Below are 227,300 nucleotides of genomic sequence, written 5' to 3' on the forward strand. Positions count from 1 at the left end.
GTACTGCAGTTGAGCTTGGCTTCTTGCATGGAAAACTGTGACAAATCACTGCTTCAGACATAGTTAGACAATTAGTAGAAAAAAGAGGGAGGGGGAGATGGGGAAAGGAATAGGTGTGCTGAGCCCTGCAGCTTTCTCGTACTGCACATATAATGTCTCTTTTCCTTGGCAACGGGGGAATTTACATAAATACACATCCTTCTGAAATCCCCTTGTATTTGCTAAGGTATCACCTCTGTCAAAGGGTTGTTCTTTAAATTAATAATTTGCTACTTTTTATTTATTCTGTGCATGCCAAGGGTTTGAGTCAGAACTGTGCAGTCAGGTTCCCCTCAACTGGTTCTGATTAGGGGCTGAGTGATGGAGCAGAGTCTGGAATGGCTCCGACTAGATTTCATGATGTCTCGACTCTAATGTAGTTAAAAATCCCAGACCTGGTGGTTTAGTTTATTGCAGTGGACTTTCACCTTTACTTTAGCTAAAGCATACTGTGCTTTCTACAGCTCTACTATAGATCTCCTTTGTCAGACATAAAATTAATTACTGTGGTTCTCTTCAGAGCTGATCACACAATTTATCAGGAATACTATTAGGAACTATAATAGAGCCACAAACTTTTATTCATAGTCATTATGTGTATCGTTCATTAACGGAGATCGTCTATTCCCTCGTCTTTAGGGTACACTTCTGCTCGGATAGTCTGCTTCACAACATCTGTTACTGCTGTTGCTGCTATTCCTAGTGGTAAACCGCTCAGTTCTGAGGAAAGTCGGTATGCATTGAATAAACTGATTGCACCTAATTTTCTGCCTTGGGTTCAGATGTTTACTGTTGTGACTCTTTTTTTATGCAGCTGATCAGCAAACTGTGTCTATTCCATGGCTGGAGAGTGAAGCTTTTAAAACAGAAAATCAGCAAGAAAGCCCTCTGTGTCCCGCTTAAAAGGTTATGTCCTCTTGTGTTTTGTATTCCTAGCTTTCAGCCCTTCAGTGGAATTACTTGCATAATTAAATAATGCATGTGTTCAAGTGTCTTGCTGAATTAGACCTGTGATCTTAGAGGTTATTGTCTGTATTTAAAAACAAATGTTCACTTCTGTGGAAATTCATATGCTGGCAAACTCTTTAGTTTGAAGGGATGATCTAGTTGCTAATGCACATGATGGCTTGAGGGAATTCTTATGTGCCTACACAAGGTCATATGTACCAGATACAAATCAGTAGTTTTATGCATGTATGTAAATTCTAGACATGCAGTAGCCTCAGTTGCTGGAAATCCAGAAGCTTAGGATTCTCTCCAAAGGGTTTAAGCTGGTGAATTGAGTTCAAGTTTCTGCTTCACCTGACTTCAACTCCCTTGGAAGAAATTGCTGAGGTTTTTCGTTTAGGTGTTGATACGCACAGCTTTTAGGCAAAATGCACACACTTGCAAAGATGAACAGGCCCCTAGTTCCCATTCCAGCTAGTGGATTTAAACATCTAAAAATTTAGACTTTGACTAAGGTGGCTATGGGCAGAACAAATTCCAGTCTGCCTGCACAGGTCTATATAGACACTTTCAAAGGCTAACCAAAAGATAAGGTCCTCATAGTATTAAAGACATTTAGAAATGAAGTAATGCAGGTAGGCAGCACATGTGAGTGGTACGTAGGTGTCCAGATAGTGCTCATGCTGCTTTTTTGAATGGTTGTATAGATAATGTTTGATAGGAAATCTGCAGATGGATTTGGGAGATGATGCATTTTGGTGACAGCTGATACATTACTTAAGTGAACTTGCAGTATTTGAACATTGGTAATTCACCTTGGCCTGGGTTTCCAGAGAAGTATATAGTATTGCTCCTTTTTGTTTTATTTCTTGGCATACAGTGACTTGAGTGTTTTGTGTGTGTTTTAATGGAGAAAACTGCCCAAGATGTTTCGATGACATCTGGGGCAGAGTCATGCTTCTGGTTTTAAGCAGTGGTTTTGTTGGTTGTAATGTCTCCCCATAGTCTCTGTATGCTGTCTAGATGTAGGACTCTTGGTTTAGGATCTGGCCCAAAGCCTTTTGAAGCTGATGGAAAGACTGCTGCTGATTTAAGTAGGCTTTGAATGAGGCCCATCTTCTAGTTGAGAACTGATACAAGGAGGTGCTTTCTCTTGTGTTTCTCTCTGCACAAATTACAAGGTCATTTGTCGTCTTTATATTTCTTTGGAGGAAGTCCTTAACATATGGAAGTTTATCTGGCCAGTTCTCTGACTCCCTTTTCCATGCTAAAGTGCTTTAGGAAAGTACTGTTCTCTCCTGAACATGACTGAAAAGGTGGTGTGTGTAGGACCCAGTGTTTGATGCCTGATTTGTGGTTCTGTGGTTGTTTGTTTCTGGTTTGGGTTGTAAGTGGTTCCCCCCCAACCCCCCAAGAAAGTTTGCAGTGGCAAGCCTTGTATATTTTATACAGCCCTGAATGGAGGGATGTTATACACTAGCTTTATTAATCATCTAATGCTCAGAGATTCTCTCCCTTGTAGAGTGCATGGCATTAAACTAAGTTGAATTGCTATGAAAAGAAATCTCTGGTTTGTCTGTAGGATGTTGAGATATAAAGCATGACATCTTATAGAACTATAGTCAGAAGTTTTTTGCTTGTGACTTGGGGTCAGAATTTCACCTTGAATGTTGACAAGCTGCTCCAATCTGTTTGCTTTGTTTTACAGTATTAAATTCTCATAGGCCAAATGATGGCTCTGTTTAAGCTGTATCTATATAACACCACTTAAGCCAGGACACTACTAGAGATATGCTCACCAGTAAGGGTTAGGTTTAGGACTTTATATATATATGGAGGTGAGATGCATTTTTCTTCATGCTTTATTAAAATATGTTGATGCCTGCATTTCCATTTCAATGGATGGCACTTAGATCTGTTAAGGTACAAAAACTAGGAGAGGTAGAACAGATGCATTCTGGCACATAAGTTCGTGGAGGCATAAAATGCAGAGATGCTAAGTGTTAACAATTTAAATTTGGACTATGGGAACCAATCTGTATTGAATACCAGTCTAAAGTTTTGTAGGATGGAGGATTACTGCTATTCTTGATGGCCTGTCTGTGGTCACTGTGGTAAGAATTAGAGTGAAGTTCATTGTTAGTCACATACCTGTTTCCACTTCCCAGATGCATCAGGATTCAAAAACATTGAAGCTGCCTACTTAGGTCTGATGTTAACAGCAAATATTAACTGAACAGATTTAAATGCTGTCAGTCAGTGCAGAATGACATACAATTTTCTCTTATAATAGGTAAAACTAGTCTCTGTTAGTAACTAATGATATAGAATAGTAGAAAATATAAGAAATAAGAAATTGCATTTTACCATCTATTTTTTCTTTGCCTTTCCCTTTAGCTATGTTGGGGGTGGGTGGGGGGTTTGCTTTATCTGCTTCAGGGCTGAATGTAAAGATTATATCCCAGTAGGAAGCTCTTTGCTGTTTACAGCCAAGGAAATATGTCCACAGCTATATTACTGGAACAAAATAGAGTTGTTAATTGGGGATGCTCAATTACTGTGAATTTAAAAAAAATAGCTCAATGAAATTGCCTTTTCAAATGCTGTATTCCTGTTTTTCCAGAAAATTTGCTTCATCAGCAGATAACCTGACTCCTGATTCTGAAACTAGTTAGGAGGATAGAAGTCTAAAACTTGGGTGAAATTGATAGATTTCCAAGGTCTTTGGCCTCTTGGACTGGGTACAGTTCTGATTTCAGGGAATCTGTATTGCTTGCTACCAGCTAATGGTCTGTGTTTATGTATACACTATCACAGTAATATCAGAATTAGTTGCAAAATTTGACTTCTGTAGTCTTAAGTGGTGTGGCTTTGCTACCCTAACAGCCTGGAAAATGAGTCCTGCAGAGCTTCAAAGCATTGACACAATTAACAACCACTAAATATTTTGTAGCACTGAAATGGTTGCCCGAGGCAGCAAATATTTGGTGGGTTTGGGTTGTTTTGCCTTTGTAGCCTAGCCACATGTTCTTCTGCGCACAGTTTCTTGAGCAAGATTTATATGCTATTGTGCCAAATGGATATAGTATAAAATGAACTTTCCTACCCTACAGGATCTCTGGTACGATCTCTCTAGCCAACTGAAAGCTCTGTGTGGAACTCTATTTGCTAGAAATGACTTGCTGGCCATGATTATTTCCATTTCTCACCTCATCTCCCTCCCCCATTTTACTACTTTTGTGGTTTGAATCAACATGTGTATCAAGGGCATCAAGCTTGCTCACCATAATAAAACCTAAATTAGGCAGTGTTCTAGTCCAAGATTTTTTTTCCCAAAAGCTGGGATGAAAGTCATCATTGGCTGGCTTCTGGGAGCTATGACCAGTATCTGGCTTCCAAGCAGCTATGTATAGCAGAGGCATGATCCTCAATTGCTGGTTATATTAAAAACATCTTATCAAAACTTGAGGACACAGGCAGAGATACAAGCAGCAGTTTGCAGGGAGGAGCTGGGATGAGCTTTTTGAGCTCTTTTCCACATCCTTCCCTATTGTAAACAACTTGTATGAAGTCTGTAGTTTAGACAGAAGCTGTTGCATAATAAATATAGATCTACAGTTTCTAAGGGGAGGTCATATCGGTGGAATTTCTAAATATTGAGTTATGTCCCATTGGGTCTTGCCCTAGGTTCTACAAGACTTTTTTTGGGGGGGGGGGAGGGGGGGAGGAAAAAAGCAATACCCATGAATAGTTTCCTCTAGTACCAGCTTATCTAAAAGGTCAGCTCTTGAGGTCTCATTGTGCCTTGAAGGCCTGTAAAAAGCATGAACTATAAAGCTGATCGCCATTATTACAGGCCACGTTGCTTGGCTATTCCATAGTTTTCTAGCTAAAGGCAGGTTTTCGAAAATCCTACCCGAGTTAGGAGTTACACTGAGAATACTTATTTAAAGGAAGCCACAGGAACTCTGTATGTGTGAGGTCCTAGTAAGTATGTGGTTATGACCACAAAGGTTATTTTTAAAGGATTAATTTTCTTAGTAAAACCTAATTATTTGCTTGGAATAAAGACCATGAGCAATTGGTAGTAGTGCAAAGTCCCCCCAGAACAACTTCTAGGTAAGAAGTTACTGATGCTTATCAGAAAATAACTGACTTCATTGCTCATTGATGTTTACTTGTGGAAAAATTATTTTTGTTGGCTTGCTAGCTTCTCTATACTGATGGAGGAGCAGACCTAGGATATCGTTTAGGAGTTCTTTTGCCAGATTGCTACTGGGTAATTCAGAAAAAATATGAGCAGGAGGATGCAGGGGCTGCTCTTTAGGGAAATGAAACAATATGTATGTCCGTATTTAGGAACAGGATAATGCCTGAGAGGTATTTGAAGAGTATAACCAAAGCAGTGTATAGAAACTATTTATGATAGCACGCAGGGGGTAGCTGTTACCAGTGAAACAGAGGAGAGTGAAAGTACACTGGGAAAAGCTTCCTGTAAGTATAGGATTTCTCTGTGGAAGATTTTCATAGGGATAACTTCAGAAATCTCATTCTTTACAGTACAAAAATCTAGACTCAGCATTACTAGAAAATGCCTTTAGGGACCACTGAAGGGAAGGCAGAGTGATGGTTTGAGGATATATGAGTAAGTCCTGCAGAAGTTTCTCATATGTCTGTGTTTAGGGACACAGTCAGAGGTCCTGCTGAAGATGATTAAAAGTAGCCTGACTCACTATGCTGAAAGCAGCTATATTCACTTTTAGTTAGTGTCTCAGATGTATGTGTGGTCAAATGGAAGAAAGTGAGGTACAGATGGGGACCATAAATTAAGACTACAGTGAAATCTGCAGAAGGATTTCAGACTATATCCTTACAAAGGAATTTATCTCACTTCTGTTTTACTAAAAGCAAACTAAAACAGAGATATGAAATGATATACTGTAAAACTTGAGTCAGGTCAGTGTCATATTAGGATAATAGCCTGTTGTCTAGCACAATAGATGCTAGATAATAGTCTAGCACCATCCTCAATGAACCTACTTTTTTCATAGCATCTGCAGTTCTAACCTCTGAATTTATGAATAGAAATTATGCTTTAGGACTGCTTAGTTCTCCGTATCCTTCACGACCTGAGTTCTCAACCGTTCCAGTTCAAATCAAGCATGTGGGATTGTCTAGGGTGGAGTGAGCTTGCTTCCTCTTATGACCTTAATTCTGGGACCCTGACCCTGTCCTAAGGTTCAAATGGAAAAATCCTCCCTACAGATTAAAAATAAATAAGCCTATTCACTAGCACTTCCAATAAGTGTCCTGTACTTTGTCCTTCCTGATGTATGAATTTCTCCGTATCTGACTAAACATGCAGTTTTGCACTTGAGAAACCTTTGCTTTCAACAGTGGGGTGTGTGTGCGCATATATATCCTTTGGATGAGGGGAAGAGTCGCAGTGATGTTTCATATGGAATTTGTTTACTTAAAACACTTCTGGCAAGCTCTCTACAATACTGGGAAATTTTGTTGTCTCCCTTTACTGGGAGCACTGAGTATTCTGTGGAGATAGAGGTGTTCAGGTAGTACAGTGATGAGAAAATCCAAGTGATGGAGAGAGAACTTAATAAGAGTAGCTGTAAGCGTACTCTGTCAGATGATGCTGATGTCAACATCACTACTTAATGTGTAGTTACCACAGCAGGGAGATTAAGCTTCTCTCCCTTTGGAGATGAAAAAATTAGAATCACTATTCTATTTCACCAGATGTGCTTTAATTTCAATGGTTTAAGCCTCTCAAGGAGATGCTGTCTTTAGAGATCTGCTGACTGCGTTAAAGCTCCTGGAACCTGGTGCCAAGGAACTATGAGGAATAGGAAAAAAAGTGTGTGTGTGGGGGGGGGGGGGGGGGGGATCCTGTTTTAAGTGGATGGGTTTTAACCATGACATTATTGAATAGTTCCTTTTGAGTGAAGGAGCACAGAAGCAAGAGAAGCTATCAGCAGTATGTGGGCCAGTACATATAATCAGCTGTTAAGTAGCATCATATTGAAACAGCCTCTTAGTATTTGCGGTATAAGAATCCTAAAATCCTGCCCAAAAGCAGGGTTTGGAGGAAAATACCCCCACTACAGTGGGTTAGGGTGGCAAACAATAAAAAGAACTAAGAGCAAACCATTCTTTATTTGCTTTTCTATTTTTAATTGTTGTTAGCAGATGTGAGTGAACAGATGCTTTCAAACATTTTTACACCCGGAGTTGTTGCAGTGTTAGTGCTTGTGCCAGGTCAGCCCTTTGGCCCTTTCTGTGCAGGGAATTTAAGTAAATTAAAAACTGCATGATATATCTGCTTGATCTGTTTTAAACCTTTCATTTTCATCTGGTCTGATATATATATTTTTCCATCCTTTATTTGTGTTTTGCTCATGTTTTGCTTTAGTCCAACAGGTGTTCTAGCTGTAAACTCGGCAGTATTTACCAAACACCATACCAATGTCCATCATACCTTTTGGTTTCGTCCTGTGATGAGACTTCCTTTTTCAGCCTTGGCCTTTCTGTACAGCTCGTGACACTCAGTGCTGAGGCTTGCTTCATCTGTTTTTCTACATTTCTGAGTAACAGCTGTGATGAAAACTGATGCTCACAGAGTTGGCTAGTGTTCTTCTGGTGGAAAATGTTACTTCTGAGAGGCAGGGGGTGGAGAGAAGGGAGGAGCGTATCATCCTTTTACTAGAAACTTCTCCCCAGTGATTCATCCTCTTTATTCCTAACTCCTAATGCCTAGCAAGGATCATCTTTGCCTTAATTTAAGCAACCCTGCCTTCAGTGGCTAGGTAGAGTGGTGTTACTTCATTCTTCTTTGCAACTACTATTTATGTACTTAAGGCATGCTATTGTGCTTTTCCTCTTTGATCTTTTAATTTTCTAGTTTATAACTGAATTCTGTCCAGGTTTTCTGAAGTTTTCTGAATGTCTCAAGTTTTGATAACACAGGGGCAGGGACCCTAATTTTTTTAAATATTTACCCCAGTTGGGAATGAAAACAACTTAAATTTGAAAGAAGGCAAATAGAAGTACTTATTTTCCATAATCTCTAGAGGCTTTTGGAAAGGCTTACTATAATATTTGGTAAATGTGGTAGTACAATCATAATTTCTTCTAGTGATTCGGTCTGAACCGTAGTCTGAAAGATGGACTGAGACTCATTGCAGTTCCTAATTTTCACATGTTGAATGTGTCTCAACACAAAGATACTCTTTGTTTCAGCTACTGATGCTCATACTATCTTAAAGTTTTATCATCTCAAATGTCAATTGTTAAAGCTGGCATAGATCACTTTCATAGTGAAACTACAGGTTGATGTTGAATGGTCCTCTCTTCTGAAAGGGTGTGCTGGACTGCAACAAAAGGGGATTTTCAATTGCCCTAGCTGGTTTAGGATACAGAGCTGAAGTTCCCAATTTTCAAACTCTAGTTCTAGTGCTGATTAACAGGAATCATATTCTGAGATTACAGGTAAACATAGCTCCTGAAGTGAGAAAGGATCTTGCTTGGTGGGAGCACACATTGCTTGACTACAGCTATTTTTTGAAAATGTGAGTAGGCTGGAGACCCAGCTCTTGTAAGTCAGGAGCTCGCTGCACACTGAATGTTGCAGAAGAGCTGGAGGAAGCCGCCACCCCTTGACTACCTGTTAACAGGTTCATTTCTCACATTTTTGGGTGTCTCGGCCCTTTCTTGTTCCTCAGTGTTTCAGCACCGCTGTGAGGAACAGCGGCTCAGCGCTGCTGGAGCTGGCGGGGCTGTGGCCCCACCGTTGGCAAAGGTGGGTCGACACTGTAGCTTTGCTCACTGGTGAAGACCTAGTGGGCAAGGGCCCTCTATCAACATGTGACTCTATATCCGATGTGGTTTTTGCTTAACCACTTCCAGAGTTGTAACTCAATTCCCTATGCTTTTGGCAAGACTTATGAATGTTGCAGTAACAATCTCAACATGAAGCTCTCGCATGGCAAGCGAAACCTGCTTCTAATTTCTTCTCCTGTTGAAGTGCTGACTTCGTCAGCAGTTTTGCACTTGAAGTGCACGTGTAAGAATCCTGGGTTGATGATTTATTTTGCAGTCCTGTGTAATTCATGGTAAAAGCAGCTTGGTGGGAGGAATTGCATCCTTCTAGCTGTAAAATTCCTGTTTAAAAAAGTTAACCTGTAGAGGCTGTTTATAAAGCATAGCAGAGTAATTCATGTATGGATTGACATGCAGAGCTTGTTTTATGTTGGATTGTTTAACAGTGGCTAATACCAGCTGTTTCAAGGAACAATGAGAGCCTATGTGGACAGCTGTGGAGTAATTTGAGGTTATTCCTATGTTCAGTACTCAGTGGCTAATTTTTGATTTGGTCAATGAGAAGATTAAGCTCATTACAAAAAAAAACCTGACACTTTGGAAAAACCCTTGCTGTAGCTACAAATATTCTTGCTATCCATGAGTGACCAGCCTTTTCTTTCTGTGAGATACAGAGAGGACTCTCCCAGGGAAGGAGGACTGGGATACCAGTGTTTTGGGTGGGGTGGAGGGCCTTCAGTTTAATTTAAGAAAAATCTTTGCAGCTTTTTATGATAAGTCTACTTGTTAGTGGCCTTCAATAAAATGTCATTGTCTAGATTGAAATGTGGATGTGCTGGAGGATGAAGGAGGTATGCTTTTACATTAAGCAGAGTGGCAATAGGATGATTTGTCATAATGCTGTTGCTTATAGTAATTACATATTACCTTTTTCATGTGCTTACAAATTTAAGTCCTTGGTCCTATGAATAAGACTGTACATTGATTATATCTTAATGTTCATCAGGCCCAGCTATGCAAGCCAGTTAGCGATCAGTACTTTTCTTTGTGTCAAAAGTTCCAGTCCTCCTTCATGGCTCGCTGTTTCGATCCATCCACGTTCTGCTGCACTGCAGTCCCAGTTTTCATGCAATGGCTTCTTATGTGGCCTCCTTTGTGTTACAACATTCTGGCTAATTTATCTACCTTGAGGTATTCTCCACGTTCATGTTTTGTATTGAGATTGTGAGATTCCACTTATTTTTTCATTTGATATATTTTTTTGACCTCTTGAACAGAAAATGGAAAAATGCACTGTGAACTTGAATCAAGTCTAAATTTTTCCCTTGTGTTTCCAAGGGAATTCTGTTTCAGAATTGATGTTTTGGTCCTTTTTTACTAATGTTAATCCCCAACGCATGTCACTTTCTTCATTAAAAATACAAGAAAGCATTGCAACAGGGTTGTCTTTCCTTCAGTGAGGAGAGAAACTAGAAGATAAATGCTATACTTCTATTGATTATTCCTTGTTGTTATAGCCTCTGAGGATCTCAACTCTTAATTTTTACAGTTAGGCTAAAGAAGCACAGCTGCAAGACCAGAACTGCATAGGAATAGCCTATGGCTATGTGGTGGTGTCTTTTTTTGCTGAGGGGTGTTCACATCCAATCAGAAGACCTGAGCATTGCTTTGATTAGCCAACTAAACATAGGCAACTGTATGTGAAAAGAGAACTTTGCCTTTTCCTCTGCTTGTCTTTGAAAATGGTTTTTTTGTTCTTAGTGCATTCTGTGCAGAGACTTTTTTGTATTATGTGCCCTCTAAAAGGGAGGTGCCCAGTTCCTCCAAAAGGAGGATTATCTAGAATTGATCTCATTCAAGCACAGCAAGAAGATAGGCAGCAAGCAACTCACTGCCATGACTGAAGTGTTTTGATAATGTATAGAAGCACAGCTAAAGTATCTGTAGAGTTTAAATGGTAAACAAAGGCATTGGTGGGATTTTAAGCAATAGCAGATAGTGGTATTCAAGATGACTGTTCTTACAAAGAAAATACTTTTTGAATATGGGTGTGTGTGACTTGGCCAAAGTCACATGGGGTTTTTCCTTAAGCTTTGGAATCTGAATTGCTGCATCACCAATCCCTTCCCTACTTCTGTTGATAGTGATGTACTGATTGTGGAGGATACAGCCTACCTTTGCTAGTCTGCTTTGACCCATGTCTTGCCAGCAACCCTATTTCTCACTTTTCCTAGTGTGACACATTTTCCGTTGTTTTGTGTCTACAGTTCTTGGCTCTACAGGTATGGTGCAAACCAAATAATGGTTCCAGTACTAATACAGTCTAGCTGTATAAGGGAAGCTGCAACTGCAAAGCTGGAAGCAAAATATTTTGCTCCCGTAGGCTGACAAATGGGAAGGGAAACAATTTACTTTTGATTCCCTGTGGTTTTAAATATCTCTTCTTATATGAAGATAAGTTCAGGTAGCCGAGCAGCGCACTGGCATGGGAATTTGGTGCCAGCTAAGAAGAGCTATGTCTGCTTGGCTGCATGCCAAGGAAGCTATCTGTCTTGTATTTGGCAGGAGCAGAAAATAGAGAAATCCATTTTGCTGTTCAGTAACTTCTGTGCATCAGTGTGCTTGGGTAGAGAGAACACTGACAAAACATATCTTTTGGTGCTAGTGAACTGAAATCAGTGGTATTATGCACAGGATGAGCTTGAGACAAATTATAATATTTAGAGTTAGAACTTTTCAAACACTGAGCAAATATTAATGAGATAGCCCAATTGCCTCTTATGGCAGGTAAGTATTATTTATTGTCTTCATTTCACTCATGGGAAAATTTGAAATTTCAAGGGCTTCAACCTCAGTAATCTGGATATAAACTGGAACTAATTCTGTTTTTGTGGCATTACTCCTCACTGCTGATGTAGGTGAAATTTGAAAGCAGCTTTTCCCTGCAGCCACAGAAATGGGACAGCTTATACAAGCAGACAAACCTCCAAAAGACAGTGGTGCAGTACCTGTTGATATTGGCAAATGTGCTTAAGTTTCATTTAGTAATAAGGAGTCTTATTTGTTATTGCTGTGCTTATTCCACTGATGCAACCACTGTTGCCTATGTGGTTACTGCTTGCTGGCTTCAGAAGTTAGCTCCTTTACAAAAGCATCTGTCAGCAAATAAAGTTATACTTTAACTAGGGAATTTTTTTAATACATCTGAAGCCTACTGGAATTTGCATTAGACTTTTTTAGTTGCATCAGCTGGGACTCTATTGTGAGAGCTTGACACTTACTATTTGGTAATGCTGAATAGAATACTAATCAAGAGGTTTTAATAGAGATGTCAGCTATTCAGAGGATAGAATTTGACAAATGCTGGCAAGTATTTTACAATGATTATGTTATATGAAGCTTTTCATGTAGACAAATCCCAAGGTGCTTTACATTAATCTTTTTGGGGGAGGGAGAAGGGGTTGTGATTTGTTCTAGCTTTTAATCAACTGAAACCTTTCAAAGTTCTGTCTGTCATGATAAAAGTCCACTTACCATGAGTGCCAGAAAAAAGGGAAAGCTCATCTTCTGTGTGCAGTGTATTATGGAGTAATCACTTATTCCTTAATGCAGCTAGTTAATTTATGTTGGGTTCCTTTGCCTCTGGCATTGATTAATATATTCTGCTTGCGTTCAGAACTAACAGCAGATAGGGGCTATGTGAATTTCAGAAGGTGTTAAAAGAAATGACATCTAAGGTACAACTCTTGCTTAAATACAGAATATATCAAGCACTGAAATCAATTTAACAAACACCTGAATGGAAACAACTGGAAAATCAAACAAAAAACACTTCTCTCTGCTGATCCCCTCCCAGGAATTCAAATGTTATTTCTACTGAGAAGCTTACTTGGAGCCTCATAAGATTTTGCTGTTCAAGAACAAAATAAATTAGCAGATTTTCCCTACGCAGCTGTGACTTGACCCCTAAAAGCTCTAGTTAACCCAGAGGGAATAGTGGCTTCAGCTGAATGAGGTGTTGCCGAGTGCCTTTCTCTGAACTCGGATCCAGAGCTCTAAAGATATTTAGGAACTTAACTCACTGATTTCAATGGGAAAAAGATGCTTTAAACTCTTCAAGATCTGACTGGTGTTGCTTTGGAGCATCATGCTGATGGAGACATGGGTGAAGAAAGCAGCATGGTTAGGTGAAGTCTCATCTGTGGCAGGAAAGGGGGAATAATCATGTGATGTTTACTACCTGCTGTGCTCTAATCTGTTGCTTTTGTCACTATGGTGGTTATTGGAAATACTTACTGTTGTCTTTAATGTGCTTAATGTTTGTCATAGAAATCTAGAAGTACAAGTGGGTATAGCAGACTAGTTAAACTACCATGTGAAATTAGTGTTTCTCCTTCAAACCTTAAATCATGTAAAACAAATGTTTGTTTTACCATCAGCAGGAAATGATTGCTTCTCTGCCTCTCCTGTGGTGGAAGAAAGGGTTAACACCATGATACCTAGGGTTTTTTAGCATCACTTAAAATGGCTGTGTGTGTAGGTAAAGCTTCATTCTGTGAAATGTCACTTATCTAACATGCTCTACAGTGCTGAATCCTGCCAGCTTCATTGAAGGGTTTTTTGTTGCTTTTATTAAATAATTATTCTCCATGTTGCTCTTTCATCCTTTCCAGTAGTGATATGCAATGCTTTTCTGGCTCAACATCCTCTGCATCTTGCCAGCTGAATACGTGTTAATGGTGGGTATATTTCAGCCTCAATGTTAAGATACGATTTTTAAGTTGCCAAGGAAGTCTTAAAGATATGTTTTTTTCAAAACTTGTCTAACTTTGTATTTAAATTAGTGTCCCAGCTTTATTACTGAAAGATTTAATTATACCAAAAAGAATAATGTTAGGATCGCATTTGGTATTTGAACAATCCTCCTCTTCCGGTGTATGGAGATTGAGTTGTGTTAAATAAGTGCAAAATTGACTTAACTGATGTGATGCTGTAAGAATAGCTGAGATGCTGTGAATCGATTTCAGTAAAAACAATGTAATATGAGCAGCTGGAGATCTAGTACAATAAATTATTAGAAAACTGTTACTTCCTTAATTCTTTTTGTTTGGCCCATCAGACAACTTTAGGTTAGAGCCTGAGGGTATAGATTCAAGAGCCCCTGTCCATGATATGATGAAGCTCATGAGTCTGTTCTGCTGGTCTCTAAAGCTGGCCTCAGTCACTAATAACTGCCACCCTTAAAAATAAGCACAGTTAAAATAGTAGTAAAGAGACTATAGAGCAGTAGCCCCTGTTGGCAGGGAAAAAGCTAAGCAAATCTTCTGCCATTAGCATTTGATCCTAAAAATACTTAAATATCAGCCCTCCTGGAAAGAACACAGTGCAGCTTTCTGAAATGGTCTTATGCTAGAAAGATGCTATTTAAATTGTTAATGGTGTGTAGTAATTTGATCTTTTTATGCTTTACTGATTAAATTGGCTTTTCAGTAAGAAAAATGAATTCAAGTCCCATATCTCCCAGAGATGGAGTTTTTATAACAGCATGTTGAAAACCTCCAACCAAATACTAGTGTTCTAATGCTGTGGGCTTTTTGTTTTGTTCCCCCTCTTCCCCCCCCACCACTCTAATGACTCCCTAGAGCCATATAATTCCACCAGGTTCTCACGTACCTTTTTTCTTCCTCCGATGTATATAGAAGTCATTTTTTCTGACCATCTCAGCCTCTCATTTCAGGGCTGTCCTGTTCTAATGTGAGCTCAGTCATCCTTCCCTTCATGGTAAATTTGCCACTCTGTTCAGATGTGGAGAGCTGAAGTTATTCATGTGACTCCTGTTTCCAAAAGTTTGTTACATTCAAAACAATATTTGACACTTTGTGAAAAACATTTTCAAATATAAGTGTGCATTCTAAAAGAAAAGCTTACAGAGGTGATGGTGAAATTAAGACTCTGATGTTAAATGAGGCTCAGATTTAACGTACTCCTTTCATTTTGACTGCTGGACTGAAATCTCAGCTAAAGCTTTCTTGAGTATAGAAGCCATTTCTTCATTCTTTTTCTCTGCTCTTTCTTGCTCAAGAGTTCAGCAGATCAAATCAAAGTTTACTGAAGACCACTTCTGAGGAAGTTGATCAGTATTTTGTTTGTTCAACTTCTCAGATTTTTGGCAATTTGTTCACTAATTTCTTGTAGCAATACAGGGAATACACTTGTGCTGAAGTAGCATAACAGAATAAAAGTTATCTCTGACCACATTCTCGTTTCACATGGTCAAAAGACCTTTTCCTCCTTTTCCTATGGCCATATTTGGCCTGGAAGAGCACAACTGCTTTTTGTTTTTGCTGACTTGAGGATTTTCTTGAATATCATATTTGACCCTGTTTATTCAAAGAGGAAGTTCTCAGTAACGTCCCTGTACTCATTTTGGGCGGACAATAGCTTCTGTGTGATGGGAATTCCAGCTGAGGAGGCCTGGCTGCATTTCTGACCTTCATCCGCTTATGTAACTCTGAATCGCTGTCTGCACAGTGTTGAAGCAACAGGGCTTTCCTTATTCCATTGTTTGAATTTGGGAATGGAGGACTTAAAGGCTTTTCTTCCCTCTGCAGGAAAAGCTTCCAACCAATTTCACTTTCTCAGTGACTTGGTGTATAATAGAAGAAGCAAAAGTCTGAACCAATTTTTAAAAGAACAGATAGGAAAACTAAGGGAAGTGTAGAATGAAGTCATGTGATTCAGGAGCTCAGGGGCGCTTGACTGTAGAAGAAACTGGGAATATAGTTGTGGTCAAAATGTTGAAACTATAAGGAATATTCATCATGAATGAAGGAGAGAGAAAAGGGAACCTGTAAAATTCCAGACTGTACCTGGAAGCAGAGCATCTTAAGAATGACTTTGACCTAAGGGCAAAGTCTGCAGGGAGTGAGGCAAAGTTGTTCTAGAGATCCCATAGCATAATGGGAGAAGGATAAATGTGGAAGAAGGGAAGCTGCAACCAAGCTTGAAAGAAAAAGCAGGAGATAAAAGCAAAATATGAGAACAAAGTATGGTAACCAAACAATGAAAATGTGGAATAGACTTAAGTACTTGATCTGAAATTGTATTGCTTTCGCTATGGATAGGGTGCATGGCATTGAAAATGGTAATATGGCAGGATGATTAAGTTCTGTTTCCAATTTATATTTTTATTAATGGCTGAGATAAGCAACCTGAATTTCGCTTCAATTTCATGTGAAATTGTGGGCTCAGTAGCAGAGTTAAATCTATTGTGCTTCAGATAGTACCATGTGACTGAATAGTAGCAGTCTGCCTGTTCAAGAAGATGGGAAGAGTGTGACACAACTGTAGGTGTTCGACCTTTAGTGCATGCAAGTCTTCAGGACAGATCTAGAGGAGCATAAACATAGATGTGAAAGTGAATTAAAAATATGATAACGTGCAACTTGGATCTATCAAAGATAGTTTAGCAGACTATTCTGATTATGATCTCCTATAACTGATCATCTAAACAAAACAATGTATTAAATACAAATTATCAACCCTTTCCGTGAATCTCAATCTTTTGGTTTGGTCCTTCCTGGAAAACTACTCATTAGACTGGAGAACTTTGGGGCTAATAGTTCCTTACGCGTTCTAAGTTTTCCTATCTAGATGTAAAATGGCCAAAGGTCTCATTGAAAGAGAGCAGCCAAGCTGAGTGGAGGCTACTATTGGAGTTTGGTCAAGGGTGGATCTTGTTAAGCACTCTTTTTGTGCTAAATGTTAACATAATTATAGATTACAAGGTTATAGATGCAACAAGGTTTGTGAGAGATTCTTACAGCTGATCTAAGACACCACACACACAACTGGATATCCGTAAGTATTCAGTTAGTAAGGGCAGAATGAAGTCATAGCTGAATCTCTAGCTAGTGTTAGTTAAACATTATTAGATTTTAATACGTTGGATTTTGTTTTTTCTACTAGTGTTATATTTTAAGACTAAAATTCTTGCCAACGAGACAACACTTCTCATATTACATTTTCATTAGTAGCTTTTGTTGTGAAGTGAGACAAGAACGATGCAATTATGGTCTAACAAAAGATGGTTCCTTATGAGACTTGCCAGGATCTGTAATCTCATTTGTGCTAGCTCAAATACTGGTGTTCATCTCTTCGGCTTTGTTACACCTCAAAGATACAGGAAAACTGCTGAATGAGAAGAGATACACAGTGGACAATACTCTTCTCTGTACTGGATTAACTTTTGCTTTGGTTATATATTTCTGGATTTATAATAGCAGTTTTTCTTTGCTTCAGAGTCTGGCTTGTGAATGAAAAATTTGTTTAACGTTGGAAAGCAGACCCATACTGTCATTAAGGCATCATAGATGCTACTTACTGGGAGGAGATCCCGAGTGCTGTGTAATTGCAGAGGAGAAGTTGCAAAGCGCTCTCTCTAGAGAGGACACTTATTTAAAAATCTTGTTCCTGTTCAAGGTTCTTAGTCCTGACTGGTAACATACCTGTGACTAGCCAAAACAGATGCTGCTATAGCTCCATCATTAGTGTACCTTAATTGCAACAGAGCATTCCACTGCTCCTTAAGACATCAGAAACGTCTGACCACTTTATGAAGATGGTGCTTTCCATTCTCTTCATTCACGGGCTGTGACACAAGCATATACAAAGCAAAAAGCAAAGCACTTAAAATGTTTACTAATTTTTAGTTGTCTTTGATTTGGATGCCTATTTTAAGATGCATTTGCAAATGCAGCCACCTCTACTGAGGATGCTTTAGCTAAATTGCCTGAAACCACTTCAGGCAGTGGGAGCTGAAGGGATCCGATTCAGATCTCCTGTCTTCTGTAATCCACTCTACTAGACTTCATGGCGCTATCACATAAAAGCTGCCTGAAGTTCTTTATGTATGTGCGGGGTCGGGGGGGGTTGTTCCTCAAATACCAATCTGTCCCCAGTTCTGCACTCCCCTGGGGCCTCTGACTGATGGAAGCTTTATATTTAGTGAGAAGTCTAGTGCTTATTTTTGATGTAACAGCTGATTTCTTTTTATTCTTTCACTGGTTTTCTCAACTCCTTTTGAACTACTCCACTTATTGAGAAGGATTAATTCTTCTAATTGATAAAGCTTGCCTTCCCTTTTTGTTGTGTGCAGTTATAAATAGTGTCAAGAGAAAGAGTGGTCTTCTGTACTTAGGCTATAGGACCTGGTATAATAACTTAACCCATTTGTGCCTTTGTTCCTCATCTATAATGTCTGGATAACTGTTCCCTCTTCCACCTCTTTCCTTGCCTACCTTTCTGCTTAGACAGGGAGCTTCTGCAAAGAGGTAGCCACTTCCACTGTGTTCAAAGCTCTTGAGATGGAACTGTCATTTAACCAGTCCAGGCTACTGCTTCTGCAGAAAACATGTAAAACTGTCTCTGTGCTTCCTCCCATTCTTCTGGTCTTCTCCCCTTTGTATCACTTCTAAGGAAAGTGTCTCTTTTCACCTGTTGTGCCCAGCAGCTTTCAGGTGCTTTCAGCATGCTGTAAGCTGTTCCTCCAGAATGACCTCAGCTTTGCTGGATTTATCAATTCCTGTCATGCCTTCTTTCTTTGGTTGTTGTCATGGAAAGTAGCCTTTCCCAATTTGATCTGTTTCTTCATATTTGGGGGGGGGGGGAACTTAAACTTTTACAAACGTATTGTGAGCTTTTTGGTGGGGGGCTGTTATTTCTTTTTTTTTTTGCGTCAATTTATAACTTGATATTTTTGGATGCTTGCTCCAGCAGAGCTAGGCTGAGGTTCTGAACCAGGTCAGTTTGCTTTTTTCAGTCAGTACTTTTACCAAAATACTCGTGAGTGCCTTAGCAAAGTTTAATTCACAACATCGCTATCATGAGTGCAGGCAAATGTTCTTTGTATCTTTTCAGCCAAGAGACTTGGAACAAAGCAGCTCAGCTGAGAAATAAAAGATTTTTTTCTTTCTTTTGAAAATAAGTTCATTTTCAACTGAGATGGGAGTCAAATTTTCTTCAAAATGTTTTCCTTGGCAAAAGGTGTTAAATCAAATAAGCTTTATGTGCATTTGCAATACAGAAACTGCAGAGCCGTCATACTCAAAAGGTTATCCAATATTGTAAGTATTTTGCACAGTATTCATGATTGGGGATTACACTGGAAATGCCATATGTTTAAAGTAAAGAGTCTCTGGGAATGCATTAAATATCTTAAAAGAGCTGTGGAGGTCCATTTTTCCATTACAGCCTAGACGTGACAGGAACGGATTATACAAGGCCTCTAATTACCTTTCCTAAGCTTCAGCAAGACCTGTAGCACTGCCCTGTGGCAAAGAGCTTTCTCTTTTTCAGACTCAATGGGTTATTGTGCTGTTTTTTCTCCCTCCAGCTGCTTGTCATGCTGGAGAAGTGCTGGCTGGAAGGCAGCGAGTTTGCATTTGATAACTGGCGCTTACTGCTTCACACAGGCAAGGGCTGAAATTCCCTCTCCCTTGGGAAAAGTGATGTTTGTGGAAAAAACACAGGCCACGCTCCTGTCTATCACTGAAAGATGAGCTAATCTTTTTCCCTTGACACTGTGTGAAGCTGCAAGCTGTGGCCCAACACCCCTGTCCTCTTGCCACCCAAAGCCAGGGAGGAGATCGACAGCAGAGCTCTCTTTGGCAAGTGGCCTTCCGTTGCTTGCACTGACGTGCTCTGGCTCTTACAGTGCTGCCCTGGGCTACTTTGTGAAGCTATTTCACTCTGTGATCTTGTGGCATTGAGCTAATAGGATTCATGCTCCAGGACAGTCCAGGCCTGAGGGAATGTTCTTCACTAAATATCTGGCTGCTGGAAATGAAGTTGGTGCTTGGCTGCTTGATGTTCTCCTGCTCACTGCCCTCTAGTTTCTGTGCCTCTGAAGTGGACTAAATTACATGAAGCTTTTTAAAAAAAAAAAAAAAAACTCTTGCTGTTTGATTGGTTATGTTTTAGCTCTTTTTTTGAGCAGGCCCCTGACTTCTGCTCTAAAATCTGTTATTTAGCTAGTGTTGTACAATGCATATCAATTTAATGCAATGTAAGATAACAGGGTTGGGGTTTTTTTAAAGCTTTACTTTGCATGGCATTTAATATATTGCGTTGATTTAATTTAAGAGCACTAACAAAATTAGGTGTCATCTTAAGTCAATGATGTAGTAGCTTGACTGGGGGAAGGAGCATGTTCCCTTGAGTTCTTGTGATCCTATTTTACACATAGGAAATAAGACAATACAATCTTTTTTTAGTATGTATCTGACAAGTCTGTGGTATTATATAGATAGAGAATGAGTAGCTGTCTGTGAAACCTGCTAATAAAGGAAATTATTGTCCTTAGAGCTGCTGCTGCTCCTTCCTGTGCCTTATCAGCATAATATCAAATGCTGCTGTTAGATCTCCAAAATTAATCATAAGAACTTTCTAGAGACAGTATGCTTTGTTTTAATGCTGTGCTCACACATTCGCTGTGTAATATTTGAGCATGAAACTAGAACTCCAACATTTGGAGGATATCAGAGGAAGTACACACACTACTGCTGCATCTGTCTCAATTCCTTTTTTCCCTAAAAAAGGAAAGAAGAAACAAGCTCATGTTTATAAGGTGCTGTTATGGATGGCAGATGTGGGATTTCCTAATGGCAGTTTGACTAGTTACTAGCAGTAGTCAGATACTTTTTTCCGCCAGAAGCTTTAACTTGATATGAAATAACTGAATAGCCCTGAAAACATTTCTTTAAGATGACCCACACTTTAAAACAAAACTTAAAACTTAAAAATGGTAATTGAAAGCTTTCAACTTTCTAACAGAAGCCTCAAATTTTCTGAGGAAAGCAGACTCCTCCCCCCCAAATCTGAACATTTTGTACTTTATTGCAGTTCATAACCTGTTCCTGCTATACTGTCAAAGCATGAGTACTCAAATTCTTATTTCTGTGCCTTCAAAAGGATGATTATTTCTTATTTTGTGTCTACAACCTAAGAAATCTTTCTTCTCAGTAAAATCTTTCAAACCAACTCACAACTCTTGGTTAACTTCAAATTAATGACCCTTACAACTTCTCCCTCAGGAAAGCTCATGAGGAAAGCAGTTCCCAGCTCCACATGCTGTCACCCTGGTAAATTTACTTGTCCTGAATAAATTTTCGTGAGTGGAGGTTTTCTAAAATAAGTCAGTAAAAATGCAGGTGTGTATATGTGGAGTTACGAAGTGGTATGGGTTTACATACTTGTACCCATGTTGGGTTGATTGCAGAATGCAGACGTAGTTTAGAGCGCAGCTGTACAAAGAATTGCATTGGTACAAGTGAGGGTACTAAGCTGTGTCAGGACACTGGAAACCATGAGGTGGGAAATGAGGAATCTCAAAATGAATTTGCTGTTGGAAGAATTAGGTGCAGAGCTGCTGTCAGAGATTTCCTTGTGCTGATGAAAATAAGATGGCCCATGATAAAAACTTTTTTGTTCAAACAAAACTAAATATAATCTCTACATGGTTTCTGGGACTCTGCTGGAGCAGAGACATCGTGGAATGTTTCCTACTGGGAGAATTTTAAAAATGTATTTCAGTTCCCAGTGGGGGAAGAAAGGCCTGGGGGAAAATGCAGTCCACGTGGATCTCTTACTGAGATTTATTTTTGCAAAATGGGAGAAGTTGTTTGTGCAATGCTTCATCTGTATTTCACAGCAAATTTGGGGCTAGAGTGCTTTTTCAGGCCAGACCTTAAGAAGCGCTTACAGGCATATTTTCTTGTGTCTGGGGCAAAACTTTAGAAAGAACTCATCTCCTGTTAGTAATAATGTGCTTATGTGTGACACTCCTCATCAGCTTACACTTTGCATAGGACACACTGACACCCGCAGGCCCAGTGATTTATCCATTGTCACTCAGCAAGTTGCTGGAAAGCTGGGAATTATGGTGTAAAGGGAATCTCCACTCCTAGAAGGATGGCAATGCAAAATATAATGAGAGGAATTGGGGCAGCTAACTTCTTGGATGTTTTTTACTCTAGCTTTAAGTGAAGGTGCGGGCGATTCCTGCTTTTTTTATCCAAAATGTCTCATTTGTGATAAGATTTCAATTCCAGAGCTGCAGAAGATGTGCCCGTTTCCATGATATTGTCATCCAGTGTTTTGACTCTGCTGGACTCCTTTCCAATTATACATGATCCATTTGTTAGTAAGTTTTGGGTCTGTGCCACAGAATGGATTTAAGGATACCTTTTAGTGCAATTTGACTGACTTTTTTTTCCAACTGGAGTCACTGAGGCTAAGAAGAATAAAGCCCTTTTATGCAGCACTTGGATTAGGTCAACTTGAAGATCTAATTACAAAGCAAAGGAAAGAGCTTTCGCTGTTTCCAGAGTACAAATGTCCTCTTTCCAATTGCCACATATTCAAGCTGACATCAATTCCTGTAAAAGTGCTGCGAGGTCTAGTAAAAGGGGAGGTTTCCACTGTTTAAATTCTGTGCTGCTTTAGGGAAGCAGGAGGGCAAGGGTTTGTGGATGTGAGTCCGGGACATCCATGAGGGTCCTGTGAGTTAGGAACAAGCCAGCAAGCTGCCCTGAAAGGAAGGGGTTAGCAGCTGAAATGGCCTTGCCCAGCTCACTGAGGAGGAAGCTGAAAGAATGAAAGGAAAGCAGAAGGGAAGTGTAAAGGTATAGAGAAAAACTTGTGCTGGAAGAAAAAACAAGGCAGTCGAATGGGGACATGGGATGGATTAAACAAATGGGTTATCTGAGCAGTTGTTTGCCTATTTATTCTTGACCCACATGAAAGATTTAGATACCTAGTTGAATCAAATTATATTTCATGATTTTTCACTTCTTTCTGGAATGAAACTGTCCCTTAACAAACTCATAAAGTCATTTGACCCTGAATAAAATACTTTGTGTGCTCAAGGGATGGGGGACAAATGAAGGAAAGCATAGATTCATGAGGTTGATGTTCCTGCCTTTTCTAGTCAATAGACTATAGGTTAGGGTGTTCTGTCAGTTGTAAGAGACTCTGGATGAGTTCTCTTCTGAACAGGTTCAAACCCTTATCTCCTGCACCCAAGAGCATAGTGTTCTCTAAGTATCAGGTTGTTATTTAAGGTGAAAGAACGCTCTTCCTGCTGGAACATGGAAGACTTTCAAGTGGAAGCTCTGAGCATGTGGGTATAGAAGCCTTTCAGGTTAGTTAGGATGTCCTCCTTTAAAAACAGGAGGCTAGGCACCCAAAACCTAAATGGAGCAGGGTGCTGAACCCAGGTTCCTTGCTTTGTGTATGCTTGTTGGGCGCGAATACAAAAGCGGAGACTGGCATTGTTAGGTCCATGGAGGTATTTGTTTTTGCCCCCAGATGGTACTATTTGGTGAAGCTGACCTAGTTGTAGGATGAGGAGACTGTTTTCAATAGATCAGCTGTTCATTAGGAATCTAGCATGCCTTTTTGGTTTTTCCTGCAGAAAGAAAAGAATATATAAAATCAGGAGGTGTCCAGATGGGAGACAGTTGAAGAAAGTATTCCTGTGAGAAATTGGAACTCGATGTGAAGGGATCTGACTGCAGCTTTAGCAGACTCTCTCCCTAGTGCAGACCTTAACTCCTGTGTTGGCCTGGGACATGAGACACCTGCTCATACAGTGAGAATATGATGGGGCATATTTACTTATGTGATGAGGACCTGCAGTGCCAGACTAGTTTCTGCATGGATTTTGACATCTCCCTAGCTATGCTTGCTCTCCTGTTTCAGAGTCACAGAGTGCTGGCTGGCAGGTCACCAACCGGTCATGGCACTGCACTTCAGATCTGTATGATCGAGCAGCTGACTCTTGTTGACAGACAGGCGAATCCCACATGCACTATACGTGTCTCTAAATACTAATAAGGGTGCATGCAAAGATGTGCATTTGGAATAGCTGTCATTCTTCAAGCTAAGAGGTAAAAATTACAGGTGTAAAATTGAAGAAAGAATTGAGATAGCAAACAAATTATCTTTCAGACCATCACGGTTTGATCATAGCTATGTCCTGTACTGCTGTTTGGAAACATGAGTTGTTTGAAAACATGAGTTGTTTGAAACTAATGAAACATCTGTTTGAAGGTTCAACTTCAACAGAGTATCACCACAGATGCTATTTTTCTGCTTTCCTCCCCAGGAGGGAGAGACTGGTATTGGTGATGGGGGTGTGAACCTATGTATCTGTTCCCAGATCTTTTCTTTGTGTTATTCAGAGAAGTTTCTCTTTATCTGGAGAAGGTAGTTTGGGAAAAGGCACTGGAGAATATAAAGCCTTAAGAGGGGACAGGAAACTCAAAGTTTAGTTGCTAATATCAAAGTCTTACAGAATTTATCAAGGATGAAAATAATGGGATCTGAACATTTGCAAAAGCTAAACATAATAAGATGTTTCTCTGTGGCTTGTTTTTTTTGAACAAACTCTCAACAGTTTCTAGTAAACAGCTGTTATAGAAAAGGACAAACCTGATAGTGAGATTGTCTAATAGAGCCCATAGGTCTCCCTTATTTTCCAATTTCACTGAAATAATATCTGATAAAAAAGGAAGGAATTTTACCACTGTAGAAGCAGAGTTAAACTTTGCAAAATTGGACTCTGGAATACCAGGAAAGCTAAAGCATTTTATCTTTGAAGAGATTGGTGGGGTGATTTACCTGTAAATAGCCCTTCTTAAGACAGAACAGACTGGATTACAAGACAAATATTTTTAGCTTCCTCTATGGGGCAAATTGAGTCTGTGTCAACACTAGGAGAAGGAGGGACTGCTTGGGGCAGCGTGTTATCTGTGCCCCTTCACAGCTGTAAGTGGAATGTAAATAGCCTGAGCTCCTAAAAGAAAATGTTATCTTGCATTGAGTTTAAATCCTACATTTCATCTTTCCAAGCCCTCAAAATAGACCTTAAGTCAACCCTCTGGCATACGTTTTTATTGCTCCGACCTAAAGGGAAATCCCTATTTGGCTGTTAGTCCCCTCTGTCTCACAGGCCTCTGAACTGCTTGCTCATTCTTCCCCTACCCTCTTCCTCCTTTCCAGCCGCTCCTTTCCTTCACAGGCAGCCCCAGGAAGAGCAGGAAACTATGGAAGTGATTGCTACAGAGAGTGCACTGTGCAAAACTCCTCTGACAATCCTGCATTACAAAATGCAGGACTCCTTATCTACCAAGGCAAGAGCTGCTGCCTGTGCTTCTGCAGAGCCTTGGGAGAAGGCTGGCTTCTAATGGGGAGGGTGGGGTGTCTCTTTTTGAGTAGCGCTTTTTGCCTTTGTATATTTTTTTGCATTTCCTTCTGTTGCTGATATTTAAGATCATCCCTTTTATCTCCCCTATCATGTACCAGAAAAATAATTGTGCATGCAGTCCCTACTTACTCATCTTTTAGGGAACATGCTTCCCATAGATTCTCTCACAATTTGTGATTGGGTTTTGCTGCCTATGAAACCCTTGGCCGGAGAGGAACCTCCTGAAGTTCAACAAAGGCAAGTGCTGGGTCCTGCACCTAGGCAGGAATAACCCCAGGCACCAGTACAGGCTGGGGGTTGACCTGCTGGAAAGTAGCTCTGCAGAGAAGGACCTGGGAGTCCTGGTGGACAAGTTAAGCATGAGCCAGCAGTGTGCCCTTGTGGCCAAGAAGGCCAATGGTCTCCTGGGGTGCATTAGGCAGAGTGTTGCCAGCAGGTCGAGGGAGGTGATCCTGCCCCTCTCCTCAGCCCTGGGGAGGCCTCACCTGGAGGACTGTGTCCAGTTCCGGGCTCCCCAGGACAAGAGAGACATGGCACTCCTGGAGAGAGTCCAGCGGAGGGCTACCAAGATGATGAGGGGACGGGAGCACCTCTCCTCTGAAGAAAGACTGCAAGAGCTGGGCCTGTTCAGCCTGGAGAAGAGAAGATTGAGAGGTGATCTCATCAATGTGTACAAGTATCTGAAGGGGGGGTGTCAAGAGGATGAGGCCAGCCTCTTCTCCGTGGTGCCCAGCAACAGGACAAGAGGCAACGGGCAGAAACTGAACCACAGGAAGTTCCATCTGAACCTGAGAAAAAACTTCTTGACTGTGAGGGTGACTGAGCACTGGAACAGGTTGCCCAGAGAGGTAGTGGAGTCTCCTTCCCTGGAGATATTCAAAACCCGCCTGGATGTGATCCTGGGCAATGTGCTCTAGAGGACCCTGCTTGAGCAGGGAGGTTGGACTAGATGGTCTCCAGAGGTCCCTTCCAACCTTGGCCATTCTGTGATTCTATGAAACACTTTCTCTTTTTCCCCTTCCTCCCCTCTTTTTCCTCTGAGAGCCCATTGAAAAGACTATATATACTTTCTAGCTGCGTGAATAGCACTGTATATTGCACTATTTAGTTTTTATTTAAGCCAGAATCTATTAAATCACTCACTGGACCCTTTGTGTTTTCTTTGAAAACCGATTTGTGCATTGAAAACGGGGAGAAAGAAAGGAGGCAGAGTAGGGGATCTGAAGGGATTTCATGAGAGCTCAGTCTCTCTGGTAGCTGTAGGTCTGAATTGGGATGTTAACTGATTGTTGTCACAGTTTTGCAGCACTCCCAAGTGTAATGACCAGACTTGGGACTGTGTCTGAGGCTATAACCAAAATGAGCTGTGATGGGTAGGGGAGCAGGCTGGTGGGGGGCAGCAGGTAGGAGAAGACATGTTAATGTCTTTCTGACTGATGCTGATATTAGCTTTGAAACTCTTCTTTCATCTACCTAGCTGCTGCTGCATCTCTTCACTTTGAATTCTCTGGTATGATTAGTTTTATATGGGTTTTTTAGAAGTCCTTAGACATGGTCAGATAAAAATTCAAAGGAAATTAAATGACGTGTAATTTGATTGTTCTTACAATAATGAACATAAACTGTTTCTGTCTTGCGAGTGGGAAGGGTGAGTCCTAATGGGCGTACCTGGCTGAAAAGCCACAAAGCAGCATGCTTGTACACCTAGGAGTGGTACGTTTGCTGTCTCTCCTTTTTGTCAAGGGTTTGTGACTCTGAATTTTAAAAATGCAACACAAGCAGAGCTTTGCTACAGCATACTGTAGACCGTTTAGCATAACAAAATGGTTAAAAAGGAAAGAGTAGTAATTAAGACTCCTAATGTTCTTTCCTAATCCCTACTGATTAAATTCTAGATGTCAAAATAGCAGATGTTACCTTCTTTAACTTATTTATTTATATTAACTGAATTCAAATTCCTGTATTCTGACACTTGCTATTCCTTAGCTGAATTAAGGATCTGGAAGTCTTGTCTGCTCACATAATTCAGCTTTTGTACCATAAGAGGCATGCAGTCGAGGGGACAGAACTGAAAATGTGTCATAATATGGAACTGAGCTGCTTATACAGACATGCAGTTTAGTCTCTTTCATCTACTATATAAAACATCAGCTGAATAATGTTTTTACACATAAGCTATTATCATAGTGTCTGCCTATTCAGAGCTTCACTTGAGTATTAATGTCCCCAAGACAGAGTTAGCCTTGAAAAACTGTTTTCTTATTGTTTCAGACTGAACTTTCTGACGTGTCATTGTTTAAACATTTAGAAGCAACCTGTAAACTGTCTTTCAGTTTTGGCTAGGCTAACAGAGGGAAACCCCTTTCTTCACTAGAGCAGTCAAATATTTTGGGCTCTTCCTGTACCAGTTCTTAACTGCTGGCCAGGAAGCAAACTTCATCAGAACTTGTTTCCAGCCTGGAAATACAATGCATAATACAATACAATCACATTTGAAACAAATTCCAAACGAGCCTGGAATTTAATCAGTTGTGAAGAGCGTAACCAAAACAGTGTGCTCTAAGCCAGCTAGGAGACACCCAAGTGTCAGCTTCTGATTGTATCTAAATCAGGCGTGGTCCTGCCTTCCTCCAGAATGGTTTGACTGTGAACCTAGTAAAAGTGCAGAGCCAAGTTTACACCTCTAATCCCAAAGCTACGCCGGCCATGCCTCTGTGGCCTCCACAAAGGCCTCTATGCAGACCATACCCTGCGTGAGGGCACTTTTCTCCCAAGTGGCTGGCTTGATCTTACGGTATTTGATGGACCCATATGTAAAGCCTGCTGTAGGTGGGTTGGCAGAGACACAGATGTCTCTGAATAGATATTGGAGAATAGGATCAGGATGGCTGAGGGCTAGCATGTCTTATTCTTTCAGAAGTCCTCAAAAGAGCCAGTTCTTCACCGTTCAGGCTACTGTCACTAGTAGTAAATTCTCCTGAACCGACTTTGCTAGCCCTGCTCCGGGTTTTGTCTACATGCGCGCTTGTGCTCTGTTAAACCATTAAGCAGCTCTTGCTAAACTCCCATGTGGCTGTGGCTGACCTGCAGTAATTTACTGATGCTGGGCATGACCATGGATGGTTACAGTACAGCTCTGTTGGGTACTGAAGTGTTTTTTTCTGTGTATACTTTGGCTTAATTCACAGTAGATCTCTTAAGGAAGATTTTAATCTCCACTGAATAGGAGGCATTCTTTCAAGGCCTTTTTCTGTGTTAAAATAACTTTGTATTAAGTTTAGCCTCTGCAGTTAACACTAAATAATTTGATTTGAGAGGACTAGCATTCTTCTCCAGCCACTGATTGCGAGCTGAGGGGAAATGCACGTGTGCTGGATTTAGCCACATCTGCTGTATAGTCTTAAATGATACATAGGATTACACCACCCTTAAAGGGAAAAGTTGCAGGGCTAAATGCAAGGGCTATTTCCTCTTTTTCTCTGCCAGGTGGAATTTTGAAACAGGAAAAATAGAGCTGTCTGAAGAAATGCAGAGCCTGACTTCATAGTTTTAGGTATATGTGTGCCTGCTTGTGCCACCTGTGCATGAATTGCCTGTGTCTAGAAGCTGTGGAGCCGTGTTAATGGGGTGTCAAGGCCTGGGGCTTTGGGAGTGTGTAAAAGCACCCAAGTGACTGTTAGCCTTAAGCAAGCTCAGATCTAGCCAGGCTGGAGTGTGGGCAGAGGAGTGGCCGCCTGCTGAGAGCCCTTCAGTGAGCCTTCATCAGGAGCAAGCAAAGAGAGGATGATGGCTGATCCTGGAGGGGTGCTAAGAGTGGCAGTGCCACTTTGACTTGCTTCGATCTGCCGTGCCTTGCCAAGGGAGGCGACCTGGATTGCTGCCGAAGTCGCAGCAAAAGAGGTCAAGGGAAATCCTTTCACTGTGCTTTGACTGCAACTTACTGAGATTAGAAGAGGAAAGATAAAGAAGTGAATCCCAAGTATGGCCATCTGTTAGTGCAGGCGTGTCACAATCTTGGCTTAGGCGTTTAGCTCAAGCTTTAACGGCCCATGTTTTTGGCTCTGGCAGCTATGGCTTGCTCTCTGGGGGAATGATTTAGCTGGTGTTTTTTCCAAACAGCTGGATTTCAGGAACCGACTCTGCTGAAAGGTGAAAACATGAACATGGGTAATACCCAATGCTGGGCCCTGCTGTAAAGAAAGTGGGCATCACCGCTCTTTTGGCTCTGTGCCTGAGGGGCTCTGGTTCCCCTACTGGCAGCTGAGTCACAGATGCCCCTGATAAATGCTCCCGTGATTAATACTCAGCTGACAATATCATTTTAACCTTTATCCTGCTTGGTGAGGCTTTTAAATGATGGGTTCCCATTTTCAGCTCAAGTGAGAGGCAAGGGGAATTGTTTTGGTTTGATTCCTCACATTTGCTTTTAACCTCAAAAACACTTGGCATGGAAAAAGAATTCTCCAAAGGCTCTGAAAATAGCAAATCTGCATAAGGAAAATATTTTGCAAATGAGATAGTACGAGCGCACAAAGTGTCCCAGCAGCAGTGCTCACAGAGGGAGAACATCAGCAGTCACCTCTCGGGAATGAATGCATTAATCTTGGGAGCAGTAAACAAAGAGGAGACATTGAAGCAGACACCTCAGCAGTGATTCATTACACCATTTGTCTCAATTAATGTACTGAGACAATGGACTGATTATCTTGGTAACATCAGATTGTTATACCCAACAGTACGTGCAGAGGAGGAATTAGCCTCTCCTCATGAAAGAGTGTATAATGCCCTCCTTAGACAGTAGCTGACTCATCGGTCATGAAAGAGGGAAAGCGGTCAATTGATTGGAGCAAAGGAGCAAGAGCTCAGGACTCCCTAGTCCAACTGCTGACTTTAGCATGACTCACTGAAGCCCTGGGCAAAACGTTTAACCTCTGTGTGCTTCTATTTCCTCAAAGTGAGAGAAATTACGTTATTTGTCTCACAGGCAGGGCTGTATGAGTCTTTCATTATTGAACGCTGAGTGTCTCCTAGTCGTTGCTGTGTGTTCTTCTCAGAAGGTTCCTATGAGGATCTAAAATTTCTGCAGGTGTCAGACCAGGCCAAAACAGTTTTGCAGTTACACTTTCAGACTATACAAACTCTTATAAAGCCACGCATCAGACCTGGATGTGTTTCCCTGTGTATTTTATTTCTTGACAAAGCTGGTGTCTTTTCCATTCCTTTTCTCTCTCTACCTCCTAGTCTCCTCCCCCCTCCTCCTCTGTCTTATGCGCCTTACACTGGAGACATGCTTCTCCTTTACCTGGGAGTAAGATTTTGCCATAGCCTAAAGACTAAAGCGATCGGTTCTCCACAGGCTGTATGGAGTGATGTCCCAAGGGCCTGTTTACCAGCATAGTACAGGCCTTATTTGCCTTGCTAGTGCTCCAAGAAAGCCAGACATGGGCCACCTCCCCAGAGAGGCAGGGCATAGTCATTTGTGCCCCACATCTGGTTAAAACAGTTGCTGCGTATCTGACCTGCTGGGAGTATATGTAGGGATACTGCCTCTGTCCGCAGGGACGTAACCTAGTTTACCTACAAGGAAAGATATTTAAACAGGATTTGTTACGTGTGTAGTGTAGAGTTGGTAAATGCACGTGCAATTCACACTTCTATTATGTATTCATAAAATTCTGGACAAATGTTTGAAAGCAAATAGTAATCTGCCATCTTATTTCTTGCAAAAGTTGTAAAGTTGGCATATAGTGAGTGAGGACAGAGAATGGCCCCTCTTCTGCTACACGGTGGACTGAATCTGTGGAGATGCCTCTGTGGAGGTTATTTTATGAAGGAGCTGAGACAAAGCCGTGTATCACCATTGCCGCTACCTGTGCATTGGCTGGCGAAGGGGAAAGACAGGCACCCACTGGAAGCCTGGGAATCTGCTGTTTTTTCAAAATCAAGCATCTGTAAATGTCTCTTCTTAGACCCTCTTAGAAGTTAAGTATGTGTCTCTTGGGAGACTTCCAGTGAGCTGGAGGCATATTTGAGCTTTTCAATAAATAACCTTATGGGTAACTTGAAATTCATTTCACTTGTTTCTGTGCTCACAGATTAGCCAGCAAGCTGATTTCAATTTTCTCAAACTCATCAAAATAATTATGAGAATCAACTTTTTTTAATTTGCCTACTTTGTGGTTTGAAGTAAGCACCAGCTGGAGGTGACTGATATTTGAAAGCCAGTATTTGTTTCCTCAAGAAAGAGCAGACAACTTTTTGACCAGGTGGGTTGCAAGGTGTTCTGGATTGGGCCTTGTGAGTGTGACTGTTTTTTCAGCATTGGCCTATTTCTGTTTTCTGTGAGCTTTATTGCCAAAAGTATGCCATTACTAAATGCCTTGGGGAATTTCACCAGTAAAATTAAGTTTTCCGCTAGTATGCGTGCACTCACCTCTTATCTTATGATAAATAAGTTTTATTTTCAATCTGAAAAGTAGGCAAAAAGAGTCAGGGAGATGACAAGTTATGTTTACAAATCTAGATGAAAATTCATAGAAAAGTTTTGGATTGATCATCTGGTTTCTAAGCTTTCCCCTGTCTCATTCTGTGCAGGAAACACAATTGACTCAGTTGTAGACTGTGATACTATTATTGATTTGGAGCTAAATCTTGTTCCAAAAACATTCTCCTGTCATTCCCCTGCCGAAAAGCTGCATAAATGAGGGCTGCAAGGAAACCAATTGGTGTTGGGAAAGACTGGCTCCACAGGGAATGGAAATGAAATATGCTGCCCTGATGCTATGCACGGCTCCGTGCTGTGTGCTTCCTCTGTGGCTTATTTTAGTTAATTTTTTGGATACCACAATCTTTCTTTTTTTCTCCTGGGCAGGGGTAAATTTCATTCCTTACTACACAAAACCAAGGCCGCAGGAGGAACGAAATGGAGATGTTAGCAGGTAATCCCCAGGAATGGTCCACAAAATGCTCCGATTTCCTGGATAGTTGCCTGAAATGAAGGAGCTCTTTATTCCTTGTTGTTTTTAAAAGAAACAAGGTAGTTCTAGTCTGTCTGCGTTTGCTGGCCTGGGTTAAAGGGGGTGTCTCTCTGTGTGGTCAATGCCTGAACAGTGTGCCTTGCCCGTACGCGTAGGAAACGATCATCCTAGCTTAGGCAAAACCTCAAATTTCCCTTCTGATACCAACGTGACCGACAAGTGTGAGGTGGGTAGCGTAAGCACGGAAGATAATGAGTTCCTGTCAGATGGTAAAGTCTTTAACAGAGGAACGTTTCAGGAGGGAGCAGGACCGCTGCAGATAGTTGATAGCTTTTGCAGGGGCTAGCGCTGTTAAAGCAAACACCTCATAGAGCGCGTTCCTTGGAAAAACAACTTGACGCTTGAAATTGTGCTTTGTGTCGGAATTAATTAGGGGTGGAGCCATGCTGAGCGCTTCCAGAAACTCCTGACTGATTTTCCTTAGGAAAGGGGATTCCTTAACATCCCAGTTGTGCCAAGGGCAGGACAGCCTAAGTGTGCTTGCTGCAAATACCACTGTGGCAAAGCACCAGCATGGCAAAGCTAAAGGGGAGGTCTCCGATTCCTGAGCCTCAGTCCATTGCCCTGGAAAACAGATGATGATATATCCCTGGTGTCTCTGACTGAATTTGTTTGCTCCTTTTAGACAATTTGAAGAAAAATAAACCACAACATGTTTTACGCTCTAAAACTACATTATTGCCTTACCAGAACAGAAGTTTATTTGCATTTATTTTACCACTGAAACTCTAGCACTGTAGAAATGTCTTTGGGGAGCTCTTTTATGTGGTTTTCCTCTTTTCTTGCTTAAAAAAAAAAATCCATTCGTTTAAAAATATTTAATTCTTATACAGGTTAATATGTTTGCTCATCAGGACTCTCCTTGACTCCTTTAATTTGGGTATTTTATATTAACATGCTCTTTACAGAGAGTATTAAGAAACAAATCTAGTGCTGACTATATTTTCCTACTGTTTCATACTTGTATGAAGGCGTTTCAATGGGCACTGTACAACTCGATGTAAGTACAAGATTTTTGACAGAAAATTTGTGGGGTATTAATGAACGTGTTTTATAATCTTTCTGTTGACTTGCAACATCATAGTTTACTGTCTTAGAAAGTGGAAAAAATGCCCTTTTCTTTATGCGTTGCAAGAAGCTCTGCTTTCGGCTTGTTTTTCCCGTGTAGGTTTTCCGGTGCTCTGTGAAACATGTGCGGGGCACCGGGAACCTCAGAATGGGAGGGACGTTCCCTTGCTTGCCAGGTGTTTCTGTAATATCCGTTTGCTGGAGTTCTTGTACCTTTTGAGAAACGTTTGGTACTAGCTACCGCTAGAGGAGGGATTGTGATCTAAAAGGACAAAATAGTCTGCCGGTATCTCATTCACTATATGTACATTTCTCCTCCTCTAATAATCTTAAAATGTTGCAGGGTTCTGGGTCAGCCATAGTATTGAGGAGGAGTTGTCACACTCCTCTTTAAAGCAAGCACTTCAACAACAAAAAAACCCTTGCAAGCTGGGTTTTATTAGGACATGCAGTAATAAATTGAAACAAAGTAACTCTCTAAGTGGAGGAAGTTTAGATTTGTTGTCTGGTGCTGATTAACAAAAGACTCGCAGAGAAATGTGATGACAAGAGGATCCTACCTTCCAGTTGAGCGTGTTTTGGCAGCGAGCCGGGCTGCCTGCACGCAGCCAGTCCCTCCTGGGTTTCTTGGCAAGCACGCCTTGCCCCGAGGTCTGCTCGGGGCTTGGGTCCCTGTTGGAGGGGAGCTGGCTGCTGGGCGCAGGGTGCTGCGGCGCGCCCTGCCCTGCCAATCCTTCCTCTGCCACCCAGAAGCTTTTCTGAGCCAGGCAGGTACCGTCTCTCCCTGCTCCAGTGAGAAAGGTCACTGCCCTTCGAGAAAGGTCAGCAAAGCCTTTAGAAAGGCAGCGAGTTTCCCCCATGCAGTTTTGCAGGGAGGGCTCTGGGAGCGTGGGGCGCACTTGGCCCAGCAGAGCTGCGCTTTTGGTCGTTGCTGCAGAGGTGAAGAAGAAACAGCAGCACTAAGGATGAACGAGACTTGGGAAGAGAGAATACACTACGAGCTGCTGGGGTATTTTGCAACTTGGTGAGCTAAAGCAGTGAATTTTCTAGATAGGTTGTGTGTTACAGGCACGTACGAGTAGGGCTTAGCATTTCTTGTGATGGGTATCAAAGCTGCATAAACCTTCTCCGACAAAGTCTTTGCCTACAAGTGTTTACTGACACAAGCAGAGAGCTTAGCTTTACTGCGTTTGCCTGTTCTTGCTGTTTATCTGGTGAAGCCCAGGGGGTGAGTATGGATCTGTTTGTATTTTTAGCAGTTTGCTTTGCAACAGATGACTGTACGTTCAAGCGACCATTTCTTCTACTGTAGCATAAGCAAATGCAGTTTGAACTTTTGTGTATAAATCGGAATATGTTTGGGTATTAGACTTTCCTGGGGAGTGAAAAATGTTGTGGTTCCAAGTCACTTTGGTTCATGGAAAATAAGAAAATGAAACAAATCTGATCACTGCCTGTGTCAGACCTTGTGACTGTTTCAGACGTTTGGATGAACTTTGCTGAGTACAAGATGAGGCTCCTATTAGACGTTTTCTTCCCTGCCAGTCAAGAAAAGTAATCAGTATAAAGTGGTGATTAACAGCGCTAGATTCCCAGGGCACGATGCTGTACAACTGGATTTTTGGTTGTTGCGTGAATTTGTGCTTGTTGCTTGATGTCATCTTCATTTTGGGGTAGTAAGCTGCCTCTCACAAAGGTGGCAATCCATTTTATATAACTACTACTTGAAAAATAAGATTTGGTTCATATAAAGATTCTAAAATAAAAACACTGAAATCATAATAGAAGCCGAGCTTCTCTTAGTCTTCCAATATAAAATTGGCAACAACTGCTTTTTGACCTCTTGAAACTAACTTTTCAAAGAGGTGAGGTTTGCCTGACAGTCTGACCTGAAGTGTCAGTGTGGTGGCTCCCCTTTTCACAGATGCACGCTAAAGACATTCAAAGTAAGAGGAGCTGTAACTAGTGCATCTTCTCTGGATGCTCAAAATAGGAGATGGGGAAAATGCCCACATGGGTAGGTTAGCTGGCAATGAGAGGTGAACTAAATAGCTATAATTCTGAAAATAAACAGGGTTGATTTGATTTAAACAATTGGCAGTGATAACTACTCATGTAGTGATGCTATATGGTTATTGGAACCTTTCATGGGTAAGTCACAGATAGTTTGTGTATTTTGTCTTTCTAAATGCATGAGAGATTCATTTTGATGCAGCTGATGCTAAAGTTTAGGGCATCTCAAAATCTGGGCTCAAAAATACCTACATGGGAACTGAGACTTGGACACAGCCACCCTGACTGAGTGCTGGGCCCCGTGTGTCATTTGTAACTGTGGTCTTTGGCTTGGTTTCCTAACAAAATAAGGCTTATGCAACCACTGGGTGCATGTGCCAGTTTACCGTTCTGCCCTCTCCAGCAACTTTTGTACCAGTTGGGAAGCTTCAGCAAAATCTAATTGTGATTTTATAGTTCTGCCTGCAGCCCCGAAGCCCCCTTGGCACACCAGCTCCTGAAAAACAGTGAGCGGCTTGTTTTTCTGATTGCATGCAGCTCCTGGCCAGGCAGCTGGCCGAGGCAGATAGCTTTAGATTAAGCATAGCTCCTGATGTTTATTACCCTGCTAGAGGAGTAGGCAAATGGGTATTGGAGAGAGCTAGGGGTGTTGAAGTATTAGGGAATATGAAGAGATTGGGAGCGTTATGTTGTGCATAACTGGGTACCTGAGCGAAGCAAGCAGAGTGCTGTTGGAGACAAAGAATTGAGTTCACAAAAGTGCTTTAGTGTAGCTTAGTTTTAAAATCAATTGAGCACAAGGCTTAACTGCCCAAGGAACCAAGCATCGTTAGCGCTGATGGAACTAGAAATGGAATTGTAACAATGGCCTAAAATCCACCCCTTGGGAGCGAGTTGGGAGAAATCTGTTGTCTGATCCTCTTCCAGTCTGAAAAAACAGGAGAGAGAAGCCCAGCATCAGTGTTCAGGCTTGGAGTTGGACTGCAAACACTCAGCACTCTAACAAGCTGTGCACTCAGCTTGAAGCAGAGAGCCATTTTAATAGAAAAAGGCTGAGCAGATGATTGCAAATTTTTGAAAATGTTGGTGCCAGTAGGTTTCCAAAGCTGTTCTTGGAAACAGAGCAGTTTTGATTAAACTGTTATCTGGAAGAGCGCTCTCTGCCTAACTAGAATCTCGTAAAAGTCAGAGGAAGGGAAGCATCGTGGGCTAGCCAGCCGCTAATCATGGGAGAAGTAGGATTCAAGTCATCCTTCCTCTTTTTGTAGAGGAGCATTTTTGTAGTTCAGAACATTCCGTTTAGGAGGGTAACCAGGTCATCAAAACCTTACTTACGTAAAAGTGATGCAGTTCTGATGGGACGGACTTGGCCAACCTCTTACTGTCTTGCTGATTAAGATGCTTACCTGCTATGTGACACTTTGAGCAGGGACTTGAACCTACTTTAGCACAATTCATAAGAGTGCACTGGGCGCTCATCTCGGCTATTCCCTTGGTTCTTTATTCCATTTTCTGAATAAAATAAAAAAGGTTTGGTTTCATCTTGATGTGGCATGAGAAAAAAATCCCCTTGAAACTTTTTGAGAGAAAATGAAGAAAAAAAAATCATTTTCCAGCCAGCTGCTGTTATGAAATCATCTGGTATTGCTACAAGATCCAGAGCATGGTATGGAGCACATGTGAGGAGAACATGAGGCACTTGTGAGCATGGTCACTAATGCCCTATTGCCTGAACCAACATCTTGCTGACACAACCTCTGTGGCATTCAGTGCATAGACTGCGGTGGTAGTCCTTGTCATCTTCATCTATGATTTAGTTACTGGAACACAAGATCTCATATTTCATTTTTTCTCTTATAGAGGTACTTCATATTATCAGTTTGAAAGTGGATGGCAGACATCAGTTACTCTCATTCCAATGTCCCATTGCACTCCCAGAAAGGTTTAAGTGTCAGTGAAATTCGTGTCGAAACAGTAATAAGAAGCCTGTGCTTAGGCGGATGCAAAATTGACCTGCAGCGCTGCTGCTGCAATGTGTAAAACATCTTGTGTTGGCCTGACTTGAGAATCGAGTAGGACTGTGTCTGAGAAACTTGCAGTGACGCATTTTGCCGCTGCAAATTGCGTTTGTATGTCTCATGGAAGAATGGGCCAAGGCCGTGCTTGTCGTTGCTAGAAATGACCAGAACATTTCAGAAAATAGTACTGGACTGATTTGTTATAAATATTTGTAAGTTTTGAGCTATTTCACAGCATCTTTTTTTTTTTTTGAATGTTGCAACAATATTCTTAGATTTATCACCATTCTTATGAAATAGCAAAAACCTCACGTATCCAGCATCTTACAGAAAAAAAGTTGGGACAAATTGAGGTCTCTCGCTCAGAATTTTACTCCTGGATTATAAATTCAAAAAAGCAAGCAAACAAGCCAAAACAGGCTGTAAAAAGAAGAACATTCAGGAGCAGACTTCTTCTGAAAGTTGGAACAACATCATGGTTTGGGGAGAAAAATGGTTTCTTTTGAACTTATTAAAACATGGATCCAATTAAAACGGAGACCGGGTGTGCTCCCCACACAAGAATGTTGCACATATCTAATTGACTAACAATGGAAGTGAGGGTGAATAACTGAGGCAAGCCTTTTTTTTTTTCTTTTCTTTTTTGTAGGGGAACACTTTAATAACGAAGGACATTCCATTTAGGAGAAGAGCGTGGTGTATAAGCATGCCAGAGCATCCCTGTACTTTGCTTCTGGTATAAAACCAAAATGTGGAGAAGGATCAGCAGTCACAGGGGACAAGACAGGGAAGGGAGAAGCGACGTTAAATCCGCATGTTGTCAGAATAAAGGGATTAAAAAAAAAAAAAGCTTTTTTCAGAAAAGTTCTGCGATTGTTTCTCTTATCAAAACAAGCTCATTATTTACAGTCAGTATAAATGCAAGTGGACTGTGGGTTCTTGAACTCTTATCAACAGTGGATAGGAAAAAGATGAGTTCTGCTTTTGAGCTCCGGTGGAGCCGTTGCATTGGCGTGAACGGACACCGGACAGACATCAGACACTTGGAAAGCTACACTGCAAATCACAGCAGGGGCAGCCTTTGCCTAATCTTCACAAAGTGACATGCTGTCCATTTTCCCACCTAGAAGCTGCCTCTCGTTTTCCATAAAGCTTGTTTTGCAACTTACTCTGTGTTTTTCCAGAGTTAATTTTTTCTCCAGGACCCACTGATTTTTCTTTGTCAACCTTTCAGATCAACTGTAATACAAGTTTACAAGAAACTCGGTTTTCACTAATCCTCCAGAAGTGTTGTTGAGCCCTGTTATACACTTAAAGTGCAGAAGAATCTGCAAATTGAGAAATTACTTGGTATACTGCATCTAACTGCCAAAGACAGCTGCTTATGCCTCAGTATATACTTCCATGGTATATCTTGCTTACATCTTTGAGCAGCTTTCTAATTTTGTCGCAGCTCTGTCTTGCAGCTAGATACGTTCCTCTGATTCAGCACCTGCTACTGTTTTTAGTTCAGTGGTGCTGGCCCTGTCATAAGTCAGTATTGCTACTTGAAACATAATGCTTTTTCCTCAATAAGCTAATTATTGGTGGCTGATACTAGGGAAGTGCCCAATCTAGTGGTTCCTCATCTTTCCTCTAGCTATGAAAGCGAACATAAGCCTGTGCAACTTTGAATAGGATTTGCGATTGATGAATGTAGAACTAGTTGCAGGTAACGTTAGTAGTTCAAAGAAAAGAAGAATCACCTCTTTATAATTGTCCTAAATTCAAACCAAATTTTGGCTTTTCTGAAGTGTTTTCTTTGCTTATTCTTGGCATATTTGCCTTATGCTGGGGCAAAGAAAAACCCTCAAACCAAAAACTTTCTTCTAAATTGAGAGTATATTTACTTCTTGGTAAACAAGCCACCATTCTTTAACTTTCTGCATTTGATATTTGTGTCATGTAAAAGGGGGTTGCACAACAAACAAATGTTTTTAATTTACAAATGAACCAATGTTTTATTCAGGAAAAAACCTCATAAAACCCAGCTAGCATGTGGATACCCCAACATTTATTATTGTCTTTGTTTCTGAGAAGGCCTCACAGACTAAGTAAAATTTTAAGAAATCCATTATCCTTTTCCAGTTAGGAGGAACAGCATAACAGATGAAACTTAATGATAGGAAGACTTATTCTGTTGCAGGCTGAGGGCTGACCTGCTGGAATGCAGCTCTGCGGTGAAGGACCTGGGGGTCCTGGCGGATGACAAGTTGACCAGGAGCCAGCAATGTACTCTTGAGGCAAAGAAGGCCAATTGTATCCTGGGCCGCATTAGGCAGAGTGTTGCCAGCAGGTGGAGGGAGGTGATCCTGCCCCTCTACTCAGCCCTGGTGAGGCCTCACCTGGAGTACTGTGTCTAGGTCTGGGATCTGCAGTACAAGAGAAATATGGAGCTACTGGAGTGAGTCCTGAGAAGGGCTACTAAGGTGATGAAGGGCCTGGAGCATCTCTCACGTGAGGAGAGGCTGAGAGAGCTGGGATTATTCAGCCTAGAGAAGAGTAGACTGAGGGAGGATCTTATGTGTAGAAGTATCTGAAGGGAGGGTGTAAAGAAGATGGGGCCAGACTCTTTTTAGTGGTGCCCAGTGACCGGGGATGAGCAGCAATGGGCATAAACTGAAACACGGGAAGTTCTGCCTGAACATGAGGAAAAACTTCTTGCCTGTGAGCTTGACCGAGCACTGGAAAAGGTTGCCCAGAGAGGTCGTGGAGTCTCCATCCTTGCAGATACTCAAAAGTCATCTGAACAGGGTTCTGGGCAACGTGCTGTATGTGACCCTGCTTGAGCAGGGGGGTTGGACTAGATGATCTCTAAAGGTCTCTTTCAACCAGAACCATTCTGTGATTCTGTTCCTTTTCTGTTAGCTGCTGTGACCTGGATGGTATAAAGAAGGATTTTTTTCTTTTTTTTAATGTTTACATTCTCTCATGAAATAAGAGTTGAAAATGTGTCTACTAGATAGATTTTTTTTTAGAATCCTGATACTGTTAAAAGTATGACAGCTTACTCTATGCTCATCACTTGATAACGCTAAGGAAGCTGGCAGTTCTTTCACAGCTAAGTTTGAGTAGTTTTCACAACTTAGATGCTCCCTTCTCTAGCTTGTGTTCATCTGATTCAGTAGGTGCCTTGGAGTGTGCTTCAACCTACTGGAAAATAAAAACCAGGAGAAAGTGTTCCTGTTCTGCCCAGTAGCTTTGTAATGAATGCCCTTTCTGCCTGGTTCAAAGACTTGAATAAAGTTCTCCCTAGCAGCTGATCTGGGGTGAGCTCCTCTCCTGTTCAGAGTCCCCCATTTTATGGAATATTGTACAACTGTGAGAACAGCTTCCTGTCCTTGCTCCAACGCATGTTTAGCCAGTGACACAAAGCAGAGCAAGTTCCTAAGGCAAAGCTGAGAGACTGCCAGCTGGTAATTGTAACTGCTCTGGGAGCTTTGACTCAAGGGTTCCCATCCTTGCTCCACATCAGGCAAAGCCGGACCTTGGCCTTAAGTCTTTCCCTCTAAGTGGCTTTGGCTGTTGACTTTGGTCTAAAGAGGTTGGCACTACCTGGGCTCTTCTAGGTTTTGTGTGAGAGAAGGGATCCACCTGTTCTGGTGCCTCCCTAGGAGCCCGTCCAGAGCATCATGGAGGCAAGCATTTCTCTGCAGCCCAGAATGATGCACTTAATTTTCCACAGGCTCTGTCTCTCGGAGCCATTTTAATAGTTAATTTAGTGATCCGCTCTTTTACATATGGCCTTCTTTTCTGCAAAACTATGAAGGGCCTCCTTTGCAAACACTTCATTAATTATCACAGTAACATTTCTCACTGATTCTAAATGAACTGGGCCTAGGATCAAGAACCTGTCCTTATTTAACTTGTTTTTTGAAGACTTTTGCTCAAAATGTCAATGTTCTCACCTCAAGTGCAGCTAGAGGCATAAATAGATTAGGGGTAAGTGGGCTGTTGACATAAATGGAATTGAAAAAGTATAAATGAGTAGAATTTAAAGTGATGTTTTTCAGCTGGCTCAGAAGTTTGCCTGAGTTTCTTGCTGTGAAATCTAAGTATAAGCCCCATTGGCTCTTATAATTTCAAAGCTATTTCTGTGATTCTTAAAAGCATTTCACTCTGCAATGCACCCCTATAAGGCAGGATTGCTATTGCCATTTTGCAGGTGAGGAGGAGTGGCACAAGGGACTGAGCGTCGTCTGAAATCATACAAAATGTCTGCTGGGAGAAAATCTTCAGCTAGTACTTTAATCTCTAACCTGTTCTGCATTTCAAGAGTAAGGTCTTCATTGATCTTTGGGGGAAGAGCAATAAATGAAGGCTTAGTGAAGCTGAAACGCCTACCCTGTTGATGTCTCTCAGCTCGTTTTATTCTGTTCCTACAGTTTTCTCCATTAAATTTTTGAAAGATTTTTTTTGCATTATAATATTGTTGTTAGCATTTGGGATGGTATCATGAACTGATGACAAATATAAAGCATGCTCAACATGAAAGACGTTACTGAGGATTATAGTGAAACTTTCATCTACTTCCACCTTTGTAAAAGAAAGATGGGATAAATTTCCCCTTGGTTTTCAAATGTGCTCCAGTACAATGAAGTTTTCGCATTTGACCTTGAGGGAAGACCTGGATCATCTACCTCCTGGCAATATCCCTGAATCGGGGCTAGCGTATTCACCCAGGCGCGGTTAGTCATAAAGTCTGTGAGATTTATGGAGGCCCAAGAGATTGTGCTCTTCAGAAAACCATGTGCCGCAAACCTCTTAGCTGGATGCACAGTCACATGAAAACAATTGTTTAAATGCCAAATGAAAGTTCATAACAAGGCCCAAAGCTCCCCATTTATGGTCTGACTGTAGCCCCAGCTGCATTTGTGAGTGATTTCCCTGACTTTACTGCCCAGAAAACAAAGCTCCAGCTGCACTTTTGGGAGAAAGGTGTCCCAAACTGTGGCAGGAGCACTGTGTGTAGGTGGTGGCGGCAGCAAAGGAAGCCACCCCGGCCCAAAGAGCCCCGGGGACATGCGGAGGAAGTGACTGTACATTGGGTCTGATGGGATAATTTCACAGAGGAGGAGGAGGAGTTGGCTGCAGCCCTGCAAATACGATTTGGCCTAGGGCCATGCAGAAGCTAGGAATGACCTTAAATAGTAGTCTAGCTTGTACTAGCATGTGCTGCCTGTACTACAGCTGGAGACATCTCCGTTTGCTGACTCACTGGCTGCTCGGGTGAGAGCTGGCAATGCCACAGCTTGCTCAGAGTGGAAGATGAATGCTGTATTACTCATCACAGTTTGGGGTGGGATGTCTGAAGGTGTTCGTAGTCTCTGGCAGGAACCTTCGTGTCTTAATGGCCTCCTGCATCAGAGCAGGGAGTCCGTGTTTCTGTGGAATTAAGGCCACCAGCTATAACCTTTAGGAAAAATTTTAGACTGAAATCTAGAAGGTCAGGCTCTGAATATCCTGCTTGTGTTTGATATACAGCAATGGATGTTGTTTTGCCATTTTAACCCTAAAGCTTTATGGGAATTTCCATCAATAAATGTTCTTTTTTTTTTTTTTCCTATAGGAGGTAGTGACTCACTGTAAAAATAAATAAATAAATAAATAAATAAATAAATAAATAAATAAACTCCCATTTTGAATTTGAACTTATAAAAGTGCAAAGAAGGAACATCAGTGGTTCACACGTCTATCTTGTGAATTAGGCAGACTGGGAACTGTAGATTTGTAACACCTAATACTGGTGTGGGCCTTGAATTAGCAAAATATTTAAGCATCTTTTTAAACTCTTCACTCATCATTAGGAAATATAATTTTGTGCTCAGCTGTAAGTATATGCCTAAGTATATTGAAATCTGCTGCCAATAGTATGTGCTTATATGTTTTACTGAGTAAGGTGAAAGACTGAATCAGGATTGTACATCAAATCTTCAATCAAGTTTAAATATTGTATGATTAAGTGCAAGTTCCAGGTCTTTCACAGCTGGATGGGTTCATTTAGGATTAACTGATTCCCATTTGCAATTTTAATCAAAAAAAAAACTTTAAAACTCCCCCTCCCCCTTGCTCTCCTAACGCTTTACCAAAATCTTTTTCAGGACAAAGCGATGCTGAGGCCTCAGCTCCACCAGAGCAGCCAACGCTGGCCATAGCCTTGGCAGCTGGGGATTGGGAGCTCTGCTGCAGCCTCTGCGAGCCCAGGAGACCTGAGAGAAACGTGGGCTCTTCCTCAGGAAAGCAGGAGCTGCCACACGCCTCGAAGCTTGGTAAGCACAATTTACCAACGCTTACGAATTCTAGATGGGAATCTGTCCCTGGCATTACCTTAGGCTAGTCTTTTTTAAAGAGGAATCACCTAAGTGAGTCAGACACCTGCCTAGGTAATTGCTATAGCAATTGGAAAACAAATCGCAACATTGTATCAAGGGAATCTAAGGGAAATGAGGATGTGGGCTGGAGTTTTGGAGAGTATTTAAGGTTATGCCCGCATGGTCTTTTGCAGGCTAGCATGAGCTTGTTTACCGCATGCACTGAAGCGACTAAAAGCCACGTGACTCTGTAGGACTCTGTACCTGTCCTAGTACATGCTATGTCTATGCAGAGCTCGTTAACTTGGGCAAAAGTCTGTACTAGCAACAGTTATGTCATGCTGGGGTCAAAACTGGCTCTCCGTATTTGAGCACAGGTAGAACAGACTCCTGTCTGTAGAATAGCATGTAGACATATCCAAACTGAATTAGAGCAGAACCTTATGGCCTGTCAATGGATCTTCTGCTCCCAAGTTGCTCAGGTGTCTGTGCTGTTGAGTGGACATTCAGCCCTCGGGCTGGTCAGATAAAATCTTCCTAAATGTGTGTGTGTGTGTATATATATATATATATACATATATATATATATGTATGTATATCTTTCATGGGAAAAGCTATGTTTGCAGCTGAATGAGCTGCATGAAATCATCATTTGGATTAAAGAGAAAAGCAATAAACTTTAGTAAATGGATATTAAATGTAGTCTAAGGGAAAGAAAAGGGCACAGGCACCCATATATCTCACTCAGAGGTATCTGCTTCAAAGCCAGAAAAGCAGCTGTTGGAGTCGTTATTGGAAAGCAATGATGTCTTTATATGACAATGTGCAGCGAGCATCCTGTTGTGATAGCCATCAGCAGCCACTTCTAGCTTCAGCTCTTCTCTGGAGCTCAGGCTCCATGCACAAACCAGCTGAACTCTGTCTCTGCATCGAGGGGGGAATATGAGGTGCTTGGACTGGCTTCCTTGCTCTAATCTGGAAGAATCAGCGAGTTCACAGTTCAGGAATGCTCCTAAGAAACCACAACAAGGGGCTATGAGCAACTGCAGACATGGAAAGTCTGTGCACCACAGACCCAACTTCCTTGAAGAGGGGGGAAAAAAGGTGGTTAGGGGGAGGATGACCCAAGGCAAGAAAGCTCTGGGGTTTCTAACTCATCTCCCTCAACGGCTCTTAAAGCAGCACACCGTGTCACTTCAAATGGAGGACACGGGATCTCCTGGTGGCACTTGTATAATAGGCTCGGGGCTGTTCATGCTCCTCTAGCTCTCCCCCAGTTTTTGCCAGCTCTGCTCAGGGTGACACGTGTGTGTGCAGAGCTGTAAGAGCCCTTGGTGCTGCACCTGGTGGGAAGGACATTGAATAAGGAAGTGGCTCCCAGATGCTAGTGAACTCCAAAGATACATGGGAAAGGACTGTATGCCCCAGAAGCACAATTTTGCAAAGAAGAGGCTTTCAGTGTGAGATTGAAAATCTGCTCCGCTGGAACGGTTGGATATAAATATAGTCTATTCTGTAATGGTGTCTCTTCATCCTTCTTGCAAAGCAGATGTATTATCTTGCGTGTGAGAAGATTCAGGCTCTGAAAGACAATTAGTAAAAGAATGCTCCTGGTTTTGCAGATGCTCTACGCATTTATGATTTTTCACTTACTCTTAGTTCTTCCAGAACGACCAGTGACTTTGGCTGCCCAAAGTTTATAACTCGGATGAACCAGAATCTCAAAAGATGAATATTCTGGCCTCTCCCAGGTAAAACACACCTGCTGTAATGGCTGGTGAATACGTGCAGATACATGTAGACAGAAGGAATACTGCTGGTGTGTTTAGAAAAAAAAATCAAATGTGCCTGTACGTAATGGGAATGCTATAATTTCTCCAATATGTTAACAGATAAAGTACAGGCTCATGAGCAGAAGGAGCACCCTAAGAGGATTTTAAAACAAGATACCTTTTAATACTACAGCCTCACTTGGTCTTTGATTTTTTTTTTTTTCAGTCAGATGTTCCTAATGAAAAATTACAGCATAGCATCAAACAACTCAAAGTTAATGAATGTGAACAGTTATTCTGACAAGACAAACACATGTTTTGAAAGGATGAGGATTATTAACAGTTGCAAAAATTGATGTGGAAGTATTCTCTTTACTCTTTTCAGCATAGTGGTGTTAGTATACCTATAGGGGACAGAAAGACTTAGTGGGACCAAATACCATTTTTGGCTTTGGGCTATAAAAAGGCAAAATCCCATTTCACAGGCTGTTGTGTTTATATCATAGCTATTGACGAGGGCTGTCCAAGCTCTGGCAGTATTCTTTTTGTGCCCTCTCCTGCCCTAGCATGCAGAGCAACCCTGTGTGCTTCGCAGCTGCAACTCTGTATCTGCAAAACTGCTTTGAGACCGATAACCCTGCTGACTTCCTGTCTATAAAAGCAAACATGCAGGAGTTTGTTGCTCTCGCTAAAGAAGTCATGTTGTCTAGCTTTACAGTTTCGCATGGTTGTATATCTAGGCACTGATGTCCTAAAAGCCTGATTCTTCCGAAGAAATGCATACTGCGCATACTTGATTGTCTGACTCATAATACTGGTGCCAGCACTTCAGCTTTTCAGTTTTATTTGTTCACCATAGGAAAGCTAAAGTACAAATACACTGGATGAAAGCCTAGCTTCACTGAAGTCAAGGACAAAAATTCTCATTGACTTCTGTAGGCAGAGATTTTCACTTCTTTGCTTTTTGTTGTACTTTACTGTTGCTGGCTTAGGGTTTAAGCAACATTTCAAAGGGCTCTGTTACCCAGAGCGATGATGAATTCTAGGGGCGCATCCAAACACAGCCCGTGTGTACAAGAAGCAGCTGTTTCTATCCTGAAGAGCTTGTAGCTTGTGAAGAAAGCCAGCTTCTAAGGAGAACGCAGTAAAGGTTTATCCACAGCAATACGTGCTCCGACCTTCAGCCTGTTTGCAGCCTCCTTTATGCTAGTCAATGGGGTGAGGGGGAGAGCGGTAAACGTGGCTCACCTGAGTGTTGAGTGGTTTTTACTAGCACACAAAAAATATTTCGTAACAAGGGGTCCTACAGAGCTGAGGCTTGTCCCTGCCGGTCCCCCGAGGAGAGGCTGTATCAGAGTATTGAAAGAACCATCAAAATCTGGGATGCTAAAACAGCTTCTCGGTGGTGTGAGCTGCCTGGCATACAGTGGATCAGCGCTAGGATTTCTGTGATTTATGCTGGGGGTGGCCAGTTCTGCCAGTGCTCTACAAAAGGGAGAGGGATTACTTCAGATAGTGCTGGTGTTAGGGAGCAGGACTTGGCTGTAGCCTTATTACTAACGCGTTGTAAGGGCTCGCTGTCTTTTTGTCTGCTTCTTCAAGTACAAATTACTTGGTAAAGAGCCTTTAAATGAATGCATGCATTTTAATAACATAATACTTGAAGAAAAGCAGGAATATCTTAAAGTGCTTAGCATCTGAGCTGAGAAGTCCATTGGTTTAAAAAAATAATAATACTGACAGCTCCCCAGTGTCCAATTAATCATTTGCTTCTAACAACAAAGACTCACAGGCAGACACAAAAGTGGAACAGGAAAGTAGGAGAAAAGAAATGCTCCTTTGTCTTGAGGTTGAACTTGTTGCCCTTGCCGGGACACAAACAGTTCATCTGGGCAGAGAAACCCACTGGCCCACTTGGCATCCTGCAGCTCCTGGCATGTGCTAAACAGGTCGGTAGGTGGTCTGGCACGGACCTCTCTTGGACGTGCTTTCTCACAAGGTTCCTTGCTTTGCAGAGGGGGGAAAAAAAAGTTCCACAGCGAGAGATCTTTTCTGTAGCGTTCATGAACTGTTTGATAGTATTGAGGAGAGAACTTTATTAAATATATGACTAAATTCTTTAAAAGCTGGTAAGTTTTGTAAGGCTGTATGAGGAATTTTACTGGCACAAGTATCAATAATTACAGACTCTTTGTGCAAGATGCCCAAATTCTGATAAAGTCCTGCTTTCATCACCTTTTTAATATCTAGACTGTAGTTTTTCTGTCTCCTATCTTTAGTGAGGGTAGTAAGGTGCCTTCTTTCATGAGGAGTGTTGCGAGTCTGAGATCCTGGGCAAGTCAAACAAATGGGTAGTGCAGGAAAGGGATTTATAAAATATTGAAGGGGAACAGCTTTTTGTCCCGAGACCGTCTTCCAAAATGAGAAATTGAATGCACAACACAACGCAATTAGTATTGCTGTGCGTTAGATATCTTTTTCTTATAGAAGAGGTTGCAGAGATTCAGTTTGTTTCCCAGTGTCAAACAGAGTCGTGCCCATAAAATCTGAATACCCAGACACTGCTGCAACTATCCTCCAATACCATTGGAGACTTCAGGAGTTCCACTAGCAGACAAGAATTCAAGTCAGCAGATTATTTTTCTGGCTATTCCCATGTCCTTTCCAGCCTTTATGGTTCAGGAGGCCAATCCAGATGAATAAGATGTTTGTATCTGCTTCCCTTTACTATCTCCTTCTTCATGGTGAATTCTGTAATGGCAGTGACATTTCTGCATGACTGGCTTTTGTACAAGGAGGTAACACGCTTGCTTAAGAATCTGTTCATAGGAAAAAGAAAAAAAAACCCCAAACAGTTTTCCAAACAATTTTCAAGAGCTCCTAAGCCTTCTGGAGCATCGCACAAAGCAACTTAATCCTGCTCTCTGAAAATGTCATGTTGCCTTGATCTCTTTTAACAGGACTTTAAGTTGTTGCTACAACGTTTGTAACAGTCATGCTCTGTGTCATTGCTGCGTACCACAAATCACATGCAGAGAACTGTGGAGGAGTAACAATAACATATCAAGGATGGAATGACTTAAGTCCTGTGTGTGAGATAGTGCCATAATTCCAGATTATTCATTGCATTTTCTCTTTCTGTGCTTCTCCTCTATGCTTTGAGACTGAATTAGGTCATGGATCTGTAGGGGTGGGGGGAATTTGCTGTGTAGAGTAAAAATGAAAGTCTAGTGTAGCTAGAGCTTGATGCTCTCATAAGGATTTACTGAAAGTAGTCTTGCAGTGTGACCTAGGCTCTAGCTGCAGACCCAGCACGGAATAAAGGGAAATCTGTTATTGCGTTGCTGCTGGGGCAGAGCAGAGAATAAGCTATCTCAAGACTTGTCTGCAAGGGATAACTGCTGCCATGTGAGTTCATTCTTTTGCTTCTTTGCAGTAAATCCCTTCCATGGCTGTTCTTCTGAGTTACCTTCGTGCAGTTTAGCTCATCTGCTTCCAAACTGGATCAAGGTAAGCCTTATAATGCCTACACAGACAGGAGCAGACAACCATATACTTGCACAGCGTGAGCGCCAAGCTGGCCAGATGTGCACCAACTGCAGTTGAAAAATTAAGCATCTGAGTTAAAATGACATTAAAATCTGCTTGGCTATATCAGCTTGGATTTAGTACTGGGCTGTCCTGGCTGTAAATTTGTTGGCCTATTGCAGGTGGAGTAGAAGTGAATTGCTTGCCTTTCCCTTGTACAGAGACCTTTAGTATAGAGCAAGTGTTTCCTATGGGAAAATAAGAGTAAATTAAAGAGTTCACGTTAGCCTTCTGTAGACTCTTTCCTCCTGAAGGCCAGAGGCCCTATCTCTTCCTGTGCCGGTAGCTAGTAGCTTGCTTCCAAACTCTCGGTGGAAACCCTGCTTCTCCCTACCCTGTACTACCCATTCACAAAGAGGAATAATTGAGAAGCCCCTCCTGTCCCTGGCACATGTGTGTTCATGTGATGATAAACATGATCTTTCTTGCAGTTAGACGTAGGGCATGTAGGCCTAGCTGGGCAACTCTGGTCAGTAGGTTTATTTGAAGTAGTAGGTACTACTGTTTTGGAGAATAAAAGTATTTTTGTGCTAGTGTACTAAAGTGCTAAGCTATTCACCATTTCGCTCACAGGAGTTCTGGGGAATGCCTTGTTTCGTGCAAAACTTAAAATCCCTTTATTAGGCAAAGACTAAAAATAGTGCTGCTTGCTTTAACTCTGAAACAGACTGGCTATGCTGCAAATAAGCAAAAGACAAAGCATTCCAAACCTCCTCCTCTTTTTTTATTTACTCTATTTTTAGTGTGGTTTCCTAGGGAAATGAGGTTTATATAACTTAAATGTCTGTCAATCTATCAATCTGTCCAGTTTGCCTGGCATTTCTGCTCCCTCCTGAGTGCCGTGAATGCCTTTAAGTTGAATGTATTGTCTCATTCTAATCAAATGTTTTAGAAGGGTGAAAATGTTAGTAAATCTGTACACGTTCATGGACCCAGTGATGCAGAGCAGAGGAGCCAAACTTATGTTCCTGCTAATGGAAAGGCAGGAAGAATTCAGCTATTACATACGCATCTTGATAGCAGTCAGCTGGAGAGTCGGCATGTATGTACCAAATTGTCGGTCAGGCTATGTAGGTCTGGAACAGGAACAGAACATGATGTCTTATGCTTGGTAGAAATATTGGAGTAGGGAAGGGGAGAGAGTAAATTCAAGGGCAAAGGACACAAATTAAATCTGTTCCACTGCTTCAGGAACAGCTTGTTTTGTAAACAGTGCAATAGTGACCTGGGTATATGTATTTGGGATGGTGAGGTACAAGACAGGGTAAAGATGTAGATCTTGATTCTCATTTGAAATAAAGCCTATTTATACTATACTGGTGGCATAAGAAGGCCTTAATAAAGACAAATTTCACTCTACTCTCCCTCCAGGGCTAGTAACTCGAGCAGGTATTAGCGTAGGTGAGAATTTTCTCTTCAGTTTATACACTTTTACTCTCCTTCCTCTGCAAGGGAACAGATCCATTGGTATAACTTCTATTTTTTTTTCTTAATATGCAAGAACAGCGTGAGAAGCGTCATGTTCGTCTTTATAGTACAGTAGGGAATTCATAGTTACAAGTTGATGGTGAGAGTTACTTTCATCTACTGGTGATGACCTTCACTATGAGATTATATGAAAACATCTATTAGCATGTTTCTTGGCATACGTTTAACTTTTGTCACCTCATTACCTCAAATGCTTTACAATTAGATGTTGTGCTTGTGTCCCTACACCTGCTAAAACTGCACGATAGATAGCCTTGTACTATAGGCCCTGACACAGCAAAGCACTTAAGAATATGCTGAACTTTAAACCTGCATTCGATACCCTCTGAGTTTCAGAGGAGTTCAAACGAACGTGCTTTGTTGAGTAAGGGTGGATTCAGGCACATATGTAAAGTTCAACATGAAGCCATATGGCAAGGACTGGGGTGTTGCAGAGGCCTGGCTACCTGTAGCTTGTCTGCTTTCCAAATCTCTGTGCGTCGTGCTTTTGAGGAGAGCCACGTTCCTGGCTCTGGAGTAGAAGCCACCAACTCTTTTCATCATATAAATTGGGACTGTGATGTACGGGGGGGATGTATTTTCCCTCTGTATTTGCAATACACATTTCATAAGACTTTTGAGGGTACTGTTCTTATGTTTTTATCTGGGTGTGGTAGCAGTTTGTCTTTTCAGGCTGTAAATCTGAGCAGTTCTCTAACAAGCACCTGGTGAAGATGAGGATACGTTTCAAAATGAAATGTTCGTCTGAAGGGTCAGAAAGCCTCACAGAAGTTTCCCTCTGTATTTCCACGCATGTGCTATACACTGCCTAACAACCCTCTGTGATACTCATCTGCTGTAAAACACTATTATTTTTCCTGTTCTTCGATCTGAACAATATCTTTGAAGTCCTCACTCATTCCCACTCTAAATGTGGCTTTCCTGGTGTTTTCCACACAGAAAATGATTTCAATTAGAGAAGCGAGTCCTCTGGAATTCGTTTTTTGCAGATGTGGTCTCCTAGGTTGAGGGCTCCGCTGAATGCTTAGGCCTGTCCTCTACAGCGCTTTGATTTTGAGAAAGCAGTTTTCACATGTGGATCCCCTTCCTTCATCAGCAGTGACTGGTGGCAGGGGTTGCTGTAGGAGTGCATGTCCTTAGGGGGTTGTCGTTGGCAGTGACAGCAGCAGAACATGCTGGAGTTAGATAGGAAAGTGGACTCTGTACATGCACAACTACAGTTCATCAGTTGTAGCTCAGTGAGTTGATTTTGCTGGCCTAGCTTCTCCAGTGAAAGGTACATGAGATGTGATAGTGCTTTCATCAGGGCAAGGAGATGAAGGCCTTTTGTCCCTTCTGGAAGAGTAAGTGGTAACAGAAATGCATGCTTATTTTATTACTGTTGTTGGGATAAAATGGGAGGAGAGCTAGTTCCTGTAATGGTGTTTGCCAAGTAAAGTGATTGCCTTGTCCATCGTGCCCGTTGTGGACCTCGAGGATTTGCAGTGAGCCTGAATCTCCTGGAAGAGGTCTGGACTTCTTAATTCTCTGCAGAGAATTAAGAATATTACTGTTTTTCAGACATACCTGCTTGATGCAATACCTAGGCACCTCTGTGAAAGATCTAGGTCGATTCTAGAGAGGAATAAAGGAAAGTGGTTCCTCCTTTCCCTTAGAAAGTAACTACTCATCAGCACTTTGAAGAGAACTGCGTGGAGAAACTCTCCATCTGGAGGAGAAATGTGTGTAGGTCCAGGTTTTCTGTTGTTATAACAAAACTGCATACTCTGCTAGCAGTTTTTACCACTAAATGATGGAGCCAGCTGTTCTGAACGTGAGCTGGGTGGGGGGAAGGCTGCCCAAGGATGGCACATAATGTTCTTACAAAATTTTCTCAGGGGCTTGCAACTGAAGATTATTGTGTCATCCCAGAGAAAGGGCAGCCTGGAGATCGTATCTGGTGAGGAAAACCCCAGACAGGGCTTGTAAAGTAGTGAGCCAAATCAAAATGATGATCTAAAGAGAGAAGGTCAGCTTGTTACTCAGCGTGACTTCACTGAAATCAGTAATTGTATCAGAGTAGAGATCTGGCCCAGAATACAGGTATGTCTGCAACATACTTGGACTAAAGGGTGTCCTATCCCTATATAGGATAAATCCAAGCAGAGTCTTTTCTTGTAGCCCTTACTTTTGTAAACAGTCTATTAACACATGAGTTGTTAATCTGATTATTCACAGAAATAAAGATTAAGATCTGCCTCACAATTTCATATCTCTCCATGAAAATTACAATAAGGCTGAGACAGGAAAAGAGTAAATTTCCTGATGTACTTGGAGGCTGGCATATCTTTGGCTTAGACTTCACATGTTTCTCTGCGGGTACCCACACAGTCTGAGAAAACTGTGCGCCCCCTTCCCGTGTTGTGTGTGCTCTATCAAGCCACGACATGAAAGAAGTGGTGCTGCTGTTCTCTGAGGCTGGTAACGTGTGTTAAGTCAGCAGCGCTAGATAAGCAGCACCTGGCATGCAGAGCGCATGTTGTTTCAAGAAAAGCAGGACAGAAGGGCACCTTAAAGCAGAGAAAAGGTCAAAACGCTCTGGCTCCAGGCAGCCAGTAGAAAGAGGGTTTTAGGTTTAGGGTACGGAAACACAGCCAGCACTTGCTGTAACCCCAGGCTATGTGACGTTTCACAGCAGCTATGTAAAACAAGAACTCTTTTACACTTTAGTCCCCTCACTGTGATGGGGTGTTGTACTAAGCTGAGCGTTACCTGACTTTGATGTTCTCCATGCAGACCCCAGATTTGTTCGTGTTTACACATTCTCACGGTGAGGGAACAGCTCTGCTTAATATCCCCTGGGTTTCCTTGCAGCAGTTTCAAACACTGCAGTGCAAATAACAAACTCAGCAGGTCCGACAACAACTTGGATCCCACCAGGCAGTGCAGTGTCTGGCAGGGCAGCGGAGGAGAGTGCAGACTGCTGACGCAGGTCTCAGACCTATAGCCTCTCCTGCGTGCAGATACTTGGAAAGCTCCTGTTCCCTCCAAATAGGGTAGGAAAGTGATGGAGGTGCTGCGATAGGCCGTTGAGTTTGCTCCCTCCTCTTTCTTTTCCTTTTAAACCCATCCCAGCATGCATTATAAAAACTTCGCAGCAGCTGGGCTTTGAGGAGCTTTTCAAAAATACCAATTGCAGGGATATTGTACTGGGTGTGCAAGTTCAGTCAGTAGTATCTTACCTTTAATGTCATATGTGAATATCTCACTAAATCCCACTGGACCTGATCTGTGGAAAATTTGGTTTTATGTACTTAATGCTTCCTTTCTGATGCTGAACTTAATCCTAATCTGAGCCTTTATATATAATAAATAATTGACATGAGGCCAAAATACTGGACATCTTTGGTCAAATTCTGCCCTCAGTCATGTTGGCTTTGCCCAGTATTCATCTTACTGCAGGCCCTGCTTTAAACCATTGTGTTATGTGCAGAGTGCTTAGAAAGGAAGGTAGTTCCTGCTCTGAAAAGTTGGAAGACGTAAAGGATGTATGGGCATCACTGTTTTTCTGTTGAGGAAACATTAAACGATTTGACTGTGTCTTGAGGGCAATCAGGGTAATTGTCTCAAGACTGTCCTTCCACATCCTTCTGAACTTTGGTCATATTCGCATGTCTTATTGTCTAACAATTTCCCTTTTGAATTAACAAGGAAAAACAGCAAGCAAGCTAAAAGCCAACGCAAAAGGTATACAGTCTTCAGGATGCTGAAGATTTCATATGCCTGCCTTTGAAGGATCTTTCATCTAACTCTTAGGCAGTTGTATTGTCAGTACATGGGCTAACAAAGAATTGTTATTGCCTTAATGACAAAGATAAGACAGGAAGGAAGGCCAGGAGTGCATATAGGTATAGGAGTGAGTGGCTCATACTGAGGTGAAACTTTTCTCTCTGCAAACAAGCAGCGGGTGATACTTGGATCAGTGAATTCCAGCACTGCCCTCCTCTTGAGATCCTTTCCAGAACTGGGGCTCTTTCTTGCTTTTTTTTTTTTTCCCTGAATATTATGAAATAGAAAATTAAAATGTGTCATATCCTGATCTAGACTCCAACTAGCTGAAACTTTATTTGTATGCAGGATCAATGAAGTTAAATGCAGCAAGCCAAAACCTTCATTAAAAAACAATTTAAGTGTCCAGTGTGTAGGAATGCAAAGCAGCAGCAATTAGAACTAATGAATGCACTGCAGAGTTGTTGAAATGACATGAGTCTATTTACATCTAATAGCTCTATTCAAAAAGACAATCTAGTCTTACTAGTAATTAGAAATACAGGACAAAACTGAGAAGGGGAAAGCCACATTATCTCTGAATAGATACTGTAAGGGAACGGGGACTGGCCTGCTGCTTCTGCAGCAGCATCAGTGTTTGGCTATAAGGAAAGGTTTTGTTTCAAGGGAGATGAAACTGCAGTGGATTGAGGACCTTCCTCTCCCCATTCCAGAGCTCCCTTCAGTCTGTAAACGAATGGTGGAAAATAGCAAAAATCTGGACTGAAAAGCCACAGCCAAAGCTTGGGGTGTTCTGTACTTGAACTATCTATTTGGAGAGAGCACTAGTTTACTCATTTCACACAAACATAACGGGCAAAGAACTGTCAGTCGGCTGAAGCTCACCCCAGTTTGTGATTGGAGGAGAATGATGTAGGCATGTGGCCAGGAAAGAGCAGAGCAGCTATCCTACTCTGTTCCCGTGTATGAGGTCGAGCAATCTGGGTCAGTCTTAGATAAGACCCTGAATGTTTAGACAGGTTAAGGTCTCTTGCGGAGCAGTGTGAAGTTGTATAAGGCTACGTGTGTGTAGCTTTTTAAGTTTGGGATCGGCTTTTCAACTAAAAGATGGGAAAGGGCAATGTCACATTGGAAGCCCTGACAACCAAGGTAGATGAAACTGGTAGTCTGAATATCTAATATACTAAGGAAACAAATAGTGTTATCAGATCTGGAAAGTAAACTATATGCAAAACTAGATCTGCAGCTAAGAGTTGGATGAACTCTATTAAAGCGAAGTTGAAGCAAAGTTTTTATTTCATGAAGGTCTCTGTATTTGGCAGTATAATAGATTGGTTCCCTGGCACACTTAAGTGTGGATGTAACAAAGTAGGATTTCATTCAGTCAGTCATTGTAAATATTTGTGAACATAGCCATCCTTGGTAGGGAATGCATCGTTGCCCAGCGTTAACAAGGCAATGAAAAAGGCAAACATGACTGAGGCTCCTTAGGTCAGATTAGGAGCAGTGAAACTTATATAAGGATTGGTTCCTCGCTGGCCCTTACATATCCTTCTGAAACTCTAGACAGGTAGATAAATAGCTGCGCAGAAGATGCCTATTTCAAGCTAGGAATTATTCCTGTATTGATATTAATATGTTGAACTATAGGAGGAAATTCTTTGGTTTGTTGAAGGCAGGAATTTGGACTCGGTGATATGTTTGTTCCCTGTTGACTCCAACAACCCCTCAGCTTTGTTCTGCCTTGTGCTTGGGGTCCCAGTGAGTCAATATGACACCAGTGAACCAGGTTTCATAATGGAGCAGCCCAGAGGGCTGTAGTCAGCTATACTTGTAAGTATCTGCAAGTTTGGGATCTGAGTCTTGTTGTGGGGTCATTAGGAAAAATGATTTTTTGACTTGAGAAAAGTTTGGGAAGGGGTTTCTTTCTAGTTCTGCCTTTCCCAGAAGCAGCATATTTCATTGCAGGCTGGCAAAGTGATGAAGGATTTGGTCTGGCTTCTTGTGACTCTACCAAAGATGCTGTATTTGACCTTATTGGAGTTATCTAGCCTTTGTTTTATTTTCTATCTATAACTATACAAAATGCAGTGTGGGTTTCGGATAGAAGATGCTGTAAAAGCAAAGAATTGTATTAAAGTACAATTCATTGTTTTTCAGGTCCAAGTTTCTATCTTAGCCCTATCTTATACCAGAAAGGATTTTGTTTAGGTTTGCTTCACCGGTATGAACATGACTTACATTGTAGAAATATTTATTTTTTTTCCTGTATGAGACTGTCTGTACAAGTATTTCCATCCAGTGCTTCTGAGACTCTACTACTCTAATACCCTAAATATTTTACTATAGCGAGAAAGTGCCACAACATTCTGATGTAGATAAAGCTCAAACCAAACATCATCTTTCACTCGCGGTACTAGCCTGACACCTTAGGGAGCTCTTTTGTAGGCACAGGTCCATTAGTCAGACTCGTCTGGCTAACACCTCCACGCAACCAGATGTGCTTAGCGTTTGGGCTTTCTGTCTTCTGGCTTTTAAACCTGATCCCTGGAGCAAGAGTTGGGAAAGAGTGACCCGCTGCCCCCTCTTCTCCAGTCATCTTCTAGCTTCCAGCCTGCCTCGCCGGAACCTTCCTTAGCAGTGTGTGATTCCTGGAAGTCTCTGCTCATTGGGTGTATTTTAAGATGCTGGAGCTGGACGGATCCTGGCCTGTGGAATTCAGTGGTAAACATTCTCACGAATGGCTTACTGACTGTCACAATAATTTGCTAATCTGTTTATAGCTGGGATTCTTACAAAATGAGATCAGTCCCCCACATTGCCTTTTCATCCAAATACCTCTGAGAAACACAGTTGGTGCCTTTGATGATGTCACTTTTGCTTGCTGCTATTGAACTCGATGGCACTGAGTAATACGCCTGCAGGATTTTTCCTACTTTGGAGCTCATAAGGTACGAGAACCATTAAAAGGGATCTTACATCCCCCTTTCCTATCACAAGGGAACCCTAAATTAATGGTGATTCAAGAATGTCTGCTGAAGACTTGTTTGTAGTAAATGTTGGCCAGACAGTGTAGATGGGAGCCAAAGTGATGTTTATAGGTACATAGGAATTTCAGTGAGTTGGAGAGGTTATTATAGTTGAGAGCATTTGCCACCTCAAAATTATTGTGATCTCTCTGTTATCTTGTGGTAAGACTTTGTGAAGACTTTGCAGCTTAAAGAATATATAAATATTGAACAGTGAACGGTTTTGTTGCCATTTATGTCGTAACTTTGGGGGTCTTCAAGCTACTTTGAAAGGAGCCTGCATCGGACCCATTCAGAGTCCACCTTTCCTTTCCATCTTCACGTATTGATGACCTATGCAGCAAAACAAAATGCTAATTGTAATATAAGTGTGTGTAACTTAAAACAAAAAAAAATCACACTGGTGGCATAAATAGCAAGGACTTTTAAAATATGTGACGGATTTCAGTATTGGAGAGCCACCACGTTATGTGGCTACAGTCTCCAGTAGACTTAATGCTAATTTCACCTCCAGCCAAACCGCCTACTGCCACCTGCTTATTACAGGCATTATCTGTGCCACCATGCTGAAGCAATGTAGCGGTCACACCTACATTTTGCTGTGCATAAGCACCCAAAAATGCATTAGCATGCCTGAGTAGTTGCCTTTCCAGCAGAGATCGTATAACTAAGAGGCCAAAGACCTCTGTTTTTTTCTGGGGCTAACCTAGAAACAGCTGTGAAGACGCTGATGTTAGAGATCTTGAAAGAAGTGGGTAGTTACTGAAACAAAGAATTTCCCAGCCTTTGCTGTAGGAAAAATTTGCTAAGTTTCCTTGTAGAACTGGGCTGCTCTCTTATTTAGAGTCTTTTCTTATCTGATATAAAGGGGGGATTAGTTTTGCAAATCTGTGCCTAGCTTAAAAAAAAAAAACTATATATATCTATATATATATCTCTTAGTAGGCCCAGTTCAGTTGTCCTGTACTTGAAAGGGTTCGGTAACTTGGGGGAGATCACTGCAGCCAGTCAGGAATGATCATGGGAAATGGAAAATCCCTGCTCATCTTGCTGAAGAAATTCAGACAAGACTGTGCAATCAGTGCAAAACTCTTCTCCTTGCTCCTTGAAGGGACCCACACAACATTGTAACATCCAGCTTAAGTGCAGCCCAAACTCCTGGCAAATGGGGAAATCACAGGCCAAAAGTCACTCCAGAAAATATTTCATTTTCTAGGAGTTTCTGGTATTTTGTAATCATCTTTATCTTTTATTTTTGCTTTCTATTTGAAAGAGCCAGACACTTACATGGAGCCTTCGAGTACATCTGTGCTGCAGGCCAAAGGTATAATAGCTGTTTAATGTTGACTTAACTGCATGCCTTTAAACTTCCTAGTTCTGCTAGTAGGACTCAAGTGGTAGGACTGCAGCAGGCCTCAAAGTAAGCTTCAAACCTCTCCTGGGTTTGTGGAACATACCTGCAGTGACTTCCGTGGTGTGATACAGCCTGTTATCAAAAAGTCTGTGTGGAAACATTATTTTCTACATCTTCACAGTCATCGCTCCCTTTACCATCTAGTCTAGGACTAGCTGGTGTGAATTCATATAAGCTGCAGTCACAGTTTTGATTTGCAGTTTGCCTAGATATCAAAAGCTAAATGACTTGCCACTGGCAACAGCACTGCAAAGTGATTGATTAAAATACCATATGGTCACTTTAAATACTTCAGTCATGTTATTAATTCCTGTCTGTATGTCTGCATTACCGTAGCATCTATTAGTATTGGTTAATAACATGCCAAAAAGAGTTAGAAGTCATCAACAGCTGCAGTTCTGATCTCTGAGCAAACTAGACTTTGGTAAAGCCAAGGGGTGCTCTGCACCCTTTCACAGGTGCAAGGGAAGGAGCAATGAGATTGCTATGTATTAAAAACCACAATGAGGGCTGTCCAAAAAGCTGGGCTACCAGACAGGCCAAGTCAGATTTCATGAGATTAACTGGAGCTCCTTAACTGGAAATGCTAAGGCTGGGGTATGAGTACCAGGCTGTGTATGCTGGAGGGAAGGTAAATCTATCATAGAAACTGTGCCCCCCTGGGAGGAGATGGATGGACAGAGCACTTGCTGGCTGCAGCATGCTGCAGGCTTTCAGAGTGAGGAAGCTGTCTACTGGTTTTGTTTCTTTGTCAAGAAACTGAGTATTTGGGAAGGGAAGAACAGGGGCAGAAGAGGTTATATTAAAAGAAGAAAATTCAGGCCGATATGATTGATTTCCGTGGTAACCAACCAGCATTGTATAGCCCTGTATAGTGACTAAGGCAAGAGGAAATGACTTATATCATTGCTACTGCTGTCGTTATTATCATCCTGATAGAATCATGATTTGTTGCCAGGAACTTCCTAAAATATATAGAGAGAGTGTGTGTGTATGTATTACACATATATGCACACATATATATATGTATGAGTGTATATATATTCTGTGATGAGGTTGTTACCTCATCAGATTTTTGGGTGCCCCAGTAGCACACACACCAGCTTAATCAGAGCAGTTGCATCTATCCATAGGATGAGAACACCTGTGAGCTAATGAGTTGTTCCTTTTATCCTGCAAATATTTTCTTAAATTAATTTAAAGCTAAAAATATTTTTGAAGATGAGAAAACAGCATTCAGTTTCTAGGATTCTTAGGACTGAGATGCTGAAAAGCTGCCTTTGATTCTTAGGTAAGCTGTATGTTTTCTGTCTCACGCTTCAGTTTACCTTCTGCAAAAGGAGATAGTGTGTCCTTACTTGACAATTATTACTAAGGGTAAATCTCATGGCTTGATGATTCACTCGGGTATTAAAGTAGCAAGTCATACAGAAGCGATGTTATTCTATAGACTGGAATTTACACTGTCCTTACTATGAACACTCAGTTCAGGGAGAAGATAACTAGAGATGAGAGGGATTCCACGTGAGTGCATGCGCAGACCTACTCTCTTCAGAGGGCATATGAATGATGTAGAGTATAGCTCATCTACGTACTTACTAAGGGAACATCAGAAATAAGTCTTCACAAAAGGTTTATCTGTAGACAAAGGTAAGATTTAGGCAGCTCCAAGTGCAAGATGAGGACAAGAACACTGAAATGAGGCTTCTCAAGGGAAGGGTGGGAACTATGTGATGCGGTTGGATGCGCTGCATGACTGTACTGGGATTGATAAAGGAGGAAAGAGGTGTGAAAGCTTCAATTCAAAAGTTCCATGGGCCTTAAAACCTACCTAGTAGAGCCAGGATATTGGTTCTGAAAGTATGCAGCTAGAAAGGGAAAAAGCAAAACCTCTTTACAGAGCAAACCACAGAGTTTGTCTGCCCTGGAAATATGCGTGAGATAAGCTATTGCATGTTTTTTCTAGAGGAGACAAACTGGAGTGGCTGCAGCTGTTTGCAGGAGCTGTATGTGGTGCAGGGATAGTTTATAAAGCAGGGGGAAACATCTTTATAAGCTGTTTCTGAGCCATAATCTGGATCTTGAATTCAGACTGAATGAGGGAGTATATGGTTGACAGTGCCTGGTTAGTGGAGCAGAGGGTACAAGGACCTGCTTCTCTATCAGTCATTTCCACTGCAGGAAGGAAAGGATTTGAACTACACAAGCAGTGTAAAATCACCTAGGTGAGATGTTTCTCAGTGAGGAAGAGACTTTGGTAATGTTCTGATATGAGTTGCACGTGCTGGGCAGGTTTATTCTGGGCATATGATTGCAGGGGATGCTGAGTGTGCCACATGCCCTAAGGAGGAGAGAAGCATTATTCCTGTTATCTCCAAGGCCTCCTTCTGTCCTTAACACAGCCATTTTGAGTGCAGGCCTTTGCTCCCAGCAAAGATGGTTATTGTAGATGACTTTCTGGCAAATGCCTGTCATGATCTCATCAGAGGGACAACTAAGTTAATGTGCAGGTGTGACTATAACCTTCCAGTCTTGAACAATCTTGAGGTGTAAGAGCCAAGTGCCTTTCTAATGTGGTGGCGTATGTGGTCTCAGTCTTGAATGACATAGATGGGGTATCATTTTGTATCCTTTGGCCCCCTTGTCCAGAGACTAAAAATTGTGGACTTTGCCCAGTCATTCTGATTGGCCTTCTACAGATCTGTAATCAGGAACCTTCAGTGATGACCTTTTTGGAATATCAAGTATGTTATTTGTAGTCATTTTTAATTTTAAGTCCTCAAAACCTCCTGTGCTACTTGCTTTTAACTAGCGAAGGAAACAGTTCAATTAGACCCAGTAAGCCCTGGAGTTCTCCGAGGACAGCTGGATCTCACGCTGTGCTCAGCCCTGTTTCCAGCTGAATTGTCCTGGAGGCATTTGGAGAAAGCTTTGCAGCCGTGTCCAGCTTGTTGATATTTTCTCCAAATAGAACTATTAACCTGTGAAAGAATGTGAGACTTGCACCACCCTGAGTCATGAGGCTCCCTAAACCACACTTTCAATGATCACATCATTCCTATTCTCAGGGAAAAAATAATATTCCATTGACGTATTATGTCTTGCCTTGTATTTTCGGATACTATGGTTGGAGGCTGCACCTATGCAACCACATTTAGAAACTTTCTTCCTCTAGGTGGAATACAGTCTATTGACACAGTTGGTTTTTTACAGTGTGGTGAAACATTAACCGCTTTCTCTCCTCCAGTCTAGAACATCAAACTTTTTACCTGTCGCTTAAGAGGCCAAGTTCAAAGCTCATTTACACCAACCAAAATCTGAAGCAATGTCATGGGTTTCAGAGAAACTGTTTTGGATTTACACGCCTTTAAGTAAGATCAGAGTGTGTTCCTGGGTGTTCTCCTTTCCCTCAATCCCTTCCTGCTTGGTTAAAACACCTTGACTATTTTGTCGACTCCCACGTTTTGCTTAAATCCACAGCAGCCTGGAGGCAACCTCATGGCTCTGTGGTAAGTGTATCTGCTTCCTGTGAAATAGATTTCCCTTTCATCAGATTCTTCTTTAATGAGGTAGGAGGTTCAATTTCATGGTAAACCAAAAAAAACCCCAGAAAACTGAAAGAGGTATGTGATACGTGAGCAGCTCCATCAGACTCTGTAGAAAAATGAGAATTGCCAGACCAGGTCTAGAGAGCAGTCCAGCCACTCCAGTAACTTGTGTCTAAATTGGTTAATTGTGGAACGAACACCCCACTTACAACATTCCTCTGAGAAAAGCTCTGAGTGTTGGGTAGTTCAGCATCCAAATTTGAAAATACACAGTGTTAACATTTACATGGTTTTAAAACATTGCTTTCAATAACAAAGCCTCTTATTTGGAGAGAAATTTGTAATAAATGCAGCTCATACATTGTCGCCTTGGATAAGTGCATTGCACAGGAGCAAAACACAAGTACGATGGCTAGAAGCAAAAAGAGAAAGGGAAGTGCAGGTATTTGTTTTGCAAAATAAGCAGGTATATAAATATACACATGTGTATAGGCCTGGAGCCACCACCACCCTGCCGTGGCCCTTCTGGCCAGCCCATGGGCAGGGGCAGGCTCCTTAATCATCCGTGTATTTTATGAACAATATGCAGGAGAAGATTTTAATTCCCTGGGCTGCTGTCAAAAGAGGAAACCTGAAAGGTATCTGTCTTGTCTTTTGGTCTGCTTGATATAGCTGCTATACTATAACCCTTGCAGTCTTCTGAAAATGGCACAGGTTAAGTGAGGAAGCAATTTGTGACGTTTTGCCCTAGTTACTGGGCTGTTTGGTTTTGTCTGTCAGTAGGTGCAAAAAATATGATTTTTTTCCCCCTTCATCTTTACCACGGTGTTAGAACAGGCACAGGTGCCTGCGGGTCACTTCCAAAGTTATCTTGTAATAACTGCCTCAAGTGTCCGTGCCCTGGGATACAAGTTCTTTAACTGAAGCGTTGTTTGTTCTTTGCTCTGCCTGTTTTGCTGGATCTGCAAATATACAAATAAAAGGGACCATCTGACTCCCTGGATCTGGGTCTCTACCATCTGGGGCAGCCACTGAAGGGAGTAAAATCTATTGTGTGATCCTTCGTTAATTGTTACTTGTCCTTAAACATAGGCAATTTATAATAGAGGGCCCCACAGAATAAAACAAAGGGCGTTTCTCCTTAGCTATCTTGCTATCGTTGTCTGACTCCCTGCTGCTCTGATATACGTCAGTGCACTCAGGAGCTTCTTACCTTGAAGTTATTAAGCGCTCTAAACTAGTGACGCTCCTGTTAAATAGGACACGGGGTCTCTTTTGCAGCAGCTTGCCCTCTTGACTAGTTAGAAACGCCTATCAAGCCGCTTGAAGGTGAGCATTGACATGAGTCATGTTGCATGCATGTTTAGCGCGAGGTCTCAGGAGTAGGAGCTGGTCAGCGCAGTAAGGGTTCAAATCCGCCCTGAGGTCCTGCCCTGAGGGCATGAGACCTGGGAGCGTGGCTGGGGAGTTGGTACAAACAACAAAGACCCTTTCTAGCTCCACAAAGCCAGTCTGTGCCACCTCACCTAAATAATCAGGGCAGGTGGCAGGTTAGTAGGGGCGCAGTGTCATTTCATGGTACCCTCTCAGCCGAGCTGAGCATCCTCGACATGCAGAGGGGAGTTTATTTGCATTGAGGCTGCTCACAAAGCATTAAGATGTCCCAGCTTAACTTCTCCAGCTACCTCATGGGATACTTTGAGTGCAAAGGAAGTTATTTGGCAGCTTGTTTCAGCAGACAATATTGCTGTTATTGCCAAATGCTTTCCTCCTGACTTGCTAATTCCTTGTCTTGGGGTGGGCGGCAGGGGGGGTCACCCCCAGCTAATTAGAAACAGGTATCGTCTGCAAGCAACCCTGCCAGACAGAAGCCCTTTTGCGTCTTACGGAGTCCACGCAATCCACAGTGTCTGAACAAGGCTCATGGGGAAAGAGATGAATTTTTCACACCTGTTTCTCCAAATTTAATAATAATAAAAAATTCCATGCAAGCTCAGGGAAGGCAACATTCCAGTAACATTTTGCCTTTACTGACTAAAGTTTCCCGTAAGATGGGCCTCTGGCTATAGCATGGAAAATCTTTCCTCACTCACTTCCACCCCCCCAGCACTGGGGCGGACGTATGGAGTCTGGTTGCTTTTTTCTCATTCTTGCCAGGGCTGCAGCAGTAGCTCTGAGCTTGTTACTCCCGGGTGCCATGAAGTCAGAGCCGTGAGTCCCCTGTCGCAGCAGGCGGTGGGGGTTGGTAGCTTGTTCCAAGGGACGTTCCTAAACCCTGTGTCACTTCATTACACAGCAAATTGGGAACAGAGACTACTAATGTAGACAGAGGGGAAAAAAAAAGAAAAAAGAAAAGAAAAGAAAAAGAGGAGTCATGATATTATCAAAGAAATATGTGTAAAGTCCATAAGTGCTGTTGCAATTTGGCCAAAGACCAAGTTGGAATTCAAGATGCTTGATGTATTGGGTTCTGAGTTTCCTACCACACTTAATTGTTAATTTTATTTTTGTTTAATGATTGGTAATGAGAGAAAACATGTCTGTGTGGCTGTTACCGTGTTGAGGTGATGGAAAACTACAGCAGGAGGACGCAGGCTGAATTCAGCTATAATTGACTGGAATTCATGACAAGGTGTATCTTGTTGGCTTTACCGAATGGAATCACTTCCTAAGTGCATTGAGCAGTCTTGGACGTGATCGTTTTGGGATGCTAAAGCACTGGCTGTTACATGAGTACTTCTAATCCTCATTGCATAATAGTGTCCATAAAAAGCTTTTAAAGAGGAAATAAAATATTTGGAATTCGATACATACATTGGGTCTGCATCCTCTCTCTGTTCTCTGGGCATCGTTATGGGAGACACTGACTTTGCCAAATTATATGTGATTTAATCAAGTAACAGTGGAAATAACTGTAACATTTCATAATGCAAATGCTTGCCTGAAAAATTACTTTAGACGCGAGAAAGTTACCTGCACTCCAACAAAATATGGGCTGTTTTGGAGAGAATAGAGATCTACAGTAGGAATTCTTCTCTCCTCTTGATTAGACCTTTGTCTTAGTTGTTTGCTTATGTGCATTCCTCAGTACGGGGAATGACTGCCATTAGTCTGGAATAACTGACAAACTGAATTTAGCCCTGCAAGAAGTGACAAGACTTTTCTGCTCTGTCCTGGCTGTTTTGAAAACACAATATTATTAACACTTTAAATTGATGCTGTAAGTCCAGGAAAGGAAACTTGTTAGTTCTTTTGTGAATTGAATTTGTGCATTCAATTACTTTCAGTTCTGTAAATGAAGTTTTGGAGGAATGTTTGCACAACACTGTCGTATAACTTGCACTCTGGAAGTGTGGGGATAAAATAAATGTATTCAGAATAAAAGCAGCATACATGATTCCTATTGTGGCACGTCACACAAACAGATTGCAAAGCAACCTTATTTCAACATAGAGTGGTTTGGCTTGTTCTGTTGTAGAAGGTTTGCCTTACTTACTAGCTCTCAAAGGGTGACGATTCTAAATCTGAGCTAAGACCAACCATTCTGAGCAAAGGAAAAGGTTTAAACTAAATTTATTCTTCTGCTGTTAATGTTAACAGAGCCTAAACTTATGAAGAAATGAAGGGGTTGAACTTTGCAGAACGCCGGAAAGGCCCCTGTTGGTATAAGGGTTAGCCAGTTCTGCGCTACCCTCTCCCTGATTCTAGCGTATGTTCTGCTTATTGCTGTGTTAAGTGATGCGCTCCAGTCTCAGTCTAGGGTGGATGCTGCTGCCCTTATAAAGGAACGTGAAGAACTGGGAAATAAGAACGGGCTGGTGCTTGGGGTTCAATTTCCAACTGCTGCAGTGTTGTGTGTTAAACTGGTGTCTGTTAGATGCTTCTGACAAACTCTCTCACTCTTTTTCATTCTTTGATTCAAAATTATTGTTAAGCTTGGATCTCTAAAGATATAAAAGCAAAGAAAGAACTGAGCTAACCCAGTCAGAGACGTCTGGGATTACAGCTGTCTTTAATGAAACTTGAGTTAGCTATAGAGAATGTAAGTAAGTTAAATCCCATCTGCTTTGAGGCTTCCCTTTGGTCCCAGAAGACGCCAAATGCAGGATATGAGGAGAGGTGTATGGGCTCTTACCGGAAATGCTGGGAAAAAGGCAAGGAAAAATGCCTCCCTGTGCTCTTTTTGTCTCCTTTTATGAAGTGACCTCACTGCGAACAACTTAATGTAGCGACGCACTGCAGTGTGTCGCACACCAAGGTGATGCAAGAAGAGAGAGCAGAAAGAGCTTGTCTTCCCCCGTGCCACCTGCCCGTGGGACAACAGCACTGCCCAGCTGCCGCCGGCTCTCCCTCCTCCATCGCTCTCCTGTGGCCGTAGGTGTCCTGGGGCAAACGGGCAGAGCCACGGACCAGCACGATCGTGCTCCCGTCTCCGCGTGGCTGGGTGCGTGCTGGAGATGAACAGCTTTCTGAGCGTTCTCGTGAGTGACGTGGGCTTAATGGCACAGCGTGAGGTTGCTCGCCAGCCTTAGACAGCCTGGTTATGACGTCCCAGCTGGTTGGGGGCAGTGCTGAGAAAAAAACAACAGAGGGGAAGGAGTCGCTAAATAGCACTTTTTGCTAAAAATCAGCAAGAGAGGAAGGAGCTGGGAGCTCAAGTGCAAATTTTCTCCTCTCTGCTTTTCCTTAACCTCATTTCTTGTTGCGTTATCAATATCTGATGCAGCAGTGCAGCAAGCATAGCTGTAAAAATTTTTTTATTTTAGGCTAGGAGGCTAGTGTTACATTTCAAAGATATGCATGTATCATACCTATGAGCCTCCTTCCTCTCCACTCCGGGGGTATTAACCTTGAACCCGAGGTTCAACATCCGAATTTGCTTCTTTCTTGAAACTGAATATGTTAGTACCAATTCTCATACGAAACATTTGACTGCTCTGTACAAAGGCTGTGCAGGTCAAACAGCCTCCCTGTCTGGCTTATCTCTCAACTGTTTCCGTGAACCTTTCACCTCTTCGACCGATTGTAGAGGCTAAGAACAGCAAAGAAAACAATCCGTTCCCCGTCATCTGGATTCTTGACTTTCTATAATGACTTAATCTGCCACTCATCCTCAAATTGGACAAAGGATTAGCAACTAAAAGTTTTAGCAACTAAAAATGTTGCTAGTTGATGAGACCGATTTATTATTTTAAAACACATTTTAGGATATGCTTTGAATACTAGAGATGTAAGTGTTTAGGACCAGCATAAAAAAAGAGAATTTTTAGTCTCTTCCAGACTAGAAATTTTTCCACTTCTTGTTGAATCTTCATTCTCCTTTCTCCTTTTGTATTTAGTAACAGCAAATGAAGGGATGTCCATGGCACAGGTGTGTGTTTCTGCAGAGGTGGTGTCCCACGCTCGCATAAGGTCAGTGGTCCATCTATGATAACCAGTTGGTATCTATCGTAGTGCCTGCAGGTATTTTCTGTGTGTAGCATCTCTGTACTTAGAGAAGTGCTTCTTTCAGACACTGCAGAACCTTTCAGGACCATCACTTATTCCAGGAGAGCATCAAAGGTTATGAAATATTTAACGCTTTTTTGCTGGCGGGGGGTATAGACTAGCATAATGAGGGCATTTCTGACTAGTGCCATCAAATTCCTACCCAGAATAAAGATAGATTCTTGTTAAATAAACCATACTTGACATACTGAGGTACAGATCAGTGGAACATTACTATCACACTCTGTGGATAGCTACATTTTTCAAGTACCACATGCATTAGATCTTCTCTCTCTCTAACGGAGTGCTCATGATCCCTGGCACCAGTCCTAAGACTATAGACCATCCTGTAGACTATCTGCCTCCCAAGGCAAACCCTTTTGAGATGATAGTTGGGTGAAAGTATATCACAATTTCTAACAAAAGGATACCTAAGTGTGGGCACATATGCATGTGCTGTATAGCTTTCCTCCTTTCAGTCTTTATTAGAATTAGGAATCCTTCTCATCAATGTTTTAGGACATTTACTGATAATGACTATCATATTTGAACGTCTTTCAGACAAAATGGATGCTCGCTATGGACTTCACTTTGCTATTATTCTTACTTACAGCTTCACTGGGGAAGGTGTTCCTGTTCAGCAAGACACTTAAGCGTATATGTAACACGATTAGCCGTAATATTGGTATCAATAGGTTTAAACACATGATTATAGGAGAGTATACTTAAGTAGGGATGGATAGAAGCATGTGCTTAAGTATTTTCATGAGCTCAAAGCACTAGAAGATACAAATTGGCATGGTACAGTAGAAAACCGTTACTGGCAATTGAGAAAGCTTACCTGTGTCATCTGTGGCTTAACTACTCGTAAGTAATGCTAGCATGCTGATAAAAGCTTTATTCCATCCCACGTAGTAAGCATCGTTTTCACTCTCGGTCCTCAACAACTTGGCATATTCTTCCTTGTCTCTCTTTTGCTATTTTGACATATTATAAAAGCCGTATTTTGTCCTATAAACTTCTAATAAAGCCTGTTGCAAATATGGTAAGTGCCGAAGATATGTAGATCAGAGTTTACTCTGTGTCGTAGAGTCTGGCACCAGCAATTTGGATGGAAAATATTTATGCACTGGCACAGCTGTTATTCTTGGTTCGCTCATTATTTTTTGCAGTGAAGCTTTGATTTTCTTGAGTGGATTTTGCATAGTGCTGTCCGTATTCTTTCTAAACATTTCAGATACCGCTAAGATCAAATTTTTGTCTAGTTTGTACTAGCAGTGTGTTGCTATGTGTTTATTTTGTTTATACAACAAGAAAAGAAGGGAAAGAACATGATCAGGGTGATTGTTCAGAGCATGGCAGACGTTGCATTAGCAACCATGTCACCTGGCTCCACTCTTGTGTATCCCTTAGCAAGCGCATAGCTTCTTTTCACTGCTATAGGAAGAGAATTTCAAATAACTTTATTAAGCATCAACAGTTTCTCAGTTATCTCCTCTTTCAGATTCACTGCTGTGGGAAGAGAATTTGATATAACCTCATTAAACATAAACATTTTCTCAATTACCTCCTCTTTCAGATTTGATTTGCAATCTATTCAGGCTATATAAATGCTGCCATGATATATTCAGCTCTTAAAAGTATAGTTAAGGAAAGACTAAATGAACATCAGTCACAACCAGCTTCCTGTATACAAGCAGTGCACAAGCCCAACAGGTCTGCTTTCAAGCAGCTGCTTTGTATTTCTTCATGTAGGCGATAAATGTAACCCTTGGGAAATGTCTTGACAATAATGATAATAAATCTAAATATTAGGGGAAATTTACTTTTCCTCTCTGGAGATCATCTTTGGAAAATCCCAAATTTTTAAGTATGTTTTGTAATTTTAGTGACTAGCATGATCTTTGATCTTTAATATTTCATTGGACCTTATGAGACCTCAGCTTTACTATCTTTACATGTGCAGTTTCTTCCGCTGAAGTTCTCGGTCCTGCAGTTCTGAGAAGTGATTGCAAACTCACACTTTCAGATACTCCATTCCTCTACACTGGTCAGACTTTCCTGGGTTTAGGTGTGAGCTTCTGCATTCTCTGATATCAAAATCCTGGATGCTTTTATGCTTTTCAAGATGGGTTGCAATTACCAAAATCAATCCAGCCTCAAATCGAATTCTTCTTCAGCATGGTTGAACATGGTTACCACCAGTGTTGTATATGAACAAGGAAAGGAGGTTCTGTGCATATCTGTATAAATTGGTGTTCTCACATAAATATAATCACTGGGCAAGTCGCCGTGCTGGAAAGTTTGCCATGCTTGAAAGCTCTTGTTAGGTTTGGGAATCATCAAATCAGGGAAGGAAAAATATTTCTGAAGAGACAACAAGACTAGCAAGCTACATATACCAAATACATAAACAAGTCAAACATTTTCTGGAAAATAAGCTGAACTATCTTCTTGTAGAGCAGTGGTGAGCGATTTTAAATAACAGATGCGTTCATAAAATTCAAAAATTCTATTTGCAAATGATTTCCAAGCAGGTAACAGTGAATTCACTGGGACAGTGATTTGTTGCAAATCAGTAGGAAATCAGTTGAGAAGCAGCAGATAAGATGGTAGCCCAAAAGCAAGCATGTCGGAATACCCCTCTGTGAATTAGAACTGACCTGCGTTTGGCTACAGCCATGAAGGAATCAAGGCAATGCAGATGTAAAGACAAAAGCATTGTGAATTTGATTCTGTAGCAGTGAAATCTTGTGAATATTGGCTAAAAAAGATATACAATGTAATATTCAGTAAGCAAGGATCAACATGTTTCTGGAAAACTGCATCTTTTGTAAGCATCAGTGGTAAGAATGGAGCACAGAATGGATCTTTTAAGATCATATCTCCATTAAGGATCAGCCCTGTGATATTATAGTCTTTCTTTGAACCGTTATTTTTCTATTTTTCCCTTAACATTAAACATGATAAACTATCTATCTCCTTCAGTTTTGTTGTGGCTAAACTGGTACCATTTCTCAAGCTGTCTATCCTGAATCTGGCTGGGCTGTCTCCATGCTGCAGTCCCTACACTATCAGATGCTTCTTTTGAGCACTGTCCTATTCTAACATGAGTTTTCTATGAGAAATGTCCTTTTTATGCAGATACAGGTACTGAGTATTCCCCTGGATCCTAAAATTGTTCAAACCAAGAGTCTGATTCCCTGTACAAAAGCACAGTCAACTGGCCATTTGTATTTCATGAGTTATATTCCAGTGGTTCGCTGTGTTGCCATCTGCATGGTATTGACATCTGCTGCACTATGTGCCTGGCTAAAGTCCTCTCTGGCTACAGTAATGATGTGTTAATTCCCACTGTGTTCGCAGTTCTTCACCTTCAGGGCAGTTTTGACGCTGTCGAACATTCTGCTGCGAAGCAGATTATTCGGAGGCCTTGGTGAAACAAATACAGGTATTAAATTGGAACTAAGTCAAATTACCTGTGTTGCAACAATTTTATCCTAATGTAACAATGAGTACATTTTGTGCAGTTTACTAGTATTTTCCAGAGTAATGAATTGAGGTGTCTCTCATCCTTTCATGAGTATGAATATATTCTTAGATTTTTCTATCCATTATGGCCTTCCCTACATACTTGAATTTCATCTCTAGTACAATCTTGTAAGTGCATAACAAACAGCAATAAACAGCCTCTGAAGTTCAGTATTCCTTTACTTTCTCCCTTCTCCTTGCATTGAAAAAATCAATTGCTTTCCACATTTATCTAATGGCAGAGGATACCACAGGGCACAGAAATCAGTTTTAGTCCTGCTCGTTAGCAATCACAACCTAAAGATATCTTTCTGATTAAAATAGATTTTCCTGTTCTTTCATGTTATCGTTTGCTTCTGAGTCAGGGTATCATTCAGTGTTTGCAGCAGAATATGATTAAGGATGGGTGAGCCAGGAAAGGTAAAACAAGAACAGGTCTGAACTCTTACCTGAAACTTATCTCGTATGGCATGTTGTTTGAAGTTGGAAGATGAGTGGGTAGAGAAAGACTGGAGAAAAACATTGGTTTAAACTTTGATTCAACAACTAGCACTAGAAAAGCTGGTATTATCAAGTGCTAAAAACCCCAAATCCCGCAAACTGCTTTCCGCGGTTTACACACAAGCTTTAACTATCTTGCTTAGTCTTGTGGATATGTAACGATGAAATAGTGCATATTTTTCAAATGTATTTTAATTGACTCCAGAAGTAAGAGACAGCAAATGGCTCCTTGTATGGGGAACTGCCTTTTCTGATTCCCTGCCAGGTTTTATTGGACAAACTGTGTAACATCTTACAGTTTTTGTCCCTCACTACAAGTTCTAAATGACTTTTGTAGGACTGCGCAATAGGGAGAGCTAACGTCTGCTGGCACCAGGGTCCTCCTGAGCGTCTTATGAGAAGAATGTTGCACAAAAATTGAAGACTTACTGGGTGCTGTATACACTGACCCCATTGCCTTTGGGATTGGTGGAGAAATCCAGAACAAGACTGATTTTGGAGAAATTAGCAATCAAAGGGGACCTGATGCTTTTGTCAGGGATTACCAACAATTCCGACAGTATGCCTAATACCCTCTCCAACTTCTTCTATTAGGGCATGACTGCTTTGAAATAGCTTGTCAAAAAATCAGAATAGAAATTAGAAATAGGTATTTATTAATGGCTGAGAGAGATGCATCCCTGTTTTTACTGAAACTTTCTTAGTGCTTTTTGACCACTTTTGTAGTTGATTGAAGGAACAGGATCTGTTTTTTTGCAAAAATCATTTGCAAAAACTTCTAAAAGCTTTTTTTTTCTTTTTTCTTTTTTTTTTTCTATTTGGAAGTGACCAAAATTTGTGCCGTCTGATGAGGAAGGTGACCTAGCGTGAGCTCAGCCATTATATTAGACACCAGAGGGTACACAGAGGAGATCAATGTTATGTCTGAAAGCCACAGAAAAGAAAGTTTAAGTGGATTTATAGTTTTATGATCTACAAAAATAATGATTCTAAAATAGTGATTTAGAACTTCAGGGTCAGGAATTCTCCTGTCCTTTCATAGATGTGTAGGATAGGCCAAATCCTTTTGGTACTGCTGTGCCTTGCAAAGCAGCAAAGAGGAAAACTCCTGATGTGCCAGAGTGTGAGGCAAGTCCATGGAAGCCTAGGAAAAGCCAGCTGAGAGGAGACACATTCAGAAAGGAAGAAAGGTCGGAAAGACCTAGCAACCAAGTCTAATCCTTGTGAGCATCCTCATCCTGCTCCAGAGGAGAGTCCCATTGCTTTCTTATGGACCTGTCCCGTAGCCTATTGAAATCAGTTTGTGAAATCAGTGTTTTCGTTGTCTTTAGAACCATTTTCATGCTTCCTAAATCATCAAACAGAAGAGCAGCTTTGTCCTTCACCCAAGAAGCTAGCCCTGAATGTTTGAGGAAGAGTCCCCCCAACACATTCAAATACAAAAAAATGCCACAAGTGGGATGGGGTGTAGAGGACAGCGAGGCAGACTTTTAGTGTCAGGTAAGAGGAAAATCAGTGTTAATGAGAATCCTTCAAGTGCGATCCGAACTCTTTCCCCCAAGCCTGCGGTTCAAGGGTAGTCGGGGATAACAATTGCCTACGAAATGGTTCCCAGTGAGTAGTCTGTGTGTCACTGATAGCTCTGGGATGGGGAGCGGAGAGAATGCAATGACTGAAAAAACATAAGCCTCACAAAAGGGGATGGATTATCTTTTCTCACACACACACGCACACGTGCGCACACACACCCCAGCCACGTAATCTCCTTTTATCAGATCTGTGAAGAAAGGGAAGCCCTCCTGTGTTCTTCCCTCTGGGCTTTTCTCTCTTCTTTATGAAATATATAAAGTCAGGCTAGGACTCTGCTCACTAGGTTTCTTCTTGCTTTCTCCTCTCTTCTCCCTAGAGCTGTTGAGCGAGCAGAAACAGCGCACTGAGATCATGAACTTGAAGTCTGTGAGTTTGCCAGACCCTCAGCTTGTGTAAATCAGTTTTCTATTGACTTCAGTGGAGTGTGGTCGATTTACACTAGCTAGCCATCTGACCCGATATGTCCTGTAGGTGTTTCTGGAATTGAAATCCTACTTGCGAGTCTGCTGATTACGTTTGATTTTGTTACTCTTTCACAATGTTAAAATAATGGGGATGAGGGGATTAAAGCTCTTGATAATGTACTTCACTGATGCTGTAAGGAAAATATTCTGCTTTCTGAGTCATTTGCCCTGAGCTGACTTTCTTTTTTAATGGTTCAGGGGTTTCCTTCTTTAGCCATAAATTGCATGCAAATTCTTTTTTTGTATGCGTGTCTGTCTGTGACTGCGTGTGTGAGTGTGTGTGTGTGTCTTTCAGAAGCCAAGCCAAAGAGAGAGACTGTTCCTTTAAAGCAAAACTGAAAAAAAAATGCCTTCAGGCATCCTATTACAGTGGAATGAGCCAAGGATCAGGATTTGCAGCTCAGCTATATAAACCCAGCAGAATCTGGCTGATCTGACCAGTTTGCCTTACTGTCAAACATTTCTGTCTTTCACACATACACGCACACACGCACACTCTCAGGCAACACAACTTTTCTGAGTTTTGACAGGACAGCAACAAAGTCAGAAGCCCGATAGCTGACTTCAACATCATATTTATTTCATGGAGGCTGCTCACAGCGGGATCTAATCTCTGTCAGAGCCTGTAAGGTAAGTCTGCTTCCTTCCTGAATCAAAAAATCAGGAGCTCTTCCACCCCCCCGAGTTTGCAGTAGCAGTATTCTGTCGTGACCTTCACAGCTATGACTTTATTCGGTCGGAATCGGCAGGGCTCCTACTAGGGAATGGTTTTAGGTTGGAGCATGCCCGTCTTTAGTTTGTCTTTATTATCTGGTGTAAGAACAACGTCCTAAACGTTGTAATGGTTTTAATTTGAACTAATGAATGAACGAAGGATCATCTGGACATCTACAGAAATCTAGATAAAAATCTAACTGACAGGATGGATGGAAAATCCGTAGTGTGTGGGATTCCCTCTTGGCTGCTCAAGTATTGCAAATATTTCCCCCGTCTTCCCCGGACGTACCGGATGAAATCCACTTAAAACTTGCAGGTAACCTTCCTGTGCTATTGTATGCAACTTGAAAAGTCAGGACCTTTTTAATTTGCTGCCTGCACACTTATTTGCACTGAAGGCTTTGTCACCTTCCTCCTCACCGCCCCAGGCTGCAGTTTCTTTCAGAAGTACGGTAACATCCGACTCTGCAGTGGGGAGCAAAAGACAAAGGAAGATTCAACTGGTATCTGGTTACCAAGGGCTTAAAGGGATGGGTTGGGAGCAGGGGGAGGGTGAAATTCTGCCATCATCATGGGAAAAACGAGGCACTTGCTTTACAGTGTGTCTCCCTTCTTCTTAACTGCTTGATTCCTTGTGCGCTGAGCTTTTCAGCACAACTGTCTCTGCGCTTACCAGTGAGGCCCCGACTGGCTTGAAATGGAGAGGTTGACTGGGGGAAGGCACCTGGCTTTGTTTAGGAATTAAACTTCTCTCCTCAGAACTTTGCATTGCATCACCTTTGCAGAGTTTTCCCTGCCTTATTTGCTCTCTAGCTACTGGGAGATACAGGTTTCTGGCAGTTGTTCTAAACTTCTCAAAAGTCTATATCACACCATGCAGGAGGCTGTTATGTTCAGATTGACATGACCATGACGTGTCCTCTTGCACAATGGAGACATCATCAAAGTAAGAAGCACAATAAAAGTATTTATCAACTTTTCCCTTATAAAAAAAACCATACAGAAAAAAATGAGTGGCATACGAATTGTATGGACAGAGCAGAAGCCCTATCGTTGAGCTGTTGTTTTTGTTTGTTTTTTCCAGTTCATTTTTTTAAAAATTCATATTAAATAATAGGAACTCCTTTTATATGCTTCCTGTTTAATGTTTATGTGTTATTTTGTTTTGTTATGCTGGGGTCCTGCATTTGTCTTTTAAAGCTGTGAAACCTTAAGGGTGCTGTAGTGTGTGAATGAGCTGGGCAGTGGGGACTAGCCACGCTGCTTCGAATTCCAGGAAGATTTGCAGAAAGGGGTTATGAGCTTTTTTTTTATTTTCTTCTTGCTGATAATGGGAGCTGAGGAGCAAATGCTTGATGAAATGAATGTGCTTATCCAAAAGAAGGGAATCAGCCTGTCTGCAGCTGACAGCCCCGACAATGGATTTTGAAAGTACTTGAAGCATTAATGAGGGAGCTGATAGCAAGTCCCTTTGCAGCTGTTATACCTCTGTGCCATTCGCTCAGGAAGGGACCCACAGCTGAACTGAGCAAGGAGGTTAGCAGCTGGAAAAGGGCAGAGTGAAGAGGGATGCTGTACCGGGGACTCCTTTCACCCACTGTTACAGACACTCACATTCCCTACCCTCAGCAAATTACCATTCATTTGCCAGGCTTTTTGTTCTTTGATTTCATCCTCTGGCTCCTTTCATGCCAGAGAAAATTCTTTCCAAGTTCCAATCCTTAATCCTATAACTCTAGAGTTACTTTATCAGTGTTTCCAAAGCTGTCAAAGAGCCAATGGATGTGCTGAAAAACGTACAGTCTCCGGAAGACCAGATTAGGTAGCAGGTTCTGTACTTCTCAGGACTGATTCTTCATTTTTCATCCTTTCTTTTCCAAAAGCAAAGCAAAACTGAAGAGTGTGCATTTGAAATAATGATGTTGCTTTGGAGCCAGACGTTTAGCTCTTTCATCCTTTCAGGTGACACCGTGTGAAATAATAGACCTGCTGGTACAGTTCTCTGCTGCTTTTCTGGTACGACATAGCAGTACGTCTGCTCATGTAACTTGCAGGGTGTGTTCAGAGGTATGAGTGGTGCTAAATGGCAATGCAGCCTACCAGATTGTATAAGGTAGTCGTCTGGTGTAAATGGATGACCTTTACTGGGAGATTTGTAAGGGAGAAATAGCGATCATTCAGTGGGCTGTTTTCATTGGTGAGCCCTGATATCTATCTAGGTTGCATGTTACATTTAGAAATACAAGGGCATGCAGAGGGTGGTCTCTGCCACATTGTCAGCTGCGTGTTTATCTGTCTTACTTATAAGGCATAGAGCAACACATGAGAAATTCAGAATGGTTAAAAATTATAGTTTGAAATCTGCGACTGGATATGTTCGACCTTGGACTCATGCCATCACAGTGCTGCTGAGCTGAAGGGCCGTTGAAATTTTTAAGACCCAGTGTCTCATAAAGCTCTAGCCTTAGAAATGCATGATTTATATTGCTAGAAAGTTAGACACCTTAGCTTTCCAATAATAAAACAGCTTTTGTTTTGAACTGCGACAGGTTGCGATATTGGGCTTTAAAACTGTGCTCCGATTTACCAACTTGCACTTTCTCAGACTTAACTTCTGGTGTGATTTTAGCATGCCTTTCTCAAGGACTGATGGTTTTCATCAAAACCAGTAGTTATAAACTACGGAAGTCTGAAAATACTGTAAGACGTAATACCTACAAGGATATTTTTAAGTAGTTTTAAGGAAGCGGCTGACATAATGTTGCAGAAAAAGCATCGTTACCAAAGTGACAAGATAGAAAGCTAGGTAAGGGAGATAATAATCAGAGTGATACAATTCAATGGGCCAATATTTTATCATCATGCGGGCTCAGAAATACGAAAAGCCAGTGCAAGTAACCTGTAGGATTAGTAACTTTTAGTTCTGGACAGAAAAAGCAAATACCTGAGCTCAAGAACTGAAAAATGAGAGACTTGTACAGGTCAATTTTGAGTTTATAAGATGTAGTTTAATTGGTTAAACTGCTTTAATATCTATTGAAGACCTTGTCTTATGTAGGCTTTGGGCAGGACTTTATTACAAGTTGATGATGTTATTACTACTGCTACAGCATTTTAGGGCCCCATTGTATTAGGAAAAGGGAATAGACATAATAAGTGATGCTCTTCCCCACAAAGAGCTTGCAATTGCTGTTATTGGCAGTTCACAAAAGTTATTTGTGTGGTGAAGACAAAAGAAGATGGGAGAAGGCAGTTCTTTGAGGAACGGAAGTACGGGAAAGAAGGAAAATGAGCAACCCTGAGAGACGTCGTTGAGCTGTCTCGGTTTCCACTGAGCTCTGGGGTTTGCACAAGTGAAACTTCCCCTAGTTCAGCGCTTACTGTCCACTCGTGCCTTCGACCTTCTTTCCCATTGAGCTGAAGTTAAAAGCCTTCCACATGTGGGAAAAGTTAAAAACCGGGCATTCTTCCAGCTAGTGAAATCTCTCAATGTGTGATGTCACTACACTGTGCAGAGCGGGCAGGCTGGGGAAGGGAGGTCCGGAAGGGATCTTGCCCCACAAGAGGGGTCTCTTGGTCCAGCAGAAAATGTTTGGGCATTGAAAAAAGGAACATAATACAGATTCCTCTGTTGAATGGACAAAGTTGGAATTTACCTGGGGTCCTTTTTGATATTCACTAGTAGGGGAAAACTCATTACAGTGTGTATATAATGGAATGATGTATGTGCTATTATAACTAGTTAGGGACTTAATAGAGTACTTTACTGTGTTTCTCTATAAGTCCTCCCTCTCTCTCCTAACATACTGTATATCATGTTGCTGACAAAACGTAAAAAAAGTTGTAGCTTTGGTTATCTATCTGGCTGTGGTTCTAGCGACGTAAAAGAATACTAGTAAATATACAAGGGTTGAGGTTATAGCCCATCAGAAATGCAAGATTTTGCTGTTCAGGCCATGGAATCAAAGAAAATATTCATCCATTTTGTTTTTATTTGGCTTATATGTAAGTCAATCTCCAAAGATAAATTCATCCTGAGTTGATTTGGTTGCAAGAAATTCACGTCCTTAATTGTCTTGCCACTGTAGTTTCAATTAAGCTAATGTAGGATGTTGCCAAGTTTTCAGAACTATCAACTAGCGAGTCCCTGTGTACGAATAGCCTGCGGCATTTTGTATTCTTTGGGGAACGGAGAACAACGTTGCCAAGTTTGCATTCAGTCATCCATCACATATTAGCCTACTGGAGGTCCATTCTTCCCTAGCAATAGGGGAGCTCTGCTTCCTACTTAGAAAGATTACTCACACAGAGAGCTCTTTCCCTGTAACCAGAACTGCACAGGAAAGAGAAAGGAAGCTTTCTTCAATTCATAAAAGTGCTCGGTTTCCAAACCCTTGACAAAAATGATATTGTTTCATGCTTAGAAAACATATTCTTTTTAGTAATTGAGTAGAAAGTACAGGGTGGTAGGACAGAAATCTTTTTAATACAGATTTTAAAAACAAATGCTTGAATCATGGGCATGACAAAGGTCTATTGTAGTAGTCTGTCTCTTCCCCATGCCTGGCTGTAGCTGTAGCATTGACTATACGTGTATAGATATCAGCCAAGATATTCAAAGGAGTCTGAAATTGGGTGCCTGGGGAAATTCCACTTTAATGGTTCTGTTTCAACAAAGTACTTGAGCATTTGTTTGTGCTCTATCCCGGAATGCACCAGAGCATCATAAGCTCATAAACCTAAAATTCCAAATGCTAATTTTGATATGGAGTTAGGATAGTAATGATAATATTAATCCCCAAAAAGCTTGCCTCTTAAACTTACGGTTTTTTACACCATTCTGGCAGCATAAAGCTAAAAGTGGGTTTAAATGTCTTCATTTGAGTATAAATGAAAATCAACCTAAAATTGTTTCCCTGTGTGCCCACCAGAACCGGCTAAATAGTTATTTCCACCGTAAAGGAGCTGCTGCTGCAAAGGGATTAAAGAAAATTTTTTTCCAAATAGAGGAGTTCTGTCTTCATTCCCAAGATATTAAAAGAACTGGAAACAGGCAGATTTTGTCAAGGAGCTTTGGGCTTGCCTCAAGGACAGGATGCAGAATTAGCAGGTGAGAGAGCCAACTGTGAGGTGAGCACTGTTAGGACAGTGGTCTTGAGCCTCTTTGTGATGAAAAGTCTTTATTTGGATGGGATAGATGCTTCGGTTTCAGTACATGGCGTTGTACACTGCGGTGCAAGATCTTAGTGGTTATCTTCCTTCCCAGGCTAGCATGATCTCATTTTGTCAAAAGTCAGTTTGCCAGACTTTCTTTCAAAAGGAGCTCAGTGTCCAGTTTGCACTGGTTCCTTTTTTTTTTCCTGGTTCTTTTGGAAAATGGGCCCCTTTTGGGTACACTGAATCCTCCTAAATAGCTTCTCTGTGCTGTGTAACAAAAGTCTATGCCAAGAAAGATATAAAGGTAGCCTGTGATGTGTAGGCAACCCCATCCTCTTGGTGAGACAGCATAATGCATATTTTTCCTTTGCCTGTGGCATGTACTTCCCTTCTGCATTGCTTGGATTACAGTAATTCACGTTTGACTCAGAATGAATGCTGCACACTGTAGACTACAAGTCAAATGAGAACAGGATGCATATTAAGGGAAAGGTCTCAGATCATTCTTCTTATTGAAGTATTTTGGCAATGTAAATGGCTTCCAGAAAAAAAATGCTGGCATTTCCTATGCCAAGCACTCCTTATGAATGTCCTATCTATTTTTCCAGATTTGTGGCCAAGTGAAGTGTTTATAGGAGGATATACCATCTACAAGCCAGGGAATTTATATTTCCACTGCCAAGCATTAATTAAGATGTAGACTTATACACTTTACAGGTTAGCAAGTCCATCACAGTGACCTAGTACCAGAAGTGCTGCAGTTCCAGGTTTGATGGAGAGAATGCAAGACCTAGAGAGTGCCGTTCCCAAATGCGTTAGACTTTCTTTATGCTTGTCACTCTTAGACCTTCATTTCACATACTGTTGATGTGCCTTAGTAGCAGTACGCTGGGATTTGACAGGGTCCCTGGCAGAAGCGAGGAAATACGATTTTCTACCAGCCAACTATCAGTGCTTTTCCATGCTTTCTTCATGGGAACTGGTGCCTAGGCTCTTGCAGCTCAGGAAGCTCAGTTCAACTGCCCCGTCTGCATTTGCAAAAGCCCTGTGCTTCTGGGATGGTAATGCCATGACAGCGCTGAGGAAAGTCGGTCTGGACAGAGTCCATTTGCTTGGATTTGGTTGGGATCCCTCCAGCTTTGGCTGTGAATGCGTTTCCACGTTACTGAATACGTTTGTAGTGGTCCCACTGGCACTGTTTTAACAGGTAAAGGCGCATCTGTAAGAAGAGGGAACTGACTTGAAAGTGGTATAGTACTTTCCAGGTTATGGTCTCATTCTCTTTTATATTAAGACTGATTTACGTTACTCTGAATATATGGAGGAGCCCTTAAACTGTGTTTGTGCGTAGATAGCTATAGATACCTATAACTTGCACTTGAAGTAAAAAATATGAAATCCCTTGATATGCCCTGCCAGACTGATAAAAAGGGAGCCTTAGTGTAAATCAAATTGAAGTGTATGGTATCTAACTTAAATTGTTTCAGGCAGAGAGAGCTTGTTCTGCTAACATGAGCGATTGTTACTATTTCACTTTGATCTGGGGAGTTTAAAACAAACATTGTTTAATTATGTGATGCAGAAGTTTCTCTTTGCAGAGAATGCCTTGGGCTGATCTGATCTGTGCTCACACAAGTCAGGAGTACTGCTCACAGAGGTACTTGGGGGTAAGACCAGTTTGAGGGAGAGCAAACTGGAGTTCACTGAGCGTTTTTCTGGCTTAGAATTGTATTTCACTGTCTGCATTGTTCCTTGTCTGCTTCATTTCAGTATGCATTTTTAAGGGGATGGTTCCTCCTGTGCAGACTTAAGAGACTGTCAGCCAAGTTCTCGTGTGACACAATTGCATTGATTTCAGTGGAGATATGCCGCTGGATAATTGAGCTCCACGTCCCTTCTTTTGTTCCACAGCTCAGATTCCTGTCAGCTGAGACTTTTACACAGACCGGTCTCGAGTCACTGTGCAAGGAGGTCAGAGCGTTGCCGGTGGAGGTCTCTCAAATCTCTCATTAGTGTAATAGCACTCAATTTGTTGACATTTGAAGCAACAGAGCAGATTTTTGTCTGAACTGAGTCACCATTTCAACTAATCACTTGCTCAGAGCTGTGTATATGGCTGTATTTTCCATTACATTACATAATAAGCACTTCTGCTTTACCTCACAGCACTGAGAAACATCCTCAGACTGGACTGTTTAGAAACAGTCTCCTCTCTTTTTCCAAGTGACTCACACTCACTTTGCTTCATATTTTGTGCATCTGATTTGTATTTTATTTTGTCTTGCCTCCTTGTGGTTGATCTCGCGCTCTCTTCAAATATATGTTTCATTCTGCTGAGAGTTTGCTGCCCCGTCCTCGGCTGCCAAAGATGCAAATGGTTGATATCATGGCATCTGACAGAACTAGGCCAGGCAGATACCTAGCCTGGAGGATATTACTGGAAGTCCGATTTCAAGGAACTCCTTCTATGCTCTTGCGAGTTAGAAAAATGTGCACATTCCTGCACATTTAAAATGCTAGTACCAAGGACAGAGGAGCTCTGACCGGGAGGAGAAGCTGGCAGTACACTAGTAATTTGTTGAAAAGCAGAGGTTTGTTTGGGGTAGGTTACCCATGTGCTCCCTCAGCTTCTTTGAAGGAGATCAAAGTCTGCTGATGACAGGAGATAAGCAGTAATATTTCTGATCCCCAAGAACAGTGCAGGCTTATAATTGCCTTCTGAGACAATTCAGAGATGTCATTTGCAGTGCGTGAAAAGGTATGTGATTAAATCAAAGTCAAATTGCAAACTGCATGCAAGTAATCACAATGAATTCTGAAAGTCTCTTGCTGCTTGGAGACCAGTATCATCTTAGCAGCTCATGCTTCTTAATAACTTCTTAAATACTTTGTGTTATTCCACATGTAAATTATTTGTGTCCTCATTACTGCACAGTCATTAAAACCTAAGAATTCCCCTTCTTTTGCCTCTGTACATGATGTTCTTTCAGCTAAACTGACTTAAAATATGGACAAGTGTGATGATGGGCTTATGGAGTGGATTGCTGACTAGCATCTTCCACCTGCCTTCAGGAGCAATTTAAAAACATCTTCTGTAGAGATGTTCCACAATGCAATGTTGTCTCAGTGTGCTATTCCCTTGTATACTATGCATGTATTTGTTTAATATGTCGATGACTCCTGGTGCTTAAAAATGAAAAAATGATTTCCTTCCTACCTGTCATTATTAGTAGAAAAATTGACATCTGATATCTCTGTTGTTGTGAATTGTGGTGACAAATGAGACTGTACAGGCTCCTAGCCTCAGCTTTGACTGTTGGCTTACTCTCAAACTCTTGCTCCGCCTGGTGACCGGGTACCATTCTGGGACCCCACTCGCTTTCCTTTTGTACTCTGTAGTGAACATTGGTTTTTACTTCAGCTCTGTGGGTTTCGCTATGGAGGCCAGGAGGCCTAAAAGTGAGGCATTATTAAGCTCAGTTCTGCAAAATTCAGGTCACTTATTTCTGTCTATAGGGAGAGGGTCAGTTTTGTTTGGTCCAACTTGCTGGGCCAAATGCGATCTCGCTAATGCTGGTATCAATCCAGGGCTCCTTCAATACGTAAACGAGGACAAAATTGAACGGATTCATTCTAGAGTCAATTTTGGTGTTGATATAGAGGAATTGAGAGCAAACCAGCATCACAGCCTGTGAGTGAAGGAATGAGAAGAAAATTCAGAAGTCTTGAGTTGCTGCTGTTCCTGTCACGTCACAAAACCGTCTAGAACTCTGTGAAATGGGTGCTGGAAAACCTGCGGGTGGTTTTGGAAGAGACGCTATGGAGAAGAGCCTGGAAATGAAACAGAACTTTGTATGCGGAATGAACATAACTTGCTGTGATTCGTGCAAAAAAGCATACAAACTTCATAGTTTGAGACTGTATCAGCAAAGCCCTCAAAATAACTCAAAGCGAAGTCTCTGGTGTCTACCCAGAAAATAATGAGCTCCTGACAAAGTGCAACTTGGCAAAGAAACTTTCCAAAGACAAGTTTAGAAAACTGTAGATCTTTTCCAGCTCTGCATACGTCTTTGCTATGAGGGAAAAGCCAAGAGAGCAAGCAAATGCTTTTGCTATTAGGAAAGACTTTATTAAAAGTTACAGTACATACTTAGGAGGCAACAGTGACTTGTGCCGCATGATTATGCGCAGAAGGTGCTTTGACTGTGAAAGACTTTTTATATTGGAAAAGGCAGTAATTTAGGCTTCAGTTTCTGTGACAGCTCTGCTATGGATCTGATTTGGTTCCGCATTTAACAATCCAGAACACCACGTGCATCTTCAGAGACTATCGGATAAAACTGCCTTCTGTGCTAGAAATGCAAACAGGAGGTTTCAGTGGGAAACAAAGCAAAAGGAAAGTGTGAGCACATCCCTTCTGCTTTCCATGGAGCCATTCTGAGCTGACCCATTTCTATAGTTCTGCTTCTGTTTTTAGACTAGAGACAATTTTTCTGAATTCGCTGCCTTTGTTGCTATTCGCATCCTAATGTATCCTGCTGTTCTTAATCCATAGTTTTTGTGCAGGCTATATCTGCCAGCAGCTCTTTTCTTCCAGCTCTGAAAGCTACAGTAAGAATAGAGATTGCTTTACAGATGGAAGGAAAAAAAAAAAGGTATTTACTAGATGCATAGTCTTGTCTTCTTTATTTTTTTTTTCCTCTCAAGTCTTTAGCAAATTGCTCTACTTGGCTGATTGCTGTGCACCCTGCCAGGAGTCTGAAAGCAGCTCAAAAGCACCCCGCTGACCTGCTTGTTTTGTTTCTCTTTTGTGAGTTCTCATTTCCAGAAATTGATGCTCAAGTGTCCGAGCTCTTAACAAAAAAACAAGCCCCAAGCACAGGCCGAATTTCCTGTTAACTTGTGCCTCTTCTCAGTCAATGAGAAGTAGATGGGAGATGAGTAGTGTTAGTTCTCCCATAGTTGCCTCTCCTAATTCTGAGTTTCTGTCTCTCAGTCTATATATAACACGTTTGGATAATCTACCCCATAAAATAACTGGCTTGTGTCTTGTGGCTTGTATAAAAATCCTTCTGTGGTTTCAGTTGAATGTAGTATTCTTCTTTACTTCCTGCCTGCAAACATGAATCACTTCAGTTGTGTAACTGCATAAGATGTTGCTACACAATACTGGACACGTTTCGTCATGGAGGAAGATTAGGTGTACGTGTGTATATGAATGATTCCTGTGCTGAGTTCAAGAAATGTCTGGAGGCTGTTGCAGAAATTCTGCAGAATGTAAGATAATTAGTGGGACCTGTGCATTTTGTTTTGGTTACAGTTTTCTCTCAAATTCTGCTGTGTTGCTGTGTGGGTTTTGTTAACCTCACCATTTATTTCCATGGATTCATCATCTCATTTTGGTAATTGGCTTGGCATATCCAGTGTTTTGGCTTCAGATTAAGTCTTCAATTTGCTGTTGTTACCCTAGAATTTTAGGCAGTCATGTAGTTATCTGCATATTCTCTGCACGTCTCTGGTCAGACTTTCTTCTCCAGTGCAAAAGATACTTCTCTATCTGTGACTCTCTCCCTTACATATTTTAGGGGAGCACACTGCAGTGCTTTGCTTTTTACTTGTGTATTTTCTGACTTTTTTGGACATTCTTCAGGAAAATCTCTAATTATGGAAATGAGGGTTTGAGAGCACCTTTCCTGTGAGGTCCTTCGAGTACTTAATCCATTGAGACACATATCTCCTCCGTGAGGTTTTACAAATGGAAAACCTGGAACATCCCAAATGATATATAAAATAATTTCAGTGCAGGAAGCCTGAGTTTCGGTCCTCTGTTCCAACCGCTAGACCATGCTCCTCTTAATCCAAAGGTTGTGAGCACTTTCTGGAGTCTCTGCTGAGAGCAGATGCTTCTGTGGGGACTCCAAGCATCCCACCCTGATGAGCCATCTCTGTTTAGCTTCGTTTCTCTCGTTACGGTTCAGAAGACTCCTGAAGGCAGACCCTTGGGTGGAAAGCTTTCATCTCCGCTACTGGTGAGAGATAGCTTGTCTGGGCCTGGGGAATCCATTCAGTGTGAGCCCCATGCGTTTCTCACTTTACAGTGATACTGTAAAGCAGCAGCCTGTGCCTCACCATTTCGCAACAGCAGGTAGCAGACTCCCTGGTACGTCTGTCTGACGCTCTTCCTTCCCCAGATCCATCACTGAGAGTAGAGAGAAGAGGCCGTAATCAGAGCATCCCAGACCACGGCTCTGCTGTAGAGCGGAGGTGAGCGGCACGCTCCCTTCCCTGCTGTCCTCTTCTGTCATGTGTCCCAGCAGGTCAAATGCGGAAGACGCTTGCTGCTTTGCGTGTGCTGCCTGTGTAGCAGAACCCAGATCACACTAACGTACAAGCCACTATTGTAAATGTCAGCTAAGCTATATAAAAAAAAGCCAGTTTACTCCAAATGAACATTTGTTTGGCATTTTCAGCTCCAAGTTCAAACAGAGCTTCCCCTATCTACCTCATTCAGGGAATAGCCCCTACTTGGTGTGTCTGTTGCGGGGTGGGGGGGGAAGTATGCATTTTATAGAAGCAGCACTTTAATTTCCTGAGCTTTGCGGCTAAGCCAGAAAGGAAACAATAAAAACCATGTGAGACGTTACTTCAGTCAGCCCAGTACAGTTCGCATTATCCCACAGAATTCAGTCAGCAGCATCCTTTTTACGTGATCTAAGAATGTTTTCCTAATTTTACCTCAAAAAAAAAATCCATCAAACCCCCCTATATTTAAAGAAAAACTAATGCAGAGACATATTTTTAGTTGCAGTGAATCACTGGAGCACCATGGGTCATGTTCACCAGCTGGTCTAACATGCTTTGTAGGAAAAGAGAAAGTGCCGTGAAGTGATACACCAGAAGAATACAACTAAATTAGAAAATTGAGAAATCTGAGTAACTTTCCCCTCTACTCCACCCCTCTCATTCCTTTCCCTTCTCTTTACTCAGTCCTTCAAGCTGCTTGCTTTGTATTTTGAATGAAGATGTTTTCCTGCCAAACATGCCTGGGGGATGAGGGTGGGAGTGTTATTTATCGGCAATTATGATAGTTTATGGTAGAATAAGCAGAACTTGCCTTGCAAATATAAGAATCGGTCCCTCAAAGATGGTAAGAAACCAGAAGGTAACCAGACATTAAGGCAGCTATCAATAGAAATCTGTTTGGCTCTTTTACTGCTATTTTTGAAGTATTTGGGAACTGAAAATTCAATTTGGAGTCTAATGGTATTTTGAAGTGCATGGATGTATCTTATTTCTCTTTGGGTGCATATCTGTATTTTTAGGTGTTTAAATGAATATAAGATTCATTCTGTCTCCTCCTGTCCTAAGATGAAGGAGAGTGTGAGCAGTGTAGTTTTGCTTTGCCAGGGCTTTTCATAGAGTAATTGAAGTCCAGACTACTCTCTTTTATTAGAAGAAAGAAGTTGAAAAAATGATTGAGGTCATCATTCTTTAAAAAACACAGTTTTGTGAAAGCAAACCATACCACAGAAATTACTGGTTTCAAGGAAGGTTTCTCAGGGGTAGGACGGAAGGAGAAGCCCTGAAATGCTGCTGACTATGTTTTAATTTTCTTCTTGCTGAGTTTTTAGAACCAAATGAAAAATGGCAACTTTCAATGGCAAAATAAGCATTGTGAAAACCTTTTCAAGCGGTCGTACCTGTTACTTTCATCATCTCTCGGACACAGCTGTTTTCTAGAGCTGTTTTTACCGAGCTGGCCTTTACTTGTCTGCTTTGTTGCTCAGATATCCGATAGAGAGGACAGGGAAACAGTGAATGAAATAATCCAGCATGTGGGGAAGCAAGTTATGGTCTTTTTTCTAATAAAGTGGACCAATGATTCCCCCAAATAACTGAGGGGGAGGGATACAAACCTGTTAAGTACGGGTACTTAACAGCAGGTATCTTGCAGTTTGCTGGTGTCTTTGAGTGCTTGCAGGTAAATCACTGCCAAACAACTCCAGCTCAGCTGTTCTGAGACTTCACCGGCCAAGCAGATCTAGACGTGAGTTCTGCAAGGGAAATCAAGGGCTTGCAGGAAGAGCTGCTGCTGATTGAGGTGTACTTGCTCTTCCCCGGCTGTCAGAACCAAGCTGGTGTTCCTGACACAGAGTAAGGGGGACTACAAAAGTTGTCTGAGCCATAGACCAGTACATTCTCATCCAAGGCATCTTTCTTCAAGTCAAATTACAACTCAGGCAAATTTTAGTTTACTTTCCCCAGGAGTGGAGATAAAAAAACCCCAGTGTTTTCATAAGGAGTTCACCGCTGCAGAAGGTAGACTGTGTCACTCCAGCAGTGAGTGGTGTAGGCTGGCTTCGGGAAGGCTTGTACAAGCCTTGAGGTGCAAGGCTTGAGATGCAATATGCCATATAAATGTGTACCGCTATTATCTGCAGCAGGGTTGGGTACTGTAGAAAACCTGAAATTAGATTCAGATTGTTGTTCTGTCATCTGAGAGCAGAGTCCTTTTCTTGCGCCCCTTTCCTGACTTGCACCTCTCTTCTTTTCCTGCTATATGAAATGAAAAGGGAAAAAAACCCACAATTATTCACTTTTCAATTCTGCCTCAGACTGTTTTTTAAAAACCCTCCCTTTGTGAGCTTAATCAGATGCTTGATAACAGAAAAAGCGTTGCTAACTAACCCGAGGTACAAAGAAACCCCTTCAGAGGGACACATGACCTCATCGACCGGATTATTCTATCACATGAATTCAGACTCCATCGCACACCCAAAATAAATGTTAGGCTGTGTCTGCAGCGAGGTGCTTTATTTGCCTCCCTTTGGCAGGGCATATGCTTTGCCAATGTCTTCCTCAGTCCCTGGGATTAAACACGCATGGAAATTCAACACAGGAGGCAGATTTTCCTGGTCACAAATAGCCTGCCATGCCCTCGAAAGCTTTTGGCCAGACTGTGCCTTTGGGCCATTGCCCTCCAGGAACCTGTGAGCTCAGGCACGGCTTTGCAGACGCAGAGCAAGTCTGATTTTTGCTCAAGCTCCCATTGTGCGACTTGGTTTCTTCAGGTGCTCAGAGCCTCGGCAGCCAGGAGCTATGCTCTGGGGACACTTACGGGGTCTGACGCAGCAGTCCCAAGACTAACTCTTTGCCAGAAGACAGCACACGTCCCTCCCAAGTATATAAGAAGTGACACCATCATATTGTGTTGATGCTCTCAGGGTTCCCAGCCCTAATGTCCACCAGCATGGATATCCTTAGTTTTTACAGGCACTTTGCAGGAAGCCTGTGGCTGTTTTCTAACCAGATGCTTTACAGTCCCAGCCTGGGTGCAAAGCTATAGCTTGCACTTGCCCCTATGAATGACGAGGAGGACACGGAGGACAGTGCAGTCTTCCACCCTGGCACGATTGTGCTGGATGAAGTACAGCAGCAGAGATCTAATGGTCTCTGAGCAAAGGCAGGAAGGCTTCTGCAGATGTTGAAGGGAAATTAAGTGAAAAGGCAACATCCTGCCAAGTCACAAGCCAGGGGCATATTTAGTATAAGCCACATTATACATAGCCAGGAGCCCAGGAGTATGCTGGAAGCAGCACAGCTGCAGCCCATACCAAGATGTATCATTTATTTATTTCTAATTATGCACAAGTGACAATACATTACATGAGAGATTAAACACCGAGTTATGAGCATGTAGTGAATAATTCTGCATTATGGACCTAAGTCACTCAGCAATTATCTTTATTCATTTCAAACTCAGACAGTTGCCTTAGTTCCAGTGGCACCATAAATGAGTTATTAGGAGCTTTCTGATTCCTGTGTTTAGTATGGGTCTCTTCCTGCGTCTGGTTGGCTATATATGACTATTACGTAATGCCACGTTGGATGCTTCTTATATAAACATTGGATGCAAAACAACTCTGTTTAAATAGCCGTAAGGCTCTGATAGTTCAAGAGAAGCTTGGATTCTGCAGACGTCTCTCCCTTAGGGCCTGATCCACTGCATGTGACTCTCTGATGGTTCTGCATAACACTTGTCATACCTGTTGGTGGGGTAACAGATGTTGCAAATCCTTATTCTTGAGGTTTCCAGTGGATGTTTGTGAACATTTTGCTTGAGTGAGGGCCCAAGCCATCATGAATTCGTCTGGTCATAATCCAAGCAGTGCCTTTGCATTTTTATAAGGGACAGCAGGCTTTTCAGCATGTCAGCATGAATGTGTGACTTCAAAGTCATCTGCAGGGGACAGCGCTGAGCGGTAATGACCCATTGCATATCCCGCAGGAGCTGTGCTTGGGCAATGAGCAGAGAGGCGAACATGCAGATCCTGCGGCAGCATCTGTGACGCTGTGCTGCTGGCTGTGTACATGAGAGTTTAGGCCATCGCTGCACCCTCTCCACCACATCCTACTGCTTGGAGAAGGAGCATTCCCAGGTTGTCCCCAATACTTGGTTTGAGACTGTGCCTAAGAGCTGTCTCTCCTTTTGCACCAGTTTGAGCAAGTGAGGATTAATTTTTTTTGTCGCGAGCAAAGTCCTGGAAGGAGCAAACCAGTTAGAGCAGAGGCTGTGGTGATATCCTGCCGTGAAGTGGTATGAGCTCTTCTCCTGTTTGTGACCGGTCACTGTAAGTGTGGGTTAGCCATTTACTGCCTGGCCTACCCCACTCTCCAGAAACCACCTCCCAGCACCCAGGAGATGGGTGCTGGTGGGTGCTCTCTTCTGGAAGGCTGGTTCTGCAGTAAGCCCTGTGGGGTTAATGGTCCTCAGGAAGGATGCTTTTAGCAGTGGAGGAACTTACTACTGTCAGTCTCGTTTTTGAGATGTGAAAGGCGTAGAATACACTCCAAGTGGAAGTCTCCTTATAGTAACACAGTGTGTTGCTATGAGGCTAATCTTCTTTCAATAATGTTAAAAATGGGTTTATTTAATTTCCTCCATTGGTGGCTGGCCTCTGGAATGGCTCCAAAGGAAGTATTGAGTTTATTCACTAAATAATTACATAGACATATCCTTAACAAGAGTATCTTATACCCAGCAGCCCTAAACAGCATGGTAGTTGTTTCAGAGCAGTTCTATTATAACCAAAGTGTACAATTTCCATAGGCATCGCACTTGCCCTTTTCACCACCAGTCTTGTCTACTGCCTATTTGTAGCCCATTTAGAAGGTGACTATGATTAACCTCCTTAGTAAAAACTGTAGCCCCTTGGCTGTTCTTGTTTACATTAGAGGAAGCCAGGGCTTCAGTGTGTGAGCCGGTATGTGTATGCATTAAGAGATAACCTCTGGCACAAAGATCTTAAAATTTAAGCACCAAATTTGTGGGAGGAGGGAGAGTCTTTTACACAGTGAATGAACTGAGGACTCTCTCTAGAAGTATGATTAGAAATTTCAAAGGGATTAGGCAATGTTAGTTATTTGCACCTTGTGTAGGATGCAGGTCTCTCATAGACTTCTTAGGAATCAACCAATCACTTAATCGACTTGGCTAAGCTTATTCCAGAAATTAGGAATAATCGCAGGTCTCCCAAGTGCCAGTGCAGTGCCATTTCCACACTCCTGGCATTCATCTGAATTGCTGCCCCTTAGTTGAGGCAGCAGTATGTTCAGACTGGATTTCTTTAGGTTTCTCATCAGCAGCCGTGGAATTCCTTAGAAACATAAATCAAAAAAGTCTTTAGGACTCTGAAACTGAAAGCTACCTCTTGGTCATTGAGTTCAGTATCCTGTTATTGCAAGTACCTCCTCACGTAATCTCTTTTTCACTTCTCTTTAGTTATTGCAAGGTTTCAGCAATCATTTTCTACCAACTGTATCTCTGCCAGTTGACTTCATTTTTCATTTCTTATGGTTATTGCTCATTTTATCTAATACTGTATTGATCAAAGATGTTATTGATACTGGAAGGAGACCACTTCTGATCTCTGAACTTTTACTCTGCTTTGAAAAACAGCCAAACCCATTGTTTGGTTTGGAAACGTATGTTCTCTCTCTGAGATATTGAACAAGGATAGGGCCCAGAGAGAGTTTCTATGGCTAAGGATACGAAACTCTTCAAACAAAGTAGTTTATAATGGAATAATCATGCTAATTTAACTCAAAATAGTCACTGTACAACAGAAGGTTTAGTCTCTCATGGGGATCCTTTTATGCTTATCATTCAGAATTTACCATAGCTCTTTCCCATTTTTTATGGATGTTGGCTTCAGTGGGTTATTTTTCTCCCCCTTTGTGGTACTGTCATGCTGATGCCTTTGAAATATGAGCCTTTGCTAAATTCTAAATTGTACACAAAGCAATTAATTAAAATTCCTTCCAAAACAGCCTTGGCAAAGTCCTGTCTATATGCTGCTTTTGAGCCAGGGTAGAATGGGAGGAGACTAAAATGATTCCAAGTGGTTTCATTTAAGGATGATGTACAGTAGGATCTGTGAAACAGAAACAGTACAGCTTCCCCAAAGTAGAAATGTCATTAAGAGCTGAAGCCAAAGATGAAAAATTAACTGGAGTGAAGGGTTCAGGATTAGCTGAGTGATGTTTAATGCAGGACCTCAGGGGTTGAATGGGGCAAAAAAGGTCTGTGCATCTGTTTTTACTGCTGCTCTTTGATAGTCGCAGGTATAAGTCTGAATGCAATTCAGATGATCACAGGACCGACTGCAGAATTCATTTGTAGTACCCTAAAAATCGTTTTGTTTATATTAGTAAGTACTGCAGCATGGATGAGGCCCTCAAATTGCCATTTTGAAAGTGGCGTGTTCTTGAACTGCGCCATCAAAATGTATGATGCATGCATTCTGCACGTTCAGTCTAACCTATGAGCACTCAGAAATCAATCATGAATTAACTGTTCAGATCAGCTCCCGTCTCTGCATGCAAAATGGCCATATTTATATATATATTCTCAGTCCTGTGAAGGGGACTCCTTGTAAATATGCAGTGCCAGAACTAGATGAAACACAGATGGCTTCAGGATGTATCCAGAGCTGTTAATTGTGGAAACTTACCCACATCAGCACAAATTGCCAGTTTGCCCTTAGTAAAGATTTTAAGTTATTTATAAGAATAATTATGAATTAAGAAAAGGAAAGTATGATATCAGGGTCTGGTGCTGGGAGGTGCTGAGAAAGGCAGAAGCATGGGTGTGTGGTTGAACGTCTGAGGGGACTCCAGAAACCCGGATCCTGCTTCCAGCTTTGAAAGTCTTGCCCTGGGTAAAACACTTAGGCCTAGACGCAGAGGCTTCTAGGAGCTTAGGTCTCTTGAGCTTGGCCTTTGCCTCACTTTTTTGTACTTAAAATAGAGTAATAAGGCTTCGCTTGTCTGCTATGATTATAAAAGGCTTTCTACCACTCCTGCAGTGCACAGGAATGCCATGGGGCCATCTTTTTGGAGTTATGAACAGCTCTGAATCCCTTCTGTAATGCAAAGTGGATTTTGGTGCCTGTACCTTGTAGCTTTAGATTTATGTTTCTCTAGTTAAATGACGTTTCAAAGCTTCCTTCCCAGCTGTTTCCCTTCTGCCTCTTTCTCCATACAGTTGTTCCAGAGGTGCTTTCTCCCTCTTTTTCACTGTTGTTGGACATCAACACACAGCAATGTCATTTCAGCAAATGCTTTTGTTTCCTTTTAGCTTTCAGGAATAAGTTCAGTGTGCAGGTCTGGAGGTAGGTGGAAAAGGGATTCAAATCTGGGCCACTGCATTTGGCATTCATAAAAGAGGGGAGTCACTGGGTCTGGATCCATAGTTTGTTTGGGAGTTTTCCAGATTTGGGATTTATTTTCAGTTTTCAAAAAAATGGGTAAATACCTCCCTACAGAAATGTGGAGACCTTGTAGAAATCTCTAGAATACATGCAGGACAGTTTTCTCCATGAGCTGACCGTTGGGATAGAAGTGAAGCTGTTTAGATAAAAATTAGAAATAAGTCCTCGCTATGTGATTCAGAAACTGGATGGATTACAGTTTATCGTATTGCATTTTATCTGATTCAGGGAATTGGTTTCTTTCTTTCTTCCCTGATAGTTATGATCCTGTTTTCCCCTCTTCATGCAATTGATTTAAGACTCTGAAGAAAAATTCTGACTTAGGAGTTTTTTTTTCCCTTGAAAGTTCATGTTCCAAAGTCCTATTCATATCTGTGGAGTCTGATGGGTGCGGAACCAATTGCAAAATCTCTTTGTACGTATCTTTTTACTCTTGAAAACGTAAGCCTTAGAGAACCCCATGGATTTTCTGAATTACTTTAGAATTGGCCTCCTTAAAAGTCATTCCCGTTAGAATGACTGCAGTGTAAATAAAAAAGAAAAAAGATGCAATGGTTTGGCTTTGATCTTTTCTTCAAGCCGCTGGAAAGATTCAGCGCTGATAGTTTAGGACTATTACGAATTTTAGCTCTCCACTATGATTTAAAGCAGTTTGACCTATACTGAGTTTCCCTGCTGATTCCTTTGACCTGTTGGATTTGGAAATGGAAATAAAATTGCTTTCTGTAGGTATGAATGTATGGAAACAGAAATGAAAGATGATGAGGTCACAACTGTTCGTGTTTTGGCCTGCTGTGTCAAAAGCATCAGTCCCCCCCGTTCTCTTTCTTTGAAAACATTTCAGTTTACCTCAGCCTTAGTTCATCTGTGCTTGAGAAGAAGTCTCAAGCCTCAAGAGTTGCATGCTCTTGGCAAAGCTATATTATGAGCACTTTTTCTTTAAAAGGTTGCATCTTTTGAAGCCTTTCCTTGTAAAAACCCACTCTGGCAGCCAGCTTCCATTTATTAATCCCATGGGATGGCATTGCTTTTATTCCTTGTAGAAAATGCACAGCATAGTTTCTTCTGTTAACAAATCACCAGAAGCTGTTTTGAGGTTAGCAATTAACAAACCTAAAAATGCTCCATTTTGTGTTTTTGGTAGAGGGCTCTGACTCTGCTCTGAGTCTTCCTCTCTGTCAGAATCTAGCCCATTACTTCTACTCTCTACATTTTAACAAGATCTGTTTGAATCCAATATATGCTAATAGCATTTGATCCCCTCCTTCTGGGATGTAGAAAATATCTGTTTGGGTAGGAATTTTTTCTTTTTTTCCTCTTTTTTTTTTTTTTCCTCCTGCTTTCTTTCAGCCTGATTTCCAAGTCCTGACATGTAGAAGGTGTCTGAGCAGATCTAATCAGCCTTCTGCCTTCTCTAAGGAAGGACAGCAAGAGATATTTTTAACACCTCCATTTCTTCATTCTTGCAATCTGTTTTGATTAAAATCACACAAGGTTCTTATCTGCATATTTATCACTCCCCATGCCCATAAGTCATCTCATAGCTCTACCACTCCTGAATTTACAAGAGAGATTGGAGTTGTAGACCAGAATTGTCAGCTAGGCAAACATCAATTTTATTTCTCACTCCTTATGGTTTCCAACAAATATATCTTTGAAGAAGCAAAATATTCATCGATTTTCTTTGCTTAGCATTCCCTGGGAGTCAGGACTTCTGAGCTGTTTTCAAGGTTGATTGAAAATTTACTATTAAGAGGAAACAAATTTCTAATTAAATGGAAAGATCCTGACTGATGTCATTTGGGAAAACCGAGTGAAAGAAAAAATAGGGGGTGAATAAAAAATAACCCTAACATTTTCTCAGCTTTTGATGAACAGAATGTGAAGTGCTTTCAAACCCTCAGATGAAAGGGCTTGCAGTGGAAATGAAAATTATTCTTTTTCTTTGTGCTGTTGAAAACCCATCTTGCTTCCACCACGTATTATTAAGAGTGTCACTCACTAATGATCGTGTTTCTATGGAGTGTTTCTCAAGGAATGGTCTCTTTGTTCTCTTTGGATAACATCTAACTTTTACAGCTAGTGTTTAGATAAGACAAGGACGTATTTTCTCCTGAAACTCTTTCTAGGTCAGCCGATACTGTGCAGATGCCATGATTAACCTCTTAAATTTTTTAAACAGGCCAAAGAAACTCCAAAGTCAACATTAACATGTCCAGAGCAGCCAAGATATAGGAACGCAGTGAAGACAGCAAGTTTAGGCCGCAGCCGGGATGAAAAAATGTGCATTATCTTTATACTCTTGTGACTGCAGCTGATGGGCATTTGCACAGCCTCCACCAGGGCAGAATGCCGGGTCTGCACAGTGTTGCTGCCTCATAGCTGACATGGGAGCCTTGCTTCTCTCTGTTGCTTTAAAAAGGAGGGCCCAGGTCATATCCTCTGCTCTATGGAAAAATGCTCCTGACTACAATTTATTTAATTCCTCAAGCATTTGTCTAAAGTTATAACCGTATGGTGCTGAGACAGTTGCATAGGCTGGGGAAGCATCTAGAGGAGCCTGTGTCTTGTACCTTCACTAAAAATCAATTCTCCTTTTAGAGATTCAAAGGTTTCTATGCTGCTTCTGCTCCAGTGGCCGAGCCATTGCCAAACACCCTCTTCCCATGTCCTTTAGGTACAGAGAGCATTTTTCTCAGAGAGAGGCTGACATCTTTAACTTAGACCTCTAGAGCAAGATTTTCAGACATACTACTTTCTGAATTTATGTGCTTCAAAGGAGAGCTTGCAGAATTAAAAAATATATACTCTTATGATGATAGCTGATGTGTCCAGCGTTAGCAATAAGGGTTTCCTTGCGCAGCCTGTACCTGCTCGAGCGGTACTCGGCTGGGTAAGGACACCTAAGGATTCTTGGAAGCAAAGGTGTGCACAGTGTGTCTCAGATGACTCTGAGAGATACTCACAGGAGTCTATTTTTTTATCCAGTGCCAGTACACAACTCAGTGAGTGACATGACTGCAAAATTCAGTCTGGCAGGAAGCTGAACACTTCTGACCCAGGAAAATTAAGATGGATATGAGAGAGCACAGCACCTTTTGTTATTATTTGTATTGTGGTTTTGCCTAAGGGAACAGACATAATCTCTCCAATGTGAGATGCTGTGGAAAGAAAGACCTAAAAGAGAATCCTTTCCCAGCAATCCAAGAGAGTGATGACAATAGGAAGATGCTAATGATTAGATGGGAGAACAGGAGCAGCCAGATTTTATTGTTCTGTGTTATAAGCAGCAGGTTTTGCAGACCAGCCACATAATCACTGATCACTGACAAGATTTTTGAAGTAGTCTCATTGCAAGGAGTGTAATAGGAAGATGTAAGAGGGGCATAGTTTGCAGGGAGGGATAATATTTCTTATTAGACAAATTGCTTGTTGAAAATGGACACATTCTTGGGCACACAAACCCTTTAGCATGTCTAAGAGACATGCCATAAGCATCACCCAACTCCTTTTGTGTACATCACAGTGAGGCCAAGCTCACAACGAGAAAGGTCGTCTTCTTTAGCAAAGTCTTACTGCAAGGCTTTTAGGCGCCTGTAATTAAAAACAATCCAGCAGCTGATGTCTAGAAAGAAAATACAGAGAGGATGTCTCCAATAGGCAATATGTCTGCTGCTTTTGAGTACAATCTATGGGAAGCATTCTGAGGGGAAGAAGATAGGGAAAAGTGAAGGAACAACAAAGTCTGACAATTGCTGTGGCTTCCATCTTTCTCTAGAAAGGACTGCTCCTGGGTGGTCCTTTGCAGCCTGTGCTGTTGTGGAGATATGTTTGAGGGATAGGGTTGGAGAGAAGGCTGTCATCTTTGTAGTTTCAGCCAAAAATATGGCTAATGTATAAATAACTGTAAGAAGGTGTCCTGTTCTGTAGATCTCAGATCTAGCACTGGAGCTCAGCTTATCAAGCTGGGTCCTTGGCAGATCTGATGAGAAACACCTGATCTGAATTAGCTCAGACATTGCACTCTGTGTCAAAACACAGAGGTCACAGATCAGACTCTGAGGAATGCTTCTTCCAGACCATTCTTCATTAACTTCAGAAGAATATTAGCCAAGATACATTAAGTCGTCCAGTATCATCTGTAGGTTGAGCGTTTTGGCTGACTTTAATGTGATGAATATCCAGTAAAACTAATGGCGTTCATGTGGCTTTCATCAGTGGTGAAGGTAACAGTGACAGTGGCTCTTGTCAGAAGCAGGTTTTTCATTTTCCAGACAGAGTCCAGAATTGCAGTTTGTACTATCATAAAATGATATGTAAACTCGTAGCAGTCAGCGGAAAAACTACCAGCAACTTTCTTGGTTTGGACTAGGCCCATATTCTTGTAGGCCAGGATTTACAAAAGCCATAAGGAAAGTAATGCTCAACTTTCACTGAAATTCAGTGAGAACTGGATGCACAGCTGCCTCCAGTTTGTTCCATTTGCCACTGGTGATGCGTCTGTCAAGGAGCCTATCCCTTAAATAACTAGTTGAGGATTAGGCACTGATTGTGCTATATAACCTTGTCTCAGGGCAAGAGGTATATGGAAATCTCACTGCATGGAAAGCAATTTGCAAAGCCCAAATGGGAGTACTTGAAAGTTAAATCCCACTTCAAAAACTGTCTTGAGTGCATTTCATGAACTGTAACTCTATTTAGGGATTGGGCTGAGCCACAGAGGAGACCTGGACCATGTCCTTTTCTGTTATAGTTTATTAGCTTCCTTGTGATCTCTTCTGGTGCAGACAAGGATTGCAGATGTATTTGACAAACAGGATAAGTGTTAGAAATGACTAAGAGCTGACTGCTTTTCCATGACAAGCAAAAAGCATCTACTGCTGCTTGTTTACTTCTGATTTATTCCCCTATAAAGAGGGAGTGAAGTTCACTCTTTGTGAGCTCTACTTTGTCTACACAGAAAATTAACTTCAGTAAAATGCCTGTATTACTGTCACTCTTTTACAAAAGCAGCTGGGATAGCATGGGAAAAAAACGATCCCTACACTTTATGAGAAACAGAAGGATGCAGGAAGCTAGTTTCCCATCTGACAAATAGGTTATCATCAAAACTGTGTGTTTAGAGAATAAATTGCTATTTCCTTCATTACTGGAAACAAAAAAAGAGCTTGCAACCAGTGAAAGCCGAGTCACTGACCTAACAGTTCAACCAGCTTTTCTGGGAGTAGAAAGAAAAACAAACGTTAAGATGACATTTATTAAGTGCGCTTGTTTAGTCTGTCCATTAGCTGCCTTTGGTTCTCATTCTGCATGCTGAAGGGCTGATTCTGCGTGGAAGTCAATAGATGTCTTTCAGTCCTATTCTTTGCTCCCCTGACTCATATCATTTGAAATGAAGGGGTATGGATTGAAGAGGAAGAGGACATAGTGAAGCTAATTAACAAGAGTGTCTTTCAGGAAGAGCTATTACAGCCCAGCCAGGTGCTTGTGACCATAAGAGGGGAATTGTGTTATAGCTGATGAAAGATCAGATACTTGGAGGTGTTGCCTAATGAAAGGGCTAATTGGTTACTAAAAAGACTTTTTCACACTTGTATCAATGTGAAGTTTTCTTCTTTTCTTGAAGGACTTAGGTGATCAAAGGTTTTCTTTTCCTTTTCTCCATCTCCTCTTTTTTTTATTTTTATTTTTTAAAGTTCTGGTAATATTTCCCTTCCTGCCCACCTGCCTGTTCTCTTATTCTTTGAAGTTTTCTGTAGCACACTATGTTTCAACAGATTTCCTATGTTTGAACTGATATTTCTTACAGTGTGTTACCCTTGGTGAAGCCTCATCTAGGGTAATCTGCTGTGTCTCGTTACTTTTACGCTAAAATATTGCTAGACTTGGTGTGGGACTGACTCCAGAACCCTGAGCATGCAGCATTTTTTGGAAAGCTGCATTTATCTTCATGCTGCAGGCAAATTGTCTTTACAGTGAACTTGTTATTGGCTATAAGCTCTGGAGTTCAGGTTCCCAAGCAAATTAAATTAAAGCATTTGTTGAGCTTAGCGGTGCTGATATGCCGTTTGATAGTGTCTCACATTTCTCGAGCGATCTGACTCTTGTTAGCCTGCAAGCAATGGAGTAGTGGGTGAAGGGAATGCAGGCTTCTAACAATATATGTATCATTAAAAAAACACAGATTTCATTTTTGTGTATTTTTTGTTGTAGGCCCCCACACTGGGGCCTGCATACCTCTCTCTGAAAGTAGTGTTTTTGCATGAGGTGAGGCTCAGCAGGCCGCTTTGCCCTAGTCTTCTCTTTGAGATAGTTAAACCTTCCTTACTCCATTATCCTTGCTCTAAAGTGGAAATAAAAGTAGTTTCTTTCAAGATTGGTGTCTTGTGAGTTTTTGTTCACAAGCATGCTAAGATCCTGGCAGATAAGGTAATGCACTGTAGTTATTTAAGTGCAAGTTCAGCAAGTTTGGGTCAAGTGCGACTGTACATTGACTAGCACGTCAGCTAAGATCTGTAAGGACTTGGGCACCTGCAGTATTGCAAACCTTTTGTAGGGTGGTGCAGCTGCTGTTCATCTCTTACGTGGTCCCTTGGTTTTTCAGGGAACAACTGTACCAGGAAAGGAAAGGAAATCCAATTTGGTTTGAACTCTCTCCAATTTCGGCACCAGACTATAAGGACCAAAGAGAAATAAGACTCCATCAGCTTTCAGAAGGAGCTGAACGCCACAATGGGGCTACCCACCCAGGTGCTGGCCTGTGTGATCTTAGCTTTGCTGTACCAGCATGCCAGTGGTGGACTCATCAAGCGAATTATCCGGCAGAAGCGGGAGACTGGGCTAAATGTGACCTTGCCAGAAGATAATCAGCCCGTCGTTTTTAACCATGTCTACAACATTAAATTACCTGTTGGCTCCCTTTGCTCTGTGGATCTGGATTCAGCTAGCGGCGATGCAGACCTGAAGGCAGAAATTGAGCCAGTCAAGCATTACGAGGAGCACACGGTGAACGAGGAGAACCAGATTGTCTTCACGCACCGGATCAACATTCCCCGCCGGGCTTGTGGCTGTGCCGCTGCTCCAGACATTAAGGATCTACTGAGCAGACTAGAGGAGCTGGAGGGGCTGGTATCCTCCCTACGAGAGCAGTGTGCCAGCGGCGCTGGATGCTGTCCCAGTGCCCAAACAGCAGAAGGTAAGGCAGCCGGCGAGCTGCTCTCCGGGAAACTGTCATGCTGGCTGTGGCTTTTGTTTAGAATAGATACTATAATCTGTTTCAAGAATGAGCAAAAGTCAACCTGTTAATTTTGAAACGTAATCAAAACTGGGAATGTGTCTGGCCAGCTTGCAAGATATGTTCATTCACAGTTCTGCGGTTTTATGTATCTGTGGGTCAGAGCTCTGCCTGAGCACCAGCGGGCCACGCTGTTGCTGCAGCACTGAGCATGTATGGTGCTTGGGCAAGGTGACAGTCAGCATCAGAGCTTAGATTAAAACTCATGCAGTCCAAGCTCTTGGCTCTGCATTTGTCCACTTGAGTAGGCTGCCAGCACAACTATTTTTGTTTCCAAGTTTTCTCTAATAGAGAGCAATAAAAATACAGCAAGACATAGACTATAGCTGAATACTACTGAGAACAAATGCTTTGAGAGAGAAAATTATTGAATCCTTCCTGCTGTTTTTTAAACTGAGGTGAGAGACTGGTCATAGAAGAGAGAAAGCAGAGATCTTCTCAGTAGTAATCTATCCCCCTCAGCACAGAACCAGTCTCAGTGCCAGTGGCATAACACACTGCCTGGCTTTTTATGTTTTGAAGTGAATTGGTGAATAATGCTTCATGGTTCATGCTCTCATGAAGCTGTCAGCAAAGCTGCTGCGTCAGTGGAAAAGGGTTTTGAGAAAGGCAGACAAATCCAACACGCTAATTTGCCAAGCAGTTGGCAGAGGCTCTTCCCTGTCAGTGGTGTGAGGTAAAGTGTTCCTGGTAAATTAAGTCTCATAAGAAAAAGGAGGAGGTATTTCAGTTCAAAAGTTTTGGCAAATCTCTAAAGAGATGTGTCCTGCAGGGATCTGGGAAAATCCAACCCCTTTAGGTAACTCCAGCAAGGGACCCAAAGACTCAATATCTATTGATTGCTTTAGAAATGTTATCCTGTTTGTTACAATTTCTTACTGTAATAGGTTTTTTCAAGCTCTTGTTGGGTTTGTTTGGGCTTGGCAGTAGGAGCAGGGAGATGAAGTGCAAGAAGCTGTTTTCTGAGCAGTGGTGGTACAGCACACAGCAACAGATTTGTGAATCCTTGTAAACCTTTTGGATACACCTCCAAAGCCCCAGGACCGAAACGAGCATTGTATCCAGGTGTCACTGGCACGTTTCTGCCGCCATGATCATTTTTATTTTTCAGAGGGAAGATGTAACAATAGGCACCAGGACCTGTGGCCACCTACCCTTGCTGTACAGCAAAGGCATTAATCCATGTAACTCTGCCCTACGTGGCATGGTGGGGATGAAGCATGTGTCACACTGGCCTGATACAACCCAGAGCCAATGAGGGTAACAGGTTTCTCATTCATTGGTACAGGTCGCTTGGACACAACACCCTATTGTGGTGGACATGGAAACTACAGCACTGAAATCTGTGGCTGCATTTGTGAGCCTGGCTGGAAAGGCCCCAACTGCTCTGAGCCGAACTGCCCACGCAACTGCTTGAACAGGGGCCGCTGCGTCCATGGCAAGTGCATCTGTGTTGAAGGCTTCACTGGTGAGGACTGTGGCCAGGCCACCTGTCCGTCGGACTGTAACGACCAAGGCAAGTGCATCGATGGGGTTTGTGTGTGCTTTGAGGGGTACACGGGCACAGACTGCGGCGAGGAGCTCTGCCCCCAGGGGTGCAGCGTGCATGGGAAGTGTGTGAGCGGGCAATGCGTGTGCAACGAGGGCTTCACTGGCGAGGACTGCAGTGAGCCTCTCTGCCCCAGCAACTGCAACAACCGTGGGCGCTGTGTGGACAACGAGTGTGTCTGTGATGAGGGCTACACTGGCGAAGACTGCAGTGAGCTCATCTGCCCCAACGACTGCTTCGACCGCGGGCGCTGCGTCAACGGGACCTGCTTCTGCGAAGAGGGCTACACCGGGGAAGACTGCGGGGAGCTGACTTGTCCCAACAATTGCAACGACAACGGTCGCTGCGAGAATGGGCTGTGTGTCTGTCACGAGGGCTTCATGGGGGATGACTGCAGTGAAAAGAGATGCCCAAAAGACTGCAACAACCGTGGGCGCTGCATCAACGGGCGCTGCGTGTGCCACGAGGGCTACCTGGGCGAAGACTGCGGAGAGCTGCGGTGCCCCAACGACTGCCACAACCGCGGGCGCTGCATCAACGGGCAGTGCATGTGCGATGAGGGATTCATTGGGGAAGACTGCGGTGAGCGGGCCTGCCCCAATGACTGCCACAACCGTGGGCGCTGCATCAATGGACAGTGTGCGTGCGACGAGGGATTTGTCGGGGATGACTGTGGTGAGCTGCGGTGCCCCAACGATTGCAACAACCACGGGCGCTGTGTCAATGGGCAGTGCGTATGCGACGAGGGGTACACAGGGGAAGACTGTGGGAAGCTGCGGTGCCCTGAAGACTGCCACAACCGAGGCCAATGTGTAGAGGGACAGTGCGTGTGCGACAACGGCTTTACTGGGGACGACTGTGGTGAGTTGGCCTGCCCCAACAACTGCAACCATCGTGGGCGTTGCGTCAACGGGCAGTGTGTGTGCCAAGAAGGGTTCACAGGAGAGGACTGTGGCCAACTGCGCTGCCCCAATGACTGCCATGACCGGGGCCGCTGTGTCGATGGACGGTGCGTGTGTGAGGAAGGCTTTGTCGGGGATGACTGCCGCGAACGCTCCTGCCCCAACAACTGCAACAACATGGGACGCTGTGTCGAGGGACAGTGTATCTGTGAGGATGGTTACATAGGGCACGACTGTTCCGATGGTAGGTTGTAATGTCCATTTCAACCCGCTTCCCTTGGGTAATCTCTGTGTTCATCCAGCAGTGTGGGAGGCTCTATGAACCTTTTTACGTAGCTGTACCTTGGTTCTGCTTTATCACGGTCCAAACAACTGAATCAGTGGAGTTACAGTACCCAGAGCAAGGTCTTGGCCTCCCTTGCTTGTCAGGGCTATACAGGGTCATCTTTGCTGGTATCTTTTGGTGGCCAGCAAGCCAGAAAGCTGATGGCAGTAGTGCAATCAATTTGTTCTCTCTAAGCTTGCGCCCACCACGTCACTGCAGCAGCAGTTAGCACTGGCTGGGGATTTGTCGCCATTACCTTTCAGTTTCTCATAATACCTCTTTATGCTAATAAGATGCATTAAAAAAAAAAGTTATGACTATGGAGATGAGGGAGATGAATGCAGAATCTTCTTACTAGGTTCTCAGAAGTATTAGTCAAAAGAATACAGAAATACAGAGAGAATTTATACTGAAAAATAAGGGTCTGCAGGAATGAGTGAACTTCAGGGAATAAATAGCCTAGGTATCAAATGTTTCTTACAGCCAGCTTCTGCTTCCCGTTGCAATGCCAAACTGGTACAAAAGGGATTTGCCTTTGAGGTCCCATCACTATTGCAGGAGCAGAAAACGAAGCACATGTCACTAACAATATACACCGAGAGCCTCAAAGGGCTCAGTGATTTTGCTTTGGAGATAGATCTCTCTGAGATGGAACCCTTGTGGAGTCAGAGGGTGTAGTGGAGGCAAGGCAAACTCATAAAATAACCTCGTCCTGTCTGACTCATCAGTACAAGGCAGCTGTCACAATAGGATAGCCAGATGTTCCAAGCGTTACAGTACAAGCTTTCAGGGTTACGGGGGCCTTGGTTATCTCTCAACTGGTCAGATGGATTTTTCTAAGTTAAGCAAAACTTGATTATATTTTTTAAATGTTTTCCTACTCATACTGTTGGTTTTGACAAAGCTTGGAGTAAAATTATGGAATCAACTGGAGTGGAAACCTAGCTGTAAAGCCACATCCTTAGTTTCCCAGTACCACTGACTCTATGGAATTTGATAGAAAATTTTGGCAGCTAAGTAATGACAGACATTACCCTATAAAGGAGATAATTTTCTTTAGGAGATCCCTGAGGAGGAATTTTGGAATTGAAGCCTTTGTAGAGTAATCAGCAAGCACTTTGGGGGTGGGAACATTATAAAAGATAATAGATACCCTTGAAAAGAAATTCCCATACTTTATCTCCTCCTGGAAGACTCCCAGGTCACGTTTTGTGCTCTGCGTGTGCAAATGTGGAGTAATTCACTGGAAGTACTTAGAAAAATAATCAGATTTTATTTCACTTTGGAAAATCCATGCAATTCTGTATATGCAAAGCCCGGGACTTTCAGCTATAAAATCATGTGTTATTGGCAGTTGACTTAAACGACTGAATCCCCAAGGAGCGTGCTAGAGTAGTCGTCTGCATCAGTCTTGTGCGTTAGCCACCAGAGGAGGAGCTAGAACACATGTGAGTGTGAGAGTAGAAATCGGCCTGTGGCGTTTGGAAATGTGTCTGTAGTCTTCCTCACTTGAACATTTCTTTCTTCAGTTGACTAATTTGTGTTACATGGCTTCTCCGTTCCCTCCTTGTTAGCTGATTCTTATAAACTCCTCCTGGGAAAATGTGAAAGTGGGTAAGTCATTCCTTTTTGAGCCTTGAAAAGTTCTTAGAACTTTGTTTTGTTTTCCCCTTCCCAGTGACTCCTCCAACTGAGCTGACTGTGACAAACGTTACAGATAAGACCGTAAATCTGGAGTGGAAGCATGAGAATCTAGTCAATGAGTATCTTGTCACCTATGTCCCTACCAGCAGTGGTGGCCTAGATCTGCAGTTCACCGTGCCAGGAAATCAGACATCTGCCACTATTCATGAATTGGAGCCGGGTGTGGAATACTTTATCCGTGTCTTTGCAATCCTTAAAAACAAGAAGAGTATTCCAGTCAGTGCCAGGGTAGCAACATGTGAGTTTAATATTGCCTATATTCACCCATTTTCTGTGTTTGTAGTGTTTATTTATTTATATCCTTTCTTTGGGGTTTTCTTTCTGTTGTATTTTTTTATTTTCAAGTCATTTTCTCTTCTGAACAGTCATTTTTGCTTTCATTTTCTATTCTATTCCAATACCAAAGACCACGTTCAAAGTATGGTTCACTAGCTCTTCTGCTCAGTGCAGTGCCTCCCAGTGAATATCATAGAGTCCTTCTAAATTAAGACCCTCAGTTTTTTTCGTAATAAGGTACATTTTTAAGCTTTGATAATGCTTCCTAAAATAATACAAAAATTTAGCAGCATGTGAAAAAGTGTTCGAAGTGTTTTAACTAAAATGGAGATTATATTTGTGTTTTGCATTTTCACTGTGTCTTACAACATCTTACTTTCCCTGCGCTATCTGCTTGTTCATCTTTTTTATATTGTGCACATCACAGTTGTATCTAAACATCTCAGCCTCAAAAGATGCCCTGTCACTCCGGTCATTTTTAGACACCTGGGGCAGGATTCATCTCATCTAATTTGACATGTCCTCACAATGCTTCTTTACAGATAGAGGGAAAAAATAGACATTTCCAGGGCACAATTCATTTTGCTCTAAGGTGGCATCTAAAATAGGTCAGAGGAATGTCACTTCAAAGGCAGAATAACTAGCTGTGAAGAGAGTCTGAACATCTCAGATACAGGTCCCTACACTCTAGATAGATATTTATAGCTGTTGAAAGATGTTCCAATGCCAGTGCCCTCATTTGTGAGAAATCATTGCTTATGTAGTTGTCCCCTTTTCTCTCTGTCACAGACCTGCCTGCTCCAGAAGGTCTGAAATTCAAATCTGTCAGAGAAACATCCGTCCAGGTGGAGTGGGATCCTCTGAACTTTTCATTTGATGGATGGGAGCTGATCTTCCGTAATATGGTAAGGAAGCAGTATTTCTTGTATAGAGGCCATATGCAAGTGAAGGATCCTGTGTTTCTTATATTTATGTTAACTGATTGTTTCTGTTTTACAGAAAAAGGAGGATAATGGAGATATAACCAGCAGCTTGAAAAGACCAGAAACATCATATATGCAGCCGGGTTTGGCACCAGGGCAACAGTATAATGTATCCCTTCATATAGTGAAAAACAATACCAGAGGACCAGGACTATCAAGAGTGATAACCACAAGTAAGCACAACCTGATACTTGATGTAGCGCAACCAAAGCTATTTGGTGTAGTTTGTGGACTTTTTAAACAAAGGAAAAACCAAGCTATATACTCCATATCCCGAGGAAAAAAAAAAGGAAGCACTGGAGCTACTAATAAAAAGGCATAAGGAGAAATCAATTCATTTCCAAATTACCTGACTGAAGAGAAAAGGATATTTGTTTTTATCTAGAAGGTAGCTAGCAGTATGCACTTTGTTCTTGTTCAAAAGCTACATCAACAGGAATGAGAATTCCTGTCATCCTGGCAGGGATTTCATGAAGAAATTATTTAGGACAGAGAGTTTTTCTTGTGCAGATGGAGAACCTCTTAAGATTTTCACTCATCTTTGGTTTGGCAGTTTCTGGTGTTAATGAATTTTGATGAATTAGCTTCCGATCAATTAGCTCCATTTGGCACTCTTTCTTATATAGCTGTAGGAAGTAAAGGAAGAAAGTAAATGAAGATAAACTTCAGCTGGTAGGAGCCACTCACTTTTACCGTGATTCAGTAATTGGAAGTCCCAACTGTGTATGATCTTTCTGGTGAGATTCCTTTAAAAAAATCCCATTTTTCTCTCTTTGCACCAGAGCTTGATGCCCCCAGCCAGATTGAGGCAAAAGACGTCACGGATACCACAGCTCTGATCACGTGGTCCAAACCCCTGGCTGAAATCGAAGGCATAGAGCTCACCTATGGCCCCAAGGATGTTCCAGGGGACAGGACGACCATTGACCTCTCTGAGGATGAAAACCAATATTCTCTTGGCAACTTGAAGCCGCACACAGAGTATGAAGTGATGCTCATCTCTCGGCGAGGGGACATGGAAAGTGATCCCATGAAAGAAGTCTTTGTCACAGGTAAAAAGCTTGGATACCAGTCCAAAATTCTGTGGGGGTAATGCAATTGCCACTAGTGTTCTTGTACTGTTTGCAGCATCTGGCTTAAGTGACGGTTATGGCATTGACACAGAACCACCTCTGTTATAGAGATATATGGAAGTGCAGATTGTTTTCCTGTGTGCCTTTGTGACTTGAAGAGTGAGACTCCCATTTTGTTGGATCTTACTGGCTTACCAAAATATTTAGACCCTCAAGTGTCTAAATATTTTTTGAAAATGGAAATTATGCTATTAGGTCACTTAGAAGCTTTTGGTCATCTTATGCTAAATCTCTACTCCGGGAAACAGAGTTCCTCTAGGTTATTGCCTCTCTGTTTGCTGAGCTAAATGTCTTCCATGGTTCCTACTCCTGCAATTTCTAAAACCTGAGCAGCAACATTATTTGTGTTTGTTTGCTTAAATTCAAAACAGATTAGCAGAGAACTTTGTTCTTTCTCCTTCCTCTGTTCAGGCAATATTTGCTGTCTTTTTTTCTAAATTTAGTTTATCCCTTAGTGATCCTGGGAATGTTTTATGAAAGAGGTGCGTCCTTTAGTGTGTTGTCAAAGTCTGGGTGCATTAATGGAACTGAATAAATGGGCATGGAGAATTACCTCCCTTTTCACCCCAAAATGTAGTTATACCTTCAGAGCAGGATTTAAGTCTGTTATAGGAGTGAACAGTGAAATCCCATTGAATTTCTACATAATATTCACCTCTCATTTTGAAACCTAGAGTTCCCTTCAGGTGTTGAACAGAAATTCTGGAGTCGATCAATTCTTTTTTCTTAGAGGTCTTTTTCCATTGGAAAATTGAGGTATTATAAGGAAAAATAAGATTTTCATCCCAATATATTTTTCCACAAGCCTTCAATATTTTGTAAGAAAAAAAATTACTGAAGTTTAAAATGCTGGTTTTGTTTTGGAAGGTAAAAGCTGAACTTCTTCCACTGGATTTTTCCCAAAACGGTTCTAGTGAACTCTCCACTTCGCGCTGAAAGAAATTTGTTTGGTGTAGTCAGACTTGAATATAGTGGTATCATCTGTGAGGAAACTTAATATCAGTTTTTTGGATCATTCTCATCTTCTAAAAGCTACTATCATAAAAGAATGATTCTTTTTTTTCTCTTTTACAGACTTGGATGCTCCAAAGAACCTGAAGCGGGTGTCACAGACAGACAGTAGCATTACTTTGGAATGGAAGAACAGCCATGCAAATATTGATAACTACAGAATTAAGTTTGCTCCCATCTCTGGTGGAGACCATGCTGAGATCACAGTGCCAAAGGGCAACCAGGCGACAACCAAAGCTACACTCACAGGTAGGAGGATTGAGAGATTGTTATTAATGTTATGCTGCTATCATCATCCTCGTGCACAAAGATGTGGTGAAAAAAATGCCCTTTTGGTCATCTAAGATGTCTCAAGCAGAGGTTACACATTTTGAATACAAGCAGTTAAATTAAAATACATGTGATGTTTATTTGCACACCTGCAGATGGATGACTAGACAGCAAAAGGTGTCTAACCATTTCACTTTCATGTACAGCTCTGAATCCCACTGGTCACTTCCCTGAGTTTTTAGGTACCTATATCTCTTTGTGGGGATGGCTTCATATCTCTAAGTTCCAGACACTTCTGCATGGGCTAATAATGGTATTTCCTGATGCTAGCCTGCAGCTTTTCTGCGTGCAAGTTACCTTACCTGCCTGCAAGGCTGTATAATTGGAATTTCTCCATTTAATATGGATGTCTGTACCTTTTTCCTGAGTTGAAGTATCTACACTGCAAGCTCTTGGAAGTGGAAGCCATCTCTGATCGTGTATTTGCACAGGGTCTAGCATGCAATCTTAGTCAGCCATAATCCTTATCGTCTGGTATGCGCATGGAAAAGGATGCATTCACTTCAGATCAGCTGGAGGGTAAATGAAACCTTGACTCTCCACTTACACAGGAAAGAATATATCTAATCTCATATACTTTCAGGCTTCCTTATTTAAATAAATGCCATTCAGCCTCTCCCAGAGACAGAGACTCATACCTCTTCTCCTTATCTCTTAGGTTTGAGGCCTGGAACTGAATATGGCATTGGAGTGACAGCAGTGAGACAGGATAGGGAAAGTGCTCCTGCTACCATTAATGCAGGGACTGGTGAGTAGCATGTTTCTCCTTTGTGCTCTGGAGGAAGCGGCAAATCAGCTGGAGCCACTCTGGTATTTCTCTCCTTTTTAAGTGATGCTGTAAGAAGTATTTTAGAAGGTTCTTCATTTCACCTTGATACAAATAGAACATTTTCCCTGATGAGAAAGAGAAAACACTTCCCATACATCTTAGCCTCTGAATCTGAGCTCCTTTTCCTATACCAGGATCTCTTAATACTCTGGGAGATTCACCTCCAGGTGAGCTCCTTAGTGGTTATTACACTTCCAATGATTACCTTGGCTGTCCTCCAGTTGTGAGGATTTGAGGCAAGAATGATGGTCAGGGCATAAAGGTTAATCTGACAAGGAGCTCAGCCTCAGTGGTTGCAGTAGTCCTGACTGCCCTTCAAATCCAGGATTTCTCTCCCAACATCACTCTTTTCCCAGGTGAATGCTCTGAAGGATTAAATTCTGCCTCTCCTACATGCAGTACTTGCTAAAGTGAATGTAAGAGGGGGAAATTCGGATCCACTGTGCTTTGCCTGTAAAGGGAACTTCATTGTCCTCTACTTAGGTCAAGCAACAGGGCTTCAGAGGCACAGAAAAGGCAGATGAAACTCTGAACTGTCACCAGACACCTGGTATAAACACAATTCTGTCTGCATGTGCCTGAAAAACTATCCTAGGGCAGTTCAGAGACCCTGCTTAACATGTCCACTTTGCCTTTTTTACCTGTAGATCTTGATAACCCTAAGGACTTGGAAGTCAGTGACCCCACTGAAACAACCTTGTCCCTTCGCTGGAGAAGACCAGTGGCTAAGTTTGATCGCTACCGCCTCATTTATGTTAGCCCCTCTGGAAGGAAGAACGAAGTGGAGGTCCCTGTGGACAGCACCTCTTTTATCCTACGAGGACTGGAGGCGGGGACAGAATACACCATCAGTCTGGTCGCTGAGAAGGGCAGACACAAAAGCAAACCCACAACTGTCAAGGGTTCGACTGGTGAGTAACAGCTTTTGACAGGAGCCACGCACCAGGTCGTTGGGCAATGCCTGGCCCAAGCACAGCTTCACCTGATTCTGTAAGTCAAGTTTAGGGAACAGCTCGAAGACGTCAGCTGCCTGCAGAGGCCTGCATTATCTGTCTAGCATGATAGGCTTATTGAAGGAAAGCTGTGCATTTCCCTTACTACTGTGTTTAGCTCCACGTTGTCAGGGATTTATTGCTGTCATTTGAGAAGACTTGTAGACAATACAGCTGTTTGTCCTTCAGGAAATACACACCTCATCCTTTGTTTTAAAAGGGCCTTATAACTTACTTTGTTTTCTACAGCCAACAAAAAGAGGAAGAACAACCAGAATATGTTTAACATTGTTTATTCCTGCCTTATGACTTCTTTTCACAGCATGCCTTCATCCATCAGCTTCAGCAGAGTCAACAGGGCTCTGCTTTCCCCCTTTTTCAGTTTTCTTCTCCAAGAGCAGAGGAAAGCTAACGTCACAAATCTCGTCACAGTCACTGTTTCTGTTGGATACCCTGACTGTTACGTTTGTCTACAAAGAAAGGGTTCATTTCAGCCATCTTTGTTCACGCAAACTATTCTTTACTTAACTAGAATCAGTGGGTTTCTTGTTGACTAAGGTTTTATTCTTTGTGAATATTTTTCACCCAAAATTTTTTGCATATAGTTAATGTCTTCAAGTAGAACATAAATGAGTCCTGAATCTTTAGGTGCCTTCAGGCTAAAATACTGTGAGGCAAAGCTTCAATTGCTATCGCTCAGCAGAGCCAGTGAAATCAGAAACAGCGGGGTTAGAATTTTTGTCTTTATTGCATTGTATAATATATACTTATTACAACCTTTTCCCTCCAAGACCACCTATAAGGTAAAGACATGCCACAAGTTGTGGATTTTACAAATTAATACTTGTATACAACTGAACTGCTCAAAAAGAGTTTCATATTCCATAATAGTGTTCATGCCAGCATTGCTCTGAATGCTTTGTAGTCGAGTCAGGTAATTTCGTTCAGATGAGAGTTACATGGTATGGTGTTAACAATGGAAAGCCATCAGCACTGAAATACTTGTTTGATGCAGAAGTCAGGCCAGTGTCCAATGTGGGGAAAATTTAGAAAGTCTTGAGGCATACACATACAAAAGGAAGCTGAAGATTTAAGTGATGGGAGTGAGCAGGCTTTAATTTTTCCAAGGTTATTCTTTCCTCCTATTTGAGGACTGAGTGGTCTCACAAGAAGTAGACATAGAGGATGAAACGGCATAAATAACATGCTGTGGAATTTCACAGTCTGATCTTTCCAGCACCAGCTTCCTAAGTCCCACAAGGTAGCTTCTTTTATCTTGTGAATCTCTTTTTAAAATATATTCATCTGGCCAGTGTATTTGTTTTAAGTCTTTGCTCAGAGCGACTGGTAAACAAAGAATTCTCTGCAGCAGTTCTTTGGAGTCAGCAGCAGAGGTTGACATAACCTGTCTCTGTGACCTTCCTCCTGCGTAGGAATGGGCATATCCAAACACATGAGCATCAGGAGGCAGAAGTGGCCTGTAAGCCTGTAGGGTATAAGACAAGAGGTCACTTCAGTTTGCCTTTTTCTCTGTCCTTCTCATCTATGTTCCTAGTACTTGGGAGGTCCTCAAGTCCTCAGGCGAAGCCAAACAAGCTTGTTGTTTTACCTTCTCTTGCTGAGCTGGAGGAGACCTCAGGTCCATTTCACTGCTGAGGAGAGTGTTTGGAGCAGCAAGGGAGAGACAGGAACTGATTGAAGTGGAGGGTGTCAGGAGCATGGCTAGGACTGGACTAGCTCTTGGTGGGTGCAGGTAGGAGACAGTCCTGCCGTTTTAGTCCTGCCTTGCTGAACAAAGGAGTCAGGTACTCCAGAAGGAGAGTATTTCCTTTCAGAGTTTCTTTTGCTTCTCCAGATTCCCAGGATTTGGTCTTATGTTCTTCCCAATATCTTGATGGTTCAGTCAGGCTTCTCTACCTGTAGATATTCAGGAGAGTCAGGGCTTTTCCTTTGCACGCATTGTTTTTCTTTGTCTGCACAGTGAATTTTCTGTCACTGAGAACAGGGCTTCTTCTGGCTCCAGAGCTGAAGATGTTCTGTTGGTGCCTTCTCTTCCTCCTCGTGTTCTCCCTGTTATGTTCTCTTTATGTGCGTCAACTCTCCACACAGATGGTCAAAACTTTCAGAGCTCGTGAACCTCTAGCAAAGAACATGTCATAATATCTTCCATACTGCACGATGGCAGCCTTCTGTTGTTTCTGTCTTTTCATATGGAAGAGGTGTAGCTCAATAGACAGTTTTATTCTAATGTCCATGAATCTGCATTCAAGAGATGGTAACAATTTTAAAGTTCTTAGTTTGCTAAATGTTATTTTGTGTTGTTGAAAAGGAAAGATTGACTATTTCACACTGCCATTTGCTTGTTTGTTTCTTTGTAGCTCCACATAGTCTAACCCTAATGCAGGCAATGACTCCTGGCCTAGAGGAGCTTTCTGGCTCTGGGAGCTTTGTTGCTCTGGAGGCCCCAGGGCTGTGGGAGGATGCACTGAGGGACCTTGTGGTCTCCAGGGTAACAGACCACGGCTTTAGTGTCTCATGGTATGCGAACGCAGGAGCCTACAATAGTTTTGTGGTGGAGTACAAGGAAGTGTCACTGGCAGCTGTGCCCCCTGCAGAAATCTTCCTGCCCAGAGAATCCTTAGGTGCTGTGATTGAAGGCCTCCAAGCTAACACTTCCTATAAAATCAAGGTGTATGGACTGACTGGAGAACAGCGCTCCCCTCCTCTGGAAGCTGTGGCTACAACAGGTACCTCCTTTCCGTTATTAACTAAGGCATTGTGAACCAGGTACCACTTACCTGTTAGAGGTCCCACCCAGCATCAGGTTGCATTTTTGGTTTAGCTAACTTCAAGAAGCAAGGTCATTTTATTAGCTGGTAGGACCTTTCTGACAGCATGTCTGGAGAATGCTACATGAGATTGACAACTAATCTGTAGGGTGAGCACGTAACCCAGCTCTGAGGAGGCTGAGCAGTCAGAGTGCCGCTTTGTTCCTTCTTGCTCTGGTCCTGGAGCACTGCCTGTGTAGCACAATGTGGCTCCTGGAGGAGGAGGAATGGTAATACATCAAGCATTAGAGGCCTGTGGAGACAAATGAGTGGACCTTAGGAAAACCAAGTGCCAGCCTAACATTCCTCTGCTGCAGGACCCAGATTGTGCAGCAACTGCTGATGAATCGTGGATATGATACTGCCTTGCCTCTGGAAATGAGTTGCACATAAAGAACTGACCAGAAGCATGGCTTGAAGAAACAAGCTTTCCACTCTGTTGAATGTTGTTAAGATTTATACTGTTTACCAAAGACCCTTGTCTGTGTTGTGTGTCAGTCCCTCTTCCTCTCCTGGCTTCTGCTAGTTTTGGATTGTACCACCCTTTCTTATACAAACTCCAAGGAAAGTTAGGAAGAGTGATTAGGTGAGCCAGTTTGATGGGAAACTACAGAGCTTAGCCCTGGGAATATGAATTTGCCAGTAAAGATTGCCCATTTCTTCAGCTGATTCTTCTGCTAAGTGTAGCTGAAATATCAAATTTTAATTCGAGGATTTTTAGCAATAGCCTCTGTAGTATTCCTAGCTGGTATATTATATTCCAATGTCTTCCTTTGCTCAGAGGTGCAAAGACACTGTAAGTCCGGTTTAATCAGCTGATCAAGAGAGGGGAAAGCTATCTAGATGAAGGGCTCAGAAAAGAGTGCAAATATCACAGCAGGCAGTGGCTCTATAATCTTCTTTCCCAGAACTGCAGTCATATCCTACAGTTTGTTTGAGCTGATGAGAGGCTCCACAGTGAAACTGGCTGATGGCCTCTCTTGGAAAATAATACAAAATCCAAGAGACGGAAGCAAGAAATAATACAGAATACTCTTTGCTCCATCCCAAGTAACCCGGGAAATGTCCTGGCATGACATCAGCATTCTTCTTAGTAAAAATGCCAGTGAAGCATTAAAATGGAATTTCTCTAAAGGCCAGCAACAGCAATAGAGACATAATTAGGCCATATTCAGCCTGAAGATTTTACTAAGACAATGATATTAAAAATTATTCCAGTTTGAGAAAGAGCATGTGTTTGTTGTCCGTCCAGTTCCCTTCTACATAGTTTTCAACTCTTTGGCATCTGCTATTCATTTATCTCGCTACCATGAATCATTCTGTCTGGCTCTCATCCACCTACCTAGGGTTCCTAGAGCTCTAACTTTCTCTTCTTCCTATCTATTCCCCTAGTTGCTTACTGAAGTGTTTGGCTTTCACTGGTCGTCTTCTCTAACAGTTCATCAATTGCTCTCCCAGATTTTCACTTATCCATTCTCTGGCTAGTGTTCTACCTGGTAAACATTGAAACCAGATACTGTCTGTGGTATCAGGGTATTTTCCGTGTATCCCTATCATTTTCATTTTTCTATCTGCTTTATGTTTGTACACAAAACCACATATTCCTCTATTACGTGTGGACTTAATGTGGGGTATATGTGTGTTTATCTGTGTGCGTGTGTGTAGATGGCTAGATCACTGTTTCTCATCCACAAATTCATTTGTGGAGTTAGTTGTTAAACTCCAAAGTAGTATTCACAATTAGGTCTAAAACATATCAGAGATAATGTAGCTACATGGAATTAAATGTGCTTCATAGCACAATTTGTACATGGCAACCCCCCATGAAGTCATCAAAGTTGGTACAGTATGTTTAACCTGCTTGTAATGGCAAAATGCTGAATTAAAATGCCAGTTAGGGGGTTGGTTTCTCATTTTTGGATGATGACATTGAACTATTGCTCTGTTTCCCATTCAGATTAGAGAAACCGAGTCTTTATGTGTTCATACTGTAACTACCAAATACCCGGGGTAAGTGTCACTAGGGATGGTCAAGTAAAATGAGGGAAAACATGAAATGTTAGTCAAAATTGTCTTTTCGGGATTTTTTCAGGGAATCTCGGTAAAGCAGAACCTTCAAGCCAGTCTGATTTTTCTTTTTCCCTTGTTCTTTTTGACATTTCTTCCTGGGTTTCCAACTTAGGGTGCATGGCAGTTCCCTGGTGGGGGTATCTGGAGCATGGAGCTGTATCTGTGTGATGTACTGCAACTCTTCCCTCTCCACTGGTCTGAACACTGTGTGTGTGCATGTCTCCTGCAGAAATACTCTGCGGTAAAGCCCAGCTACTAGTATGCATGTTAAGTAGGCAGCCTTAAGGCTGACCAGCTACCAGCTCACTTGTTTGATGATGTAGTTTTTGTCTGTTCCCACAGTAGGAAAGAGCTGTTTGGCTTTTGGTTGTGTATTTGTAGCTGATAGAGTTGCAGAAGGCTAATGATTAGGTGCTGCATGTCTTCTTGCTTTGTTCCCTGGGGACAATACATTAACTCAGTGACCCTGGAGTGGTCAGATAATATTTCTAACAGTTTACTTACTCAAAAAGAGGGAATTAACACTAGCAGTTACCATTGCACATATGCTAGTGTGATGACAACTTTGCTGTCTTCAGGTTGTACCATGTGTAGGGTCTGGTTCGAATCACACGCTGGAGTAATTTAGGAGGACCTTCACCTAAATCAAGAGTATCACTGATATATATATAAATATATATATATATATATATATCACTGTTTGCCTCATAGGCTTCTTTCCTTCTTGGAGGTGAGCAGAAAAGAATGTTTTTATGTGTGTATTTGTCCTGAGAGTATATTTTCAAGATAATGTTTCTGCTTTTATTTGAAAACATTGTAAATTGATCTTTCTCCTCTGGAAGTATTTTTTTGATATGTGTGTCAGTTTGGAGACAGATGCTGAATCCTGAGTACATATCTGTGCTGTTCTGACTGATGATAGTAGATGACTCGCTGTCTCTTAATTGAATGCCAGTGGGGCATGAAAGCAAGGCAATCATTGGGGTGTGAAATGGTGTGGTGATTCCACTAATGAGGAGATAATTCTGCATGGCTAATTGAAGTCTCAGAAAAATTACCTGCCTCTTGCCTTGCAGCAGTGATCAAATAGACATTCTCTGTCATCTCCACAGCTCTCAGATTTTCAGAATCTGACTGTGCTACAGGGCATGTTCATAGCCTTGTTCAGCATGTTAAAGGCTGATCTTTTTCCCTTCCATCCTTTTGGATCTCTTTAAAGAAAGACCACTCAAATTCTTTCTGTCTTATTGGCTTTTAGTTATGGATCTCTTCCCTTTTCTTGACAATCTGCATGTATCCAGACGGACAACTGCTCCAAGCCTGTTTTTCTTTGGATAGGAAGAGATTTAGCATGCTTCTGCTGCGACTGACTTCTCAGTCTGGATTCGGCTATGTTTGCGATATTTGGCATGCGTTCCACTTCTGGTTTGTATCAGTTGCAATAACTGACGTACTGTGGTAAAGATAAAAGGCATGTTTAAGAGATTTAGGGTTCAAATCCTAGCCGATGTAAATAAACAGAGTTCCTCGGAGTTAGCTAAAGTGTACTGATTTACATCGACTGAGGATGTGCCCATATCTCTATTGAAAGCCAGTGTCAATGGATTGCCATGTTGCTCTGGATCTGCTAGTTAATTTGGTTCCGTGTGAGAACCATGTTGTGCTTGGTGATGTTACTCTTGCTTATGACTTGGATTCAGTCTCCAAAAAAGAAGTACCCATGTGTTTTCTCTGTTCTTAGAGTTCTTTAATGCAAAACACAGAAACTGTTTTGTAGCAGATGTTAGATATCGCTTGATATCTTTTGGGATTTATGAATAGGAAATTTTAACGTGTAATTTACCTCTGTTTAGCAAATCTAGTCACAACACCTGGAGAATCAAACAGTGAAACATCATTTAATCCTACCCGTCCTCCACCTACTGATCTAAGTTATTTAACAAACCCCAGCACTGATTCTCGTGCTCTGCTTTCGGTGCCCACTGACCTTCCCATCTCAGAAGCCACTGATGCTCTTCATGACCTTAATGTCACACACAGGACTTTCACTAGTTTCACCCTGTCTTGGGCAGCACAAGATGAGGTATTTGATCAGTTCTTTATCACTCTGAAAGACCTGTCCAGTTTAAGCAGAACACAGGAAATCTTTTTGCCGGGAAACCAACGAGAAACAGAATTTACCAATCTCACAGCTGGCACACAATACCAGATTAACCTCCATGGAAGCATGCAAGGTCAGCTCTCTTGGTCCCTGGAAGCTCTAGCCGCTACAGGTATTTTCTCTGGATTCATTAGCCGTATGTTCTTTTTCTGCTTTGAAATGCAGGGCTTCATTTTCATACTACTGTTCCGTTGCAGAAATGCTAGGCTTTGTGAGTCATGCCTTACTTTTGGTTGATTTTTTTTTTTTTTAATTGCATGGAATGCATCACTTACTGCTGTGAAATGAGAGCCTTGAGTTATATAGCATGGACAATGCTCCATGCAGCTTTTAAGGTGTCACAGCATCAATTCTCTCTTTTCAAACTGCATGCGGAGAGACAGTGATGCATCTGCTATTTCTGCTATGAAAATAGCAAGATGTTACAGGGATCCATCTGGATTGCAAGGAGGCTGCAGTTTGCAGCGCTGGCATGGAAGTGGTGATGTCAGAGAAAAAAAAGATTGTAACACATTGGGAGTATGCATTTCTGAAAACTTCTACCTTTTATCCCTAATACATGACTTTCATGAGGAAACAGGCCTATAGCCACAGAGCTCAGTTCAGTAATGATCAAAGTACTAATGTGTAAATTCATGACTGGAGAACCTAACTAGAGACTAGTGACCATGCCAGTCCATTACCCAAAACCAAATTCACTAAGTGAGATAAAGTATTTATGCAGAAACATACAGATTATTGCACACCGAGTACATGGTTAGAGCGATCTTATCTCTCAATGGTTTGTTCTCTCTTTTTTTTTTTTTTAGTTAAGAAACATCATCTCTTGGTATCGTTTGCTGTGATATTGTCATTGTTTTGTCATGTATGGTGGATGCTTTACGGATGAGGCTTTCTGAGCTCTCCAGAAGTCCAAGTTGGTGCATGATTTTGTATGAGAATGTCTCTAGAGAGCATGATGGGGTTGTCTGTGCTTCCATTTCGGATATGCATGAGAAATAAATGGGAGGAAAAGGGACTCTGCATCTTGGAGGAGAATGAAATTGAGCACTCTTCAGAGAAATCTAACTTGCTTTTAAGATGTGACGATTCCTGCATTACTCACTTATAATTGTGTTTTTACTTGAAAGATTTTGCCATACTGTTACTTTTGGTTTAGTTGCATTTTTCATTTAAAGGAAATATGTTTGTTTTATTTATTTCTGTTACCATTGAAGGATCATTCATTTCTGATACAGCCAGTTCTTTTTCTGTCCTGCTTCTTCTTTTCCAGCTAAATGGTGCTATTTTGACAGGAGTTGTATTTTGCCTCGAGAAGTATCTCATTCCTGCTCCTGATAAAGCAACGCAGCTCTGGATTCATGCATTTTTTTGTTGAACATCATTGTGTTATTCTGTACAATTTCAAAACAATTCAACACATTCAGAACGGATTTATCCTTTCTAACAGGCTGGGAAGAGCTGATCAAGACTTCCATGCACCTGAGTGGTAGCAATTTTGCAGATGCAGTGACAGAGCATGAGTGGATCACACCAGTGATAACTGACTGTGATCCACGAGCGCCCACCCCTGAAAATACAGCCCCACCTATCTATATTAGGCCATGCAGCAGTCACACAATTAGCACTCTGTTTTCACAAGTAAAAAATGTATATGAGTAATGTCATTTAGCCTAATTCTCTTCTATTCCAGGGCCCCTTTATCTGCTTTCTCTTCAAATATATGTAAAACTTTAAGTTGAAGTTTAAAACGGTCAATTCAGATCCATTTCCTTCCATGGATCATCTCTATTACAAATACAGGTCCTGCAGGCTGGGATTATTCAGCTAGCCTCTTTTCTTATTGCTGCGCTTATGCGTCAACAGCACAAGTGCATAAGAAAAGTGATAGAAAGTCATCCCAGCCCACGGGTCAATGATAGATTATATGACAAGATTTCCCATGTGGAAGAAAACAGGTAGTACTGTGTCATTTTCCCATGTGACTGCTAATTTTAAGGAGTCAGTTGTATTCCCTCAGCACCAGAGGGCTTTCTAGTCTTACTGAGAAAATGACCTAAGCTTTCAAATTTAACAGCGAAGGGAGTTATCTCGGATGGTCCCCAGCTTCCCCGACTACACCTATGATGGCTTATTAGAATGCTAATTTCTATGAATGTGGCTGCAGATTAACATCAGTAATTCTAAAAATCTAAGTTTCTCTGCTTCCGAGAAGATTTTGGGACAATAATGTAGCATAATGGAGACAAACCTGTTTAAAAGAATAAGAACTATCTTTCATGTGGATATAGTTAAAAGCATAAACATCTGAGCCCTAAGTACTACAAGCTCACAGTATCTTCCTGTCCTTACAACAGATATTTCTACAGTATTCACAATCAGTTCATGATGACAAACACTGAGCTGTTAATTGCTGCAGTAAAGTGGTTATAGTAATACAGGTCTCATAGGGAGTTGTAATTAATGTTGGCAAAACGCAGCTTTAAGACAGTCTGTAAACTGTCTTCTGTAAGCACTGTTTTAGCATTAATATGATGATGATTATTATTATGGTTCTTTTCTTACTGTTCTGTGTTGTCAAGTCTCTGAAGAGACTTTACGAGTTTTCTGGGGCAACCGAGAATGTAAATGTGCAGGGCTGTGCAACTCCGTGTCACTGACTACAAATGAAATCCATTAATGTGAAAAGTCGTTAAGTAATGCCTCATCTCTGTTAGTCTGTAATCTGAGTAACTGATTGACTCTCTGTCCTTATTCAGAGGAGGAACCTGAGCTCGGGAAGTTATCAGTGTCAGAGATTAGCTGGGATGGTGTCCAAGTCACCTGGACGGCAACCGACGGGGCCTATGAGAACTTTATCATTCAGGTGCAGGAGTCTGACCAACCAGAAGAAACCCGGACTATCACAGTCCCAGGTGGACTGCACGTTATGAATGTTACAGGCCTCAAGGCCAACACACCTTATAACATCACGCTGCAAGGTGTGATTCAAGGCTACAGGACCAAACCACTTTCTATTGAAACCACAACAGGTATCTTTTCAAGTCATTCACCCGGCCTCATGTCACCCTTACTTTGCAGATGGGGATTTGAGCCAGACTTATTTCAGCTGCTAGTGAAAGCTTGCTGACTTGGACTGCTTTGCATAGGGCGCGCTGAACTCATTAAAGCTTGGCTGAACATCTTTGGCATGGAAATGTCTCATGATCAGACTTTCCAATAAGAGTCTCAGTGCCCCTGTGGAGCCATTTGCTTTTAGGAATGCTCTTTTTTCCCCCCTCAGAGTGGCTTAGTTTGCTCCCTTTTATTCACTTCTCTGCTGGCTGACCCTAGCTGCAAAACCTAGGTGGCTGTTGTACATGGTCAGGAAAGCCCAGGCTGCCTTGTTAAAATTATGAATACCTCTTCTTTGCAGCCCAGATAATCAAAGCCAAGAGTATTTGGGGTTTTATCCTTCAGAAGCTATTTCTGAAACACTGCACCAGCTTCTGAGTAAGTACAAGCTCAGGAGTGTAACGTATGTGGCTGACTCAAGGTCAAGGACAGCCACCGTCCAGAATCTCTTCCATGGAAAAGAAGTGGATGCCTACCAAGAGTAGTATCATGCATAGAGTCATATAAAGTTGTTAAACAGTCTGATTGCCATGGAAAAGATATACTGCAAGAAGGACCAAATCAACAGAAATACACGGTTTGGGTCAGTATAAAACTGACCCAAAACAAGAAAGTTAGGTCTCACATCATCAGAAGGTTGCATGACACTAATCAAAAGACATAAAAATAATTTTTTGACTAATCTTGTGAAAGACTGCAGTTTAGATAGGTGAGACCAAACACACTTATGTCTATCCTATATGGCTCACTGCCCCTTCCAGGTATTATGATCACTGTTAATGAACAGGATATGAATTAATTGGCAATAGAGGGGCACCAGTGGCTCATCCTTGAGATGATTTATTGTAGACATTATCTGCTACCTCTAGGCTTCCTCACAGCCCTTTGTAACCTGCTGCAATTGTGGAGTGGCCAGAGCATGCTTATATGTACTTTCCCTGGGTACACATTGCCCTGCATGGAAGGGCATACAAGTAAATGTAAGAACTAAAACAGAATTCAAAAAGTGTACACGGTATAGCTTATTTTGTGCAATAACACTTTAAGCAGCTTGGCTTAGGTAGAAATGCATGTAGCACAAGCTGCTTGCCTTTGGCTGTATCCTTCTGCAGGCTGGAAGTCCAGCGCTTTGAGAGTCCTGAGTATGAGGTGGTAGCAGACTGTCTATTGAAAACAGACAAATGCAGCTAGACAAAGTAGGCTGTAGGAGCACAAAGAAGAAAACCTACATCATGGGTGTCCTGCCTAAATACACAATATGCTCTCTTTTTATTAACTTAATGAAAACTGCAGAAGATGTCCTGCCGAGGTTTTCCCTTCCCTTTCTGGGCCACACTCAGCACCCGGCTTTTCAAAATTTTCCCTTCTGGGGGCTTCCAATTGTCAGAATTTTCTGAGTCTTCCTGTAGAGTGTCAGGGATGTCTACGGAGAGGAAGAAACCCTAAGGCAGCTATCACTGTTCTGTGTTTTGGCTCCAGCTCCCAAATTACATGCCAGCTTTCATAGTCTTAAGCTGAAAGGGAAACTAGAAGAGCTAAAACAAAACACAACCTTTCCCTCTGGATAAAGCAATGGCTCTAGTTTTAGCTTCTACTAAAAGTGAAAATTGACTTTTCAAGCCCTTGGATTTAGAAATGTTCTTCCTTTGCGTCTGCTTTCATGCTTATACCTCAAAAGATGCATGGCTACTCCTGGAAGCAAAGGGGAATAGCCATAACTTTAGAGCTTCTTTCCTCCCTTCCCTCCTCCCCCAACAAAAGCATGTTTTGAGGTGCTTTTATTTGATTTCTTCCCCTTAGTGCCTGCCTGCCTGTAGCGAGCTTTTACTAACCCATTCTCTCCAGGGGCAGCTTGGAGTGCTGTCAGCATGAGCAGAGCAAAGCTCAACATTTCTGAGCAGAAGGAAGTATGGGGCTGTCCCATTCTGACCAATGTTATTTCCCTCCTTAGGAGTGCACCCAGAAGTTGGTGAGCTAACCGTTTCCGACATTACTCCCGAAAGCTTCAACCTTTCTTGGACAACCACCAGTGGGGACTTCGACATCTTTACTATTGAAATTATTGATTCTAACAGGTTGCTGGAGCCCATGGAATTCAACATGTCAGGCAATTCAAGAACTGCTCATATCTCAGGGCTTTCCCCCAGCACTGATTTTATTGTCTACCTCTATGGGATCACTCGTGGTTTCCGCACTCAGGCAATAAGTGCTGCGGCTACAACAGGTATATAAACCTACCTCAGTGCTAACGCTCCTTTCTTCTAACTCTTCCTTACAGGTTGTGCCCCTTTCCCTGCCCTGTGCTACCCCATCAATCTACCCATTGCCAAATCCTCTACCACATTCCTTGACAACTCCCAAGGAAGACCCGCCGGAGACATTTGGAACTGTGAATGTTAATCCCCAGCAAAGTCAGTCACAGTGTGATGTGATTTCATTCACATAATAATACATTTTCTCTTCACTTAAAGCATCAGGGTAGAGGCAACCTGTGACACAGATGAGAAACAGAACAACTTTTCCAAGAACCAACCAGGAGATCATACATTATGTTAGCCTTGCAACATGTGTTTCCATCTGTTATTCTGCACAAAGGAAGCACTGTTTCTCTCAGATAAGCAGATTTCTAGATACAGTTTTTATCCTGCTTCTCTAAAAAGGTTTCAGGCACATTTTAGTCTGTGACAGCAGATGCCTACAAGGCCAATGCATTGCTTTAATTTGACATCGGAGTTCAATTTACGTTGGATGAGAGGATGAAAGAGGGCATTTGACTTCATGTGGGTAAATGAAATAAGCAGGCATTTAGCTGTTGGCACATTGCACATCCTGAGGTTTTATGACTGACAGTTTTTCCAGGCCAGGCCCTTGGAGAGAGGGAAGTCAAATGTCAGATGTGCGCTAGCTAATTACAGTGTGAAAGTGGAAAGAGAGGACTAGATTACAGAAGCGGAAGGCACATTTTCAAAGCAGGAAGACAATAGCTCATGTTGTGATAATTTAATATCTCTGCCAAATTTTGCCTATTGATGTGATCTTAGGAAAAGCTGTCATAGCGATTTATCATAGTAATAGATTAACGTGGCAATAGATTGTGCAGTTAATACAGATTGTATTTTCTTAAGGGCTGCAAGGAATATATCTATTTTTAGTCTTAAAGTGAGCTTAAAAAGGGAAGAACTATGACCCACAAAGTGCTCTTGAACTTCCTAACGTCAGTGATATTAAGCGTAATATCAAATATCAGTGATCTGATCAATAATACAAGGTTGCAGTTTCTAGTGTCAGCAGGTTGTGAGTATCCTCACTGAATCACAGGTAACGTGGGCAGGGTGACTGTAGGGGTCCTGGAATGAAAACCCTTGAGAAATACAAGGCTAGATATTCTTTGTGACCTGTGCCTCATATGAAATTCAAATTTTTATTTTATTGCTTTGGGTTTTAATAATTGCTACACATTTCCATTTGTTTTTCTTCCCGTAGTAGAGGAGCCTCTTCTTAGCAAACTCATTGTATCAAATGCTACCTCAGACAGCATGTCGCTCACATGGGAAGCACAGGACAATGCCTTTGATCATTTTATTCTAGAAGTCAGAAACTCTGACTTCCCTTTGGACTCCCTGGTGCACACAGTGCCAGGGGCTTCCCGGAGCTATGTAATCACCAACCTCAGAGCTGCCACTAATTACACTGTCCAACTTCATGGTGTAGTTGATGGGCAAGGTGGTCAGACCTTGACAGCACTGGCAACCACAGGTATTTCACTGTTTCACCTTCAAGGTTTGCTTTTGTTTTCTCTTCTTTCCTTTGCTGTCCACCGAACTGCTCTAAAACGTGGCTCCAACTCATCATCGTTCCTTTGGTAAATTATAGGCAGATTGCTATGAGGGCAGGCTGAAATAAGCTGAATCTGAGAGCACTTGGAAAAAGAGAGATCTGAGACGATGGAAAAGGCTGAAAAAGTGTCCCCAGCGTTAAGGGAGCCAGTGGTAAACCATGATTGGTTTCCTTTATATATACACTTATCTGCAAGTTCTGTGTATATATAATTGGCTTGCTCCAGTTGGTTATTGTTTTTCACAGAATATCTTTGCATTTGGTCTGGAATAGTCTTCCTGTTCATCCCATTCTTATTTGCTTTGTTGTTGCTGGAGGGGCCTTCATGTCTTTGTCAGATCAGACTGGCACCTGCATGCCATTTTGGTTCTTGTTTGTAAAGGTAAAATGTCTTCCAAGACATTTACCTCTCTTTTGGAAGTCTGAGGCAGCATGCTAGATGTCCAACCAAAACTGCATGGAATGGTCCAGCCACCTGGTGCTGGTTCCAACATCCTTCTCTGCCTGACATTTTTATTCATTTCCAGCAGAGAGCTGGGCGCAAAAAGGAAGTCCACCCTTTCTTGATGTTCAGCCCATCACTCTGTCACTTGCATTGAGACCTTTGAGTCCTAACGGAGAATGGTCTGTCTGGTTTAGCTGGATGCCGGAGCTTCTTCCTTGGTGATGGTGGTTCTGGGATGGTGGAAGCTCACTGAGACTTGCCTGAAGAGATCATTTCGACTTCTGTTGCATGTACAGTTCTCTGGAATTTGAGTGTCATGATGTGAGCCTGCCTGACTGGATGCAAGTGGCATGTGAAGGAATGTGGCCATTTCAGGATCAGACTGGAAAAGAGCGGTTTGTTCTCTTTCAGTTGCATGCAGAACTGATGACTCCATGCTCAGTTTCAATGGCTTCTTCACCCATGCTTGTTTGCGTTGTGAATATTTTCTGACCTCCTCCTCTGTCTTCAGAACTACCATGCCTACATGATGACATCTTCACTTTCAGCCGTGGTGGCGCTGCTGGTCACTAGTTGATGGCATGAAAACAGATCCAGCATGTGTCCTTAACTGGGGCCACTTGGATGCACTTGTTCCTAGATTTTTCCGGAGAAGGAGATGAGCTATTTTTTAAAAAGTCTTGTGATGAGGGATGGGGAGTAAAAGTTGGAACATCTTACAGCAGTTCATGTTTTAGTTATGAAAAGGTTTTCATTCTTTCGTTGTTCTCTTGGTCAGTGGGATATATCTTGCTTACTTTCCTCCAAGCATGAATCACTTATGTATTTACTCTCCTGTATCTTGCTGGCTGCATTTCCCTAGGTGTTCTGGTTTATATCCAATTGGCAAGATAAAAAATAGAGAATAGAGAAAAATAGAGAATCTGGGGGCAGACACAGGGTTCCCTGACCACCAGACTGCAGGGTCATATTCATGCTCACTTTCTGCTCTAGTGAGTCAATAATGATTTTATGGTAAATGGGACAGCTTTAAAACAGGAAGGGTGAAGATCTCTCCCCCTGCTATAGTCTGAAAGCCAGGATTCCCTCCTGACAGGGGAGAGATGTGGTTTTGAATATCGTCCAGCAAAATAAGAAAATCTGCTTCCTGAAGGAATATCCTGACCACTGAACTGTCAGAAAGGAGGAGAGCAGCTGCAGTCTCCATTTGGAGAGAAAGGAAAACCCCTTTTGTGTTGAGTTTTTCATCTTGTCCGCTAGACATTGTCTATTGGTGCCTAACCAGAGGATGAGGAACACCTTATTTGTGGAGCCCAGGGAGGTTTTGGCCTCTGATTAGTGCTTAGCTAGTCACTGCTAGGACTGAAACCCCTGATAAACTTCAGTGTCCAAAAATACGAGTATTTACAACTCTGGGCAATAGAAATATCAAGCAGAACTAAACTGAGATTTCAAGGATGTACATTTTGGATTTATCTAATTCCTGCCTGAATCCTACTTTATCTTTCTTTGGACTTGCTGGGGATTTGGGTTTCCCCATCAGATTTTCAGTGCTGAGTAACTGCAGTTTCCCTGGTTTTATCCTTGGGCTGGTGGTTCTTCTGTAAATCAGGTCTACATTTTATTAGGAAAATTGAGTTTATTTGGGAAAATTGAATGACAAAAATAAATTAAAAGTCAGCACTAATTTCACTGGCTTCTTTCTAAAACCTTACAGGTAGCTATTGCAATATTCCTTTCTTCTTCATTCGCTGTGAAACAGGGCTAAAAAGTGTGTACAGCCATAGCCTTACACAGCTCTAACTCTCCACTGCTAGTTCACCCTACCGCCACTGAGTAATACTGTGTCTTCACCTGTGTTCCTCTCTCCTTCAGAGGCTGAGCCACAGCTGGGCACGCTCACACTCACAAACGTTACCCCCGACAGCTTCAACCTCTCATGGACCACAAGAGATGGGCCTTTTGCCAAGTTTGTTATACATGTTAGAGATTCTTATGCAGCACACGAACCGCAGGAGCTTACGGTGTCAGGAGGTGCTCGCAGCGCTCACATCTCAGGCCTGCTAGATTACACTGGCTATGACATTAACATTAAGGGCACCACCGATGCAGGTGTTCACACAGAGCCCCTCACTGCTTTTGTCATGACAGGTATCTGCTTAAAGGTTTGGAGTCTCTTTATCGGTTTACAAAAATATATATTGCAGCATGGATGAAAGGAAAGACTCTCTACAGCAGTGAATATCTTTTCCAGCAACGCTGGTCTCATTTACTAGCTTCCTGTGAGGGTGGGTCAGACAGTCATGTTGACCCTTAAACAAATTGTCCGGAATGAGCACTATGTTAAAGTGAATTAAGAGCCCCCCTGAGCCTTTGTCCCAGAAAGAATAACCTTTTTTAAATTCTGAAGTTTGAGAGGGAAGTAGGTTTGCCTCATGTTTGCAGTTTATGTTACGTGCAGTAGTTCCATCTGAAAGATCCAGGGAGCGCTGGATTTTAAACCACCTCTTGTCCTGTAATGTTCCCTCAATGAATCCTTTACTCACACCTGAATGTTTTGGCCAGATTTTGACTGGGATCACTTAGGAGGCATTCGGTGTTTAAGTCATCAAATAAATGCCATGGAGTTTGCATTCTAGGTATTATGTAGCCAGTATGCGCTGCTATGGTTTGGCACATAGTCATCTGGAAGCCGTAAATAGGATCAAAGCAGAAATTGAAGCCTTTTTTTTTTTTTGGTCAAGACTCCATCAACGCACAGCAGGAGCAGCAGCCACTGTAGCAGTGTTCCTCACGTCATCTGGGCTTGTGGTTTCAGGCAACCTCCGGAATCATTTCCCTTAAAGAAAATGGTTGCATTTTGCGCAGACATGACCTGCCTCCCTGATGACTTGTAATTAGAAGTGAACCAATGTTTGCTTTCACAACTCCAATTCTTTTGCCCCACCAGCGAACAGATGCTTCCTTTTGAAAAATGCACCATGGAAATTGGTATTTTGAAAGGAAGCTTCCCACAGCTAGGTAAACATGTGGCACCCTACACAGCAGTAAGATGTTCCGGCAGTTCGCATAAACCTGCTGGTTTAGAGTGTTGGTGTCACTCAACACCTATCCCACAAAAATAGTTTCAGCATTTGGGACTCATTATTTGTTTACCTGCCCTCCCAGAGACCAAACTGAAACCACAGATATTTGGGAATGCTTGATTAGAAGCAAGTAAACAAGTTGCATTAATGGCTCCAAATTAATAAAATTCTGACAGCATCCAAATGTGTAAACATCAAAACATAAAGACTTATAAAACTTCAAGAGGGAATTTTTATGCCAGATTCTCACAAAACATTAACTTAACAACTGTGAAATGTAAAAACCAAACTCAAAACCTTTTCCCAGATAAAGTTGGTATAACCAAATGTTATTTTCTTAAGTGAGAGGAATTTGAGTAACTGCAAGAGTTACTGCAATTTGATGAATTAGCTCCTGGGACTAGAAGACCAAGCTTGTCAAAAAATTTAGAGAAATACTGGCAGTGGCTGGGACCCAGGGCTTAACAGAGCCAGTTGATCTCCCTCTTTGACCTGTAAGATTTTGAAAGAACATAAAACGCTTAGAAACTATCCTGTGAAAATTTGGCCTCATTTTTCAGGGCCATGATGAGAAAGCTGTGAGAGGTTGGTCCTCAGCCTCTAAACTTTGACACATATCAGGTTGGTGTGAAAAAAAAAGGCCGTGGAATTTCTTTAAGTTGTCAACATGTCACATCAGCAGCTGCCTATGAAGCTCTTTGGGCAGATGATTGCTCTGTTCTGCAATCATTAGCCTGTGTCCTTAGCCAATGCAAGCTCTTGCTTCTCTTCTATCCCCCGCAAAAATCAGTCTTGCAAGTATTTAGCACTTGCACTGGCTATGACCCTGCCTGATTAGTATCCTGCTTCTGGCTGTCCTTCTGGCATCAATGACCCTCCACCACTGGAAGGAAAAGCTGGAGATACTCATGTGAAGTAGAGAGATAAAGAATGCAAAATACAGGGATTGTGAATGCCAGAGCTGAGACTTGTCCCTTAAGCACTGATGGTGGAAACGAGTGGAAAGAAATGACAGTTTTGTGCATAACATTTCTAAAACTATTTCAGTTGCAACTGGCTTATAGTGCATGTGTAACAGAAGAAACGTGCTTACACAGTGAGCTTGGAAGGAATTTCAAAGGAGCCTATGAGATGAAGTGCTGAGACACCCTTGATGAAAAGGAAGAATTGAGCAGCTAACTTCTGGAGGCTCCATTGAAAATCCTAGTCTTCTGATCCTGGCTATGCGTTTCCATTAAATCCGTATTTTGGGGGAAAAGTTGTGATTGATGTTTGGTGGAATCCTTGATGCTTTCTAATTTGCAATGTTTTTGCTTCTTTTTTGTATGTTTTTCAACCTTCCCTTCTTTTAGAGGCCATGCCCCCACTGGAAAACCTAACTGTCTCTGATATTAACCCTTACGGGTTCACAGTGTCGTGGATGGCATCGGAGAATGCCTTTGACAACTTTCTAGTAGTCGTGGTGGATTCTGGCAAGCTGCTGGACCCACAGGAGTTCCTCCTTACAGGAGCCCAGCGGCAACTGAAGCTTAAAGGCCTTATTACTGGCATTGGCTATGAGGTTATGCTTTATGGTTTTGCCAAGGGGCACCAAACAAAGCCCCTAAGCACTGTGGCCATTACAGGTATTTTAATGTGAACAAATTGTTCTCTTCCACCCTTTCTCTCTTGCTTTTCTTCTCACCTCTTGGAAGATGTTTCGTGCAATCCATTTGCAAAACAAACCTTGGCTTTTGCATCCTTTTCTGCATTGTGGCTACACATAACTCGTCGTGATTGATAGGTTCACCAATGAAATTCCATTCCTTTTTGCTTGACATTTCCCTTTTGGCTCTGAGAGGGATCCTGTAGAGAAGCATGATATGTGGGTTGAGGGGTGAAAGTTTCTGCTATGGTCATGCAGGTACTTCTAACTGGAGTCTTTAACAAAAATTGCTGCAAGCAGGAGCTTATCTTGTTAAAAGCTGCTGGGCACCTCAGTAAGTAGTCTCCAACTTGCCAACCATCAGGACCATTCAAGAGGAGAGTCATACTGGCTTTCCTGCCCATGGCCTCCACTCTTTCACTCTCTGTGTGAGTTCCAGCCACAGACTATCAGATGCGATCATTGCCACCCGTAAAGTTGGCATCTCTCTCTGCAAAACCTTAGCTCATGTTCTCAAACTCATCGTAGCTGTTGTTTTCCAGCTGCATTTGAGCTTTCTTGGAAAATGGTTGCAGCCTGATTCCATACCCCATGCCCATCCAGGCTCATCTGCATGTTGCTGACTATGCACCAGTAAAGCTGAGGGTTACGTGATTGGAGGTTAGTGAGAAAATAAATGGGAATGTCTTCCTATGGAAGAAATAAGTGCACTGCAGATACTGAAAAAAAACAAACACTCCAGTAACATATCTGTAGGTAATGATGCTTGACCATACCGAGTTAAAGACATTTCAGAGTTACTTAACACCTTAGAACTCCTGGGATCCTCTTGAGTGGGTTCTTTCACTAACAATAGTAGGTCTTTCACTTTGTATTTAAGTATGCAGTTTAAGGGATATGGATTTTCATGACTCCTCGTTGCTGCTTCAGCATTTATTTAATATAGAAGTGAAGGATTTATCTGATTAGAAACATTACAGAGGTCAGAACTGCATGGAATAAAGGTTTTGCATGAAGGAAAAGACTCTTTCAAGTGGCTTCTGTGTTGTACTCCTAACAGAGGGAGATCTGACAATATTACAGGCATGGCTGCAGATCTGTAACAAGAGCTTGTTTTTTGTTATACACGTATATATAATGTCTTTGTAAGACATTAAGATTTCACATATGATGGGTCACTCAGTGAAAAGCAAGGGACAAACGCACATCAAACTTACTCTTAGCATGTTCAATTTTGCATGGCAGAGGCAAATGGTGTATGTCTATGTACTAGGTTTGCTATGAAATAGTGAAAAGTTTGAGTGGGCCCACACATACTCACCTGTCTCTTCTTCAGAATGTGTAATGCTAATATACTTTTTGTTTTTTTTTTTAATAGCAGGCAGATTGTTTCCCTTTCTTTGAACTGTGGTTGGATTCTTGCAGTGTGCTATATCCAGACTTCAGGCAGGTCACTAATGAGCTGGTTTAAAAGTCGTCTTTTTTTTTTTTTTCCCTCCCCTACTGCTGTCTTCTCCTTTTTTAGAAGCAGAACCCGAGGTCGACAACCTTCTGGTTTCAGATGCTACCCCAGAGGGCTTCCGTCTGTCCTGGACAGCAGATGATGGGGTTTTCGACAGTTTTGTTCTAAAAATCAGGGATACCAAAAGGAGATCTGATCCATTGGAACTAATAGTACCAGGCCATGAGCGCACCCAGGATATATCGGGGCTGAAAGAGGGTACTGAGTATGAAATTGAGCTGCATGGAGTTAGCAGTGGACGACGTTCCCAACCCATAAATGCAGTAGCAACCACAGGTATTGTCTTTGCAGTAAGAAAAGCAGAACGCGTTCATCCCTGTTTCTTTTAACATCTCTCTTTTCCTAGATGGTTTGAGCTGTTACTGACAGGTTCAGACTTTCTTCTCCATGTCCCTCGTCCGAGTTTCTGTTTTATGCAGTGTACTGATTTATAATCAATCATCTCTGATTCCTTAGCTTGATCATTTTCCATTTAATATGATTTATTTATTTACTCCCATGATCTGCAAGTAGGCAGCAGAGTCTAGAAGCTGAAGCATTGGATTTGGGAACCAAGGAATATCTTGTGTCTGTATCAGGCTTTATCAGTGATTTCCTGGGACTAATTGCATATTCCCACTTCACATCAATTTTCCTCCCTGGAAAAGAGGGCTGATGAAATGAATTTACCCGAGGTATTGAGAAGTTTGTTTATGATCAGCAAAGAACTGAGCACCATTAACTCAGATTGATTTTACCAGGAATAACAGCTGCTTAATAATTAAAGGAAACTTAATTTCTTGCAAAATTAAAGCCTCAATGTATCCTGAAGTATCCTGAAGTGAGTTATCCAGGTAGAATCATCTAGAAGAGAAGCAGCAGGTATGACTCTCAGTTAGTGCTGTTTTGCTTAAAGAAACCAAATCCTTGGTCCTCTGTAACAGTATACCAATTCCACAAAGCTGGAGCTCTTGCCTTTCGTTGTCTCACAGTGGCAAAGAAGCTTTCTAAATGTAAATGCAATTGTCCGGTGTCTGAGCTTAACCTAAACCTCTATATGTTTCTGAAAAATCTCCACCAGAATAAAGCCTCATTTTCTCAGTGTCAGTGAGAAGGAGGAATTTGGGAGGACCCAAAATCTCTCTTTTAAAAAATTTGAGCCTGCTGATATTGAGGCGGAATAGTTTCAAATCAACCTAAGTTAGGGAGGAGGGGGAGGAGAAGAGGAAGAGTTAGTTCAGTGTGTGAGGGCCTCATGATGCACCTCAAGGTTTGTGGTGAATCCAGTTGTTAGCACGGGAAAGCACATTTCTGACCAGCTTCACCTGGTTGCCATCACCTCCCTTGAGTAAACAGTGGAGGAATATAGACTCACTCACCAAGACTTTTACATGAACCAGAACATGCATCCGTCACAAGCCGCCCTTCTCCATGCTCATGAGGGCTGACTCGTAATGGAGAGGGATGTTTAAAGTCAGCTGCACTTGTTAGCAGGGTGTCCCCATTTTCACTGACTCCCAGATTATTTATGGTAAACCACTAACAGCTATCATTTTCCTCATGACTGCATTTTTATTCAGCTCTTTCAGAGAGATTTAGGAGCATGTCAGATACTGAAGCCAGTAGCCCCAAATATGTTTGTCAGCTGTAAATAGTCTATGGATAATTGATAGGCGAGCTAGATCCACAAAAAATAGCTAAAATCCACAAATCTAGCTTAAAATAACTCAGACCGCAGGTTACACCGCATAGCTGGGGCCACCAAGGCATCTAACGAGATTCTTGATTTAGGAGTTATTAGACAAACACATGTGTGTGTACATATATATATATAGTATTTCCAATTTGGTTGCAAAGAAACCTTTACTAGCTCTCTAGCTCTAAAGTAGGTAGCTCCCTGCTCTCTGCAGTTTGTCCTTTTGCCCTCAGCAATTCTGCTGTGAGAGAAAACATCAGCCGTACAATCACAGTGGTGAGAAGGAGCCCTGTACAGACCTGCGGTGTCTCAGCAAGGGACACAAGGGACTTTGCCCACTGCTGCTCTCAGAGGGACATTTGATGTCTCTTGGAAATTTGTTTCTGTAATGTTTGCCGAGGTGCAGTTCAGCCCTGAGCCGAGGCCCGCAGCACAGCTATGTGCCACTTGATATCCTAGGTAGGAAGTGGGCAACTCATGCTGCTACTGTTTTCTTCTAATTGTGTTTTGCTGCACCGAGGTAGCATTTTTCATCTGAGAGGATCCCAGAACACTTCACATGCTATTCATACACGATAAATGTAGCCCAATGCTTCCTGTTGCTCCAGGGAAAAGAGCCACTGAATATATTCTTGTACTCTGTTAGTGATGAAAGAACAATTTCTTAGCCAAAACAAAGAATAGCAGCTCCTCAGGTACCATGGATGTTTTAACAACCTCGCAGCCTAGGAAGGTCCTCAGTCTCTCATACAGCTTATTGGGGATGATGCTGGAGGATAACGCAAATTGTCTTTGTCTGCCCAACAGCTGCCTGTAATTTTTTTTTTTTTTTATGAGTGACAAAACAGAAACGCACTGCCTATTTTTTATGCCTGCTGAATCTTGGCTTTCAGGTAGCTGAAGGAGATTGTTTCATCTGCTCCTTTTTCATTTCCCTGTACTCAAGGGAACGGCTCTGTTACATCTCAAGAACTTTTGCAGGACTGGTATTTGCTATGGTGGTCCTTTATGCTGTTTACCCTATTTGTTTTCAGAAATGCAGCCATGGTTGGGATAGTTGGGGATGTGGGACTTGCTTTTTCCTGGCCCTGAGCACAACTCATTTTGCCCGCCAGTCTCTCCGTCTCACGTAGCCGAGGCTCCTGTTACCGCTGTCTGTTGTGCTGCAGTTCACCTGGTGCAGGAAACAAGCGCAAAGCATTGTGCCCACAGATGTGTGTATCGCAGAGTCCAAATGGGATGGACTGGAAACTTTATTTTCTGTGCAAGGCTGAGATGGCTGTATCTGTGAAAACCCTGAGCGAGTTATCACCCGCACTTTTTGTTAAGGGCACCTGTATTGTAAAGCAAATTCGATGCGCTTTTCATTCCTCTTTCTAACCCGGGTATTTTTTATTCTATCCCGTTTCCCTCAGACTGTAGCTAAATCAGTAGCAACTTTGGGTGCCATGTAGCTTTACTAACTCTACCTTGCTTTCTTCCTTATCTTCTATTTTTTTTTTCTTTCTTTCTTTAGCTTTTCCTTATAAGCAAATCCCATAGACCCAGCGTATCTAGTGAGCTCCAGAGAAATAATTTATATTTCTCTTGAGAGCTCAGTTATTTTTCTTGCCCTGCCTTCCAGATGATTTAGTGCATTGCTGCTAGAGCTTTGGGGATGCATGGAACAAACAGCGCTCTTAGACGTCTTTCCCACAGACACGTTCTTTCCAAGCTATTTCAAGTACAGTCATTTCTTTTCTCCTCTTGCCCTGGTTTCCCTGCCCACCGCCTGTCTCCACCACTCTCAAGGTGGCTAGTGTTTGGTATCTATCACCTTTGTGCTAACGGCCTTCTCTGTGTGGGCTATTTATTTTTTTTTTAACACATGTCAGGATTGTTTTGGTTACAGTCAAAAAGGCAAATTGGAAGTGAGATGCTGAATGTAAACTTCCAAGTGGCAGGTCTCTTTATCATGTCTTCCCAGAAGCCCTTTCCATGCTCATTTTGCAGTAGCTTAATTAAACCTTAGACTGAAATGTTATTCAGATTCTGGTAAGTGTTGGTTTGCATCTTCAGATTAGGCTGTTTTGACAAACAGGCACTCTCTTTACTATCTCTTTACTATCCAGGTGTGCAAGGCAGTTGTTGAAGGGGAGCAACATCTGGTTCCAAGCAGTGCAGCAGTGCAGCTCTCTACCTCTGTTGGAAGGGTTACGGTGTTTGGGGCTGTATGCATGCCTATGTGTTTAAAAAAAATCCAGTGTGCTACATCACTTTATAAGACATCATAAATCCCACCAGTAGTATCTAAAGAACTGTGTTCTCTGCCCATTCTAGCAGCGTTGTGTTGCTCTGAAATCAGCAAGAAATCCACCTAAACTGAATTTCGACAGCAAGGCAAAATTATGGGATCTTACCAGTGAATCTGTCCCATTTTACTGCTCTCTATGTATGGGCAGACATGGTGCTCAGGTTTATATAGGATGGGGCACCAAAGAGCTGCAGTGCAACCCCAAGTGCCTTCCTTGTAAAGGATGTACTTGGATGTACTCTGGATGGGTGTACTTGAAATTACCTATGAAAAGTCATGGTCTCGGGTAGAGGTTTCAAGAAGAAAACCTTCTTGCTTCTAGTTTGAAGCCAACAGAAGTTGCAGACAGTCAGTGCTTGAGAGGATGGAGCCCTCAGTGCGCTCAGACAAGTGAGTCAAAGTCTTTCTTAGGCATCCTCTAGTAGGAACTTTATGCTCAGGAAGAAGGTTCTTGCCATTGCCAGTGGCAGCTGTCTGCTGTGCGTTACTCAACGAGAAAACTGAAAATCATTCAAGTGAAGCTGGGTAGAGAAATTGATAATTACAGTGAATCCTAGGTAATAGAACAATACTCCTATAAATAATCCTCCATACTTTTTTGTAACTACTGAAATTTCTGTTATTTCCCTGGTCATGATATATAGATATACGTCTGGGGTACTGTAAACTTTGCACTACTATAATTTCAATGAAAAAGCAAAATTTAGACCAAATAGATTATTGCTCTCAGTGTATAATAAAGCCATTAACTCTTTGAAACTCCCTGCATTGCTGTCATGTCGGACAGAATATTGATAGCATCCGCTCTTGGGACAAAAGATTAAGACAAATCACTCTTCCAGCAAGAAGGATTGATAAACAAACGATTTACCTTTTTCTTTCTATGTGGTATGTTTGTCCTCTCTTTTCCACTGGCAGTTGTCGGATCTCCCAAGGGAATTTCTTTCTCGGACATCACAGAAAACTCAGCTACAGTCAGCTGGACCCCACCACGCACCCGCGTGGAGAATTTCCGGATTTCCTACGTCCCTATCACGGGAGGTGAGTAAGTGCAGGGAGGGAGAGGGAGGAAGATGAGTAGAAAGGGCCAGTGGGAAGGGTTAGTTGCTCTGATGTCCATCACTCAATTCGTAGCAATCTTACACAGGTCATTTCTTGTGTCTTCCAACCGTTGACCAGGAATGCAGGTGGACATTCATGGTCCCAGTGGCCAACCTCTGTTTGAACGTAATATCCCGCATCCCATGGACAACACTTGCAAGGGAGCTCAGAGCTTGATGCTTGTATGGCTGCATGCCTCGTTGCAGCCACATTCACAAAAAACTCAGTTCCCACTGAGCCTCCTAAATAAGGACACATTTCTGAACTGCCTCCTTCTTTTATAGACATTTTATGAGCTAAGCATATTTGAAAAGATGGCCCTTGAAAATAACAGTCATAATCCATGGTTATAGTAGTTTTCCAAGGCAATGATTTTTCTTCATTCCCCAATGTTGTTTCATTCCATCCATTACATCTCTGTTTTTAGTGTTCAGCTTAAAAAAAACTTCCTTGTACTTAAGCAGGATTTTAGCATAATTTGGGGACATCCCTGAATGGAAACAGCTAAAATCACATAAAGAGCAAATATTAAAGACATCAGGAGTGCAGAAGAAGTGCTTTTTAAGTAAGGCAGGTCAAGATAGAGGCCTCTAGACAACGTTGTATGTAAGCACACGTGCAACTTTAAACATAGTAGTAGTTGCACAGAAGAAAAGGAGCAATCCAAAATCACGAAGCTAAAATTTGCCTAAATGTTTTGCTGAAATAAACTCAGAATTTGAAATAAATATGTGTCTTAAGTCCTCATCCACACTTGCAGGACCTCTTGGAATACTATATCTATATTTGAGATGAGATGGGTAAGGGAGAAACTCCTCATACTTAGCTTATCTTTCTCCAGCCCCTATAAGAAACAGAACAGATTTAAACTAGCAAGCATTGTCTTTTTATGTTTATGCACTTGCATATAGAGAGACCTGTGTCTTCACCTATCTATCTCATTTGTGAACTTCTGGTATTTTTGTGAACAGAAATGTTGGGTTTTTTCCTGCTTTTGGCATTGACACCACTAAGAAAAAGTGCAAATCCATATCTTAGATTTAGGTTTCATGGCAACAGCATTGCTTGCTGAGGTTGTCCCTTGACAATAGTGATTGTAACTTATTGGGGAAAATTCAGCCCCATCTGCGCAAGTTCATCCTTGGTGGTCACAATATCTTTCAGCTGAAACACATCCTTTAGGCATTTACTGGAACATTATGTTATTCATCCCTTGGTATTTGACTTCATCTTAGGTACTCCCAGTGTTGTTACAGTTGATGGAAGCAAGACAAGGACTAAGCTGGTGAAATTAGTCCCAGGCGTAGACTACACTGTTAGTATCATCTCTGTGAAAGGCTTTGAAGAAAGCGAACCCATCTCTGGAACTCTGAAAACAGGTAATGCAAACAGAAGAAATAGTTATTTTCAAGTGCGTTGTTCATGCCATAGAAAGGACTCAGGAAATGGAGCTGAAAACCCAGTGAGATACCACTTTGGCTATCACCACCAACTGTAGGATTTTTCTTGCCCACTCTCCCTTTGTGTGTTTGTATTTCCGGTGAGTTTAGAGCTCATAAGTTTAATCAAGTTCCCGTTCTGGTAAGTGCTGAACCAACTTGCAGTGAGACAAAGACACTTCATGTATTCACAGTCCTAATGCATCAGAAATTACAGAGGTTTGCTTAATACCATTTTACAGATGAGGGAGTAAAGGGCCAGCTCAGTTTAGTTCATCCCACTTCCTGGTGTGGGCTCAAACCCCGGGTCTCCCAAGTTCCAGACCAGTATCCTTAAGAACAAAAACATCCTCTCTCTCATATTTTCTTCAATATAGCTTTAAATAGCCCAATGGGAAATGGAGTTCCACTCTGCTCCTGTTAATCTTACCCTACAGATTCATTCAACCGTTGTTTCCTGAGGGATAGCAAGTTTTCAGAGATGCAAGGAACAAGAAGATGAGAATTGGATAATAAGGTGAAATTTATAGCCCGTTCCAGTTGTACTGGAGGCAGACATGTATCCCAAATCAGGGAAAGCATAAAATGAAGTACAAGATAGAAATCCATGAGGAAGAAAGGCAGGGCATGTGGGGGTTTTGAATGGTTGACTGACTGTTTGACTGGATTATTTTTAAACGCGCCGGGCAAGCTGATGGTCAGAGTGGCTACTGGTTGCCGTCACATTAGTTCTTTTTCCCAAGCTCTGTCTCCTGAGTTTGCTCCAAAAAGCAGTCCTGACTTGAGGGTGTTGAGAGAAATATGTCAGCTCTGGCAGAGCCCTCGAGAGTGATGGTATCAAGAGTATATCTGAGAATAGAGCTAGTTGTGTCTGTTCCCAGTGTTTAATCTTTTCACGCATTGACCTCCCTTTTCAGTTGAGGCACTTGATGTCTCTTTATAGGCACTGACGTCTTTTCTGGAGAACTTCCCTATTCCAAAGGGAGATCATAAAAGTTGCATCAAGCAATAGTGTTTGCACATTTTGTATCATATCGTTAAAGCAGAGCACTGCATGGAGCTCAGAGTATTTATTTAACTCTCTCAACCTGGTATTCCCTTTCTTTCAGCTCTGGACAGCCCGTCAGGCCTAGTAGTGATGAATATCACAGACTCTGAGGCACTGGCAACCTGGCAGCCAGCAATTGCCGCCGTGGATAATTATGTTGTCTCCTATGTTTCTGAGGATGGTAAGAAGAGTTAGTGATGGGTCAGTGAGCTGTCAGCATTATGGCTTTTAAGAGGGATGCTCAGGAGTGGATGCAGCAATGTGATTTCAGGAGGATGGGATGGCAGGGGAGCAGCAGTTATTTGAAGAAGAGGTCTCGCTGGAAGCATTTTGAAACACCATTGTTTTAGTTACGAGTTGCTAATTCAGACCTGAACGGAGAAAACTAATATTTGGGAAAAGAAAGCACAGTGTTATAATTCATATGAACGCTAGGGAGTGCTAATACTTTTAGACAGAAGACTCTGGTGTTAGTCCACATTCAGCATAGGTGTAAGCAGAGAAATGATGTCTGTGCTTTCAGTATTTCCTGCTTGCTCCCACCTGGTACAAAAAACGATCACTGAGCAGAGCATGGAGTTGAGCACATCATGACATGTCTGTCTGCTGAACAGGAGCCGGGATCTGTCTTCTTCTTGTGTGTTTGCTTCTTAGAGCCGGAAGTTACTCAGATGGTGTCGGGAAACACTGTGGAGTATGACCTGAATGGCCTTCGACCTGCAACTGAGTATACGCTGAAGGTCCACGCACTGAAGGACACGCAGAGGAGTGAAACACTCTCCACCAAGTTCACTACAGGTGCTGTGTCATGCCTCCCTGTGGGGAGAGGGGGAGAGCTGCCATCTCTTGTAGTCCCACCAGGTTTACATTTTTCCAGTACCATCAAGCCATCCAGCACATTGTACATTTTTGGCCCAGAATCTGAATTTCGATAGTCTTTGCCCCATTTTTCCCCTGATGGAAGGCCACCTGGCTGGCCCAGGAGGTACTTTTCTGTCCCCAGTTCTACAGCAGTTCTCACACGAAGTAGGAGCAGGAGTGCTCATTTGGGGGCTAGTAGTGGGGTGCCAATACTGAACCTATTCTGCTGGTTCCATCCTGACGGCTTCCTCTGAATACCAGTGAAATGATGCACCGTTCTCATTTTACTGAGCATAGACAACTCGTTTACTGAGCACACTTGCTTTGTCCAAGGGCAAGTTGGACAAAGTTAAAGAGTTAAGAACAGAGCCACACAAATTCCGTGTTACGATTCTGGTGGAGAAGGAAGGCTGTAGCCCAATCAAGTATTTTATATGAAAAGTGTTCCTATTCAAAAGAGGCTTCTTTGGAACCAAAATGTTTTTTCTGAGAATACGGTCTGTCTTCTTGTGTGAAATATTAAAAGGCACAGCTTTGTTTCAAAAGACATTTCAATGCAACAGCCTAAAATAGGCAGATACTTTAACTTTGATAAATATCTGCAGTTTAAAACTTCTAGTGGCAAAATTATTTTTTAATCACAAAATGAGTTTAATGAATATATTAATGATTTTTTTTTTTAACTTCAATTTTCTGTAGAGGAAAAGTTTGCTTTCCTGGCCTGTTTTAGTATCCTGCCTCTGTACTTAACTCCATGTTGATGCTATTGTAACTGGTATATTGTCTCCTTCAGGGCTGGATGCTCCAAGAGATTTAAGTGCCACTGAGGTTCAGTCAGAAACAGCCATGATAAGTTGGAGGCCTCCACGTGCTCCTGTCACTGATTATCTGCTGATCTACGAGTCCATTGATGGCAAAGTCAAGGTATTGCGCTCGTATCCAAACCAGAGGGGCTGTGCCTCAAGACTGCGCGCTAGGGATGTTCTGTAGTCTAGCCATGGGACATAAACACATGCCTAAAGTTAAACATGGTAAAATAGGAAGTATATGTTTAGGTGCTGCCTTGAGCACAAATTAATTTAAAGAACTTAAGTGCTTAAGTACTTTCCTGAATCGTATTCTGAAACAGAAGCTTAGTTGCAGCCGGAGCTTTGACAATCATCTCTCCGCAATGCAGATGCGCAAGCAACCATTTTCCCTCATTCTAAACCTGTAGCATGGAATGAATTCCCATGCCCCAGAGAGAAGGATTCACCTTTTTTAACTCAAGAGAATCCATTCCCATGAAAGTTAGGTGTTTAAGGTAGGGTGAATTGGCTTTGGAGATATCTCTTGCTCTCCATTAATTTTATTGTGTTCCTACATGACTGGCTTACACTGGATGCTTAAATATTAATGAGGTGAACACCAGCAAAAGTGACAGATGAATTTGGGTGCCCAGTTTGGGGCATCTGGGGGGATTCTGATTTTCAGGAAGGCAGGTTCTCTGTGCTTACTGAAAATCAGTATTTTAAAGTTATTTCAGCACGGGGGTTTGTAAAGCCAGTCTTTTGAAGAGTGGGAGCTGATATTTCCCAACACATCCTAAAGGGTGATCCTGCTCAATTTTTTATGAGTTTCACGGAGACATATATAAAACATGTATGTGCAAGGCATGTAAACATTTATGCTAACTTGCCTTTAAGCTACATAGCTTTTATATTATGACATTAAACATTCATTTCCAGACAGCTTTTGTCATACCTCTAATGACAGGCAGCATGATAAAAATTTTCAGGAAATAAAAGTGTTTTATTAATAATTTAAATGGTAAAATACCATAAATAATTTACACAAAAAATAATCTGCAACTGTAAAATATGTAGCAGTTCCAGTCTTTATGATTTTCCCACTGAGATTTCTCTGAATTATTTATTCTCCCTTTAGGAAGTCATCCTAGGCCCTGAGACAACTTCTTACAGTCTGACGGAGCTGAGCCCATCTACCCAATACACAGTGAAACTTCAGGCGCTGAACAGATCCCTGAAGAGCAAAGCGATCCAGACTATTTTCACCACAAGTAAGGACCTTAAAGTGTGTAAGCAGCTGAAATAACATTTAAGTTGCTGCCCTCAGGATAGAGCTGAGCTCTGCAATAAGCAGATACAGATCTCGTAGAAGTTTTTTGATACCATTGTCAGCAAGCACTTTGTTCACTGACAGTGTCAGTGCAAAAGTCTCTGTGCCCCCTGAGCTGTCCGCTTCCCCCAGGCTGGAAGGATGAAATTTGCCTCTTCCTGTCCATCCACGTTCACAGCTGTAGTTGTCCTCCTGATGAAACATTCTGCCTTTCCCGTGTAAAATGTTGAAAGGAACGTTACTTTTTAAAATCCAAACTGACGTTCTGATTTATTTATCTACTGATGCATAGCAAGCTGTTAAAAGAAATCAGCGTTTTAGCTTAAAATGAAGCAAACGACATGTACAAAAAAATCAGTTCAGCGGTTCTCAGAGTGCAGTTCCTGGACAGTTTTTTTTCTTCTCTTTGAGATCAGTTTTCACACTGCCACACTGGCATGTTCATTCCAGCTCTAGCAGGAAGGCTCTCCAGCAAGCTGAATGCAGTAATAAATTGGGTTCTCTGAAGGTCACTTCACAGTTGACATAACTGGCAGTCACTGGTTTCACTGACACATTTTTTGATGGCAAAGAAAATAAAATGTTGCTTAGTATTAACTGTGAAATCTTGCCTGTCATTTGGCTCCCTTTTCACCATTTCCAGCCTTTCAGACCCAGCAGGACCTTCAAATGTTTGCATTCTTCTTTCCGCCACTTGCACTAGCCTCAGCTCAAGGACCCACAAAAATGCTAATAAAAGTCACAGAGCCCTAGGTCTGCTCACAGTCAGTTCTAGGGTAAAACAGGGTGAGCTCCACGAACAGGAGATGATCTACAACCAACAATAAGAGAAAAGTTGAATCTGGATGTATTTAAGTGACATTCGCTAAACTGGCCATAAGCAGGAAGCGAACAAGGTACTTTCCCCCATGCAAACAGTGTCAGCCTCTCATTCAGACAAATGCTTAAGCCTGGGCTTAATTTTAAACATATGCATGCATTCTGTTAGTTTCAAAGAGAGGGAAACACTGAAATAGTTCCCTGCTGGGAGATGCTTTCCTCTAAATCCCAAAGCTAATGCAGATTTCTCTGTAGCTGAGGCACAGGCAGGGATCTACAGCACATCGGAGAGGGACCAACAGTCACTTTATAGGCAGCAACAGTTGTAAACTCTGCTATGGACCGACCTAGAACATCACTTAATTACACCATTAGCTTAAAAAGTTAATGTCCTTAGTGAATTTAAAAAAAATACTTTTTTGTGGTTAAAAATCATACTGACTGTGATAATGCTATTAATTTGTTGTCAGAAAGCAATACATAGCAACATTTCCCTGTAGTTTCAACTGTCATTATTTGCTTTTTTTTTTTTTTAAAAAGCCTAGTTTTATAACATATTTGGTATTTTACTTGCCAGCAAATAATTCCTGATTTATTTATTTTCGGTTGTAGTCCTGTCTTTCTACATCCCCCTCCCTTCTCTATCACGTAATCAGAGACTTGTAGATTTGGTTTTACCTAAAAGTTGCTGTATACACAACTCATGTCATTTAAATGGCATCAGTCATTTAATGTCATTAAAGCTGGAGGATGCACTCGTATCAGAGCAGGGGTAATTACACATTCACAGCACTACAGTTTTGTAAACAGATGTGCAGAAGCTTACTTAAAGGACAAATTTGTCTCATGACTTTTTCTATGACTTACATCATCTGCTGTTTACTGTAAATCTCTTGTGTGAAGGATGGCAATTACAGCCTGAATTCCTGAGCTCCGTACCTGGCTGTGCCATTGACCCACTACAGGTTTTCACATGATTTCAGCATGTTCTTTGTAGTTGCTGATTTCTCAAAGACTGTTCCCTGTTTTCTTTTGTTTGCAGCTGGTCTTCTCTATCCTTATCCTAAAGACTGCTCCCAGGCTCTCCTGAATGGAGAAACTGCCTCTGGGCTCTACACAATCTACCTGAATGGGGACAAGGCGCAGCCTCTGCAAGTCTTCTGTGACATGGGCGAGGATGGGGGCGGATGGATTGTGAGTAATGAGTAGAAGGCCTGAAACATTACTCGCTGTCATCTGGTTGTGCCATGAGAAGGACACAGATCCCAGCCTTGGTCTCCTACAGCATCTTTCATAGTACTCCATCAGAGTGGGGCTGACTTGTTTATGCATTTGGGGAATTTTGTCTTGTGTAAGACACCTCCATGCCTAGAAGCTAGGTTGCCAGCTCTCTCTGTAGTCAGAGGAGGAGGAGGAGGCATCTCCAGGGGACGGGTCACGTCAGTGGTCTCAGCACTCAGGAAAGCACTCATTGCTGCCAGATAGCATGGATCTCTCTCCATTGGCTATAGGGGGAGCTGAAATGACCATCTTAGATTAGATACACACCTTCTAAACTAGCTAGTTAGGCGAGATGAAGGTGCACTGACTCAGTTTAGATATCAAGGAGAGTGAAGGAGATTAAAGCAGAGGTACTACCCCTTGCAGACAGTTGTAGGGGGAGCCAGGCCAGAGAAGGTGTTCATTCAGCAGCCACATGGAGTGCTGGCCAGCTAGGCCTCCCAGGCATGTCTCACCGAGAGAATGGAGGAACAACAGTAAAAATGCCAGTGCTCTCCTCTGACATGTCCTCGAACCTGAACATGCTAGAGTGACACAGGCAGAGAAAAGGAGAAGAAACTGGAGAAACATGGGGCAGGAGACACAGGGATGTAGAAGGACTTGGCTGAGAGATACAGGGCTGTTAAAAAGGCAGAGAACAAGAATTAAAAGGCCACAAAACCCAAAGAAGCCTGGCAATCCTGCAAACTAGAGACTTAAAAAAACAAGGAACATTCAACAGACTTGGTACAATTCAGTAATTGCAGTGAGACTGCTGCTTTAGGTGAAAGGAGTGGGGGAGCTCTTCATTTGTAAAAGTCACAGCTGCTAGTGCCCCTTATGTCAAAGGCAGTATGTTGATAACGCTTCTTGCATGCTGTGATTGTAGGTGTTCCTGAGGCGCCAAAATGGAAAGGAAGATTTCTACAAGAACTGGAGGACTTACGTGGCTGGTTTTGGAGATCCTAAGGATGAATTCTGGATAGGCAAGTGGCAAGAATTCATCTTAAAAAAAACCAAACAACCATAAAAACCCACCAAGCCCCAGAGACTAGAAGCCATTTAGCAGCCTTCGTTTAGTTGGCAAAAGTATTTTGTAAAGCACCTTATGGCAGGAAGATTGGGCTAAGGAGACTAGGAAAAGCTTGCCGTGAGGAATGTATTGATTGTTGGATCCAACCCAGTCCCTCGAGTTGCAGTTTATAAAAGGCATCCCTTCTTGGGTCAGTGAATGTACCACATCAGTGTTCCCTGGCGCTCTGTAAGAAATCTGAGGATTACCTGAGAAGCAATTGCAAACCTTCTTCCTCCTGTACTCGTAGGACACCCCAAGAAACATAAGCAAATGGCCCAAAGAAGCAAAGTGGGGTAAATAGAAGTAAAAAATTTTCAAAGCTTGTTCAACATTTGGTTGGTGATCATGCATCACACCTCTGATTATCTTTCCCAAAGGGTTGCATGCTGCTGTGAATAGAAAGGTTGAGAAGGTCTATATGAATCTCTTAAAGTCCCTGCCAGCCCATTTTTAACTACTTGTTTTTCTGCTAACATTACCCTATAGCTCAAAAAACTCACTTTCCTCACCAGTGCTTATGGCCAGATCCCCTCTATGAGATAACACGATGGTAGAAGAATAAACATGGGGAGATAAATGGATCATTCATATATTTCTACAGGTCTGGAGAACCTCCACAAAATCACTGCTCAGGGCCAGTATGAGTTGCGTGTGGATCTGCGAGACAGAGGTGAGACAGCTTATGCTGTCTATGACAGGTTCAGTGTTGGAGATGCTAAGAGCCGGTACCGGCTAAGAGTAGATGGATACAGTGGCACAGCAGGTGAGCTGAAATTTTTTTTTCTTCTAATTTGCAATTTCCTCCCAGTTAGTTCAGAGTAATAATGTGTGAATGCAGCAGATCATCCTCACAGCAGGTGCATCTTGAGTGTCAGGCATTTGAAAATATGAACATATCAATATCTTCTATGCTTCTATTCTAAATCCTCCGTTCTTTTAGGTGCCACTTTTTATGGTATGGTTATTACAGAATATAAACTAGTGTATTAAACAGACACATATCTCATTCGGCCAGTGCTTGACTATCATTTATAGAGCTAATAATAACTTGGCACACTCTCATCTCTTGTGAGTGGGATATGCAGCGGGTTCCTGCTATAACATGATTTGTAGTTTTGCTGAGCAAATCTTCTGCCTTTTGTAATCATACTGGGGCAAACCCTGCAGCCGTTATCAAGTCCTCTTTGAGGCTTCAGAGAAGTAGCACATGAATCCAGCTCCACAGAATGTCTTAAAGGTAAATGCTTTCATGCTGTGAGGTACATAAAACAGACCACAGAAAGACCCATTTGTGGACTCTACCCTCTGACCATCACATGAACTTTCTGCACAGCTAATTGAGGTGCAGATAAAGGATTTTCAGCAGTACTAGAACGAATGTCTATGACAGGATTCAACCTGGGGGTTGCTAGTGCTAGTAGGATTCAATCTGACTACTTCTTCTTTATGAGCGTTTAGGGTTAAGTAAAAGGAGATCCTAAGACATGAATATGAACTCAGCTCCATGCATATGTTGAAGGCTTCCCCCATTGCACCCAACTATAAATGGGCACCCAGACGTTGGGCCTGGGAAGTCACTGATAGGCAGACATCTACACTCTGTGTTGCTGGCTAATGAAGACAGGTAGCTCAACTGCATGGACCAGCTAAGCGTGGAGGCTCCTGTGGCCTCGACTCACTCTTTGTGAAGGTAGCTTTGAACCTCTTCCGTACAGAGGGCCAAAATCTAGTTTCCAATAAGAAGTGCAGAAATAGAGCTGCATGAATGACCATTTAATAACTTGGGGATTACAGATCATTTGGAAAAATGTTTTGAATGGCTTCCAGTAACAAAAATTGTGTACTTCCTTCTGGAGTAAAACGAGTTCTTTTTGAAAAACTCAGACATGCAGTCAGGCCTTACAGTTGGTGCATGGCACAGTCCAAATTCTTTGTGCAGAATGGTCCCCTCCATGTAACCTAAACCATGCAAACCACAACCCTGCTCTTTCTGTTTTTCCTCCATCCAGGTGACTCCATGACCTACCATAATGGAAGGTCCTTCTCCACCTTCGACAAGGACAATGATTCTGCCATCACCAACTGTGCTTTGTCGTACAAGGGTGCATTCTGGTACAAGAATTGTCACCGAGTCAATCTGATGGGTAGATATGGTGACAACAGCCACAGTCAGGTAAGCTTGGTGTTTGAAGGTTTCCATAATGCATTAGAAAAGTGGGAATTGCAATAGTGAATCTATCATTGATTCAGGTGGCTTAGGTAGCTAGATGTCAGAGCACCAATAAAACCCACTCTGTCAGCTAAAGGACTGTAGGGAAAGACATGAGCAGTTTCTCACTAAACAATAATTTCATGTTAGCTAGGGAAATAGTGATGATTTTTTTCATATGTTTTTCCATGGGAATATCCCAAGTGTGCAGGGAAGAACTATCAACCATTCAACTGCAGGTTCCCACATGTGAAACAAAATATTCTTCCTGCCACGAAGGCCAGGCAAAGAGTAGCAGCTCTGAGGGACAGCATGTGATCTGGTCCGTATGGCCTGTGTGTGCTAGAGCCCTGGCCTGCGCTTCCCAGAGTCCTTTTACTTTGCTGTGCTTCTGTTCCCCGAGATAGAAAACTGAGCCTGCAATCTGAAATGAGAGCAGTAAAGGCTGAAAACAGTGATATGCAAGTGAATATGCAACCTCTCATGCTTCATCTTTGGTTTTGCAGGGTGTTAACTGGTTCCACTGGAAGGGCCACGAATACTCCATCCAGTTTGCGGAGATGAAGCTGAGACCCTCCAGCTTCCGAAATCTGGAAGGAAGACGAAAGCGAGCATAAAGCCCCGGGGTGATGAAAAGGCTACAGGCAGGGTGATGGGGGGGAGGGAGAGAGCAGGGGTGAGGGGGGATCCTCTGGCATCACGGGGTGGTAGTGGGGGGGGGGGGGGTGAGGAGCTGGTAACCTTACCAAAGCATCGGCAACCCTTGACTTGGCCCAGCAGAGGCTTCTGCAGCAGTCTCAACAATGAGCCTTTCGCAGCCACCACATTTTCAGCAGAGCAGCTCCAGCTGCCCACAGTTAATGTCCTTTACACCAAAGACAGTGATCTCAAGGGTTGTATGTTGTTTTATTAATTTTTATTTTTTCAGAAAGCCTCTGGGATGAAGTTCTTGCAGAGTCTGACTGTCTCTTGGGTGGCCCAGGGTAGGGGAGGGAGAACAGCTTGTACATTGGTAGTTTGTTTTAGAACCAGCCATATTTTACACACAAAAATGTGTATGATTAATTATCATTATTATTATTATTAGTTATCATTGAAATCTTTTGGTCGTTGGAAAGCCTTTTATATATATATATCAAGTACCACAGAGAAGGATGGGGTGGGAAGGGGAGAACAGTATGTTTTTAAACTTAAGCATAAAATTAATATTATTAATATAATGACAAAGTAATAATAATAATAATAATAATGATAATAATAATAATAAGCTAAGTTTTTGTCCTTTTTAAGAGAACCATGCTTTCCGAAACACAGCAGGACAGTGTCTGATTGTAAATTTTTTTTTTAAATAAAAGCACAATTACTTTTAAATAAATTTCTACCTTTTTTCAAACATGTTGAGTTTGTGCATGTCCAGGGTGTATTTACTTACATGGGGAAGTTAAAGAAAGGCTGAGAATGATCGGGCTGCTAAGCACATACAGAAAACAGCTCCTTTTATCAGTGGTCGGTTGTGAGGATTCAGGTGGGTTCGTTACGGTGAAAGGCCCATAGGATTTGATTTCTTTTAGAACATATTTCTTTTTTTTTCCTGCCCAAAAGCTTCTTACCTGTATTTCTAAGTGTTACTGACCAACACTTGCTCCATATTGGTAGGAATAACTAACACAGGAAAACAAGGAAAATGCAGAGTTGGGGTTGGGTAACAACGGTGACTCCGAACACTTGTGTAAATAAAGGGCTCTCTTTTTTATATGAATGAAACTTATGTGTAGTTCCTCTGTATCATATTCTTGAAGCGAAGACAATAAAAGATCTTTTGTTTTAATCCAGTCTCTCTACCCTACTTCAAGGTTACACTTTTCAAACAGAGCAAATGTTTCTGTCCCTTCCTTTGCCATCATTGGAATGTGGCTGGGCAAGAAGAGGTTTTCGGTAGGAGCGGATGCGACCGGCTCCCTGAATAGGACATAACGTGGAGTGGTAGCTCTTAGGTAAGGTTAGATATTGTTGATTTGACACAGGGTGTGAAAAGTGTGCACAGGAGTGGAATAGCACTAAAAAACTTCAAAATCAGGATGGAGGAGAGGGAATCCCTTCACTTCCCCTTTGGTCACTTACTCCTAATTTGTATGTTTTTCTTTATTGCAATCCTTTGATTTTTACTTTCCTGAGCTTTTTAGCCACTTGGGCATGGTTGTGTCCCAGGGCTGTCTTGTTCACAGTCTTTGACCTAAGCTCTGGCACAGTCTTAGAGGGGACCCCATCACCAAAGTCCGCGCTGGGACCAGCCTGCCTGTGAAGGAGCACCGGGACAGCCAGGAGTGCTGTGCCGAGACGTGTCTGCTGTGCAGACACGAGCATGAAAGCCTGCATGCTGTGCGATAAAACACAAAAAGTCAGTCTCAGCAAATACACTTCAGAAATGTCTAATGTTACCTGAAGCATGATTTGACTGTAGGTGCCTGTAATGTGTCCCCCAGGAGTCATCTCATGCAGCGCACAGCTACTCACCGCGAAGCCAGCTTCAGGTCCACAGGCTGCGAGACTGCACAGGGACAGTGCAGAGGATTTCCAGGTTGAGAAAGGGAAAGGCCTGGCTGGGGGAGTGGGAGAAGTTCCTCACAGAGTTAGGAATGCACTGGAGGTCTTCTGTTCATTTGGTCCTTATTCCAGCATCTTTCGGCAGCCCCAAGCTCATCAAGCGCAATTCAAGTACACTTCCATGCCCTGGTGACCGGCAGATGGCACACACAGTCTGTCTTGGTCTGTGCCTGGGCTCTGTTTGGCAACACTTGGAGATGCTGCAGGTATCCAGCATCGATCTAGGCACTGCCGTCATTCACCACCCTCTTCTCATGTGGTGGCATCTGGCACTCAGAGCTTCTTAGCTGTCCTCGATGTCTCTGCAGCCGTGTCCTTTGTTAGGAGAACTTACGGCATAAAGTAAAGCCCTATGGCCTCAGAGTAGCAATTTTGCTCTTTGTGATAAAAAGCTTTTTCTCTCTGTACAAAAAGGCTTATTCTTGGCTTGCAGAAGTGGAAGCAATGTCACAGCAAAACTGCTCAACAAAGAGGAACTCCTGTTTACTTTCTCTGTGAATATTATTTCACATACTTTGAATTTCTTTCTTTTTTTCCCCAAATTGAAATTATGCTAGTGAATATTGCTTGTTTTGCACAGGGAACATGAATCTCTTTTACCCTTCTAGAGCATTGGCAGGGGTCTGAACTGCAGCACTACATTAAACTCATTCTCTCTAATTAACGAGCCTTCTCTGGTGTTTGTCAGAGCAAATGATGGGCACTACAAAAGGCAACAAATGCACAAATGAAGAATCATGCCCTCCTCTCAAGATATTTTTCAAGGTATTAGGAAATGGCACTAAATAATTCTGTATAACTAGGGACATGAAAGCTCTTGCAGTCTGTTTGCAGACATTCAGAGAAAGAAGTGACATTTATCAAACAATTTCCTCATTTCTAGTAATATCACAAAGCTGCCTGTATCTGCCTGTGATGTCATTCATGTAGCTTGGCAGATCCAAACATGGAGACGGGCTGGAGAGTTGCACCTAGCCCCAGAAATGACGCTAACAAGCTGCACAGAAGAAAGATGGTGTTTCCTGTAATTACCCACTGGCAGATGTCCTGCTTGGTATTTTTCATGATTACTACTGAGAGAGAAACTGGCAAATCATTGAAGTAATGAATGGCAAAGTACCCTTCAGACCAGACACAAGCTTGATTTGGTACCAAGCAGCTACGCCATGGGCTATTCTAAGGGGTATTTTCTGCCTGTATTTTTCTCTCCCCTCCTTCCCCTGATTGTAACTTGTGCGAATAGCTTAAAAACACACTCAGTTCTGAAATTCATTTCAAACCTGCCGAGGTTGTGCTAAATTGCTGTCTGGCTGGTTTGCAAACTCAGAAAGCATAAACCACCTTAGCATGGGCGTTGATACTTTTAAATCATGAGATTAAGCAGTTTAGGAGCCTCAAGGGGGCAGGAGGGGAAGGATTTCAAAAACTTAGACAGCAAAACCCAGGCTCTCAAAGGCATTAAAGGAAATATTTGGGGAAGCGAATGGGATCTGTGTGGTAGGACTGCATCCATACGTGAAATGAGCATTTTTGAGACATGTAGATGGCAAATCTATTGCAGCACAGCTGCACCTATCCTCCCTGATTCAGCCAATGTGCATGCCCGGGTCTACCAGACACCCATGCCCTTATTTATTCTCCAGCCCTAGTAAGATCTCAGATACAGATTTTTTACTCACATGGGTGCACAGTGGGGCCCTTAAGACAGTAGGTCAAGCTTCGAGCAAAAGATGACTGGATAGGTCAGCACTGGGACTCTGGTTCAAATTCATGGCAGCTGTTAATATATTAAACCCTCTGGGTTTTAGTGGGACTTGGGCTATTAAATGCTGCTTTTTGTGAACCCAAGCATGACTGTGCAGCTGAAATAACCTAGTGGCTAGAGCACTCCTATGGGATGTGAAATATGCTTTTAATTCCTCCATCTGCCTGACTCCAGATGAGCACCCTCTTAGGCTATCCTACCTCTGGGTGCAGCTCTCTTCCATCTCTTCCTGATGCTGTTCCATTTTGTTCATTAATCCAGGGGTTTAATCCCACCTATTGCTGGGCTAAGTGTAACCACCAAACCAGGATGTCTTCCCTGAGCCCACATTAGTGAACAAGTGGTCCAAACTACTGCAGTGGTCTGTAACAGAAGGCAGCTTCTATTTTATGTATTTCCTTGGAGGTTGCATCATTCCGAATTACAGCTTTGAAGTGCTCTCTTTAAAAGGGCTTTGGGCATGCAGAGAAGCCTTTTGGGGACAGATGTGCAAGGCACCCACAGGTTGAAGAGTGTGCATAACAAGTAGTCAAGCACTATGTGATTCAGTGCCTACGTCTGCACCTTCCTACCTGTCCAGCCTCAATTTTAAGTGCTTGAATCCAAAACTGCAGCCCTGACAAACCTGCTTGCAGCTGCCACGTTATCTCTGAGGGCTGCTAGACTTTGGAGGAGCAGTACTTTTCTTTTTGTCCTTAACTTTGTGAACCTTCTTTATCAGACATCAGTTAGTAGCAATGAAAACTGAATACAAATGTTTATGTGTTACCAATAAACAGTAGTGTGATCCTGCACCTGGCAAGTGGCTGGAGGAAGGCCAGGGTACACTGCTGGGACAATATAGCTGTCATAACCTTTCATGACTAGTGGATCTTTATGGACCTTTCGATCTTCTGGAGATGGTCGTTTATATCCCACGTTTGAAGTCTCACTGAGGAAGAGCTGTAGGCCCCAAAATGGCACTGTCTGTGGGCAAACTCTGGAAGAATGTTTGTTCTCTGAAAGAAAAGGTTGAAGTCCCTCCCATCAGAGAATCGCTCTTAGCTACGAAACCTCAGCTGATGGCAATGCCTCCCTACAGGCTCTCCTTGGCAGGTCCTTACTGCTCAGGGCCATTGCCATTCCCGGATGTTCTGTAAAAATTTCTTAGGACTAGGATGGCTCTGGAGATCGTCTTGTACGCTCCTGCGCCCTCGCTCCTCCCTGAGCTGAGAAGGCAGAGCGGAACCGCCGCAGCAGATGCACATGGCCGTGCTTCGTTTGGCTGCTGGGGCACTTGGATGTCAAAGTTATCAGATGCTAAGTTCGGGTCCTACTTCAAAAGTCTGCCTCCAAGGGGCTTGGGCAAGGTGACGCGGGCCTCCAGAACGAAGGCAGGAGGGCCCAGATGGAGAGGCAACTGGTTACTCCTGGTTCCTTGCACTTGGTCAGCAGCCGCAGACAGACAGGAAGCCAAGAGCAGATTTGAGACACAGTCATATAATGTTACATATATTAGATATTCCATGAACTATCACATCACCATTGAATTGAGTCAAGAAACATCATAAAAGGTATTTTATGGGAAGTGGGGGAAAAAATGTATAAAAGAAAAAAAAGAAGAAATAAACCCTTAAGCAGCTCTAGAACTTCAGGTGGGGATATCCCCTGTTCAGGATTTCCTTAGCATTTTCTTTGAAAAAGTCTGCTAAGAAACCTTCTTGATTCTTGTCTTTGTTCTTATGCATTCTTCTTGGGTATTTCCCCGTTGGCCTCACCAGGTAAAGAAATCTCAGCGTTGGGTGCTATAGTAGCTTTGTGTGGGTACAACATATGTTTGTCCTGATAAACAAAGTGAGGTTGTCACCAAGTGGCTGTGAGCAAATATCAGCAAGAGCTGCACATATGATTGTCATTCTTGGAAGGCTGACAGCCTCACTATAAAACAAAAACACAATCAGACCTTCAATCTAGAGAATAACATGACCTTTCTGTGGTGAAGAAGAAGAAGCTGGTTTAGGTGAGAGGTAAGGACAATTCTCAGAAAAAAAAAAAAAAAAAAGATGTAATGTTAGAGCAGCTTTGATATTCTGGGTTATCCTCAGTGCTTAAGGCCTGCTTCTAGCTCCAGCCTGAACAACCGGGGAGCAGCAGCCCTGATGGTTGTAGGGTGCAGAGGTTTTTACCTTGCCTCACAGCCCCAGGGGCAATGTCTGTGGTGTTGAGAAGGATTCTCCAAGTGGGCTTGTGTCAATTCATGTTCCTTTTGCAATAGGAACCCGCCCGCCTTTATTTTGCAAGAGAAATGATGTTCTGAGTGGAGGATGGAGCATGGAAATATAATCGCCTGCAGGCGTTACAGTATATCTAGTGAAAGGATGGTTTTCCTGAGGTAATGGGAGTTGGAGAAGAAAGATGGAAAGGGGAAGTTATTGCACTATAGTTAAGCAAAGAAGCTGATATTCTCCCCAAGTATACAATCTCTGTTTTTCTTTATCTTTCATCCCTTCCACTCCTACATTTAGACACATGTATACTCAAAAACCCACCTCAGTTTTAGTCACTTTTAAAGTGTGGGGAACTCATGGTCTCGCTGAGATGCTATCTGAAGAGTTACTCACTTGTGCCCTTTTAGGTGCCACTCCAGATAAGTTTTTTTTTTTTTAGGGTAAAAGTCCCTTTTCTGGACCTCTGAAATTGCAATATTCTGGGTTGAGGTTTTTGCAAAGCAGCCTTGCTATTTAGGCTGCTCAAGTTGCTGTCCTTATGGCTGAAGTTTTGGTCCCCTAACTCAGCTTCTCGGAGGGCTGGGGAGGGTGATCGAGGGGATCGGTTTGAAACAGCAGCTATGGCGACATCTTGGAGCACCGCAGGGAAAAATCCGTCCCGGCGTCCCTGCCGTCGGCCACATGCTGGCGAGCCCACATCAAAGCCCCGTGCCGCAACATCACATCTCGGCCTGAAGTCGGGGAGGATACAGGAGGAGCGATGAAGTCAACCGGCCTGCTGAGTTTACTTTCCAATATTACTCGTTCACCTCTTTGTCAGGTACTTTCCTCAGAGGAAATCATTCAGCTTCCTGTGTTTTTACTGTAAATTATATGCTGCAAAGAGGAAAGAGAGAAAGAGAGCAAAACCGACAGATTAGGGAAAAGACAAGCACACAGGGATGGTTTCAGTATAGATGATTCCCTCCACCGGCACCTCTGCAGCTCCCTCTGTCTAAGGCATCACTCTTCTTTCCAGTTGTTCAGAAGGGGTTAAAAACAACAGCTAACCTGCAACTCTGTCCATTACTTAAACCGAAACTACTTTCAGGACTGAAAGTGCTTGTTTCCTCCCCACCCTTCCCCTGCCGCTTTACTTTTACTTTGCTTACTGGCTTGTCCCCTCTGCTTCTGCACCTGGCAATGAGAGAGCAGAAATGAGATTCAGAAATGAGATTTTTTTTTTTTAATAAAAAGACTGTTTCTTGCCCAAATGGAAGAGAAACGCCTCGCTGTGTCACTAGAGAGCAGAACTATTCAAGTTTAGTCTTTCAGGTAATTTCCAGTTTTTCATCAAACCAATTGTAAAAATTACAGTCAAAAACTTTGGGAAGATGGTTTTATTGAGACAATGTTGTAGACTTCCATGCAAATGAGATGCTGCCTTAGAAAACAAAACAAAAAAAACCCAAACAAAACAAAAACAAAAACAATTCCTTGACCACAAAAGCTATTTTCCCTAGAAAACTTCCAAAGGGAAATTTTCAAGTAGCCCCAGCAGAGATGTTTCTAGCCCATAGATCCAAGAAGTGCAACTGACTGAAATACACTGGCGGGGGGGGTGCCTCTGGGGATCATATTTTAAATATATGTGTATGCCAAAGCATTTGACTTTTCCCTAGAAAATAATTGGTAAATATGAGCTCAGACTCTTGAGAGTTCAATTTTAATACATGCTTTAAGCACAAGCTGTGCACCTCATACTCTGTCTCGCAGAAGGCAGACTTCCTTGAAATAAGGCACCCGCCTGCGGTGTTGGCACATCAGCATCAGATTAGTTGCAGAGAGGGTTTTTTTTGTTTTTTTTTCAAATAGGAAGTTGATCAGAAGAAATGACACAGGATGCAGGTCTGTGCATGCCAGTAGTCACATCTGAACCCTGTGTGTGAATAAGTTCCAGCAATGGAGATAGTTATATATGTATGTGTGTGTTTATATATAAAATACACACACACACACACACACACACAAATGTATGCGTATACGTATATGCAAATATGTATATAACTTTTATATTTATTTGTGTATATATATGTAAAATGGGGATATACTGGGGGGAATACCCTGATTTCACAGTTATGATTGCATCTGGCCAGCTTGAACTTTTTGCTTTCCAAAGGTTTTCCAAGAGGTCACAGCACCAGCTGGTGCTGTGAACTCACCTCACTGGAACAGGCTAAAGACTATAAAGGCTCTCAGCTGCCAAAATGTCAGTGCTCTCCCCACCCCCTGTATCTCTCCCCACCCTCCAAAAAGAGCCCAGGTGGCTGTGGAGTTGAACAGCATCTCTTCAATGTGATGCTGCATCCAGCAGGTAGCAGGGGAGCCTGTCTTTAACCAACAGAGGGACCAAGGTTGCAGTATGCATGGATTGCAACACTCACATGTACGCGTGTAGCTCTCTGTGTGTGTGTGAGCACTGCAGTGCTGGGAGGTGTTCAGCCGAGCATCACTGGCATAAAGACCACAAAGTGCTACTGCCTTAGCATAAACGTCAGGATTTTATCTTGCAGTTCAGAAAGGGAACAGAAACCACCAAACTCTAGTACCTGCTGCCTCGATACAGGAGCTCAGCATCAGCCCTCTCAAGCTGCTGGTAGCTGCTGCTGGCGGCTGAGTCCCAGCCCCTCACAACTGCAAGAAGAAATCACCAGTGCTCCAAAACAGTCACATTTTAGTGGATCCTCCTTTGTGCTCGTCTGTTAGCATGTGATAAGAGCACATGGTTATCATCATTACTGTTGTAGCTTTTATTATTGCTCTATTGCTTTTATGAGTATGACTTCTCTGATTTCTTTAAGCAATCAGTTCATTCACATGAATGTATATGCTTTAAAGTACTTTGCAGGAACAGAAAAGAAGAGGAAAAACCAACAGGTGTCTGTACCAGGACGGATTCGGAAGCAGACGAGAGCTTGCTTTATCCGCCTAAGGCCCAAGCAGGTGAGGAACATGACTCAAGCTAAGGGACCACTGATCATGTACTTACCGTGTTTGTTTAATACTCCTCTCTGGGAAGTTTTGCTTCCCCCAGGGAAGGATTTAACAGCCTTTGCCTTTAGAGCTTGTCTCCTTGCTACCACTTGGCAATTCTCAGCCTTTCCATGTCAATAAAGCACCAATTTGGGAGGCTTTGCAACACAGTTCGTTCTGAAGACAACTGGTTCCTTTTCTGTGTTAGAGGACTGCTGAATAAACACCACTTGCTAAAGTTACATGTGTGGGTACCCAGACAACTTTACAGTATTGGAAAAATTGAGACGCTTGGAGTATCTGAGAAAAGAGACCTTTTTTTCATTTAAATCGGAGGATTTAAAAAAAAAGAAAAAAACAGGGTTGCCCACAGCTTTATCACAAAGGCAGCAAAGCCAAATGCTGCTACAATGACTGACCCATCTAATATTAACATGTAGCGAGAAATCAAAACATGGGTATGCTCAGCTCTCTGTTGTTCTAAACTGACCAGTTAGTGCCCAAATTCAAAGTGAATAAATTGGCTTTACCTCTCTGTACACTTGATTGCTTGATTAAACTCGGGAGCTAGAGCAGAAACAACAGGTGGCTGACAAGCAACTTTGATTCTTACTGAAGATCAAACTGAACACATGGTGGGACTTCGGGCTTTCTTTAGCCACGAGAACTGAGCTTCGCACATGTTGCTGGCCAAAGAAACCGCCGCTGCCTTGACGGTGGCCGCATGCTCATCAATGAAGTCAGAGCCTGTTGTGAGGACTTTGCGCCCATCCCAGTGATGAGATTTCCAAAGTGCTGGAGGCACTGCACATTTTGGGGGGAGCTTGTGTGCACTTAACATTTCTCAAAATAAGAGCCCTTCTAAGTGACCATCTAGAGATTAAAAAAAAACCTACACTGAGCATTTCATTTTATGTCAGTTTTAGTCCTGAGGTTAGTAGGTATGTGCATACAGATGAAGAATCAAATTAAGTGTATATAAAGTGCACATATGAAAACACTCTTTATAATTACTGCTTGGAAATCCGTTTTATCTCAGACAAGTGGGTGTATAATGATTGTTTTTAAATCTTAACTTTTATTGGTGATCTGCATGTATGAGTATGTGTGGGTATAGACATATATAATGTAGCGACATATGTATTTCACAAAAAGATACCATCTCCTGCAAACAACATAGCGAGAAACATGCCATCAGCACAAACGATAGTCAGCGCATTCTGCGTTCACAGGAGTGTCTGAAAGCAAGACTATTCTGTGCAGTTTTATGTTTCAGTGCAAACACTCCACAGAAGGCTTCTGTTGTTATTGGTGCTATTATTTTCAGTGCACTGTTTCCTAGAAGCTCCACTTCAGATGATGGCCTTTTAAGACGTGCATTGGATGAGCACATAACACCCTGGCTGGACATTAACACTATTCTCAGCACAGTACTTGCTGCAGTGGCACCATATCTGGAGTACATCAGTCTTGAGCACATGACGGCATCTGGCATTTAGATGTTTCTACACTGAAAAATCAACTGAACGCTCAGGTTGCTGTGGCACTACAACGTTTCTTTGAAAAAAACCATCTCATTTCTGGGGAGATACCTGCTGCCGGGGGGGGAGGGGGGGGTCAGACCTGCGGAACGGGCCATGAGGATGAGCGCTGGCTGGAGAGTGTTCACAGTGGCAGGAAATGAAGGGCTCTGCTGTGGCCACCCCAGCTCGTCCCAGGAGAAAGTAGCACAGAAGCTGGTACATTGGCTTATGTAATGGACAAGATGAGAAAATAATAAAGGCAGGCAGGCTGTCAAAGAGGATTTTAGCAATGCGTACGCACATAAATCCTCTGACCTAGTTTCTAAAAAGACCTATATAAGGAAGAATATTCTCTACTGAGCAAGCAGCTAATAAGCAGTGCCAGCATTTAAGATTTTGGAGCGCATTAGTTCTGAGATTCAGCTATCTCTTCCTGGAAAAAAAATAAAAGCACCGAAAGCAAACACTCTTCAAAGTATATTCCACCCCCCCCACCCCCCCATCTCTAGCACAAGCGCTGCATCTCTGCCGCACTGCGAGTTGGCACGATGGCCCTGAAGCCATTGTTCTCTTTGGCTCCCTGCAGGTGAGCTACCAGTGACCTGCACCGGGAAGGAACACTGCTGGCCAAAATTTACCACAACTCCTCAGCGTATTCTTCTGGAGTCACTTCAGACATCCCTTAAACTGCATATTTGTGCAAACATCCATGACTCCAGAGTCTTGTCATTGTCCTCTTAAAATTCCCTGATGGACTCTTTCCCTTCTTTTTTTTTTTTTTTTTTAATAGTTTACAGCATGCTGGATGTGAAACTGTCGACAGCTTACAATCTGTGTAGGCCCAAGACAGACAAGAAGGCCTCTCATGCCAGCCAGTGTGACCACAGTGTGTAGTTCCCTGCGCCCTCAAGGCCTCCCTTCCTGGGCAGCCAGCCGGAGGGTTCGGAGGCTTCCTTCCTTCAGAGACAAGCAGCAACATGCTTCCCTTCCACTCCCAGTGGGGTTGTAGGTGCTCAGCATCTCTGAAAATTAGTCCAAAGTTTATCAAGATGGACTTTGAAAAGCAGGAAACCTAGAGCTACTGTCCATATCTCATCATTCTGGCCAGGTTGCACATCTGACAGATCTTATTTCATTGCTTACATTGGTTCTGTCTGGCTGTACAGCAATAAATGGCACTGGTGCTATCTCTAATCTATTGAGTTGAAGGATACGTAATCCTTGTAAGAGTCACAGGATTATTTTTCATGTCTTTCTCCTTTCAAGAGATGTTTCGTATGTTCTAAGGAGTAAAAGACATCACTTTGTTTTAATGCTTTTTTACACATTAATCAAAAAAGAGATATAACAGAAATTACATAGAAGAGCCTTCCTCAGTAAGACCTCCAGCCTATTTTTGTAGACTGAAGTACACAAATCTTAGCTCCAAACAGTCTGCTCCTCAAAGCGAAGGTGTTTTCAAGGCCATCGGGAGAAAGTGAAAACCAATTGTGCAGTGCTGTGGTTGGAGGAAGAGAGATGGTTTGGCATGTAAATCATCTAATGTAATTGATTCTTCAACTTTCTTACTTTTTCCTTAGAGGATCACTTATGGGAGAAGACTATCCACATATTTTTGTTTGTATAACTGCAAAAAACCATAGCCAGATATTGGTGCTCTCAAGGGGCAGTCTAGTAGCTTGTACTTTATGTGGCGTGGAGATGAGTACAAAGTAAGGGCTACTTCCTGGCATTCCTTCCTTTAAATGTTTTCCTAACCTTCTTATATTAAATTTTTCTTCTCATATAGTAATTTCATGGAACACACTTCTTATAGGAACACCTGAAATACATCAAGTAGCCCCATATCAAAGCTCCTAGCTCCCTGGCGATTTCTGCTTTATCTGGGTGAAAACCCAAACACAGAGAGAGTAAATATCCGGTTCAAGGGAACAGAGCAGAGTTTTACAAGCATCACCTTCCTCTCTTGACTGCCTTCATCATCGCTTCGGCCGTGCGAGCATCTCCCGTCGATCTCTGCTCAGGGATCAGGACGAATGCAGCGCTTGGGTGGAGGCCTCCAGGCACTTCCGTACGATGCCACTGTAATAGTTTCCACTGCATGTTCTGTCCTCTGTGAAAACAAACCAAACCAAACCAAAACAAAAAAGGAAAAGAGAAGAAAAGAAATCTAAAGCTTTTTTAAAAAATGAAATAGCGAGCCCCAGGGGAATATATGACACAATCTCCCTCCTCTTTTTCTTTCAGCGCTCTCTTGTACAACTGACACTGCCTTATGGGAGGACCTCTGAGAGGAATTTGCCACAGGTGCTAGTAAAAACTAACCGCATTTTTCTCGCAGCTTCATATCCATCTGCCTCATTGGTATGTTGAAATCCCTCAGTGCCGTGTGCTCTGTACAGCTACAAATAACCTCAAAGCAGGTTTACTGAGCCTGAAGCGAGACCAGGAGACTAGTCGACCGTGGCAGTGCTACAATTTTTTGCCCCTCTCTAACCTTTCACAACACCTACCTGTTTATTAGGTCTTTATAGCACTTAGACATACTTGTGGCTTTCTGTAAAACTGCAAAACAACAAATGTCCCCTGATTCTCAGGAAACCATACAAAACCACACTAGAAATTTGTCAGCTATTCTGAAGCGCATTCTCACTGTGCCTGCCTCGATCGGGATGAGGAGACGAAGACAGATCAAAAGAAAAACTGACCTGACACTGTGCCTGAAACTGCAATGAAAACAAACGTTAAAAAAACTACTTCAGCTTTTTAAATAAGAAAATATCCTTGCATTTAGGTTTTTCTTTGTAAGTTGGGCTGCCTTGGGATTTCCTGCTCTTGGATAAATTTGAAGATGACAAGCTCAAACCGAAGAGAGAGCAGCTTAGCTTTGGCGTGCTCCATGTGCTGGGCAGTAGCTGGGAAGAGCTGCACGTTTCCCAAACCGACCGACTCCTTGTGCAGAGGGCACACAAGGGTGCGCGGCACCATCCCCCCTTGGCGCAGGCTGGGAGCCCTTCCTGGTGCTGGTGCCTCTTCCTCCCAGAAACCCACAGCGACACCGTTCCTTTTCACACTGCTCACTTTTATGCCTTTTGTTCCAAGTCAAATACATAGCTACACAACCCTTTTTCCCTCTTTGTCTTTTGGGGCTTCATTTGCATCTGCTAGGGGCAGCTTGAGGTCTCACTGAAGGACACTGCCCTCTGGATCTAGCTGCCCTGCAAGTTTCATATTAAAACACATCTTGCCTTTGATTTGCATTTTCTATCCCATGGTCTTAGTCTTCTGGATGCTTTCACACTGTGCTGTGTGTACTAACCTCCCAGGCATCACACGGGTGAGTACTGCACAGGAAAGTTGGTGGGCTGCTCCTCTCTCCTACTGGACTCTCTGCCTGGCCAGGCATTTTAGTGTCTCGGAGATGGAGTCCTCTAACTGAAAGCAGACAGCCTCTGAGTCAGTGGAGAGAAACAGGCACTTCCAGGGCACAAATCATCTCATCCTGAAGCAGATATATTAAAAAAGCTAGACCAAATCCCTTAAAAAAAAAAGTCTATTTCTCGCTGTTGATTGCAAAGTGATGGGTGTAGATGCAGACAAGTCCCACTGCGGATGTCTACAGATAGGTGAAAACAATACTCTAGTGGCCTCCAAAGTCAGCAGCCATCAAATAAAAAGGATCTCAGTGCTCTTCCATCTCAATCCTTCTGCTTTCACTGTAAAAGGCAGTTCCTGGCACAGAGCTAAGTGTCCTTTCAGCTAAGGAAAAGCTCCTCTGACTTACATCTCCTGCGACCAGATGTCCACAGCTCCCGTGTTGCCTAGTAGACCCTCTTGTGCTGAGGTCTAGTTACAGCAGATGCCTTGCGCAGCAGGGCTGATACTCTTAGTTATTTCCACCAACAGCTGTTTGGCAAAAACTGTCACCTATTTGAAAAGGCATTGTTTTCTGTTGTGTCACTCCAAGTGGAGCTAGACGACTGGAAGGGGAATAGGTAGAGGGGACAGAGACAGCCAGAGGAGTCAACAGCTTTTGGGCTTCTCTGCCTTTTTTAAGAGAAGAGGTATGAAAGAGCGCTACAAATAACAAATGCGATGGAGGCAGCAAGCCGGGGGAATGATTCTAGTCCTCTATATGGCAAGCCTAAGGGGTACCCCAGGAAAATAATCTTGTTAAAATATTTTAAATAAATGAAAAGAACATTTGTTTTGTCCATTGCATCATTAAATTATAGATCTCATTGTCACAGCATGCAACTGGACTCAAAAAGCAATCAGACAATTCAGGTGGATGATCACTGTATTTTGCCTGTTTCTTATACTCCCTCCTGAGGCACCTTCTACTTAATGATTATGGCTGAAGATAGCATAGTGGGCTAGACAGGCATTTGGTCTGACTCATTGCATTGGCCAAAAACAGTGGGTCGTGAACTTTTCTGATGTTTTGTTAGATGGCTCTTGACAGGCTGTGTCTGCTAGCTCCAGAATGGTTTTATTGTATACAAAGGGCACACCCCTCTAGTGCACATTGCTGCTGCTGGGATAAAATTAAAATTACAGCTCTCTCTCTTTATCCATCCACTATTGAATTGGTTGTTGATCTACTGCAGGGTCTGGAAACTTACCTGGTAAAAGTGAGTCTCAGAGAGGGAATTTTAACTTGCAATTTTCAGGAAATAATCATCAGATATTTTCTCACTCTTTCATTCTAGTTATGGTATTCTGTTCTAATCTGTGCATACTATTTAACCATTAATTTATTGAAAGAAAGATCATGAGAATAATTTATTGAAGATGGGAGAGCATTGCACTATATGTGCTTCGAATTAGTCACAGAAGGGAATCGTATCTACATTTATTACAGTCTGCATTAGTATCTTAATCGTCTAGCTAGAGAATGAAGAATAGTGTCTCCATCACCAGTAACTCTGTGAAACTAGCTCAGTTTTTTGGCAGTATCTTCAAAACCGAAACCTTTTGGACCTATCAAACCAGGTTACTTCAGAACTGCCTAAAACTGCTTAATCCTATCTAACTTTGGTGTTTCAGCACTTCCAAACGTTCTCAGCATTTGTGGTTTTGGCGCCACCATTCAGCAAATTCAACCCAAATTCATGAACTGGCTTGGCCAACCTGAAAGTGCATTTTCCAATGAATCAATGACTCATTGAACCAATTTCTCCCAGCTTTAGAGCCTCAGCATTTCATGGAAGCCAGCTCTTCTCTCAGAGATGACTATCACAGCTGATTCCACTGTAGGAGTGTTGAAAGCTTGGTCCGTGGGCTGTGCAGCCGTCTAGAACTATCTTCTGTGGTAACTCAAATACTTTTGGCACTTCCTCCTCTACCTTCTTTCATTTAATCTATCAATCAGATTTATTATCACACAGCTACCACATGCCGTACACTATTCCCAGGGATAAACTTGTCAGACTTCCTATTCTCCTTATGATGGGTTTGTGCTTTGATTTATGTGGCCATTGTGTGTTCTGTTTGCCCCTTTGCTTTCAACCTGGCTGGTCTCACCTCCTGGAGGCTTCACAGTCAGCTGCGGGTCAGGCCAAAGGTTTATGACGTGATATCATATAGGAAGGGAAGACAAAAAAAGTCTCTTATTTGGCCTACAGATATTTCTCCCTTGTGTGGAGAAGCTGCCCCAGCTGTGGGCTTTATTTAGAAAATTGTTCCCAAACCAGCAACTGCTCTGATGAGACAGAGTGCTGTCACTACAGCGTTGCCTGCTGCTCCACTCCAGGGTGGCTGGAAGAGCTATCTGTTTTGCCTTCCTCCATCCCTCCATGCTCCATGGCTGCAGGCATCTGTGAGAACTCATGCCAGTGCCCCTCACCCTTGAGGCCTGGCTGACCCATGCCCTTGGCCTTCTCTCCACCACTGCCACTCGCTCTTCTCCAAAGACCCAGAGGGCTGAGAAAGCGCCACGGGGCTGCCTCCCATCCAGGCCATGCACCGCTTCCCCTGCCTCATCACTGACTCATCACTGACCATTCAACCCACGCCTGTGCTCCTCGCTGGTGACAGCTCAGCACATGGCTGCTGCTACCTCCCTTTAGCCCCAGAGGCCTCTTCTCTTCCTCAGTCCCCTAAGCATGAGGGTAAGGGTCCTATCTGGGCCATATCCATACCAGTCTTCTCATCCTCAGAGCACCCCAAGCTTTTCGCTGCCAAACTCCCAGGCTCATCCCAAGCACGCCCAAATGATCCTTCCTCCCCAGCATCACCCAGTTCCCTTCTCCAGCCCTGTCACTTTCACGTACTGTATCAAGAAAGACAGAAGAAGTTCCCTTGCTACGGACAACAAGGCAGCTAACGTTACTTTGATATTATCACTGATAGCATAGCAGTTCATCTGTGACACATGTGGGTACACTTTGAATAGCCACAACTTTTTTTTATTTACTTTCCAGCGAGGCACAAAGTATTTGGCAATGTTCCCACACGACGTTTATGGGTGGAAGAAGCAGGGAGCCCCCTGTCCTAGACCACATCATGGTGGAGCTGTGGGCCAGTGGGCCCGTGGACTTAATCTTTCAGCCACCAAGTCCCACACTTGTTTCTACAGCTACTACCTCTTCCTCCAGCTTTTCACAGCTCTTGAATTCTATTTACCCTATCAGTCTGCCAAGTCTTGACCCTTCTTCCACCATCTGTATGTGCTGTCATCCAGTCCTTATGACACTGAGTTGTCTCGGAAAGCAAAGCACACTGCTCAATATTCAAAGTGTAACAAAATTCAGTAAGGCGGTAAGGGAAGTCTTCCTGAATTACTAAATAAAAATGCTGATAACATTTCCTATCACAGGGGACCTGCTGGCCACTCAGCTACTTCATCGGAGCTAGCTTTTATATTTAGGTTATGATTCTACAATTTAACAATAATTTATTCAGAGAAAAAGAAAAAAGAAAGGAAGAAAGAAAGAAGGCAAGAAAACAAAAAGGAAAGAAAGAACGAAAGAAAGAAGATTTAGGAAGCTGTCACAATGTAAAAATCTCTTTCTCCACCAAAGTGTAGCAAGGGGGTTTCAAAGGGTTTAATTTTTCCCATAATTTCAGGCTGAGTAAGTACATTGAATAAATAAAACAGTATTAAGTGAAGTGTTTCAAAGCAAAACATCATTTTTAACAGAAAAATCAAGTCATTCTATTCTGAAAATGAAGTGGCATCTTTCAAGCTTATTAACATGTCTTTTTTTTTTCCCAATTTTCTGAAACACTTTGTCTGAATGGTCACCTTCCTGAAAAAGGGGTTTGCTTTCAACAAAACAGCATTTTCCAGAAGGGAAAATATATGTGTACATATACATATGTGTGTGTGTGTGTGTGTGTGTGTGTGTGTTGTTTTTTTTTCCATTGCAAAGTTTCTAGCCAGTTGCACACCCTATCAGACTGAGACTCACATGGGCAAAATCCTGGTCTGGGAGGTGATACAGTCCTGCAGCATGATGCCATCAGATCACTTCCTTCAGAGAGATAATTAGGTTTGCCTTGTAGGTCACTCTAAAGCCCGTACTGCTCAGATATATCCACAGCAAGCCCCTGAATGCAGCTGTTAGTAGCTGCCCTGCTCACCCATGGGACCACCTTCCTTGGGTTTGGTGACTCTACTGGCACTCACCTCCCTGCCAGCCTTGTTGGCAATCTCAGCCATGCTTGGAGCCCATCCAGGTGTGCAGAAATGCAAGTGGGCGCCCAGCAGCTCCATCTCCAGAGTGCCTGCTACTACCGGTCCTTCCTTCCCCTGCTCCCCCAAAGCCAGGCCAATTCCTTGCAGGACGGGTGCTGGAGCCAATCAATCAGCTTTGCTGCATGCTGCCGGCACAGCTTTGCTGCACGCTGCCAGCGATGCCCCAGGCTAGCAAGGATAGTTCAGGTCCTTCAGACAGGAAGACAGCGCATTAAATGCCAGATAACTTGAGCTCAGTGCTTTTGTTTCCTATCAGACTTTGTATCTTAATTGCCTGTTTAGACTGTAAATTCTTTGATGAGGGACTGTGCCTTGTAATACGTGTGTACCACAACTAATGCAGCATGTTTCCATTGCTAGTTGTTACCATGACACAGTACAGCTTTGCAAAGACGCTTTTGGCTTTCTGAACTAAGTACCCTGACAACTCTGTCTAGCTGCTTATTGATGGCCGTAGATCTTGTTAGCTTCTAGATTTTGAGTTCTTTGTATGTCTGCCTGTGTTGTCTTTTACTCAAGAAAAATGCTTATGGCAACATAGACACTATCACAAAGCAACGACAATCACAGCTACAGATTAGCGGTGCAGCTGTGCTGTCCTTCCTTCACAGCAGATGCGCTTGAGGTAATGACCTATATTTGGTTTGTGGCTACACAGTACCCGGTACATCACAACCCCAGATGCTCCCCTCCTGTTATTCATATTGACTAATAATAATAATAACAACAACTTCTTTGCAAGCTGTTTACCACCCACATATATCTACCCCCAAAAAACCCCAGAGGAAATAACATGAGGTAACATGTTGTTTCTATTTATAATCAGAAAAAAGATGATTCCCAGTAATAAAATAGATGTTTATCTGCTACGACAGAAATGTTGAGTCGATTTTTTGAAATTCCAAACATGTAGTTTCCTTTGCTTATGTCAAAGCTGTTTCATCTTCTCTCACAGCCTACACCACCACCTCCTCTTTCTCATTATCTTCACCAAACTCCTTCTCTCATTCCTTAGGGTGCCCGGTTCCATGTGAAGCAACTGCCTGGGCCCACCCCAGTGAGGTCGGGGGCTACCTGCTGCCCCCAGGGACTGTGTGGCTTTTTCTCACAGCCTTGGGCTGTGATGCCATCTCTGTTAACCAGGTGTGCAGGCCGTCTGAGGAGGAAACTCACTGTAGCTTCATGGAGGTCGGCTGCCCAGCGGCTTTGGCAAATGCTTCAGAAACGTGTAAGGTGCTGCTGCACTGTTACTTTTCTCTTCTTCGAAATCAGTTTTTCTGACTGTAAAATGGAAGAAATAAGTAGATCTTTTCTGTAAAAGGATTTGAGGTCCAGGGTGGAAAAGGCTGGAGTTAGATCTGTTGCAATAGACCCAAAGGCAGTGGCATCTCTTTGTGCTCCATGCTGGGTTCAAATATTTATCTTCCCGAAGAGTTCGCAGAATAAACAATAAACGTTCAGAGTGGGCATCTCTATCTTTCCTTGCAAAGTGGTCATTCACTCCCTTCCCTTATGCTTTTGTGCTAAGAAACTTAAGGCAAAGCCATCATTAACATGTCTTCTAAAATTACCCTCCTCTTTCAAGGGATTCAGCCAGCTGGCAAGCCCATGCATCTGCACAGCTCTTAACCTGAGTAAATAAACATGCTGTTTTCCTCGCTGTGCAGCTGGGGAAAGTGGGCCACAGAGTCTGAGTGACATGGCTCTGGTCACACAGGAAGGCTGTGGCAGAGCCCAGATGTGAAACCAGATTTCTTTTCCATCTGAGTCGTACCCATGGGCCAGCCACCTCTAGAAAATAGCTAAAACAAAACAAAACAAAACAAAACAAAAGAGCTTGTCAAGACACATCCTGAAACTGCCTAATTACATTAACAATAACCACAGAGATATGGGACATTTTTGCAGTTGAGTGGGTGCCTCAAACTTTCAATTATTTGGTGTGCTCTTTTTGTCATTTGAAGCATTGTTTGAAGTTGCAGTTTCCAGTTTCCTATCCTTCATGTTCTGAGAAAAATACTCTGTTACAGATTTTCCCTGCTAAACAGTTAGAGTAGCATGAGTGAGCCAATGATTCAGGGTCTGGAAAGTGCCCTTACCTAGAGACATTCGAGTGATTTGGTCTATTTAATCGAACTGAGGAATGAAGAGAAAATTTTATCCTTGTCCATATGAATTTAGGTTAGGAAAAGGAAAGGTTTGACCTGCTAGTCAGTGGAAATAAGAAGTATTGACAGATGAGGTAAAAAACAAACAAGGCTTTCATCTTTTCTTTCTGTCCGTCCATCTGTGTCTCTGTCAATGCAGTAGGAAAGAGAATCAAATCTGTGAAAATGAAGTTAATTACTCATTGGCACAACTCCTTGAAAGAAATGGCAAGTCCATTGTCAGTTGAAGTCTTTGAAATGAAAGCTAGATGTCTTATTAAATATCTTCTAGTCCAGTCAAGTTTACTGGTTCAGTTGTGCTCAATAAGATGATCTCCAGGGAAGTCAGGAGGAGGATTCGTATTGATGTATCCTGGAAGACAGAATTAGCTCAATACGTAAGACACAGCCTTTGGAAATGTTGTAAGCAGCAAAAAAAAATGCATACATTGGTTTATAAATCAAAAAAAATGCGTTATAATTTGGGACAAATTTTCTGTAATAAAACACACTCTACCAATGCCCATTCTTCACCTCATTCCGATTTTTGTTTTTCTAATGCTTAGCTATAGTGAATTCATGGCTGGAGCCATCTTCAGTGTGCCAGGCTCCTGCAGCACAACACTTACACATGTATATGACTGCTAGATTTCTATTCCTCCAGCTTCAGCTATTGAGTGCTTGAGGAGGTTCCTTGCCTGACTTAGAGATGATCCAAGTTATACTCTCTGCAGGAAGCAGCTGTTAATCAGTAAAAGAGAACATCACTAGAGCCTTAATGTTTTCCCAGTCTCTAAACCCCGAGATGTACTTCACCCTACAGTATATAAATCCTGTTTAAGGCGTGCCTGCCCCATCCATAGTTTTCTCACGATGGCGAAGAGAATCCTTGTTTTTTCTCTTCCAGGCACATGTTCAAGGCTGAAACTACACTAACAAGACAAATTCGAGGGCCAAAACTGAGTTCAGTGCTCAAGAGCCAAGGAGGACCTGCTTACTCAAAAGCAGCTGAGGGTTCACAGATTGCAAAGAAAACCATCTCTCTGCAGCCAGATGGCTTGATGATGGCCTGTTCTAAAGAGATGCATTTTCAACCATTTTATTCTAAGAAGCCAAAAGTGTTTATAAAGATAGTAATGCAAAATGTCTTAAGTTTTTTTTCAAAGGACCTTAATCTTTGTGTTTGTTCTTTCAGACTCCATGAAGTTTTCGTATTGAAACCCCAAAAAACTAGGTGAAATGTATGGTTTGGTCTGGAAACCATGAGCAATTCTGTGGTTTTGCTTGGGTTTGTACTGAAACTAGTCAAAACTAGGTAGCTTTTTCTGGCTGAATTTTACTTAGAGATTTTGAATTCATTCATACCTGAAACTGAGAGCGAAATGCAGGGGGCATGAACCCATATAGTCTAAAAGAAGGAAAAAGGGTTTGCATGAAACCGCAGGTCAGGTTTGCTAACTGAGCTTAGCACCAGTCTGAGTTGCGCCGCATTGTTTACTGCTGACTCACTGCGCCATAGTTGCTGCTCGATGGACCCCATGACTCTTGGCTACTTACGACTGCCATGTTGTTGTGGGAATATACATATACCAATACGTTGCTGTTTTCAAGGTAACATCTCTGAATGCACAGTTGAGTCTTGCAGAATTCCTTCTACTTTTCTCTAATGAACTGGATATCCATGTGGCGGATTTCTCCAAAGTGGAGAAAAAGTGAGGAGAAGTAGCACTGCCAGAAAAACACTGGTTATATGGTGCAGTGATTCACGGTGACAGTCCCTTTAATTGTCTTTTGGACCTCTCAGTGTTGTCCAGTTGTTCTGGGAAGGGGGAAAAACCTGCTTTGCCATCAGAAGTGTTCCTGTGGTGTGTTGCGTGCCAAAGGAAATAGTAAGCTGTTTGTATAAAGGCATCAAAATCAGAAAAAAAGGAATTTAGGGAAAAAATTCAAGAATGCCCAAGATTAAATTGTTCAGTCTAAGACTACAGAAATTGAACTTGTCATTGCTAAGGTTCCTGGGTAACATTAATTCAAGAGAAGCTGAAGAAGAAATGATGTGAATATCAATGGAAATGCACAGAGCTTTTGTGCGCTGTGACTGCAATCAAAGACAAACACTGCATTTAATTCTGCAGAGGGAATACAGAACAGGATACATGTTGGCTATGTCCTTCTCTTCGGTAAGAAATACAGCTTTGGATATTTCTAGGGTAACTGCTCCAGTGAGAATACTAGCAGATGCAGCATTTTGCCTGACATTTCCCTTTGGAGGGACAAAGAAAAACTATCTCAAGGCTGAATGTTTAGCTTTTGCCTTTTCAGCCTCTCCCATAAATTTTCTCTGGCTTATGAATGGCCAGTTTTTCAGAAGCAGTCATGCCCTGACAGTCTTGGGCAGCCAAGGCTGTAGTGTAACATGGTGATCCCTTGGTTTCCCTCTCCCCCTCCCCGGACACACCTGAGCGACGTGGCAGTCGTTCCCTGGGTGCAGAGTGGGTGATATCATTTAATTCCCAAATTTGATGTTCTCAACGGCTTTATCTTCAATTGGTGTCCCCTCAGAAGGGTGGCATCTCTCCCCCATGGTGGGTATGATTTTTCACAAACTTCCCAGGGATTAAACTCCCAGCCCTTTGCCTGCTAACAGGACTCATGCTCCTAATTCGCAAGGACCTCAGTCATTTCCCCTGCCTTTAGCTATCTGAAAAGTATCCAGAACAAACTACTTCTCTAGGCTACTTCTATAATCTCTCCACGATAGCGGCTGGAGACACAAACACTACCAGAGTCATTCACTCCACCCGACCAGAACAGCTATTTTAGGCTAGGATGAATCACTTAGCAGAGGTCCCATTTTTCCCTACTCCCTATGGAAAGAGCGCAGTGCTGCTCACACCGACATCTGCCCTCAGAATTGGCACGGGGAGCTGAGACGCGTTTTATCCACAGCATTCCTGGAAATCCTGCCTCTTGTCAACAAGCAGAGCTTGTGAGAGCCAAACTCACCTGCTGCTGAAAAATGTTTATATGGAGCTATAAATTAGCACAATTGCAAATTTACGTAATTGCAGATTACACGGGGCTGGAATTTGAACAGCTCCATTTAGAGGTGTGCACCTACATGTAAAGACGTTCCAGAGACTTGCGTGCACAGCAGTAATTAAACCGCCAAGCCCATACAGTAGCACTTCTGGCTTCTGTATACTTCATTCCCTATCTTGGACAGGGAGATGGGGGAAATAGCAGCGCTGAGCCACCTTAAATGCTTCAGTGCTGTGAGGATAAACCCATCTCAGACTTGGTGGTGACCTGCAGCTCTCATACCAAAGGCAGCTAACACACACTACAGTGGAAATTTTGCAAGCTCTGTTCTTCCTTGGGCTACAGGGATGGTGTGGAGGGCGGGAAACAATTTCACCACAATTTCACAGTCTCTCCCCTGAGAAGAGTGATGGATTTTTATTATTTTGAGGACAGCAAACTATTGAAGCTTTTCAGCTTGCCAGAATTATAAATATACTTTTATCTTGCATTCTCTTTTTTCCTGTGTAGACTGCATTTCAAGTTAGATGTGATTTTGATTTTTCCCTAGTTCTCATATTATTTCCCAATTGGTTTTAATGCATGAACACCATGCTCAGCAAATTGTGTATATTTCCCTTTTTTATAAGACAGGGAGATTTATTAACAGTCAAATGCAGAATGCTGTCCTTTCGTGTGGTGTTTTTTCTAATCTGTATACATTACACTTCCAGCTAAATTCATCTGTGATATAATTTCGCTCTTCTAGTGAATTTTAACCAGTGATGATTCAGGCCCTATGAAGGTTTCATTGTTTTCCACCTGACCTCCAAATCACTCATTTCTCCTTAACCAAAAGCTTTTAACATGCTTTTATTGTGCAGGGTACACAAATAATAGGTTTTGACATAAATCAGACCAACAAGCCTTTTGTTCAGAATTATACTTCCTACAGTGGCCGATACTACAAGTTTTATATTCATTTCATATGCAGGGAAATTCCTATTATTACAGCCTAACAATTCCAAAACAATGCACTTCCTAACCTAGACCCTTATAGCTGTGTCTCCACAGAAACTTGAGCTCCTCTTTTCACCTAAGAGGCATTTTTCAAAACTATTGCTCATCTGCAGCCCAAGGTTTCTACACGCTGAGGGCTCATCCTTAGGGGTTATGGGAGGGTGGCATGCAAATGCACAAAGCCAACCGAGTCTGATCCCCCACCACACCACAGACTCCACCCAAGGAAGTGTTTCTTTGCCTGGCTTGTCATTACTTGTTTTTCAGGTTGTCCTCAAAAAACAAGGTATTAGGCCCAACATGAGAATGCAAGATACTTGTCAACGATCCCTCAGTCCCAGTGCTGCACTTATCTGCTAGTCCTGAGCATATACAGATACAGCGGAGTTCAATGCCAGTTCCCCTCATTTTGCATATGGTCAAACCAAGCTCTCTGTAGACCCCATCCAAAGTCCAGAGTAATCAAATGGAGCCTCTTCCTTCACTTCTGTGTATTTCAGTGCTTATGGGTACGTTTTCCTCCCATCCATTTGTTAGAACTTCATACTGGTGTCTTGAAACTGCCTCACTGATGTTCTGAGGTCAAGGTTTTCAGATGTGTTCAGAGAACCATACTCAAACCAGCAAGTGTATATGTCCTCTTTCTTCCTCTTAAGGAACTGCAAAATGAGTCATGAATAGAGCTGAACATAGCTCTGGGTGGCTCAACTTTTGATTAGGCTGCTCGAATCACACAGGAATGGCCTAATTTTCAAGAAGTTATTAGCATCATACTGGAAATGAGCATCCTTCCAGTTTTCTGGAACTTCAGATGCCTGAAATTTCCAGACATAGTTGAAAAACCCTATTCTAGATAATTCCACATTTTTAATTCAAGCGATCATTTTAATCATCCCGTTTCTTCCAGCTTGGTAAATCCTGCATTATCTTCTTCATCCCCTTCCTGAGTCATTAATGAAAATATAGAGGGGTTTAATATCCAGAAAAGAGCATTTTCAGTCTGATATTGACTATTACCAGCAAGTGCTGCTGAAATATTTCAAAGATTTTCCAGCAAAGTAAACACTTCTCCTCTCTGGAGAGGAAGCTCCATGGGAAGAACTGTTACTGTCTGGGCAGACAGTAACTCCTGCTGAGGGAAGGCACTCTCTGACAAATCTGTGGATGTTATTGTGCTTTTATAACCGTTCCATTTGTACCGCTTTATTATTGCATTTTATTATCTACCTTAACACCTCTGGTTTCTACCTGCACTTTGAGAAAGATGGATGGTGCATATCACATACAGTGCAAAAGGGTGCTTTCCCCCCTAGAGCCAATTTTCAGCTAATTTAATATACCTGCTTTTCTATTTCCTTACAAGGCTGACTGATATAATTCTTTCGAACAAAGACGGCAATTTCACAGCAAGAATCAACATCGTGTGCTACCTAGGGAGATGATATGGCACAATGGCAGCTCTAACCTTTCTTTTTTTCTCTTATTTTCTTCCCATCTGATGTCTGTTTTTATTCAGTAATTTTATTGAGAAACAAAATGGGAAAAGAACAGTTCTATTCTTGGAAACCTTCCAATGTGTTATGAAAGCAGAAGGCTTGGATGACAGATACACAGTATCTCCCTCAAAAGCCTGTCTTATGGTAATGGATAAAAATATCATCACGATACTGTTAAGAGTATGACACTGGAGTGTCATTTACTTTGTTCTGTGACCAAGCTTCAGTCAGGAACACAATGGGCACAGATTATAATAATTGCCTTTTTTTTTTGGTTAATCTTTGTTCCAGGCTAAATTACTGACTTTCAATAGGAATTAGGCTACGCTATATTTTTGAAAATCTTACCTGTAGTTCTTTACTGTGGTGGAAGTGGGGGGTTCTCTACACTTCCAGTTAATGGCAGAACATTTCTAGCCTGGAAATTGCCCACCGTCATCTTCCCATCTAATGGGGAATATGCTTCCTCGTGTACCAGAAACCTACAGGCAAGGCGGGCTAAACCTCTTTTGATCCCCAGGGGACAATTCACATGTTAGTCCTGTAAGATCAAATACTGCAGCATTTTTCAGGAGCGAGGTGGTAGCTTGTGCTCGGCAACACGATCTCTGCCCACGCACCCATCTCCATCTGCCCGCCCTGAGATGTGGGGCACAAAGGTACGCCAAAGCACAATACGAGAGAGTGATTCAACGGAGAAAACTTGAGAACCTGTGATTCATACCTTGAATACTAATGGCATTTTGCAGAAGCCTCAGTTTACTGATTTTGCATTTCCATTTCAAGTGATTTACAAGTGCCTGAGTGTGTTTGCGTGTGTATATGTGTGCACGTAATAGTGTGAGGAGTACGCAAGAACACTTCAGCTGAAATGGCGCTACCTTTAAGGGAAGAGGTTGGAGTAGGGGGTCTCTCTTTGGAGATAAGAGCCTAACAGCATATATTTGCTATGCAAGACACTTAATTATCATCACTGCTATCCTAGGAATCTATTTGGGTAATCAAAGATACAGTATGGTGCATTTTCTCTGAGCTAGTTTAGATCTTTAAAAGCTAAGGACCAGATTCTGGCAGCGAACTACATGTATAAAACATGAATGATGATTTTCATGAGAAATGGACCCAATTGAAGAGAAATATGAAACAAAGAGTCCTAAAAGTATCTATGCCCTCAGTGCCCCTGGATTTCAGTAGCAGCTGGGGTTCCTAAGTATCTTTGAAGACTTGGCCATTAGTGTCTTTCAGGAAGGTTTTTTTCTTCTCATGGACTTCAGGCGAGGGTGAATTTCCATTGACTGCATGGACGGGTTTTCAGTTCTCAGCAAGTTTGGTTTCTTTCAGCTGAAAAGTAGTTAAACAAATATTAAGAAGGGGCTGAGATATTTTCTATTTTTCTGCTAAACAGAGTCACTTGAAAACTCAACCAAGAAATAATTAGAACTTCTGGTTTTGTGGTTCACTTGTTTTCTCCCTCTTTGTCCTTTTATGCAAAGATCATTGCTGCCAAGGCTGCAGCATGTACTTCATATTAAAGAGACGATGCAAATACAGGGCGAACACCTGCTCTTCAGCCTCTTGAACTGGAGCTTGTGAGAATGGTGCAACGTTGGTCAGCAGGCATGAAAGCAGTGAGCTGTGCACTGGAAATCAGACACTACATAATTAGGTAGAGAGTGGGACAGGGTTTGTAGAGTGAAGTTATTAGGACATAAAGGGTAATGGAGCATTGCACTAAAGCTATCCCTGAAAGTGCCTCACCATCTACAAGCCAGGGGTTACAGGCTACAACACCCCGAGCTCGCCTACTTAATGAGGATGTGAGATGGTTTATTTGCTGCCTAAGAGAAAGCTACAGAAGTATTCATTCATCCTGTAACGTTCACCTCTGAAAAATTACTAGCTGCCTTAACAGAATGCTTCCCTTAGCTGCATTTCAAGATATTTCCTCCAGTACAAAAGGGGAATCATTCATCAGTCCTGTTCTTACCTAGGACAGCCTCAGGTGCTTACCTCTGCTATTTTGGAATTCTCTATTGCATAACATCATTGCAGGAGTGGATGCTCTGCCCTCCTGTGCATTAATTTATTATGTAATCTTACCAGCAGATTTCAGCATTGCTGGCTCAGGGCTGCAACGGGCTCCAATGCTTGTCAGAGAGATTCTGCTTTTGAGCCACGTTTGGAAACAGAAGAGCTCAGTCTAAACATTGGGGTTTCTCAATGCCATACGAGTGGGCTGATTGAATTTAGCTTAGAAAGCATGAGGCCAAATTTAATCTGCATTGCACCCGTTTACACAGGGGCTGAATTTGTCCCTTTTTTTTCCCTCAGTGGTCTTCCTCCATCTCCCTTTCTTTTGCAGTCTTCACCGGTGTAGAATATGGCTGCCTACTAATAAGCACATTTAGCACAAGCGTTTTAAAGAGTTTCGAGAGCTGACCATGCAAATCCCTGTGCAACGATAGAAGTCCACAAGCTCACAGAGAGCAGCATCCTCTTCATGATAGAGAGGACGAGGTGGCACAGACATGCAACTTGTCCCAGATCACTAGAATTAAGTCCAGCTTCACAACCAGAAAACTTCCTTAAAACTACACCACCGCTATTTCTCTTTAGCAAGTTCTCTTCCTTGCTGAGGTATATACCTGGAATCACCATAAGCAAGAAATGCGGAACTGTATTTTCAAATATAGGAGATGCTAGCAGGTCACTTCAAGATCTTTTTAGCTTGGATTCTTTCTCCTGCCTTTCACAGCTGTCACACTGTCATGGAGGGCTGGGTAGCAATGACTGTGTTAGGGGAGGTCCATGGTCTGCTTCTCTAAGCATGGGTTTGCTGCTATAAGTGACTGATTAGTTTAAGGATTCAAATAAAGCTTCACTGGCAAGAATGTGTAAGTCTTTTCCCTTGCAATCAAGATTAATTTCCAGTGCAAACCAGGACAAGCAAGATCTGCTGCTTCTAGCAGCCGCACAAAAGTTCTGCATCTACCAAGCAGGTCTCTGTGGGTGAATATCCACATCACCCAACCTGTCCGGCTTGAGTGACAGATTTGTTTAGATAGCTTTAACCAAGGGTGTTACACCATTGTCTCATCTTTAAGGAGAGGAGGATGCTTACCTTTTTCTCTGATTAAAATGGATTGCACCTGTTTCTATGGTGATAGAGGGATGCTTTGTCTCTGAATAGCATAATTTCGGAATTCTGTAGAAGCCTTTGTAGTGTGCTAGTGATTTTTGAATGATAACAACAACAATGGCAATATTATAATATGCCAGGACTCTGTAATGTCAGGATGTAAAGTAGAACTGTATTAAGCTGTCTCTGAATTGGGAGTCCCAAGAGCCCAAATCAGAGGATCCTTGAGAATTACTCTCAAGAAGTAAGTTTACCTGCTTTTCCTGTTCTGTTAGTCTTCCTAAGGCATCTCTTGTTGCTCAGTGCTGAAGGCAAAATATTGATTTAGCTGGACCATTGGTAGGACCCTGTTTGGCCATTCTTATGTCTTTGTATCATTGAACTCTGAACTGGTACAGCCAATGCTGCTAGTCAGTTTGATCATGTTCCATGAGTTAACTGCCTTGCACAGACATGGATCAAAAGAAGACGTGTCTCACTGCCAACATTTTCAAAAAAGTCAAAGTAACTTTAGATCTGGGCAAGCCAAAAAGCAGGGGGGTCACCTCACGTGAAAAATGCAGGGATTGCAATTACTGTTCATGCCACACTGGCATGGAAGAGAAATTTTTCCAACTACAGAAATCTCATTTCGGTTCTGTGGCAATCCCCCATGGCTCAGAGCTAGTCCTAGTCTAGAGTATCTGAGAGTCTCATGGGCAAAGTTGCAGCCAGGATTAATTCATCAACTGCAAATAACTCAAGGACACATCAGTGTATACTGACACCCAGAACTTTGTGGCCACCTCATCCTACCATCACCCTTTCAGCTATTTTGATGTGACTGCTTTCTTTCTATGGCTTTGCCTGGAACTTGCGTCCTGCATCTAAGATGCCTTCCTGACACATTTCTATGAAATGCTTCACTGAGAATCTCAACATCTCCACATCTTCGCAGGCAGGAGCAACAGTCAGCAAACTCAAAGCATAGGTCATATTTGAACCCGGACCTCTGGAGATCGCAGCACTAGGATACTACTAAGAATAAGAAGAGATTACTCTGTATAACAGGAAGGCAGTATTCAGGGGTGATTTACTGTACTGAACTGCAACTGCACTGAGTATAAAGTGAAACAAAATTTGCATAGCATTCTGTTTCACAGAAAGCCGGTGGCAGGGGAGGGGGGACTGATCTGGGTAACTATTCACCTTCTGACATCAGAAACCTCCGATGCAGCATACAAGACTGCCGTCGCGAAATCCCTGATCAAGAACATGAAGCTCCTTCCCCGCTTCACAGCTGCGTCCTGCTTCACGCCCCCAGGTCCCTTTTTCTTTGTACCACAAATGATGAAGTTTTTTTTCCAGATCACATGAGCCAGGATGAAGGGGGAAAATCCTGCCAGGAACAGAGATGGGCTGCGAATTGAATCTGATCAAGAGGAGATACAGAGCAGTACTCTGAGAGCTATATAAGAATGTGCTTGGCATAAGAGCAAACTCTCTTTCAGGTGAAGGACTCACATGAATCAGCCATGCATATCACTGAAGACACCGTTTCGAGGAGGCTTGGGGCCACTAACAAAACATGTTTGTATTTCATCATCGCTACCCTTGTTGCTTTACTCGTCTTTGCATTAGCCACCATCATGGTCTTAGTCTTTCAGAAGACGGTAAGCAATTTCTAACTTTACTCCTTGGCTTTCTCTTCTATTTTTTTTTAACTCTCACTTTCCAAAAATCATTTTGTGCCAGAAAATCAGTCACTGCCACTTGATATAAATGCACACACAGGAATTAGTGGTGAGAAGGACAAAACAAAGAGGGAGAGAAAAGAACTTTCAAGAAAAAGAAGTGATTTCTCTATGGGTAACTAATTTCTAGCATGCAATTTCGCCTCTATCAATGGAAGTGGAAAGCTCATAATCCAAGGTTCAAGCCACCCTCTGCCCAGCCTACTTAGGAGGAAAGATTTAGAGAGAGCACTCCCTCAATTTCTGCTGCCTCGTTATTTACCCTTTTCTGAAGGGTCTCCTGTGGCTGCTTTGGGGACTATCCACTGTGTGAGATGGCCTGGTCTGGTCTGGCAGGGCCTACAGTTGTTCCTCTGAGATGTTGCTAACTGCTTTGGTAGCAGACATAACACAGAGTATCTCTAGACGTGACACGGTGCGTGACACAGCCCGATACTTTGCAGGAAAGACTAAAACAAAAAACAAGGATGCAGACAACCTTTGTAGTAAACGCCTGAAAACCTTCAGCTTCCTTCAGTGAGGGACTCAGCTCGACGAGGAAAGAGATGGGGATGCCACTGAGTGGAGGGATGAGACTGCGGTGCTGTCTGTTAGGGTGCACCGTGATGTGGTGAGGCAGAGCCCTCTTGAACTCAGAGCAACGGATGGGGGAGAAGCAGCTCACTGTGCCTCTTTTTTTGTCAGCCCTGCTCCTGGGAGCGATTTTAACGCAAAAGGAGAGTTGTAGCAATGATAACTAAAGAATGTAAGTGACGCAAATTCTGACAAAAGACTCTTGCCTTTCCCTACAACTGTTTCTACCTTTTTAAAATAAAGAGGACCTCTCTGAAGTGGGGCTGGGATTGAAGGGGGAACCAGCAGTGTAGTTCCAGCCAGGGAGGAGGTAGTGCTTTCTTCTGGTGCAGGTAATTGTGAGCATAAAGGGTGCATTTCTAAAGTTTGCCACAAACTTCACTGGGGTAAAATGCCAGGTTAGAAGTTTTATAAGCTTAGCAGTCTTATCACAAAATCTAAGTGCTGAAGTAACCTCCACTGCTATTCATAGAACGAAAGCATCAGCTCTGGGCTGCTGAAGGAAATTGTCCATGGAAACCAATATATGATCTTTTAGCACAGTATTTTCTCTTACTAAATTGATCTTATGCACATTTGTGTGTCTGTGTACGCATATTATCCAAAAACTAAACCATTAAGGCTTGAGTGATTTTTTTTAAGTTATATCAGTGAGAAGTCGAGGAGTCATTTACCTGAAATCACTGTTCTTCCAAAAAAGAAGCAGTGTGGGAAGCAGTTTTGTTATTATTACACATAGGTATTTTCAAATGATAAGTAGTGGGACATTAAGGGAGATCTTTAAAATAACAGCCTGAGTAATTCTAGAATTGCCACAGCTATCCTATATAATGTGGCTTTCATTTGTACTTATTATGAAAGTAAGCATTAAATTAGCCCTCTGTCAGGATAAATGCAGTTACATCAGCTGCCGGAGGAATTATATTACTGAAAGAGTCAGGGTTTTCATTTAAAAGAGTGAAGACAATTATTGCAGCTGCTTTGGAAACTGAGCTTGGCTGAAGGAGAAAGTAGGAAGCTGAGGTGTGTGAGAAACACAAGGAAGTTGAGCAGCAATTTTACACTGCAAGGAGAATTTAGCAGCAAAAATGTGATTTGTGTTCTTGCTCTCAGTGAGCTAAAAGATCCTCAGTCCAGAAGCAGCATAGTTGTTCTCCATCCATGGTTGGTCTTGAATTTCCAGACCAGGGACTAAATGCTGATTCTGTGAGAGAGGTTCCTCAAGTAATCCCAGGGCTTGCTCCAAAAAAACCTTGGCTCATGATCACTCTGTCAGCACTAGGCTGGGCAGAAACTGCTTTGGTTATATAGCTGTGCTTTGGGCTGAACATCTTTTAATATTGACTTCAGCAGGTGCCAGGGTAGGGATTCTGGGAGTTGTCGTACTTCAATGCCTGTGGCTATTAGGTGTAGGGAGTAGAGCATCATCAAGTGGCTTAAAAATTTTCTTTGTAGCTTCTCAACAGAGGACCAACGTTTTGAGCGATCAGCCCCATGGGATGATCTGATTTTCTCTCTAGGATATTGTCAGCTGAAGTATGTGAGTGGTCCTTGACCACTGGTGTAATACTGGCAACTTCATGCTCGCCTTGTGCTGAGCTGAGATAGAAACTGTCATGTTCCTCTGGTCAGAGCAGTGCTAGAGGATCTCAGGCACAACATGGTCCTTGTGGCATTTCTTAGGTACCACCGCATGAAGTGGAAGCTTCTGGTGGTATACAGACCTCACAGTCACCTTGCCCCATTGCAGGTACATGGAAATTGGCTCCTCGATCGCCTTCATCCCTTTTGATGAATTTACACTTGTCTAATTCAGGCTGAAGGAAGATGCATTGAGACGGGAAAAATCAAACTATGTGAAAAGGAGGGCTTCTCACCATCCAGAATCTAGGCGCTCTGAGTAAGGTTATCCGACATGAAAAAACAAACCAAAACAAAAAAAGAACTAACTCTGTTTCTAATACATAATATTGAAATACAGTTGATGCAATTCATACATATACAAATACAAATACAAATAATACAAATTGATGAATACACGATATTCATCCCTTCCATGTTTTCCAGCACCCTAAGAAATTTCCGGAATACCATGTTTTCAAGAAGGGCAGCACCGCACATTTAAAATTTGGCCAAGGAATTGTCTTTTTTTTTTGGAATCACGTGCAGAGCTGTGATCAGTTTAATTCTTCAGCTTTCATCTGTAGAGACCCAAGGCATCGGGCCATTCACTTATATGGATCTTTCAGAAGTGATTTTCATTTTCTAGAGAATAAGAGTGGTTGCTGTATGGGGGGTTCTTTGCCTATATTTTCCTTCTTAATACTGTTTAAGAATCTCAAAACCTCTGCCCTTCTGCCTGCTACATTTCACTGCTGTGGAGATATATATATTTATATATATATGTAAATATATATAGGCGGGGGTGTGTGTGTGTGTGTAAATATACATGCATGTATATATATATATGTATATATAAATCCAGTGAAAGACTTTGGGACAGAAAGTGCAATATAAAGGCAGTTATTATGACACTGCAATCGTAGAGTATCTTATGATGTCCTGTTAGGCATGCTGTATTTGACACCTAAGTCACAAGATTTAGTACTATGGGCCCATTCTGCATGAATATCCAAAGCACATATGCTGGGACAGTCCATTACTGCTCTGGATTTTACAGAGTTTATGTTTTTAGTCACCAAACTGTGTGGGCTAATCTTTTCAGCACTGTAAAGGCACCAGAGTGGTGAATCCTAAGAGTCAGTAGAGTATTTATACTTGTTGAACTAATTGCCAAGGGTGCTGCAGTTAAGCACTTAAAACCCCCTTAACAGTGGGACTGCAGTGACTGGAAATCATTCCCATACTACCTAGCATGTTCCTGCACTGAATTTATGTATACTTAAAAAATTTTGTTAAGTCTGCCATAGCCTGCCACAATCAATGCTAATTGGCCCCCTCTGGTGGACAATCTTGATAGAAACAGAAAAGAACAGCTGAAAATTGCCACGGAAAGTTGCTTTTCCACTTGCTGAACTTGTGCAGAAAAACTATTGAGGCATTTTTAGGAGAAAAGTGCACTGTTCTGACTTTTGTCGTAAATAGTCTGTAACCTAAGAGCCATATACTGTCTAAGGGTGTCAGTTCAATAGGTTTTGTCAATACCGGAATAACTGAATTTAAGATGGGCCACGGCACTTGTTGCCACATCAGCAATGAGGACAGTGTTACAGTTCTGTAACACGCAGGATTCATGTCCAATTCTACCTTTGACTCCTGGTGACTCAGGGCCAGCTATCTAAACCACCACCGCCCTCCTTACCATCTCGGCCGTGAGATGGTTCAAGGCTCAGGGATGAACTAACGTTCCCCCCCGGAGGTCAGTAGCTGGGACCCACAGCAGCGGGAGAGACGGCTGCTGGGTCCAAAGTGAATGTCACCCCACGGGACCCATCTGGATGCTTCCCTTCATGTCCTGCCCCAAGAGAGCAGAAACATGGCGCATTGCTGAGGTGTTTTCAGCTGATGTCTTGATGATAGGTCGTTCAATTGCAAAACTTCTTTTAAGGGTAGTAGTCCAAAGAGCTTGTCCCTGGGACCTGTTCAGCAGAGCTGCTGTGTTGTGTGCACAGGGACACGCGCCTGGCTCTCAGAAGAAACCTGGCCCTAGCGAAGCTGGCCCAGCACCCTTTTCTGAGGATTGTGTTTTGGAGGTGTGTTTTTTCTTGGACTTTCTGGGGAGCAGATATGTGCTCCAGAGACCTCAGTTATTCTGTTCTGACGTGGATATTAGTATCCACCCCAACCCTCTGCCTGAAAACTGAGGGAGGAATCTCAAAAGTCTGGGTGCTTTTCCAGGGGTGACACTTTTGTCACAGCATCACCATAAAACCATGGTTTCAACTTACTGCCTCCTCACCTTGAAATGCTGATGTTTATCTGTGTCTTATTGCAATTACTGCACTCAAACCACTTGGGCCCTGTGATGAATGGCTCGTGCAACAGCATTCCCTTATAATGGCCAAATCCCGAATATGCCACTTGGGCATTGCAGGCTCCAGCTACAGTCAGACATGGATATATGAAGAAGTGGGATAGAATGATTGCTCAGATATCTCACAGATAGCCCAAAATATCAAGGCAAACTGCAATTCAATACAGTGGCTTAAGCCAAAGCACTGAAGATAGTGGAGAAACCCTTCTTTTGTCCATGAATTAAAGCCCTAATAGTAGGTAATAGTCCTGTTCAGGGAATATATCTTTTGGAGCTCATTTACCCATCGCTGCTCAGGAATTACCACGGCACATGCCTACATCAGCATAACAACACCCTGCAACACTCACCGTTTGCTGTTGCTTGACCGCTTAGTGTGTGTGCATGATTCCTCTGCAGTTGGGACCTGACTTCATAGGTTTTCTTCTAATTAAAAGAAGATTACAAGATACAAAAGAAGATAATAAGAAGGGTTTGACCATAGAACAGATGAGGGCCTAGTCTGATTTGGGAAATGCCTTGGAGAGAGGAGAAAGAAATTGCTTTCATTGGCTCCTGATTATCATTTTCTCTAATGACACAAACTCAAAATATTCTGTTTGCTGGGTAACGACGGACATCCTTCATCACCAGCCTCCAGAGTCACTGCGGACAGCATGAAATTCATTGCAAGGAATTTTTTACTGAGCTTGTACTGTAAAATTTAATGTCTTTGAGTTTCTAATCTGTACCCCTTTACATTTCACATTACAGCATTACATAGAATATTCCTGCTATTAGAAAAGAAAATAGCAATATCAGTAATATTTCAAACCAAGCTCTAAAGTTGAATTTGAATATCTACTCAGCTGTCACAAATTAAATTGCATTAGCATCTCGTGTTTTCACCCACTGAGAGACTTCCCAGGCGAGAACACGCTACAATAATACATTTTAATTTCGGTCCTGTTGCCCTGACTACAAAGCAAGCTGCGAGTCATCAGATTCTTTTCCTGCACGTTGTTTCCGAGGGAGGTCTGCAAGGTGAATGCCTAGCTCTGACGATAATGTCTCAATTGCTTTACCGAGCGCTCCTGTACAGGTAGCAGTGGGACTGTTATCTCATTTCATTTAGTGTAATGTGGCTGTGGATGCAGCATCTCCTTTCTCTCCTGAAAAAATGCTTTTAATCCTCTGCAGAGGGCAGAAATGCTCATACATTGCACTGAAATGTAATGCTTCTCTTTGTCCTGATTGCGTGATGGGAAGGACAGCCTCATGCAAGGGACACGAGGCTGGAGCAGAGAGGCCATGGCAGGTGGTCCTCGGGACCACAAAGACTTGAGGATGTTTTCAGTTCCACATTTGATGATAGATGTGCATGGGAGTTTGGGAGGATGGATGTTATGGGGGAGACCAAAAAGGCTAGAAATTCCTTGTCTTCCAAATTATAGCTCTAGATTCCCGTTTGGCTCCTAACGCAGATCACCTGGAGAAACACCTTGATTCTCCTCCAGCTGTAATATGGATAACTTCCTTCTCTTACATAGGTATGGGGAGAGAAAGTCAACAAACTAGGTATTAGAGATACCCAAATCATGCGCTACCTGCACAAGCTGTCTGCAAGACACAGCATTTTGCTATTAGAGCCAAAGGATAACATTGTTTTGCGGAGAGCAGAAGCAGGTCTGCACTTTAGCTGCGGCTGAAAAAATGGTCCCATTAGGTCAGTCTCTAAGTAAAACTACTTTTACATATTTAAGACCAGATCCCTAAGTACCACAGAGAGACACAAGATGACTTCTCTTACTGTCCAGCTATCTTTCTTCTCCCCACACTACACATTATCCTATTTATATCAATAAATAAAGTGCTTATCCCAGACTGCTGTCGTAAGACCCTCAATTTCTCCAGCCCACAAGCAATGAAGTTGTCTCACATCAAGTGCATGGTCTGCTTCCTTGTTCTCAGGATATTTAGACGTCCTGCCAAAGTTGGTACTAGCTTCCCCTCTATCTTGTTCTTGAATATGCTAAATTGGGCCTGGTGACATCAGACTGCACAATCAGCCCAGGAAATCGGTATCCAAATTAAAGGAGCTGGTTTAGGCTAGCCTAAAAGGGAGCAAAACCACTCCCTGATACTAAAATTACTGTGAGTCTGCCCTTGTGTGTGTGTGAAGGGACGTGACACAGAGTTTCAAGTGCTGAGAAACTCTCAGTTTCTTTCCTAGTCTCTTGGGAGAATTTGTTTGCTCCTCAAGGGCATTGCTGCAGGTCTGTGAGCTGTCAGTGATTTAACCTGCGTGGAAATAATACTCAAGCAAGCACACGCTTGAGGGTTTTACGTTTGGATGGTAGAGGTGTGATGAAATAGCAGCAACGTCGCAGACTAAGTGTACTATATTTAGACGCTCAGGGCATATTTCCTACTAATTGAGGACAATTTCCTCTGCCATCTTGACCCTTGGGTTTACTTCCCAGCAAGAAGCAGGCAGAGATGTGAGGCAGGACAGACATACGCTTCTCTGAGACCTGTCCTCGACGTTACTTCTTTTCTTTCTGGCCACCCACAGGCTTTCCAGAGACAGACGTTGTTCTCAAAGGCTGTCAGGTCTGTACGAGGCACCCCACTCTGTCCTACTCTTTCCAAGCTTCACAAGCCACAAAAGGAGGACTTTAGGGCTTTTGCTTCCAAAACGACCCCAACAAAAGCTGCGCGGATTTCTTACGGCACTGAGAGACTCGCTGGCCATGTCAGAAACATAGATTTCTAGATTAGGAAAAAATGGAACTTTTCAGGCCACGCAAACACCTACTTGCACCATTTTTATGCCATGAGCTGTGATGAGGGATGCGTGAGGAGGAAATCTGGGTGTGTGAAGATAGTTGTCTGGAGGCCTGTGCTCCCTAGCAAGCCCCCTCAGACCTGTGTGTCTCTATAGGAGCCATATGATCCACAGTGGCTGGCGCTGGCTCCTTGCGTATCAGTCTCTGTATTGCCCTCCTGGGATGTGATGGAAATTTTTAAGATCCTCTTTTAAACCTGGGCCCTGCTTAACTGCTGATATGCCCCACTCCAAGAATAACCATCTGTTCTTGTGCTTCTCTTTCAGGCAGCTGATCCTGCCACAGAGGGCGTTGCAAAACCTATCAGGACAGGTAAGACACCTAAAACACCTATTGTCGATAGGTGCAATTTGTCTGATCTGTAATGCAAATATTGCCCAAGATGACAGCTAAGTTAATTGTGCACATCTTAGCCTTTCACATAAAATTTCTTCTTGCTGAAAAGCCAAAGCGGTGGAAAAAAAAAAAAAAAAGAAGAAAAAAGCTTTCAAATTACTCGGTACCTCCGGAAACCAGCACATGGCTGAGGAAATAACAAGCATTTCTGAATTTACCCTGAGGTGTCTTTGCAACATAGCATTTTTGCCAGAGGATGTGAACATCAGTCTGACTATTGGGTCTTGGTTTAAAGGCTGGCTCCTGCACATGTGGGCGTAGCGTCCCTGTTTTTGCAAGCCCTAGGTGTAAAGGTGTTGGCACATGTCTCAGAGCAACTAACTCTTCCTTGGCTAGAGTAGTCACATGTTTCTTACTAGTTTGTGGGGAAAAAGGAGGAGAGGAGGTGTAGGCCTAGGAGAAACAAGTGGAAAACAACAGCAAGAGATGCAGAGCAAGAAATTAAAACAGGCAGATTATGGACACAGGGAGCCCAAAATAGGTGAAAACTTTCTAACAAGACTGTGTGCCAGGATGCTGCTTTTCCTTAGCGTAAATCAGGAACAGCCCTATTTATTTTGTTGCAATTGCTTCCCAGGTTATATGGCCCTTAGCACCGAGTATTTTGGCCTATTGCAAACAGGACTGTCTACTCAGCCCAGGTGGATAGGAGACGCTATGTCCTTGCATGCTACATGGGGGAAACTGAGGCACGGGATTCATCTAGAGGAGTTAGCAGAGTCAGGAATCAAAATTCAAGGTCTAGAGAGTCCTAGCTATATAACCAGCTTTTCTGCACCTCAGTATTTGCACAGAGTTATGGTAACACAGCCTCTGGCCAGTGTATCCTCTGCCTCAGAGAATTCATGCCCCAAAGGTCTTGAAGTGGTCCCTGCATGTCACAGTGGCCTTCCTCTGAACTTCACATTGGCCTAACCAACGCTTTTTTAAAACTCATTTAAACTGGAGGCATTTTCTTCTCCCTGGGCCAGGACATCCAAAGCACATACGGGTTTTTCTCCATCATCTGAAGTATCTCATTATGTCTTGCTAAGAGTTTCCGGTGCTTTATTTTGTACTTGAAGCTCCTCAGAAGTAAAGCAGGATCTTGATATACAAGGCAGAGGTGGATAAGGGCATTTGGGCAGTCGTGTCACCGTGGCCCTCCAGCACGACCCGCGGGGTGCCCAGAAGGGAGCCGTTACACGGGCTGTGGAAGCTCATCATTGAGTTGCCTCAGTTAATCCCTACCTAATGGTTTGCCTAGTGCCAGCCTCTTCAGCTGGGCTGTTTCTAACCTCCCATGGTCTTTGATGGCGACAGAAAGGCAAGCAGTGACTGCGAGAAGGTATGGCCCGAGAGAGACGCTCCAGAGCTGAGCCTCCGCTCTCATAAACCAACATAACCTCAGAGGAGTCACCAGAACTGTGCTGGTTTTTATGGTTGAGTTTTACCACTAGGTAGCAAGAAGTAGCAAAAGCTGTTGGAGTAGAGTATAGTGATTGACAGAGGAGGAGCCACAGAGACGTTATCAATCAGTTGGTACTATTTTAATGCAAAGCAGGAGCACTACTGGCTTTACCAGAGCGGGAAGGAGGAGTCTCACTAATTCAAAAGAAGTGGGTTGATTTTTTTTTTTTTTTTAAATCAGCCAGCTGGTGCCGACTGCTTTCTCTCCTCATCAATAACCGGCAGGTGTCAGGCAGGAGGAATTTGCTGTCTCGGCAAATTTACAAGATGTTGTTTCATTAGCTGCAAACCTTTTTGTCTTTAGGCAAATACAAATTACAGGCACCCTCTTATTCTGAATCCTGCTGGTAAATCTGAGATGATGCCATGAGTGAAAGATCGAGCAGGGAATGAGAGAGAAACCCTGCAAGGCAGGAAGGGTTTCTGAAAGCGGCTCGCGATGGGTGTAAGCACTTTATCAGCCTAGCCGTCATGGCCTATCAGGATCTATTATAGGGCTCTGGCAGGGTAATGGAGTGTTAAAGTGTGAGTGAATTACAATGGCCTTTTATTCTTCTGCTACAATGCATAAAGCGGGGCTAATTGATTAATTTATCCCACGGGTTAATTTATGGAGGCCCCATCGACAGGGAAGTTTGTGGCCCCGCACTAGGCATCGCTCACTGACTTCTAAGCAGGGAGAGGCAGTGACCCACCACGAGGTCCCGGCGGGCAGCACGGGACAGAAGCACGATGCGGTGCCGCCGGACGGCGCCGGTGGTGAGGCTCAGGCAGAGGCTGCTGGAGATTTAGATGTGCAGGGGTGTCTGCTACGCAGGCAGCCCGGACGTTGGTAGCATAATCTGGCTGTATGCTTCACCCTCTGGTTCACAGCAGCGAAGCTGTAAGAGTGGCCAAGGACGGAAAACTGAGCAACAGCAAGTTGCCAGTGCTCAGCCTCGCTCAAGCCCTGCATGTATCTTTGGACCGATGGGGAGACTAAAGGTATTGGCTAAACGGGTGTTACCTGCTTGTGCAAAACACCGTGGAGGTGCTAAGCAGGGGGTGCGGGAGTGTGCCAGTGAGAACACTTGGGTTCCCGCAGGTGGAGACTGCTCTGCAACGTAAATGGATGGTGGTCTAGACATTGCTACTTCCCCGAATCAATTCAGTAACGCTAGAACAGCCAACCAGAAAAAAAAAAAAAAAAAGAGCAGTATGATTGCATTTAGATTTCTGATGAGATTATATGCCATTACCAGCTAAATGCCGGTGGGCACTAAAGCAGATTTAGGGAAGGCGTACATTCCTGACTCAGCTGCCAGTCCTCCATGGATGGGTTTGCGGTAATCTGCACGCGGTGCCTGAGAGAGATGCTAATTAAACGTTGGTGTGAAAAACGACACCAGTGTCCTGAAAACCTCTTTGCCATACTCAGTGGAATGGCTGAACAACAGGGGAAATAATTAAATTTTCCAGGAAATAAATATTTGTGAAACGTTCTTTCAGTGGGCATATTTCTCTGTGGAAAGCCATCCACTTTTCACTGCCACTGAATCACATACTAGTAAATACTACGGAGGTATTATCGTTGCATTCACTTTATAGAGGGGAAACCAAGGCACAGAGAGATTTGTAATGACCTGCCAAGAATCAGTTCTCACCATGTCCTAGCTGTCCTCTCCAAGTCTTTTTTCCCTATAAATGTTGAATTCCTTCATTGCCAGCTTTTCCTGTCATTATTTGAATCATAAAGACACAGTAGCAAAATCTGTTCTCATGTACAAAAGGAAAATCCTAGAGATACACATGCACGTGCACACCATATATATTTTTGTCTGGCAGTAAGACTGATGAACAGACAAGCAAAGAAAAATAAGCATCCCGTTCACAGTTTCAAAAGGAAATGGGTTCCTGGAGAAAAATCTGACCCTGAGAATTTAAGATAATACAGACGACTCACATCCTTGCTACACTAAGGTAAATCAGACTGCAGCTAATGAAGCAAAGAGCGTCTTTCCAGATTTGCGGTGGTATAACTGAGTGCAGTTTGGCCTCCTGCAACTAAATCTGGTCTCTTGCAGCCCGGAGGGTATCAGTCAGTAATCCTCCTCCGAAATGGACATCTCACATTCAGACCACAGAGATTTTTATTCTCTCTGCTGCAGTGCCTGCATGTGTTCATATGTACGTATGTGAAACTCTGTCTACTTTTAGGGAAGTCAGGGCAGATGAGCTGTGTTCCTCACTTTAAAAGATCTGGTAAGCCTAGGTTTGCAAATGCTAGGGAGAGCGCGCAGGCATCTTCCCAGGTAAGCATCCGGAGGAGACTGCAGCTAAACGATGTCAAGTTAGTCACAGCAGGTGGCTGGTTTCTTATTTAGTTAATAATAAGGCGATTGGTATTGCCAAATGATGGCTCCTCTGTCTCTTCAATACTTAAAACACAAGTTATCGGGCTGTGTAGTCAAATAGCTGATGAAATTACGTGGCCTGTGTTATACTGGGGAGCAGGCTAGAGCGCTGGTGAGAAACGTCACTCGGGGACACTTAGCCTGGCTTTACTTTACTGGGCCGGTTCCCTCCGACCTGTCTACCCCGGCTGGCTGGCAGCTGCTCGCAGGACGTTTAACTGGAAGAGGTTGAGTCGAAGATAGTTAGGGGAACTTCAGATAGGCAGTGCAGTGAAATAAGAGGAAGTTAGTCCTGCTAACTCCAGTGTACTGCTAGAGACAAAATCACCTTGCCTAATTTTAAATGCACTTAAATTAGAGTAGGGGGAGGGGTTGAAAGCTGTGTATGGCCGGCCTTTGCCTCTTAGGATGTTTTTCTTATTTAATTTATCCTTAAGACGAGTTCAAGTATTTGAACTGCTGTCCTGCCTGTGCACACTCAAATCTCCAGCCAGCCCTAACGCTGCAGGTGCTGCAGAGGGATTGCACTGCCAGAGGTGACTGCTACTCGGATGGGACTCAGATGCCCTGCGCGAGGGGCTATGCCCATCTCGGTAGCAAAGCTTTGCCCTGCCAAGCTACTTGGTTTCAACACCCTTTATCCTGCGGCTACGCCCATCTCACAGATGGGGGAAACTGAGGCAGCCAGGAGGCAGGAGAGCTCCCCGGGCTGAGCCACTGCTCCGCGGGCACCGCCGGGCGCTGCCTCGGGGCGGCTGGCTCACGCCGCGCCAGCTCCCGCGCCCGGCAGACGCAGCCTCACCGGCCGCTGCTGCCTTTCCGTGAGAGGCGCTCGGCCCTTTGCAGCCAGCCTTATGCTTTTAAGCTGCTATAATCCTATTGGCTTCCGCGGGATTACTTCTGGTTTACGTGCTATTAGCGCAAAGCCAATTAGGTGATGTGACTGAAGGTATCCACTGATCAGCGCTGAAACTCTAGTAATTTCGGTGACGTTTCAGATAAAAGAATTAACTTGAGAAATAAACCTGGAAAATGGTTGTAAGCTGCCTCAGCAGAGCGAGGACAGGAAATGTCTCTATACAACAATTTTTTTTCCATACCATGTCTTCTCAGAAACACAGCTGATGTCACCAAATAAATGGCTCGCACATACACACACATATAAAACTTGCTGACGTCAATGAATGTAAGTACACATCTGCAAACGTTAAACACAGTCCGATCAGCAAGGAGTCGATTTGGAGAGATGCCACGCGAGTCTCCTGCGACAGCTCGGGACGGGTACGGCTCCTGGAAGCGGCAGCCTGCTTGTGTGCAGGCGCAGCGCTGTGCTGGGTTAGCAAAAGTTACAGGGCTGCAGCTTCCAGCGTCTGCTTGAGCAGCAGGGGATTTTCTGCCTTACAGGGTAAAACCCCCTTAAATGCCACTGAGTTTCTATAAAAATAGTCTCCCTCCCTGCAGGACATCTGCAAGGTGAGCGGGCTCAGGGCTGCTGAATACCCCTTACCAGAGACTGCTGCTGCCTTTCTAACAGCGTTGGTCTGAAGTAAGGGCCAGAAGGGTTTTCTTTTTTTTTTTTTTTCCCCTATCCTATTCCACATCCCCCTGTTTGTGTAGCGTCTGCACACTCACTAGAAACTACATTGACATGACTAACAGCAGGAAAGTAAGTTTTGCTCTTTCTCTGGGGATTTCCAGCACAGCCAAGGGAGTTCAGTACACAACCCACTCATTTTTAGAGCATAGGGAGCACCTGCTTCCCTCCAGAGAGTTTCGGTTAATGCAATTAGAAGAAGATTGCAGTTCTTTCAAGATATTCACAGCCTGCTTCTCCAGTGGTACAAGTGTGAAGATGGCAATGTTATGAAACGCCAGTCAGTGCAACTTGTACATGTGACCAGCTTCTCCCTGACTTATCTACCCTCCTGACCAGGAATCTCTCAAAAATCAGGCCAAGCAGACGCCATAGAGGTCTGGAGATTTGAATTTCCTTTCTTGTACCCTTAGTTTCAGGAATTTTATGAAAACTTAGATCCTTAGCTCACTGTGTGTTTAGTAGACCCTTTCTATATTGTTCATGTTCATATATCACCTGTTATTGCAGTTATTTCGTGGAGTTATTGCAAATTTACTTTTTATGTTATAACTGGGAGCAGAGTTCAGTTCCGTGTATTATCCATCCTTCTGAGAACCTTGTAGTGTAGGTGACTATCATACCAATTTTATGAACTGACTCATAGGAAAGCTTGGGTGATGTGCAAAACCTGGGATAGGGGGAGGTAGTTTTGCGTGGCTCTACTGAAACTCATTCATGCGTTATTCTTTGTATTCAGCTGTAGAATAAAAGATAGGACTTTCCCAATGTCCTATCTGTGCTGCTTAGGCACATCCACATCTGCGGCAGGGCCAGGAGATATAAAGAAGAAGAGGTCAATGCAATGGGAAATAATAATTCATCTGCCTGGGTGCAGCCACCCAGGACACATAAGGATATACGCTATTTTCCTGAGAGTGAATCTAGATGATGCATTCATATGTGGTCATACAGCCCAGAAACTGCAGGGCTGTGCAATCTGTTCTCTACATAGTCACAGAACACAGCAGGAATAATCGGTGTCAGCCACTGCAAGTCTCCCTCGCTAAAAAAGGATAAGGAAAGGCTTACACAAAGCAGACGAGAAAATGAAATGTATCTGGTGAGGATGTGATGCACAAGGGTAAGCAGTGGGGTGTAAGGCCAAGGGTGCGGGACGTGGCGATGCAAGGCTGAGAGTGCAGGGCCAGGGATGCAGGACCAGGGGTGCAGGCACAGCCACCCCAAAGTACCCACCTGTGACCCCGTTAAAGGGACCTATCCCCTGCTCTGCCCTCCTTGCTGCCCTCCCTTGGCCTGTGCTGTGGGGTTTGGGGGTCTTCCCGTGACTCCCGCCAGCCCAGCGTCCTTCCTGCGCAGAGTTAAGGTGGTGGCTGGGTGCGTGAGAGTTCCTCTCTGATGGTGATTTTGTAGGAAGACCCCGGTACAAGCAAAGCTGTGTTGTCTGCTCTAGCCAGCAGCTCTCACCTCTGAACAGTCAACAGCTTCACGTGCAGCCTTGCAGACATCCACATTTTGCCTCTAAGAGAACAGAGTAACATTTCAAAAGCTCCAAAAAAGTCATTCGCAGAGCCATGTTCCCGCTACAGGTGCAAAGCTGTCCGTCTATAACTGTACCATGCAAATAGTTCAGCCCTTTAGGATGGTTAAATAGGCTTATCCCCACATAATTTCTGAGAAGTAAATAACAACTGCAGTTTTTTGAAGTGATAACTATATGCTGCCAGGGCCTTGGATTGCTAGAAGTTTACCAGTAGAGTTAACACTGCTACAAAATCCACGTGTGGATCGGATTCACTGCTGAGCACACAGTGAAAAACAGCACTGGGACACTCTGCTCTAGCTGCTGACCCGTTGGAGCAGGTGCAGTGCTCAAACTGCGTGTGCAGTTTGTCCATAGCCCCACATTATTAAATAAGGGAGGTCTTGAAGAATGCATACAATTCCATCTATTTAAGGAAATCCAGGAATGAAGGAGCAAGCACTCACGTGCCTCGCTTCCAGAGGTGATGGGGCATCTGGGGACAGCTGAAGGCTGCCCTGGACAGTATGAGGTGGGGATCACTGACACTGGGGAGCTGACAGCATCTCCCACAACCCAAACAGCTCTCGAGTGGTTATTTAATCTGTTGTTTCCTTCAGGGAACACCTCCGAAGACTATTTAAGAATCCTACAGAATGTCCCGATCAAGACAGCCGTCGCGTACATGAGAGGTCAGTGGGGAGCCCAGCTGAGGGCAAGCTTTGGTAAATGCGCGTTTCAGAGCTGGCTGGAGAGCAGGCTATTTGTATTATTCAAAATGAATTCAGTGGTAAATAGCTTTTTGATGAAGCGGGCATTTTATAGGAAAAAATTCCTTAATTTTCTTGACAACGTGGGGTTTCAGTAAATCCCCTATCTGATCACATAGACACGTTTTTTAGCTTGATAAGAAAATGTAAAGAAGGAAATACGTTCTCCCCCACCCCCAACACCCACGAGTGTATATCCCCATTATTTCCCTTGAGTATTGCAGAAAGCCATTTTCACTGCATCTCTTTGTCTGGAGTTTCCCAAAGGGCCGCAGAGTCCTTGGGACTTAACACCCCACTTTTAAGTGTGAACCTCTCAGCTGGCATTAGGGCCCTCTCTTGGAGTTTCTGGCAGGAAAGCCACAGAACAGGTATCCCCATTTACCAAGAGATACTATTTCAGTCCAAAAAAACCTGAATTTAGGTCACTAGAGTTTAGTGGCTCATTTTAAAATGTGTTTGCTTTTTTTCCTAGTGTCACGTCCAGTAAACAGTTCAAAACTCAGCTTGGTCGAGAAGGGTATTTGTGAAGACATCCAGTGCAAGAATGAAGAGCTGGTGATAGAGAAACAAGGTCTCTACTTGATCTACTGCCACTTGAATTTTTACTTTGCCAACTGCTCAAACAAGCCCACAGACCTGAAGATAGAGCTCCTTGTGAATGACAAAATCAACAGGCAAACGTTATCCACATGGTGCGCATCAGACACGTGCCGAGAAAAGACTTTTAAGACCTTGTTCCAGCTCCATTTGACACACCTAAACAAGAAGGATCGGATATCAGTAAGACTTAATCAGCCTAAATTCTTGAATGTAGTTTTCCTTCCCAATGAAAATGTTCTCGGGGTCTTGAGGTACAGTGACAAAATGTGAGTGGCTCTCTGCCTTCCCGCGGCTGCCCAGACTATCTTTCTCTGAACAACAGTAGCCTGCTTTTACTAGGCAAAACCTTGTTTTAAATTTCCTATCTTACTCCATCGCTAGGGTAAACAAGGAACTTTGTGGCAGTGTCCCATAATGAAACCTAAAGCACTGTAAGACCCACATCTGGCAGACATAGGATCACTCTGTTTTGGCTCAGAGTAGGTCTGCTGTGATGTTGGGGCTATCCGGCATATAACCCATAGCCATGCCAATGGTTCCTCAAAACAACGCTCTGCAAACACAGACCAACACCCAATCAGATTTTGGGACGAATAGGCATTATTGAGAATTTTCGGCTAATGGACGGCCGGCAAGGTGCTTGTGCTCAGGAGATGGGGGAATCTCTTTACCTGAATTATATCCAATAGTATTTTGAGCTAGTCTTTCCAAAAGCTAATGGTCAAAGCTCATAATTAATGCTTTCTTTACAACTGGGGCATGCAACTGCAAATCTTGAGCAGCTTTATGGGTAGATTGTACAAAAGCAAAGATGAGGAAATCGTTGAGTCACAGGCTGGTAGCTAATGCTCTGGGGCAGGATGTAGGAGATTTGGGACTTGCAAAATATTTCTGTGCTGCATTCTGCTAGGGACTTTGTGGGATTTAGTTCCAAATGTCTCATTTTTTACTATTCATCCGTCTTTTCTATTTAAACATTAAGCTCTTCGGGGGCAGTGTGTATAGGCACAGTGCTTAGCCTCTGTTCTCATCTGGTGCTTCTAGAGCCTTCCATAACAAATAGTAAGATAATAATCTAGATGTGCTGCCAAAGACATTCATTATGATACATTTCCCTTGAATCTTGTCCAACCTATCTGGCAGTAAACTGAATGACACTGTAGCACCGAGGTGTGCAAACACACCTCTAACAACACAACTTCCTGAAAATCCAAGACTGAGATCTGAGGCTCCAACTTTCCCAAAGAGGACTTCAAAGCTCAACCAAGAGATGTGGTACCTCAACCAAGAGATGTGGTACTTGGACAGTCCAGAGGATAGTTTTATTTGAGCTTCTTTAAGTCACCAAGAAGTTTAGAAACGGAAGGATAAACCAGTGATCTTAGGCCCTCTTAATCTATGCATTTCAGTAACACAAAGATATTTACTTGAAATATAATTTTTATGGCAAGGGAGGGCAGGGACCCAAAAATTTCTTTTCCCTTTGTCACAGATTCTACTAAGGTTTGCTTTGTTGGCATCTGTTTTTTCCCCGTGCGCACCTGTGCCTTCTTTCCTTCACATTATTAGAGCTGCATGAACTGTTCCCATCAAACCATTTAGTCACGGAGTTAGTGACAAAATCTGTTTCTGGCTTCAGTACCCTTTAACTGTTTTATTATTCAGGCTTATCTGATGAACGGTTTGTGTGAACATACTCAGGATACTCCTGATGATAGTAGTAATTTGCTACTTGTGTTACTTGACTCATGGCACATAAGGTGAGGTTTCTTCTCCTTGATCGGGTGACTTCAAAACACACAAGAAACTTTTAAAGGGCCATGAAGCACGAATCTGCTTTATTGCTAGGCCATAGCTGCAGATATCAGCATATATCTATTATACCCATTTATAGCAACTAAAAAAACTTTCTGGTTTGATAAACATTGATACAAAAAACGATTTTCCTTTCACTAATAATGGTTGAAAAAAAAAAGAAAAAAGAAAACTATATCCATGCTTTCTTCCTTTCCTTCTCCCCTTACAGAAAAGAAATCATATTTTGTAAGAATTACCTTGCCCTGATTAGGACCTTCTAACCTCCATGGAGAACACCTCATCCCTCTGATCCTCTAAATATCTCGTGTCTCTGAATAGCATTTTAAACCACCATCTGCCTACACCTTGATACACGCAACCAGTGCTCAGAGAAGTTTACGCAAGTCTTCCAGATAGGGATCATGGCAACTGAGTATAGGAAAGGCAGCTAATGAATTAAAATATACATTTTTATCCCCCCCCCCCACCTTCCCCTAAGACTTTGAATTGAAGGAGAAAGACTATTCCTAAAAAAATAAAATAAAATAAAATAAAAACTCTCTCTGCATAAGATGATTTTTTCTATTATTTTGCCAGATGGAGAAAATCGTGACAAAGCAGCGCTAAGCTTCTCAGCCCCACGCTTTGTAATACCACAGGATAAAGCAATCTGGCTGCTACTCCATTGCCTCTGAGAAATAAGAATAAATTAAAGCCATAAAGACAGCCCATTAATAGTGTGCAAGTTTTCCATCAGTTATAAGAATGTTAAATAGCTTTCATTAAAACAGAGTCCTGAGCCAAGCAATCCTTCTTTTCTGACAAACTCCAAGTCACTTCACTCTGTCATCATTTTTCTTACTTTCTAGACCTTTCAAAGCAGTTTCTTTATTCTTGACAACAATCCTATACTAAAAAAGCCCGTACTGAGTCTTTGCACAACACCATGTCTTCGGCAAGGTCAACAGCAAGGCACTTTGCTGGGGACAGCTCACCGTTTTCAGCGACTGGCTTTTCAGCAGAAGGTCCCTGCTGGAAACTGGCTTTACCTTAGCAACTGCAGTCCCAGGGGGCAGGAGACCCTGCTCCGGTTCCCTACCCCAGAGCTCAGTCCTGGAGAAACGTGGACTACTGAAAGTACTGAAGTCACGGAGGATTTTTGAAAATTCCTTCTCTTGTCCTCAGATGTGGCAAACGTGGCTTTTTGTGCGTATGCTCTATTGCTAACTTGACCAGAAACGGGAAGCAGCAGAAATCTCACAAGGAAGTCTGCTATGTTGAGGTTTCTTAGCCTTTCTCAGAGACTGAAAAAGTTGCATTCTTGAACTGCTTGCTTTTTAGCTAAGCAGCAACTTAGCTAAAGGTGTTAATATATGCCATTATTCATAATCCTGGTTGATATAAAAACGTGTAGCATTGGCCTAATTCTGGCTATTGTTAACCAGTCTAGGAAATTTAATTGAGACTTAAATAGAAATCAAATCAATGGAAATACACTTCCATCCAAGCTCACCCGGGGGCAGCAAACCAAGTCAGATGAAATCTAATATCACAGCTTATAGAGCTGGATCTGAACTTCCCCAGAGCTGGGGAGACTTTGAGTTCGGGACTGCAATTACACATCATGAGGCTTGATAGCACCAGCAGTGTAATTGGCCTGAACCCAAACTCCTCAAAATTCAGGTCTGAAAACTGGGTCGTCACTACACAAGCGCTTACTGTGCGAGTTTTGAATTCACTTCTGTTCTGTTTCTCTTTTATTTTATTTTCTTCCTTCCCAGAGGGAGGATATATTGTAGTTACTTGGAGTGAAATTCTTCACTATGCCATGGTGCAGACAAGGGGCTACATGCTACCTAAAAATGTGCAGCAGTCCTCTTTTAAAGATCCCACTTGGATCAACAGCACATAGACTTTGTTCTGATTTTCCGCAAAATAACTCACTGTCTCTGTGAGTCCTCTTACTCTGCAGTCCTCTTACTCATGTAAATTCCTTCAGACGGCAAACAGCATTCTGCAAAAGCTTGGGCCATTGACTTATGCTCTTAAATTAACATTGTTTTCCTTCCTAATGCTATTAGATACAAAGATTACCAGCAGCTCTATTTATTTCTAATGAGCTCTATCTTGCAGTTTAAGGAAGAAAGAGACTAATCAACTCAAATAAGCAAACAAAAAGCCTGAATAAATAGCAGACCTTGGTTTTCTGGGACCTCCAAATGGGCCTGGCTGACAGGTGCCTTTCCAAAGCAGAAGTAACATAACCTGTATTCAGTGTGAAGAGCAAGGGAAAACCTCAAAGCAAAGGCAGCTTCTCTAGGAGGAGCAACTGTAAAAACGCAACTTCTGACGAGCAACACTTGTGACAGCAGGAGCTGCACTCGGTGACCTCAAAATCCCTTCTAGCTTCTGGTTTTTATGATTAAAGAAGGTTTAATTGTGAGAAAATATGATGGACTGTGAGGATGCAGAGTCTTGGCAAAACGTTTTGGAAGAGCCCGTTCTGCAGCAGTGCCCACAGCCCTGGAGGTGCTCAGCTTACATGACTTAAATTTCCAGTTTCTGTTTTCAAGACTAATCACAGGAGCTTGAGGACTTGGAGTGGAAGGGGGTAGGGGCGAGAAAGTGCAGCACTTTCTGAAACTCAGACCCTTTCACAGCACAGGAAGGACTGAGCTCTCAGAAGCACAGGTTCTGGCGTGAAGTACTTGTGCTGGGCCGGAGCCTTCACAAACTTCCCACCCATCGCGACTTCCATCCGCAAAGGGCTCTCTGCAGGCAGCAACCTCCTCCTCTGCTGTAAGACAAGGACGCCATGTATCATGAGTAAATTCACTGGTTTTTGTTATGAAATGCCGTATTCTGCAGTGCTGGTACACTATTTCCCTTCAGCCACGTTCACAGCATCTAAATTCAGGTTCCCCATTTCCTATATAGTCAGTGGTGAAGCAGGAACCTCCAGGAGGTGAGTCAGAGCACCCAAATTAACTGCCTGAATTAGATGCTGTGAACTGGTATTCTCACTGGGTGAGTCTTTAACTCAGTCACGTTACCACTAGGTGCAGGATCAGCATTTTCACTGGGGTCCCAGCAAGCTTAGACACCCCAGGCCCTCATTTTCAGCAGATCCATTTGCCACAAGATAACTAAAAAAGGATTTAATCTGTGGCTTGATAACTTATGGACATCTTCTGCAGCTTCCTACAGAAAGGTGCCTGTGCCTTGAGGCTGTGTGTGATCCACGGAGAGCCCATGGCTCTCCAGTGTAGTATCTCTATAAGGCAAAATGCAAGTGCCAACTGCCTTATCATGTTGGACCTCTTCTCACTTGGATGTGCCCACAACCAGTAGAGGGAAAGGAATATTTTGGAATTATCCAGCAATTTAGTACTTAGGTTTTGAAGGGAGTGTGTGTGCATCTAAAACTGTTTAATAAATATTTGACAATTTTTTCTTCCCTTCAGTTTATATATTTTTAATTTCTTTGTGTTTCTGTTATTCTGCTTCTTTCCCTCTTTGCTTCTACTTTTCTTTTTCCTCATAAAAATAGATGGAAAAATCAAATAAGGTAGAAAGAAAAGGAGGGGAAAAAGGAAAGAAACCAAAGAAACCTGAAGAATTGGAAAAAAATTTTCAACAGTTAAACGAGCTCTACTGAAGCTCTAACTCCATGGGTGTTAGTGAACATTGGCCTATAGAATAATCTGAAAATAGATATTTCTAAAGCTTACGCTCAAGAGAGAAAGTAAGTTTAATGCTTAAAAATGAAAATATGTAATTTTTTAAAACATCAAAACTTTATATGAATGTAATTCTAGGGGCTTTAGTTGAGTTCCTCAAGCTTGACAGTGGCAGAAGAACAGAACTTTTGCCTTTGGCAAGCAGAATTGTATGCGGTATATCAGAGCCTTTATATTTAAAGGGTATTTTCTTCATGCAGAAACCTGACTGCATTGTGAAACAGTGCATCCAGGGCTTTAGCAATGGATATAGATATAAAATGTCAAAGTAATTATATCATGTAAACTGCAATAGTTATTTTGTTAATTATTCCAATTTAAATATTGCAGAGGTGGTTTTTTTTCATTTTTGTTTTCCTGAATAAACATGTCTGATTCACAACACACGGATAAGCTTGTCTTTAATCATCTTTAGACATATCACGGAGCATATCTCCAGATACGGATGCGTCCAGATCTGATCCTCCAACCTAGCCAAATTCAGACTTGCTCATCGAAGCAGATCAGCCTGATGCTGGACCAGAGCAACCCACCGCCTCCCACCAAGATCATCAGGTCAGGCAGAGGGTTGCATTGAACATCCGCCCTGCGCCAGAGCCCGCCCATGTCCACATGGGATGGAGAACGGCCGGAGCGCTGTCCCCATCCAGCCTTGTTACAGCTGCAGTGCTGCGTTACCTGGGCTGGTTAGGGGCATGAGAAAAGCTGCATTTGCTAGTAGACATTGTGGGCTTGCATGCCTGAAATCCTTTTTCTGTGTATGTCAGCTGGCCTAATAAAAGGTGGTGCTCATTCACAGCACTGCTGTTAATAAGACATGCAGAGACTGGACCACGTGGCCATGGGCTCAATTCCTGAGTCAAAAATCTGACCCGCCTGGATAAGTATAACATCCAGGCACCCGTCTAGTTGTCCTTTAACTGATTATGGCTCTTGCGGTCAGAGAAGAGCTAAAAATTTTTGGCAGGTTTAAATGCGACGTGAGTTGAATAACTCCCGAGCGTGAGTGCAGGGTGTTTGGCGGGAGCTCTTGTGCACGCGTCCGCGCTGCAGCGGCGGGAGGCGCTTGGGCAGCAAGTACTGGAGCAAGACGCTGGGCTGCCTCTGGGCTCATCTGGGTCAACGGAATCTGAATAGCAGTGACGAAAAGTAACACAGCGCTCGGGGTGTCACACCGGCGGTGAGGAGAGGAGGCTTTAGCCCTAACAACACGGCAGAGGCTATGATCCTGCAACGCCTTTCACAGATTACAGAAAAGCTTGCAGAAAGTTGGCATGGTCTTTGAATGCTTTGCATTTTGTTCTTCTCCAACGTCAGCAAAACATCTGTATGAAAGTTTAGTGCTCTGAGCATTTTAGTTAAACGCTAATTAAAATTTGGAATTCAATCCTGAAAAGCATTCAGTACTTTTGCCCTGACTCAGAGGAACACTTCAGCATGCACTTCACATTAAGCAGGTGTTTAATTGCAGCCAAGAGACCCTAAAAACATGAGACCACTTAAATACTTCAGTGTTTTTAAGCAGGGATAGACACAGAGAGAGCGTTCTGGTACTCTCGTATGACAAGCCTAAGCAGCCGTGACATCAGACGAAGAGTTCAGTAGTGCACATCTGTCCAGTCTCAATATTTTTAGAGAGTCACTCAAGCTTTTCCTTAGACGTTGATTCTTCATTACCATATAGACTAATTTTTTTAAAGCCCCAAATAACATCAATTCCATTTTAAGGTTGTAAAATTCAATAAGGAATAAGAACTTCTGTGTGCATTTTGTTTAGGTATTACGTAAAGTCTCTCAGAGGATAACAGAATTTAAGAGCCAAAGGGCCAACAAACTCTTGCATTGGATTAAAAAAAATAAATTAAAGTAATAAGGAAAATCAGAACAATTATAATATAACAACTATAAGGTCACATAGGAAAATACAGGTGTGACTCATTCTGCAAGTGCTCCTATCTTAACTTCTATGCAGATAAGGCAGAGGCCGCTCCTATTGTAAAAGAAATAGAAATTAGAAGATAGGTTTAGAAATAATCGGTATCGTGAGGGACATGCCACATATAATTCAAAAGATAATTTTTTTGGTTTATTGAAGCGCAAGATTTACCTCTGGTAGGATTATAAGGAAACAAAAGCATGATTTATTGCAGCAGATTTGCTAGGAAGTTATTAATTGTCAACGGTACACTTCATTAGCAGCAATCATCAAACACGCCAGCTAGAAATCTGATCTATTGAAAAGGTGAAGTAAAAGCCAGTCTACGTATTGCAGAGGAAGGCAAAACTGCCTGGCCTGAGCCAGAAACAGGAGCCGCTATCCTGTTGTTCACAGCGGCCGGCATATCTACGTCAGATGGGAGGGGGAAAACTAAGGGCAAGGCTAATTACTCCGAGGCATGAGGGGAAAAAACAGCCCTTTTGTTGATTTTGATTTACATCCTTTACAGCAGAGTGACGCCGCTGTTTGTTTCTGCTTATTGTGCTTCCAAAGCAGAAATGACTCAAGTGTCCCTCATTTGAGATGTCATAGCTGCTTTTAGGGGATTTACAATCAATTTCACACATGTTTTTCTAGCTTCTGTTGCTATCTGAGATATCCACAAAAAACAAGGGAAAGTGAGTAAATTCAGGGAGGAAACATCTGAAGCTAAGCCCTACACAAAGGAAACTACAGCATAAAAGAGAGAAAAACCAATGCAACTGTGTGTGAAAAGAGCCAAGTCAAACAGTCCCCTACCTAACTTGTTAGATGTTTCAGCTAATCTGGTTACGCATCATCAATGTTTCTTAGAAATGATCTATTTTTACAATATGACCCAAAGCCTGTCAAATGGATAAAATGAATACATTGAACAACAGTAACTACAACACATAGTAGTAACTACTACTCATAACACTCTACACACAACCCAGGAGATTGTACTCAAATCTACTCCCTTTCATTAGGAGAAATTCTAGTTTGTAACAGCAAGGTAGCTTTTTCCTTACTTATTTATAGGAGTTATTTGGCTAAAGTTCATGTATCATTCAGGATTCTAAAATATTCTGAACCTACTCGGACTGAATATTCAACCTTATTTGGTGGGATCTGTATTACTGAATATAAAAAAATGCATCTTCTACAATATATTTGTTTCTGACAAGAACAGATTTCAAAGGCCAATAAGAACACGGTTTCTCAGCTTTTCGTTAGTAATTCCCTTCCAGAGAATCAAAGCAAGTATATTATGATAAAGAGGAACAGGAATATCTCATAAAAGAAGCTGAAATTGATATTTCCCAAAAATTACATTAAAGGGCTTGCAGAACTCAGTCCCACAAGGAAAACGGTGTCCCAGAAAGCATAAGCCATGAATTTTTCAACAAAACCACATTTTTTTCTCTTTTTGTCTAGGAAGTACCAGTTTCGGTGAAACTTTTAGTAGCAGAAGTTGCTATGACCAGGTTGGAATTTCTCGTCAAAATCACAGAAAGACCAAGACACAAATACAACATATCCGGGTAGTCTGGCTCTTCCCAGAGGCGGGAGGAGCTGGCTGCAAATATTTAAACCAGGTTCCCTCTGGCAGATGAGTGCCCAAGATACAGCCCCAATCTCCGCTATTACAACCAGCAAAACAGCTCTGTTGCTCAGATTTCTCTTAGTTAACACAAGGAATCAAAAGTGGCTAGTAACATTCTTGCCAGGTGTCCCCCTTCTTGGCTGCAGAGATGACGACTCTTTGCTAGTAACAACTGATTATTTCTGAAAAGTAAAAAAGTGACAATCAAGGAGCTGAGCACTGAACACTGGCTCTGGGATCCACTGCTCAGGATGGCAGCGCCTCAGTGGGCTGACGTGACTCCTGGGATGGAAAGGTCATTGGTGTAAATATTATTGATTTCACGGCATGGAGCAGAATGCCTTATCCCTCTATCAGAGGCCTAGCAGATGGGTTTCATTCTTTCACCTTGGGAAACAGATGGGGTTTTTTGGGGCCTGAGAAGCTCTGAAGAAAGGCCTAGACAACTGCAAATATTTCAAACTGACCTACTGCTTGCAAACCTCAGGAACAATATCCAACTAATATTCAGCACTTCAAGTCTGTTGTTGTTGGACCCTTCTGAAAAATCCATCCCATGGGGCATCCCCCAGCCCTTCCTGATTTTGCAAATTGGACACTTGGAATAGCGTATGGAACAGCATTGGTCATCTGAGCAGCTCTGGGAGTACACGTCCATTCAGATTCATACATATTTTCCAGCTATGCCTCACTCTCTTCTTGACATAACATATTTATTCCGCTCTTAAAAGCAAATAAATCTGTGAAAAACAGTGTGTGTCAAGTTTTTTTTGTGTTATTTTCTTTTACTACTGAGAAAGGATGAAAGTGCAAGCTATTGACTGTTGCTTCCTCTTTCCATTTCCTTGACTACTTTTCTCTCATACGCTGGCTTGCTTGTGCCAGTTACTGTCCCTACTACCTTCCTTTCCTGCTTTCTCAGGCAGCGTCATGCAGCTCAGAGGTGCTGTGTCTCAGAAATGGAGGCTGGCAGAAACTCTTTAGCAGAAGGGCACTGGGATTTCTAACTGCCTGCTTCCTCTTCTTAGGACAAACTTGTGTAGGAGTTAAGAAAAAAAATAGTAGTTTTGTGAGTTGAACAGAATGATCCTTTCACTTGCCAGAGCTCAAGATGGGTTTTGACTTGGGTTTTCCAAGGAGTTTTAAAATAACCAATGGACTGGTTTCTTAGAAATTCACCAATATTTGAGTGGCAGATTTTTTTAGACCTCATTGTACTGTTTACTCACGGCTCTGCCACTGACTGAGTACAGCTGTGCCAGCTCTGACTTCAGGGTAGGGTTGGTCTTCGGCATGGGAGCTGGCTTTGGGCAATGGCAGCACGGAGTGCTGGATGCTAGTACTCCAACCCTCATGTGGCATAGGGGTACTCCAGGGCCAGGGCATGACAAACCCCATGTGCCCGTCACGAGTGGAGCTGGGGCCACCCCAGAAAGGATTCTGGACCCAGGTGATATTGCTACAGGGTGGGCACAGCGTGCCCAGACAGTCCCATCAGTTGGCAGATACATTTCTGGCCCCTATTAAGGCTTACTTTTCCTTCTTCCAATTCTCCGCCCAACACCTCTTACCAAACCTCACACCATAGCCTACTGTTTGCGTCTGATTTATCTCAGACCATGCTCTGACAGCACAGGACAGCAAAGGGACAGCAAAGCTGGACTCAGGATCTGGTCCAAATCCACATGTAGAGTGTTAATACGTCCTTTGTGAGCTCTGGTAAGTCAAAAGCAACCATTTCAGGCTCTTCCTATTCTCAGGAGCATAGTTTAAGGTATATTATTCGCGTCACCATCCCGTAAAGCACTTGGACAAATTGAGTAACCACCTATGAAAACATTTGCTCACATTCTGTCTGAGGTTTATGTTTCCCGTTCCGTAACAAAATGTACCTAACATTATTTTAGCTTGGCATCATCAGATAAATGCTCCAAAATTACAGCGATGATCCCAACAGAAAAACTTAGAAGAGCAATAGATACGCTTGTGGAAGACATAGAAGGTTTTTAAAAGGCAAGTTTGCCCTATTGGATGTGCATGAATCACCTCCTATGGGATACAGTCCCTTTGACTAAAGTGATATAGGTAGTTCCCATAGTATCATTGATAAAGATACAGATATTATGCTATAAAAATGCAAAGATAACTAATCCAGCATGAAAGTTTAGACAGTTGGGAGACATTTCAACCATACATCACATACGGCATTATGCATACCAACCGCAAATAAAGAGACATCTTCTATCTACAAATCACAAGAAGTAGTTTTGTAAAGATAGAAGTTTAATTCTGCTAATATTTACCATTCTCCTTAAGCTTAAGTTTAAACTGCAGTGCATTCCTTTGTTCAATGTGTTGTTATTCAATTGTAATTTCTGCTATTTTGAATATTTCAATCTACTTGAAATAGTTTAATCTTGATATGCGGCATATCAGAAATTAGGACTCAGTAAAATGAATTACAAGGAATGGAGAAAAAGATCAAAACTTAGGCTAGACAATAATTATCACTATCTTACAATGCAAAGCCTTTCAAATTCTACTTACTTTCTAGAAAACATTAAGAAAAATTAATTACAAGTCTTAAGCAATCATAAGCAATGAAAAGACTTCCATCAGCTTCTCCTGGAACTTGTCAATGCCCTAAATTTATTCATATACTTCATTACAAGAAACAGGATCTCTCCTTGTCCTCTGATTTTTCTTTTTGTTAATAAAAGTTACAAGAGGTCAAGCATAGTCATGCCACACAGGAACCGTTTTGACTTTTAACACTTCCTCATTCAGTCTCCAGGTGCCCCGAGTTAGTGCCCCAGCAGTAGACCTGTTACGGAGCTGCGTGAAGTCACGTCAACCCAGGCTGACATCACATCTAGAAGAGCAACTTTTGCAGTCAGATTCTTCGTTAATTCTTGGCTGCAATATAAGCTCAACATGTCCTTTGCTTGTAGCAAGTCATATGTAGCCTGATTTTCATGACAGGCAGGCCTAGACAAACCAAGGCCATAGAGAGGAGGGTGAGGAAAATCCTTCAAGCTGTATCTTTGCCTTCTCCTGATGAACCAGATGCCAGCCCCCAGGAAATTTCTTTGGCAATGCTGACATTTCTCATACTGCTATTGTGTCTCTCCATAGTGGGAAGGAGAGCGCTTGTTGCAGTTTGTCCCTTGTGTACGCCTACAGAAGCAGTGGGCCAAGATGGAGCCACAAGACTAAATGGCAAATCTTTATTACTGATGCCAGACTTCAGAAGGGGTATTGGTAGGTTTCCAGATAAAGCAAAAAAAAAAAAAAAAGAAAGAACGATCAGGCTCTGATTCATGCAGAAAACCATTTAGGTGAGGAACGGGAGGAAATCATTGAAGGTAGACCTCTGACCAGTGATTTCATAGATATATCCTCAAGCATCAAGGCGCTCTGAGTATCCAAAGTCAACAGTAAGTCTTTGCAGAAGAGCATCCTGGCAATCCATCCAAAATCTTTGATCGTCTCAGGGATGGTAAGAGGGGTACGGCTAAGTCTTGTGCGAGTGGAAGAATGCAAACAATGAAGAATACCACAGCCTCCGAGATAGTAACATTCAATGTCCCTAGCTGTCACTCCAGTTAAAACAAAAAGTGATTGGAGAAGGAGTGTATCTTACCAGTCACAAGCCAACATACACTACTTAGTGTGCTAATAGGATGGTTAACTGTATTTTCTCTTCTTAGGTTTTGCCCTGTGAAGGAGCAGGCAATGATGCTATTCCCTTACCACTTTCTTCTGAAGCTGAACAAGGAGCTCTGTTACAAAAAGAAGGGGGTGAAGAGCACCAGCTGGAGGATCATAGCACCCAAAGCTGAAACAGTTTACTTTGTACTCTCTGTGCTCCCCTTTTTATGCCTGGCTTCTTGCTTAGAACCAAACAAAACAACTTACATGATCTCATTAGCACAGTGAGGCTGTCACAGTAAAGATCCTGTGCATTGATATTTCACATGTGTTTAGACATGCCTGGGATGTAAAGCATACTGTTCCTGTTGTCTTCCTCCACCACGGCACCCTGGAACAGCTTCCTGCCTTTTCAGTGCAACGCGAAATATTAAAAAAAAAAAAAAACTTCTTAATCAAAGACCCAGAGGAGTAGCAAGCAACCCACTTGACATTGAATTGTAATGTTCAAGTATTCATTAAGATCAGTGCAAGATCTCAAGAGTTCCTAATATATTTCCCTTCATTTTTTCTTTTATTTGTGCCTAAATCCACACCATACACAATAAGGAGCCCAGCACATGCTTCCTGCGGCTCCTTGCCTCATTTGCAACATCCAGAGCTTGTGTTCTTTGAGCTGAAAGAGGACAATTGACAGGTACTGTCAGACATCACAAAACAAACAGGATCTTGCCAGGGATCTGAACGACTCCAGGACTTGGGCCAATCTAGCAAACTAGCAGACTGTTTTTCGCAGGGAGGAATGACCCTGCTTTTAAGAGACAAACTTTAAGATAAAAAAAGTTTGAAAAATCAGTTAAATAAACTGTATGGCCTTGGGATATACTTGGGATATAATAAACTTGGGACCAGATTCCATCCTAAGCAGTGTGATACATGAACTCACACTTCACTGAGCCAGAAGAAAACAGAAAATTAAGGGGTTTTTCAGCTCTTGAGAAATGATTCTGCTGTATCACCTGAGCCTAACCTGCTGCTGAGCTATCAGAAATGGTCAACTTTTCTGCACTTGCTTTCCTGCCAAAGGGATCTTGATTTGTGCGTAACCATAGCTCTGCTGTGGAGGCTGTGGGAGAGGTTGAGCTGTGCCCTGCCCCACCAACCTCCCCCCTCCTACAGCTCCACCATGCCACTGGCCTGTCACGTGTCCCAGCATCATTCTGGGGATCTTGCCAGGCCCTCGTTCTCATGTGTCTGGCCTGCTGATCGGCCATATCTGGTACGTGGGCTGCTACAGCAAGGAAGACCATCACACATCCCCAGGAACATGCTTTAAGCAAGGCCTCCTGCTTCCCTGGAGCTGTACCATCCTTGGGAAGGTTGAGTGTGCTCCAGGTGTAGCTCAGTATCCACGCTGCGTTATCCTCACCTGCCCCAAAGGAGGTCAAAAGGAGGGTGCAGTATCTGTCCCCCACCGTCTTGGCAGCACTGCCTAGCTATCACTGCCAAGAGTGAAGAAACTTCTCTTGATCCCTGAAGGCCCTCCACATGCACCAACTGTTCTCTGTAGGGCTGCTAGCAAGCTGTGCAGTCAGGGCTCCACTAATCTCATGTTTCTGGTGACTCATGAGAGCAGCTTTCAGTCTTCCTTCTGCTTTCTCCACCTCTGCTTATGGTTGTTATTTCAGAATTAGAAATGAAAAAATGACGTATGTAATATTGCATATTGCTGCCTACCCTGCTGACCTGTATTGCTTCACTTTTATCCTTGTACACTCTTGATGTCATTTGGCCATCTCTCCTCTTACGCTGAGCAATTGTTGTCACTGCAGCTGTATCTCAAAGAGCAAACCAAGTACTGCTCTTAAGCTGGTCTCCCTTCCTGTCTCCTCATGCTTGCGTTCCTCCCCAATAAATCCCAGAGTAAGTAAGTAAGTTGGCTGGTACTTAGACTTTTATGCAGTGATGACAGAACCTAGCTGGGCAGGGGAAGTCAGGAATTTAGCTACATAACTGGGTTATTCAGGCTGCAATAACTAGTTAGCACTTTGCATAGTATTTGAGATGACCACCTTGGCACTGCAATGGTGCTATTTAAATAATTATTAACATTCCCCTCTTAAATGAACATGAGTTTTCATCTAGAAGAGCTACAGAATCATAAGAATGCTGTCTGGAAAGGATCTCTAGGGGTCTCTAGTTCAACCTCCTGCTCAAAGCAGGATATTGCCAGCATTAGATCATATCAGCCGTGGATTTGTCTAGCTGAGTCTTGACAGCCTCCCGGGAAAAGATTCAGAAACCCCTCTGATGACCCATTCCTGTGTTGCATCGCCCTCTGAATGAAAAAGGCCTTCCTAACATTTATCCTGAAGTTCCTAAAATGCGGTTTCATGGCTGTGAACAGCCCCTTGGTACATCATCTGGCAATACAAAGGAAAGTTTGTCTCTGTCATCTTTGTAAGTGCTTTCTAGCAGAGGTAGGCTACTCTTCGACTGCTCTTTAGCTTCTCCTTTACCAGACTGAGCCAGCCCAGGTCCCTCTACTTCTCCTTGTAAGTCCTTCAGTCTGCTGGCCATGGCCCTCCTGACAGAGCTCAGGAGGTGATTTCTAACACAATTTAAAGAAACTGGTTTGTTCTGTCATCCACTCCTACAAACACACACTCTAATTCCATGTAACGAGGCCTGATTCAAAACATTATGAAAGGAAGTGGAAGACTGTCTGCTTGTTTCACTTGTTTGGGAACAGGATCTCATTTTTTGTTGTCATTTCCACAAGTTTGACAATGCTGCCAGCTGCCACAGAATATGAGTCTGAATTCACCTCCCCAGCAAGGGGCTAATTAGCATTGTCACCCAGCCAGGATTATGGCGAACATCCTCTCTCTCTGCTTCCCTCTCAAGCACAGGTACATGGAAGGAAATTTATTTAAAAGCCCTTTTCTCTTTGGCAGCTTCAAATCTCCCTGCAGTTAGAACGCACCATTTCTTGCTACCAAATTTGTCAGGGAGATGTATAGAAGTTTCTCTGTATGGAGGCTGGTGTCTCATCTGTCTCTGAATGCAGACTCAGAGATGAAACACCCAGCAGAAGGTGTGTCAAGGCGAGCTACAGGACTTGCACTCGGTACGGTGACAGGTGTGGGCTTTTTTTTTTTTCTAGATGTAGCTTTACGCAAACCATATAGATCTGGAAACAGGTATTTTTCATTTGAAATATGACAATGCAAGAAAATACAACTTTTCCATATTTCAGGAGTTCTCCCTTGCTCCCCAGCAAAAAAGAATGGGTATATTTCCCCCAAAGCTGAAAATAAACGGGGTTGTCCCTCCTTCCTCAACTCTATTCCATCAATACAATGAGAAAATTACCTTGTCTTTCAAGCAAAACAAAAATCTTTAATTTTTCTTAAACATTTTCTGACTTAATCAGTTCTCTGATATGTGCTAACCAGGGACTACATACTCACTAGGAGCTAAATGAAGTCCTAGAGCTCTGTGCTCTTCAGCTTTGTCCCAAGAGTGTTCCCCTCAGGAAATGTGCAATGGGCAGCTGCCACTAAGCATCCTCCACATAAAGATCAGGAGATACTGAAGGTACTACAAGGACATTTCTGAACCACTATTGCTTCTGATTGACATGAGACATAACCAGTCTCTCCAGTAGCTCTGAATGATGATGAATGAACATTGACCTCAACTAGTGACACCTGGACAGAGATTGTGTCCTGTGTTGCTGATCAGAAACACTATACGGAAGTGCTGGTAATAATAGTCTCACAGCTGGACCGACCAGATTCAATTTGCCTTGATGCAAGACTGCAACCAAGAGGCCTTTGCACTCCTGGGCCTTGGGAATACCAAGGGATACCAGCTATGGTATCCCAGTGAGGGATACCAGCTATGCCAGAAGGGGGTCAACACCTTGCAAGAGTAGAGAAAGGCAGTTTTTTCTCTTAGATTTCTTGGGAAATGTCCTGTTGAGCACCACTATTCAAAGACCAACACCTATTCGTTATAAGCAGATACACTGACATAGCAAGTTGTGTAGCTGTCAGGGCATAGACCTCCGGACAGGAGGCTGTCCTCTGTGCTCCCTAGCTTCACGTGCTGAGGGCATGCACCTGAGAAGCCATTGTGTTGTTGCAACTTGCCAAAGAGAGCAGACCGGCTTGAAATGGCAAAAGAGGGAATTATTGAAAGGCAAGGCAATGCACCACGGCAAAATCTGACATGTGTGGAGAATCTCTAGGCCTGACGGCAGCCTTTGCTGAGCCCTGTGCATTCTGGTTTTAGTCATTTATAATCTTGGCTTTCCCAACAGAAGTGATGGAACACCAGATGAGAGGTGGTTAACAAGAGTGGGCATTGGCCGATTCAGGCCCTGTCTGGGTCCGGTCCAGCTCTGGTGGAACCTCAGAGTACATTTGGAAGAAGTCAAACTCACAAACGTGATTACAATCCATAGACAAAAACGTTGCAGCAACCTAGACACGACCAAACCATTAGGTTCATCTCATAAACTTCTATTGATTGCACCATATATATACCCAATTTATTACGGAACAGCTTAAAATTCTGCTTCTATTTTTAGCACATCCCTTTTCTAGGCTCAAGAAATAAAGATATGGCACAGGAAAATAATGCAACATGTTTCTGAATAGTGAAATCAAGACATAATAGACAACTTTGGAAATGCGCTTGTGCAATACAGTATGTATTACAATAAATACCCTTTTTCTCATGGGAACTGTCTCGTGTTATGACAGCCAAAGGTTTTATTTTTTCACTACTAAACCTAAGTGATACTTGGAATTTTCATTCTGTGGCCAATGTTCAGATATTTAATTTTGTTTTCTTCCAGTGCAGAACAAAAAGTTGAAAATTTTTTTCTAAATAGAATTTCTAAATTTGTTTAAGGTTTAGCTTCAGAAGAGTTGAGGTGCTTCATTATAATTTTGACCAAACTGGAGAAAATAAACTTGATTAGATTGGTTTGAAATTAAAAAGTCATTCAAACATCACTGAAATGAAACATTCAGATGGTTTATTTGATAAAACCAGTGCCATTACTCTAAGATTTTTCAATTAATTTCAGCAAAATTTCCTTCGAGAGGAAGAATACTTTTATCTGTAATATTCTGGTTGGACCTGACATGGCACAAAGTGAAGCGTCCGGCGACAAATTTGCCCCAGGTGCAAAGATCTGTATCTTGCCCTCTCTGCACTAAACCTGCTTAGCACTGCATGTGGGCTCTTAGCTGTGTGATGCCAGGCTGCACTTTGCCTTGGTCTACAGTGCTCATTTTCACTGTTATGGTACCCCAGCATGTCTATTGGCACATCTGCCCTTAGGTGCTGTGGGTGCTGTGACTGTGCAAGTGGCAGTGGTGTTTTCCAGGAGCAAAGTGACTTCCCTGCCATGGGTATGACCCCAGCAGTGAGAGCTTTTGCCCTGTTCCTGTTACTGGGTTGCTGTGAGCAGCCACGCATAGCTCAAGCCCATGAACAAGTAGCTGGCGGTGCCACTCGGTGCCTCCTAGAAGCCCCTCTCATGTCGCACTGCTGAGGAGAGCAGGGCACAGCAGTGGCAACCCAGTTTGCTAAGAGAGATGGATGCAAATGAGAGAACGAATAAACTAGACCTAGAAAAAAAGAGGAACCTTTCTACCTTGGCTTTCTAGGCTTTGGTTTACCAAAGGTCTGTGATTTCCATTAAAAACTCTAGTTACTCGTACCATGTAACAATACATTTTGACCCCAAATGCCCTTTCGCTACTTGTTCTAAGAACCAGTCCTAAAAAATTCACCAAGGGAGAAGGTTGTAAGTAGCTCCTGTGAAATCCAGTGAGCTCAGTAACGGGAGATCACATTGGGAGTTTGGGGTTAAAGACTGAAGAACAGGGCAAGAACATTCAGTGGTGCAAAAAAAAAGTTACTGGAACGGCCCAGGGCACAAGAGAGGAGGAAGAGGAGGATGGAAAAGGAAAGAGATGAGTTTGGGAACACCAGGAAAATGCTGTGACTCAAAAAAAATGTTGGAAAGGTCAGTAGAAAAATAAAATAGAGGAGTCTACCAGTCTAGGTGGGAAGGCACAGACAGCTTTACAATTTGGGCCCATTCCTTCACCCCAGGCAGCAGGGCAGGTGGCTCTGATAGAGGCTTGGTGAAATGGAGTAAAGGAATGGCGAAACTAGGAAAGATGGGGGAAGGGGAGTGGTCTAGTGGCAGGGGAGTCAGTAAAACACCGCTCGAGTCAGGATGCCTCCAGCGGGTGCATACAGCCAGGGCAGACAGCATGGAACATGGCTATGGAGGATCCTCTTGCACCTCTCCTGGGAAGCCTGCGTGCTTGACTGGCTCTCTGAAATGCCTGTATACCAATGCACGCAGCATGGGGAATAAACAGGAAGAGTTAGAGATCTGTGTGCGGTCACAGGGCCATGATCTCATTGCAGTTACAGAGAAATGGTGGGATAGTTCACATGACTGGAACGCTGTCATGGACAGCTACCTGTTTTTTAGGAAAGGCAGGCCAGGAAGGCGAGGTGGTGGAGTTGCTCTTTATGTGAGGGAGCAACTAGAAGGTATGGAGCTCTGCCTAGGGGCGGATGAAGAGCAAGTTGAGAGCCTATGGGTAAGGATTAAAGGGCAGGCTAACATGGGTGACACTGTTGTGGGGGTTTACTACAGGCCACCTGACCAGGAGGAAGTCGTCCATGAGGCCTTCTACAGACAGCTGGAAGTAGCCTCACGATCACAGGCCCTGGTTCTCAGGGGAGACTTCAACCACCCTGACATCTGTTGGGAAGACAGCACAGCTAGGCACAAACAGTCAAAGAGGTTCCTGCAAAGCATTGATGATAATTTCTTGACCCAGGTGGTGGAGACGCCAACGAGGAGAGGTGCAATGCTAGACCTTGTGCTAACGAACAAAGAAGAGACTAGTTGGAGATGTGAAGGTTGGGGGCAGCCTTGGCTGCAGTGACCATGAGATGGTGGAGCTCAGGACCCTACGAGGAGGGAGCAGGGCAATGAGTAGGACTGCAACCCTGGACTTCAGGAGAGCTAACTTTGGCCTCTTCAGGGACCTACTTAGGGGAATCTCATGGGGTAGGGCCCTAGAAGGAAGAGGGGTCCAAGAAAGCTGGTTAATATTCAAGCATCACCTCCTCCAGGCTCAAGATCGGTGCATCCCGCTGAGTAAGAAGTCGAGCAAAGCGGGCAGGAGACCTGCATGGATGAGCAAGGAACTCCTGGCAAAACTCCAACAGAAGAAGGACGTCTACAGAATGTGGAAAAGGGGACAGGCCACTTGGGAGGAATATAGGGACGTTGTCAGAGTGTGCAGGGATGCGACAAGGAAGGCTAAGGCCCAGTTGGAATTAAATCTGGCAAGGGATGTCAAGGACAACAAGAAGGCCTTCTTCAAATACATCAATAGGAAAAGGAAGACTAGGGAAAACGTGGGCCCGCTGCTGAATGGGGCGGGTGCCCTGGTAACAAAGGATATACAGAAGGCAGAGTTGTTGAATGCTGCCTTTGCTTCAGTCTTCACTGCTCAGGCCAGTCCTCAGGAATTCCAGACCCTGGGGACAAGAGAGGAAGGCTGGAGAAAGGAAGACTCTCCCTTGGTCGAGGAGGATCAGGTTAGAGATCTTTTGTCCCAACTTGACATCCATAAATCCATGGGCCCTGACGGGATGCATCCACGAGTGCTGAGGGAGCTGGCGGATGTTATCGCTAGGCCACTCTCCATCATCTTTGAAAGGTCCTGGAGATCAGGAGAGGTGCCTGAGGACTGGAAGAAAGCCAGCGTCACCCCAGTCTTCCAAAAGGGCAAGAAGGAGGAGCCAGGAAAATACAGGCCTGTCAGCCTCACCTCCTTCCCTGGAAAGGTGATGGAGCAGCTCATCCTGGAGGTCATCACTAAGCATCTGGAGGACAAGAAGGTGATCAGGAGTAGTCAGCATGGATTCACCAAGGGAAAATCATGCTTGACCAATCTGATAGCCTTCTATAATGGAATGACTGGCTGGGTAGATGAGGGGAGAGCAGTGGAGGTTGTCTCCCTGGACTTGAGCAAGGCTTTTGACACTGTCTCCCATCCCATCCTCCTAGGTAAACTCAGGAAGTGTGGGCTAGATGAGTGGACGGTGAGGTGGCTTGAGAACTGGCTGGATGGCTGAGCTCAGAGGGTTGTGGTCAGTGGTGTGGAGTCAAGTTGGAGGCCTGTAGCTAGTGGTGTCCTCCAGGGGTCAGTCCTGGGTCCAGTCTTGTTCAGTGTTCAGTTGAACATTGAATTGTTCAATGTTCAATGTTCAATTCATCCTATATTTTAGGATGTTTTTCCCTATTTGCTATACTTCACAATTTCCGATAACAGTTTCTGGGGATGACATTATGGCAGCCTGCAAAGTATCCCTTTATCAAGGGAAACCTGGGCAGCTACAGAGGCAGAGCTCAGCCAGGGAGGTTCCAGCTTTCCAGAATAATTCACCTGTCAGCAAATAAACAGGAGTATTTCTTCAACAATAACTACAAATAAATGGAAGTTAGTCTTTCAGCTACAGCCAATTTCATGCAACCTATATATAACATAAAGAGCCTAGAATATAGGCTAAGACTATTTTGCAGATTGGGAACAGGAGTGGAGTGAAGAGTGAAATGGGGTTAGTCTGGCTGGTTAGTGTTATGGTAACGTAAGGGAGGGAGAGAGGGCGTGATTTGTGCCAATTATCTCATGCCAAGTTAATAAGCCCTAAACATCAAATCCTTTCCAAGTGCTTCATACTGATCCCTTAAACCTTAGTTATTGAGATTCTCCAGGTACTTATGAAAGTCCTGGTCCACATTCTTTACCTAACAGTGAGATTTAAGGACAGAATAGAAGAGGGTAACTAAGGAAAAGAAGCTAAAATCCTTATGCGCATATCTTGTTTAATTTACTATTGCATGTTCACGGCTCATACCCAGCCCCTCTGCACTTCGCCCTGACCTGTCCCCTTCCCTTCACAGACCTACGTGTAACAGGGCCACCATGCAGCTGAAAGGGAAATATGTCCTTGGGAAGGCACTTCTGTACCGGGAGGAGCAGGACTTGCTTGGGTCTAGGGTACTGTCTGGAAGGCCACGTCTCTACTATCTTATAAAATGGTCAGAACATGTCAAAGTACATGTGTACGTTAATATGACATTTATATGTAGCAAGGTAAACATAGATAAGGAACATAAGGAATATGTTTCTTCCCTCTCACTCCAGTACATCATTTGATCTAATAGAATTATTACTTCTCTCTGCAATCTCACCTTGCTACTATCTTTAGATCATCACAACCAGAACTTTATTGATCAAAGTGAAACCAGAATTGATTTGCCTTTGACAACTGAATGGGGAAGTATCAGGGAACATCCTCTCTTTGTAAGAGACCCTTCTCATACCCATGTATGTCTTCCTCCAAGCTTACGTTCTCTAAACTTATAAGACTCAAAAATTAAAAAGTCTTCACATTGTCAGCAGTAGTGTGTTCATTTGTTATATTCAAATCCCTGCAAACTAGGAGACTGGGATCTTTTGGCAAGCACCGTGGTATGACATCTATGTATAAGTTACAATGATTTTAGACTAAGATATAAAAATAAGTTGATGTTTAACCTCAGAAATGAGATGCACTTACAGATATGAGCTGTATGACCAGTAAAAGTTTTGTGATAAGGTACAGATTATGTCATTTAGTTGAGAAACTCTTTTTCAGCATTTTCCCCTTATAATACCTTTAACATCTGCTATTGTCCTTTTGTTTTGCCATGCCAAAGAGGTTGTAAATGTGAAAAGAATAACAAGCTGTTAGTAAATTTTACTTTTTGAAACATTTCTTTGATCTCAGTTATTAAAAACGTAACATTTACTGCTTCGTTTCTGCCTAAGTTAACCTATGACTTCTTGTAGCGGCTTTAGCTCAGAGTTCAGTCGAATAAAAGTAACGAGCATTACTTAAACCCTATTAGTCTTATCAGATAGTCCAGATATCAGATATCAAAACTCAAAGATTTGCTTGTGGCATAGGCACATCCTGTGACAAAGTAGAGCAATCCTCCCAACACCCACAGCTGCATTATTTCATCCACAGGAAATCTCAGCTCCAATTCCCAGTGCAAATTTTTAGAAGATGAACCTAGTACTACTGATTACCAGAGGTCACTGACATAGTGCCTGTGCCCACGCGAGAGGAGTGGGAGATGATGCATCAGTCATCTAGGCTTGTGGATATGCTGGAGCACATGATAGCTCTACCTCCTGGTTTGCATGTCCACGTTTACAACCCTCTGAGCATACAGAGGATGGTGTGGTCCCAGCTCTTGCTCCGGCATGCATGTGAGGCGTGGACCAAGAGCGCTCCCACAAACCAGGAATGGGGTGAGTGCAGAGGGCTCCTCATCCTACTGCTGAGATTCTGCCGAGAGATCCCAGGGGAACAGATGAGGATTGCAGATCTGTTGATAAATTTCAGGAATTGACTCATTAACAAACTGGTGCCTGAGAAAGGGCCAGATGAAAAGCAGCAAACTTCTGACCTCAAAAAGCAGCCAGAAATGTTAGCCTCATGAAGACTCTTATGAGGAGTCTTCATTTGAAGTTGGGCTGTTCCAGCAAGTCTCTCTCCTCACCCACTCAATATGCAATTCAATCTATGAAGCTGACAGAGCGATAATGCCTTGTGGTGAATTGCCCAACTAACCGCTCCCCAGCAGCCGCTTTCTGTGGTAGGCGGCAAATGTTTCTTCGTCTCATGCTCTTATACCATCCTAAACAGGTAGGCTTCAGAGGTGCAGCTTCATCCTAATTACACCAACTACATTTGCCAAAACCTGCTCAGTATCAAAGCATGCTTTATCTGGGTGCATTCAAGCCAGCTCTCAGTCAGTTTCTTAGATGTGACAGATCGGCTCTCCCACCTCAGGCCTACTCAACCCAGGTACTTGTGGCTAACCAGTTATCAAGCCCCACCACATTGGCCTTTCTGTGCAGGTTGCCCATGATGCATGAGATCTGGCCATCAAGTTATCCACAAATAAGTCTTCCCTGATGGCAGTTCTCTCTGTCCTCCTTCTGCCCTGTCTGCCCCGAAAAACAGACACATTCATGATTCAAGTCTGCCTCCCGGCCACTTTAAGTACTGTCCTGATCTGCAGCCCTGCTCATAACAGGAACCTCACTGCTCCCTTCAAACTGGCACCAGGCTTACGGATTCTTCTACAGAGGTGACCTGGGAGTCAGGCAGTTCCCTTGAGGGGTCCCATTTTACTATCATTCAATTCAGTAGTCTGCAATTAGGTTTGGTGTGGATTGTTATTTTTTCCTGGTCAATATTTGAGCAGTCAGGTCATAGCTAGTGTCATTAGATATGTTGCTCCTGCTTACTAGCTAGCCAGTATAAGTTGTAGGCATACTTTCGCAGCTTGATATATACTATTCTAAGCACTCCATTACGGGGTAACCTTAAAGCAAAAAAATTTAAAGTAATTGCATGGGAAGAAATGCATGCAAACACACAGCTATCCTGAGAGGAGACTTCCCTCTGCACATATGCCACCTCAAACGACTGAGGAATTCCCCAGCTTCCCTTCAATTCAAATGGTGAATCTCAGGAATGCCCCATTTTTTCCTTTGGGGAACCTGCAGTTTTGCTCGACTCTTTTGGGCATCTGTCTAACAAAAATAGATCAAATCTGTCCAAGAAAAGCAGATTTCAGAAATAGTTTATATGATATCTGCATTTCGTGGGTGTTGAGAGGCCCAGTGATTTAATACTGATGGAGACATTACACTCCTTCACTGCGGGAAGCCACGTAAACACTCAATGTAAATACTGAATCAAGCTAATTTGATTTTTTTAAGGATCCTATAAAACCTAGATAATTCTGCCCTTCTATTCAGATTTGGCCAGACCTTTATATGTACCCTGAAACAGGAATATATTTCAGTGATAAATATAGCAAAGCTTGAGTGAAGGCTTGAGTCACAATGTGCCAGTCCCTCATAGTTCCCATTTGTGTCACTTCTGCATTTGAAGCCGTGACAATTTGTGCAACATCAAAATAATATCCTCTCTCTCTTTTTAATTTTCTTTTCCCTAGCCCTGCTCCAACTCTAGTCCTAGTATGAGATGCTGGTTTCCCTTTGGAAATACCATAAATGGCATTTGTCCACCGAGAGCGATGGCTCCTGAGACCTTACAGCCCAAAGTCCACAGCGTCTCTTGCTTTGATTTGCATGTCCTCTGTTCCAGACTGAAATAACGTACGAATCACAATGAACTTTATCAGATACTAATTCAATAGAGCAGCTTAAACACTGCAGCTTCCAGGGACAAAAATCAAGATCAATCTCTTTTATTGATGAATAGAAAATAACCTTAAAGCTGAGTGACCACTAAGTCTCCCATCATGCACCAGGCCATATAAGCTAATTTTAAGGATAGTTTTGCTAAACAGAAATGTCATCATCCATGTCTCCGAGTGCATATCTACATACATCTCAGAAGGCTGAGTCTGAGAGCACGCTGTCCCTCCAGCAAGAGCTGAACAGCTCTAGCGTGCCCGACTGCAATCACAGCGTTTATTAATTCCTCTTCAGTAAAAAGAGGGAGAGAGATAGAAGATTTTGGAGTACAAAGAAATTCACTGTGCTTTGTTGTACATCTAGCAGTCTGGTAGCTTTTGTCTCTATGAAGCAATATCTGAGCTCTAGCACTATGACAGATTTGTCTTCATTAACAGATAAGCATATTTTGTATGGGAGGAGAATCAAGAATCAGTACATATCTCAGTGCAGGATAAGGTATATGAACTCAAGCATGGCTAATGTTAGTGCCTGCATCTTTCTGCAGTGCCAGAATAAAAGCTACATTTGCTTGTCTTTACTTCAGATTTGACAATAAGATTCCTATGGCAGGTGTGTAATTTCAGCGTAAATGGGACTATTTCCCTTTGTGCCAACGAAGAGATCATGCAGTGACACATAGGATCTCAACGAGAGGGGAGGAGAAAAATTAAGATTCAGATTAAAGAAAGAGCCACATATAATCTCCATGCATTTTCCATCCTGCTTTTGTTCTGAAATGTGTATTTGCTTCACAGATTAGAGTTAGAAATGTAAAAAATGGCATTTGAGAACTTTCCCATTATGTTTCCATCCTGGAAACCTGAAATTCCTATAACGTGTTATCTTCCTGAGACAATCTGTGCAAAGATCAGCTCCCGAAGAGTACACACGCAGAACCTTTAGCAAGCTGACTCTCCGGCCTTTATTAAAGTGCATTGGATTTCCCAATCCCTAGCCCTTGCATTTCATTAAAGGCAGGGGAAGAGTTTTGTGTGGGCATGTACATTCTTCAGAACTGCAGCCAACATAACGGGTGTGCCAGAGGGAGAGGAAGAGCGACACAAATGAGGAGTCTCCCACGCCCGATGCGCAAGACGGCTGCCAGCAACCCACTTGGGGATACTCTTCCGCAACCCACCTGGGGAAACCATAGAGATTACTCAAATGCCCAACTTTCTGGAAAGGACAAATAAGTGGGCTGAAAGGCTCAACTCAGGAAATGTGTAATTAATACTGAAGGAAGTAGCCTGAGTGTGGGTCCCCTTCGATGTGGGTGCCCATCCACTGCGGATCACGGTTTATCCACAGCACTCTGCAGCAGCAGTCTCGAGACATGGCACAGTAATTCCATCTATTTCCTGCCCTTGTAGCAGTGATAAGTCACCAGTATCAGGAAGCCACTGTGGAGTCATTTCCAGAAGTGCCCCAGCACTGCCTACTGTCTGCTGCATGCAGCCAGAGACCTACTATTAGGTACAGTCTGGTCTCTAAGGCATGCCCCAAATCTCCCCCAGCCCCAGTGTATATTAACATGACAAACATATACAATGCTTCCCCTAAAACATTCCCCCAATGTCAGTGATCTGAGGTACAAGGATTTCCCGAGACAGATGCAGATTCTGGTATTCTAGTACCTTCAGAGAATTTCTCTTGTAAAACGTGTTTAGTATCCCCTTGAGCACATGTAAATTTTTAGCATCCACATCCTATAGGAGGGAATTCTAGAGCTTAACTATGGGGTAAATAGTTCACTGGAACTCCTCACCTGCTGGTTTGGATTTTCAGTAAGTGCAAACTTATTCTAGTTTTAATCTAAATGGTTCAGGTGATGGTGGCCATAAAGACCTGGCAGTGAAGGCTAGTCACTAAATATATATACAGACTCCTGTGATGTTCATATACGCCAGCACGAATCAAGCTGTGATGCTGTAGACATTCACACTAGTAATCTCACTTCTGAAATTCTGGTCAGCCGAAGATGGGGCAGCTTGCCCAAAACGAGACAGACAATGACCTCAATGGGGTTTCTTCTCATACAGTTATTGATTACATTCTCTCCATCTAAATAAGTGCTTTCTGTATATTATGACGCTCAGTAACAACTTTAATATGGTGACAGGTCACAACTAAGTGCATCGCAAACCTTGCCTGAGGTTGGCTACTTCTCCTGGGAGAGCCCCTGGTTTTGGCACAGTCCCTCAAGCTCTCGTCCTGTGCAGGGGCCTTTTGCTCTCACACTCCCGAGCAGAGTGCTCCTCGGGCAGCAGGGTCTGGCTCACTGGCTGGTGAAGAGCTATGAAATAAGTGCAACAGAGGGATTCTGGCCCTGTGTTTGTCTGTTTACCTGGTGGGAGGGGAGGGAACGGAAATGGGCCATAAAGACACGGCTAAAGCAAAGCCATAAAGCTAATTAGGGAAAAGCATAAAGGGCAAAATGACTGTTTGATAACAAAAGTGTGGTGGTAGGTGTGTAAATGAGGCATCCTGAAAAACAAAAATATTCCACTGTTCATTTTAAGTGAAAAATTAACAGAAGCTCTGTGGGGGTTCCAGCAGCACCAGGAAGTTGTCAGCACAGGGAGAAACATTAACTACCCTCGAATGCAGAAGCTAAAGTTCACTGTGCTGCCATGTCCATGGAGGGACACGGAAATAGTGAGGTCAAGTTGCGTTAACTTCTGTTTACTGTCTCTGCCCTTGGCCAGGGCCTGATGCCTGTGATGAGGTTATATGACTATATTGACTTATGCAATGTGATACAGTTATCCCAGATAGAGTAATTCTTCCTTTTGATCCCACTAATGATCTGTTCCTTCCCCAAAGCATAAGGATTAAGAGCCTGGCTTGAAATATCTCTGCACTTCCTCAGCTAGACGACTCTGTCTTTAGCTGACTTGTCCCCTCTGTGACTCAACAGCCACCTCTCTGTTCATGGTACCCCTGAGCCAGATTTGATGTCAGAACCTCTTCCTTTGTAAACAGATTTTTCAACACTTGAGAAAGGTGGAAGCTAAACCATAAATACAGTAAAAATGACACAGAACGTGTATCACAAACTTGCTTAGAGCATATCTAGAAGAGACCTCCCTAAGCCTCTGCTTCATCACGTCACCATCTCTTTCTCATCAGGCTTTGTCTGAAGGTGCTTGGGCTTTGCTTCCTAATTTTTCTCTTTTGCTAATGTGCTCCTGCACACTTTGGTGATGCCCCTCATGCTCAGGGGAGCAGCCACAGAAACGGCACCCCTGCTCCTCTTATCCCCGGCTCCACTTGCCTGGGCACGCAGCCAGGGCGGCTTGGCTTGCCAGCAACATTCTGCTCCAGGCAGGCTCCAGACGCTGTGTTTCAGCCGTGCCTGGGTTTATTTTGACTTGCTTTCTAGAGAAGCAGCAGGCCTTATATGAAGAGCCATGGGGCAGCTCTACAGAGGGAGAAGAGATCTACTTCTCCCCAAGCTTTTATGGCACACACTTCTTATTTCGGTGATAATGCAAAACCTGAAGTCGTCACAAAAGTGCAATAGGCACCACTCAGGATTATAGCTTGGAAGACTGAGCCACGAGGCTTTGAGGACATATGCGATAACATAGGCCAAAAGCCAGTGTTGAAACTGTCACAGCTGCTCTGCCTGGGGAAATTCAGGGAGTGCCAGCCCTCAGGATGCTGATGGGAGCAAGCAAGCTGCATGATCCCATCACTCACGTTTGACACCTTTTCTAGGCTGCGTTGCTCCCAGAGAAGGGAATAGGAAAGGGAGAATCTCATTCCTCACACGAGAAAGGAAGGCAACAACAAAGTCATTTTTCCCCCATCCAATATCGCACAATACTTTCTACAAAATAACCAGGAATTGTGCTGCATAATAACTTCTTTTTCAATTGTTTGCTTTCACCCCACAGAAATATGCATAACTGATGCTGTGTTGTGTATCCCCAGCAAAGTCTTGCTGTGCAGACAGTGATCGCTAGCTGTGCTTTGCTTCTGGAGGACTGACAGGTGCAAGCAGCGAGGAGGCTGACGCAACAGCCATCCCCTCTTTATGCTTTTAAGAGTTCTGCTTTGCTGGCTCGTTGGCTAGGGAATGTCAGCAGAAAGGGAAAGAACAAAGCCCTGGATTATAAGGGGAATACTCACAGAGCCAGCTTCCTTATATGCACTGACACGGATGGGAAAATGTCCTGCTAAACTATCCATGACAGTATAAATACATCCTTGCGAAACTCAAGCAAGATGCTGCTCCAGCAACAGGCAAGAATGAGCAGCATCTCCATCACGACATCTTGTACTCAGTCCAGGAGAGAAACTTTATGCCGCAGCCTGGTTATGTTATTTCCTGCCGACGCTAGGGCTACATCTGTCCATTCCCCACACAACCTCGTGAACGATGTGTTTAGACTTTGCTTCTATACACAGGTACATCATGTGAATCCCGCCCATACAACAGTGGGGAAGTTCATCCTAAATTGGCATGTACTGGTTTCACTCACTGAGGTCAACTTCTCTGTACAGTCAGAAGCAGAGCATCTGCCTCACAGCATCTTTCTTAAAACTTTGGCTGAAGTTTGGCTGGGAATGCTTTTCTCAGCTTTTTTACTGGTTGGGCCTGGGCTATTGCAAAAGTAAATGGTAAATAATCTCTTTTGGTTGACAGAAAAACATTTTCCACTGGTTGTAATCTTGAGTTTTCCTCCCCACCTCTGATTATTTTCTGATTGGGAAATCCATAGGAGATCCTGGGAGGGTCGTCGTGAGGGAAAGTATAAGAAAGAGCAAAGATGGTGAAGGGTCTCAGATTACTGCAAATTAATTTCCAAAAATCACCATGTGTTGCTGAGCTGCAACATCTAAATAAGTGCTGGAAGCAAAATACTTTGGTCAGATATAGAAAGCTGAATCAGAGAATGAGGGAGCCCTGCACATGATGACTTCTGGCTTCAAGAGACCCTGGGTAGGAGCCTAGGTCCTCTTCCCAGTTAAGCTGGTTCTTCCTTTGTTTCATACCACTGTCCCAAACCCTCAGTCATCTAAAAGGTGTACATGTCACTCCCCTCCTGGGAGGGAGGGTCTTAGGTTTCCCCTCTGGTCTTAGGCAAGTCAAGTAGTTCCCCTGGTGAGGAATCCATCCACAGGACAGAGGGGATGGTTCGTTCCAGAGTCTGTACCCCTCAAATAGAGGGGGCAGGCACCCTGGACTGGACTGGATTTGGGTTCCTTTTCTGAATATTTTGCTTCAACACTGTTTCAGCAGGCCTTGTGCCATTACACTCCCGTTATGCTACCCCATCATGCGTCAGTGCACACACACCACGTCCTTAAGCACAGTCAGTAAAACAAGTCTGGTAAACTGCAAAGTAACCCTTGTGTTATTCGTTGTTCTTTCCTTGCAGAGAAGTCTTAGGAGTGAAAAGGGGCTAGTTGGTGCCAGAAGACACCAAAGTTCTGGTCTCTCTGTGTCCCGGCTTTGCTCTTTGCTCCTGGGAAAACCTCCTCGTAGTAGTAATAGGAAGTCACACAGTTCAGCATGATCACAAATGTGATGCCCAGCACATCCACTTTAAATTTAAGAAATTACAACTCGTCTACCTCATGCTAACAAGCATTATGGCTTGCCACAACATACGTGTGGGGATAGATCAGGTTTTGCCCTGGAAGTCTCTCCTGGACGCGTTGGCACCATGCAGCTCCTTGGAGCCAGGGCAGCAGCTCCCAGCCCATAGCCTTTGCGTCCTCCACAGCTGTGGGCCGGAGCCAAGGACGCAGGGAACGGCATCCCCTTGGGCCATAGCATTCCCTCTCCCATGCCTTCTGACATGGCAGGAGAACAACATGGCTGATTGCCCTGCTTTGTGTGGGTGGCAGAGAGACACATGCTTACAGGACATGCGCTATATGACAGCGGGAGGCTTTCGGCAGCTGAAAGAGGGGAGGCCATTGCCAGGACACAATGGCAGGAGGTAGGGAATCATCCTGCACCCTCCTACTCCATCCTGTCACACATCGTTCCCCGACAAGGGGCTGTGCAAAGAGCAGGTACCCATCTCCTGCCTGGTGACAAACCTGAGCTAGTCACATACCACATAGTGATCAGCTACGTCCTACCTCTGCTCATTGGTGGCCAGCAGCGGGATTGCATAAGAGTAACGACTGGTGTGAAAACCCCTCCTGAGCAAACGGCCCTGACACACATCCATACCTGGCCATGCCTATGGCAAAACCCTTCTATGATCCTTGGGGACAGCAGAGGACACAGCTCCTCTTCCAGGACTGTGCTGGACATGGTAAGCATAAGCCCTGTCCCTCTGCCTTTCCTCCTACACCTACTATCTTAGAAATAACAACTGTAACTAACAACACTTAAGTTTACTGGATGTAAATGGGCTGGTCCTGCTTTAGCAGAAATGTCCACACCACTAGCGCTCCCTGCGTTCACCTTTCCCCATGCCCTGCTCAGGCTGCAGCTGGCACAAGGACACGCTGCCCCTTGCTCCTCGTGCAGCCCCAACGGCCGGTGGCAGCCGGAGGGTGCCGGAGAGTGCAGGAGGGTGCAGGCCAAGCACAGCAAGGCACAAGGAGGGAACCACTGCCGAACGCGTGCCAGGAACTCACAGCCATGGCCTTGAAGCACCAACAGCAAGAGGGAAGGGCAAAATGCCAGCCTAGGAAGTTGTGACTGGCGGGGTGAACACCCAGCATGAGCTACAGTCTATATCAATGTTGCAACTCTGATGGGAGACTCCAGGCAATCGAGCAAAAGGACGAGCAGGAAGGCTATGGCAAGATCAAGAGGAGCAAATCGCACACGCTGGTTTCCCCTTCCTGCCAGCTGACAGATGCTCTGTGCTTTGTCTTTCTCAGGGGACTCTCACAGGGTTCAGTTAGAAAAGGTGCAGAGAAAACATTAACCGTTGTGAATGCAATGAACATATAGTACTTTGAAAATTCTCAGAAAGCATGTGAAATGAGCTTTGAATGTTCAATTACTTTTTCTCCATACTTATTGCAATCTTAAAAACTAAAAACACAGCCATTACCCAATGCAAACAAGGAATGAATAAAGATGCAATATGCTAAGTATCTTCCATGCAGAAGATAGAAATATCTGCAATACTATCTCCCTATGTATACTGCATTATCCTCACAATACGTTTGATTCAGCTTATTTAGCCTCAGACAAAACATGCCCATGCAAATCGTGTGCAAGCGTGTAGAAAGAACAAAAAGCGCTATGGCAAGAAGAGTAAAACGAAACAGCATGCAGTTAGCATTCCTTGACTACAAGCCATTGCTTTCTCCTTTCATGGATACTTATGGTGGGTATTGGCAACCCTGGCAGATT

General features: G+C 42.7%; 2 protein-coding genes and 1 long non-coding RNA gene across 8 annotated transcripts; 2 read left to right on the forward strand and 1 right to left on the reverse strand.

The window, feature by feature from the left end:
* The first annotated feature begins 74,142 nt into the window (after nucleotides 1-74,142).
* Nucleotides 74,143-148,004, forward strand: TNC (tenascin C). 3 transcript variants are annotated; one of them, XM_068914745.1, is made up of 28 exons: nucleotides 74,143-74,383; nucleotides 100,004-100,594; nucleotides 101,982-103,388; nucleotides 105,148-105,411; nucleotides 106,239-106,354; nucleotides 106,449-106,605; nucleotides 107,215-107,484; nucleotides 108,640-108,825; nucleotides 109,565-109,654; nucleotides 110,383-110,646; nucleotides 117,479-117,898; nucleotides 120,546-120,818; nucleotides 122,852-123,124; nucleotides 124,384-124,656; nucleotides 127,058-127,333; nucleotides 129,621-129,893; nucleotides 131,439-131,711; nucleotides 136,322-136,444; nucleotides 137,740-137,883; nucleotides 139,053-139,172; nucleotides 139,646-139,789; nucleotides 140,646-140,776; nucleotides 141,779-141,911; nucleotides 143,832-143,983; nucleotides 144,939-145,035; nucleotides 145,726-145,887; nucleotides 147,134-147,297; nucleotides 147,840-148,004. In XM_068914745.1, exons 2-28 carry the CDS (start codon nucleotides 100,132-100,134, stop codon nucleotides 147,948-147,950), a joined length of 6,759 nt encoding a protein of 2,252 aa, XP_068770846.1. In that variant the 5' UTR covers nucleotides 74,143-74,383; nucleotides 100,004-100,131; the 3' UTR covers nucleotides 147,951-148,004. The 3 variants fall into 3 exon arrangements, with proteins under 3 accessions (XP_068770846.1, XP_009666466.2, XP_068770845.1); XM_009668171.2 differs by lacking the exons at nucleotides 117,479-117,898; nucleotides 124,384-124,656; nucleotides 127,058-127,333; nucleotides 129,621-129,893 and having other exon boundaries at nucleotides 74,149-74,383; XM_068914744.1 differs by lacking the exons at nucleotides 74,143-74,383; nucleotides 117,479-117,898; nucleotides 124,384-124,656; nucleotides 127,058-127,333; nucleotides 129,621-129,893 and adding an exon at nucleotides 74,713-74,786.
* Nucleotides 148,005-157,970: 9,966 nt separating this feature from the next.
* On the reverse strand, nucleotides 157,971-166,444 carry LOC138061720 (uncharacterized). 2 transcript variants are annotated; one of them, XR_011135634.1, is made up of 4 exons: nucleotides 166,078-166,444; nucleotides 161,764-161,946; nucleotides 160,402-160,557; nucleotides 157,971-159,466 (listed from the first exon to the last, which is right to left on the reverse strand). It is a non-coding gene; the product is annotated as an uncharacterized lncRNA (long non-coding RNA). The 2 variants fall into 2 exon arrangements; XR_011135633.1 differs by having other exon boundaries at nucleotides 157,971-159,942.
* An 11,688-nt stretch (nucleotides 166,445-178,132) lies between these two features.
* TNFSF8 (TNF superfamily member 8) lies at nucleotides 178,133-200,743 on the forward strand. 3 transcript variants are annotated; one of them, XM_009668170.2, is made up of 5 exons: nucleotides 178,133-178,272; nucleotides 178,460-178,621; nucleotides 186,364-186,409; nucleotides 194,072-194,143; nucleotides 194,697-200,743. In XM_009668170.2, the coding sequence occupies exons 2-5, from the start codon at nucleotides 178,484-178,486 to the stop codon at nucleotides 195,092-195,094; spliced, it is 654 nt and encodes a 217-aa protein (XP_009666465.1). In that variant the 5' UTR covers nucleotides 178,133-178,272; nucleotides 178,460-178,483; the 3' UTR covers nucleotides 195,095-200,743. The 3 variants fall into 3 exon arrangements, with proteins under 3 accessions (XP_009666465.1, XP_068770858.1, XP_068770856.1); XM_068914755.1 differs by having other exon boundaries at nucleotides 178,138-178,621; XM_068914757.1 differs by lacking the exon at nucleotides 194,072-194,143 and having other exon boundaries at nucleotides 178,134-178,621.
* The last annotated feature ends 26,557 nt before the right edge of the window (nucleotides 200,744-227,300 follow it).

The sequence above is a fragment of the Struthio camelus genome, chromosome 20 (genome assembly GCF_040807025.1).
Source record: "Struthio camelus isolate bStrCam1 chromosome 20, bStrCam1.hap1, whole genome shotgun sequence".
Lineage (NCBI taxonomy): Eukaryota > Metazoa > Chordata > Aves > Struthioniformes > Struthionidae > Struthio > Struthio camelus.

Bases quoted from the DNA above. Each gene is read 5' to 3' on its own strand.
- TNC (XM_068914745.1), top strand. From the start codon at position 100,132: ATGGGGCTACCCACCCAGGTGCTGGCCTGTGTGATCTTAGCTTTGCTG. The intron at 106,606-107,214 runs GTAAGCACAACC...TCTTTGCACCAG, and splicing joins ATCAAGAGTGATAACCACAA to AGCTTGATGCCCCCAGCCAG. The intron at 139,173-139,645 runs GTAAGAAGAGTT...TTTGCTTCTTAG, and splicing joins CTCCTATGTTTCTGAGGATG to AGCCGGAAGTTACTCAGATG.
- TNFSF8 (XM_009668170.2), top strand. From the start codon at position 178,484: ATGCATATCACTGAAGACACCGTTTCGAGGAGGCTTGGGGCCACTAAC. The intron at 178,622-186,363 runs GTAAGCAATTTC...CTTCTCTTTCAG, and splicing joins TCTTAGTCTTTCAGAAGACG to GCAGCTGATCCTGCCACAGA. The intron at 194,144-194,696 runs GTCAGTGGGGAG...TTTTTTTCCTAG, and splicing joins AGCCGTCGCGTACATGAGAG to TGTCACGTCCAGTAAACAGT.